The sequence below is a fragment of the Panthera onca genome, chromosome A3, assembly GCF_046562875.1.
Source record: "Panthera onca isolate mPanOnc1 chromosome A3, mPanOnc1 haplotype 2, whole genome shotgun sequence".
NCBI lineage: Eukaryota > Metazoa > Chordata > Mammalia > Carnivora > Felidae > Panthera > Panthera onca.
In genome coordinates this window covers 59,870,138-60,129,294 of record NC_138341.1, presented here as the reverse complement: position 1 = coordinate 60,129,294, position 259,157 = coordinate 59,870,138, and the positions used below count along the sequence as shown (strand labels likewise).

Below are 259,157 nucleotides of genomic sequence, written 5' to 3'. Positions count from 1 at the left end.
GATTGAGAGAGGATTACAGAATAATCTATTATGTTTCTTTGAAATCAGGACATGTTTTCAAATGATGGGGACTTGTAATTTCTTCCTCCCTTCCTCCCTCCCTTCCTCCCTTCCTCCCTATCTTCCTCCCTCCCTCCCTGCCTCCCTCCCTCCCTTCCTTCCTTCCTTTTTTCCTGGCACATAAAATAGTGATGTACCTTGCCATTGATTGTATCTTACAAGCAGTGGTGTCTTAGGTTAGATGAAATATGGCAGAGTCTGTATTGAGGCTTTCTTGAAGCTATGAAAGAGTAAGTTATACTTCATGTACCTGAACTGAAATATCCTCTCCAAATAGCCCACTCTTTCCCCCAATTCTCCTCTGTAGTAACCATGGCATGTTCCTCTTTTTCTCTCTAGCCTCCTCTTGCAGCCTGCCAGCCCTTGCCAGTCTCCTCCTATCCCTCCTCTCTACCCTCTCTTTTTCTTTACTCTCCCCTTCCAGCTCTTCAGCCCAGCTCCCTCCAGGCCCTCAGAATCTCCCTGTCTTTATTTGAATTTAGCCCTGTCTCTCTTGGCTTCTCCATTTCCTCAGTAGTACCCACCAAGGAAAATAAAAAATCCTCCAAGGACTCTACCTTTCTAAAAGGTGAAGAGCAGGTAGGAAATTATAAATACTTAACATTTAACTTTTTGTGTGTGGTTTCATAGATTATTACAATATCTACCTCCTGGGGCTTTTGTGAGGGTTAAAAGAGATAGGGAGTGTAAACATTTGGCATGCTGCGGGCACATGCTAAGAATTCAATCAATGTTAGCTACCATTACTAACTATTGTTATAGAAATAAATGTACAATTAACATTGTAATAACACAGGAAAAGAAAGAAAGGGGAAAAAAAAGACCAAAGGAGAAAGAATCACCCACTGTCTCAACACTGCATATTTTCCTAGTAGCAATATGGCGTGTGAAATTTGATTTTTACGCTTTTCTGGTGACAGAGCATTCTTATGTATGAATCACAGTCCATAAAGGGAGATATAAGAATGAAAAGAAAGTAATTGTGCATTTTTAATGCATTTTAACATGCAGCCTTCTGTGATATTTTTAGATCACCACAGAGAGGAACTTACTGTTATCTTCTTCCTGTATCTAGCATGAATTTCTTTTTCTCTAGTAGAAGACCATTTGACAGAAACTTTTTGAAATTCAAAGGAATGCTACTGCCTTCTATTCTAATGAAGTATTTGAAGAGGGTTGTAAAAAAACTTTAAAAACTAAGATAATAATTTAAAATATGCTTTCCTATTTATAGTCATGGAAGATAGGAGGTAAACTTTGCAGAGTTTAAAATACAACTTGTGGGGGCATGCAGGTGGTTCAGTCAGTTAAACGTCTGACTCTTGATTTCGGCTTAGGTCATGATCTCACAATTTATAAAATTGAGCCCCACATTGGTCTGTGCGCTGACAGCGTGAAGCCTGCTTGGGATTCTCTCTCCCTCTTTCTCCGCCCCTCCCAGCTCCCGTGCACTCTCTCCCCCTCTCTCTCTCAAATTAAAAAAAAAATAAATAAATAAACCTAAAAAAAAAATAAAATGCAACCTGTGGTCTTGGTTGTCATTTCACATCACATGATTGGGAATTGGAGAGACTGCCCCGAAGGCTGACAGCCTGCTATAGACTAAACGGCGTCACCGCCCCCTCCCCCTGCACAACCACCCAAATTCATAGGTTGAAGCCCTAACCCGCAATGTGATAGTATTTGGAGTTGGGGTCTTCAGGAGGTGTTTAGGGTTAGATGAAGTCATTAGGATGGGGCCCTCATAGTGGGATAAGTGCCCTCATAAAAAACACTGGAGAGATCTCTCTTCCTATGTGCACGGAAGGAAGAGAGCTGCAGTGGGAAGGCAGCTTCCTACAAGGCAAGAGTAGGAGCCTCTGGATGAAACCTACCCTGCTGCACCTTGATCTTGGACTTCCCAGCCTCCATAATTGGGAAATAAATTTCTGTTGTTTAGAACACCCAGTCAATGGTATTCTCTTTTGGCAGCCCAAGTAGTCTAATAGTCTGGTATCTTCCCATATTGGAGGTCAACAGGAAGGTTAACAGCAAGCTTTCTTAGGCCAGTTTCTCCATGCAACAGGAAGTTTCCTAAAAGCAATGTGAAAGTTGAGACAGTGTAAGAAGTAGAGAACATATGTGTAATACTGCAAAAACGAAACCTAAGCTTGATGAAACTCAAAATTAAGAATTTTTATTTTTAGAAATTGCAACATGGAACTTAACTGTTCCTTGATTTTTTTTTTTTTTTTTTTTTTTTTTGCTGGCTAACATATGGAGATAATGAGTTGATACCAAATGCAAGAGTATTTTGCTGTCTCAACAGGTTTCACGCTGCTGTTTCGATAGTGAACAATCTGATAGCTGCTGAGAGCCTACCCCAAGGCCCCCATCATGCTGTGATACAGAAAAGAGTCCTTTGACTGTGTGCCTGGGGGAGGATGCCAATGATCTAGGCCCAAAAGATTTGCTCTGCCTTTAGGAAAACTGTGTTCTTCCTTAAAGGGCAATTCTGAATCCAGCTCTTTTTTTGCTCTGTGAGAGAAAGAGAATATAAATATTGTAAATTTAGGAGCAATTTCCTTGAGAGCCATGTGACAGAAAAAATTCGCTCTTCCCTCTCTCCATTGTGCTGTATATTTATATTATTCTCTCCCATGTGGTGGGAGAAGAAAATTTTACCTTTTAAAACAAGAACCAACTGCTGCCACCTTCCCATTCTAGAAAAATATCTTATTTTATCTGAGGGGAATACGTAGCTAGTCTTAGTGTTAAAGGTGAACACTCACGGGGCGCCTGGCTGGCTTAGTCAGTTTAGCATCCAATCCTTGATCTCAGCTCAGGTCATAATCTCACGGTTTGTGAGATCAAGCCCCAGGTGGGGCTCTGTGCAGACAGTGTGGAGCCTGCTTGGGATTCTCTCCTTCTCTCTCTCTCTGCCCCTCCCCTGCTTGCACATGTATGGGCACATGAGCTCTCTCTCTCAATAAAAAATAAAAAAAAAAAAAAAAGTGAACGCTCACTCAGATCCAGGCCCAAAGCTCGGGGCTATGCTTTCCCCAGAAATAGCCCTGAGGGGTCAGGAAGAGAAGGGAGAGGTAGGTAGAGGTTTAGGGAAGGGAACTTAGAAGGACATAACTTACCATCCAGATAGCACAGTGTAAGACCCCAGAAGGGAGAGCCAGCAAAACACTAGTAAATGTGAAAATGGCAGTGTAGTGCTGTGAAGTAGCCAACCGCCTCCAAGCCTTTGGGAGTAGCTGCTTTAGGCAGGTAATGGCTATGGGAAATCAAGAGGGAGCTGGGTTCCAAGGCTGGGACCAAGAGAAGGAAACAGGCACAGTGCATGACACAGGCATTCAGTGGGAGCAGGAAATTGAAAGGACGTGGCCACCAGAAGGAAAACCCCGGGAAGGCACAGCTTGAGCTATTTGGATATAAAGGTTAAAGGACTGCATGACTCCCTGAGGTTGAGGACTTCCCAGCCCACACCTGAGACATGCATAGCAAGCATGCAGTGTACAATTGGGTGCTGGAAGAGTCAGAGGCCCATCCAACCAGGGTGGGAGAAGGGCTCCAGAGGAGGGAGGACACAGCCACATCCAGTGCTGCTCACCCTCTGGGGGAAAGTCAAGTCCCCAATCTCAAAACAGGGTCCATATGTGAGTGGTAGATTTTGGTGTTCTCATGGCCTAGATTTGGAGATGTCAGAGGGTCTAGAGTTTGGCAGCCTGTCAGATGGCACTGTCTTCATGGATGTTGTAGGGCTAGGGAGGAGATGCAGGAGGGTCACCAGGCCTTGTAATTTCTGGGGGCAAGGCATGAAGTAGGTAACACCTTAACTGTGATAGAATCAGAAGCCAGACTCTTTTTATGCTTCTTAAATTCCTCCTGTTATTCCCTTTCTTTCATATTTAGCAGTCATTTTGAAAGCCTATTACCGCTGGGCTAACAGTGTCAAAGTATAATTTTCCAAAAGGTAAACACAGAGCTCTCATACAAACATACAGTGAACCCTTGTTGAAATTTATGTAGCTCATTAGGGGCACCCAGTCGGCTCAGTCAGTTAAGCGTCTGATTCTTGGTTTCAGCTCAGGTCATGATCTCATGGGTTATGGGGTTGAGCCCCACGTTGGGCTCTGTGCTCACAGGGTGGAGCCTGCTTGGGATTCTCTATCTCTCCTTCTGCCCCTCTCCCACTACCTCTCTCTCTCTCTCTCTCTCTCTCACTGTCTCTCTCTCAAAATAAATAAATATCCATTAAAAACATTAAAACAATTATTTAGCTCACTAATAAGGGACCAACATGATGACAAAGCTATTTCCACGAAGGATACACCAAAGTATATCTGTTCAGTGGAGAGTGCTGGAATAAGATGGCTGAGTTAGACACAGAAAAGGCTAATGGCCTCACAGGGCAATCAAACTGTGTATTTTTTCTATTAGACAGAAATCATTTGCATCTTTACTGGAAAAAAAGGTCATTTGCAAAACATGGCACTCATTTACACATTAGATGTAACTTTACAGAACTCACCCTAATCAATTGTAAATAGTAGGTCAAAGTTACCTCCCTTGGAAGATCAGATGACACGTAGGCAGATTGTTACACAGACTCACAGTCTTGTGGCTTTGAAAGAGTACTCAGTAACCTTTTTGCTGAATTTCCAATTTTGGGATAATTTTTCTTACCAGAGGGAAGTAAGGGACTATTGTCCTCACTTATGTCACAGAATTAAAGCATCAGAGTCCTGGAGCAACCACAATGGAGTTGACATAATAGGGGGAAAGAAGCCCAGAGGTGGGTATAACTCCAGGAAAACAAGAGAATGCCTGCTCAGCCCTCCCCTCTTGGGGATTCTTTCACTTCTACGACTGCACCTTTCTGTTGCCGATCTTTATGAAGATAATGCTGGTCTCTTAAATCTACCAAGACCCTCACTGCCACCACTTGGGGACCCTTGATCTGGCACTGGGCCCACAATGTGGAGAACACAAGCACTGCCCTATCCAGTAGGAGTTGAAGAGTGAAATGCTAAAGCCTCTTTGAGGACAATTTGGCAATATCTACCAACATTTTTTTTTTATTGTGATAAGATATATATATATATATAACATAAAATTTACCATTTTAACCATTTTTAGGTGCATAGTTCTATGGTATTCAGTTCACCTACATTGTTGCACAACCATCACCACCATCCATCTCCAGAACTCCTAATTTTCCCCAGCTACAACTTCCACAGAAACTCTCCATTCCTCCTCCCTGCAGCCCCTGGCACCCCCATTCTACTTTCTATCTCTGCAAATTTGACTACTCAAGGTACCTCATTTAAGTGGAATTATACAATATTTGTCCTTTTGTGTCTGGCTTATTTCTCTTAGTATAATGTCTTCAAGGTCTGTCCATGTTGTAGCATGTGTCAGAATTTCATCTTTTTTTAAGCTGAGTAATATTCCATTTTATGTGCTTACCCTATTTTTCATCCATTCATCCATTCATGTCTGTCAACATTTTGAATGAACAAACTCTTTTGATCCAGCAAGTCTATTGCAAAAACTTTGTCCTATGAATATACTTGCATTTATACACACAAATGGATATAAGAGTGTTAGTGGAGAACCCTCTTGGTTGCTACCCAATAGACATTTCACTCTTCTTGCCAGTAGGACCTTGAGTTGGTTCATATATCAGGAAGAACCAGGCTCAGGAAAAGCTTGTCTTTCCCCTGCCCTGGGGGATCAGTCTTGATTGGAATAAGACAATAATGATAATCCTATTCTCCTTTGTCAGTGATTGGTTTATGGATGGCATATTCTAGACAATGATATGTGAGGGGAAGTCTGCAGCATGGCTTCTGGGAAATTTTTTTCTTCTGGAGAAAAGGAGATGTGTAAGGAGATCTTTAATTCTTCTCTTTGAACAGAGTTGGATGATGATAGGATGTCTGGAACTGTGGCAATCATCTTATTTCCAAACTCACAGCAAAAAACCCCAGCACTCTGAGGATGGCAAGAGAAAAGAGAAAGCATCTGGTCTCTTAATGACGTTGTTGTGCTTCTGAATTAATCTCCCTGAGACCACCTAGCTCTGGATCTCTTGTTATTTTTATCTTTGTAAAGTTGGCATTTTTATATTAAGACAATGCATTACTTTTTAAATAAATTAAAAAAAAAAAACCTAACAGTTTAAAAATGCCACCACCACAACACTAATAGTAGTTCAGTGTATAAATTGGCAATTTCCAGGCACTGTTTTTTGGGTTGAACCAGCCACTGATCCACTTTGAGCTGATAGAAGGCTTGGCTTCAGAAGGTGGAGACAGAACTTTCAAAGAGGCATATTGTGGGGAGTCTGGTCCAAGAAAACTCATTCCCAAACATAGGTTTAATTAGGTCTCCCAATTTTCCTTTTATTAACTCTTCTGGGGCTGATAATCAGCTAGGACACACTGGTATGGGCATATCAGGTATTTATGGCTGGTGTCCATTCTCACTGGGCCAGTGCCCTTTTGGATTTCTTTGTGTCCATGATGGACCAGTTATTAAATATTTTATATTTTATTTATTTTATTTTTTAATTTAAAAAATTTAAGTTTTATTTATTTATTTTGAGAGAGAGAGACAGAGCATGAGCAGGGGAGGGGGAAAGAGAGGGAGAGAGAGAGAACCCCAAGCAGGCTCCACACCACCTGCACAGAGCCTGACATGGGGCTTGAACTCACGAACCATGAGATCATGGCCTGAACTGAAATCAGGAGTTGGATGCTTGACTGAGCCACCCAGGTGCCCCAAATATTCTAAAGATCATCTCTAACTTTTCCTATTCAACATGGCTTTTCCCTAGCATCTCCAGTAGCTTCAACCATCTGAATATGACCTCAACTCCTGGTTTCTAACCTTATCTCTTGATAATGAATATTGTCTGGGATGTATTTGATAGCAGACACTGGAATGTCAACTAAAATAGCTTCAATAATACAGGCTTAATTATTTCATATAACAAGTCTGGTAATGAGATTCAGGGTGAATTTGGTGGCTCAGTGATGTCATTGAAGATCTGAAGTCTTCTTTCTTTCATTTCAGCATCTTGGCCATTTCTCCCGTCATGGTCACAAGATGGCTGCTGTAGTACCAAGTATTGTCTTCACAGTCTCCTAACATGAAGGTTAAGGAGGTGGACCTAGGGGAACTTTTCCTTTTATGATTTTCTCTCTTTCTTATTTTTAACCAGAGTAAAATCTGCCTTAACAGCCACTAGCAGACTTCCACTTATGTTTTATTGGCCAGAACTGGATCATGTGCCTACTCTTACACCAGTTACTGACAAAAAGGATGAGCTTTGGACCGATTAAATCTTCTTCAGCTGGGCATACTGACCCTGAATCAAATCAGGTTTCTATTAATAAGAAAGAAGAAGAAATGGCAGCTGAGTAGCAGCCAGCTAGGACTGCTACTCATAGCTCTTTAGTTGGTATTGTTTTTAATTTGGAATTCTGCCAATAGTCTGTTTCTCCTTGTTCTTGTTTAAAAGTAATGTCTGTGTTTCGCATTATAAAAGTAATGTATACTGATTGCTCATCAGGGAGAATATACAATACATAGAAGAAAATAAAAATCAACATGTGTGTATATGTATGGATATATATAGTTTACACAAAATTGGGACTGCATTATTTATAATTTAGTTTAGTTTCCTATTTTCACTTAACATTTTATGATGAACTTGCTGTTTCTTGCTGTTTACCTCTTGGTCCCAGCCCTTCTCCACACATTTCCAAAGGAAAGGAAAAGAAGCACAGAACACATCATGAGTCTCTGTGAAGTGATTAATGAGCTAAAATTCACTTTTTAAAAAATGTTTATTTATTTTTGAGAGACAATGAGCGCACACACGTGCATGCGAGTGGGGGAGGAGCAGAGAGAGAGGGAGGCAGAGGATCTGAAGTGCACTCTGCATTGACAGCAGAGAGCCTGATGCAGGGCTTGGACTCACAAACTGTGAGATCATTGCCTGAGCCAAAGTCGGACACTTAATCCACTGTGCCACCCAGGTGCCCCTAAAATTCACTTTTGATTTGGGAATGCCCAAACGCTAGTCTTATCACTCTCCACCCAAGTTCCCTCTCAGACTCCCAGGACATCAGGACACCTACGTTGAGAAAGAAAGAGAGAGACAGAGAGAGAGAGAAAGAGGGAGAGAAAATATACTCTACTCCATCTGACTAAGGCTTGACATTGGGAGTGACCTCACCCTCTTTGAGAATCCTGGCCTCACCTTTGCATGTCTTAGCAGGACACCTCCATCTTCATTCAATCAGTGGGTGATAGCACCAACTGTTGTGCAAGGAATAGACACACCTAGTGTTGGTGATCTCTGTCTCCACAGAACGTTGCTTATACCTTCATCATGTGTGTCATTATGTTGACTCTAGGGAGGCAAACATGGGAGAACCTCTCCTGTTGAGCTGTATCTTTGAGATCTCCAAAGAGGAGCCATTTGTCCTTGACAAAAGTTGCCTGATTGCTCACTGTGTCCACAGCACATTATCACCTCAGGTAGTCTTACTTTAGAAAAAACGTTGTCTACAATGGTGCTATGGACTATCTGTTATCGTTATTTGTAGCTTACTTTGGTCATGGCGTCAGTGGAGATGAGTGCCTATTGTTAATATGCTTAGAGCTACTGTTTGAAGACAGTTGACCTTAAAGCCCAGAGTGAAAGATAAAAAAGGCAAAAGATGGTAAAAGAGATAATTTTTCCCAATGCTATCCACCCAGGCCATAGAACTTGAATGCCATTTTTCAGATGTTGGAGAGTGATGAAAGTCTCTACTGAGCTTTGTGAGGACCCACCTGGCCACATGTGGCAGACTATATGTTTCCAAAGATGGCCCCAATAATATCTTCCATCCCACATGCTCTTCTGCAACGTGACCTTGCTACTTCCTCATCAAGAGATGGGTCTAATGGATCACCTCTCCTTGAATCTGGCTGGCTTTAGTGGCTCCCATGTAAGGTAGCCAGCTTTAGCAAATAAAAATACAAGATGCTCAGTTAAATTTTGATTGCAGATAAACAAGGAATTATCTTTTTATGCAGGTGTGTCCAACACAATATTTGTATTTTATCTAACACCCCTCTTCTCACGTAACCAATCAAATGTGACAGAAGGGTTGCATGTGACTTCTAAGGCTAGGTTAGAGGAAGTGTTGAAGCTTCTGTCTTGGTCTCTTAGAGCACTTGCTCTGTTGATGCTGCCTCTCAGGATGCACCCTCATGGAAACCATGCTGTAAGAAGTCCAAACCTCATGTAGATTCTTCACTCAAAGATCCCAGCCCAGGTGCCAGCACGTGGGTAAAGATACCTCCAGATCAGGCTTACCAACAGAACTTTCTATGATGATGGAAGTGTTCTATATCTGTATTGTCCAATACAGTAGCTACTAGCCACGTGTGCGTTCAATATGGTCAGTAGCCACATGTGGCCATTGAAACTTATAATGTTGGCAGTGCCACTGAGTACTAAATTTTAAATTTTATTTCATTTTAATTAATTTAAGTGTACATTTAAATAGCCACATGTGACTATTGTTTGGATACTGTAGCTTTTTTTTTTTTAATGTTTATTTATTTTTGAGGGAGAAAAAGACAGAGTGTGAGTGGGGGAGGGTCAGAGAGAAGGGGAGACACAGAATCCAAAGCAGGCTCCAGGCTCTGAGCTGTCAGCACAGAGCCCGACGACGTGGGGCTTGAACTCAAAAACTGTGAGATCATAACCTGAACTGAAGTCGGACGCTTAACCTACTGAGCCACGCAGGTGTCCCTGGACACTGTAGTTCTAAATGATTTCAGTACCCAGCCCTTGGAGTCACCCCTACTTGTTTGAGTCTTTCTAGCTGAAGCTTCAGGTATTTAGGTGCAGAGAAAACACACCTCAACAGTGCTCTGTCCAAATCCCAACCTGCAGAATCTGGAACATTAATAAAAAGGTTGTTTTATGTTGCCAAGTTTGGGGTGGCTTATTATGCAGCAGTAGATAATCAGAACAAAGTGAAATGTACCAAGAAAGACTATCTAGAGGAGGGTTCCACATCCCAAAGCCCCAGGTCCAGGAAGGAAGTAAATGAAGAGAACAGCCCCAGGTGATTGTAGCCAAGATCCATGAGAAGGGCTAAGGATCAGCAATCTAGTTAAACAGTGTCCTCCAGTTTCTGGTGTCCCAGAAAGGCCTCAGGCCTAAAGGGTGAAGATTTCTACTGTTCAGACTCTACTTACCAGGGGTGACATCTTAAGCCACTTTTAACATTGAGTCCCAGTTTTGTTTTGTTTTTTTTTAGCTTATTTATTTTGAGAGAGAGAAAGTGTGCAGGCAGGAGCAGGGGAGGAGCGGAAACAGAGGGAGAGAGAGAAGATCCCAAGCAGCTCCCTCACTGTCAGCACAGAGCCCCATGTGGCTCAATCCCCCAAACTGTGAGATCATGACCTGAGCCAAAATCAAGAGTTGGACGCTTAACAGACTGAGCCATCCAGGCTCCCTGAGCCTCAATTTCTTAACCTATAAAGTGGCATGAAAATGATCTACCTGCAAAGGTTGGCTTAGCATGTTGTTGGAGGATCCACGGAGCCTGTTAAACAAAGGCACATTGTTTGCTCCACACACTGGAATCCATCCCTCATGTACCTGCTCAGGCCTCTGCTCTGTAACAGCTTTGCAAACCTACTACAGCAGCTCACGTTTTACTTACAGGAGCTTTGTGGTCTTCGGAATCAAATTCTTATTAAGCACACATTGGTCTTGAATTGAGTTGCTCTGGAAAATTGCCAGCTACACCAGAAAAATCAACATTTGGGAACACAGTTTAGATGAAACCTCACCGTTAAAAGAAACCTCATTGGTTTTTCTGGGTGTCTTGTAGGGCTCCATTTCTGTGGGGGCTATTAGCTCTGAGTTGCATGCTTTGCTGATGCTGGCTTCCAATGATGATCATCCAAATGGACCTGGGGTGCAAGGCCCCACTTGCCCTGACAGACTTGCCTTGGGGCCTGTATGTCTGAGGGCAGGTCTCAGTGTTCTCTCAGATGTAGGGCACATCAGGGGAATGGTTGTTTGGAACTAGATTCTGGCCAAAAAAGAGCAGTGAACCCGTGCATGATATCTAGGGAAGAGAATTTGGCATGCGTGTAGTCAATGTGCCCTAGACTTCAGGAAGGAGATTTCAAGAAAGTTCAGGAGAAGGATGGGCATGATCCCATATCCTGAGTGGAAAGAGGGGAGACTTTAGAATGAGACATCATGGGTTTGAGTCCTGGCTCTGCTGGCTTATAGGCTCAATGATCTCTGAGACTCAGTTATCTTATCTGTGAAAGGGGTGTGATATATCCCTACTTCCCAGGGTGTTGTGAAGAGCAAACTGGGGCACAAGAAAACAGATGTTTAGCCAATAATCAAAAGAACATCAAAATATTCAACAGATAAAACATATCAAATATGTACCCAATGAATAAATATCCATAAATTAATAGATATTTGGTAACTATAGATATCACCCAAAAGAGAAGCCGGCTTAGGAAGGTTGGGGGCTTTAGAAAATGGCACGTGACAACTTTGCAGCATCTTGGTGCTGAAAGAAAGGGCAAGCAGCAAAAGCAGTTAGAAATCAAACAGGGAGGGGCGCCTGGCTGACTCCGTCTGAAGGGCAAGTGACTCTCGATCTCGGGGTCATGAGTTCAAGCCCCACACTGGGTGTAGAGATTGCTTCAATAAGTAAATATTAAGAAAAAAAAAAAAAAAAGAAACCAAACAGGGATGTGGTCCCACTTTTCTACCTGCAAATAAGCAAAGAGGAAAATGAGTAAAATTGCCCATTTGGGAGCTTAGATTCCCTCACCTTTCTGGGCAGCAGGTAAGTCACCTGAACTTTTGGGGGCAGTTTAACAATTTCTCCATATCTTAAAAATCCAGCAGCCCTCTCTCCCTCTTGAAATTTATCTTAAGGCAATAATAAGAAAAGGAAATCAAGATGTGTGTCCAAGCATGCTGTTGATAAGGAGTAAAAAACTGGCAACAGCCTAAGTACCTAGTAATAAGAGGTGGCTAAATAATTGTTGTAACCGTGTAATAGCATATATGTTGCCATAAAAATAGTGTGGATTTATGTTTATTGACATGGACAGATATTCAAAAACCATTATGTGAACAAATGCATGTTAACAAATAATATAAATATTATAGTCTCTTTTTTTTAGTGTTTATGTTATACAGACCGGGAAAGATATCTATCTAAATATTCAGTGCTTATGATTGGTTGGTTAATGGGATGTGCTTTTTTGACTGACATATAATTCATATACCATAAACCTCACCATTTTCAAGCATACAGTTCAGTAGTTTTTAGTATATTCAGAGTTGTGCAAAATCTTCACTATCTAATTCCACAACATTTTCCTTACCTGAACATTTTATAACCCGTATCCATTAGTGGTCACTCTTCTCCCCCGTCTTGGCAACCACTAATCTCTTCTGTCTCTATCAATTTGTGTATTCTGGATATTTCACATGGATGGAATCATACAGTATGTGGCCTTTTGCATCTGGCTTCGTTTAGTATAATGTCTTCGAGATTCACAATGTCGTGGTGTGTATCAGCACTTCATTCGTTTTCATGGCTGAATCAATATTCCATTGAATATGACATATGCCACATTTTATTTATCCGTCCATCAGGTGGTGGACGTTGGGTTGATTCCAGTTTTTGGCTATCGTGAATGCTGCTGTGAAGATTCGAGTACAGTTTTTGTGTGAGCATGTGTTTCCAGTTCTTTGGGGTATATAGTTAGGAGTGGAATTGCTGGTTTGTATGGTAATTCTATATTTAACTTTTTAAGTAATGACCAAATTGTTTTCTACAACAGTTGTACTGATTCACATTCCCACCAGGAATACGTGAGGTTTCTAATTTCTCCACATCCTGGCCCACATTTGTTTTGTTTTGTGTTTTCTTTTTTTTTTTTTTTTCCTGGCTTTTTGATAATTACCATTCTAATGGGTACGAAGCCATATCTCACTGTGGCTTTGAATCGCATTTCCCTAATGGCTAGTGCTATAGAGTGTTTTTTCGTGTGCTTATTGGTCATTTATATGTCTTCTTCAGAAAAATGTCTATTCAAATCCCTTGACAATTGGTGGGATTTGGGTTGTTTTCTTTTTGTTTTTCCACATTTCTGGTTTATAGGTAATGATGAGTTGCTTGTGTCATAATGAATGAAAGAATCAGGATAAAGTCTGAGGTGGCTGCACAGAGGCCTCTTCTGGAGCCCCTCGAAGTAGAGCCACTAGTTTGGGCCTCGGCTCACTGGCAGGATTCATCCCACATAGTCAGGGGTGACTCTCCTGGAGGGGCAGAGTCCCCCTCTGGCCCTGGCTAAGGGGCATGTTATCAGGAGGAAAAGACAATAGTCAGAGGAAGTCCTGATTATAGACAGCAAATTCAGAGTCTGACTGAGGGTCCCGGTGGCAGGTGGAGCGGGTCAGGTCTGGGAGTGTCTCAGCAGTGGGCCTGGGTATGGCCATGGAGAGGAGGTTGCTCTGAGACATCTGTACAAGCCCCAGCCTAACGTGGGCCAGGTGTGGGTCACACTCTCCAAAACAGAGAAGGCATTCTTCCTTCAGTTAGAATTCTCATTTTGAAGACACCCCTGCAATAACTCTATTTATTTTGTCTGAAACAGTTACCCTCCTTTTCCTTATGATGCAAACTGACCGTTTAGCGATCTGATTTGGCTATTTGGCAATCCTCTGGTTCTTTTGGTTCGTCTGGATTCCTTCAAAGGTCACACCAACCTCCTACTGGGCTGTTTACTCCACTGAAAATAATCCTGACACCAAAGTCCACCAAATATTGCTTTCTAGCAAATAGCCACCCAAACAGTTGATACATCCCGTTGGGGAAGTCCTGCTTTCTGCCCTGAGAACCCACCTGACCCCTTTTACTGAAAGGTCCTCTCTGAGATGATGTCACACTCTCCGGGCTCCAGAGTTAGCTAGCCTGTGGCTAAGGCAGATAACAGCCCCCTCAGTGAAGTGGGAGGAGTCCAGACCACCAGGGCCGAGGCCTCAAATACTCAGTGAAGGAAGACAACAGAGGCCTGCCTGAGAGACCCTTATGACTCCTTCTAGCGGCCTGTATCCCTTCTTAGCCAATCGTAGCATCTTGACTGACTACAGTGTGACTTGATGTGACTATGATATGGTGCACATCCTGAAACTGCATTTCTAACTCCCTTAGTCCAACTAACAAACCCTCTGGTGTAGTTAAAAAAAAAAAATGTTTATATATATATACACACACACACACATATATATATATATATATATACACTTACCGTTTATTTACTTTTGAGAGGCAGAAAGAGACAGAGCAGGAGCAGGAGGGCCAGAGAGAGAGGGAGCCATAGAATCCGAAGCAGGCTCCAGGCTCTGAGCTGTCAGCACAGAGCCTGACATGGGGCTCGAACCCATGAAACATGAGATCATGACCTGAGCCGTGAGATCGTGACCTAACCAACTGAGCCACCCAGGCGCCCCATCTGGTGTAGATTTTGATAGCAATTTGAAACACTAAATAATCACCTCTGGAGTGTTATTCACAATTAGGGTGTTTCAAATATTAACGGATCACCCCTGAGGTTGTTAAAGTTAAAAGACAGTAACTAAAACTTGTTGGAAAGGAAACAGGATAAATTCATAAACTTGTGATAGGGCAAAGCTTCACTTGTCAGGACACACAACACAAAAAAATCTCTGCTATGAAAGAAAAGTGACAAATTGAAATTCACTAGAATAAAAAACGTCCAAAAAATCATCTGCTCTTTGGAAAACACATTTTAAAAAATGAAAAATATACCGGAGACCAGAAGAAAATATTTGCAATGCATATATCTGACCAAGGACTTGTATTCAGAACAGGTAACAGATTCTTACAATTCAATGATAATAAGGAAAACAACTTATTTTTAAAATGACCAAAAGAGTGAAAGTTATATTGTAATTTTTATATTATCTTTACAACTTTTCTGCAAATCTGAAGTTATTCCAAAATAAAGTTTATTTTTAAAAATATGAGCAAGAGATTTGACCAGGTACTTTACAAAAGATATATACGAGGGGTACCTGGCTGGCTTGGTCAGTGGAGCATGCGATTTTGATCTTGGGGTTGTGAGTTCAAGCCCCAAGTTGGGTGTAGCGATTACTAAAGAAATAAATGAACTTAAAAAAAAAGAAGATATACCCAATAAGTATATGGAAAGTATATATAAGATGCCTAATAAGTATATGAAAAGATGCTCAATATCATTAGTCATCAGAAAAATGCACATTAAAATCATACTATTATGTACCCACAAGAGTGACTAATATTAAAAAGATTGACAAAACCAAGTGTTGGCAAGGACTGGAACAATTAGAACTCTCACATATTGGTGGTAGAAATATAAGATGAGAAAACCACTTTGGAAAATAGTTTGGCAGTTTCTTAAAAAGTTAAGTGTGTATTTATCATAAGACCTTGCAATGCTTCTTCCAGATATTTACCCAAGAAACATGAAAAGTTTCTTGCCCACAAAAAGACTTATACATGAATGTGTATAGGAACTTTATTTTATTACTATTATTATTTTTAAATGTTTGTTTATTTTTGAGAAAGAGAGAGAGCAAGGGAGGGGAAGAGGGAGAGAGAATCCCAAGGAGGCTCCAGGCCCAGCACAGCCCCATGCGGGGCTCCATCTCGGGAATCGTGAGATCATGACCGGAGCCGAAATCAAAAGTTGAACACTCAACCAATTGAGCCACCCAGGCGCCCCAAGAAAACTACCCAAACCTCTAACAACAGATAAATGAAGAAACAAATTAAGATGTAGTCATAAAAGGATTACTATTCAGCAATAAGAATGAACCACTGTCCATACATGCAAAACATGGACACTTCTCCCGAACATCATGCTAAGCAAATGAAACCAGGTATGAAAAGGTAGCATGCTGTGTAATTCTGGGGATAAGAAATCACCAGGGGTGGAGGACCGGGTAAAGGCACTGACTGCAGAGGGGCACAAGGGAACTTTGGGGGATGATGAGAGTAGTTTGTAACTTGATTATGATGGGGGTTGCATGAGCACGTGAGTCTGTAAAAACTAATAGAACCGCAGACTAAAACAGGTGCATTTCATTGTGTGTAAATTACACCTGAAAACGTTACTTTTTAGAAGAAATAGAAGAAGAGGAATAGGAAGAAGAAAAAGGAGAAGGAAAAGGAGAAAAGGAAAACGAGGAGAAAGAGGAGGAGGGGCCCAGGGAGGAGGAGTAGCGGGAGGAAGAAGCTTAACACACAGGAATGATAATATTCCCAGTGGAGCCATCACGGAACTGGTCACTGTCACTGTGAAGTGCCGGGGTGGGAATATAAAGTACAAGACCTGTCCTCAGTCTATAGGAGCTGACAGTCCATTGGAGAAGTGCAATTTTCTTCAAGATCTTCCAAAGTGTGAGGAATGACAGAGCAAATCTCACCTGGTCCTGCCCACTGGGGTTGAAAGGAAAGAGTCTCTGTGGTTTGTTAGGGTTCCCTCCTTCCTCTCCTCCATCATCCCCCACCCCGCTCCCACAGCCTGTGGGTGCACAGGACCTCAGGCTGCACAGGCTTGGGAAGAGCCGTTTCCATGCAGCAAGGGCCGTTCTCCCAGTGCCCTTTGTCCCCAGCCTGGTGATCTGTCCAGGGGGGAACTCCTCTTTCAAACTAAGCCAGGACACAGCTTTGTGGGGATTCTTAAGGTCACCATCCCATTGCCTCTGCCTCTCACCCTCAAGGCACTTCTACTCCTGGGGTACAGATCCCTATCATGAGACCTGTGAGGCCCTCTTCCTTTCCTGCACCTAGCGCAGCTCCCCACTCCAGCTGCTTCCAGGTCCTACCACCAGCCCTTTATCTACTTGATAAAAATAATAAATGCTCGCCTCTCTGAGCATGGGAAACCTAAAACCACAGGATGTAAGTCCTGCTTATCCATTAAGAGGAACAGGGATACTTTATTTCTCATTATGAGCCTACAGCTCAGAAAACAAGGGATAGATAAGTTTCTCAGCCTGGGTTTTCTATCATACTGCTGCAAAGGCCCTGTTATAAAACAAAAAGAAGAGAGAGAAGGTGCTGGATGTCTGGTGGGGTGAGAGGCCCCAGAGAGCAGTCAGTGCATGTCAGTGGGGAGGTAGATTTGTGAGGGTGAGGCCAGTGGCAGGCAACCTGAGCTCTGGGAGCAGATACCACCTCGGTGTCCTGGCACCGTGACTGGTCTGTCTGAGGCCAGCATCTTGCTGGCTGAAATGTGTGTGGCTATAGGAGAAAGGAAACAGTGTTGGGTGACAGAGTGGATGTTTTGGGGAGGTTGACCCCAAAGAAATCCCAGCTTTGGGGCATTAGAGGGAGGTGGCAGTTGCAGAGAATAAGAAACTTGGCCCATAATTAAGAATCAGATGAGGGAAGGCACCAAACTCCCACCCAGCCTCCAGCCACCAGCTGGGTGGGAAAGGGAAGCAGGTGTATTCCTTGTTGTGTGTAACCTGCCCACCCCCAGGATTTCTAAGAAATGCTGGGCCTGTATTTCTTGGTTCTCCTGGGAGCCAGATGTGTAATAATTTGGGTACATTTTAACTTGAAAAGGCAAAAACATCCTTCCAGCTGCATCCTCCTTTTCCTTCCAGGGCCAGAATAATGTAGGGAGAGAGCTTGGTTCAGAAATCATATGGATAGTGCTTTTGTTTCTGGGGACTAGGAGAGAACTGTCAGAGCCAAGTCCTCATCTCTAAAAGGAAAACATAAATGTGCTGTAAGTCCTGCTTAATAATTCAGAGACCAAACTGAGCCAACTAGAAGCTGAAGTGAGCGATCAGATATACCCACACTCTTCTCTTTTTATCAGCTTGCAAATGTCCTGGTTGGCACCTGGTTGGAGAGGCGCAATCAGAGGGCAAATGGAGTTAAACCATTCATTTGTTCATTCATTCATTCATTCATTCAATAAAATTTTCATGATTCTTACCATAAACCATGCAGACTCAGCTAAAAGCTGATGATGCACATTGGAACAAGGCAAATGTCCCTCTGCCTCAGGGACCTTAGGATCTATGCCATAGTTCTCAAACTTTAATGTGCTTCAGACTCCCCTAGATGGCTTGTTAAAACACAGATTGCTGGGCCTCATCTCTGGAGTTTCCGATTCAGTGGATCTGGGGTGGCTTAAGAATTTACATTTCTAACAAGTTCCCATGTGATGCTGATGCTGCTGGTCCTGGGACCTTTGAGAATCACTGGTCTAGGCAATCATTTCACCTGACTATTTTTACATCTTGGCACAGCATGGCTCACTTGGGTAAACTGGAGGAAATTTGGAACCCTGAACCAGGTTGCGAACAGCCTGAGGTTAGCTGCCCAAGAGCTGTGGTCATTCTGGGCCCCACAGAGCAAAGGGAATCAATGTCTTAAGGCACATTAACCTCTAGGGAGACTATCCAAAGGCCTTGGCACCCACCCTGAGATAGGAAGACATGCAGCTTCAAGAGATCTATTGACTTCTTCTAGGAAATTAAGGCCTCCTTTTACCACTAGCCCCGTGCAAGCCCATAGGTCTGGGGTAGGGTGCAAGGTGGCCTTCCAGGGTTTCATCCTTCCTCCCCCTGGAACCTCTGCTAATTTCCTGTCACATTCTTCTTCTTTTTTTTAATGCTTTTTTTTAAGTTTATTTATTTTGGGGTGGAGGTGGAGGGTCAGAGAGAGGGAGAGAGAATCCCAAGTAGGCTCCAGCACAGAGCCCAATGCGGGGCTTGAACTCACAGAACTGTGAGATCATGACCTGAGCCAAAACCAAGAGTCAGACACTTAAGCGACTGAGCCACCCAGGCACCCCTCCTGTCACATTCTTAACAACCTGGATAGCTCATTCCTCTTCCACCCTCACAGGTGGAATGGGCAGGTGAGATGCCATTGGGGTCATTGTGATCCTTCCTACCTGAGTGGACATAGGATCGTCAGGTGGGATTTTGTGGTGTCTTTCTGCCGCAGAGGCTAGTGTAACTGCCGGGAGTAAGGGCAAGGAGCAGAAGATGAGGGTGGACGACAGCAACCTTTTGCACCGAGAGCTTTTAAAATGCATCTGAGGAGGACATGCTGGTCAGAGCAATAGCTAGCCTGAAAGTAGATGCAGAGCCCATACCGCAAATGACAGATCATCTTGTGAGTCAAAATCTGCCAAAATTATTTACTTTCTAAAAGCTTTATTGAAATATAATTCACATCTATCTAAAGTATACAGTTCAGGGTGCCTGGCTGGCTCAGTGGGAAAAGCATGCGACTCTTGATCTTGGGGTTGTGAGTTTGGGCCCCATGTTGTGTGTAAGATTACTAAAATAAGTAAATAAAAACTTTAAAAAAATGAAGTACACAATTCACTGGTTTTTAGTATATTCAGAGTTGTACATCCATCTTCTCAATCAATTTTAGAATATTTTCACCCCAAAAAGAAACCCTGTACCCTTTATTTATTTAGTTAGTTTTTTATTGAAATAGAAAGAGTGCGCAAGTGAGTGAAGGCAGAGAGAGAGAGAGAGAGAGAGAGAGAGAGAGAGAGAGAGAGAGAAGCGGGGCTCACCCGAAGCAGAGCTCATGTACACCCGATGCTGGCTTGAACTCGGGAACCGTGAGATCATGACCTGAGCCCAACTCAGATGTTTAACTGACTGAGGCACCCAGGTGCCCAACCCTGTACCCCTTAGACCCTCAACCCCCCAACCCTCCTCCAGCCTTAGGCAAGCACCAGTATTTCCTTTCCGTCTCAATAGATTTGCCTATTCTGGACATTTCATAGCAATAGAATCATGTAATATGTGGTATTTTGTGACAGGCTTCAAAATTATCACTAACAGAGAAATATACCAACCTACATTTGAGTCCAAAACATGACTGGCAGAAACCAAAGATGGAGACGGAGAATTTAGAAGTTGTTGCTTAACCTTGGAGCCTCCGTTGTCTCAGGTCGCTGATTCCCACCTCACAAGGCTGTGGTGAGGATGTGAAGGTCCAGCCCAGGCCTGGCCCCCAACTGCTCAGCAGAGGGGACCCTCTCAAGTGAGATGGAGGCCTAGTGATAAGACCAACTGTGGAACAGCCTCAGATCAAAGTAATCTTATGAATCAGTGGCTGCTGTGACTTTCAAAAAGTTAAACCACGAACTAGGGTTATGTAAGGGGTTTTTTCCCTGCCTCTCACCCAGGAGGTTGTGTCCGGGTGCCAAAGTCAGCAAAGCGGTGCTCTAGGCTCTTTCTTGCAGAAGAGGCACAGGAATGTTCAGTCCCATTCAGATGGCTCCTGCTGCCCAAGAGAGAGGAGACCCTCTAGGGACCCCGCTCTCCTCTGCATTCCCAGATTTCTCCTGACTGTTGCCCAGGCCTCTCCTGATCTCTCTGCAGGCCTGAACTGCTGCCTGCCAGGTCTCTGCTGGCAGCTACACATGCCAAGGCGGAAGGCATCTTACCTGTTCCACGTGAGCTGGGTGTTGTTGTTGCTACTACAGCAACAGCTTCATTTTAGCTCCCTGCGAAAAGTTCTACCACCAGGAACCCTCTCCTTCTGCTCTGTTCAGATCCCTGCTTGTCCCCAGTGTGGGGCACGGTGGGAGGCCCGGAACCCAGGTCAGCAACTGACCCTCCGCCCCAGGCTGTGTCTAGGGTGGAGATGCTCAGTGGCCACTTTTCCTGGCTCAGCCCTTGACAGGAATGCCAGGAACTTACCCCTTCTTTTGCCCTCCCCACAGGGAATGAGGTCCCATGGGATCTTTCTCTGCTTGGTCCACATTCTCAGGCCATAGGACCGACACCCCCCATCCCCACCATCACATCAGTAGTCTGGGGCTTTCCTGACAGTTGCAGGACAGAGTCTGGGGTCTCAAGCGAGAGGAAGGAGTAGAGTTCTGCCCTCCACCTTCCTGCCCCCCCCCTTCCCCCACCCGTGTAGCAGTGAGCTCAGGTCTGGGAATGGAGGAGGCTGGGGCGGGGGCTGAGGTGGAGGGGAGCCTGAAGAGGAGAGGGAGAGGGAAAGGTCCTGAGAACTTCCCTTCCCTGAACTGTATCCAACGAGGTGTGACTCCAGCCTCCCGGGAGAGGAATGTAGTGGCTGCCAGAGAACAGTCACCGCAGCTGTGGAACAGCACCCCCCAGGGCGGGTTCGCAAAGCAGGCTGAGACCAGGGCTCAAGGTCAGTCGGGGCTACCTGGGCTGGTGGGTGTGGCCCGGGAGGGTCTCCTCATCCGTGACACTGCTGGCCTGACACCTACTCCCAAGCCCTATAAGCTCAGTGTGGGGAGGCAGAATTAGGAGTTTATGCAGGAGGCAGCCGGGGAAACAGAAACCGTGGGCCTCGGCTCACAGCCCTGCTGCGGGCCTGGGGCCCACTAGGTTGACAGACCTGAATTATTAAGGCCTGGGAAGAAGGCTGGCCGGCTGGCACGCACACCAGAGGGGAACCGATCGCCCCTCTCGTGTTCTCTTCACAGTTACCCGGGAGGTCATTCAGCTTCCAGTTCTGGCTGCCCCAGTGTGATCAATGTGTGAAAAGGGCATCTGGCTGCCCTTGGAGGGATCCTGGCCTAGGCTGTCGCTGTTCTTACACCCTGGATTTATCAGGGCCTTTTGTTTGCGGGCTCCAGCTCATCTCCCTCTGCCGGCTCTGAGCCCCTCTGCCACACACATTTTCTGCATTTCCCCTTCCCGCATGGCAGCTTTGCTCTTTCTCCTCCGCACCAAGGAAGACCCGGCAGCTGCCCAGGGGCCATAGTTTCCAGAGCCCTGGATTCTGTGGGGCCAGTCACAGGGACCCACCTGCGCTCAGATGTCAGCCTAGGGCTGGCTGGCGAGACCCCTGCTCCCATTCAGCCGGAGATGTCTAGAGGAGACCAGAGCCACTTCCAAATCTGCTCCGGGCTTTCTCTGGGGTTCACCTTGGAGCAGATGGGGTTAATAAACCCCATAGGTGTTCCATTTCCAGTGCCTGGAAAAGAAAGGCAGAGGGTACGCCTGAAGTCCTAGAGGTCAGAATGGTGCCTGTGAAATATGGAGGGGCAGATGCCAGGCCGCACGCTGGTGCCACTCTGCCAGGAGTCGAGGATCCTGGGGCAAGGAAGAGCCTGGCGGGTCTGAGAATGATCCAGATGGCTTGTGGAGCTAGAACCCCCTTCCTGGTTTTCATTCCTACAGCCATTTATCTAAAGGCCTCTGTTCCTGGAAGCTGCTGATACCCTACCAGGACGAGGACCAGCTGGCTTCCTCAGGACAACTGGGCATCCCTCGGCCCATCCCTTCTCTGATAGCGCGGCTCCCTGTTTCCTCCCTGGTGCTGCTCTGGGCCTCACATCTCCCTGCTTCCCTTCATCTGGACAGTTAGGAAAAATTGTCTGAGATTTGGAAATGGGACAAAGGGATTTCTGCAAGCCCTTGAGTCATGCTGGGCTCAGGCATTGTCCAGCAGGCCTGTCTGGAGGGATTAGCTGATTTCCTAGGGGTGTGTACTTTTGTCTAGCTTGTCTATTTACTATCGATTAGGGTATTTTACAACTTTATAGGGAAGGCATAGAGGGGGCGCCTGGGTGGCTCAGTCAGTTAAGGGCCAACTTTGGCTCAGGTCATGATCTCACAGTTTGTGAGTTCGAGCCCTGCGTCGGGCTCTGTGCTGACAGCTGAGCCTGGAGCCTGCTTGGGATTCTGTCTCCCTCTCTCTCTGCCCCAGCCCCTGCTCGCACTCTGTCTCTCTCTCTCAAAAATAAAGAAACATTAAAAATAAATAAATAAATAAATAAATAAATAATAAGGAAGGTGTAGAAAACAAGGCTAAAGTTTTATTTTATATGATATAATTTAACAAACTTATTTCAGTATTCTTTCTTTCAGTTACTACAAAGACTTTAGTATCTTCTATACTTTTTGGAACCAGCTTTACCATCCTGTTGATTCTCTCCTTAATTAATTAAAAAAAATTTTTTTTAATGTTTATTTTTGAGAGAGAGAGAGAGAGAGAGCGCGCAAGCAGGAGAGGGGCAGAGAGAGAGGGAATCTGAAGCAGTCTCTAGGCTCCGAGCTGTCAGCACAGAGCCCGATGTGGGGCTCAAACCCACTAACTGTGAGATCATGACCTGAGCCGAAGTCGGATGCTTAACTGACTGATCCACCCAGGTGCCCCTCTGCTTAATTAATTGCATTCATTTTTGATACATGTTCAGTCTACATTTGTATGAAAACTGTGTTTTTAAATTTTTAATTAAAAAATGAACACATAACAAAATGGACTCTTTTTATGTACAGCTCTATGAAATTTTTTAACGTTTATTTATTTATTTTTGAGAGAGAGAGCATGAGTGGGGGAGGGACAGAGAGAAAGAGGGAGAGAGGGAATCCCAAGCAGGCTCCACACTGTCAGTGCAGAGCCTGATATGAGGCTTGAACCCACAAACCATGAGATCATGACCTGAGCTGAAATCAAGAGGCAGATACTTAACTGACTGAGCCACCCCGCACCCTTACAGTTCTATGAATTTTAACCCATATAGAAGTTGTGCAACCACTACCACAATCAGGCTACAGAACAGTTTCATCATGTCAAAAAATTCCCTGCAGAATCATGTTTGTGTGTATGTATATGGGAAAAAACCCACACATCATAAAATGTACCATCTTAACGATTTTTAAGTCTATAGTTCAGTAGTTTTAAGAATTTTTACATTGTTGAGGCGCCTGGGTAGCTCAGTCAGTTAAGTGTCTGACTCTTGATTTTGTTTCAGGTCGTGATCAAGCCCCACATTCAGCTCCACACTGGGCATGGAGTCTGCTTAAGATTCTTTTCCTCTCCCTCTGGCCCTCTCCCCTTCTCTCTTTAAAAAAAAAAAAAAAAGAATATTTACATTGTTGTAAAACAGAACTTTTTCATCTTGTAAAACAGAAACTTTAATACCCATTAAACAACTCCCCTGTGTCCCCTCCCACCAGCCCCTGGCAACTGCCATTGTGGTCCTTGTTTCTACGAATTTGACTATTTTAGATACATCACATAAGTGGAATCATTCAGCATTCGTCCTTTTGTGACTGGCTTGTTTCCCTTAGCATAATATCCTCAATGTTAATTCATGTTGTACCATGTTTTTGACTTTTTGAAAATTAGTCTTTGACAATTTGCAAAAGGATATCAGTGACTAGGGTGTTGCTGGCCTGCATGTCTTTATTAATCCATCTAGCCTGGGGGGAATTCCCTATCTGTCCCTGTCCCAGGGAAAGGCTTGGGGTCTTAGAATTTGGCTCTGCCCTGCTACCCCCACTGCCTGCTCTCCCTTGCAAGGCTTCCAGGAGCCATTTGAATTAGACATGAGAACACACAGAAAAGCCCCTTAATCAGCAGGGTGCTTGGGGGACATCTCAAGATATGCATGGGGCATGCAGGTGGGGTTAACCACACAAAGTATAAATAACTGAACTGGATATAGGCACCCAAGCCAGATATCCCATTAACTCTTCAGATAGAGGCAGATGTTGGGGATAAAAAAGTTTACCCCTTTTCCTTTGCACGATGAGAACTGGGAACATGGCACATAGGAGGAGCTGGGCAAACCTGGGGAATGAGCCAGAGTATAGAAATGACTGGGCCAGCCCAGGTGATAGGCGTCCCCAGGCAAAACTCCTAAATAATTTATTTGAGCCTCTAAAATGGAGTCAGATAGACATGTGTATCCTCTCTCTCTCTTTCTTTGTCTCACATTCACAAAGAGCCTAAGCACCTTTTCACTCAGCATCCAGAGAACCTTTGGTATGTGTAAATGCCAAGTAGTCTTCATAGCTTTAAAATCCATCACTCTCTATGGTGCCCCCTTAAAAATATTTAAAAACCTTTCATATGTCTTTATAAGCAATGAAAACAGACATTATTGGGGCGTGTTGTATTTACCCCCATGTGTCTCCCCCCACTTTCCGGAAGCCCCATTTTCTCTGCTGGGAAGGTTGTGTGGAGGGGCTGGTAAGGAAGTAGCCTTAGATACTGGTTCCAGCAATTCCCAACAGGCCTCATGGGCCTGGGAAGCTCCTTAAACACCTGGAGCCTCAGTTTCGTCTCTTAAGAAGGATTGCGACAGCCCTTTACCCAGAACTTGATAGAGTGTTCTGCCCGGATTTCTAAGTTCTCTTTTCATGTGAATCCTTTTTTTTTTTTTGAGAGAGAGAGAGCAGGAATGGGGTTGGGGTAGAGGGAGAGAGAGAATCTTAAGCAGACTCCATACTCAGCGTGGAGGCTGACTCAGGGCTCAGTCTCATGACCATGAGATCATGACATGAGCTGAAATCAAGAGTTGGCCACTTAACTGATTCAGCCACCCAGGTGCCCCTAATGTGAATACATCTTATTTCTAGGGTGACTGTATAAACTCTTCGCCTCCAAACCATGACATTTTTAAGAATGAAAAGTGATTCAAATACTAATTACACTGGGACAGGGTGTGTAAACTGGGATGGTGGCAAGCAAACAGCAAAGTATGGTGACTCTTCTTCCAGACTAAATTGGAAAGCTTCTTCCATGAAGAGGCCTTGACTATACATCTCAGCATCCCCATCTGTATCTATCCTAGAGTGCTGTTCATAAAGATGCTCAGTGAACTCTGATATCTTCTTCTTTAAACTGCTCTTTTCCCCAAAAAATCTAACCTAGTGCAAATGTAGAGGGAAAGGCTTCTTGGTTTAGCTTAAATACCTTATTGTAGGGTTGGGTTGACTTTGGCAGTTAAATAGCATCCATTGTGAATAGGAGACAACAGGTGGCCCATGACTGGAAGTGGACCATTTTGGAGCAGGTCAGGATTGGGCTGCTGAGGGTAAGTTATGTCTGATCAGTCACAATCATGTGGCAGAGGCTCCTGGGACCACAGCTATACACAAGGAAAGGGATGTGTGTGGGCATACCCAAATAGGATTTCAGGTATCCACTTTGCACAAGAAAGTGCCGGGACTGTCAGAAGAAATGGAAAGAATTTTAAGGATTAACTGTTGGAGCCTAGAAGAGCAGGTTTAGATCTCTAAGGGGGAGAAAAGACAAAGGTGACTTTAACTCCTTAACAGTATGCCTGGTGGGCACAAAGTTCACTTCAGTTTAGAAGGCTGTGGTTTGAAATTTGTGGAGAAGAGTCTTTTGAATTTCCCCCATAGATGGTGGATGGCAGTTGATAGCTGATATGTTCTGACCCCCCCCGGTTGATGGTGGTTGATGGCTGATATGTTCGGACCCAGCCCTGAGTGGAGGAGGCAAGGAAGCCTTAAGAAAATGGAAGGAGCAGAGGTGCTTCTTTTGAAGCCATATAAGCAAGCTGTGAATACTGCTTTAGAAGGACATATCACCCAAGAGTGTCCGAGAGTGTGGGCTGTGCTCTGCTAATTCACATAACAGACACCAGAGACAAATCTTTGCAGCAAATGGCAGCCAAGTGTTGCATCCTAATAAAACCAGAATATCATGATGGTTTCTGATAGAGGATATCCATTGTCTTCAGGAAGGGCATCCTTTGTTCTAATTGGCATAAAGGCACAATATGGGGTAATGGAGGCCATGGTTGAAATAGGCAGTGATCTCCTCACTGGGCAGTGATGGCAGCTACAAAAACCTGGGAGCTGTGTTGCTAATGGCCAATGTCCCAGTGATGTATGGAGTCAACAACATTGGTCTGGATGACAGCCAGGTTGGTGCTCATAGCAAAGCCCTCTGCTGGTCCCATTGAAATCAAAGAGGAGAATTGCACCAAAGAGAAATATAGAAGGGCTTTATCAGCTGTGGTGGTATTGATGAGACAGCAGAGTCCTGCCAAGGGAAGGAGGGAACCATGAGCAGGGGCCTAGAGTAGAAGATTTTTCTGTCACACTGCAATTGTGACCCATTCCCTTAGGATGCTGTGTCCAGGGAAAGAACATTACACTGGGATTGGAAAACATTTATTTAGGTTATGTTCTTTAAATAATTTTTTAAAATTAATTAATTAATTAATTAGTTAATTTCCAAGGAGGAAAGATACTTTTTTTGGGGTGGGCACAGAGCACACACTAGGCCATGATAAAATGACTTAAGAGAAATATCTGGAAATGCCGACTTCTCACCCTGGCACACATTAAGAATGAAGCCTGGGCATGGAATAGGTCCCAGCCAAGTCTTTAAGGCCTGTTCTGGAGAGTAGGAGCAGAGAGAAAGGCTCCCACACATGCTGCTGGGCCACAGCAGGGCCCTGGCTCTACCTGGCTCTAGACCCTTGCAGACACGCTCTGGTTTTTCGAGAGGAGAATTGGGGGTGGGGGTGGACACAGAGGGGGATCTGGAGGTAGGTTGTGAATAACCACAATGTTTTTTATTCTGTTTATTTATTTTGAGAGAGAGAGAGAAGAGAGAGGGGACAGGGGGAGAGAGTGAGGAAGAGAATCCCAAGCAGTCTCCTCACTGTGAGTGAAAAGCCCAACATGGGGCTCAAACTCAGGAACCTTGAGATCAGGACCTGAGCCGGAAGTCTGACGCTTAAACTACTGAGCCACCCAGGTGCTCCCAGTGTTGTTTTTTTAAAAGCATCTGCCAACATCATACTACTGGGTCTGATGTCCCATTTTACAGCATAAATAAAAACTCAAGGAAAATAAATGCATTAGCTCCTATGAGGTTGGAAGTGGTATGGATGGTATGGTGTGGGTGGGCCAGTGGGGGGCAGAGTGAGGGTGGGGGTGGGGGTGGGGGTGGGGGGCCTTACACAAGGAGGGCAGGCTTGGAGCAGACAAGACACAAGAGGTACCTGTGGGGGAATGAGAGTCTTAAGCGTCCTCTTAAGTGTCCTTATGCAAGTCTGGGCTGTCAGGGACCTTGTGGGGGTGGGGGTGGGGGTTGCCCAGCTCTCACCCTCAAGGTCCACTTGTTCCTGGTCTCTCTACTCACTGGCATTCTTTTTGTCCCATTGCTGATGTAGGTAGCACAAAAGGATGTTTATATTTTCTGTCACAATGATCTGATCAAATGGGTACTCCCACATGGGCAGGTAGACTAAGGGACATCAGTTCGAAGCTTTGCACACTGAGCCAGCATGAAATCGACTAAAGTTGCTTTTGTTGTAGACTGTCAGTCCTTTAAAAAAATCTGCCATCTTCTGTTTCCTCCGTCGCTGCCCCAGCCACCGCCGCCGCCACCACAACCGCCTTCTTAGCCGCCGCCCCACTGTAACTTCCAGCCACGGCACAGCCCACACGTATTTATTTATTTTTTAAAGTTTTATTTATTTAAATAATCTCTGCACCAACATGGGGCTTGAACTCACGAGCCTGAGATCAAGAGTCACAGGCTCTGCTGACTGAGCCAGCCAGACGCCCCTAAATCATTTCAGTTTACTTCTAGTGGCCTCAGCTGATGTTGCCCAGGAGAATCATTAACCATCATTAAACAAATAACCTCCGTTTCTCCTCCCTCACAAGATACCCATGTGAGAAGCAGGTTGAGCCCCAGTGTTTGGATGTGTGGCTCCTAATCAACACTACTACAGTTGACCTTTGAACAGTACAGATTTGAACTGCATCGGTCCACTTATGTGTGGATTTTTTTTTTTTTTTTGATAAATACAATACAGAGCTGTAAATGTATTTTCCTTATGATTTCTTAATGGAATTTTCTTTTCTCTAGCTTACGTTATTATAAGAATACAGTGTATAATACATCTAACATACAAAATAATTGTTAATCAACTGTTTGTTATTGGTAAGCCTTCGAGTCAATGGTAGGCTTTTAGTAAAGTTTCTGGTGAAAAATCCAGATCCTATCTGCCAGATCACCAGGGATCCACACTGGAGGAGTCAAAAGATATACATGGATTTTCAACTATGTGGGCGTTGGCACCCCTACCCACCATGTTGTTCAACTGTACATATTTCTTATTATAAATCACAATATTATACTATCTTTGAAGTAAATTATTTTGGGTATGACATTTAGTACTTTATGAGGGCAGACTATCCCAAATATACTCTAAACATTTGCACAAAATGCATGTAACTATTTTCATGTGATAAAATTTTATTAATTTCTTGTCATTTAATTTATGATTATTTTACACTTGGTGACATAGGCTGAGCCAGAAGTCATGCCAAATCCCCAACATTTTAAAATCAAACTGTGTCTTATATTGATTTTTCTTTTGATATAAACATTACATGTTCTCTGTAAAAAGAAAAAAAAAAGACACAGACAGGCTAAAAGAAGAAAATGCATACTCGTAGCCCATTCTCAGAGTTAACCACTATTCCCCACCTGATGTATATTCTCCCAAATCTTTTTCTACGTATGTACATGTGCATGACTGGGTATAAAAAAAAATACTCATACACCTGTAAAACACGAATAAGGCTTTGTCAAGTTAATAGCTACATCACTCATTTCTAATATTTCTACTTTGTAAAATATTTGCCTGTTTTTGTTTCATAATTACCTGTTCTTATTTATGGTGGCTATTCTTTCACTTAGTTCCCTGAAGTTTTATATACATTTTTATTTAAAATCTCTTCAAGATTGTCTCCAGTTCCTTAAATGTACATTTTCTTGTTTAGGGGGTCTGAAAACCACCTTTAGTGTTGTTGGTCTTTCTTATAGATTTTGTAATTCTTATTTGTGGCTCATCTTCCATGGGAGTCATCTTTCTCAGGACTTCTTTATGTGCTCTGGGTGGGAGGGCTTCCTCAAGGGAGGTTATGGGTTGAGGCACTGTCTCCAGACCAAGGCTTAGGCTAGTGGACCAGAACTATTGACTCCATTTTCACACATCACTGGGCAGATGGCTGTGTTGAGCCACACAACCTCTTAGGCTTTTAGTTCATTGGCCATTTAGCTCAAAGGCAAGCCCAGCTGCTCTTTCAGTCCTTGCTGGTTTCCTTGATGGAGGTCTGGGGAAGTCCATCCCAAAATGTGCCACTTTGGCATATTGATTCTTTTAAATTAAAGTCACTTAAGAGGGGCTTCTGGGTGGCTCAGTTGGTTAAGTGTCTGACCGGCTCAGGTCATGATCTCACCACTTGTGAGTTTGAGAGCCGCATTGGACTCTGTGCTGCCAGCTCAGAGCCTGGAGCCCGCTTTGGATTCTGTGTCTCTCTCCCTCTCTGTTCTGACCCCCCTCATACTCTGTCTCTCTCTTTATCAAAAAAATAAATAAAGATTAAAAAAAAATTTTTTAATAAAATAAAATAAAGTCACATAAGAAATAGCCAGTGCCAGAAGAACACTCTGACTTGCCCCACCTTTGTCCCCAGAAAGCAGGAAATAAACCTCCCATGTGAAAGGTACCCTCCCTGTACCAGGATGTAAAAAGACATTCTATCATAGGGCCCCCAACAGGCCCAGGGACTCCTTCTCTCCAGGATTCCTCCATGACTTTCCCCAGATTGCCTATGCAGCCTCTTGGCCCTTCTTGTACCAAAGTGAGGTGCCGGTGACCCTTCTTGGCATCTTATTTTTTAACCTTCTTCTCTCATTCAGCTGCAGGTGTGTGTGGGGGGCGGGGGGGTATACAAAGAACATTTCCATTCTGGGATCCTCTGTTTCTTTCCTCTTGACACTTTTTAAGTCTTATGTGGTTGTACTATTTTCCATATTTGGTTGCCTCTTGTTAACTTTTGATCTTTTTTTAACAATTCATTTTTTGATTACTTTAAGGAGTGTGGGCCTGAAGGAGGTTGTGTGCTCTGGCCTCACTTGTACCACATTTCCCCAGAGTCGAAGCAGGTGCAGCTCTCAAGAACTCACAAGATGCCAGGGTCTCCTGGGTTGTTGCTACTGTGAGAGGATGGTATGTGCCCCTCAGGCCACAGACCTCCTCACAGTCAGCCGGTGCATCGGTCTCCCTCTTTTTCTTTCAAGTCCTCCAACCCTCAATTTCTTCATCTGTGATATGAGTTATTGTTGCCAATAAGCTATGTTGAAACTCTCTCTCTCTCTCTCTAAAATGAAATTAGACTGCCTTCCTGCACCCAAACATAGAGTTTTGGGGCCCAGGATTTCTGAGAGTTTCTGGGGCACAGCCTGACATGCGCTCTTACTCATCTTCCACTCGTCTTACTGCCACGATTCTGCCTCTGTAGCTCACGACACTTAGAGACTTGGTGACTGCCAGGCCTCAGGAAGAGGACACGGCCCTCTCTCCCCCTCAGCCCATCTGAAGCCAGGCTCCACTGACTGGGGAGGAAAGAAAGCAGGCTGAGGAGAGTAATTTCCATCTGCCTCAGAGGAGAAGTGACTGGCCTCCATCTGGCAGGGGCCACCTCAGCCCCCACCAGCAGCAGTCTCCAGACCTGCACACTCCCCAGAGACAGGAGGAAATCCTTCCCTCCCCCAGCCCAAAGCACTCTTCTTTGCCAGCTACAGGATGACTGAGAGTGAGAGCACCCCTTTCTGTTAGGGGCAGTCCCCTAACAGAGAAGGGCAAATATTGCTGCTTTTCCCACCTACCTGGGGTCTCCCAGAACATTTTAACCACTTGACAAATGCAGGAACCATGGACGATTCAAGGCCAATTAAAGTTTCAACCCAGCTCCCCACCACCGTACCACCTCTACAAATATCACCTGTTGGGACAAGGGTAGACCGGAACGGGTAGGCTTAGGAGAAATATTTCCTATTACTGCTTTGGAGAAGCTGCTGTGGCTGTTGCCGACTTCTTTGTTCTGGGCAGAGAAGGAAGCCAAATGCCTGAGCCAGAGCCTAGTGCACTGACCAGGTGAGGGACTTTAGGCCACCTCAGGGCCTTGAATCCAGAATCAAGAGCCATAGAGAATGAGGAACGGTTGTGGGATCCTCTGTGGGTTAGGATCAGAGACTTCTCTTTACAGCCAGAAAAATAGCCATTCCAGAGGGAAATTGGAAATCGTCTTCGGGCCCGAGCCTTTCTTCGTTCCTGCCTTACTTCAGGGGTTGGAATGTTCTGCAGCACAGACCTCAGGTGGGTGAGATCAGACTCAGAGCTCACAAAAGCCAGCCAGGAAGCGGAGAGCTGGAGCTTCCGAGTCCTATTATCTAACAAGGGTTGGGTGTGGGTGGGATTCGTGCCTACCTGCAGAGAGGCCTCCAAAAATCAACCTTATCTTGACCTTTCCTGTGAGCCAGCACGCGTGCGCTCAAATTTTAACAAACATCATGACCTTTACTTAATAAAGCCCTGGGGGAAAGCCAGGGCAAATGTTCCCACTTTGAAGTGCTTCATAAACGACGTGGCGTCTTCCATGTGTGAGGATGACAGGAGTAGCCCACTGTCACCTGAGTCATTTTTTCCAGATGTGGTGAGGGGAAAACAGCCAGCTGGTGTCACGGGGAAAGTGCTGTATTCAAGTGTTGGTCAGGGTGTTGGCCAGTCACACGGTGCCATGCCGCTGTTGCTAGTCCCACCTCCTCGCGTTGCCACTTCTCACCTGTGATATGGAGATGGCGAGGGGACTAAGCCGTGCCTGGTATTTCTCCCCTAGAATGTGTGCACTCATAGTTGTGAGAGCTCTTGAAAAAAAAAATCACATGCCAATGACTTGACAGGCTGCGTAGGGGAAATGTACACTGAACTTAGGGTTTAAAGACTCTGGTTGGATCTGAGTACTTCTTAGTTATGTAAATTTAGGCAAGTTACTTAAGGCCTCAAGGCCTCCGTTTCTTCACCTGTCAAATGGGTATAATCCCCTGGACCTGACTCCCTCAAGAGGTGGGTTAAGTGAGATGGAAACGCACAGGAAGTGCTGTTATTTGATGCCGTCACAGGTGAGGTGCTCTTATTTGGGCCACCAGGGCAGGGTCTTTCTTGGCCTCCATCCTCTCTCAAGGGAGAAGAGCATCTGCCAGTTGCCCTAGTAACCTGGACCAACGGCTGGCTTCCTGTAGGGGCTTTCCTGCTCGCGCACAGTTTCGGTTTCCCCTCTTAACCCCTGCCAGTGGCTTAGAGTGGTGGTGGAGGGGTGCAGGTTGCTCGAGCGGAGGCCCTCTGCAGACCATGCTCCCTCCACTGGCATCGCTTGCCACGACTTTGCCCTGCTCTGCAAAATGGAAAAGAGAACCTGGTTATGCATCTCACTGGTTTTTCTTTCTTTTCATGACTCATTTTCGGGAGTATTTCAGGTAAACCACTTTTGGTGAAGGTACTTCTTGGCTCAGTTTTCTCCTCATTTTCTCTGAATCAAGGCTGACAAGTCTGCCTTGTGCGTCCGACCTACCATCTCCAGAAAACAGGCCAGGCCACCGGAGATCACCAGTTGCCTGGGCTGTCTTCAGTGGGGACCTGAAGGGATTTGGGCATCTCTGTAGCAGTAAAATTCACTCACTGGGTGTCCTCCATGAGAAGTGGGAGCCACCTGTCCCCCTTCTGCCTTTCCTTACAGGCAACTGGCACTGGCTGAAATCTCTCCATTGGTGACTCACTTCTTTGTGTCTGAGTCCTATATTCAATATAAAAGCCCTGGGCATCACTATAGTCTTCAAGAGTAACACTTCCTATTCCCAGAAAGTCAGGGACCAGACTAGAAGGACTTTGTAACTTCCCCAGGTTTGCTGTTCTTACTATCCTGTGTTTCCTATAATCATTATCTGTGAAACCCATGAAACAAAAAAGGCCTATGTGTTTTATCCATGGGGGAGCCATAAAAGGGTTTTGAGCCCGAGTCCTCCGTACATGCAGGTTTCCTTGAGAGGTGGGTAGACCAGCTGCCTGATGAGAAGGAGGCAGGCCTAGTCCCCAGACTGCAAGGAGGCAAGAAGTCCTAGGGCACTGATACAGGACCTCGGGGCCTGTAAGCCCGACCTGTAGGGAGGCTGTGTGTGAGTTTCTGATCTCTCCTAGCCAGGTATTTATAAAGAGAAGGGAGCACTTCACACACTTACTTAGTTCTTGCAGGAATGGTCTCTGAGACTGGTTTGAAAGACATTTATCCAGTGATCAGAGAGCTATCAAAACTGACTCCTCACTTTAAGACTGGGAGGTGGTACTGTTATATTATGTTCATTTTACAGATTGGGAAACCAAGGAGCAATAACCTGGATTGAGAATCTCAGATTCAATTGGCTTTTATTGAACTGTGTTGCATGTCAGGCATCTGGCAGATGTTTTCCCAAGGACTATCTCCTGTAATCCTCCCAAGAACTTGGTAGTGTCTGTAGGCTATTATCCCTGGTTTACAGGTGAGGCATGTGTAGTCCTGTAATATTGTGATTTATAATAAGAAATTTAGGGGTGCCTGGATGGCTCAGTCAGGACAGCATGCGACTCTAGATCTCAAGGTCCTTGAATTCAAGCCTCACATTCGACATGGAGCCTACTTTAAAAAAAAAAAAATGAAAGAGATATATGTTTGATCTTTGTCATTACTCTGTCTTCAAGATTGCTGATCTTTTATTTTTTCTGAATCATCTAATCTGCTATTGATTCCCTGGTATATTTTTCATTTCAGTTATTGTATTTTTTAGCTCTGATTGGTTCTTTTTTATATTTTCTGTCTCTGTTAAAGTTCTCACTGTGTTCATCTGTTTTTCACTCGAGTTTGGTAGTTTCTTTATGTCTATTACTTTGAAGTCTATCTGGTAGATTGCTTATCTCCATTTCATTTAGTTCTTATTCTGAGGTTTCGTCTTGCTCTTTTGTTTGGACTATACTCGTCTCTCTCCCTATTTTGCCTAACTCTCTTTGTTTCAGCGTATTAGGTAAATCAGTTATGTCCCCTGGTCTCGAAGGACTAGCTTTATGTACAAGGTGTCCTGTGGGGCCCAGTAGTGAAACCCCCTCATCACTGGAGCAGGGTGCCCTAGGTGTTCATGCATGCATCCTCTGTTGTAGCTGGACCCAGATTCGTATGGACTTGCCAGGGCAAGGGGCTGTCCCCCAGCTCGGCTGTCTGCAAGGGTTGGCCATGACTACTACCAGTGTGCTGGTGGGCGGGGTGCAGGCCTTCAGTGTAGCTGGCTGACAGGCCTGGTGGCTGCAACTGTTACCAGTGCTCTAGTGTGGAGGGCAAGCTTCCCAGGCCAGGGGGCCTCTTGGGAGGGCAGGTTGGGTGGGGCAAGTCCACACAGGAATGCTGGAGCGGGGCGAGTGGTGCTAGCAAGTTAGATGGACAGTGTTGGAACTGGCTCCCACCAGTGCTGGCCCAGCTAAGGAGAAGGGGAATGAGAAAAACATGGTGCCCACCAGCGCTCTGTCCCCAGAGAATGTGCCAACTGATCCCTGCTTCTTCAGCACATGACCTAAAATTAGTAAATAAATTTCCTTCACGTGTAACCCAGGTGCTTTTCAAACTGCTGCCTTTGTGTTGGCTCTCCCAGCTAGTGAGCTCGTGTGCACCCTTTGAGAACAGTCTTGGTTTGCCCACTGCACTCTAGGTCTCCCAGACAGAAGCCCTGTTGGTTTTCAAAGCCAGACTTTATAGGGACTCATCTTCCCGGAGCAGGTCCCCTGGGCAGGGGTGCCTGATGTGAGGCTTGGACACAGCATCCTTCAGGGAGGGACTCTGCTGTTGCGATACCCCTCCTCCTTGTGGGTCCCAGCACCAGGGCTATGCATCCTGACTGGACCACAACTCTGCCCCTCCTACCCGACTTGATGTGGCTTTTTCTTTATCTCCTTTGTTGTGTAAAATCTGTTCTGCTAGTCTTCAGTTCCTTCACAGAGATAGCTATTCTATATGTAGCTGTACTTCTGATGTGTCTGTGGGAGGAGGTGAGCTCAGGATCTTCTTGTTCCACCATCTTGATCTTGCCTCAAGATTGATTCTTGCACTGGCTGAAATCTACCCATGAGAGTCTTCTCGATGATTTGTATTTTTTGTGGCTAACAAAGGTCTTGTCAGATCTGATTACAGCGTCATATTTTTAATAATCGTGGCAGCTAGCTTTTATTGAGTGTTTACTCTGTGCCAGCACTGTTCCCAACACATCACTTACTGCATTAGCCCACTTAGTTCTCACAACCACTCTGAGGTGGGAACTATTATCATGCCCATTTTACAGATAAGGTAACAAAGGCCCAGGGAGTAAGATAACAGGCTCCTACAGCCAGAAAGAGGCATAGCTGGGCGCAGGGGGACAACTCTGGCAGTTACACTCCAGATCCCATTCTATAGCCACCACCTCTGCCCCCTTGCCTAGCTGGGCTTCATGTCAGTAACACATGCTCATATCATCTCCTTGAGGGAAACAAAGCTGCCATTATTCTAGCAGGCAAGGCTGTGCTAGGGGTGCAGACCAGGTGCAGGGTTGGTCGCCAGCTGCAAGTGCTGCCCTGAAACCCCTGCCTGCTTCTAGCTCTGAGCTCTAAGCTTTTTGAACTTGGCCATTTAACGAATGCTCACCGGCCTCACTTTTATCATTTAAATCAGCCTCTCTCTGTGGGGTTGCTGTGAGGAGGAGAGGAGGTATTTCTGCCAAGCACTTAGCAGGGCTTGGTGGGCAGAAAGCATTTGATGAGGAGGCAGGAAAGCTCTTGGGGCCTCAGTCCACATGGCTCCGTTTCGTGCTGGAGCTCCCGATCTGCCAAGAGCCCATGAAACCAAAAGTAATTTAAAAATAACTCGTCTTTCACTTGCATTTCTCATCGCTAAGTGAACACACAGTCCTCAGCAATGCTTTTGATTTCTCTCAGTGGCAGTGTGAGATTCTCAGTGCTTCTCACACTTCTCTTTCTGCCTTCTCTCGCCATCGCTCTCACCTGCCGCAGATGCCTCTGCTCTCCACCGGCTCTCAGCCTCTCCTGCCCTTGGCCGTTTTCCATGCCCTCCTCTCTTCCCCTGAGTTGTATCTCAAGAATGGCTGATAGAGCGACGCTCCTTTCCTCAGGGGAGGGGCTCGGGAGAGACCAAAGAGAGTGGAGCCAGGACCCTCAAAGAGATGAGAGAGTCTGAGAACTTGTCCATTATTTTTATCCCCCAACACCAACCATTGCTATTGTTTGGTAAAGGAGGAGGTGCCTGTATTAATTTCCACGGGCTGCTCTAACAAAATACCACAAACTGGGTGATTTTAAGCACAAGAAATTTATTCTCTCACATTTCTGGAGGCTAGAAGTCAGAAATCAAGTGGGTAGTGGGGCCATGGTCTTGCTGAAGGCTCTGGGAGAGGATTCTTCTTTGCCTCTTCCCAGCCCCTCATGGTTGTTGGCAATCTTTGGCTTGTAGATGCATCATGTCAGTCGCTAACTTCGTCTTGACATGGCCTTCTCTATGTTCAAATTTCCCCTTCTTATAAGAATACCAATCATTGGACTAGGGCCCACTTTAATCCAATATGACCTCATTTTAGCTTGATTACATCTGCAAAAACCCTACTACCATTCAGATTCAGAGGCTAAGTCATATCTTTTTAAGGAACACAATTCGACCCAACCACAACAATGCCCTATTGCTCAGCTTGGTTCTAAGCCAACCCATTCCCAGACTGCATCCCCAGAACTGGTTCCCTCAAGTGTTTGAAGGTGTCTCTGACTTTAGTCCAGATGAACCTGGGAGTCCTCTGTTTATGGACCAATTGTAGAAACTCCCACTAGCTCTAGTCGCTTATGGATCAGTCAGGTGCTTGCCTGATGTCATGAGGAAAGCTGAGGAGGAAAAGGACCAGAAGCATAGCCAGTGAGGAAATACATTTTCCAGAAGTGATAACTTTTCAACAGCTTTTTGAAAAGGTAATATATTGACCTAATGTTTTATTTATTTATTTTTGAATTTTTATTTAAAAAAAATTTTTTTTTAACGTTTTATTTATTTTTGAGACAGGGAGAGACAGAGCATGAACAGGGGAGGGTCAGAGAGAGAGAGACACAGAATCTGAAACAGGCTCCAGTCTCTGAGCTGTCAGCACAGAGCCCGACGCGGGGCTTGAACTCACAGAGCGCGAGATCATGACCTGAGTCGAAGTCGGCCGCTTAACCGACTGAGCCACCCAGGCGCCCCGAATTTTTATTTATTTTTGATAGAGAAAGCATGAGCAGGGGAGGGGCAGAGAGAGAGGGGGACAGAGGATTTGAAGCGGGCTCTGCACTGAGAGCAGTGAGCCCAACGTGGGCCTCGAACTCACAAACAGTGAGATCGTGACCTGAGCCAAAGTCAGACAGATGCTCAACCAACTGAGCCACCCAGGTGCCCCTTGACATAATGTTTTAAAGGTACTATGTAAACATAATATTTTATTAAGACTATGAGTGAAAAATGTTTTTCTCCTATGAAGAATCAGTCTGAAATACAATGTTAATAGTTATGCCATATTAGTGGGGGAAAGAGGAACTATTTAATAACTGGAACTAGAAAAACATACATATGGATTAAAAATGAAACAGGATCCCCATTTAACACCACACACATGAAATCAACTCTGAAGGGATTAAGGACAGTGTTGAAACATGTTTATCTTTGTGGAAAAGATAGATGGCTATCTTTCCTGCACTTGAGAAAGGAAAATTTGGGGGATACCTGGCTAGCTCAGTTGGTGGAGTATATGACTCTTCATCTCAGGGTTGTGAGTTTGAGACCTACATCGGGTGTTGAGATTACCTAAAAATAAAATATTTTCTTTTGAAAAAGGAAAATTTCCTTAAGAAAGTATAAGAAAGCACCAGCCAGGGCCGCCTGATGCCTCCGTTGGTTGAGCACCTGACTCCAGCTCAGGTCATGATCTCACGGTCCGTGAGTTCGAGCCCCGCGTCGGGCTCTGGGCTAATGGCTCAGAGCCTGGAGCCTGCTTTGGGTTCTGTGTCTCCCTCTCTCTCTGCCCTTCACCTGCTTGGCTCTCTTTCTCAAAATAAATAAACATTAAAAAGAAAAAACAGGGTGCCTGGGTTGCATAGTCGGTTAAGTGTCTGACTCTTGATTTTGGCTCAGGTCACAATTTCACTGCTTCACAGGAGTTCCAGCCCCTCATCAGGCTCTGCACTGATGGTGTGTTTCTGTGGCCTGAGGACCGGAGCACACCTCCTATTTGATGGAGGCGTTTCCTCCCCTTCCAGAGAGATCAGCTAGGTAGCATCTATGCTGGACACAATGGCAGAGAAGATGTCATAGCCATTGTCATTAAGGGACGCCTCCTTTTTAATTAAAGGGTTCATGATGGGCCAGCAGAGAAACACTTGACAGTTATTTAATCATTTGCACTTGATCTTACATAAGAAAGGCTTTCCCACAACACGCATGCCTGCTGAACCAGGGCAGAAGGTAACAGGAAGGAGGCCCCCTGAGTATTGTGATTACAGGGCCCACACCTGCCACCACACCCACACCCTGAGATTCCACGGAAGGGGTGGGGGAAATGTGATGGTTCAAAGACAAGAAAACAGAGAGATATTGTTATTATCTCCAAATTTTTTCCCAAAATATGAGATTTGCAAGTGACTCTGGGGCCTTATTTTCCCCGACCCCATTCCACCCCCAGGCCAGTATGCTTAACAAGATGAACGATGATGGTTCCTTACAGTTTGCAAAATGCTCTGTATAACATCATCACATTGGGACTTCCTTAAACACACACACACACACACACACACACACACACACACACCCTGTGAGATGGTTGTGATTGTTACCTTTCATTTATAGCTGTCACTTTTATTTTACTGAGGCTCAGTGACTTGTCTAAGGTCACAGTCTTAGTGGCAGAGCTGAAAGTAAGACTCCGGACTCCCTGTCCAGTATTCTTACCCCATGTTGTTTATTTTTCACTAAGATCTTTGAAGTTTCCAGACAGAAGGCTAGGAAGGGCATGTCGTGTCAGCAGGGAACGGCCACCTGCCCCCTCAGCTGGCACCTGGCCCTTTCCCATGAAAAGGCAGAATGGAAGCAAAGGAACAGAGCCTACATCCTGGCCTTCTGCAGCTGGGGGGGAAATGGTGGCTCTGAAAGGAAATATCCAGAGAATGGCCTTCCTGCCACCTGAGCCAAAGACAGGGAGGAAGGAGCTGTGTTTCAGACCAGCAGCGCTCCTGTCATTTGTTGCACGAACCCTCCAGACAATATCCCTTGGTGTCCCTGAATATGCTGTTTCCTCTGGCGAGTCTAGAAAAGGGTCTCTCGGGAATTGTTCCACTGTCATTTAAAACAGTCATTTAAAGGAAATGCTTCAAGGTGTTCTAGTTGTTTCTATCAAGTACTGATTGCTCATTGTAAAAATAATTTGGGAAAATACAGACAAATAAAAAGTAGGAAAAAAGAGTCACACAACTACGAACTTACCCCCTGGCAGGGTATCTGTACACACACAGAGCATTCTTACCTCTCTTCAAGGCCCCAAATAAATTCTAACAGAAAGAGTTATGTTTCTACTCAGGATGTAGAAAGCTGCCCCAGCCTTTGCCATTTTGGACTCAAGCTAAAGGAATAGCCCCCTACCTGGAAGGTTTGAGCTCATGAAAGGGGGAAAAAGACATGACAGAACCATATTAAGGCTCTTAAAACTTCTTTTTGGGAGTGGCCTCTGTGGCTCCTACTCACATTTCACTGGCTAAGCCAAGTCACCTTCCAAGCATGATCTCAATGGAGTAGATAAGTATTAGCATCTTGCTGAGAGGAACATTGAGTAATTGAGACTAGTGATACAGTCTACCTCATGAGCATTTAAGAAGACTTAAATACAGCATTAAAACTTTCAGGAACTGAGGTGCCCGTGTGGCTCAGTCGGTTAAGTGTCTGACTTCGGCTCAGGTCATGATCTCACAGCTCATGGGTTTGAGCCCCGCGTCAGGCTCTGTGCTGACAGCTCAGAACCTGGAGCCTGCTTCAGCGTCTGGGTCTCTCTCTGCCCCTCCCCCACTCATGCTCGCGCTCTCTCTCAAAAATAAACAAACATTTAAAAAAATTAAAAAAACACTTTCTGGAACTAAAAACATGATGTTCTAATTAAAAACTCAGTAGATTAATTCAAAGAGCATAAGGGCAGAATGGAAAAATGAATCAATGCCCTGGAATATCAAGTAGAAGGAAATGTCAGACCACAGAACAGGACTACAAAGAGATGAGGGAGAACAATAACTGTGTTATCAAAACGTGCGTATATTTAACACACTTACCTTTTACTAAAACCTAGGCATTAAGGACTCTAACCCATATGACAGCTGAAGAAACAGGCCCAGGAGGGTTAAGGATCAATCCCAAGATCCCACAGCTGTGGCAAACCTGGTATTCACTCCCAGGTTGTCTGGTTTCTGTGACTGTCCTGTTAGATACTGCTGTTAACCACATTTTCTGCTTCTTAATGGCCATGCTATTTTGCCATGATAAGACGTGGAGGGTATGCTTGGGTGGCTCAGTCAGTCGAACACCTGACTTTTGATTTTGGCTCAGGTCATGATCCCAGGGTCATGGGATCCAGCCCCACATCGTGCTGAACATGGAGCCTGCTTAAGATACTCTCTCGCTCCCTTTACCCCTCCCCCACATGCTATAAATAAATAAATAAATAAATAAATAAATAAATAAATAAATAAAATAAAACTTGGAGGACAGATTCAGGACACCTAATGAGAGAAATAGGAACTCATGAAGGATAAAAGGAATTGCTGGAGGTGGTATAGGAATTAAATAAATGATAGGAGAAAGTAAGTTTGACTTTAAGAAAGACTTGCAGTTTAAAAGGGCTCACTGAGTTCCAGGCTGAGATTAAGAAAAAAGACATCTGGTAACATCCTGTAAAATTCCTCAATTCCCAGGACACAGAATTTGTATGAGCTTCCAGACAAAAAGAACAAATAACGTATAAAGGAGCCTCAGATTGTTCATCGGGATTTTCTTTCTTTCCTTCCTTCCTTCCTTCCTTCCTTCCTTCCTTCCTTCCTTCCTTCCTTCCTTCGTTTCTTTTAAATGTTTATTTATTTTTGAGAGAGAGAGAGAGAGAGAAAACATGAGCAGGGGAGGGGCAGAGAGAGGGGGACAGAGGATCTGGAGCAGGCTCCTCACTGACAGCAGCAAGCCTGATGCTGGGCGGAGATCATGACTTGAGCTGAAGTCTGATGCTCAAAGCTCAACTGACTGAGCCACCCAAGCATTCCCGTGGGACTTTTCATTTGCAACATTGGAAGCTAGAAGACTGTGAATAACACCTAATGACAACTGAAAGAAAATGAACTTGACCTAGGAATTCTATAAGCCCACCTGACAAGTCTCACCCGTCAGGGTGAAAGTTATTTTTGAATATGATATAGCAAAGAAAAGTATATCACCCACACACTTCATGTGAGGAATTTATTCAAAAGAAGAGCCTCTTTCCAAGCAACAAATGAATCAAGGCAAAAATCTCAGGATAGGGGAAGATGAAAAACAAGGAAATAGTAATGGTTAAGAAATAAGGCTAATATTTAATATACATTTGTATACCTAAATCTAAATGAATAATGACAGAGCGACTAGCAATTTATTCCCTAAGTTTGGATTTACAATTATGGTGGAGAGTTAAAAACACTGCTTTATAATCAAATCTAGCAGGAAAAAGAAAATGAAATCCTAGAGGAATGGATTATTTCATTAACAAATTAAATCACAGTAATGTAAGTAGGCACTCTATGATTAGAGAGAATGAGATAAGACCAGCTCTTCACGGGTAGAATAGGACCCTGCCCCTCTCTGCAAACATTCTTCTCCTGTCTGCTTACTGAATTTTAAATCAAGATGAGAAACAAGTTCTTTGCTTTGAGGCTTTGTTCTCTGCTCAGAGATCTCCTAGGACTTGAAAATGTCTTTATTTTAAATGATGGCAATCACTGCCCTTCAGCAGGACTTTGCTTGTTAAATTTTATCCTGAGAAGAGCTTTAGTAAGGAATTTACAGGGCACAGCATGAATTCCAGGAAGGGGTGCATGAAGGGATAAGAGAGGGGGGCAAAGACCTGGAAGGAATTAACGGGGAGGGGGGTGTTCTGCTCCACTTCAGACCCTCTGGTCTGCCTCACAGGTTGGCGTCCCAACTCCCAGCACTTCCCTTCCCTTCCTCTTCTCTCTGACTGTTCTTTGCCTTCATTTCTCCACAACAGCATTGAAATTGTTAGTGTCATGAGTGATGGGACAAAGCATTTCTTTTTCTTTCAGCCTAATTTATGAGAGAAACAGCTGCTACTCATGGAATTTCTCAAGCTCAGAGCATAATTAAGTGTGACTTTTTGCCCTGAAAAATGACTTTGGGGAGCTCCTGGGTGAGCAGTCTCCTTGACATTTAAAAGTGTGAACCTTATCTGGAGCAGCCCTTTGCAGGCTGATAGACCTCATTGAACTTGAGCCATTTCAGCCCCACTGTAGTTCTTTTTCATTTCTGTTTTTCAATTACACATCAGCAGAAGATTCAGTTTGAATATAAGGGCATTTTTCATTAATCCAGAGAACCAATAGAAAGCTTAAGTGGCCATAGTTTACAGAGAATACAGGGAAATAAATATTGCATTGGTTTTTTTTCCTGTGTTCATTTCCTCTTGTTGTTATTGATATGCAAGGAACATAAGCTGGAGGCCTGAGAGTTCTCTCAGGTTCTCACATCTCCAGCCCCAAACGTATCTTGTCCTCTGGCTCCTCTGCTCTGCCGTGACCTTCGACAGCTCCAGTGTTCAACCAGCTATACCTCTTTCTGCCTTCTTTCCCTGCCACATTTGTATCTATTACAAGAATGACCCCGTTGTAGGTACCAGTATTTTTCAATTATAAAGATTGCTCCATTTGGGCGTGATTGCACAGATATATCATTTTTATTACAAATAGCTACTATAAAGTGCAAAGGCACTGTGATAGGCATTTTATACACATTTTCTCTATTCTTACACAACCATGTACACTTGATATTATGATTCCTGTTTCACAGATGATGTTTTGGTTATCTCTTGCTGTGTAATGATCACCCCCAAGACTTTCGTGGATTAAAACAATGATTTATAATTATATGCTTAGACTTCTTCTGTTAGTTGGGATGGTCAGCTGGGTGGTTCTCTCTTGGACTTTCACATGTGGTTGTAATCAGATGGTGGCTAGGGCTGGAGTCAGTGAGACTGGACATCTAAGATGGCTTCTTTACTTATGTGTCTGATGTCTCAGCTGAGATGACAGGACAGCTGGAGGCTGGCTAGGTATATGTATTTCCACATGGTCTCTCCCTGTTGGGCTCCCTCACAGCAGCATAGTATCAAGCCAGCTGGACTTCTTATGTGACCACTGGCTTCCCCAGAGCTAGTGTTCCAAGAGATCAAGGCTTCTTATGACCTAGCATCACTTCTGCTGCATCCCATTGGTCATTTTATGCAGCCAAGTTCAATGTGGAACTACAGAAGAATGGGAACCCTGTGAGACAGGGTTCACTGTTGAGTAGAGGGCATCTTTGCAGACTAGTTACTGTAGGTGAGGAAATCAAGGGTCTGATGGGTTATGCCATGTCCCCAAGATTATACTTCCAGTAAGTGGCAAAATTGAGATTTGAACCTAAGCAGTCTGTCTGACCCCAAACTCTTTCTTTATCATTCTATTTCTTGTGTTTGGTTACTTTGGTTCTCTAGTATAGCATATCAAATACTGTCTCTAGGATGGTCTCTTTTAACTTTTGCCAGGTCGCTGACAGCATCAAGAGTGGCTTGGCTGAGTTAACAGGGAAGAAATCAGGTAAAAGGAGTAGCACAACTACCCAAAATTCCTTTGGGGCCCTATTTGTAGGATGAAACCACTCAAATGTTCCTCAAATCAAAAGATATTTCATTAGTGGCTGGTCAGTTATGCTGCCATCCCCAAAGAAGACCAAAATGTCTCTCTTTTAGCTGCACTCTGGGGACCATGAATATAGCCCTTCGACCATTCCTACAGTTGATCATTAGGACATTGATGAGCAATCATCTGTTTAGACAGAATATATGTTGTCCCAAAGTGAAGACTTTGGCAATGTCAGGAAAAGAACAATTGGGGTAATGATGATCCCTTATATTTGTAAGTGTCCTGTAGCTTGTAAAGCACATCCACATATTTTATGGAGTCAAGACAGACTGGTTTTGCTTTAAAAAAAATCCCAGTACCTTAAGACAACAAAGGTTTATATCTCACTCACGGTATGGGTTCATTACAGATTACTCTGTTCATATACCTCTTCCCTCTCACTCAAAGGCAATGGAGCAGCCACTATTCAGAACATTGCTAGTGATCATGGCAATGTCACAGTAGGTCTCAGTCACAAATTAAACATTTGGCCCAAAAATGACATGAATCACTTCTCAAAATTTATTAGCCAAAGAAAATAATTGGCTGGAACTGCCCAACCACAAGGACACCAATGTAGGGTTTCAGAACGAATCAGTCTAATATGTACCATTTTGGCATATGAATTATTTTTTAGCTGAAAATAATCAAGGCCCAAAAGACTCAGGAAGAAACTTTGACCTTCCCCCTAACTGCCTAAAAGAATTCAGATAGAGGACCTGTTCCAGGAAGGGGGCTATCACTATAATAACCTCATCATGATACAAACTAGGGAGGACTTTAGCATAATCTGTTAAAATTCTTCTCTCTGTCCCACTGTTTCTGTATGGCCCAGCAAACATTTGTTTGCCAAACATTTACTCTTTTTCATCTTCCTGTAAAATTTCTTCCTTCTCTTTGAAGTCCCAGACCCTACTCCCTTCTCCTTAGCTCAGAATGACATATATACATAATTTTGCCTGACTGTTTTTGGAGTCCCCCATATTTATGTGGATTCCTCATATGTACAGAGTTAAACTTGATTTTCTCCATTAATCTGGCTCATGTTGATTTGATTCTTAGACGAGCCAGAAGAATCTTGAAGAGTATAGTAAAAATTTTCCTTCCCAACATCAAGAAGTATAATCTAACATGTGTCTAGAAGGGGATAAAACTGAAATGACTATTTGGCAATAGCACTAGTAATTATGACATATAAATGGCCTTATAGTTTTTCTTAGCAATGCAAGGAGTTGTGGAATTATTCTCATTTTCCAGAAGTATGGAAAAGGCAGAAATGGCAGAGAAGCTTGTTACATAGTATGTGAATTATGTCTCAGTGGAGCTTGTAGGGGTGGAAAAATTTTTCCCTTCTTCCCTTCTAGCTTCTTTGGCTAGTCTAGTAATTAGATTGATATAAGACAGATTAACAGGAGAAAAACAAACAAATTTCATATATACAGGAGCCCCATAAAAATATGACACCCAAAGAACAGCCAGGTAATTGAGGTTTATATAGCATCCTGAGTTAAGGAAAAGTGTAGAGGTCTGGGAATACAAAGGAAAGAAAGGACATTCACAGGAAGGTGAGAGGAGATGTTTGTAAAACAAAGGTTACCCTACTATGCAGATAAGTTTCTTAGGTAAAAAAGTATTTCTGGTAATAGCTCTCCTTCTGGTACAGACCCACTTTCCAATGTAAATTTAGGCAGTTGAGGGGGAGGTAAAGAACTTTCCCTGGATCTGCTGGTTTTTGATTGCCTTTAGCTCAAAATAATCCTTATGTCAGAGAGACATTTTTTGGGGTGGCAAAATCTGCTCCCCTTCAAGCTGTTATAAAAAACTGAAGGTGGGTGAAAGATGAGGTGGAGTGTATGACTTATAAGGAGAATAAACTCTGTCTTTTACAAGCCTGGTTAATATACAATCACCTTAGAGTTCCTATCCTATTCATAGCACATAAGAGAAGCAGTGGGTATGATGCAGGGGCTATTAACTTGGGGTCTATAGATAGAGGGGGATGGTTCACAAACTCACCCCAAAATTGTAGAGAAAATAAATGTGTATAGATGTTCATTTTGGGAGAGAGATGATCCACAGTTTGTATCAGCTTCCTAAAGAAGTCTATGAATGCCAGAGGTTAAAAGAAAGAACAATGGACCAAGAGTCAGGAAACTGAGTCCTAACTCTGCCTAGCTCTAACAAGTTGACAAATTGCTTGTCTTCTTCATTTGTAAAGTGAGAGGCAGGACTCAAGCTCCCTTCTAGCTAGGTGCACAAGGTGCAGGCTAGTTTATGGTCAGACAGATCTGAGTTTATATCCTGGCTCTACTTCTTACTAATTGCATGCCATTATGCGAGTTCTAGAAACTGTGTCAAAGATGAATACCAATGCAGCATTCTTGGGAGGATTAGCAACCAGGAGTAGAGAACACCTGGCAGTCATTATTATTAAATGATGCTTCCTATGAGTCTATGTCTGGTTTAAGTCCTGCTTAGCATTAAATACCTTTGGTGAATGGGCATGGTATTCAGGGAACTCAAGGCAGTTGTGCCAAATCCAGATGTCAGCAAGGCCTTGCCCTTGGCTGGTTCCTACTCTAGAAAGGAAGTCTGGGTGGAAGCTTTTCCCAGCCTCATCCATGGACACACTATGCCTGACTCATCCCCTTCCTGAGCTCCCCAGCAAAGCCAGCTCCTGCCCCTGCTTGCTTCTCTAGGCCTGAGGTCTTGCTGAGTTATCATCGTCTGAGTCATGACTTCAGTGGAAGGCATCTCTAAGAGACTGAACTGACAAAAAAATGCCAATACTGATGGAGCCACAAAACCACCCCCTTGGCCATTCCAGCTTTCTTTACTGGCTGCTGCCCATGTTGTTACTACAACCATTATATCCCAGATTGACTCATTGCTTCTTGCTATAGCTAGGGGAGGAATTATTACTCCTAGTTTAGACTTAAGGTGTCTGAAACCCAAAAGAATCAGGTAATCTACTCAAGGAAACACAGTGAGCTGGTGGTAGCCAGGTCAGACCTCCTGTCTCTTGGTTCCTTGTCATCTCCAGGCACAATGTTATTGTGTTAGTTTCCTATTGCTGCCATAACAAATAACCACATATTTAGTGGCTTAAAACAACACAAATTAATTAAAAACAACAATGAGATACACAGTGAGATACCCACTACATACCTATCAGAATGGCCAAAATCCAGAGTGCTGCCAACACTAAATGCTGGTGAGGATGTGGAGCCACAGGAACTCTTGTTTATTGCTGGTGGGAATGCAGAATGGTACAGGCACTTTGGAAGACAGTTTGGCATTTCTTACTAAATGAAATGTACTCTTACCATATGATCCAGCAACAGTACTCCTTGGCATTTACCCAAATGAGTTGAAAACTTATGTCTATACAAAAACCAACACACAGATGTTTATAGCAGCTTTTTTCATAATTGTCAGAGTTGGAAGCAACCACAATGTCCTTCAGTAGGTGAATGAATAAGTAAACTTTGATACAGAAGTGTTGGTCAGCGCTAAAAAGAAATGAGCTATCAAGTCATGAAAAGACATGGAAGAACCTTAAATGCATACTACTAAGTGAATGACACCAATGAGGAAAGGCTACATATTGTATGATTCCAACCATATGACATTGTAGAAAAGGTAAGACTGTGGGAACAGTAAAAAGATCAGTGGTTGCCAAGGTTTCGGAAGGTGGTGAACAGGAGGAGCACAGAGGATTTTTAGGGCAGTGAAAATAGCCTACATGACACTATAATGATGGATGTATGTCATTGTAGATTTGTCAAAATTTGTAGAATGTACAACACCGAGAGCGAATCCTAATGTGAATTATAGACTTTGGGTGATTATGATATGTCAGTGCAGGTTCATCAATTATAACAAATGGATCACTCTGGTGGGGAATGCTGATAATGGACAAGGCTATTTCTGTGTGAGGGAAAATTTCTGTATGTGGAAAATCTCTGTACTTTCCCATCAATTTTGTTGTGAACCTAAAACTTCTCTTAAAACTAAAGTTAAAAAATTATTATCTAACAGTTCTGGAGGTCAGAACCTCATTGGACTGGAGGCTCCAGGGAAAAATAGATTTTCTTGCCTGTTGCAGCTTCTAGAAGCTGCCTTCATTCCTTGGCTCATGGCCATCTCCTGTCCTCAAAGCTAGCAGTGGCTAGTCAAATTTTTTCTCATCGCATTTCCTTGAGACTCATTCTTCTGTCTCCTGCTCCCACATTTAAGAGCTCTTGTGATTGCATTTGGGCACACAAAATCTCCCTATTTTAAGCTCAGTTGATTAACAACTTTAATTACACCTGCAAACTTAATTCCATCTTGCCATATACCCTAACATATTCATGAGTCCTGGGTATTAAGATGTGGACATCTTTGGAAGGTCATTATCCTTCCTCCCAGGGTCATGAATCAGTGTCCTGTGGTAGGAGATGGTGGTAATAATGGCACTGGTCATAGACCAGCTGAGCCTGGCTTGAAGCTACAGATTAGTGTCTAATTTTCGAATGTGGTTGAGTCTCATCAGCCCTTAACTTGGCTGGTGTCCCCATATTTTCCAAGCTCCCATCATTACCTTTTACTTAAATATTTAGAGAAAATTATTCATAAACTGAGGCCAGAGGGATTCCCTCTCAAATATTTCCAAGAATTCCTGGACTTGTGTTCACCCTCATGGTTTGTCTCGTCTCACTCCATACTGCTCCTGGCTTCCCCTGGATCTTTCCAATTCCCCCATCACAGGTTCTACACAATATCTACACTTTGCTCCCAGACAGGGACCTGCCCACCATTCCTGAAACAGGGCTGTCTGGAGAGAAGTAGGCTAGGATGCCTAATCAATTCCACTTAAGGTTTGAAGACCCTTGGAAGGGTTTAACATGCAGGTGAGGGGAACCTCATTGGGAACTTAGTACAGGCAGTCCCCAGGGCTCTGGTCACACTGTGTCAAGAGAGGCCTTTACTCAGGTCTTCCTCCTTGGGCCCAGCCCAAACCCCTCTCTCCTCTGAAACCCCAGGCCCCATGTTTCTTCTTCTAGGACCACTAAAGGAAACAGAAACCCTCGAATATTGACTTTATCATGCAGAGTTTAGCCACTTCAACCTGGCCTCCTACCTTTACGTAACCAAAAAGCCCATTAAAGTGTTTTCCCAAACAAAAGATAAATTCTTTGCCTAGGAATTCTTCTCCCACTCTTGGAATGTGAAAATGCTGCAGTTAAAAAATACAGCGAAGCAAAAACAGCTCCCTTTATTTCTAGTTTCATTATTTAGCACAGAAATCAAGGGTCAGTATGTGTGTTGTGATGTAAAAGACACAACACACATACTAATACACACACACACATACATGCACACATACAACTTAATCAAAGAAGCGATACCCACCCTTATTACTTGGGATACACGTATATTTTCTATTCATTTGTTTAAATGTTGATCAGAACTCACTAATTTTTTTTCACAATCTGCTGATGACTCACAACCTTCTCTTTGAAAAACATTGCACTAAACATAATACCCCCTTCTCTTCCCTCCCAGGCCTAGGATAAGTATTTGCATAATGCTTTAATGCCTACAAAGTGGGTTTTAAGGCATACATTATTCCATTTACTCCTCATGCAGTGCTAAAATGGCAATAATAACTCCCTTTTTACAAATGGGGAAACCGAGATCTGTTAAAGAAGTTCATCCAGAATCACACAGCCAGAAAGCAAAGAGTTTGGATGCAGATCTTTGAGTCTAAACCCAGTGGTCTTTTCACTAAGACCAGACTCCCAGTTTCCTTTTATACACCCTTGTTAAATAACAAAAATCCAACTGAGTAAATTTGAAGATATAATTGGCTTTATTCAATGATTCATGAATCAGGCAGCATCCCATCTAGCAAGAGCTACAGAAAAGGAAAGGTTTTTAAAGGCAGAGAGGGGGTAGGACAAGAAAGTCATAAATGGAAAAAAAGGATTATTTTGGGCAAGATTACTTGCGTTTGGGGGTCAAAAAGGGTCTACTAGACAGATTACCTCACTAATGCTGACCAGGAAATTCCAGACTGACCAGTTAAGATTACATTCCTGGGGAAGGTTGAAACTGCAATTAGGTTAGGTAGCAAGTCTTGGTGTGGGGATATGGACTTAACACAAGTGATTCCACTTTGGGCCTATCTCTCTCTCTTTTTTTTAATTTTTTAAATATTTATTTTTGAGAGTGAGACAGAGTGAGGGGAAGAGAGAGAGGGAGACACAGAATTAGAAGCAGGCTCCAGGCTCTGAGCTGTCAGCACAGAGCCCAGTGTGGGGCTCCAACCCACGAACTGCAAAGATCATGACCTGAGCTGAAGTTGGACACTCAACCCAGGAGCCCCTGGGCCTCTTTTTTAACAACTTTCACTCATGATATAGTTTAGGTTAAACTAGACAATATAAGCCCACCCCTTTTTTTTTTTGCATATGCTAGATTCTTAGCGCTTTTAAAATCTCATACCTCTACTTTGTCAGCCTAAAGTTGGCACACCTGCCCTCCTTCCTCCCTCCTCGGAGGCAAGAGGCCCTAGCACCTGCCTTGGCCTTCACTGCGGCTGGTCTTCAGACCAAAGGATGCCTCCAAGAGCAGCAGGAGGGTTCAATCTCTGCCCTGGGCCAGGAGGGAGCTTAGCCCTTGAAGCTGGGAGATGATAGTCAGGAAAGACAAACTATGGGCCTGGAAAGCCACGAGGAGAGGTGATCTGGCCGTGAGAACAAGGAGCATTGGGCTGAGGGTTTCCTTCAGGAATATCAACTGATAGAAGGAACTGGGCATCATACATCCAGAAAATGCTAAGCAGGCAACTGAAGGAAAATCTGGGGGTAGAAACCATGGATGCTGGTTTCCAAGTTCAAATACTGCTTCTCCCTCTTTCTGTCTTTGCCAGTTCTGCTTCCTTGGATTTTCTACAAAAGCGATTGTTAGGAGGGGATTGTCAACCTTCAAACACATAGGCTCTGTGTTTATAGAGAGAGCTATCAATGTTTCTAAACACTGACCTGTCTAGAGAAACTGGTAAAGAAAAGGTTTCTAAACTGGGGCGCCTGGGTGGCTCAGTTGCTTAAGTGTCCAACTTCAGCTCAGGTCACGATCTCGTGGCCTGGGAGTTCGAGCCCTGTGTCGGGCTCTGTGCTGACAGTTCAGAGCCTGGAGCCTGCTTTGGATTCTGTGTCTCCCTCTCTCTGCCCCTCCCCCCACTCACACTGTCTCTCTCTCTCTCTCTCTCAAAATAATAAACATTAAAAAAAAAAAAGAAAAAGAAAAAGAGAAGGTTTCTAAATAGGCTGCTGGGCCATTTAGACCTCTGTGAAGTGGTCTGTGAAGTGACCCCTGAGCTCAGAGAGAGGCTTATGACGGCCAAGAGGCCTGTTGGGGAGAACAGTTTCTCTTTTCTCTGGATCCAGTCCTGAGTGCTTAGTGCATCAAGCATTGTGTCTCCTTCAGCCGCCAACAACGTCCCTTTGCCCCTCTACCCCTGTGTGGGCTCTTGGGGCTTGATCACTTGTATTGCACCTAATCTGAGACAATACCAACTGTAAGCTGCACTGTTATGTACCACTAAGCCAGAGAACTGCTGAAGAGAGAGTCTCCACATAAAAGCTGGGACACCAGAGATAAAGAAATCTTCCCAAGGAAGAGACTGGCTGGAAATGTGCATGTCTCCATCTTGGCACCGTGTAGAGTGAGAAAAACAATTCTCTCCTGAGAAGTCGGACCACAAGCCTGTCTTCATGGAGGTGTGAGGTCTGAATCTGCACTGTCAGTGTAGTCTAAAGAAGTCAAACAGAAAATGAGTACAAGGTGACCTCAGGTTGCTGGTGTCCCAGAAGTGACCGACAAACACATATCCTCTCCCAGAGAACTCAGCTGTGATCCTGGCTAACAGCCATTGTAGGACACTGCTGATTTTGACACAGCCTGATTTCATGTGAAGAAATGTGTTCCTCAGAATTCACGATAGAGGGACATGAAACAGATGTGGCTGTTGGTGGCACTGGTGATTAACTCATCTGGGTTTGCCTGAAACTTTCTTCATTTTAGCCCCAAAAGTCACACTTCCAGTGACATCTTTCAGTCCTGGACAAAGGTTAATCACTCCATCTAACTCACTCCTCTTCTGGGAGCATCTTCTCTGGCCAGAGGGTCTTGTTCTATACCATACATCCCTGCCTAGGGGTAGGCTGACAGCAGCAGGGTATGCACCTAGGACTTGAGGTCTAACCCAGGAAGGTAAGAGAATTTGGAAATTTCCTTATGAGAACCTGAAGAACCAGGATGTTCTCTGAGAACAGTAGGACTGGCCTGGCTATTCAGGTTCTCTTGGGTTCCCGTGAATTGAAATCGTTTCTATAAACTCCCTTTTATTTATTTACTTTTTGGAGGGTGAAGGAGTTAACTTCGGTATGTCTTTGGCCTTTCTGGCTAAAGGGGCCCTCACTGAGGCAGGGAGGCTGTCCCGCAGGCTTTTTAGAGGCTATGTGACCATCTGAGGTGCAGCCAAAAAAGGACAAGCAATGCCTGTGAGTGGGCATCCTGCATGCCCAGGAGACTGGCGCTCCTCAGGTCAGGTGCATAAATGAAGCACAAGTAACATGAGTTCCAGACAATGTAATTAGCAGAGCGATGTGAATTATTGTGTAAACAAAGGCCAAGAGAGCAGTTTAACAATGTCTGTAGTTTGTGTACTAAATAACTACTTGGAGTTGTGCTTGTTTCCAAGCTCCTTTTCAAATGTTTGCTGGGGATGAACCGTTAGAAACACCGATTCTTTGTGTTTACTCAGGGGCCTGGGCTTCTCCAGGTAATTTCACACAGATTACATCCTGCAGGCTTCTCAGCAGCCCCTAGAGCATCTGGAGGTGGGCTGGGAGAGCTGGGCCTGAATCCCCAAGCTGGGCCCACTCCTCCGGAGCAACATGCTCTTGGACAAATTGCCTCTCTTCTCTCTTCCCTAGTTTTCCTCTGCTGTAAAATGGATCCCGGTCTCTGTGAGCCTCCAGAGAGCCTATGTGTGCAGAGTACTGCGTATAGTGCTAGGCATACAGCAGGTTCTGTCACGAGGTGACCATGTTGCGCCCGCTGACAGAGTGTGTCTGCAGGGCAGGTCCCATGTTAGAGAAACAAGCACATTGTCTCCACCTCTCTGTGAGACAGATATTCCTGCCTCCACTAAAAATCAGCTGGGACTGAGTGAGGTCAAGCAGCTTTGCTCAAGTGGGGTTGCGCTGTGGCAAAGCGGGGACTCAGAACCCCTGAGGCAGTCTCTGGGTGCTGGGCTGACGCAAGCCCTCCGTGGTGCTCGGAGGGGTCTACACAGGTGAAAGACACAGGCTCTCTCCTTTCTCTCCCTGCAGACAGGGGAAACTAGCATACCAGAGCTTGGGAGGACCAGGGAGGGTTTCATGCAGGGGGTGCCAGTGCTTTCCAGCTCTAGCCCAGCTCTGAATCTCCTATGGAGAGGGGGTGGCAGGACCCCCTGCTGAGGCTTCCACTGGCCTCACTGGCTGGAATTCACTAAGGCTTCCTTCTAGTTACTTCCATCTCAGACCCTCTCCCTCACGTTATTTGCCAGAGCTGGGGAGGAGGTCCTGTCATGGACACCCCACACCTGATTCAGGGAGGGAAGTCATGCTCATTTCCTTTCTCCTTGGCTCCTTAGCCCCCTTGCCAAATGCTGAGCTTCCCTGAGCATCCCTCCTTCCTTGCCAAGGCCAAGAGTGAACTGGCAGCTAGGTATGGGATCTCCAAGCCAGAGGCTAACGGTGGCCTTAAAATTATGTGCAGGAATGAATTCTGAGCCAAAGTGGCTTTTTCTTTCTCTCTTGAAATTTTTTTTATATTAAATGCCTTGTCAATGATTTTTAAATTGACTTGTACTCACTGCAACCAATGAAGCTATTCAAAGGAAAAAAGTTCGTAAACACCTTCAACTGGCCCATAGCCCCTCTGGTGATCAGTGCTAACTGCTTGTGAGTCAGCTTTCACAACTTTCTCTATATTCATCGTTATGGACTAAATCATGTCCCTTGCTACCAAATTCGAATGTTAAAGCCCCGCTCCCCACCCCCACTACCTATATTTGGAGATGGTCTGTAAGGAGGTAGTAAAGGTTAAGTGACTAATATGGGTGGGGTCTTACAGAGATGAGCCTTGAGAGGACACAGTGAGAAGACAGAGGTCTGCAAGCCAGACAGAGAGGTCTGTCTGATGCTGATTGCATCTTTACCTTGGTCTTCAGGCCTCCAGAATCGTGAGAAAATACATTTCTGTTATTTAAGCCACCTGGTCTGTGTATTTTATTATGACAGCCCTAGCAGACGAATATACTTGTATAACCCCTACACAGAGGTTATACATGCACAGGGAAGAGTGGGTGCTTCATTTGTTGTTTACTTGAACAAAAATAGGATCGTGCTATGCTCACATTGCTCTGAAGCTAGCTTTTCTCATTAACAGTACTTACTGGCCACCTGGCTTCTTGCTCACACCCCACATCCAATTCCATTAGGACATCCTGCAGACCCCCCTTCAAAACTGATTGGGGATGTGACCACCTGCTGCTTCTGCCATAGGGTCAAGCTCCACCCTCTCTGTCAGGACAGTAGCCTCTTCACTCTTCTCGGCTCCCCCCGCCCCCTTGAGTCTGTTGTCACAGCAGCCAGAGGGTGATGGTGCTTCTCAGCTCAGAACCCTCAGTGGCTTCCCATCTTCCTCGGCGTACTTGATGTTCCTAGAGCTCACCAACCACACTCCCAAGTCATGGCTCTTGTTCCTGTCTAGACAGTCCTTCCTCCTGAATGCCATGAAGTTCCTTCCCTTACTTCCTTCCAGACTCTATCTCCCAACCCACCTTCATTATTCTTCACAGCACCTACTTATCACCATTACTTACATAGTTATTTGCTTGTCTGTGGACTGTCTTTCTCCATTAAGAGGTGAATTCCACGAATAGCAAACCTTGTCTTGTTCCCTGCTGTATCCCTAGAATTTAGAAGAGTACCAGGTTCAGGCTGATGCTCAGTAAATGTCTAATGAATGAAAAAGTGCATAAATCTCCAATCAGATACAAGTCCCAGTCAGACATGTCAAGATATAACTACCTTTTCAACAGTTGTGTAACATCTGCTAATGTGGATGGACCCCAGTTTTATCAACCATCTCCCTATTGATGATGTTCAAATTGTTTCCACTTTTTCCTACTTTAAACAATGTTTGTGCTAAACATTTTTGCACAGCTACTCTAATATATTGGTCCTTTAATTTTTATAGGATAATTTCCCTAAAGCTGGGTTGATGTATCAAGAGATTGGCATACTTAAAATTTTAATAGCCATTACCAAATTTCCTTAGTCACTGTTCACAGGCAAATCCCAAAACAAGGCCTCAACCATTTTCCCAAACCGGGTCCAGGGTAATATTGCCCTTAGATCAGTCAAGAGTGCCTCCATCCTGAGCCTCCACACTTTAGAGGGCCCCACATGTCACAAATGGAAGAAATTAAATGTCACATGGGAACTTTTCTCCCATGAGATTCTGCATTCAGTTCTGGGCTGGCACAGTGTGATCTATAACCCTGAATATGAATGCTCATGACCTAATACCCCAAGTCTCCACATTTCCTCCTATAATTCTCAAAACAAAAGGCTGCTGAGTCCAAATCCTGTGAAGGTTGTGCCCCTGCTGACCCTGGAGATAGTCACTGCTTTGGAGCGAGAAAGAATTTAATTGGCTGATATGTGTCAATAGAAAAGACAAATTAATTTGCTCCTCAGCTCAAAACCCTCTAGTGCCTTCCACTCCTCCCCTCAGAGAGCATGAATTCAGTGGGTCCTGGTGTAACTAAATATTATTTCTCAGTGGTGCCAAGCATCCATTTTTTCCCCTTTTTTGTTCTCATTTGTGGTTCCAGACGCATTCTGGAATTAGCTTGTATCCACAATAGTTGCACACGATATCAATGTCAGTTATCGATTGCTGTGCAACAAACCACACTGAAACTTAGCTGGTGGCTTAAAACAACAGTTTGCTTACAATTCTGGGCTAGGCCAGCTGGACAGTTTTTATGCTGATCTCCGTAAGGGTCGCAGCAGCACTACTGGGCCTGGATGGTTCAAGATGGCTTTGTTCAAATGTTTGGCAGTGTGGTGGCTGTTTGCTGGGGTGCCTCAGTTCTCCAAATAGCCTTATACCTTCTAGACCTCTTTACATAGTGGCATAAATGTCCCAAGAGGAAAGCAAAAGCTACAAGCTGCACAGTGTTACTTCTGCCTCATTCTATGGACCAAATGAAGTAAGGGACACCCAGATCCAAGGAGTGGGGTCCAAAGAAGAGATTCTATCTCTTGATGGGAGGCATGGTGAAAATCGTATTGCAAAGGAGCTGGGCACAGGGAGGTGTGATATGTCAGGGACCATTATATAACAATATACCTCTGTGTCTGGGGAACTTTTTGCCATACTAAAGAATTCATATTTTTCTTGCATTTGTGTACGTGTAGTTGTGGTTGTAAAATATTTGACATGTGGTACAGATTCTTTGCTTTGCTTTAGTAAGCGGACATTAAAATCCTAGAATTAATGAAGTTTTATTTTTGTAACAATATTTAATAAGATTTAATTTAAAAAGTCCAAAATTTTAATATAAAATGCAGCTTTATTTAAATACATTTTATTTAAAATTTTCATATGAGTTAAAGTTTTTGTATTTTGCTTTGTAATGTTAATAATTTTGAATGTTTTGAAAGAAAAACAGCTGTATTTTGTAAACTCAGCTCTTTGGGAATGAGTACAAATCAAGTTGGGATCAATTTAGAAAAAATGACATTAAAGATCAGAAAAGGAAAAAGGCAAAAAAAGAAAAGTATTCAAAAAGATGATCAAAAAGATCATGTTTCTGGTAAAAACCAGAAACACTGCAAGTGAGCAATCTTACATTGAGCAAGTTTCTGATAAAATTTGTGAGCAGAGAACTTCACAGGTTGTTGATTTAACGAACTTTTAATTACTGATAAAAACCGTGAATGGGGTGCCTGGGTGACGCAATTGGTTAAGCATCTATCTGACTTTGGCTCAGGTCAAACGTCACAGTTTGTGAGTTTGAGCCCTGCATTGGGCTCTCTGCTGTCAGCGCAGAGCCTGCCTCAGATCCTTTGTCACCCTCTCTCTCTGCCCATCCCCCACTTGTGCTGTCTCTCAAAAATAAACAAACATTTGGGGCGCCTGGGTGGCTCAGTCAGTTAAGCATCCGACTTTGGCTCAGGTCATGATCAACTGGTTGGTGAGTTCCAGCCCCCTGTCGGGCTCTGTGCTGACAGCTTGGAACCTGGAACCTGTTTAGGATTCTGTGTCTCCCTCGCTCTCTGCCCCTCCCCCACTCACACTCTGTTTTTCTCTCTCTCAAAAATAAATAAACATTAAAAATATATATACATATAAAAAATAAACATTGAAAAAAACTGTGAAAATGAACACGAAAATTATTCTCAAATTCATGACTTGAGCAGGTTAAATCCTTGGAACTTCATATTTTTTTGCTAAATGAAGATTCAAGTACAGATCCACAGAATAAGAATGTGTGTGCCCTCCTTTTGCACTTTCCAGGGTCAGGGTGGTGAAAATATGCCCATCAACTTCTCTCCCAGAGTCTGTTTTCAGATTAAGCAGAACAGGGAGGAGACATTCCAAGAAGCTGGTTCCTTGTCAGATTCTTCAGGAGGGAGGGCCTCCCAGCTCACTCTGGGCCCCTGACGGCACTGGAGAAAGAGCTACAAAGAGCACTCAATCATGACAGCCTCTCTGGGTCCTGCCAGAGCAACCTGAAGGGGTTGGGCCCTGGTGCTCTGTTTCTGGCGTTCCCACCACTGTACCCTTGGACTCAACTGGGCCTCTGCTCACCTGTCAGTCTGAATAGGTGCAGGACCACTTCTGGAAACAAAGGCAGCTGTTTTTCTGTTTGCTTTTCCCTCCCAAAGCAGTGCAGAGCCAGCCCGGTCCATGAAACACCTAGCGGGGTCACTGTCAAGAGACGGCCTTGTCAGATCTACATCTGGGGGCTGCCCTGGGTCACTCAGCGTAGTGTTAGAGCATCAGTGCAAGGGGAAGGAGTAAACAGGGTCCTGCCTGGAGAGCAGAGCTGTCAGGGGAGGGCATTCCACGGATAAGGTGATGGAGGCCCAGAGAGGGGGAAGGGATTTCTCCAGGTCACATAGCTCCTCGGTAACAGAATCAGAACTCTCAGTTTCCACTTCAGACTTCTTTCCATTGTGTGAATTAGGAATACCGAGCTGTCTTGCCATCTTGGTAGGAGCTTCTTATTTTGTTTTATTCCTCCTCCCTTTTGTAAGATAGCCCTATCGTGGTAAGTTAGTGGAACGTGCACAGGCTCAGGGATTGGGTGAGTTTATCAGTGAGAATACAAAAATGTTTAATGAAGATAATTACCTTCTCCCTTTCCCAGGACCCTCTGCTTCCTGAGGCGGCCCCACTTCCAGCCATCAAATCCTATAGGAAACTTTTGTTTAGTCTGGGGTGTGGGTTACATTTTCAACTGCAAAGACTCAGAACACAAGTTAGGGGGTCATAAAAAGACCTCAGCATCGTATTTCTTAGGACATGTGAAAAGTAAATATCCAGACTCCATTGTGTGTAACAGCAAAAGTTTGGAAATAATTGTCCACCGAAAGAGGGCCGATGAAATGACTTACCATACATCCATGTGGCAGCACGACGTGGAGCTATAAAAAAGAAATGACATGAGAGCTTTCCTTTTTCGTTTAAATTAAAGTTTCAGATAGTTAATAATCTACAAGTATAGTGAAAAGCCTCCCTCCCACTCTCTGCCAGCCACCTGCAGGCAACCAGTGCGATCTGTTTCTTCTGTAACCTTTTAAAGATACGTCCTGCACACAGGACCATTTGCATGGATAGGCTTTTAAAAAAGAGAAACATGTGGGGCACCTGGGCTGCCTAGTCGGTTAAGCGTCTGACTCTTGATCTCAGGTCAGATCTTGATCTCAGGGTTGTGAATTCAAGCCCTCTGTTGGGCTCCACGCTGGGTGTCGAAGCTCCTTAAAAAAATAAAATTAAAAAGAGAAGTATGTTAAAAATCACTTCCCAGTGTCTTACTTTCTCCACTTCTACATATTTATTTATTCAGTAAGTATTTAGTGAGCACCTACTATATGTCAACCATTCTTTTAGGCAATTGGAATTTGGTAGTGAACAAAATAGATCTATTCTTTGCCTTCATAGAGTTTACATTTTTGTGGGAATGAATAAGCAAGTATATATATATAGTGATGTGGTAAGTGGTATGGAAAAAAAAACACAGGATAAAGGAATAAGGAGTATATGTATGTGTTGGTATATGGTGGTGGAGATTGTTGCTATTTTACATAGAGTGGTTAGGGAAAGACTTGCTGGTTGAATGGTACTTGAGGTGAGCCTTGAAGAGAGTGAGGGAGTGAGCCCTGTATATCATCTGGAATTGAACATTCAAAGTGGAAGTAATATCCTGCCCTAAGTCCCTGAGACCAGACAGTACTCTTTATGAGGAGCAACAAAGCAAGCATTGTAGCTGGAACTGAGTAGATAGATCTCAGAGATATTCTGTATCATGAGAACTTCCTAATTTTTTTTTAACATCTGCATTTTATTCCATTGTGTGTATGTACCAGTTTTAATGAAGCTTACTGATAGAAATTTAGGAACCTAGTGGTCTCTTGTGATTGCAAAGAATCATTTTATTAAGTGGCCCTTTGCACATGTGCGAGTTATCTGTAGGATTTATTCCTAGAAGTAGAATTGCTAGGTCAAGGGGGTGTGTATTTGTATTTTTTTATAGATTTTGCCAGACTAAAACCATCAAAGAAGTACTATTTTTGCCCCCCTGCCTATAATATGTTGATTTTTTAAAATCATTCAGCAAATATTTATTGAGTACCTACCAGGGACCAGGTAAGTGCTGAAGAATGGGAATTGGAACAGAAACCACAATTTGTCAAGCATATCTTGACTAACAAAACAGGTAAACTGTGCCAGACTAAGCTGTGATGTACTTCACATACTATCAAAACTCAAATACGTGCACCACTTTGTTCAGATTCATAATTCCAAGGTAAGACCACTGACACATTAATTATGTAGCTTACAAAATCAAACCAAAGAGATTAGAGCAAAGAGCACCCTATGTCTAAATAACATCCAGGACAAAATATACCCAGCAATTAAGGCGATCATTTTATTCAGGCTAGTGCAATAGGAAAAGCATTCATTAATGAGGAAAGTCTCAAGGAGGAGAAAGAAAACTTGTTTTCTAAAGCAAGATGGTCACTGCAGAAGAGTAGAGGCAGGTCTTATCTTGCATATACGAGCCTGAGGTGATCTTTTGGGGTTAGTCTTTTCTCTGTTATTGTTCCAGTTTTAGCATTTGTGCTGCTTAAACGAGCACCTGTTAGCCTTTTCTCTGAACACAAAAAGGTGGGGGATTTCTGAACTATTAAAAAATGCTATCTCAGGGCGCCTGGGTGGCTCAGTCGGTTAAATGTCCGACTCTTGGTTGCAGCTCAGGTCACGATCTCACGGTTTGTGGATTTGAGCCCCACACTGAGCTCTGTGCTGACAGATTCTCTCTGTGTGATTCTCTCTCCCCGTCTCTCTCTACCCCTCTTCTGCTGTCTTACTCTCACTCTCAAAATAAGTAAACTTCAAAAAAATAAGATAAAAAATAAGATAAAATATATTTAAAATGCTATCTCACATAGTTTTATTTCTTTAAATAATAGCTCGAGATATAATTTACCTACCATACAATTAACTCACTTCAAGTGTACAATTCACTGGTTTTTGGTATTTCACAGAGTTGTGCAACCATCATCATGATCAACTGTAGAACATTTTCATCACCTCTAAAAAACCTTCATGCCCGTTACAATCACTCCCCAGTTTTCACTGCGTGGTCCTAGGCAACAACTGCTTTACTTTCGGCCTTTCTGCTTCTTTCATTTGGCTTCATAATTTCCAGGCTCATCCATGTCAAGTATAAGTACTTCATTCCTTTTTATCGCCTAGTAATATTTCATTATATAACACATTTTATTTATCCATGTATCTATTGGCGGACATTTGGATTGTTCCCACTTTGGGACTATTGTAAATAATGCTGCCGTGAACATTTAGGTACAGGTTTTTGTGTGAACATATGTTTTCCATTCTCTTGGCTATATACCCAGGAGTGGAATCGCTGAGTCTGTTAGTAACACTAGGTTTAACCTTTGAGGGGCTGCCACACTGTTTTCCACAGTGATCGTAACAGCTTACATTTCAACCAGCAGTCTAGGAAGGTTCCAATTTTTTAACATCCTGCTGTATGTTTAAGAACCTTCTACATATTCTTTACTGTGAATTGTTTATTTCCTTTATTTTTCTTTGGTGATATTTTTTCTTTTTCTTGTTTTCTTTCTTCCATTCTTTTTTAGCCTTTTCAAAGAATCAGCTAATTGATTTACTTATTAGTGCTACAATTTGTATATATTCAAATTCATTTATTTCTCCTTCATTAAAGTATTTTTGTTTTTATTTTTATTTTTATTTTAGACAGAGAGTGCAAGTGGGGAAGAAGGGCAGAGCAAGAGAGGGAGAGAGAGAGAGAGAGAGAGAGAGAGAGAGAGAGAGAGAATGTTAAGTAGGCTCCATGCTTAGTGTGGAGCCCAACACAAGGTTCGATCTCATGACCACAAGATCATGACCTGAACTGAAATCAAGAGATGCTCAACTGACTAAGCCACCTAGGTGCCCCTATTTCTTCTTTATTAATTTCTTCCTTTGCTTTTCTTAGGAATAATTCCCCATTCCCCAACTTTCTTGAGTTTTATGTTTAATTTACTTACTTTATTTTTGTTTTTACTAATAAATATTTTTGAATGTGTATTTTCTCTCTGAGAACTGGTTTAGCTATGGATTTTGATATATGCAGTTTTTATTAACATTATTGTCTAGATATTCTACAGTTTCTTCTTTTTTTCCTCTTTTCCTTCTCCCCCCCCCCCCCTTTTTTTTTTCCTTCTTTTCCCTTTTTGAACCCAGGGGGAGTTGTAAGTATTCAAACAGTAAGGTCTTTTTATTTTCTGGTTCTATTATTAATTTCTGATTTTATTACATTATGATTAAAGAATGATATCTATTATTCTTTTTGGAATTTATTGAAATTTTCAATAAATTCTTTTAAAAAGATTTTTTAAGTTTATTTATTTTCAGAGAGACAGAGAGAGAGAGGGAGGGGCAGAGAGAGAGAGGGAGAGGGAAAATCCCAAGCAGGCTCGAACTCATGAAACATGAGATCATGACCTGAGCCGAAACCAAGAGTTGGACGTTAACTGACTGAGTCACCCAGGCGTCCCTGGAGACACCTCTTTTGACTTGGGAAACCCTTAACTGATGAAGTTTGGGGATGATGGGGGGTTCGTAGGGTCTGGAGCCAACAGCCAAGAAAGAATTCTTGAAGATGTCTTTGGTGCAAAAATGGTGATTTTATTAAAGCATGGGGACAGGACCTGTGGTCAGGAAGAGCTGCACTGGTGTCATGACAGGTAACTCATTATACACCCTCAGGTTGACAGGGGTCAGGGATAGAGTAAGTCTCTAAGGAATTTTGGAAGCAAGGTTTCCAGGACCTTGAGGGACGAGCTGTTGCTAGGGAAGTGCCATTTATTACTGTTTAGTAAAACCTCACTCATGAGACCCTTCAGATGTATATCAGGGGGCCATAAGCTTGGAGTATGATTGCCAGCATATATCTTGGGGCAGTTGAGATAAAGGAAGTTGATTTACAGGATCCTGGAGGTTGGGATAATGTTAAACCAAGGTTCTCTTTTGCCCCTAGCAAAGTGTCATCCTTGAGGCAGCTGAGCTGCTGGAGGGAAGTCACTCTGCCAGTGTCAAGGACTTGTCAATGGATTACAGGCAGTAAAGGAATTTAATTTTTCATTTGCTTGAGTTTCCCACATTACCATGGCAAACGCTTAAACCCCTTTCCTTTGTTCTTGTGTGGCCAGGAGTATCCGAGGAATATCACACATACTCCACCTGGCAGGAGGGATGAAGGGTGTGTGTGCCATCCTGTATTTTGCCCCCAGCTTGCCTCATGCTCCCTCGTCATTAACCACGTAACACAACAATGTTACTTACCGTGTGTGTCCCTTGCTTTCGCATAACTTGCCTCTCCTACCCCAAAACTCTGGACCTCTTTTCCCTTTGCAACCGGACCAACATGAGTTCACTCCTTGATAAGTCAGATATACCAGGTGGAGTTGTCACACACTCCAAACTGCAAATTTTATTTGCAGCAAATCAGGAGATCAAGGAAAATAGCTTCCAAAGCTGTGATTGCCCGGGAGGGTGAATGGGTACCTTTTGTGTAGGGTTAGGATGAATATTGAGATAAGGAAGTTCTGTTTTCATATGTAGAGGAGGGCACAAAGTCATGTATGTGCCTTCAGGAAACACGCCTCTACACACACTTTCTGTGTCATGTCGGTGAGGCTTATGCTCCTCCTTGAGCAGAGATTTTAGTATTATAATGGGGTAAAGGCAATTGTCGGTCATTTCACAGTCTGTCTGTACAGGCACAAGTCAGGGTTTTAGCTCAAACGGTCTGGGTGAATTGTGTGGTGTGGGGGTTGGATGTGGGGAGGTGAGAATTTGGGGTTTTACTTGCCTGAGTTAAGAGATAAGCCAGAAGGAAGAGCTTAAGGAAAAATGTAAGACAAAGTGTAGTAAGTATAAGCAGGTGGGCAGTAATGGGCACATCGTGGGATGTAGCTGGTGACACCCTACTTGGCTGAAGATGGTGTATAAGCCTCCATCATTTGGCCACCTCCTTGGCTCTCATGTCTTTGTGAAACTCTCATGCATTGCAACTTGGAGGGAAAAAGGGAAGAGATGTTTTTCTCCCCTTCAATTACATTACTTTTGGAATTTATTGAAGTTTTTTGTGACCTAATTTTGGCAGGGTCAATTAATTTTGAAAATGTTCTAGAGATACATGAAAATAAAATAAATTTTTTAGTTTTCACATTATAAGTTTGATATACATCAAACAGCTCTACTTTTAAAATTATGTTATTTAGTTCTTGCGACCATAGCCTAAAAGAGAGGTAAATTAATCTCACTTACTGATGGGTTCCTATTTCTCCTTGTATTTCCTCTAGCTTTTGCTTTATTAATGTATGCTATTTTTACCTCAATATTTGTAAGTTGTATCTTTTTTGTGACTCATAATCTTACTATTAAATAACTCTTTTTTTTTTTTTTTTTTTTTTTTTTTTTTTTAATTTTTGAGTCAGAGAGAGACAGAGCATGAACGGGGGAGGGGCAGAGAGAGAGGGAGACACAGAATCGGAAACAGGCTCCAGGCTCTGAGCCATCAGCCCAGAGCCTGACGCGGGGCTCAAACTCACGGACCGCGAGATTGTGACCTGAGCCGAAGTCGGACGCTTAACCGACTGAGCCACCCAGGCGCCCCACTATTAAATAACTCTTAACTCATTTAATGATTTTTGTCCAGAATTCACCCTAGTCTAGTATGAAGATCATGATGTGTGCTAAACTTTACACTTGCTTGATAAAAACACCTTTTCTAATCCTTTTCAATCTTAATTATTTTGTTTTATCATTAGGTTTTACTTTGTGATCTAATAGGAGAGTCACTCTTAATGGCTGCATTTGGCCTTTTTATGCTTATTGATATGACCATTATGTTTGGGTCTGTTGTCTTTGTTTTATTCTTTTTTTTTTTTTTTTAAAGAAATTTTTTTTTTTAACGTTTATTTTTGAGACAGAGAGAGACAGGGCATGAATGGGGGAGGGTCAGAGAGAGGGAGACACAGAATCTGAAACAGGCTCCAGGCTCTGAGCTGTCAGCACAGAGCCCGACGCGGGACTTGAACTCATGGACTGCGTGCGAGATCATGACCTGAGCTGAAGTCGGCCGCTTAACCGACTGAGCCACCCAGGCGCCCCTTTGTTTTATTCTTGTGTTTGTGTTTTTAGTGAGAATTTGGAAGGGTTGTATTTCTGTTCTAGTAGTTACCTTTATAGCCTTGTTAAAAAATAATTTTCAGGGTCGCCTGGGTGGCTCAGTCGGTTAAGTGTCCAACTTCGGCTCAGGTCATGATCTCGTAGTCTGTGAGTTTGAGCCCCGCGTTGGGCTCTGTGCTGACTGCTCAGAGCCTGGGGCCTGTTTCAGATTCTGTGTCTTCCTCTCTCTCTGACCCTCCCCCATTCATGCTCTGTCTCTCTCTGTCTCAAAAATAAATAAACATTAACAAAATTAAAAAAAAATAATTTTCAGAAAAAAAGAAAAGCATGATTGTTGCTTAGATACAAGAATGAACATGTGTTAAAGATTTTATTTTACTCCTTTATTACCTAAAGAACCAGACAGGTGTTGTAACCGGTTCAGAGGAAAAGTCAAAGGAGCACAAATTTAAATGAAATTAAGGGGTTGAATTACAAATGGAGGCAAAACTGGTTTTGCCTGGCTGGCTCATTAGGGCATGTGACTCTTTATCTCTGGGTCCAGAGTTCAAGCCCCATGTTGGCTGAAGAGCCTACTTAAAAATAAATAAATAAATAAATAAATAAATACGCAGTGATTTAGAAAAATAATCCTAGTGCAACCCACACATGTATCATAATTTCAACAATCAATAAATAAAGCCTTCTGAGGATCTAAATAAACCTCAAGTTTCTAAATAAAAAAACAAACACAACAAACAAAAAAACCCCTGGTTTTTCCAGAGGGGGAAAGAAGTTAAAGGAAACTGCCAACCAATACAGATTTGCATGAAAATCATTTACCTGCAGTTAACAAAGAAGTGCAAAATAGCTCAAAGACACTGAACAGGGCCACAACGAAACAGCCAGAAGTGTGTATAGATGACGCACAGCTTTTCACTGAAGTACCTCTCTTTCTATAGTCTTAAAATTATGTGATACCCTTTTAATCATCTATTTCCTTAAACATATGCACCAATTTTTTGTAGGTTGAGCAGCTCATCCTATGTTCAGCACTGAAAGTCCCATGTCCTGGGAAACCTTCAGTCCCTGGAAAACAAGGACAGATGGTCACCCTAATTTTCTATTATAAGCAATGATGGAATTACTTTATTTCCTCTTCCTTCCACTTCCTTTCTGAGGAAGCTCTTTCTATACCAGTGGTATGCAACCTTGACTGCACCTGAAGAAGCTTTTTAAAATCCTGATGCCTAGGCCTCACCCCCATGGATTCTAATTCAATTGGTCTGGGATGTGGCTTGAACATCTGGGAGCTTTAAAGGCTATTTAGATAATTCTAATGTTTAGCCAAGATTGAGAACCACTGGTATTTAAAGATATTGAACTTTCTTCAAGATGTACGGAGTGAACAGTGTGTGTGATATGCCCCCACTATGTAGAAGATGGGAAAGAAGAAGAAAATATTTATATAGATGCATAAACTATCTTTGGAAGGACCTAGAAGGAACTGTTAACATTGGTTCCCGCCAGGAATGTCAGCTGGAGATTGGGAAGGAGACTTTTCGCTGCCTACATTTTGACCTTGTGAATCTGTTATCTATTTTTAAATGTTAAAGTTCTACTTCCTTAATCTGGAAAGAGCATTTACTGCCCTGAAAGAGTAGACATATAATTAAATAGACAGTATGATCTTTTTTTTTTTTTTAAACTCCCAACATATACAAATTTAACAGCAACACAACAAAAAGCTATGCATAGAAAACATTTTCTGAGGAAGGAAATTTAAAATATATTACTACAAAATTACATTAATATATTACATTACAAAATTAAAATATATACATATATACAAATATACATACACCTACATATATACATATATATATATATATATATATATATATATATATATATATATATGAATACACATAAAAACACATAAAACAAAGGGAGTTTCCATGGTAGAATTATGGCTTTTATTTCTTGTATCTTTTTAAAAGCTATAAACCATACTCATTATTTTTACAATAAAAATAAAAAATAAAACTTAATAGTCATGTTTTTATCCAAAGGCAGAGCTTTGGCTCCACTGGAAGGAGTCAGCTTTGTCTTGCTGATGTGGGGGCTTTTGTTCTTCTTCCTTCCTTCCTGTGCCATGTGGGATCCTCTCTTGCTCAAGAGGAAGCCCTGCTGCTGAGGCTTCAAAATCAGCCCATGTGCCTCATGGCAACACCCAGAGAAGGGCCACCACTGGACCTGGGCAGCTGCCAGTGAATGCCCAGGCAAACTTTACTGATCGCTTCCCACACTATGAACACCGCGCTGGACTGTGTTGGGGGCAAAAGGTCAGCAGACAGGACTTTGCCAACAAGGCCCTGCCTGTCTGAGGTGGAGGCCAGGACATATGCACATAAACAGGCTTGTCCTAACATTTATGGGGCCAGGACGAGAGTATCAGTGGAGGCGCACACTACACATATCTAAGTATTTAAAAGTAACACAAGCTAACACACTGTTGACTGAAATAATATCTATATTCTATTCCTTTGATAAATATAACTTCAAATGACCTGAGAAGGCCAGATTTGAATACAGAATTCCCTCTTATTCCTTGGAGTTCTGTGTATGGACATAGCTGTAGTGGGCATCTTCTCACATGCCCTCATGCCAATCTCTTGATTGGGTAATCCCCTCCTCTTGAGTATGGGCAAGACCCATCACATGCTTCTAACCAATTGAATGTGGCAAACAGGATAGGATGTCACGTCCATGGTTAGGTTAAATAAAATAGTGACTTCTGTCTTACTAGTAGACTCTCCCTTCCTGGCTTTGATGAAGAAAGTTGCCAGGTAGGAGAGGACTACATGACAAGTGCAATGTGGGTGGCTGCCAGTTAACAGTCAGTAAGGAACCAAGGTTTGCAGTCCAGTGACCCTTGAGGAACTAAAATTCTGCCAACAGTTGTCTGAGCTTAGAAGCAGATCCTTCCCCAGTCAAGCCTTCAGATGACCCTCCAGCCCTGGACAACACCTTGTGATAGATCCTGAAACAGAGGACCCATCTAAGCCCTGCCCAGATTCCTAATGCACAGAAATTGTAAGATAATAGATATGTGCCATTTTAATCACTAAGTCTGTGGTAATTTTTTACACAACAATAGAAAACTAAGATAATGGCTCTGTTGGAAGAGTTGGCCTTCGGCTGTGGCTCCCAGCTAGTCACCTATTCATTTTCTCTTCCTACCCCCTCTCCTCTTGAATCTTGAGGGGCTTCAAGTTCATTTCTATAGATACCCCAGTTTTCATGTCAGTTCTATCATTCCCACTCCCTACTCCTGGATACCCTTCAAACCTAGAGGTATGCACTTCCTTAGCTGGTACTACCGATGGGAGCAATGCTTCCCTTGGGAGTACAGGCCAGGGGACAATTCCAAGCAAGCCCTGGGAATGGCTCAAGGTCATTTGTACAGCACATTCCAGGGTCCTAGGTACTCAGAACATCCTAGGAGTGGGACTTCATGTCCTTGCCCTGCCCCACCCCTGACTCTCCACCCCCCTGGAAAGAGCATGGCTAGAGAAAAGACAGAGCAAAGCTCACCAAAGCACAGGCCACTCTAAGGCCAACAACTGCACTCTTGAGAAGCACTGGCTGAGGCCCAGGTAGATTGGATCTGACTCAGAAAGCTGCCTGAAGAGCATAAATAAGCAGACTGACTGCCACACATCTGAGGGAAATCTTCAAAGGGAGCTGTTGGTTTAGCTGGACCATAAAAATGGGAGGGCTTAGGGAGCAGGAGGAATGGGAAGGCCTCCAGCAAATCAGCCAGAAATGAGCTGTTGGTTCCCAGTGGTGTAGTTTCTTTAGAGCAGAGTCTTGAGTTTGGGCTATGGAGTCAGAGTACGTCTGTTCAAATCCTGCCTCTACACCCTGGTATGTCACTTTAGTCAAATTACCTAAACTTCTCTGAGTATCAATTTCCTTACCTGTAAAATGGTCATAATAATAGTATCTATCCCATAAATTTGTGGAGAGGATCAATACATGTAAAATGTCTGGTAAATGCTTCCTGAATATTGGCTATCATTAAGGAAACTGAGGCTCAAAGCAGATGAAAGATTATCTTTTTGCTCCTCAGTGCCACTTGCCTTGCCTTACAGGCAAAAAGGAGAAGCAAGGAGGATTTTGTTCAGTTCCTAGAACACTCATTTGTTCAATAAGCTTTCATGGTATGGGAGCAAGGGTCAAGCCTCCCTAAGATGGACCGCTTTGGAATGAATATTATTTTGAGTTAAAAGCAATCCAAACCCAGCAGATTCAGGAAAAGCTCTTTACCCGCCCCCCACCCTGCGCCCCCCGCCCCAACTGCCTGCAACCAGGAAAAGAGTTTTAACAGATATTCCCCTTTACCTAAGAAACTTACCAGCATAATAGGGCAAACTTTGTTTTCCAAACATCTCCTGCCAAAGGTCTCTCCTCCCTTTGTATCCTCAGACCCCACTTTCTCCTTAGCTCACATAAACATCATGTTGCCTCACTGTCTTTCATATTTCCATGTCTGTGTGGATTCCTGTACATATGCTATTAGATTTGATTTTCTCTTGTTAATCTGTTTCATGTCAATTTGACTCTTAGTTCAGCTAGAAGGACCTTGAAGGGTATAGTAGATTCTTCCTCCTCAATAATGACAACTTTCTGAGCATGGTGCTAACTCACACCTTTCTTCCTCAGATTTCATGACAACCAAAATGGGGCAATGGGAAAGTGCTGCTGGAGTGAGCAGATCAGGGTGCCATGGTGCGTGACTGTCCTTGACAATGCTGTGCCATTGGACAAGGCACCTGGTCTCTGTTGCCTCATCTGTGAAGTGAAGGGGTTACCAGCGTGCCTCAAAGTGTGGACCACAGACTTGTGGCCTTGGCATCACTTGGAGCATGTTAGAAGTGCAAAATCTCAGGCTCCACCTAGACCTACTGACTCAGAATCTCTGGGGCTGAAGCCTGAGAATTTGCATTTTTAACACACTTTCTAGGTCATTTTTGGCTCACTGAGGTTGGAGGACCACTGTGGTGGACTGTCAGAAGTTGTCACAGACCTGACTCTGCAGATCCCCTCAGGCACTGATGCAAGAAGTCCCATGGGCTGGGCTTCCTGGTACCATGCCTGCCCAATACTGGCCTCCACCAGAGGCTTCATTTTCATAGGCACCTATGGGCATCTAAGGAAACAGGTGTTGTGCTTTTGCTCATTAGAGTTTAGAAACTGCTTGCTGTGGTCGGAATGTTTGTGTCTCACCAAATTTGTATCTTGAAATTCCAGCCCCCAAAGGTGATGGTATTAGGAGGCGAGGCTTTTGGCAGGTGCTTAAGTCTTGAGGGTGGAGCCCCCATGAATGGGATTAGTACGCTTTTAAAAGAGGCCCCTACCCTCTTTGCCATGAGAGGATACAATGAGAAGTCAGCAACTCCGCAGAAGGGGGCCCTCACTTGGCCATGCTAGCACCCTAATCCTAGACGTCTAGCCTCTAGAACCATGAGGTAGAAATTTCTGTTGTTCTGAGATGTTTTTGAAAAGTATCAGCCAGAAAAAGAAAAATTTCAAAAAGAACAGGCCAAAATCCACTCAACAAAATTAAAAAGCAAAGAAAATGACTGTTTTCTACATAAATAAAAAGTTAAAATTGTACTCACTCCTAATTTCTGCTATTTAACCACTTTTCTTCATCTTGTTCTCTGACTCAGTACATTCCAGACTATTCAATGGGTTTGTAATAAACCATAAATAAATATAACTGTCATTTGTAAAATCATGTCAAAGTGCTAAAATTAAACTATATTGAGAAAAAAAAAAGAAATTTCTGTTCTTAAGCCACCCAGTGTGTGTTTGCAATAGCAGCCTGAAAAGACTGGGGGCAGGGCTGGCTATATAATTTGTGGGGCCCAGTGCAAAATGAGAATGTAGGGCCCCTCGTTCAAAAAGCAGGAGAAAAGCTTTTCTCTTTCTTCTGTGGTCTCCCTCTTGACTTCTGTGTTTTAAAATTTGCCATTTAATGTCATGGTCTCTTAGGCATGGGGACACTTGCAGGGTGAGCACAGGCCCTCACAAGGCTTCTGGGGCACTTTGCCTCAACTCCCACCGTCCCTGTGTTTGCACCCAGGTCCCTGCTGAGGGCGTTGCAGTTTACAGGCAGACCTCTGAGCTCCGGTTGGAGGAAAAGTGATCATAGCTGGAAGAAAGCAGAGCAGCCAGCAGCAGCAACATGGCATTTGGGGTGATTAATGAATACATTTGGAAATTTCCTCCTGCTTTGGCCTCAGCCTGCACCTGAACTGTGGTTTATGCAGCAGTACATTTCTGTATAATCTCTTTTGACAGCCAGGCGGAGGGCAAACCCACAAGACTAACCCAATTACAGTAAAAGAGAGATCTGGCTGCTCCCTGTTGACAAGGTCAGCACAAGGGCATCCCAATTCAGGGATATAGTGCTTCTGGACCAGTGAGCTGCCGGCACAGAAAGTACTTTCCTGTCCAGTCTTTGCCATATTTTTACTTCGTGACAAATGGTGGCTGTCACTCCTGGGCTATGTCAAGTAGGGTGATGTGAAGGGAGCCATGTGGAATGGGCTCCCTGTACCCCCGCAGCCAGGCCTGAGATGCATCAGCCCAGGAGAGGATGTACAGTGGTCAGATCCCTCATCAGGGACTTAGAAAACCCGAGGTCTCTTCCGATTCTGTATCTCATGGAGTGGCCTTGGGTAGACATTCAGCCTCCCTGGGCCTCAGTATTCTCATCTGTAACATAAAGATATTAACTTAGATTTTTTTTCCCCCAGCCCTGCTACTCTCTTATTTGACATTCCATCTGGTCAAGGATTTAAAAGAGTTATTTCAGTCTGTGCAGTTGATTTTATAGGAAGAGCATGAAGAACATAGGGCAAAGTGAGATATAAACTGTAAGGTGGGTTGGTTACATCATGAAAGTCTAAAAAATCATTAAAGGATTTGATGCTTCTTTGTAGGCTATGGGGAACCATTGAAGGTATGTAAAGAGGAAAGGGATATGTTCAGGGCTGAACCTGAGAAAGATGAAGTAGGATGCCAAGTTTCAGAAGAAGTGAGGATAAAAGTAGCCAGTTAAGGGGCTCTGCGCATGTGTTTGCCCTTACCAGACAGTATCAAATTGCCTTCCTGAGGACTGAGTTTACACTCTGCTCAGCAGGCTAAGAGAGTTATTTCCTCATACACTCATTATTATTTGGCATTATCAGACTTCTGCATTTTTGCCAACTAAATGGGTGTGAATTCGCATTTCATAGTAATGTATCTTGCATTTCGCCGGTTAGTAATATGGTTGAACATCTTTTTGTGTATGTATTTGATTGTTTTAAAGTAATCTCTATACCCAATGTGGGGTTCAAACTCATGACCCCGAGATCAGGAGTCACATGCTCTACTGACTGAACCAGCCAGGTGCCCCACATTTATTGGGTATTTATGTTTCCTCTCCCGTAGTTTCCTGTTCAGTCTTTTGTCTATTTTTCTTTATGTTGTTTTAAAATCTCCCCTACCCCCTTAGATTCTGGATACTAATCTTTTGTCAGTTACATGCAGTACAAATGTATTTTCCCAGTTTGTAGTTTTGTTTATGGTGATTTTAGAAAAGCAATCAGATAATTGTTACAGTTGAACTTATCACCATTTGTACTTATAGTTTGTTCTTTGATATCTTTTAAAGAAATTCTTCTCTACTCTGAAATCATAAAGCTATTTTTTATTTCTCCTGTATTTTCTAAAAATTTTAATGTTTTCTTTTTCATTTTTAGGCCTTTGCACACTGAACTTAGGTTTGTATATAATATAAGATAAGGAAACATAGGTTTGTATATATGTAGGATAAGGAAAGATCAGATTGGATCTAATTTTATCTTTTTTCACATGGATACCTAGTTGTCCCGGCACCACATCCTGAACGGTTCATAGTTCAGCCAGCAAAAGGGAAGGCTAGCCAAGTTGCCCGCTCTCAGGATGGCAAGGATCTGGAGCTGAGAGTGAGCACCTTCATTTTTGCACCCTGGGCACCTTGCTTGCCTCATTCTATCCCTGCCTTGCTGTCATTCTTCCCTTCCAGGGAAGCCAGCCCCTGGCAAAAAGGCTTGTCCTGATTCAGACACACGTAAGACATTGGGTCTCCTGTCTAGGAATGTAGGTTCCTGAGACAGGAGAGTCTTTGTTTAGAAATTTTAATTTCAGTACAGTTACCATACATACACATTAGTTTTAGGTGTGCAATATAGTGATTCAGCAATTCTGTACATTACTCAGTGCTCATCATGATAAATGTGCTCTTAATCCCCATCACCTATTTGACCCATCCCCCACCCATCTTCCCTCTGGTAACCATCAGTTTGTTCTCTACTGTTCAGAGTCTGGTTTTTGGTTTGTCTCTTTTTTCATTGTTTTGTTTTTTAAATTCCACATATGAGTGAGATCATATGGTATTTGTCTTTCTCTGGCTTATTTTGCTTAGCATTGTAGTCTCTAGATCCATCCATGTTGTTGCAAATGGCAAGATTTCATTTTTTTTTTTTTTTTTATGGCTGAGTAATACAACATTGTGTGTGTGTGTGTGTGTGTGTGTGTGTGTGTATCTTCTTTATCCATTTATCTATTGATAGACACTTGGGCTGCTTCATAAGTTGGCTATTGTAAATAATACTGTAGTAAACATATGGGTGCATAATCTTTTCAAATTAGCATTTTCTTATTCTTTAGGTAAATACCAGCAGTGGAATTACTGGATCATATGGTAGTTCTATTTTTAATTAAAAAAATTTTTTTTAACATTTCTTTATTTTTGAGAGATAGACAGAGCATGAGTGGAGGAGGGGTTAGAGAGAGAAAGGGAGACATAGAATCCGAAACAGGCTCCAGGCTCTGAGCTGTCAGCACAGAGCCGGCTGTAAGGCTTGAACCCATGAACTGTGAGCTCATGACTTGAGCTGAGGTTGGATGCTTAACCGACTAACCCAGGCACCCCTGTTTTTAATTTTTTGAAGAACCTCCATACTGTTTTCCACAGCAGCTGAACCGATTTGCATTCCCACCAACTGTGCACAAGGGTTCTTCTTTCTCCACATCCTCACCAACACTTGTTTGTTGTGTGTATATTTTTTAAAGTTTATTTATTTTTGAGAGAGAGTGAGTGCGTGCATACACACGTGCTGGAGTGAGGGAGGGGCAGAGAGAGAGGGGGAGAGAGAATCCCAAATAGGCTCTGTGCTGTGAGGATGGAGCCCTGACTGGATCTCAGGAACCGTGAGATCATGACCTGAGCCAAAATCAAGAGTCAGACGCTTAATTGATAGAACCACCCAGGTGCCCCTGTTGTGTTTTTAATTTTAGCCATCTGACAGGTGTGAGATATCTCATTGGGGTTTTGATTTGCATTTCCTTGATAATGAGTGATATTGAGCATCTTTTCATGTGTTTGTTGGCCACCTGTATGTCTTCTTTGGAGAAATGCCTCTTCATGTCTTTTGCCCATTTTTTATTTGGGTTTTTGCTATTAAGTTGAATAAGTTATATATTTGTTTTGGATACTAATTCTTTATTAGATACGTCATTTGCGAATACCTTCTCCCACTTAGTAGGTTGTCTTTTACTTTTCCTTTGCTGTGCAGAAGCTTTTTATTTTGATGTAGTCACAATAGTTTATGTTGCTTTTGTTTTCCTTGCTTCAGGAGACATATCTAGAAAAATGTTGCTGTAGCTGATGTCAGGGAAATTGTTGCCTGTGCTCTCTTCCAGGATTTTTATAGCTTCGTGTCTCATATTTAGGTCTTTCATACATTTTGAATTTACTTTTGTGTACTCTGTAAGAAAGTGGTCCAGTTTCACTCTTTTGCTGGTAGCTTTCCAGGTTTCCCAACACCATTTGTTGAAGAGACCATCTTTTAGTTATTGCATATTCTTGCCTCCTTTGTTATAGATTAATTGACCCTATAAATTTGGGTTTATTTCTGGGTTCTCTATTCTATTTCATTGATATAAATCATGTAGGTGTCTATTTTTGTACCAGTCCCATACTGTTTTGATGACTATAGTTGTAGTATATCTTGAAATCTGTGATACCTCCAGTTTTGTTCTTTTTCGAGATTTCTTTGGCCATTCAGGATCTTTTGTGGTTCCATACAAATTTTGGGATTTTTTGTTCTAGTTCTGTGAAAAATGCTCTTGGTATTTTGATAGGGATTACATTGAATCTGTAGATTGCTTTGGGTAGTATAGGCATTTTAACAATATTTGTTCTTCCAATCCATGAACATGGAACACATTTCCATTTATTTATGTCATCTTCAATTTCTTTCATCAATGTTTTATAGTTTTCAGAGCATAGGTCTTTCATCTCCTTTGTTAAGTTTATTGCCAGGTATTTAACTATTTTTGGTGCAATTGTAAATGGGATTGTTTTCTTAATTTCTCATTCTGCTACTTCATTATTGGTGCATACAAATGCAACAGATTTGTTATACTACAACCTTATTGAATTCATTTATCAGTCCTAGTAGTTTTTTGTTGGAGTCTTCAGGATTTTTTTATATACAATATTCATATCATATGCAAAATAGTGACAGTTTTACTTCTTCCTTACCAATTTGGATGCATTTTATTTCTTTTTCTTATGTGATTGCTGTGGCTATCTTAGGGGGAAAGCTCTCAGTGTTTCACCATTGAGTATGATGTTTACTTATGGGTTTTTCATAGATGGCCTTTATCATGTTGAGGTATGTTCACTCTAATCCTACTTTGTTGAAGGTCTTTATTATGAATGGATATTTTACTTTGTCAAATGCTTTTTCTGCATCTAGTTGATTGATTTGCAAATACTGAGCCACACTTGCATCCCAGGAATAAATCCTATGTGATCGTGGTGAATGATTTTTTTAATGTACTATTGGATTCGGTTTGCTACTATTTTGTTGCGGATTTTTGCATCTATGTTCATCAGAGATATTGGCCTGTTAATTCTTTTTTTTGTAGTGTCTTTATGTGATTTTGGTATCAGAGTAATGCTGGCTTCATAGAACACAATTCATAGAATGAGTTTGGAAGCTTTCCTTCCTCCTCTGTCTTTTTGAATACTTTGAGAAAAATACGTATTAACTCTTCTTGAAATGTTTGGTAGAATTTGCTTGTAAAGCCATCTGGTCCTGGACTTCTGTTTGTTGGGAGTTTTTTGATTACTGATTCAATTTCATTACTGGCAATCGGTTCGTTCAAATATTCTGTTTCTTCCTGCTTCAGTTTTGGGAGGTAATATGTTTCTAGGAATTTATCCATTTCTTCTAGGTTGTTCAATTTGTTAGGCATATAATTTTTCATAATATTCTCTTATAATTCTTTGTATTTCTGTGGTGTTGGTTGTTATTTCCTCTCTTATCTGATTTTGTTTCAGACCTTTCTCTCTCTCTCTCTCTCTCTCTCTCTCCCTCCCTCCCTCTCTTTCTTTCTCTTTTTGATGAGTCTGGCTAAAGATTTATCAATTTTATTGATCTTTTCTTTTAAAAAATTTTTTATTTTATTTATTTTTTATTTATATATATTTTTTCAATTGTAATCTTTTCAAAGAACCAGCTCCTGGTTTCATTGATCTGTTCTATTAGCTTTTTGGTTTCTATTTTGTTTAGTTCTGCTCTAATATTTATTATTTCCTTCCTTCTCCTGGTTTGGGGTTTTGTTTGTTCTTCTTTTCCTAGCTCTTTTAGCTGCAAGGTTAGGTTCTTTAATTGAGATTTTTCTTGCTTCCATAGGTTAAGCCTGTATTACTATAAACTTCCCTCTTAGAACAACTTTTGCTGCTTCCCCAAGATTTTGGACCATTGTGTTTTCATTTTCATCTGTCTCTGTGTATTTTTAATTTCCTCTTTGACTTTTTGGTTGACTCATTTATTGTTTAGTAGCATATTATTTAATCTCCATGTATTTGTGCTCTTTCCAGATTTTTTCTTGTGGTTGATTTCTAGTTTCACAGTGTTGTGATCAGAAAAGATGCATGATATGACTTTAAGTTGTTTTAACTTGTTGAGACTTGTTTTGTGGCCTAATATGTGGTCTATTCTGGAGAATGCTCCATGTGCACTTGAGAAGAATGTGTATTCTGCTGTTTTAGGATGGAATGTTCTGAATATCTGTTAGATCCATCTGCTCCAACATGTAATTCAAAGCCACTGCTTTCTTGTTGATTTTCTGTTTGGATAATCTATCCATTAATGTAAGTGGGGTGTTAAAGTCCCCTACTATCATTGTATTACTACTGATTACTTTCTTTATGTTTGTTATTAGCTGCTTTATTTATTTGGGTGCTTCCCTGTATGGTTCATATTTACAATTGCTATATCTTCTTGCTGGATTTTTCCCTTTATGTTTATATAGAATCCTTCTTTAAGGCAGGAGAGTCTTTATGAAGAAGAAAGAAAAGGAGCCCTGAATCTCCTGTCTGCTCCAGGCTAAAGAAGGAGAGAAGCCTGGGTGGGAGAGGGAGGGGAGAACAGGTCCATTGTATTGCCCCTGAGGTCCTGTTGAAGGTTTCATAGTTTTATGACACTTCTGGGGGGAAGGGGCTGGTGCAACAGGGATTGTCTCCTCCATGCTGTCTTGAGTGGACACTGAAGGGTCTGGTACTTGTAGATTCTGCCCCTTGCCTTCTCCAGAGAATGTGGGAAGTTCTCGAGGGCACCCTAGAAAGTTTAAGCTACTGCATAGATGTAGGACAGGGAACAGTAGAAGTAGAGAAAGATTTTCTTCTTTTAGTTCTCTTTTAGTCTTCCTAAATGTATCTGGAAGAAACCCTTCCTTTGTTCTATCTGGTCTAGCCTCTCCTAATACTTGCTAACCTCCTTTTTAACTCCTAGAGATTGGACCTCAGGGTGTGGAACCTCAGGGGCTATGGTATCTGACTAAATATTTAATCACATTGTTTTGTTTTCATTGTATTCATTTTTGGAGGGTTGCCTTCTATTCTGGCGAGTAATGGCAGTTTGCTATTACTGATGCTACTAGAAAGTTCCTTTTTAAAAGTTTATTTATTTATTTTGGAGAGAGAGGGAGAGAGAGAGAGAGAGAGAGAGAGAGAGAGAGAGAGAGAGAAGAGAGAGCAAGTGGTGGAGGGGCAGAGAGGGATGGGGAGGGAATCCCAAGCAGGCTATGCACTGTCAGCGCGGAGAGCAATATGAGGCTCGAACTCTTGAACTGTGAGATCATGACCTGAGCAGAAATGAAGAGTTGGATGCTTAAAGAACTGAGCCACCCAGGTGCCCCAAATTTCCTTTTTAATATATGCACTAGAGCAAAGAAGTTTATCATATGTATATAAAATCTTATGGATGTGTGCATTTGGATAAAGAGATGTAGGAAAGGAGGGTTACCAAAATGGTGATGGTGGTTATCTTACAGTGATTTTTGTTTTCCTTATTTTTGTGTGTGTTGTTTGCATTTTTAGTAATGAGCATATATTATTTACATAACCAGGAAATAACTATTTTTGTTATGGATAAAGGTGTATATATATATTTATTTAAAGGAATGTATTAAGTACGTAATAATATAAGGAATATGTGGATTTGGCTACATGGTTGATTTAGCCTGATGTAGGTAGGGCTCATTCTGGGAGACTGTGAAGAACGAGGAGGAGCTGGCTGAACCCAGGCTAAGAGCAAGGACAGGTTTCCTATCATGGAAAATTAGGTGCCTAGCTCACAGGGGCTGTACTTTGTTCTTTCAGTATTGTTCAGAAGATTCCGTTTAAGAATCTCAGTTATTACTTCTGAATCAGGTAAAGCATTGGTCCTTTTTGGTGGGATGGTGTGTTAGATCTTTGCCTAGCCTACATTTACATGCCCCCGGTTGAGGTGGACAAAGGGAACCTGGCCAGGGTCTAGATGTTTCTGATTTGTGAGTGCTGTCCTGTGAATAGTCTGTTGTGCCAGAGCAGACAGGAGATAGACTTCTATGCTGGGTTGTTCCCCATCTGCAGAGCACCCACCATCTGGTTCTCTTCTCAAAGAGTCCTGGCAGCTAGTGCCATTTCATGGTGCTGACCCTTTCCCAGGGAGGGCATAATTTAACAGGAGTCCCTTGGGCAAGCATTCCTGATATGTAGCCCTAGGAATTTACTGCCCTCAGGAGAAGGCTCTTTTTCAGATCACACCCAAGTTACTGTTTAATCTTCAGTGGAGCCAACTTTGTCCAGACACAACAAAGAACAGACAATCCTAGACCTTCCTTGGGAATTTACCTGCTTTATGATCTGATTCCTGTTCTGGGTGTCTGATTATGGGCTAGAGAGGGGTTGGGCTGATGGTGTCCACCAATCATGAGATAATACAAACTATGTAGCCACTAATCAGTGGGCACTGTAATCACTAGGACCAGACAATCACAAGCCCTGCCCTCTTGGAGGTGGTAGTGTGATGGGAAGATGGACACATAATGGCAGGTGTGAAGAGGGTTTGTAGCACAGGAGGGGGGCTGCTGCAGCACACAGAAGTGATCTCTGAAAGGGGGGCAAAGAAAGGTGTCTGAGCAATAGACATTTAGACTAAGACACAAAGAAAGAGTTTGCCAGGTAGAAGATGTGGGAAGGAGAAATCCAGGAAAAGGGAACAGTGTATGCAGAAATCTGGAAGCCAGAGGAACCCTGGTGTGTCCAGCTGGGAGATACCCTTTAGGTGGTTAGATAAGAGAGAACAGGGTGAGAGGATGGGTAGGTCCCAGATCCTGTAGGACTTCTTAGGACACAGGAGTCCTCAACCAAAGGTAATTTTGTCCCCCAGGGACATCTAGCAAGGTTGTCACAACTTGGTTGTCACAAAAGTGTGTGTGTGTGTGTGTGTGTGTGTGTGTGTGTGTGTGTATAGGGTGGGGGATAGGGTGTTACTGGCATCTAGTGGGAAACCATTGAAAGTGCCATGAAGCATCCTGCAATGCATAAGACAGCCCCCAGCAACAAAGAATTATCCTGCCAAAATGTCAATAGTGCTGAGGTTGAGATACCCTGATCTAGGACCACTAGGACCTCTTCAAGGATTTTGTTCCTTATTCTAAAGCCAAGGAAGGGAAGACATGATAGGGTTTTACACAGGAGAGGAACATGACTAAATTTATATTCTGCAGTGATTAGTCTGGCTACTTTGAGGAAATTTTAAGATCTAGCTATTCTAGTTTGTGGCAACTCTCTTAGTAGTTCTGGACCATTCTCCAGCCTTGGAATTTCCAGCCTCTATGATTTTCTTTTCCCCCTGGGGCTTACCTTTGATTACTTTGTGGCCATCTAGGTATCTACCAGGGCAAGGAAAACAATTGAGATACATAGTCAAAGCTAAGCAGGCCAGGGAGTTTTCTACTGATACAAAAGTTACTCCACTAAGGCCTACAAAATATTTAAGGCCAGTGTGGCAGGCAGAAAATGCCCCTCCAAAGATGTCCATGTCCTAATCCTCAAAATCTGTGAATATGGCAAAGGGATTTTGCAGGTATGATTAAGTTAAGTAACTTGAAATGGGAAAATTCTCCTGGATTGTCTGAATTTGTCAATGTAATCACAAGGGTCCTTATAAAAGGGAGATAGGAGGTCAGATTCAGGAGGTCAGGAGATATGGTGACAGAAACAGAAGCCAGAGAGAGAAAAAAAGAGAGGGAGATTTGAAGATGTCATGCTACTGGCTTTGAAGAAGGAGGATGGGACCAGTAGTAAAATAATAAATTTATGTGGCACTAAATTTCTGGCAATTTGCTGAAATAGCAACAGGAAACTAATATGGCCTGGAAAAAGTTTTAAGTAAACTCTACCCCCAATGTGGGGCTCAAACTCACAACCCCAAGATCAAGAGTCACATGCTCTACCAACTGAGCCAGCCAGATGCTTGGGCCTGGAAAAAGTTTTAATTAACTCTGAAATAAACAAGAAAATCCACAAAATAGAAATTAATAAATGTCATTTATTTTAGTATACGTTTTATAATAATTAATAGATCCAAAAAGGTATAAAGACTAACACAACACACAACCAGATTATTTTCCACCTGACCCAAGGAATGAAGTAGTTCTAATAAAGCTAAAGACTCTTGTAGACCCGTCTTGGATTTCATTTCCTTCTCTTCCTTGCAGAGGTAATCAGTATCCTAAATTTGTCATTTATTATTCCCATACATATTTAAATGCCTGTATCACCAAACAATATGTAGTACTGCTTTGCATGCTATTTTATACACATGACAATGTAATGTATGTTTTCTTATGCAACTTGCTGTTTCTAAAATGTTTTGAGAATCATTCTCATTGATGGATGTGGTGACTGTATATTACCCTATTGTGTGAATAAGTCATTCTTAATTTATCTATTCTGCTGATATACATTTAAGTTGTTATCAGTTTCGACTATTACAAACAATGGTGCCATAAACATTTTTGTACCTGTCTCTTGGTACCTTTCTGCAAGGGTTTCTCTAGGGTTGGTTCCTAGGAGTGAAACTGTTGGGACCTTGGATAAACAGCTTTTCTGGAGAGTTCCAAACCACTCTTCAGATAGACCTGGCCAATCTACATTCAACCACCAATGCATATAAACCTGGCATTGGTGTTGGTCTTGTTAGACTGTAAAATTTTTGTTGAAATGATGGAGGTGAAATGATATGTTATTGTGGTTTTAACCTTCCTTTTCTGCATTACTGTGGAATTGAGTATCTTTTTTCTATGTTTATAGATCATTCCTATTTCTTCCTCTGTGAATTGCCTGTTCATCTTTTTTGCCCATTTTTTTTTATAGGTCTGGTTGTCTTTCTCTCTTTAGTTTGTAGAAATTGTATTATTTTGGATACTAATTTTCTGCAGCTATATATGTTGTAAATATCTTCTCCTATTTAGTGGTTTGTCTTTTCATGAATACATGGTGTATATTGAGGCAGGGATATCATCTCATCCAAGACAGTATTTGGGCAGGAATTCAGTTCCATGGTCCCCATAAGATTCTGGTCTGTTACTTAGCTTCAAGGTGTGGCTGATGCAGATAGTTAAGTGGTGCTCCATAAAACAATTTTAGGGCTGAGGAGTATATTCCAGATATTCTCAGTTTTGTTAATAATTCATTATGAAATGATATCCACATATTTATTTAAACCAGACATCATGAATTCAATGCCTATAGGAGGCCAGGTGGGTAATGTAAAGACTGCAGTGGGCTGGTGGGGCATGTACCCTTCTTGGAGGCACCTACTGATGCTGCCCTGTGTTTTAATCCTCACCACAACAGTGAAGTGGATACCAGTTTAACCTTCCTTTTACAGACAAGCATACAGGTTTAGAGAGGTTAAGCCACTTGCCCCAAGTCACATAACTAGAAAACAAAAGAACCAGGATTCAAACCAGGCTGTCTGCCTCTATGGCCCATACTCTCAACTCTGATGCTAAAATGCTGCTCAAGACACAAGGAAGATGTCTTGTTTCTCTTAACCCCACTGTAAGAAATATGGTAATGCAGATGAGATTATAAATGGCACCCGGCATTGGGCCTCAGTGTGGGGAGTATTAGGGCATGGTGAGGACTGCAGCAAGCTGGAGAGGAAATGCCTGCTAAATGGGTCTTCCATTCCAGCTGCCTGATGTCAGCAGGGAACACAGACCTAGTGTTGCCAGATCTTCTGATTTTTTTCAAGAGAAGCTAGAAATCCAGATTTTTGTGGGAATGGCAACCGATTTTTAAGTACTGGCAATCAAATTCAATAATATTACAATATGGCTTAGACCAAATAAAATATTTTTATGGGCTGTGACTCTATGACCTTTTATTTGGCCCAGATGATTTATTTGTTTACAGCCTGAACCACCTTTGAGAGTATGCAGTTCCATAAGAACTATATGAAACAACATTTTGTTCTACTAGTAATAACCTCTTTCAAGTAACAAGTATTTCCTGTATTGTAATGCTTAGGCATTTGGAGTCCCCAATACAATCGCACAGATTTTGATCATTTCTCATATTAGTCATCTTCTTTGCAGACAGAAGTTACGATTGATAAAATAATCACAGAACCTGGGACTGAGATTCTGCTGAACCTTATGGAAATGACTGCTTTTCGATCCCATGCCAAAGCAAGTGTCTTGATGTCTGTAATTTGCTTGAAAATACTGCAGTATTGTGGTGTAATACTGTGTACTTGCTAGTTAGATTAAGTTTCAATTCCAAGGGCAATCTATACCCATAGAGTGTTAGCTAGCATTATATCCAAAAGGCCATCTGCTAAGGTGCTCCCTGCAAGTGCTTGAGTAATCTGTATTTTGATGTACAGCAGATACTGTGAGCCAGCCCAACAAATATTATAAATGGATGAAATTAGTGGCCTGATTAACTAGTATGAAGAATGATAGAAGGGGGCTCTCACTGATGAAATTAAAAGAGCCAAAATATGTGAATAGGCTAAAATAATTTAGAGGCACTCTTCACATTTGCCTGAACAGGAGCTAAGAGTCTAGCAAGGCCTTTAGCATGCACCTGTAGGGATAGTGCCAGACATTCGACCCTGAACCATTCCTATTTCCATACATAGCTTTCAGAGAGCTTCTAGGTGCCTGATCCTGACCACAAGGATAATGAAATCCTGCCTCTGCAATGTTGTTGATTCTGCCTTCAGTCGACCATTCATGCCAGGTAGTGGATGGATCACTTAAAAAGACAAGAGCTGGGTCTTCATGGAACCCACAGAGCAGGTTGCATGAAACATTCTGTGCCTAATTGCTCAAGAAATGTCCACAGAGGGTGTAAAGTTTGGTCTGAGACTTGCATTCATGATAATTTAATAACAAGATAGTGAGTGAACATCTGACTCTCACCTACTTCAAAATGCATGGGCTACTTATAGACTAAAATTAACTCAGACTAGTTCCCAGCAAGAAAATGGAGGAGCCAGACCTCAGAGATGAGAGGTGGTAACTAAAAGCCCCAGGAGTATACGATCATCCTTGCTTCCTGTGCCTTCCATGGGTCAGATGGACCTTTCATACCAGCCTGGAGATGCCTTTCTTCTGTTTCTTTCCCCAGCTTTGTGAGGTTGCCTATGGGGTCTGTTGAGAATCTGAGTTTGCAGAAGCCCTGTAGAATCAAGTAGCTCCTGGAAATCTGGCCCTTACCACAAAAGGAAGTAAGCAGAAAAGCTGGGCTTCAGGGAGCCAGCTCTGTGGAAGCCTTTCCAGGAGACATTTGAATCCAAAGTCTGAATTAGAGAAGTGGTTTTCAGTATGTATTTTTTTCAAAAAGTACCCTCCATGGCTACACTGTGCTGAAATCTGGGAGCCTATAGACAGACCCTTACCTTGTTCTTTAAAGGTTAACAGAGTATCTTTCTGTTTCAGTAAATAGATTGGTAAATATAATAAAGCTCTCCTTTAGGGATTAGCATAGCACAAACCAATTATTCCCTGGAAGAAACTCCTCTGTTTTACCCTTTCTTTAAGTCCATTTGTTTCTCTGTGAAATCTTGACTTTATAAATCTTTCCCTTTGATATGTATGTATGTATGTATGTATTTTGCTATGGTCCCTAAAGGCTTACTGTGGTCCCCTTCAAACTTCCATCTCCTCTTCAATTTTCATTCATCCTCCTTGGCCTACATCTTCAAAATTACACTCCAGTTGGGTACTCTGCCCTGTTCCCAGCAGAGAGGAGTGTCACTGATTCCAAAGCATCCCTCTGTTTCATGCATATATACCTTTTCTCCCCAATGAGATTTTAGACCTATCAAGGACAGGATCTATTTTTAACTTCTTTTGTCCTACAGTACCTGTCCTACAGCACCTACTCTACAAATAAATTCTCAGTAAATAATCACTTCTCCCCCCACCTAGAAGATTTACAATCTGGGGCACCTGGGTGGCTCAGCCAGTTAAGCATCTGACTCTTGATTTCAGCTTAGGTCATGATCTCACAGTTTGTGAGTGAGAGCCCTGCATCGGGCTCTGTGCTGGTAGTGCAGAGCCTGCTTGGGATTCTCTCTCTCTCTCTCTCTCTCTCTCTCTCTCTCTCTCTCTCTCTCCCTCTCTCTCTCTGCCCTCCCCCTGCTTGCTTGTTTGCTCTCTGTCTCTCAAAATAAATAAATACACTTTAAAAAAAATGATTTACAATCCAAAAATGTATAATTGTATTTAAAGTAAATGGAACTCTAGGTTGGGAGTAGGGTCACCATGATTACAGCCAACATGTTTTTAGCATTTATAAATCCAGAATTCTATTTAATCCTCATACAACAATCCTCTGAAGTAGGCACCGTCATTATCCCCAGTTATCAATGAAAAGATTGAGACACAAAGAAGCTTAGTAATTCGTCCAAGGTCACAGGAGAGCCCAGTCCTGGAGGAGTCCCAAATTCTGCAAAATGATCTGATGGAAGAATGGGGAGGGTTGCACAGAGAGAGAAATTGATTTCTCAGCAAAGCTGTAAGGCCTCTTTACTAGTTTAGTAGTTTAAACATGTATTTACAAATTCTTTGATATTCCTCCTGTCAAAAAATGGAGCCTAATTACCTCACCTTGAGAAAGAACTGTCTTGCATATAGAATAGCAGTGGCAGGAATGACAATGTATGACTCCTGAGGCTAAGTCATAAAAGGCATTACGGCTTTCTCCTTACTCTCTCAGTCACTCACTCTGGGGGAAGCCAACTGCTCTGTTGTGAGGACATTCAAGCATCCCAATGGAGAGATCTGTGCAGCAAGGAGTGGAGGCCTCCTGCTAATAGCCAGTAAGGAACTGAGGCCTTCTGCCAGCAGCCATGTAAGCAAACCATCTTGAAAGCAGATTCTTGGTCTCTGTCAGGCTGTCACATGACAGCAGTTGCAGCTGACTTTCTAACTACAACATCACAAGAGACCCTGAGAATCACTCAGCTACACCACTTCTCAATTCCTGCCACACATAACCTGTGAGCTAATGTTAGCTATATTACACTGTTAAGTTTTGGGGGGTAATTTGCTATACAACAATGGGTAAACTAAGTTAACCTGTAAGTGAGTAGTTCTTACCATTTGGGGTGTCAGGGACCCTTTTGAGAATCTGGTGAAAGCTGTGAATCCTCTCCTCATAAAAATGTGCAGACACAAGAACACATTGCTCATGGTTTCCAGAAGATCATATATTTTGATAAAGCCAGTTGATGGATCTCAGTTTCAAGACTCTTTCTCTAAATACTAGAATAGTCGAAGTGTGAATTTTTTTTCCCACAAAATCTCTTTCCTGTGGATGACTAACTTAAAACATTTATTTTTCCCTTCAGTTTATTTTTCCTTGAGATGGAAGAACCAGTTGAGGAAGAACTCCCCCCAACTCCCAGCCCATTCCCCCAGGCTCTTTCCACCCAACAGATTTCAAGGAGCAAAGGGATCAAATTAACTTTTCTCATGCTTCTATTTTTGTGACTCAATTCTTTTGGAGGAGAGAGTCAGGATGACTGGTGGGATTTCCAGAAAAGCCAGAAACAGTAATTGCTAGAAATACAGGAAGGAAGTGTGTTCTTGAAAGATTAAAGCTCCAGTGTTCAGAGCTGTGTGAGTTGGCTTGATTTGTATTCTCAGGACACATTAGAGTATTTGGGGAAATCCTACTGTGTTTACTTTTTATCCACTTGGGCTTCTCCATCCTTGTTTTCACATATACCCATCTCCAGGCTGACATTACCAATGCAAGGGATAAGCATAGTTACTCCTCCACATTTTCTACTAGGGGAGATAAAGAACCCAAACGGGATACAGTTACAGGAGGAAGAACAATCAAACTTCCTCTCTGAGGTCACTATCTGCTAAATCCCTCGAGGTCATGCTTTCCGATCAGACCAAAGGCAGTCATTGAAGTTTTCAAAGTGACTTCTGCTTTGGGGTCCCCAGAATGGTTCTCATTTCCATTTATGAGCATGTTTCCCTGGGCTGCAAAAATGTAGCGTAACCCAGGAAGAGAGAGAGTTTGGGGCACGATCATGTGTTAATTCAGGGCAAATTAAGACATCCTATAAGAGTTGGATATTTAAGAATAGAAACCTAGAGATATCTGGTTTGGAGACATCTGGTAGTTAAGACATGAGGAGAGAAGAGCTTTCTCACTGCATATAGAGCCCTGAATATAGGACTTACGGGTAGGGGAGGAAAAGATGCCCATTAAAGAGTGAGGGGAACTACTGGATGGCCTGCAGTAAGAACTGGGGGAGCAATCAATGTGAGAGGAATCAATGGACACAGAGTTTAAAGATGGAGAACTTGTTGAGTAGTTTCACATATGAGCAGAGGGATTAGGCAAATGGGAAGTGAAACATATCATTCTTATTTGGCATGAGTAGGGGTTTACTGGTGGTCTTGGAAAGAGCATTCAGTAGAGTGGAGGGGGCAGAGCCTGATCACACAGGCTGAGGAGGACGGAATGAGCTGAAAGAGTGGCTCATATAAAAATGGCTAAACATAGACACGCAAGATTTGAAATCAGATAAGGTAGAGGTGTCAGCACCCATTGTGGGCAGTAGTCTAAAAGGCCGCAGGAAGGCTGCGGTTGAAGGGCCATCTTGTTTTGCTGTTTGTTCATAATCTACTTTCAGTGAATGCCTAAAATTATATTTTTAATAAACGGAGGTAGTTCTCTAGAGATGTAAACTTTGATGTGGAGAAAATGCAACTGACTAAGCAGAAGTAAATAGAGCAGCAGCCATCTGCCCAAATTACAGCTGTCAGAGAAGAAAGAGCCTCGCCAGGCACAGTGACACTCATAAGAAGCTGATCATGAATCAAAGAACTACAGGGTATAAAGGGTGTGGGAAGAGACACAGGTAATCCGAAGGTTGAAGGTCAGGGTGGGATGTGATCTCTGCTGCCTCATCTAAATGGATATAAACTCTGAGACACTCAGCCTCTCTGAGTAATTAGCACCCGCCTTAGATACATGTAGTGAGCAAAGAGGAGATGGACAAATTTCAAGAGACCATTTTAGGACCTAAATTCAGAACAACAGAGAACATAAGATTTACAGTATTACGTTATTTGAAATACATTGACTTCCTGTATGTTTTAACAAATAATTTTCTGTTTAATAATAGTCTTTCTAATTAAAAAAAAAAAAAAAAGAGTATAGACAACATTTTCCAAGAAGTTTCCCAGGCTGCCGGTAGGTGCTGTCCTCATGGCTCCTGCTATTTCTCTGTGCTCAACATTCACTGAAGACCTATACCTGCCTCTATAAGTGTTATATCTGGGGATTCTGTCCCATGGAGACACTGGCCACATGTGATCTTCAGCCTTTTGGCAGAGTCCAATACGCAGGTCCTGTGTGCCACAATCCCTTAGGACATCATTCAGGTTTAGATGATACTCTTAGGACCTCAGGCCCCTCAAGGAGTGTCTGTCCAAGCTGGGACCCTATTCATCCTTAGACTTCTTGCCGCTGCCCTCCTGCTTATCCTTGTACCCGGTGTCTCTGAGCTGGTGTCTCCTGGTGCGACATCTGTCACGTTTTATAGGATAGAAAGATCAAATGTGAGGGCCAGCACCAACTTTGAGGAAGTAAAGCCGAAAGCTCACGACTCACAAAACCCCAGCTGCCTGCGTGCTGTATCCACAGAAACGTCCAGTGTTTCCATTAAAATACAGGAAGAGAAGTAATAAAAGATAAGTTTCCTGCCAAGCATTTGGGGGCAACCAGATATAAGAAGAGGAACAATAAAATATGATTATGATGATGACCGTTATGTGCCCAAATGCCTTTCCTGTTGAAAAAGTCCAGCTTGCAGGATGGATTGGGGAACTTGATCACACAGCTGTGAGCTCAGGACAGTCATGGGTGATTCCGATGGTTGGGGGTCCAGAGGGGCAGAGCCAGCTTATAGGTTGGTTTCTAGGAGCATTGGCTTCTTTGATGTCACAATAAAGCAAATGTTGGACTTTCTCAAGCGAGAAGGCAGCTCTGACTCATTTTTCTGATCTTAGAGGACATGTGGCTTCTTTGGGAGCTGGGTCTACTGTGGAAAGTCCTTAATACATGTGGTGGCATTTACAGTGGGGACTTTTCTGCCACAGCAGCTATGAAACAGGACCCCCAGCTGTGGAAGGGCCCCTTAACAGCCCAGGCACCTTATGTTGGCTCTCACAGCATCCTTGGACCCCACCTTTTGCCTGCTGGACCCACCTCTACCTAGAACCTGAAGTTGAGTCCCACCCCCAATGCCTACAAAGAAAGCTGTTAGGGAAAAAAAAAGTAAAATAATTTTTACTGTTTTTTGCTCAGAATAACAGCTGTTTGTTATAAAAATTAAAGTAATACAGAAAAGTACAACAAAGAAAGTTAAAAAAAAAAACAACACCTCACTTAGAAACCCTACTGCTCAGAGACAACCATTCCTAACATCTTTAAAATATCCCTAAAGACTCCATAGGTATGTGGAGAGATAGAACAACCAATGGAATTTTGTGAAAATAGGATCTCACTCTGCATTCTATTTTAGATGAAAAAAATTTAATATTGATTTAGTTGAATTTATTATCAGAAAAACTGAAGACAAATTTAGAAATGACTAAATTGGTGTTCCTTCACAAGTTTTCAAAAGATTGTTTTAGAATTAAGAAAAAAAGAATCAAAAACATTGATTGAATTTGCTATGCTCTTTTTTTTTTTTTTTCTTAAAGACAAGTTTGGGATGCCTGGGTGGCTCAGTCCATTAAGCATCCGACTTCGGCTTAGGTCATGATCTTGCAACTCATGGTTTTGAGCCCCACATCGGGCTCTGTGCTGACAGCTTGGAGCCTGGAGCCTGCTTTGGATTCTGTGTCTCCCTCTCTCTCTGCCCCTCCCCTGCTCTTGCTCTGTGTCTGTCTCTCTCTCAAAAATAAATAAACATTAAAAAAATTTTTTTAATTAAAAAGACAAGTTTGTGTGTCAACAATCCTTGGAAAAAATTTTTTTAATTAAATTTAAGCTTAAAAATGAAACAAGTTTCAATTTTACATGGCATTTCTTGACTTCCTGCTAGCAATGAGGATTTACTCACACTTATACTTTATCCCACTGACCCACTCTGTCTCTTGATTTTTATTATTTTCTATTGTCAATGTTTACCTCCCTTCATTTTATTCTCTAACCATACTCCTTACTCTTGTTTAGTTTTGGCTCTATGTTTAACGGGCTCAGTGCTTACCCCTTTGTGTAACTCCAGTGTTACAGGTTCAATTGTATCTTCCCCTCAAAAATGTGTGTTGGAGTCCTAATTCCCAGTGACCTTATTTGGAAATAGAGTGTTTATAGAGGCAATCAAGTTAAAATGAAGTCATTAGAGCAGGCCTTAATCCAAGACCACTGGTGTTTTTACAAAGGGGAAATCTAGACACAGACATGCACAGAGGGAAGACTGTATGAAGACATGTAGGGAAAACACCAGGTGAAAATTGGAATTCTGTTGCCATAAGCCAATGAACGTTTGGGGCTTCAAAAAGCTGGAAAAAGCATGGAAGCATGCTTCCCTAGCTCCTTCAGAGGGAATATGGTCCTACTAACACCTTGATTTCATATTTCTAGACTCCAGAACTATGAGACAATAAATTTCTATTGTTCTAAGCCACCCAGTCTCTGGTTCTTTGTTATGGTGGCCCCAGAAAACTGATACACCTAGATTTTCTATTCCAGAATTTATTTTGACTCATCCCTTTGTTGGATAGATTTCATACATAAGTTGTTTTTCAAGAAGAGTTCCTGGGTGCTTTGTTCCGTAAGGTTTCAAATGCCTGAGAATGTTGGTCTGCTGTCTTGTGGCATTGACATGAAGCCCAAAGAAATTTTATTTTTCTCTCTGAACATGGTTTACTAACTACATGGCTAAATCCATGTGAGATTTTCTTTATCCTTGGTGTTTCATAACTTTACTAGGATATATCTTGATGTTGAACAGTCTATATCAATTTTTCTTGGGGTGTATGTGCCCTTTTGATTCAAGTCATCTTCATTTCAAGAAAGTCCTTTTCTATTTTATTTTTCAAAATAATGTATATTTAATTCCTTTTATTCTCCTTCTTCAGAAATTACTGTTCTCCTTCAGAAATGCCAAGGATCCCTATTATTGGTCTTCTATAACAATAGCAATTTTCTCTAGAACTATGTAAAAATTGAGTCTCATGCTCTACTGACTAAGCCAGCCAGGCGCCCCCTTATGCTTCCATTTTTATCCTGAATGTACTACTTTGCTTTTTACTCTCCTTTTTTCATTTTTGAAATCTCTTTTTTTAATTCTTATGTCTTTTCTTTGGGGTCTTTTTCTAGATAGTGTTGTCTGAAATTTCTCTGAGAATATGGAGACTTTATTTGAACATCTTTGGGTAATACCATGCCTTGGATAATTCCTCTTGTGTTTTTTTTCTTTCTTTCTTTTTCTTTTTCTTTTTGATCAGCCTTTTGTGTAATACTCCTTTCCTCTACAATTTCTTCTTTTTTTTAATGTTTATTTACTTATTTTGAGAGAGAGTGCCCAAGGAAGGGAGGGGCAAAGAGAGGGAGAGAGAGAGAGAGAGAGAGAGAGAGAGAGAGAGAGAGAGAGACTCCCAAGCAGGCTTCACACTGACAGCGCAGAGCCCAATATGCGGCTCCATCTCACAGCTGCAAGATCATGACCTGAGCCAAAATCAAGAGTCAGATGCTTAACCAACTGAGCCACCCAGGTGCCCCTCACTTCCTCTACAATTTCTATGTGAATCCCAACATGGTTTGAATGGCAGACACTACTGGCCGAATAATGGTATAGCACGTGAAGAAGTTGGTGAGATTGGAGAACATCTAGGAGACTTAAATTTTAATAGACTTTGTTGTCTTAAACACCTTCTCAGTTATTTCCTTTTCCTTGGGGACCATCTCCTCTGAGCTTTTGGTGTTCTGGAAATCCATGTGGCTCAGACTCATAGGCTCCTGGTGGTACAAACTGGTGGTTCCTGCCTCTACCTCCTCCTTCCCCTTGCATCATGCCATGCATCATCCCCACATATCTGCCTCTCTGGAGGTGAGTTTGGTAAGGTGGTTCCTGCAGCCCTATCACCCAGGCCACTCTGCACAGTGAGTCATGCTCTCTGTGGGACATTCCCCCAGTTTCTAGAGTCAGCCCCTGATACCACAGCTAGTGGGTGGAGTAAAGTGGTCATCAACTAAACTTCCACCATAGACCTTTGGTGAGATCTGGGTCCTACTGTGCATCTAAGGAGGCACCTGGCATCTCTCTTTTCCTGTTCCAGTTCTGATTCCACAGTAACCAGCAAGTTTGCTTCATGGTTTCTGCTTTGGTGCTCCCTTGCTTATTTGAAAGTGGAAGCCTCCCTTTGTCTATTTTTCATTTCTTTTGTTATGTTCAGTGGGTTTCATAAAAGAAATATTTATGGGATAAATATTTTAACAGGAAGTTTCTTGTTTTAAAATGGTATTATAATAAATCCTTTTATAGCTGGGGAAGATTTATCTTTATTATATTTATATGTGAATATATAATAGATTAGAAATAGGAACATGATGTATTTTTCCATTTGTTTATATTCTTCTTAGCTTTAAGTGTCCTTGCTTATGTCATGAACAGCACTCTATATTCTGTTTGTTTCTTTTCAAAATGATGATACCTTTATTACTTTTTATTATAAAAATAGCAGATGTTCATCGTAAAACATTAAACAACACTAAAAAAGAAGAATCACAGTGAAAATCATCTGGAATTCTGCTACCTATACATAACTGCTATTAGGTTTGTGTAATCATCTTTTGAGACATTTTTTAAGTATCACGAATGTATGTATAATTGACAAAACAGGATCATAGATGCTGTTTAGGCAAGTTTTTGTTTAATTATATAAGCACTGTGTTAATACCTTATCATTGGAAGAAACTCAAAGGAAGCAGACAAGCCATTTCTTACTTTCTCTCCATTCTCTTCCCCTCCCTTGGGAAAAGCACTTATCTCAGATTTTCAGGCTATTTTCTATTCATTTACATACATATACATAAACATATGAACATGTATGAGTTTTGAAGGCATAGATTATACTGAATATGATTAAAACTCTCATTTGATATTTTATTTTTTGTTACTATTGTGAATAGGATCTCATTTTTTATTAAAACTTCTAATCAGTTGAAAGGAATTATACTGTGTTTTGAATATATAGTATATCTTTTTTTTAAAGTAGGCTCCACACCCAACATGGGGCTTAAATTCACAAACCTGAGATCAGGAGTTATGCTCTACCGACTGAGCCAGCCAGTCACCCCTTGAATATATAGTATATTTTATTTTCATCTACTTTATTCAACTGTTCTATCAATTTGTATGAATTACAACCCATGAGTTTCCTAAGTTCCCATTTATGTTTGCATATTCTATGCAAGTTTTTGCATATTCTGTTCTAATATTTACTTCTCCCAATATTGTTTTTTTAATTTTTAAAAAAATTTTTTAACGTTTATTTATTTTTTTGAGACAGAGAGAGACAGAGCATGAATGGGGGAGGGGCAGAGAGAGAGGGAGACACAGAATCCGAAGCAGGCTCCAGGCTCTGCGCCATCAGCCCAGAGCCCGACTTGGGGCTCGAACTCACGGACCGCAATATCGTGACCTGAGCTGAAGTTGGACGCTTAACTGACTGAGCCACCCAGGCGCCCCTATTATGTTTTTTTAATGTTTATTTTATTTTTGAGAGACAGAGAGAGTGTGAGTGGGGGAGGGGCAGAGAGAGAGGAAGACACAGAATCTGAAGCAAGCTCCAGGCTCTGAGCTGTCAGTACAGAGCCTGACGTGGGGCTTGAATCCACAAACTGTGAGATCATGACCTGATCCAAAGTAGGATGCTTAACTGACTGAGCCACCCAGTCTCCCCTCCCAATATTGTGTTTAAGTAACAGTGCTAATGTAGAGAAGTGATTCTAAGACTTTATCATGCATCAGACTCACTTGGAAGGCTTATTAGGGATAAACTTGCAAGATCTATACCTACAGAATCTGAAAATTATAAAATACTCCTGACAGAAATTAAAGAAGACCTAAATAAGTGGAGAGAAATTATAAATTCATGGATTTATAAGAAGACCCAATATTGTTACATGTCAATTCTCCCCAAATTTATCTGTAGATTCAATGCAATCCCAATCAAAATCCCAGAAGACTCTTTGTAGAAATTTAAAAACTGATTCTAAAGTTCATCTGGAAATTTAAAGGACCTAGAATAGCCAAAACAACTTTGAAAAAGAAGAATAAAGTTGGAGGACTGACTCCACTTGATTTCAGACTTATAGAGCTACAAAAATCAAGGCAATATTATATTGGTATAAAAACAGACAAGCAGAACAGTGGAACAGTCCAGAAATAGACTCACACATATGTGGTCAACTGATCTTTTTTTTTTTTAATTTGTTTAATGTTTATTTATTTTTGAGAGAGAGAGAGAGAGAGAGAGAGAGAGAGAACACAAGCAGGGGAGAGGCAGAGAAAGAGGAAGTCACCCAATATCCGAAGCAGGCTCCAGGCTCTGAGCTGTGAGCACAGAGCCTGACGTGAGGCTCAAACTCACAAACTGCGAGATCATGACCTGATCCAAAGTCAGATGCTTAACTGCTGAGACACCCAGGTGCCCCATAGTCAATTGATCTTTGACAAAACTGTCAAGGCAATTCAATGAGGGAAATGATAGTCTTTGAAAAAAAGTAGTGTGGAATAGTTGAAGAGTCATATGCAAAAAGATAAACCTTGAGTTTTACCTCATGTCATATATAAAAATTAACTTGAAGGACAAGGAAAGATTGAGGAATTGTCATAGATTGGAGAAGACTAAGGAGTTGCAACAAAAAAGGGACAGTAGGAGGAAATGGGTGAAATTTAAATCAAGTCAGTAGCTTAGTCAATAAATATTAACTTCTCTCATTTGGTAATTGCTGTATGGCTTATGTAAGTTGTTAAATTGGGGGAAACTGGGTAAAGCATACATGTGAACTCTCTGTATTATTTTTGCAGTTTTTCTGTATAAACTTATTTCAAAATAACACGTTTCTTAAAATGAACTTTAAATGGATCATAGACCTAAATTTAAGAGCTAAGTTTCTAGAAGAAAATTTAGTAGAAAATCTTAGTGGGCTTAAGTTTAGCAAGATTTTTTTAAAAAAGACACAGAAGGCACAAACACAGAAGGCATTGGACTTCATCAAAATTTAAAACTTTTGCTCTTCAAAAGACACTGTTACAAAAAAAAAAAAAAAGGTAGGCCGCAGACTGAGAGAAAATATTTGCAAAATATATATTGGACAAAAGACATGTATCTAGAATATAAGAAGAACTCTTGTAATTCAGTAAGATAAACAACCCAATAAAAAATGGGTGAAAGGTTTGAACAGATACTTCACCAAAGAAGATAAACAGATGACAAATAAGCACACAAAGATGCTTCACGGTATTAGGCGTTAGGGAAATGCAAATAAAAACCACAATGAGATACCACTACACACTTTTCAGAATGGCTAAGATTTAAAAAGACTGATGATCTTACCAACTGTTGACAAGGATGTGGAGGAACTGGAAGCTCATACACTGGTGGGAATGCAAAATAGAACAACCACTTTGGAAAAGAGTGTGGCAATTTGTTTAAAAGATAAACATACAACTACCATATAATCTAATAATTTGCCTTCCAGGTATTTACCCAAAAGAAATGAAAGCATATATCCACACAAAGACTTGCACATATATGTTCATAGTAGCTTTATTCATAATGGCTCCAAACTGGAAACTATCCAAGTTTTTATAAACAGGTTAATGGATACACAAATTGAGTATATCCACATAATGGAACAATAAAAAGGACTGCTATAAAAAGGACTGGAATCTTGACACAACATGGATGAGTGTAAAATTTATTATGATAGGTAAAGGAAGATAAAGAAGGGGCGCCTGGCTGTCTTAGTAGAGTGTGTGACTCTTGATCTCCAGGTTGTGAGTTCGAGCCCCATGTTGGGTGTAGGGATTACTTAAAAATAAAATCTTAAAAACAAAGAAGACAAAGAATACTGTGATTCTGTATATGTAATATTATAAACATTGCAAACGAATCTAGAACAACACAAGATCAGTGGTTGCCTCAGGCTGTTGAGAGTGTGTTTGGAAAGGGGAAGGAGGGAGAGATGACGATGGGGGTTGAAGAAACTTTAGGGATGATGAATATGTGCATTATCTTGATTGTGGTGATGGTTTTATAGGTATATACATATGCTAAACTCATTAAAATGTGCACTTTATGTGTAACGTATCGTATGTCAATTAAACCTCAACTGAGCTGTAAAAAAATAAAAAAGGAAGAAAGGAAGAAATCTCCTGGAAGACTCATTGAAAAGTTTGCTGGGTCCCACCCTAGCATTTCTGATTCAGCAAATCTAGGGTAGGACCAAGAATTTGCATTTTAAGATGCTCCCAGGAGATGCTCAGGCTGATGTTCCATACTTTGAAGATCACCGGTATACAGGATTTGGCAAACAGCTTTGTGGTGACATTTGTCTTTTCATTTGCTCTGATGATTAATTTTTTGTGTCAGATTGATTAGGCTATGGGATGCCCAGATAGTTGTTAACAAATTATTTCTGGGTGTGCCTGTGAGGGTGTTTCTGGAAGAGATAGCATTTGAATTGGTAGACTGAGTAAAGACCAATGAGGTGGGCATCATCCAATCCATCGAGGGCCAGAATAGGACAAAGGTAGAGGAAGGGTGAATTTGTTCTTTTTTGCATAAGCTGGAACATCCATCTTTTCCTGCCCTCAGACATTGGCATGCCTGGCTCTCTGGCCTTTGTAATTAGACTGGGATTTATTCTTGGCCCTCCAATTCTTGGGCCTTTGGATTCAGGTTTATATCATCAGCTTTCCTGGTTCTCAGGCCTTCAGACTCAGACTGAGTTATATCACTGGCTTTTCTGGTTTTCCAGCTTGCAGGTGGCAGATTGTGGGACTTCTTGGCCTCCACAATTGTGTGAACCAGTTCCTATAATAAATGTTCTCTTCCGTTTATCTATCTGATCAATCTATTGTCATCTATCATCTATCAGTTCTATTTCTCTGGAGAACCAAGACTTACACATCTGTCCAGCATCCCAACACCCTTGTTACTGTTAGGGAATCTATACAGTGGAGCCAAGACTCTGCCTCCCACCACAGAAACAGAGAGTGTAGTCTGCTTTTTTTTTTTTTGCGCCCCCCCCCCCCCCAGCAGCTAGAGTATTGGCTTGTGGCCTCTATTTGGCCAGTCAGATGCTTCACGTGGACTTGCACTGTAAGAAGCTGTGTAGGAGTGAGAGCCTGAGGCTCCAGCAGGAGGAGTCCTAGGGACCAGACTCAGCAGAGCAGCTGCAATGACCAGCTGCAGTGGGGCCCGCAGTGGTCATGGCAGATGTGCCATGTTGGTGAGCTCCAGAGTTCTAGGCTGTTTGCTCCTGACGCATCATCTTGATAGTCTTCTTCCTTTGGCTCCTGTTCAAACTTCGTGTGTTGGCACTGCTGCTGATCCTACGAGCTACTGATAATATATCTCTTAAGAGTTGAGTTGTGTCCCCCAGAAATTCACATGTTGAAGTCCTAACCCCCAATAGCTAAGAATGTGATCTTACTTGGAGATGGGATTGTTGTGGAAGTAATTAGTTAAGGTGAGGTCATACTGGAGTAGAGTGGGCCTCTACTCCAATATGACTGTTGCCCTCGTAAGAAGAGGAAACTTGGACATGAACACATACACAGAGGGAGTGGCATGTGAAGTTGAAGGCAAAGATCTACGAGCCAAAGAATCCAAAGATTGCTAGCAGACCCCTGGCAGCTAGGGGAGAGGCACAGAACCAATTCTCTCACAGCCTCCCAAAGGAACCAGTCCTGCCAACACCCTAATTTCAGACTTGTAACCTCCAGAACTGAGACAGTTTCTGTTGTTTAAGCTAGTTTGTGGTACTTTGTTATGCCAGCCCTAGCAAACAAGTAGAATACTCTGAATAAATTTGGTTTCTGCTTAAGTTAGTTTTTGTTGTTTGCAACTAAGATGTATGACTAGTACAAGCTCCCAAATGGTGTTGGCAAATCACCAGCTATGGAAGTATGTACGAATAAACAGTGGGTGTAAGGGAATGAGTCAGCATGAACAATCTTAAAGAGCAGTAATATCTTGTTGATGTCCCAGAGGGAGTGCAAACAGACAGGAACAAAAGGGGCAGGGGGAACCCAAGTCCTGATCAGAGTTGACATCTGTCTGAGGCCCGATGCAGAGATATATAATTCCAAGGAAATTAGATGATGCTCTAAGCTAAGTAGGGTCTAAGGCAATAAGATTTATAGGAATACAGCAAGAGAGGTCAGACTTACCCAGGATTCAAGATCCTTCTTGAATACCAGAAAGATAGATATGCCCAGGTGCCAAAGATTCAGGAAGCTGCCATCAGAAAACATTCTTAATATGGAGGTTGATGTTGACCTCCAGCCCTCTGGACAAAAGTCAGTAGCGGACTAGCTGCAGACTGACTCGTAGGTGGGATGAGGCCTCCTCATGGCTGCAATGCCAGATGATCATTTTAGGTGGCTGGGATCAAGGTTTTTTGTTTTGTTCCTATTTTTAAGAACAATGCTTCTGCTTTGCATTAAAGATAAAACCAGCTTTGTTTTAAATAGCTCTGTATTTTGCTATTGTAATATATTTCTATTTCTCCCTTGAAAAAAAATTTTTAACATTTATTTATTTTTGAGAGACAGAGACAGAGCACAAGCAGGGGAGGGGCAGAGAGAGGGAGACACAGAATCTGAAGCCTGCTCCAGGCTCGGAGCTGTCAGCACAGAGCCTGACGTGGGGCTCTAACTCAAACTGTGAGATCATGACCTGAGCCGAAGTCTGACGTTTCACTGACTGAGCCACCCAGGTGCCCTTATTTCCTCCTCTTTTTAAAATAAGAAGTACCTCTTTTTAAAATAAGGGGCCCCTGGGTGGCTCAGTCAGTTCAGTGTCCAACTTTTGATTTCGGCTCAGGTCATGATTTCGCAGTTTATGGGATTGAGCCCCACATCCAACTTTGAGCTGGTGGTGTGGAGCCTGCTTGGGATTTTCTCTCTCCCTGTCTCTTTGCCCCTCCCCTGCTATCTCTCTCTCTCTCTCTCTCTCACACACACACACACACACACTCCCTCTATCTTTGTCTCTCTCTCTCAAAATAAATAAACATTTAAAATATGAGAAGTACCTAATGAATTTTATCAAGTGCTATTTCAGCATCTGTTGAAATCATTGTATTTTTCATTATTTAATCCAGTGATGTAGGTGGTATTATTATTATTATTAATAATACTTGCCTTTGTGTCAAACATTTCAACCATTCTTGGGATAAAGCCTCTTTGGTCATGGTGTAATGTTTCCCATAATATATTAATGAAAATGACTTTATGTAAATATATATATTATATTTATTTATTTAAAAAATTTTTAATGTTTATTTATTTTTGAGAGACAGAGAGAGACAGAGTGTGAGTGGGGGAGGGGCAGAGAGAGAGAGAGAGAGAGAGAGAGAGAGAAAGACACAGAATCTGAAGAGGCTCCAGGCTCTGAGCTGTCAACACAGAGCCCGATGTGGGGCTCGAACTCACAAGCCATGAGATCATGACCTGAGCCGAAGTTGGACGCTTGAACGACTGAGCCACCCAGGTGCCCCTACATATATATTTTTGTAAATTCAACTTATTTAAACAAAAACAGTTTACCCCTGTTTCCTGCCTCCACTCCCTGCCTCTGGTAACCACCAATCTCTTCTCTGTATCTGTGAGCTTGTTAAGTGATTGATTGATTCCACAGATGAGAGAGATCATATGATCTTTGTCTTTCCCTGTCTGATATATTTCACTTAGCATAATGCCCTTGATAAAATATCTTGTATATTTTAATGTAAGATTTGTGTGTGGCTTGAGGTGAATATTTCCTAGAGATGTGCTCTTAAAGTTTTTCTCATTATTGCCCACCTGAGGAGAACTTCTAGGTATTTTTTTTCTTAGCTGTTCCTCTATGTAATTTCATGTCTACAGATATGCTGTATATTAGTGAATATACTATATGGATATCTTCATTTTTTACATAAAAAAGAGGAAGACTTTTTCAGCCCCCTCAAGAACCAAATTGATCCCTTGGAATGCACTGAGATTACACCACACTGAGAACACATGGCCTATAGTATTCTTTATTTGTACATTATATTTATTAGATTTCAGGATCAAGCCATATGGTTTTACATCTTGGAAAGAACTATGCAAAAGGCCACACTTTTCAAGGTTCAGAAATGATGTATGGAATAGCAGAGATGCTTTAAGGCCAATACATTTTAGTAAAGACCAAGTCTGTTCATCAGCTCCTCTCTGACCATCTGTGATTCAGAATATCTGTAACAGTTTTGCAAGGGCAGGTTATAAGATGTGAGGGGAGACCAAAGGGTGAAGGCCTAGAAAGTCACTAAATCCTCAAAGCTGAATGTATTGCACATATGGCCTGAGCGGGAGAGCCAGGCACCCAGGGAGAGCAAGACTCCATTGAGGCAGCTCTTTGTCAAACCAAGAAAGTAAAGCCAAGGATTGACAGCACAGTGACTGGGTTTAAATTGAGGGAGAAGAAGTGGAGGGCAGAGGTTGGAGTTACAAGCTGAGCTGAAGATCCAGGATATAGCAATAAGTATGAATATGCCTAAGAATGAAAGTCTGAGGCTTTGTTCTCAAGGGTTTAGTTTGCTTGCCACACATGCCTCTTTGGGAGCTTCAGTCTTATCTTAAGGAGACAGAACTCTTGTTTGCACTTTTCAAGATAGATAACAAGCCTTTGAAAGTTTGGGAGGGTTTAGCATTCACCCATACTGTGGTGGATGCACCTGAGGTGACTTCCGATGAGTAATGCTCCTGTATAATCAATCCTGTCCCATTAAATGCAGTGATTTGCTTCTAACCAATATACCATGGGAAAGGTGATGAGATATCAGTATGTGATTACATTAATCATATAAGACTGTCTAAGTAGACTGGAAAGATTCTGTTGCTGGCCTTGAAGAGGCAAAGTGCCATGTTGTGAACTCCTTATGGAGAGGGCCACATGGGAAGGGACTGCAGGTGGCCTAAGGACCTGAGGATAGCCAATCATCAGTGAGAAGCAGGGCTCTCAGTCATACAGCCACTAGGAAATGAATTCTGCCAACAATCAATGAGCTTGGAAGTAGACTTTCCTCAGTCAAGCCACCAGATGAGAACATGGTGCAGCCGCTTCCTTGATTGTTACTTGTGAAACTCTCAGCCTTGTGTCCAGCTAAGCTGTACCCATGAGCCAGTTTTCCTGAGCCAGGAAAATTTTAAGATAATAAATTTGTGTTGTTTTAAGCTACTGAGTTTGTGATAATTACACAGCAACAAAAAAACTAACACATGTATATGTATACTTAGACGCTTCTAGATGAATAACTTTCTACATATCTTCCCCCTTCTCAAGTTATTATTTAATATATATTAGATTAAGGTTGGAGTTTTTTATTGTAAAAAAATTATTCTTTTCATTTGTATGTTTCAATGTTATTAGCATATATTGTTGTGTTCTATTTTACTTTAAACATTTTATATAGTACCTGGTGTCTCCTTTCTCATTTCAAATTTCATTGAATTATGGCTTTACTTTTAAATATGTTTGACTTTGTTTATTGAGCCCATTGAAATTATTTTTCATTTTCAAAATTATCTCCTGCATTTATCATATTTTTTTTCCTCTTTAGTTTGGCTTGTCTTCTCATTACTTTTCTAATATCTTCAGTTGAATTATTTATAAAATGTTCCCTTTTTATCAACCACCAAAAAGAGAACATTTTAAATCATAAAATTTCCTGAAAGTCGTGCTTTGAATATACTCCACAGAGATTACTGTGGTATATTTTAGTCATTATTGTTTTCTGAATAAACTCCTTTTGTTTTCTTGATTTCCTTTCCAGTTCAATTGTTGATTCAGTAAGAATTTTTAAATTTCCAAGTAGTTGGTTTATTTTTATTTGTTTTGGTTGTTGCTTTATATTTCATTTTATTTTGGCCAAAGAACTTAACATGTGTCATTTCTGATCTTTCCGAACTAGTTGAGATTATGTTTGTGGCCTGGTGATATATGAGACCAAATGGGCAATGGTTGTGGACAGTTGGAAATCATACATGGTACAAGTTATCTATTAATTCTATCTCAGGATACTTTTTTCTTGGTTGGGACAGCCTCAGGGTCCAAACTAAGGGTAGAGGAACATCCATGGCTGTAGTTACTAGGGGGACACTGGTTCTATGCTGAGCTGAGGAGGGCACCACTCAAACAACCTGCAAGTGTTACCAAAGTATTTAAAATAATAGCTGGTATGACAGGCAGTTCACTGTATGTTCACGTGGCCTTTCCTTGATGAGTACTCATGGAAAGTGAGATCTCTCTCTTCCTCTTTTTATAAGGGCATCATCCCAACATGAGGATTCCACCCTCATGACCTCATCTAGATCCAATAACTTCCCAAAGGCCCCACCTCCAAATACCATCCCATGGGGTGGGGTGGAGGGGGGGCATGGAGTGGGGCCTAGAGCTGCAGCATATGAATTTTGGGGTGAGGACACAAAATTCAGCAAGTAACGTTTATTGAAGTGTGTGGGGCAGACGCTGCTACTTGATATATAATCTGATATACATTTTCTCCATTCTCCTTTACTAAGATAACAATTTTGTTCAGGATGGCAATGCATCCAGGCAAAAATACTGCCTTACTTGCATCTGGTAGTGATCAGGTAACCTAGTTGAGGCCTGATGAGCTATAAAAGAGAAGCTATTGGGTGGGATTTCCAGGAAAGCTGTTGGTTTCCTAATGAAGAAAGACTAGTTCAGCTGGCACATGACTTCTACTCTCTCTCCTTCCCTTTCTTCCTGCCTGAAATACAGAATCAATGCCTGAAGGTATAGTGGCCATTCTGAATAATGAGGTTGTAGAGGAGGAAACTCTTCTTCCTTCTACCTCCTAGGTGCTCCAGCTGGGGCCCTATAAATTTGACAAAAGATAGACTAACAAGAGAAAAACCATCAGTGCGTGCATCATATATACACACGGGAGCGCTCAAAGATGAGTAATTCAAAGAGGTAGTTGCAACTTGAGCTTATCCAGCATCTCAAGAAAAGAACAATAAGTTTTTAGAGAAATGACAAGAGGAAGGAAAAGGATTTTCAGTTCTAGGATGGCAAACTGTGAGGAGGTAAATATATGAGGGAAACTAATTGAAGATAAGGGCTAGTTAGTAAGGTTTGTTACATAGATTTCCTCTGGTGCTGTCTCCAGGCTGATAAAGGTTTAAAGTTGTTTCCAGTGATTAACTTCTGTTCTGGTGGGGAGGGGATACCTTTACAAATCTATGTCCTGCTTTTAGGCAAATAGAGGGAGGGCAGAGGACTTTTCTTGTGTTTACTTCTCAATTGCCTTTAGCTCAAAATAAACTTTATGCCAAAGTGGGATTTTCTGCTGCCCTTCAAGGTCAAGAACAGAACACTGTAGCAGAGCATGAAGTTAGGAGGAGCCTGAATACCAGATAATTTCCACAACCTCTGCATTGGCCCTGCAGGCCTTGTGCCAGACTTCTTGTTATTGGGGAAAATTATTCCATTTAATTCAGCTGCCATGTTTGCAATTTTATTATTGTGCAACTGAATTCAAGCCTAACTGAGGATAGGACAGCAAGACTTCTTACTATAATTGTGTTTTCTGGAATGAAATTTCCTTGTTTTTATGCCCATTTTTGCTTTGTTTTATAACTGTATATGGGGGTGATATATGCTCACTGTTCCTAACATTTTATTATTACACATATCTTTTCCATTATATGATAATCTTTCTCATTCTTTTGAATACTTTTTGCTTTTATTTTGTAGGCAGGAAAAAGCCAAAATTTTTTTCTCATAGAAGAGAATGAAAAGTTCTGAGTGTTGTTAGGACTAAATATAGAAAAGAAAAAGGTTTTTTTGTCTGTTCTCATTGTCTCTCTTTAGAAATTATAATTGAATGGATAAATAAATGAATGGATATCCAACTAGCCAAATTTCCACTTTAACAGAATTGCTAACCTAGTAGATACAGAGAATAGCAAATTACTATATATCATATTTTAGCAAGAGCTTGGACAGACTCTATTCTTTGGACCAGATGGAAAAATGTAAACCAGATGATAATGTAGTTTCATGCATATTCAGCTGATTTGCTAGACAGATCTAGGGAATATGGATTTCTGGAAAATAAAACTTTTAACTTCATGTCTTTATCTGTGATGTACAAACTTCCTATGGATCCATACTCAATCTGCCACAAATATTAGAACATTTAATAATTGGCCTTTGAAGGAAATCAGTTATTATGAAGAAAGGATGTGTTGTACATCCAATAGAAAAGTAAACAATAAACTTTCTAATTCCTTTCAGTAGAGTCTTAAGCACTAAAAAGAATAGTCAAAACAAGCATCAGTCGACTAACTTAAAAAATTAGCCATAAAAATTGAAATTTTCCCTTTATTTCTTTATTTTTCCAGTGTTACTGAGAAATAATGATATACATCACTGTAAGTTTAAGGGATATAGCATGGTGTTTGATTTACATATATTGTGAAATGATTACTACAGTAGGTTCAGGTAACATCCAACCTCTCCTATAAATACAATAAAAAGAAAAGAAAGCAGAAGAAAAAAAAGGAAAACAATGTTCTCCTGGTGATGAGAACTTTTAGGACTGACCCTCTTAACAACTTTCTTATATATCCTATAGCAGTGTTAGCTCTAGTCATCGTGTTGTCCATTACATCTCTAGGGCTTATTACTCTTAGGACTGGAAGTTTGTACCCTTTGACCACCTTCCTCCAACTCCGCCCCCGCCTGCCCCCACCCCCCAATCTGGTAACTACAAATCTGATCTCACTTTTTATAAGTTTGATTTTTCTTCATTGCTTTAAGTTCATTGCCCATCAATGCTGGGAAAAAAATATGACTTACATTACATACTTACTTATAAGGTACAAATAAACAAAAGGCCTAATGGAAAAGAGGCAAGGAAATACAAAAAAAAAATTTGCCTGCAAAAATTAAAACAAAAGATGAGCCCAGGAAATGACTAAATATAATGGTAAATGAATGCAGTAATAATTTTTCTACTAAAAACAAGAGCCTCAGTTGAGATTGAAAAATACAATCCATTAGTAAATTGATTATGAAGTGCACTCAAATGTGTTTTTAAAAAGACAAAATCTAGAAAGTTAGATGAACGTTTCCATCAAAATCAAACAAAGAAAGGGAAAGGAGAATTTCCAGAATCAATAGTGGTGTCTGAGGCTTCTTCTCCTCCATCCAGTTCTCCCACAGGGAAGAGATCAATGCCCCCAAATGCTCAGCTCTGAGTGATGCTGCAAGGGGGTTTTTAGGGGCCCCCCGAGGCTCCCATGTGTAGTGGGTACAAATCTCAGTCCACAAACTCAAGTGAGGAAGAAACCTAAACTTCTCTGTTTTCCTTAATACAACTGGTCTTCTAATACAGGCTCCCGGTCCATCAAGGAGTCCTGATCTTCATCCTAGTCATTTGGAATCTATCCCCTTTTCCCGGGGTTGTCTAGTTCTGGAGGACTTCCCAGGGCACGGAGCTGGAGCAGGGCACACGCTCCTTGGTTGCTATGGAGACGCAGGTCCCTCAGGACCGGGCATCTCTCTACTTCCGTGTTGCTCTTGAGCACCTGCCAATCACTCCACCAGGCCACAACAAGCCCTTGTGTGGAGTCTTGCTACCTCTCTGACTGGGATTCTCTCTGGAAAGTGAGACACGGGCACTCCTGCTCTCAGATCCTACATGTTCATTTGGGATTTTGCTCTCTCCTTGGGGGCTCAGCTCAGGACAGAGGTCCCTGAATCCTTTTGTCCGTGATCACTAACATCTAAGCCAGAGGGAACAAATTAGTAGCCTGCAGGTCAAGTCCCGTCCAGCAGGTATTTTGTCTGGCTCAGACAGTATTTAAAGATTCTTCTGAAAAGATTATGAACATTTTTTTTTTGAAGAAGAGCTGTAGCTTTTAGATCCAACTACCAATTACTGGGAAGTACAGAAAACAGAGAAGCATGTTAAATGACACCAGCAAAATCCCGACTATGGGAAAGTACATAACAAAGGATGTGGCTTCTTTAACAAGTACATTGTAAGGACAGAAAGATGGGGTCACACCTGTAGGTTAAAAGAAACTTAAAAACACCAATCACTTGCAATGTGTGGACTTTGGATCCTGTTTCAAACAAACTGTAAAAAATAAAGTAATATAAAATAAACATTTATGACCTTCATGAGAAAATTGTAAATTTTAACACTGACAGGCTATTTGATGTGTAATTATTGGAATTCTGTTTAGTTATGATATTGTGTTATAGTTAGAAACATGAGCCCTTATCTTTACCAAAAAAAAAAAAAAAGCATATCTGGGATTTACTTCAAAATAATTGAAGATGGGGGCAAGTGGGTGGGGTTATGGATGAAACAAAATTGGCCATGAGTCCATAATTATGGAAACTCAGTGATGAGTACAAGGAAGTTCATTAAAGCACTTTGTCTATTTTAAATATGTTTGAAGTTTTCCATTATAACATTTTTTTAAGGGGAGCTTCCACATAAAACATCTGATTTTGGATTCTCTTGGAAAAAGGGAAAGAGCTGGTAACACGAGGATAGACCTCCATACTGCAGCAACCAGCCAGAGTTGAGAAGTGTTACAGGATAGGCACCCAGGAAACTATAGTCCCTGCCATCCCTGTTGTCCTTAAACCTGGCTCACTTCCCGTGTTTATGGTACCTGCCTCAGCCATCAGTGTTCTAATCTGCAACCCACAGGAAATTTCCTTCCAACACTCCCCTCACCCAGGTCACCCACTGTTGTTCAGGTGGGGCTGTGCCAAAGGGGGTACCTGTTTTTCCTCTCCTTTTCATGATGCTTTTCCCCCAAATCCTTTCTCTGTGCTATGTGCTATTCTTTTTGGGCCTCCAAGGGTCTAGGATTTTGAAACTCAAAATCCAGAAGGAAACACTTGTCCCTCCTCCCCATCTTCTGCTTTTGGCCATTACGCCCCTTCCCTGAGGGAGTGAGAACAGAACAACCTGACACTCGATGAAAAACCGGGGAACATTTGGTTAAGATGTAGATACAGGTCTTATACAATATCAGATTGGTGAATATTAAAAAGTTGGGTAATATCAAGTGCTGCCAAAGGTGAAGGAAAACAAACTCTCATAGGAGTGTCAACTGGCATAACTTTCCGGGAAGCAGTTTGGAAGGGTTAAGTGAAGCAAACAGATAGACCCTACAACGCAGCTCCCCTGGATGCGGAGTCCAGAGCAACTCTGGACTGAGCCCCCAGAGAAACACCTGTGAACACGTTCTTGTAGAATCATTTGTATTAGTGAGAATTTGGAAACACCTGGATTAGAAGTTTATTAATAGAAAAGCAGATACATAAAATGTACCCAACAATGAGGACTGTTCAGCAGGTAAAAGAAATGTTCTGGTTCATGTTTATCCTATAACTTGGAGTCATCTCAAAATCTCATCGTTGAGATTTTCATCACTGGACAAAATCTCACCTCTGGACAAAAGTGAGAAGAGAATGATATACCAAAAGGCCACATCAGCATATTTTTAAAAAATATGCACAAAATAATACCACTACTGGGTCTTGATACAAATAGGAATATAGATGGGCAGGGCACACAGAATCACAGCAATGGTAAGAGGGAAAAAATGAGGCTGGAGATGGGACAAAAAGATGAAACAAGAAAGTAAAATAAAAGTGAGCCCTGAGAGCATCTCTCTGGCTTAGTCGGTGGAGCATGTGACTCTTGATCTCGGGATTATGGGTTTGAGCCCCATGTTGGCTGTGGAGATTGCTTAAAAATAAAATCTTATAGGGGTGCCTGGGTGGCTCAGTTGGTGGAGCATGTGACTGTTGATCTCAGGGTTGTGGGTTTGAGCCCCATGTTGGCTGTGGAGATTGCTTGCTTAAAAATAAAATCTTACAAGGTGAGCCCTGCACATGCTAATAAAGGTGGTGTGCCTTCAACCAAGGAGTATGGCTGATTCATTCCCAGCACATGAGCTTTCAGCAAACAGAAAATCAAACCAAAACAAAATACTAGTTAATATTTAAAATATTAACCTGATGCATGTGGAAAGAGCACGTGAGTGAGTGGCTATGAATAACCAGGAGGCTAATGTGTGCCCAGAGGTGGCAGAGAGAGCTATCACTTAGGGTTCTAGGCAGAGTGGGGCCAGACAGTGGGCTTGGGCCACCTCAGGGGACAGCAGGTGTCCCCAAACCTTCAGTCTCCTGTGATTCTCTCCAAAAGCTGATCTCATTCTGGGGTCACCCCTGTTGTGGCCTTGAGTTGCTTAATCACAGACATTCACCTCCTGTCAGCACTGTTGGTAACCTGCTGGGTCACAGAGATTGTCGCCATGGAGTGGTTTCAACTTGTTAATAGCCTCCAGCTCCTCCAGTAAAGTCAAGATATCCTGGGTACAGATACTCCTGCAACTCCCCCCATTTTTACATGCCTTCAATACCAAAAGCTACTTTTCAGATAGTGCGTTGTATGATAGAGACTAGAACTGTCCAGCTTTCTTTGGTTGGGCTGTGGAGAGGCAGAGAAGAGTGGTTCTGGCAAACAGCCCTGATTTTGCTTGAAACCCCACTCTTGGGAATGAAGGGGAGAAAGAAAGATGATGTGTTATTGCTGTCTCCTGAGCCCATTCTTCTACTCTCTCCTCCTCTTCCCTTCCTTCCTTTCCTTTTACAAACATGTCTTCAGTGTGAATATGCACCAGGCACTGTGCTAGGCACCATACAATTTGAATCTGACATTGTTGCTGGCCCTGAAGAAGATTTAAGTCTAGTGGGGAGCAAGCAGTGAGCAGGGTCAAGCGTGGTAGAGATCTGTGGGGGGTGGGGATGCTTTGAGGCCACAGAGGAGGACAGCTACATCAGATGAGAGGATATCAAGGATGGCTTCTTGGAGGTGGTGCTCCTTGAGCTGAGTCTGAAAGGATAAATGCAGTTAACAAGCAGGGGAAGATTAGGGAAAAGGTATTCCTGCTGGAAGAAAGAGCAGGTGGAATGGCTAGGAAGCATGAAACAGCAGGAAGCAGTGGGAAGCTGTCACCAGTTCACCATATCTGGACTTGGGGCTCAGGAAGGGTCTTGGGTGCTAGTACTTAACTCATGTCCTATCTCCTCCCTGAAGCTTGCAGAACTGCCCCAGCCCCATCATGTACCCCTCTTCTATAATCTTGGGCCAACATCTTCCAATCAAAAAATTGCATATTATTATTATTATCATTATTATTTTCGTGTGAAGGCTTTATTTCCTGTATTTCAACTTACAGAAGGGCGCATGAGCCCAGTGCTTCTCCCATCCGGTGCCTTGTGTTATAGCCTTTGTTCCACCATGGGGATGACTCATGATCCAGTTCAGAGTGGATTCATGATCCAGCTTTTCCGTGAGGAGGCAGACTGAGGCAGTGGGTAGAAGCACCAAATCCCACCCTAGTGCACTAGGTTTTTGTCTTGAGAGGCTTCTGAAATTGTGTACCTGAGCCAGGCTGACATCTGGACCAGTGCCCAGGTGAGCATTCTTCTGGGAGGGTGTGGTAGATAGCCTCTGAGATGGTGCCCAGTGAGCCCCATCTCCTGGTTTTCATGGCCTTGTGTAGTGTCCCACATTGTATCAGGGTTGATCTGTATGATCAGAAGAATGTAACAGAAGTGACAGGACATGCCTTTAAGCCTGGCTCCATAAAGACATTATGACTTCTGCGTTCATTTCCGTCTTGGGCTGTGCACTCTGGAGGAAGCTAGTGTATGTTGTAAAGACACATCAGCAGCTCACGAGTTCACGGGGTGAGGAACTGAGGCCTCCCACCAACAGCCACGAGAGGAGGCATTGTAGATGTGGATCCCACAGCCCCAGCCAAGCCTTCAGATGACAGCAGCCCCATCTGACATCTTGACCACAGCCTCATGAGAGACCTTGAGCCAGAACCATCCAGCTTAGCTGCTTCCAAATTCCTGACTGTTAGATACTGTTAGAGATGATAAATGCTTACTATTTAAGCCATGATATCTTAGGGTAATTTATTACATAGCGATAGATAACTAACAAAGTGTACTTGGTAGCTCTAAGTGGCTTTTCCTGCTTGTGTCTGGGGAGGCTTCCTGATGAGGCTTTTGTCGCCTCTGATAGGCAGAAGTGTTGGGGTTCCCCAAAGGCCACATCCACTCACCCCGATTCCTTCCCTCATTCCTCCCTCCCCAGGTACTTCCCTTGAAGTGACCAATAACCCAACAGCAGATGCAGAAGAACCTCGTCCGGACTTCCCTTATGTGACTAGCACAGAGCTTTGGGAGAATGAGCCACCACACCCGACCCCCACCCCTCCAGGGAGGCTTCAGTCAGGGAGGCACTGACTGGCACGGGGACATTCCCAAAGAAATGGTGTAAACACATCTCATCAGAACCTGCCATCGTCTGAAGCACTAACCCCTTACTCCTTTTATTAAATTGGTATATACATCTTTACCTCTGGTTTTCCAGTGACTTACCCATTACTCGGTGCTCTGGAACTCGGTGTGTGCACACACTTTTTCTTTTCTCCTGTGAATCTGGCCACTACCCCCCACCCTCAAACCTGAGTTAGTAGAGGAAAAAGTTGTCCTTCCAACAATTTCAAATCAAAGAAATCCCCAGGGGCCGTCCAATGGGAAGTTCTGAGGCCCTCTGCACCGAGTTTTGTCTGGTCAAAGGAACTGAGTTTAAGAGCAACCACCTCTGCAGGGGAGATGCCCTAGGGATTCACAGCCCTTTCAACTCTGGTGCAGATGGCCAGGGCCCAGAGACACACAGCTTCTGGGCCTGAAGTCACAGCAGAGGCAACTTCTGACTTATAAAAGATTGTGTCTCCTGGTCTGTGGTGGCTTCCTTTTGGTTTTTTGCTTACTTAACCAACCCTTAGTACTTGCTATGTGCGAGACTCTGTTCTAAATACTTTACAAATATTAAGCCATTTAGTCCTCAGAATGACCCTATGAGGTAAATGTTCTTGTTGTCTTCATTTTACAGATAAGGATCCTACGCACAGAGATGTTAAGCAATTTGCCCAAGGCCACACAGTGAGTGGGTAGCAGAGTAAGGATTCACACCCTGGTGGTGCTTGGCTCTAAGATGAGAATTGACCCAATGTCTATTCAGTGAGCATTCTGTGCCTCTGGGGCACTGTTCTGGCCAGGGCTCCTGGGGCTGCACAAGGTTATGTATTTGAGTCCTGGCTATGGGCAATCCAGAGGTACACATCCAAGCAGGGCAGTGTCCTGAATAAGCTAGGCACATCCTTAGGAAGGAAAACAATGGGGTTGTTCATCTTCCAAGACTAACCTCTGTACTCAACCTTGCAGGCCTGCCTGAGCCCTGCCTTGGGCAGGAGGGTATCCTCTCAGATCATGCTCATTCCTGCCTCCTCACCTTAGCTCAGCCAGGTACCTGGGGGGATGTCTCCGCACTTCCCCATCTGTCTAGACCAATGGTTCTCGACCAAGGGCAATTTTGCCTCCTGGAGTTAAGAGGTGATGTCTAGAGACATTTTGATTGTCACAAGTAGAAGGCTGCTAGTGGCACCTAGTGAGCAGGGGCCTGGGATGCTGCCAAACGTCCTAAAATGCACAGGATGACACCTCACAACAAAGGATTATCTGGACCAAAATGTCAATAGTGTGCAGGTTGAGAAACTGGCCTGGGTCCATCTCACAGCCTCCTTAAGGCTAACGACCACCATCACCACCACCCCCTGCCCCCCGCCACACACACATGATCTGATTCTTATTACAGTGGTGGTCCAGGGTCCTAGTGGGGCTCCATGCATCCTCACTTCATCTCTCAGAGGCCACAGCAGAACATGAAAGATCCAGTTTGCATGCCAGCTACAAGTTCTTAGAAATACAGCAAGGATTTTGAGGTACTGACAAATGTAGCTGACATTATTTTGTATCAGGCTCTGTGCTAAGCATTTTGTATATTTTGTCATATATAATTCTCACAAGCCAGCCTTAGATACTAATATCATCCCTATTTCACAGATTGGGAAACTGAGGCTTATAAATGTCAAGTAACTTGCTTAAGGTCACACAGCTAATAAATGACAGGGCCAAGTTTGTGCCCTTCCCTGGCAGTCTGACTCTAGCACTGATATACATACTGAGGCAAAGGAAAGATGGTAAATGTACAAGGGGCCTGCCTGAGGTCAGGGGCCTCCTGGCCTCCTGTGGGACAGAGGGATCAGCACCACTCACTCTCCATAACATAGTTGCAGCCAAGACTCTTGGAGCTGGGCAGAGAGAGGCTAGACCTGCCATGGTTCTTCAAGAGGGAAGAACGATAGTAGAGAGAAGGGAGAGGTGGGTTGGTTTTTGTACGGGGACAGTTGAGACAGGACCCGCAAGAAAGAGATGGGTAAGGAAGGAGGCCTGGGAGCTTTTTATTATTTATTATAGCAAGAAAGAATGGGAAAGAATAGGAGGTTTGTTTCTAAGCTATAAATGCCCTCCTTTGATCCCTGTGCATATCAGAGATAAATGAGTCACTGAGGCCTCAGAAATTAATGATTGTCCTAATTATTACCTCAAGTGACCTTCCAGCATTAGTAATTCTCCTTACTCCCTGCAAAGTAGCTGTGGCAAAGTTTGACCAGGTTTGGGGAAGAGGCAGGACTGACGTGGGTGAGTTTCTGCTGTGACAGGCTCAGTGGCAGAGATGAAACCGGCCTCAGCTCCTCCGGAGAACAGAGAGCCGGACTCCAATGGGAAAGGCCCTGCCCTCCCAGTGTTTGCCTTCAGGGCCTGGTGGGATCCCGAATCCGCTGAGAGGGGACAGTTTGGAGGCGTTTGAAGAGCTGCTGGGCCAGCTGAAAGCAAAAGGGCGGTTCCTGCAGAGTTAACATCCGACCTTCCGCAGGCCCTTCCCCATTCAGATTCCCGGAAAAGCTTTGAAGTTTCGTCTGTGTGCTGTTTTCATTGCCCTGATCTTGCCGTATGGGTATTAGCCTGCAGCCCTGCCCCATCCCAGGGGATTTATTCCCCAACTGCAAAAATCTTAGGAAAATACTGCAAGCTCCACCCACCATCCCCAAGCCTCTGGTTGCTTTGTCCTTAGGCTAGAATAACAAAGGAGACCTCAGAACCCTCACCAGGGGACATTCTCTTCGCGTTTATAGTTTCTCCAGAGACATTCCGGTGATGACCTCCGGGACCGGATCTGAGGGCAGAAGCTTCCAAGTTCGGGGAGGTGGGGGAGGGAGAAGGTGGTAAGAGGAAGGGTGAGTGAACAAGATTGTCCCGGAAGGCCTCCCCAGGCGCAGGCCAGGTCCAGGGCAATTACAGCAGGACCCAGAGAGCCTCTTTCCAAGTCTTGTTCAATGAGCCAACCACTGTGCTTTCGGTACCCAAATATCAGTGTCAGGGACCTTTGTTGCTCCCAGCTTCACACAAGGTCCTCTGCTATCACATTGCTCAAGGCCACCAGCGAGGCGTAAGTCAGGATTGAAGAAGAAGAGGAGGGGGAGAGGAGAGAAAAGAGGAGGTGGAGAAGAAGAAAGATGGAAGACAGACTGAGACAGAGGAAGAAAAGGAAAGCCGGGAATCCCAAACCAGCCTGATTTTGCTTTTCAGAGCAAAGACTCTGAACAATGGTGCCATCTTGTGGCTGTGAGGAGAAATTACCACCAGGACTTGCACTCGTGTTCTCCCTCCCTCCCTCCCTCTCCCTCTCTTCCTTTCCCTCTCTTCCTCTGTGTGTGTGTGTCTGCTTGTGTCTCTTTTTCTGTCTAATCACCCTCCCCCCCATTTCTCTCCTTCCCTCTCAATCTCTCCCGCCCACATGCCCCTCCTCTTCATATTCCAGAGTAAGACTTCTATATACAAGTTTCTAGAATGGTACTGTCCAAAAGCAGTAACCACTAGCCACATATCACACATTATACTCAAATGTAAATTAATTAAATGAAATAAAATTTAAAATTTAGAATTCACTTCATCAGTCACACTAGCCACAAATGCTCACTAGTCCCATGTGACTAGAGGCTACTGTATTGGACAGCACAGAAATAGAGTATTTCCATTGTTGCAGAAAGTTCTGTTGAACAATGCTGTTATAGAAAGTTCAGAGTTGCCATCTGATAGAGGATTGTAAAAATCCAGAGGCAATATAGTTTAGGTGCTGCTTTCTACCTTCCAAGTAGCCACTGGTAAAAGGTTTGCAGAGCAGTTTTCCCCCAGACCCTTTCCTCCCAATGTCAGGGCTTCAGCAATTGATGGGGGCAGTGTTGCATTTTAGAAACAGTAGATTGATTGGGTGTCACATAGACCTGAGTGTGAACCCAAGCTCTGCCACTGAAGCCTCTCTGGACCTCAGTTTGCTCCTCGGTCAGATAATTCCTCTAGACTTTTCCAGTTTTACCAGGCTGTTACATGCCAGGGTTTGACAAGAGCTGATGTCAAACCCAGAAGGAGGCATGAAACATGCAAGTCCCTGAGCTGTGCCTCACCCATGATGTCTGCAACTGTAGCGGCACAAGTCGTGGATCTTGGCATTCTCCCCGCCCCCACTCATCCCCAAAGCCACTCCAAGCTCTGTGTCTCTCCCACGTACCTCTTAAGTGACTTCACATCTGCCTGGTGAAAGACTGGCTGTTTGGTGTTTGACTCAACCCTAACTTTAAGTTTCACTTGCTCCTTCAACAAATATTTATTGCACTCTTATTATGTGCCAAGTACTGTCATTGGGGACCTCCATTCTGCACCTTACATTTTAACTGGGGAGACAGATATTAGGCACTTAAATATATCACATAATGGGGAGTAGTAATAAGTGTGACAAAGGGAAATCAGGCAGGGGAATTATAAGGCTATTTCTGATAGGGTAATTGATCAGGCAAAAGTTTCATAAGCAGGTGACATTTGTGCAGAGGCCCGAATGATGTGAGGGAGTAGGCCAGTGGATATCTGAGGGGGGAAAGAGATTATAAGACTGCAAATGCAAAGGATGCAAAGGCGTGAAGCCGGCTCTGTGAGTCTTCTCCCAGGGTAAGCAGTTATAGGAGATGACACATGTATGCTAATCTAGAGGTCTAGGGTCTAGCATCTAAGAATAGATGGAACATTTATCCCTTCTCTAGCTAGCCCTGTTTTTAGCATCCAAAGATATCTTTATAGACATCCACCTGCTGAAGGCCCATCATGCTTCTGGGGAGACTATGCTCTAGGTCTGGACTCAGGACCTTCTGGCTCCCAACCTTCTGAATACAGAAGCTGACCTTTTTTTTTTTTTTTTTTTTTAGTTTATTTATTTATTTTGACAGCATGTGAGTGGGGGAGGGGCAGAGAGGGAGAGAGAGAGAGAGAGAGAGAGAGAGAGAGAGAGAAAGAGAATCCCCAGCAGGCTCTGTGCTGTCAGTGCAGAGCTCAACTCAGGGCTCGAACTCACAAACTGTGAGGTCATGTCCTGAGCCAAAATCAAGAGTCAGATGCTTAAGTGACTGAGCCACCAGGTGCCCCCAGAAGCTGACTTTTGATGTGAGAAATCCAAAACACTCACCATCTGAGCCAGTGTTTTCTTTCCCCAAATTGCTGGGCTCCCTTCTAAGGAGAGTGGTGATCCCACAACTCTGCTTTGCTTATATCAAACAGCCTAGATTTCCGAATGAACATCTTCACCAAGACATCAAAGTTGAAAAAATTGTTTTCAAGTTTATGTATTTTGAGAGAGAGAGAAAGAGAGGGGGGACATGTGAGTGGGGGAAGGACAGAGAGAGAGGGACAGAGAGAATCTCAAGCAGGCTCCACACTGTCATCACTAAGCCTGACGTGGGGCTCCATCCCACAGACCCCTGTGACATCATGACCTGAGCCGAGATCGACAGTCAGATGCTTAACCGACTGAGCCACCCAGCCACCCCCAGAGTTGAAATGTAAAAAGAGCAATTCTTTCAGAGAGAATGCCCATGCTTTAGACATCTGGTGTTTGGCCGGTTCCTATTCCAGGCTAGTTTGCTCTGCCTCCTGCCCATTAACAGAGCCGTTTCCTGTGTTTTGTTCATTTTCCAGGTTAACAGGGCACAGTTTGCAGGTATGCTTACAAAATATCACCTGGAACATTTTTCTGTGTTTCTGAAGGCTTATGTTCTCCATGGGCAGAGAGCCAGTTGCTTACAGGTAAAACTGCTCCAAAACTAGATTGCTCTCAGGGCCCATTTGAGTTTGCTTTTCCAGCACGTGAGTTAACAAGAATGAGTCAAATGTCTCCTGAGTGGCCTCCGGGTTACTGGACTCAGAAGGTCAGAAATGTCTGTGCAAGAAGTCTGAGGACTCGAGATCTTTTTTCAGTGTTCCCCTTCACGATGCCCATTTCACATATCCAGAAGCCAAGCGAGGCAGCCTGGTGCATGAGCCTGGGTTTCTTTCCCAGAAAGCATTTTGCAGTCTTGGTGGCCAGATTCAAATAACCTCCACTAAAATGAAAAACCAAAGAAACAAACAAACAAATACCAAAAAAAAAAAAAAAAAAAAAAAAAAAAGAATCCCAATTTGGACGTTAGAAAACATCTTCACAATTAATTTAGTCTTTTAGTTTTTGTGGTTTCAGCAACTGCCTTATTTGGGTATCTTCTTGACACTTGATGGTTTCAGAGGCTTCTATCCAAGAGGAAGTCCTCTGAAGAGAAAGTGTAACTTGGTTTTGTTACATTCTTTGTATAGGAAACTGCCTGACCGCAGCTTCAAGCTCTTGCTATTGGCTCTTCAGGGTCAGTGTCTCTTGCTCAGGCGAGTTTGTCAGGTGAATCTGCTCAGGTAATACTGTCTTGTTGCGGGGCTCCCCAGGGACACCTGCCCAGGCCTGGGGAGAGCTGTGTGGGAAAGTGCCTCTTGTAGCTGAGGCTGTACCTGCCTCCCTGCGCAGGGAGGGGAGGTCGGTCACTACTGCCTTGAAGCTAGTCCAGTCTGTACCTGGACCAGAAACCAAAGTAGACTCGCCTCAATTAAAATCCCTGGCAACGAGGGCCAAGAATGACTTGGCTGTCCTCTCCCTGCCACAAGAAACAGGCCTGCCACGGCCACCTCTCCAGTGAGAGTTAGAATGCATTCGCCTCGGTGTGGTTTTCAGTTTTAGGAAGATACGACGGGGGCAGGGTGAGTCCTGGCAATCTCGCCAAGGACTTCGAGCGAGGAGACTCGGGTGTTGCTGGTGCGAATGTAAATCATTGCAACATTCCAGGAGGCCAGGTGGGCAAGATGTATCATGCCCAGGTCAGTCCTGCCTTGTTGGTCGTTATGAGTTACTGTTAATTTTTGGAATTTACCCCTTTTCATTCTCAAAAAATGTCCCACTTTGCAGGACAAATGATATGGTCACCCAGTCTTCGGATGCCTTTAGGAAATGTATGCTAAGAATACACAGACATAGCTTCAGGGATGTTTACTACAGGCCTACTAGGCATAAAGAGAAGTTAGAGATAAATTATGTGTCTTACCCCAGAGGATTAACTAAGTTCAATAAATTATAGTATATCCACATAGTAGAGTGCTAGATAGCCAATGAAAAATGGAATGTAGCAAAATATTAAACAGCATAGAAATCCTATCTTATAGTATTATCCAAATCCAGTTTATAAAGAAAAAGGACTAACCGAGGACTAAACTGTTGGTTCTCTCTGGGCAGTGGAATTGGAAGTGGCTTATATATCCTCCTCTATACTTTTCCTGTGTTTCCAAATTTTCTACAATGGACATATATGTTATAGGCAGAATAATGGCCTCCCAAAGATGGCCACACTCTACTCCCCAGAGTCTGTGAACACGTAAGGTTACATGAGGAAAGGGAATCAAGTTTCCAGGTGAACTTGATGTTGCTAATCAGCTGACCTGGAGAAAGAGAGATTAGCCTGGATAATCCAGGTGGATCCAATGTAATCACAGAAGTCTCGGGGCGCCTGGACGGCTCAGTTGGCTGAGCATCCGGCTTCAGCTCAGGTCATGATCTCACAGTTCATGGGTTCGAGCCCCATGTTAGGCTCTGTGCTGACAGCTCAGAGCCTGGAGCCTGCTTCGGATTCTGTGTCTCCCGCTCTCTCTGCCCCTCCCTCGCTCATACTCTGTCTCTCTCTGTCTCAAAAATATACATTAAAAAGAAAGTTTAAAAAAATGTAATCACAGAAGTCTTTAACCATGGGGGGATGACCCAGGCACAGGCACAGGAGAACCACCGGCCATTGCAGATGGAAAGGGGCCCAGGAGCCCAGAAATGCTGGTGACCCCTAGAAGCTAGAAAAGATAAGAGAACGGGTTCTTGCCTAGAGCCTCCGGAAAAGGAATGGGGCCCTGCTGACACCTTGATTTTAGCCCAGCGAGAGCCATGTTGGATTCCTGACCTACAAAACTGTAAGATGATAAACTTGGATTGTTTTAAGCCACTTCATGCATGGTAATTGGTAACTGCCGTGATAGGAAATGAATACAATGAATTTCTTTTTTAATTAAAAAAAAGAGAGATGGTGATAGTAAAAGTCACTTAAAAAGAAAGGATTAAAAATCCTTATAATTCCTTATAATTTAACCCAGCGGCCACACTGGGAGGAAGCCTGGCACAGTCTTCTTCCTACAAAAAATCTGGATAAGGAGTTCCTAGCTGGCTGCTGTTTTGTTATTGGAAGAAAATAATAATACAAGGGATAAGTAAATGACCCGACCAGCCAGCAGCCTGAGAATGGTCCTACAGCGGTGCATAAATAATTGTACAAAATGGGGCAAGAACAATCAGTGCTCTAGGTCCAGAGGAGGGAGAACCACGGAGCTGCTGCTTTTGAGAATTCTGGGACCCGGAGAGGAATTGAACTTGCAACCCTTTCTGAGTAAGTGGAAACTGCCAGGCTGTTCTGCTGGTTTGTGCCGGCAAATCCCATTCTGACATCAATAAGTAGAAAGAAGAGGGTGATGGCTTTTGCAACCCCTGCCAGGGGCAGGGAGCTGAGCAGTCTGGCCCGTTCTGAACTGTTCACTGGAACAATCTGCTCAGGTTAGAGAGTGGCAGAGGATTCTCTCCTAAATAAATCCTTTCCTGTTTGCTCTGAAGGAGCTCTAACGGAAATCCCCAGACTCTTAGCAAAGGCTGCGAAGAATAAGGTATCTGAAAATGGAAACAGCCTTTTTTTTTTCTTTGCTAGAGGGTCCAAAATGACCTCCTCTTCAATCTGTAGTAAAGACTCCCTTTCTGTTGTAGGGAGGACCCTCTGGGAGCAGGTGCTGAGTTGGCGTTTGGTGAGCAAGACATTCGTTAGGGGTAAACACCTGTGGAGGTCAGGGAGCCGAAGCAGGACTGAGCACGGAGGGTGGTGATGCCGTGATGCGGTCCTGACAAAGCCGAGCCCACAGGCAGGTGTAGCCCATTAGAACTGCTGGTGGGGGCTTCAGTGGCCAGTGTTTAGACACCTTGCTCGTGATCAGTTGCTGGATGTAGGTACAGTTTAGGCGAGGCAACTCTCAAGCAGCCCCAAAGGAGCTGGGCGCTGTCTGCCGACTGCGACAAGATCTTCTTTGAGAGGCAGTCAGGTTGGCACATCTTGTGTCAACTGCACCATGCCTCCCCGTGGACCTTGTTCTGCTTATCGGCCAGGACCCATAGTCCTGCTAACCTGGTGGGTGCAAGAGGGACTTGGCTAATTTTGCATGGCTCCTGAAAGCAGAAGTGACATTTCAGCAGCATCTGCTGAAATTCAGCATTCAGCTCAGAACAGAGGACTTGGTAGGAGAGCATGACTATTTACAATGGGACAGAATCCCTCCAGAGGTCCTGAGCCTCTGGAATACTCAGAGTGTGGGAATTGGTGGCAGGATGGAGAAGGGCTTTCTACATTGAGCCAGAGAGAGGGCAGGTTCCTTCTGGGGCTGCTTATGACCCTGACAGTGGGTGGCTAATGGGGCCACTGCAGGGGGCTGCTCTTGGCCATCTGTGGCTCTGTCTACTGGTGTCACTTCTGGGGCTGACATCCATTTCATGTCAGGTCGGCTTCTAGGAGTTTGTCACAGACCAGGTCACCCTTAGTCCCAGACGGGGCACAAATGCAGCCCAGAGAATCCCTCCAGGCTGGCCCCTTCAGATTACCCCCTCCCGTTCCCCTTCTTGTCTCATTTGTTTGGTTCCAGTCTGACTTCCTTCTTCCCATTTTGGCCCTTTTGGATTTGCTGATCCTGGCATGCCTTCCATCTCCCTAGGACCTAGCTCTGCTTCACGGCTCTCAGCCCATGCTCTGTGGCCCTAGAGACTGTATTTCCTCTCCCAGTCGTGTCCCCAAGACCTCATTTACCTGCCCATCCCTGTCCTGGAGGCAAGATCAGTCAGTAACAAGTGCTGAACATTCACAGTCCCCTTGGTAAATGGGACTTCCTCTTATTCGCTCAAGCCATACCTGCCACAAATTCTAGAAGGTGCTGCCTTTTCCTAGTATTTCCAAGTGTGATGAACGAATCATGTTTATATTCATGCTATTCATTACTTCATATGTGTGTTTAAGAACCTTAGTGTATCATCTATGCAAAATGATACACATTAGGTACATGTAACCACATCTAAGTGCCTACCCACCAACTGTTTAAGAAATGGAAATGTGTCAGTACCTTTGAAGTCCCCTGTGGTCTCCTCTCTCACTGAGGTAGGTTCAACGGACCCATCTGGATTCCAGGTCCTTCCTTCCTTTATTGCTTTTTACAGTGTTACGGCCTATGTATGCGTTCCTACGCAATATGGTCTTTGCTTCTGCTAGTTTTTAAAAATTCATATAGTTGGAACTTACTGTGTTGTTCTTCTGTGACACCTTCTTTCACTCAGTATTATGTTTTTGGGATCTAGCTCTGCTGTAACATGCAATTTTATATTTTAGCCAGGACCTTTGTCAATCTTCATCTTTCCTCTGACCCTATGGGCTAAAGGCTCATGGGCTTTTAGTTTGTCTGCAGTAGTCACACTGGAGACCCCCCCTTTTTTTTTCTCATTCTCTTCCTCTTGTCTCCTCCTTTGCATCTTCCTTTATTACCCCCTTCAAGGACAAAGACCACCTATCCACACACCCATGCATGTGCACCCATGCATGGGGTTTCTGAAACAAATACATGACCATTGCATTCATGTGGAGGTGGTTTAATGATTGTGACACTTACTTTGCTGAAATCTGGACCCTGGGGCAGAAATGAGTTCTCTCTTCCTGCTCCAGGAAAGTGAAGCATGTTGAATTTATTGCTAGACTAGGCGGGCAATGCTTTGCAAACTTTAGTGAGCACACAAATGGCCTGGGAGTAGGGTGGGACCTTGTTAATTAGGGAGCTTTATGGACCCTCATTCCCCAGAGGCTCAGAACTGGATTATTGGGTTCTCCGGGTGGGGCCCAGGAATCTGCGTGTTAGCAAACAAGCCTCTCTCTGCCCAGCAGTTCTGATGCAGACCATCTATCTTTGGCACTCTTTTAGCAAAGATTAGCCTCTGCCTCAGCCAGAATCAGGGCTGCTTGACCTGAAATACCGTCAGCCTCCAAGCATTTCTCTTAGCCGGAGAGTAAGTGAAGGCCTGTCCCCTGAGCTTCCAACACTGGGCCTGAATAGAAATAAATATTCACTGAGGCTTGAAGTTCTGGCAAGGACTGATCCCTCAGAGAGAAAGGTTAGGCTCCAGAACTGATAATCTGAAACTTGCTGCCTTTGTCCAGTGTGGAGTTTAACGGAGATTGCTGCATTTCCAAACAGAAAGCTGGAACAAGCAGTTGAAGCTTGCTGCTGACATATGAAGTGGCTCAGTCACCAGCCTGACACCGGACTGGGAGAGTGGTAGCAACTGCAGGGGCACGAGTCTAGCCCGCAGGCCACCCCAGAGCCAGCAGGTGTGCGCAGGCCAGAGTCGCTCTAGGCCTCACTCAGGCATTTCACATGCTCTCCCTCTTGGCCAGGCTGGGGAGAGACAATTAGTGCTGCACATCTATGGCAGGATCTGTTGATTGTGGGCACCCTGTCTGCACTTCCCCTGTAGAACAAAGACGTTGGCCAGTGGCCATAGTTAGGTCACCATACTTGTTGGGGAAGAAGCTGTCTTGGCCACTAGGGCACTTTGCACAGATCCCTGGGAAGCAGCTAAACTGTCCTTTCCCAACCCAGTGAAATGAAAAACAAAGGTTGTGAACCCAGGGCAGTAGAGAGGTCCTGGATGGTACCCCAGGGCATCTGTTGGTCTTTGATTGATGGAGCTGAGGAAGAGACAGGGTCATCATTCAGTTAATGAGCCTGGCTTTGCGTGGTGCTGAGGCCGTGGTGATGAACAAAAGACACAACGTCTCTGGCCTCATAGAGCTCCGTCTATGTAAGTAAATACCTGCAAACTGAAGTATTTGCTAGGTCAGTGGGGAATGCCAAGGGGTGGGAGGGTGGTTATGAACTTGACCTTGATTGTCAAGGAATGCTTCAGAGGAGGAGACCCACTGGATTTTAAAGGATGAGTGGGAGTCTGAAAGTCACGAGAGGGCATTACAGGCAAAAGGAGAGGTCAAAGCCAAAGGCTTGAGATGGATTCATCAGGCTTCAGATGACTCCACTTATAGCAAGTACCTAAAGCAGTCAAACTCCTAGAGACAGAAAGTAGAAGGGAGGGCGCCGGGGGCCAAAAAGGGAGGAAATGGGGAGTTAGTGTTTCATGGGTACAGAGTTTCAGCTTTGCAAGATGAAGAGAGTTCGTGGATGGATGTGGTGGTCATTGCACAACAATGTGAATGTATTTAATGTCCCTGAATGAGCAATGTGCCACTTAAACATGGTTGAAGACAGAATATATATTTAATGGCACCTGAAAGTGCTTGGCTCTTGATCTTTAAAAGCTCTACTTGCTGAAAATTATCTCTGAATGATAATTAGTGGTGATAGAGTCCATAAATTTATGTTACTTACTGATTCTTTATATTAAATTCTTCATGTTAAAAAAAAGCTAGCAGCTCCTGGGTGGCTCAGTTGGTTAAGCATCTGACTTCGGCTCAGGTCATGATCTTGTGGTTCGTGAGTTCAGGCCCCGCGTCAGGCTCTGTGCTGACAACTCAGAGCATGGAGCCTGCTTTGGATTCTGTGTCTCCCTCTCTCTCTGATCCTCCCCACTCACATACATACACTCTCTCTCTCTCTCTCTCTCTCTCTCTCTCTCAAAAATAAATAAAAATTAAATATTTTTTAAAAAGCTAAAAGAAAGTTTTTTATAACAAAAATGACATTGATTTCGAAAAACCAAAGTTATTTTTGAATAATCTTTAAGCAGAAAAACCATGTGCAAGGGGTCCCCAAAGTCACAGTGAACATGCAATATTACCATAGGCAAGTGAGTGTTCCAGGGCTCCAACTAAGGCAATGGCAGAATGAATGGAGAGGATGGGGGTGTATACAGCAGGTGTCATGCAAGGTAGAGCAGCTGTGGAAAGCAAGGGAGAGAATCTCAGGAGGTCAGGATGGCTCAGGAGGTCAGGATGGACATTAGGCCTGGTGATAACAGGGTGGGTGGGGGTACTGTTGATCAGGCTCTAGAAGAAGGAGCAGAAATGTGGGGAAGAAGGTCTATGTGTTGGGTGGAAATCAGCCCAATACGCAGGCATGATATTTGGGGACCTCAGAGTGGAGGTAAGGATTTGAAGGTATGGGGCATGGATGGCAGTAAGCATGCTGTATGCTATAGAGATGACCCCGAGAGAAAGGTGGAGGGAGGGGCGACCTTGACCAAGGATGTAACTGTGAGGAATGTCAATACTTTCAGGGGGGCAGAGCCTGAGCTGACAAGATTCACTTCGATGATACAGTTTCAGGGCCCTAGGATGCCTTTGCACCTCCCACCCCATTCCCACTCCCATATCTCCTCCAGAGATTCACCATGCCTGGAGTTCTTCAGTTCAGGGAAAGTGTGGCCACGAGGCTTTGCTGTCCCAATCAGAGGCCAAGGCATGGTGGGAGAGGTGACATAAGGATTGAAATCACACAAAGGTGCCAACAACTGATGCCCCTGGTTTCCTGCCAGCAGGTTCCTATGGGAGAGGGTATACAGATGTCTCAGAGGAGAGCTGATGGATGAGGAGGCACTGGGCAGGGAGGAAGGGGACCAAGTGACTCCCTCGTCAATTTGCAGATCCATCTTGTTTTCACTGCAGGGGAATCCCCAGCCTTAGCCCTGCCCCGTCTGGGTGCAAGATTGCTGAGGAGTAAATAAGGAGGAGTCTATAGGCTTGTTTCCTCTCCTTTCAGCCTCTGGTGAGAGCTGACAGGCTGGGGGTGGGATGAAGTGACTCCCTTAGCTTTGACATGATCCCCCGTGGCTCTTGACATACATTCCCCCTGTACTGATTAAGTCCACCTGTGGAGGGGCATCCTGCCCTTTGCTGGATAATGCAGAACAGGTGCCCCATTAGTTGCCCCTCAGGCAAAGGATGCCTGAAAGGAGGAGCTAGTGGAGGCTGTGTCTGACCTCAGGCCTCTGCTGCTTGGAGAGGTAGGGGAGCCCCCACCCCCACCTTCCTCCCCTGGGTTTCCCTCTCTTGCCTGATGGCTGGAATTGAAGCTCCCCAGAACCAGGGCCGGGCCCATGTTCACAATCAGGCTTCAGATCCAGCCCCACATCCGGCCAGGCGTTCAGGCCCTAGGAGAAGGAGGTGAATATGCAGGGACCATCCAGTTCCTGCTGCAGGGGGAGCCCGCCTGCCACCCAGTTGCTCTTAGGAAGCCTGGGTTGAAGGGGCCATGCAGGAGTGGGTGGTTCATGGCTATGCTCGAGTGAGGGGCAGGGCTGGCCTCAGACCTCCAAACAGCATTATCAGCAACTTGTTCAGAGCCCCTTTAGGTTACCCCAGACAAGGGGGGTGAAGCAGAGTGGTAGGTTCCTGGGGCTATTTGCTAGATAAATCAGTGGGGAAGTGAGGCAGTGGGGGAGAAGGGGGAGAAAAGGCCTCTGTGGAAAACAAGTGCTTCCTGTTCCTACTGTGAGGCATGTCTCCTGTGGATTTCCAGCCCCTGGATAGTGGTGAGTGACACTCGTAATATCTACCCCAAGTTGAACTCTTGCTGCATGCTGCCCACCATCCCCTTAATCATGTTTACTTCTCAAAAGAGCCCTGAGAGAGGGGGAGAACAGCCTTCCTCTTCTCCAAACATTTCTGCCTGTATATTTTACCAACCCCTCAATGCTCCTGGAGCCCCTCCAGAGTTATGGCTGCAGGAGGTACAGCCCAGTAAGGCTTAGCCACTGACCTCAGGCTAACACGTCAGGCAGAGAAATAGTGCCACAGGCAGAAGAGCTCTTGAAGAACAGGTGGATGACCCTGTAGGGACACAAACAAGTCAGGTGTCTTCACAAAATGGGTACAAAGTCTATGTTGTCACAACATTTGGGGACTTTTGCCTTTGAGGAAATGAGCAAGGAGGTAGTCATCAAATCATGACACCCCTAAGACCAGGATTCATTCTTTTATTCTGGTGTCTTCTTTTTTTTTTTTTTTTAATTTTTTTTAACATTTATATATTTTTGAGACAGAGAGAGACAGAGCATGAATGGGGGAGGGGCAGAGAGAGAGAGGGAGGCACAGAATCGGAAGCAGGCTCCAGGCTCTGAGTTCCGAGCCATCAGCCCAGAGCCCGACGCGGGGCTCGAACTCGCGGACCGCGAGATCGTGACCTGAGCTGAAGTCGGACACTTAACCGACTGAGCCACCCAGGCGCCCCTATTCTGGTGTCTTCTACTTCTGTCTTTACCCCCAAACTATAGGAAATCATGAGGAACTAAAAATCAGAGCCCTGACAAGCCCTGCTGCTGACCGCTGAGTCTCCTCGTTCTGTCCCCCAAGGAACTTCCACCAGCTTCCAACACAGTGTTGCTTCCAACCAAACTCTGTCATAAGGGTCAGGGCTGGGGGCATGGTTCTTGGCCTTCTTAGAAACTCAAAGCTGACAACACTATTCAATGCAGAGGTAAAATCTTCCAGTTAGGTCTTAGAGGTATCATGATAAATATTCTTACCCCGTGTGGGGTTGTATCTCAGAGATGAGCAACCTGGGACAGCCAAGCACTAAGACCATCATCCAAATGATTGATTCAGGTAAGATGGAGAACTCTACCATGTCTACACTGACCTTTCTAAGGGGCTGAAGTTAGGAGAGAATACAGAAGATTTTCTCAACTTTGGCTAAACATAGGAATTACCTGGGGAGCTTTAAAAGTCCCATGCCAAGTCTCTGGGTCCCATGCCCAGAGATCCTGACTTAGTTTGGGGTGGGGACTAGGCATTTGGATGTTTACATGTTTCCCAGATGATTCTAAGGCATAGCCAGTGCTGAGGACCACCGTCCTCACCTGCATGGCCATCTGGTGGCTGCCTGAGGGGGCTGACCCTCAACTGCTTGGCTTCTGGTACCCACTCTGCCTTTGACATCTGTTGTGTTGGCCCTAGGAGAAGGGACAAAATAGAAGACTGCTCTTGGTGTATTTCTGGCAAGATTGGATTTAGAAGCCATGGAGGTAGACAGTGAACTTTCTACTGTCCTTTCCTTCTGTCTCCAGCTGACCCAGAATGAAGTCCTGTCCTGGGATTCCTTAGATACCCCCGAGGAGTACTTAGTGAGCTGAGAGTTCCTGAGGTTGGACATCATCCCCAGGTAGTAGGGGCACACAGCAGCAGGTTGTGTGGCATCTTGTTCCAGCCATGGTTCTGAGCCCTCCTAGGGAATGTTCATAACCTGGGCTTGCCCTTCTGCTTCTGGTCTGAGATGAAGTGGGGCAAGCATGTAGTGATTAGTCCCTAGTGGCTACTGCATAGGGCAGGACAAGTTGTAGAATACTTCCAACATTCATATAAATGAATGGGCTTAATGTATTCAAGTAAAACTTAAAAAAATTTTTTTAATGTTTATTTTTGAGAGAGAGAGAGAGTGAGAGTGGGGTGGGGGGAGAGAAAGGGAGATACAGAATCTGAAGCACGCTCCAGCTGCCAGCAGCCGAAGTCAGATGCTTAAGCAACTGAGCCACCCAGGCGCCTCTAAAGTAAAACTTTATTTACAAGAACAGGCAGCAACTGGATTTGTCCTAGGGCTACAGTTTGTGGACTCCTGCTCTAGGCCTAAGCAGGCAGGCCTTCTTTCAAAGAAGATGCACTTTTGTTTGTAGGCTGATATGTACCAACCTGGAAGCATACCAGCCCGTCCAGGGCTCTCCTCATAGCAGGAGCCCCAGACTCCTGTCCCCACCTTGCTGCTGTGCCAGGAGTGTCCATAACCCCCTTCAGGACAACATGTCTCTAGTAAGTTCTTGCTGTTCTAACCCCTTCCTGGTTTTCTTTGGAGAGTAAGGCAGGGAAGGGTTGCATAGAGCCCCCCTCCTTCCAAATGAGAAATTTTGTGTCCGCACTACTCAGGATCTGGTTCTGTAAGTGGGGCAGTCCTTCAGAGCTCCTGGTTAGCCAGAGTGCCAGAGGCACGTATTCTCTCACTTTTCCTGCTATGTCTGCTTAAACTTGGCTGTTCTAACTTCTGCAGAACTGAATAAAACTCCCAGTGTCTGTGAGGAGATCAGGCTGTAGCCAGCTTTCTTCAGGGTGCTCTGCTTCAGCACTATATAGGTGTCTGGGGATTCTGGAGTGCCTAGACCCGCTTCACTGCACGGTAGCGATGGGCTCTCACACAGCCTAGATGTTGGGCTGTGCCTATTCTCTCAAAGCTACTTGGTGCCAGGATTAGTAGTGCAGGTCTCTGAGAACTGAGGCCATGGTGAGAGGCTCCAGGGAAATATGACAGGGGCAGAGGTAAGGAAGACGCAAATGGTAGATGAAGTCAGCAAAGACTCACATGCTACCCTGCGTCAGGATGGTGGAAGGCCCATGAGGAGCCTCTTAGAGACCTTGCCATGTATTCCAGGTGTTACCATTGCCTTACTTGCTGATAAACCTTGGATTGGATAGTCTGCTTCCCTCATCACCTTCCCGGGTGTGAGTCAGGGTGGGAAATGAGTGCACAATCAGCCCCTGAGATCTCTGCCTCTCTGTTCTGGAGCAGAGGCTGTGAACACTGCACAGCCACACTCCACCCAGCAGGCATTTGATTGTGCTGTTGGGCAGCAGCCACTGGGAGGCAGCCAGTTTCTACTGTCAGGTTTTCACAGGAGGGTGTTAGAGACAACCCAGTGATGCCCAAAAGCAACATGACAAATACCGTGTGACTACTGTCCATTGCAAGGCCTCACAGGGCACTGCGGTCAACCAGAGAAGGGAGGAGTTTTGCGGAAGTAGGTGAAAAGTTTCTGGAGGTGGTGACACGTCAGCTGAGAGCCTTCTGAAAAGTGAGTAGCTTTGTCCCTAAAGCATAAGCCCATTGTCCGAATAAGGTTGTGTTTATAGTGCTCTTCTCTATGACTCGTTAGCTGGGTCTTCCACAGCCTGGTTCCCTCTTCATTCTTCCTACTCCCTACAACCTCACTCTGTCCTGACCCCAAAGTGGCAGCTAGAAACCATCTCAGACACAAGTGTCACCCACATGGGGCTGGGCAGCAGAAGGGCAGAGGGGCCTGCTAGGATGATGGATGAGGAAGCCCTGGGGGCTAGAGGACATCTGTCCCCCTTTCCCCTTCTACCTGATGGGGAAGATCTTTTGTTCATAGATGAAACCTTAATAGCCCCAAGGCTATAGCTAAACAAGGCATTGGATGGAGAAAGGGGTCTAACAGAAGTCCTGCTCACTACTGCTTTCTGGAACCCCAAATTGTAGAGTAAACCTATGTCAGATGGTTTGGTGAATTGTCGGCTGTCAGCTCCTTCAGAATGGCCCTCAAAGTCCTCTCTGTTCCTTCCAAGTATGGAGGATACAGCGTTAGGGTCTGCAGCTGCCCTTGAAGAGAACGCTAGAGAAATGGCTTAGAAATTGTACAGGTTAACCATGGGAGACAGCCTGGACTCCTCACCTAACCCCTGGGGAAGCAGATCTCTCCAAGAGGAGCCCCTGGAGAGGAGAAGTGCTGAGGAAGTCGGGATTGGACATCAAACTGAACAGGACCAGCCCCTCTAGCTGGTGGTACCAAGTACCAGCCTGTCACCGGGCTCCACGGCCTGCTCTGTGGGGCCACAGGTAATGCGCCAGCAGTCCTTTTGGGGACCACACCCTTGTCCCAACACAAGCCCAGGACACAAGGCACAAACCCCCAGTGCTTCCTTCCCCAGCTGAGTGGTGAAGAATTCAATCATTGATGCCTTCTCATTCACAGTCTTGCTTGTGGACAGCAGCAAGTGGGAAGGACTGACCACAGGGGACTGCCATCCTGTTGTGCATGATCGTGGAAGGGCTACTGAAGGTTGAAAACCTCACATCAGGTGGTTTGAAGTGCTGCTTTGCAGGAGGCATGCCTGAGAGGACTAGGTCCGAGGTTTTGCTTGCCTTCCCTTCCCTTCCTGAAAACTTACCTGTGCTGCATCCCGCACTGAGCCTAACCTCCTGACTTCTGTTAGTGGCCATAGCCCTTCACCTGTCTGACTCCTTTTTGTCCCTCTAGGTCTCAGCTCAGATGCCACCAACAGTTAATGTCACATCACCCTGTTGAATTCTTTCAGAGCACTCATTGCTATCAGCAGTTTTCTTGTTTACTGTGTGTCTCACTGGAATGTGAGTGTCACGAGGACAGATCACCTGATGTGTTCACTAGTGTATCTATTGCTAGGGCCCAGAACATTCTTGGCTCATAGCTTGTAACAGTTGGATGAATGTTCCCTCTCCTTGGAGTATCTTCTTAGGAACTTCAGGAAATACAATGATAAATCCAACTGAGTAAGAGCTTATGATGAGACTTTGTGGAATCCTGGTGGAGAAGGTCTTTGAGTGAGGGGAAAAGTCTTTTAAAAATGCTCTAGAGGCATTTTCTCAGTTCTGGATGCTTTGTGTATTTCCATCAGGGAGATCCAATTAGTTCATGAGTACCAGTTATTCCCTCCCAAATATCTTCCTGGAAAATAGGTACAGGTTTTTGGGTTTTTTTTTTTTTTTCCATCTTTTGACAACTCCCTACCCCATCCTGCCAAAATATTAGGTTTTAGAATCCTATCACATTGAACTTCAACTTCTTTCCCTCAAATCCCATGGTTTGAAATTGGGGCATTTCAGGGGTCAGAGGGGAGCCCAGGAAGCTGATTGTACTCCATGTAAGTGCTGAATACTCTAGGCTCCCCAAGTGTGGGGGGATAGAGGAGGGTCTCTCCCCTGAAGTGACTACGTAATTCATGGAAAGGAAGGCAAACCCCACACAGTCCTGTGACTTGGGCATTCTGGGGACTCTGCAGAGCAGAGAGCAAAATTATAGCAATTTAGTAACTTAAAAAAATTTTTTTAATGTTTCTTTATTTTTGAAAGACAGAGTGCAAGTGGGGGAGGGCCAGAGAGATCAGGAGACACAGAATCCAAAGCAGGCTTCAGGGTCTGAGCTGTAAGCACAGAGCTCAATGCGGGGCTAGAACTCACAAACAATGAGATCATGACCTGAGCTGAAGTCAGACGCTCAACTGACGTAGCCACCCAGGCACCCCACATTTGGTAACTTTTTAAATAAGTTGGCACTATTTGTTTCCCATCATGCCCTGTATGAGAACAGTGACTGCACATCTGTGGCTAGAGGTGTTTCTGCTGGGAGGCTGTTTATGGAATTTCTCATTTTCCCGGTCGGCTCTCCTTGCCATGAACTAGTTTCACCCAGTAGAGGGCTATTTCTAGAGACAGCTTTAACTTACTGGCAGGGCCAGATAGAATTTTAGTTTGTTCTTGACAATATCTTTCTCCCTTTCTTCTTCAACTACCCTTCCCTGCTCTGGGCTCATGGGTCAGGTGGCCCCTTCATCTCTCAGGCTGGAGGGCAGTGACTCACAGAGGGTGGTAATAGCCTATGTTGTTGCTACAGCTGCTGGAATGAGCTGTTGTCTAAGACCTTAGGATGAGGTTTTCCTTCTGGTTTATCAGTTAACACTTGGGCTTCTATAATCCTAAGCATTTTCACTTCCAAGAAAGTTATTAAGACCAATGAGAAAAAAAGAAGGAAAAGTATTTGGTGGTGTCAGCTCTTCTGAGATACTAGGTGGTATAAGAAAGATCTAGGAAATGTTGGGGGGAGACTCCATTCCTTTTAATAATTTAATAATGGAGTTGTATCAGTCAGAACACACTAAGTTATACTGCGGTAACAAATACCACCACCATCTCATCTCAGTGGCTTAAAAATAAAGGAAGATATATTTCTCACTGAGGCTATAGTCTGTCATATTGGGCAGGTGAGGTGACCTCTGCTTATCGTAGGCCCTCAGGTACCCAGCCTGATGGCTGTTGGTTGCCTCACTAAAGAGGAAGAGTTCTGGGGAGGGGGGGGGGGGTCTGCCTTGCATAGACCATTAAGTGCTGTGGTCCAGAAGTGATGCTCAAGCATGCCCAAACACAAGAGGGGTAGGAGTACAATCTTATAGAGTCTGAAGGTGGGAAGAGTTGGAAACAGATCAGCCTCAAAGTTAGCAACAGGAGTTGACTGAGTTGGACTTCAGAACAGTTCAAACCTTTGAGACACTGACTTGTGATTGTTTCAATCATTTATTGGGCTTGAGGGCCATAACAGTTTGGTTTCATGGCCATGTTCTGCTTTGGCCTAGAGAGCTATTGCTGTGTTTATTTTCTCAAAAGCCTCTTTTTGGTCAGTTAGTATCAAGAGGCAACATTAGAGGGTGGAAGGTAATTGGGATTAGGAGTTGAGATATGGTATCACAGGCATGGCTATTTTAGCACTGTTTGGAGAACACAAACTTAGGTCATATTAATAGAAGTAGAAGATGTGGATCAAGGGAGGTGATAATCCTCCTTTATTTTGCTGTACTTATACCCTGCCTGAATGTCATACTTTGAAAGTAACTTTGACAAGCTTGTCAAGCTGTAACCCAGGAAGTGTTATCAAGGGGAGAGGAGAGTCTTGAAAATTATTGAAAGGGATAACTTGGCAGCTGTTGTATTTGAAAAGCTGTTGGAAGTTTTGTTTGTTTGTTTGTTTGTTTGTTTTTTACTGTTGAAAAAGTTACCTCCCTATTCTGAAATGGATTAGACTGCACTGTGAGCAGCATTCTCATTGCTATAAGTGACCAAAGAAAGCAGAGAAAGGAGTTTGACCTTCCAGACAAGGGAAGAAGGGTGGTTGTAGTAGGCAGGTTCTTGGGTCTCTTCCAATCTGTCATGATTGTTTCTCTGACTCAGTTTTTCTCAGAAATAAAAAATAAGTCTTAATCATGGGAGAAAGAGTGAATTCCAAGTGAGACTCCACTATATAAAATGTTCATACTGTTCTGCTGCTAATCCCTCAAGAATCTTGACATTGGGTGATAGGCTTTCCATTTTATATGTAAAGTAACCGAGGCTGAGAAGAAAGTCAAGCACACGTATAATCTCACAAGGTGCTTTGGCTTAAGTGCAGCATCTGGAACCAGACAGCTTGGGTTTACATTCTGGCTCTGGAGCCTGCTAGCTGTGTAACCTTGGGTAAGTCATTTAACCTCTCTGTTTTATACTCTGTAAAATGGAAATGATAGCACCTCATAGGGTTGTGAGGATTAACTGATTTAATTATACAGAGCATATTGAATGTTTAGTACCCTGGCACAGAATATGAGTTGTTTATGTCTCATCTGTTATTTAAACCATTATCAATGTCTACACTAAGTTTGAAACACTATAGGAATTTGATTCATATAAATAGGAAGGCAAAACTAATTTCTCTTTTACTTTCTCTCGTGACTCATGAAGATATAATAATGCTTTTCTCACTTTCTGGAAATGGCTCTGTTCTAGCATTTCAACACAATCCGAGAGGTGAGGTTTCATAATTGAAGAGTATTAGATATATTCTAAACCCATGAATCACGTTTACAGACCTGAATCCTCCAAAGCCATCTTGTAAGCCAATAGCAGGAGAGAGGCTGTATGTTTGGGAATATTCACAAAGAATTGTTTTCACTAGTCCCATCAGGAAATTGATCAGAAATCAGCCCTTCTGATCCAGATTTCAAGCTATGTGCCACCCCCCCCTCAACTTTCCAAATACTCAAACTCAATACTTTTTTAGTGTATTGTGTCTAAGTTTTTGTATTTATCAGGTTTAAGCTGAATAGCAGCATGACCCTGGGGCCATTGTCTCAGAATCCATTCCCAAGTCTAGTGTAAACGCAAACATAAATGCAACAGGAGCATGCTTCTGGTCAGGTGGTGGGGTGCAGGGCGGTGGGGGGCGGGGGGTAAAAGTCCCAATGAGGCTCATGAGACTAAAGCATTATTGGTATGCTTTGTTTATAGGGGTTTCTTGTTTCCTCTCTCTGGCAGACGTCTTAGTCAAAGTGATGGTTAAGTCAGAGCTCCTCAAAGAGTCTTTGAGTGGGGACCCTTTCAAAGTGTTAAAATCTGTGGTGAGAGAAATTAAGCAGGAGGGGAGATGAGGCCTGGACTAAGTACCTGTGTGCCCACAGACCCTTCCTGTTCTAGTGACAAGGTCAGCAGTCTCTGGTGGGGATCCCCACCCCTGCACATTCTCATTTTCTCTTTCTCCCTCTCCCCACTCCATCCTCCTTTCCCCGGCCCACCGCCTTCCTCTCCCTCCACCAGGTGGGAAGCTGTCCTCCATACCCTGACTGCTTTCTGGCTGGGATCAGGGAACACATGAAAGAGGGATGTCAGACTGGGGTTTAGGTGATTATGCTCTAGTTCCAGCTGCATCCCTAATAGAGTTTTGGACAAAGTCCCCATTCCAAATCTGTTTTCTTAGCTCTATAAAGTCCACATGTGAGTTTAACAAAGTTTCCAGTTCTAAAAGTTTCTAACTTACTAAGACCTAAATTGACTGGGATACTACTACTATATCTGTGTTATTGCCGGATCTCTCAACTGGTTGCTGAGCTGTTTGGGGGAAGGACCATAGCTACTGAGATCGTACAAAGGAGTACCCATCTCACACTCTTTGTCTCCTAAGGCTGGATACAGCCTTAGGCTGTTAATAGACCTTAGTAATTGTGGTAACTCTGCTTTGTTCACCTTCAGTTGATAATATGATTCTTCCTCTAATTTTCTTCCTGTAAAAAGATCTGGCATAATTTCTGTGCCCCAGTTTCCTCTTCTATAAAATGAGAATAATAGTACTTACTTCATAAGATTGTTATGAAGATTAAATGAGTTAATATGAAGAGTTTAAAACAGTGCCTGGCATGTAATACAATCTAGCAAGTGTTAGTGGTTATGAGACATTGCTCAGAGGGCTATAAATGATCATGCCCCTTCTGGAAGACAGGGTAACAGATATATCAAGAGAACAAATGGTTCTCAGGCCCATATATCCCACTTCTGGAAATCCCAGAAAGATGGAACTTGGAAAACTCATACATCATTATATTTATCACAAGATTATCACAATGAAAGTTAGAAATATGAGTGATGAGCAAGATCAAATAAATTATGGTACCCTCTACTTGACTCCTTTACAGTCACTAAAAGACTATAACAATACAAATCTCTGAAAATCTGCAAACCTGTGTGCATACAACGTAACTCCATACGAGAAATGAAGTGCACACACTGAAGTGTGAAATGTGTAGTATTGTGGGTTTTCCCTTTTCTTTCATAACTAAAAAGGAGGAGATCCGTAGCAGATGCAAAAGATAGTCAAAAAATGGGAGCACAAGATAATAAGTTTCTTTCCTTATCTCAGGAAGACTTTATTTATTTATTTATTTATTTATTTATTTATTTATTTTTAATGTTTTAATGTTTATTTATTTTTGAAAGGGGGGGGTGGGTAGTGAGAGAGGGAGACACAGAATACGAAGCAGGCTCCAAACTGTCAGCACAGAGCCCGACGCAGGGCTCAAACTCATGAACTATGAGGTCATGACCTGAGCCAAAGTCAGACGCTTAACCAACTGAGCCACCCAGGCGCCCTGGAAGACTTGACTTTAATGATAATTATCACTTAGCGGTTCTTTTCTCAGATTAGTTGCCTTTAACTCCTGTTCTTAAAGTTTACTCAGAAAAAAGACACTCCGACACTCCATTAGAAATAAGCCACAGCTATCTACCTAGGGCTGCTGTGCACCAGATTTTTTGGGTACAACACTCCCTTGTGTTCTGGGGCTGAAGGCAGCCTCCGCAATCAGTTGGTAGGAATGTGTTGAGTTTTGACCAGCTGTAATAAGGTGGTCTCATACAATCTCTGCTTTTGTTTACAGATCTTTGGAGAAAAGGACTACTATTCATCCCCAAATGAGGAGGGCAGGCTGACTGGAATGGAAAAGTATGTTCAGGAGGTTTGGTTGTTTACTTGAGATGTGTTGATATGTAGTTATTCCATCTGGGGTGGGGGCGGGGGAGCCTAATTAATTTACATATAGTCCAAGTACCCGAAATGGGGGAAATTCTATCAAGTGTTAAAACTAGAGTGCTAGATAAGACTTTGACACAACTTTCCCTTGCCTTGTTGTAAATGGGAGAACAACCTGGTAAAATACAGTAAACTAGAGCCATTAACATCCCAGGGAATGTAATTAAAAACCACCTCTTCAGGCTAAATTTTCATGGGAGAGAGAGATGTTTATACAGAAAAGAACAAATACTTGTTACCTGATGGAAAGGACTAGAGTTTGGATAACAAACTAAGTTAATGAATTCAACAGTCTACGATATAGTTTTATAATTTTATGGTCTAATCTTAGTCTCTTCAAAAACTAACATTTCTCTACCGAGAGGTATCTAGATTGTGTTTTCTATTCTTCCCTTCTATTTTTTTTTAAGTTTATTTATTTATTTTGAGAGCGGTGGGCAGAGAGGGAGAGGGGGAGAGAATCCCAAGATGGCTCTGCACTGCCCCCAATGTGGGGCTTGAACTCATGAACTGTGAGATCATGACCTGAGCTGAAACCAAGAGTTAGATGCTTAGTCAGTTGAGCCATCCAGGGGCCCCTCTATTCTTGTCTTCTAAAACATTCCTAGAAAAGATGCCATGAATATCACATATATTTTCTGGTAATGCTTAATTAAGATCTCAAGCAGTGAGTGTGCCTGATTCTCTGTCTTATCAGCTAAGGACCCTCATCGAGGATGCACTAAGAACCCATGAGGTGGAGAAAAGATTCCCCTTTCTTGAAGCTGTTGATGGGTCTCTTGGCTGCTGGTGGCAGTCAGTATTTACTATGCTTGGAAGATTAGGCAAGATTCAGCCTGGATTGAGTAAATAGGAAAAGTCCCCCAGTGCTAGTCCATGTCATTTCCCATGGAGAGCTGCCCCTTTTCAGTCATCATCATGGGAGAGTTATGCTTGCCTTCCGGCCTAAGGAAGGGTTGGCTGTATTAGTTTATCTAACTATGTCATATTTTATTTCACTCCTACTATGGATCAGGCATTGTCCTGGGTACTTGGAGTTCAACAGTGAACCTAAAAGACTAATTCCTTCCCAATGGAGTTTACAGTCTAGCTAGGAGACAAGCAAGAAAATTGCAGAGTATATTAGTTGATAAGTTGATCTGTTCTATTGAGAAATGTTCTTTAAAGGTGGTAAGGGAAAACCTTGTTGAGAAGGCATGTGGGAGAGAGCTGTGCAGCTAGCCAGCAGGGTGAAGAGGCCTCCAGATAGATGATGCTGAGGCCCTGAGGCAGGGTTGTGGCTTAGACCAACAAGAGTGGGAAAAAGGCAGAAGATGAGTCTTTGGAATAGTCTGGAGGATAGTGCAGCAGAAGGGACCAGATAGTGAGACTAACCAGAGTAGTCTATTCTTCTATTTTTAGATGCGAATGAGTGTGAAATTGGCCTGGAGCTCTGTGATGATGGAGCAGAATGTGTGAACAGATCTGGCTCTTACTAATGTCACTTCCAAAAGGAGTATGAAGACCATACCCCATGCAGCCTGGCACGCTGTGTGTGCACACTCCTCACAAAGGCACTGGTTGCCCAGATGCCCTCTTGTGTGTATGCTTATAAGCTGCCGGGATCACTTGTGAGACCTGTAGCATCCTCAGGTCAGGGTTGAGCTCTCATTCTGATGCCTCTGGCCACAAACACCAAAGCAAACATTCTCTGAAGGATACAAAGTCCAGAAACTGTTCTAGAGCTTGGAACGTGGTATAAAAGCACTTACTGGGAGGATCTTCATTGTGCTGATTTTTCTTTTGCAAGCTTTAGCTTTGGAATACTTCCATAAGGATTCCATTCCTGACTCTGATCAAAGGAGTGGTGTGTAGAATTTAACTTGAACATCTGGTTGTTTCACCAGAGCTCCATCTGTCATGCCCTGGGGAGAGGGCCTATTTGTTGGGGGCGGCAGAGGGGGTGTGTCTTGCCTCAAGACTCAGCCTTTTAGACATTTTCTTACCAAAGATGAAATTGGGCAGGAACTTGCACAGGATTGAGTGAGCTTCTTCTGAACAGGTGTGGCATAAAGCAATTGGTAATGAACTAGTGGATGCCCTTAGCCTTTTTAAGGAGTTATTGCTGGTGATGGTAATTCGTTTGGGACCTCTGAAATAATATAAACTTCCTGGTGCTGCCACAGGCAGGTTAATAGGCATGATTTCTATTTCTCAACTTGCTAACTTGCTGTGGGACCTTGGTCTTTGGTTCTCAAATATCCCTGTGAAACAAAGGATTCAACTAGACATCAAAGGTTTTGTCTAGCTCTTTGCATATTAGATGTTGACATTTCAACAAAGATGCCATTAGACCCCAAGGGCAGGTGGGTGAACTTGCAATGCTATTTGCATAGTTCTTTGGGGTTTTTTTTTGTGTGTGTGTTTCTTAGTTGTCATATTTCAAAGGAAGATTGAATATGTCACAAAATACAGACTCAGTATGAATTTCTTATGGCTAGGAATCTACTTGTGACTGACAATTTGTAGTTTTTTCATGTTTTTTCTCTTCCTGCACCCTCCAAGTATCCAGATAAGGCAATGTTTTTATTTACTCTGCTATTACAGAATAGCCTGGGTGATGTATAAACAACAGAAATTGTTCTGAAAGCTAGAAGGCCAAGATCAAGGCTCTAGCAGATTCAGTGTCTGATGAGAACCTGCTTCATAGTTCTTAGATAGCCATATTCTTGCTGTGTCTTCACACAGAGGAAATGGGCGAGGGTGTCTCTTGGGCCTCTTTTATAAGGATACTAATCCCATGTACAAAGGCTCAACCCTCATGATCTAATCACCTCCCAATTCCACCTCCTAATACCATCACCTTGGGGGTTGGGATTTTGGTGTATTAATCTGGAAAGGATATAAGCATTCAGTCCACTGTAGGCAGTGACAAGAGTTAAGTTGAAATAAGTTCTGTGAGGCAGCCATCTTGAAGTTTCGGAAATCTGACATCTGTGGATTTTGCTCTAACGATAGTTTCTAGATGGTATGCAAACTAGTTCTAGTTCTTTGGATCTATAGTAAGTTACATGATGATAGAATACATTTTGAAATACAGCTGGCTCTTGTTCTTCTCTGGTCTCTTTAATGATTTCTGTCTTTTTAAAAATAGACAAAATTAGGGGTGACTGGGTGATTCAGTTGGTTAAGTGTCCAACTCTTGATTTCAGCTCAGGTCTTGATCTCAGGGTCGTGAGTTCAAGTCCTGTTTGGGCTCCACACTGGGCATGGAGCCTACTTAGAGAAAATAGACAAAATAAATTTCTGATATGCCTAACATGGAAGACTTTTAGTCATTAGCTCTTAGGCAATTTAGATTCCATATCACAAGAGGATGTGGGACATTTTTCAAAGTTAACTCTGCATATGAATAGGGTTCTTGAGGGAGCTATGTAGCAAAAGTTGGTGAAAGGTCCTTACATTACCTGATTCATTTTGTTCCCAGTCTAGCTTTGGCTTTGATAAAATATTAACAGTTCATTTGTTTATTCTCTCAAAAAATAAGTACCTACTAATGTGTCAGGCAATATGCTAGGGACGGGGTTAAAAGTATAAATCTCTGAAGGCACTTTTGAGAGCCCATTAGGTAATGGAATATAAGCCTATCATTTAGTTCTCTTTAAAAAAAAAAAAATGTTTCTTTGTATTTCAGGAGTTGACCTGGACCTGCTGGTTGGAGTTGCTGGTTCCCTTCAGTTGTGCTCATGTTGACTATTGGTCTCATGTGGCTTGTGACTAGAACCTACATCAAGAAGGAAAATTCTCTGGGTCAGAATGTGGCACCACAGGAGTGCCTGCCTATAGCACCTACCTTTGACCTGATGGACCTCTGCAAACACCTTCCCTTCAACCCCTACCAGCCTAAGCCCCATGCCAAGGTTCCACATGGTGCTCCAGGCAAGAATGTTCCTCAGAACAGGGGACTGCAGCTGTGGGTAGAGCAATCAGAGAGGTTCTGAGGGTGGCTGCTGCCCCTAGAAAGGGTGGGAGTAGAAGACCTTGTCCTTTGGAGGTACAAACTTCACTGTGCCATCAAATCACACACTTATGAACTTAGGAAGAAGTACCTTGATTCTGATTCTGTCACTTCTGTTCTCTGATTCCAACTGTGTTGTGGTTCCTGACTCTCCCTGGGCAGAAGGCCTATTTCCTGGGGGGCAGAGGAGGGGGTGTGTCTTGCCTCAAGACTCAGCCTATAATTCCAGCAATGGACTGAGGTAGTCTTCTGGTGACCCAGACACTTCAGGTGATGAGTGTGGTCCACAGGAAGTGTCCAGGGCAGCAGGAAGCACATGGTACCAACCTCCAAAGTTGAATGAGTTTATCAGTAGACAGATTAGAGAACTGTTAACATAGTTTAGAAAACTCAACCTCAGGACTTTTCTCCCTTTGTATGGGAAAAGAAACTCCCCTAAAAGTAGTGGGTGAGAACTCATGATTCTTTTTCCTTCATACTTGGTTGCATTTTATTGGATTATAAAATTGTATTTATGGAGAGATTCTGTCTTCTGTTCTTCACCTATTTTGGCTACTACATGTGCCAGGTTGGTATTAGAGCCCTACAGTTTGACCCTAAATAAAAAAAGGGAACCTTTTATATATTAAAAGAAATACAACTCTGTGGATCATCTTTTCTAAATCTACCACTAAAGTTTGGCTCTTTGTCGCGCGCGCGCGTGTATGTGTGTGTGTGTGTGTGTGTGTTAGACAGGGAGAGAGAGCAGAGGAGAGGCAGACAGAAAGGGGAGGAATCCTAAGCAGGCTCCATGCTCAGCTCGCAGCTCTCAGCACAGAACCCAAATGGGGCTCAATCCCACAACTTTGAGATCATGAACTGAAATCAAGAGTTGGATGCTTAACCAATTGAGTTACCCAGGCACCCCAGGCTCTTTGTCTTTTAAAAATGAGGTGATCACGACTTTTTTATGTTTTTTTTATTATGTTGAGATGGGAGAGGGAGAGAGAGAGAATCCCAAGCAGGTTCCGCACTCAGCGTGGAGGAGCCTGATGTGCTCAATCCCACAACCATGAGATCATGACCTGAACCAAAATGAAGAGTTGAATGCTTAACTAACTGAGCCACCCAGGCTCCCCAAACACCATTTGTTTTAAAGTTTCCTAGACCTAAGTCCAGTGCAGGAGTTCCCGCATATACAACACCAAGCAATTCTCAGACACCAGGAGGGCATCCGAGAATCCAGCGGAATTCTGACACTACCTATCTGGAGATGCCATCAGATTCCACAGGTTAAGCGTTCAGTCCTACAGACTGCCCCTCACCCCCCACTTCAGATACCAATCACCAGGCTGTGACCTGTGCTTCTGACCAACCGGCTACAGAGTGGAGGTTCCAATGACCTCCTTCTTAGGTTGGATTAATTTGCTAGAGCTGCTCACAGAACTCAGGGAAACACTTATTTACGTTTGCCAGTTTATTAAAGGATATGATAAAGAATACAAATCACCAGTCAGATGAAGAGTTACATAGAGCCAGGCCCCTAACCAAGGAGCTTCTGACCTCATGGGGCTTGAGGCCTGTCTTTGTGTCACATGGAAGCATTCTGGCTCCCTAAGTGTGGAAGCTCTCTAAAAAGGACCAAAAGCTGTCCCCTTGGGTTTTATAGAGGCTCCATCACTAGTCATGATTGACTAAGTCATTGGACTGTGGCTGATTCAACCTCCAGACACTTTCCCCTCCCAGGGGTATGAGAGGTGGAACTGAGATTACTATCTCCCTAATCACATGGCTGGTCCTCCTGGCAACCAACCCCTGACCTCGGTGGGACCCAAAAGTCACTTCCTTAATAACAAGACACCCATTTTACCTTGGTATCCCTGAAGCATTTTCAGGAACTGTGGATGAAGACCAAATATACCTTGACAGATGTATTTTGGTCACCTTATACTTCTAAGCTATTTTATGGTACATTCCTTAGATCTTTGTCTACACTTGACATGTTGTGGGGGAGACATTGGAGAGAATGCAAGAAGTCTTAGATACGGTTCCTGCTCCCACTATGCTTGCTTTTATTACACTGAGCTAAATGGGCAAGGGAATGAACACACATTAAGGAATAGGTCCTTGCAGGTGCCTGTGTCCTATAAAGGTAACAGTGGGAGAAATCTGTAAAGTTGACTGAGAAGAAAAACTTAGAGGCAGGCTAAGTTCTGAGTCTGTAGAAGCAGAACCACTCTATCTGCAGTGCCAGGTATGGGCCTGGTCTGTAGGAGGAGCTCCTTACTTGAGGTAAAGCTGCAGAATAAGGGGTGCTTTGAAACTGACCTCATGCTCTTGGGGAAATACAAGGCTCAATAGGATTGGCATCTCTGCCCTGGTCTTGGCCCTAGCTTCCTCATCCTAACCTCTCCCAAGACTGGCCTTGTCAGCTGTATGGAGCCCAGGAAGAGTCGGGTGGGATGAGGTGCAAGGACCTTCTGAGAAGAAGGAGTGGGATGAATCGGGGTCTCAGCCGCTCCAGCTGGACTGAACTGGCTGTGGGGGGTGGGCTGGAGCAGGTTCCATGCCTGCCTTGTGGAGAGTTGAGGCCCGGAAGCGGGGTACTGCTGCACGCATGTGGCTACATAAGGCAGGTACCGGCTTCCACATGGGACCCCAGATGAGATGGGAGATGAGTGTGTGGCTTTGTTCTCATTCTGCTCCAGAGTGTAAAGGAGGGCACCAGTACACCGGGGCACCTGCTCGTGGAGCAGGACACAGCTCACCAGGATGACTTGAAGAAGTGCTGGAGGCTGTCACCTGGCCTTCCATAATACTCGAGATTTTTGAAATCTTTTTTTTTGTGAACCCCTTTTATTTCTTGGCTTTAAATGTTTATATATTTTTGAGGAGGGAGGAGGGGCAGAGAGAGGGGGAGACAGAGGATCCAAAGCAGGCTCTGTGCTGACGGCAGAGATCCCGAGGTGGGGCTCAAACTCACAAAGCGTGAGATCCTGAGCTTAACCAGCTGAGCTACCCAGGCGCCCCTTTATAAGCCCCTTTTAGAATGCAAATACTCCTAAGAGATTTGAGCCCTCATCAGCTATGTGCTTGGGCTGCACCTTCTTTTTAAATAAGTTTTACTGAGGCATAATTTACACACCCTAAAATCCACCTATTTTTAGCTGAGCTGTGCAGCCGCAATCCAGTTTTACAACACCGTCATCACCCCAGAAAGGTCCCTTCTGCATATTTGTACCCATTCTGTCTTTCCAACTTCAGTCTCAGCAACCACTAATCTTGAGATCTCATATAAATGGAATCATATAATATGCGGTCTTTTGTGTCTGCTTTCACTTAGTATAATGTTTTTGAGGTTCACCCATATTGTATCATGTCAGTAATCTGTCTTTTTATTGCTGAATGGTATTTCATTGTGTTTATCACATTTTCGTTCACTGCTGCTGAACACTTGAGTTATTTTTTTGGCTACTGTGAATAATGCAGCAGTGAACATTTATGTACCTGTCTTTGGACATAGATGTTCACTTATCTTGGATAGATTCCTGGTAGTGAAATTGCTAGGTCACATAATTTTTGTTTAACTTTAAAAGAAATTGCCAAACTATTTTCCAAAGTGGTTGAACCATTTCACCATCCAACCAGAGATGTATGAGGATTCCAGTTTTTCCACATCCTTACCAAAGCTTGTTATTGTCTATCTCTTCTATTATAGCCATTCTAGTGGGTGTGAAGTGATATCTCATTGTGGTTTTAATGATGCCTGCCCTCCCTAATGCTATTGATAGAGCATCTTTCATGTGCTTACTGGTCATTCACTATTTCTGTGTTGAAATGTCTCTTTGGCTGTTGCTTCTTAAAATCCCAAGGGACGAAGATTATAAACTTCCCTGGTTGGGGGTTGGTGGTGGTGGGTGGAGTAGGGATCTTGTTTTTTAACTGCTTTATCTCAAGGGCCTAACACAAGAGTTGAGAGTAGGAGGTCATATATTAGTTTCTGATGGCTGCTGTAACCAATTACTACAAACCTGATGGTTTAAAACAACACACGTTTATTCTCTCGCAGTTCTGGAAATCAGAAATCTGAAATCAGTTTCACTGGGTCAAAATCAAGGTATCAACAGAGCCTCCAGGGGAGAATCCATTTTCTTGCCTTTCCAGTTTTTAGAGCTGCATTCTTTGGCCTCTGGCCCCTTACCCATCTTCAAAGTAAGCAGGGTAGCCTCTTAAATCTCCTCCTTCCACCCCCCCCCCCCTTTCTTTGTAATACCGTTTTCTTTCTCTTCTGTAGTAAAATCTCCCTCTCCTTTCCTCTTGTAAGGACGCTTGTGATTACATTTAAGACTCACCTGAATAATCCGGGATTACCTCCCCATCTCAACTCCCTTAATTTAATCACACTTGCAAAATCCCTCTTGCCATTTAAAGTAACATTCACAGGTTCCAAGGATTAGGACCTGGATATCTTCAGGGGCCGGGATTCAGCGACTACAGCCAGTAACCATCACGGCCTCATGGTTCATGCCTTGGAGTTGGTGGCTGCTGAGGAAGACCTGAGCAGGCCAGCCTTTAGAAGCACAGGTAGGCCCTGGAGGGATATTAGAGCTGTTTCTACGACAGACTTCTTCCTTTTTTCTTCTTGCTCATCTCCTCCTAGAACTTTTGAAGAGTTGACAGCATTTAAGAGCTGAGAGGGGCTGAGGCAGCCAGCACTGTTACCGGCTGGCGCTGGAGACAGAATGAGAACTCATGGCTTCCGATGCCCAGGTCCTTCCCATCCCTGCCTCTTCCCCACCTCCCCTCCAGGCGGGGTCGCGGGGCTGCGGCCGCTCCGAGAGCTCAGCCCCTCCCAGGTCACGGTCAAGGTTAGGGCGGCAGCCCCCGCTGCGTCCTCGCATGCGGCCAGCAGGGGTCAGCATCCCCCGCGCAAACTTCGCGGCGCTGCCGCCGCCGGAAGGTGGGGCTCCCCGCTCCCCAGCGTTTCTTCCAGCCACCTTTAGTTCGCGTTGCTGCGTCACCGCCTGGGCAGCACAGCCATGTGTGTCTTTTCTGCTTCTCACCCTAGCACGCCTGTCGCTGGCCCGCCTGGCTTCTAACCCGAGAGAAGGCGGAGAACGGCCTTCGGGCGTGGCAGCCACGAGCGCCGGCCGGAGGGCTGGGACGGAAGGGGCTCCCTCCTCACCTGGGCCTGGAGGAGGAGCGCCCCTGCCTGAAGGCTGGGGGAAGGAGGGTGTGGGGCCTGGGTGTGGTAGGGCCCGAGGAACAAAGGCAGAAGGGTCAGGGGCCTCAGTTTCTTTGTGACCTGAGAGCTCAGAGAGCTCCGGTGGCTACGGGCTGTGAGATTTGGAATGAGTTTCTCATCGAGCACATTACATTCCCGGCCAGTTTGTCTGGTTCCGAAGTTCCTATGGTTCCAAGTGGAAGAGCTGCCCTCTTTTATCGCCTGTCTCTTCTGTTCTAGCCATCCTTGTGGAAGTGGTGTCTCACTGTGGTTTTAATGAGCTAGGTGTCTGCGGCTGCGTGGATGGGCTGAACTAGCTCAGTGGGAACTTCTTAGCCTTGGGGCACAGTAGGAGGCTGCCCTAAGCTTTTGCTAGTAGGCTCTGAGCCAAGCTTATGATTAAGGCCTTAATCTTATTGGCTTCTCCCCTGCTTATTTGTGGCCTTACCTGAGGGCTTGCCCCCCAGCAACCTCTGGCTGATCACTGCTTTGCCCCTGCTAGGGAGCTAAGACCTTCATTTCTTGCACCAGCATTTCCCCTGTGGCTTATTTCTCTAACCTCTGAGAAGACAGATCAGAGCCCGGATCTGGTGTCAGGCAAAGATCTGACTTTGCTGCTTATTAGCTGTGAGATGATGAGGAAGGTCTTCACCCCTTTACGTCTCTGTCTTCTTGCCTGTTAAATGGGGATGCTAACAAGAACTTCCTGCACAGGGCTATTGGAGGAATCAGTTAGTACTTGTAAAAGGCTAAGGTTAGAACTCAAGGCTTTTAAAACCCCATCTCTTCGTCTGGACATCCCAGGAGGGTATCCAGGCCAGCTGATAGGAAATGGAATTTCTGTGTATGGAGGCCTGGTGAGCACACAACGCATGATGGGAAGTATAGCCGGGCCAAGCTGATGGAGCAGTGTGCAGCAGTGTATGCCCTCATGGGATAAGACCCTCACGCTTTGGTGCAGCTCAGAGATCATCCATCTCCAGGGGTTCATTCCACCTGTGAGGGTGCAACTTCGGTTATTGCAGGAAACAGACCACCTGGGTTCAATCTCAGCCCAAGATTGACCAGCTATGCAGCCGTGGCTAAGTTACTTTTACCTCTGGGGGGATTGGCTTCCTCATCTGCAAAATGGGCATAACATAACCTACTGGCTCGATACATCATAAAGATCAAGAGGTGATGTGTGTGATGCTGCTAAGCCAGCCATGTGGCCCTCAGCAACCTAACACTGGTTCCAGATGATGAACACTAGGATTTGGCTACTGAGGCCAGAAGATGTTTACAGCAGAAAACCCAAGATAAGTTGGGCCTTTTGGACAGGTTTTTCAACTGCTGGTCAACAAACATGCCTATGTCTGCAGCAAACTCGGGGCCGGGATGGTGCTTTTAGGATTCCTGGATATCTGTGAATGTGATAGCTGACTCAGAGAGTCCCTCTCAAGAGGCATCTTCAGACACTTCCATTATGGAATCCTGCAGACAGGTTGAGGAGAAACTAAATTCTGCTTTGGAAAGTAAATGTAACCTCAGTTTTTAAGGACGGTGTACAACCTGTTGTGAATAAAGCTGCCATGAATATTCACATACAACTTTGTACAACTCCACTTCTCTCAGATGGATATCTAGGGGTGTAGCTTTCAGGCCATGTGGTTTCCCTGCTTTTAGAATTTCTGATTGAAAGTGTAAGCTAGTTGGAGAATTGCTTCCCTCACGGGAGAGATTTCAATCAGATGTGACAGTAGGGAGAATGTCACAGGTATTACTGGGAGCCAGTGGGTTGTTTTGTGAATAATAGCGTATCTGTGTGTGGGGAGCTGGGGGCTGTTTAGGACATCTACACCTGTGGAGAGGCAGGGCCTTGGCATGCCCCCTCAGGCCCTTATTGTATGTCACTGAAATCTCTATCAGTTTGGGCTTAAGGGGCTGTTTGGAACTTCCTTATTGTCAGCACTGGTTGAAGGCGAGTTATTCAGAATTTAGAGGCCTTCTACTGAAAATTGTCCTTGGGTCATAGACACGTGGCATTCATGCAATGCCCGTGTTTCTGCTTCCTGACCAATTCTCTTGACCGAGTCCGTCTGTGGAACATAAACATTCTCATCTAGTTCATTTTTCAGCCTGTCACAACAAGAGACTTCTGTAAGCAATCAACCAGGGCTAACACTTCATTTCCACAAACAATGCCAAAACTGCCTTACACACTAACAAACTTACAAAGCAAACTGTACTGCTAAACTGAATTTTCATGTGGTCTGCATAAGCTTCTAACCAGAGGGAGAAGAGAATGTTCACAGTCAGCGTTGTAATAATATTACAACGGCAGTCATGCCGTTGTAATATTATTTTTAAAATGTCATCTTGTCATAAACATTTTTGAGTGCTAGATTTTTCTCAAGTCCTGATGAAATGGTTCTCCTTAAATAAGCAAAGCGATAAAGACAAATCACAAAACCAAAAAATCACAAACATGGCGGGAGATGGGGTTCATGTCCTATTCAGTTATAATGGTCAGTCCTGTTTTTCATACTAGAATGCAAACAATTACCTATTATGTAGCCAAACCAGAATTCTGTTTGCTGTGGTCGCAGGAAAAGCATTTACTAGCTCTACTGTGATCTGATTTAACTCTCAGAATACGCCAATGGGTAGAAATGGTTGTTGTATACACCTTATAGATGACAAAACTGAGGCTCCTTGAAGCAGGCTAGTCCTTCTTCCCTTTGCTGCAATTTAGTAGTTGGGGCAAGCCAATCAAGGGCTGAGTGTCCACTTGGTGCGGCTGTGGGTCTTTGTCTCAGTCACTGAGCTTCTAGGTTTCTTTCTGCCACAGTTTTCCTGCATTTTTGTCATAAATATGCCAGGGCCATTGGTCACCCCTCATGCCCCCCCCCCCTCCTGTTTTTACTTAGAGATTTTGCCTTTGCATCTCTTCTCCTGGAAGCCAGTTATCTGGCCTGAGCCTCACTCCTGAATAATAGACCATGTTCGCATCTTCTTTCATTTTCTTCCACTTTCTTCAGAAGTTGCTCTGTCAGGTGGACCCAGGAACTAGTATGGTTTCCTGAAAAAAATGCACCCTTCAGTCCTTATTTCCATAAATAGTGCTTTCTCTGATATAAAGCCCTTTTGGTATGGGCTGCAGATACCCCTCCCCAGTCTCACTGACTCGAGGAACTATCATTAGCCTGCAGAATTCTGTGTCCCCAAACCTCCCTCTCTGTCAGGCACCACCATCTCACATCCAGATGTGAATAGGTTTTGCCTTCCACCAGTACTCCTACATCAAGGTTCTTAATGGTCTCTGTCTTTCGTGAGAGAGAGGAGTCCTTAAGTCCAAGGGAACTCCCTTATTCTTAGGTCATTCCTCCGACATAATTACAAGCCGTGTGTGCAATCGTGTGACTCTGTGTGTCTTTCTGAGAGAAATCCCTTTCCCACTTACCAAAATAATAGTTCCATCCTCTTTTGTTTTATAAGGTAGAATACCATTCACTCAGTTTGAAGGTCAAAAAAATTAGATGCTAAGTACCATAACTCACCATTACTGTTTTGTGTAGTTCATCTTTTCAGCTTTTAGATCTCCCCCCCAAATCAGTTTGTGAATAGTTTACTATTGCTAGAAAATGTAGCACATTATTTGAAAAATGGTTATCTTAATAAACTCTGGCAATCTTTAACATTAATGATTTATCTAAAATAATAACAAGCCACACAATTTCTATAATGTTTGAACTGGAAGACTAACTTGTCTCATTCAATTCTTTTCTTCTTTTCTTTGTGAGTGGGGCAGAGGGAAAGAGGAAGACAGAGAATCTTAAGCAGACTCCACACTCCGTGCAGAGCCCAATGTGTGGGCTTGATCCTAGGATCATGACCTGAGCTGAAATCAAGAGTTGGGTGCTCAACTGACTGAGCCACCCAGGAGCCCCTCAATTCTATTTTCAATTTGCTAAACACCTGCTAAGACTCTCTGGGGAAAAAAATGGGAAGTCCCATTTTTCTTCCAAAAAAATGGAAGTTCCTACTTCCAGCTGGTGTCACAGATGGGCACTAAAATGGCTAGCCCAGCTGTAGAAGAAAAAGGTAATTATGGCCGGGGGTGTAGGGACAGCTCTGTAGAGGAAGAAACCCTTGAAAGATGGAGGTTTGAGAGCAGACTGAGATTCACAACTATCCATCTGTAAGTATGTGATTTCCCAAACAGGAACAGGGTCTTAGGGTCTCTGGCTAGTCCCTTGGACTCCTGGTAAGTCTCCTCAACTTGTTGATCTCTTGGAGTTTAGGAAAACACAAAGTATGTTCAGGACTCGGACACTGAACTCTGCTTCGAGCTTTGGCCCGGTTGGGATTTACAGTGGCCAGGCCTGGGAAGGGGAGATGGAGTTGAACATGACCTCTGACACCTGGAGAGACAGCAGAGTGTGCCCTCATCTGGAGGTTCTGTCCCTGCAGCTCTGCCACACTTGACTGCTGGTCCTGGTGGTGCTGGTTTCCTGTAGGCCGGTGTCCTGCTGGCTACCTCTGCCTGATCGGTGGGGACAGCACAGCCTCTTCTGCTGGCTTATCCTACACTGACAGGTAAGGAGAATGCGGCCTCCTCTCTACTTGGCCCGAGGAACCTTGCTTTTCCAGGGAAATGCTATGAGGGAACACAGAGGTGACCAAGTGCACTGTCGGTTGAAGGGTAGCCCAGGACAGAGAATATCCGAGTCACTTGGAGGAACTTGTCACAAGGCATGTCCCTGAGTCTGCTTCCAGGACCCTGTTACCCCATCTCTGGGGTGGGCCCGGGATCTGCTGTGTCATAAGTTCTCTGGGTGGTTCAGACTGAAAACCTGTGAGCCAGCCCTCCTTTTGCAGCTAGTGAGTAGACTGGAGTCTGACAGATGCTCTGGCTGAGCTAGGGAGAGACCCCGAGACCACTCCTAGTCCAGTGCTCATCACCACATTCAATACCACTGTGAAGAACTGGACATTTGGCCTGGTAGCCAGATCAGTGGGCTGACGGTTCCTATAGGAGCAGAGAAACTAGGAGTTGGAAACTAAAGCCTGAAAGACTGTTTCTCAGTATTTTTACCCAGTAGTTTCTTCATGAACAATCCTCTCTTCCATTCAGCCCTGGTCCTCCCATGTGTCCAGCTACCTGGCCAAAACCCTATGTGCAGGCACATCATCATAAACTCCCACACCGTGCTGCAGTCCCCCTGACCTTCTGCTGCCACTGGGGCTTCGAGGCCTTCTACCTTCTGCCCCTGCATCAAAAAGTGAGCAAAGATCAACAGGGAACATGTTGGTACAGGGAAAACCCTGATATTGGCATTGCAAGATCTGAGTTGCAGCTCTGTGTGAACTTGAACAAGTCCCTGACCCTCTCTGGCCTGTACAAGACATCATTTACTATGTTTGTCCTTCTGGTTTCCTCTTCTAGCTTAGTTATTCCACCCACAGCCCGGAAAAGACAAGTCAGACAAAACCAACCCCTCCCATTGTGCCAGGGGAGCCTGGTTTTGCTCACAGTTTTATTCCCAGCGGCTAGCACAGTGGTGCCACATAGAAGGCGATCAGGAAATATTTGTGGTATTATGGAAAAATGTGAACTTGGAGGCACAGAGAAGCTAATAATTAGGGGAGGCACTTCCTACCAGTGAGTTCAATAAACTTTCCTGAATAACTTTGCACTTGATGGTCTGATGATAACCAGTGAGACCCTAGAGCACAGCATTGGCCATTTCAGCTGTAAAATGATGGACCTGATAAGATGGGCCCTTCTTCTCCCTCTGCCTTTTCTCTCAAACTTTCTCCCGCCTCTTCCCACCAGTTTGCCTGAGGCTTATGCCCCCTGAAGGTGTCTGCTCTTCTGAGCCCCTGCCTCTCAGGGAGACCCTTCCCACCATTATCCCCTTGTTCACAGACCTGGGTCTGTGTGTGTGTGTGTGTGTGTGTGTGTGTGTGTGTGTGTGTGTGTGCAGCCACAGTACCTTTCAGGCTGGGAAAAAGGAAAGAAGCCAAACATTTTTGGTTCTACCTCCTCCTCTTTTTACACATGACCTCTTCAATCTTCTGGGACCACTCAGTCCACGAGTACTTGCCGAACTCTAGACTCTGCCCTGAGCAGACTGGAGGAATCAGATAGGAGACCCATTTCCTGCCAGATATCAACGGTGTGCTGGGGGAGGAGTCCACACATGGAAGATCGAGTGACTATAAGGGGTGTCATGGGACAGAACGTGGTTCATTCCTCAATGAGGAGAATAAAGAGTGTCAGAAGCAAAGTTTTGGCACCTCAGTTCTGACCCTGCGATAGGAGCATTGGGACCTTCGGCAGCTTACATTATAGATCTGAGCCACTGTGTTACCCTCTATGAAGTGGAGAAAACAGAGACCCTCATGAAATACAAAATCCCCTTTAGACCCACATCACAGTAATAATTGCTGCAGGCAAGATCCATGGATGGGTCTAAACTCAGCGCTCAGAAATTAGAGGAGATAAAGGATATTTACACAGTCTCAGAGTATCTCCCCAAAGGTACTTATGAATTATGAAGAGAAAAAGAGTAACTTTACCATGGAGAAACCTGGCTGACACCACCTTAATCAAGTGCTCAAGGTTAACATGACCTGTAAGAAGACAAATCAACATCACGAACCCCCTGGTATGGTACACTGAGAAGGACACAACATCGCTTCTGGGGTATTCTTGCCAAAAGCACATAACCTCGATTGGCACATGAGAAAAACATCAGACCAACCTAGATTAAGAGACTTTCTACAAAATAGCTAATCAGCACTCATCAAAAGAGGCAAGGTCATGCAAGACCGTGAAAGACTAGGGAACTGTTTACAGATTGGAGAACAAGGAGACCCAACGACTAAATTAAACAAGGGATCCTTGACCAGAAAGTGGGCGTTACAAAGAAAAAAAATATAATTGTCCTATGGTTGTATAAGATGTTAACATTAGGGGAAGCTAGGTGAAGATTTCATAGAACTCTCTGTACTATTTTTGCAACTTTTCTGGGAATCAAGGTTTTATTGTTTTTTATTGATTTTTAAAAAGATTTTTTTAAAAGAGCCTGATTTGGGGTGCCTGGGTGGCTCAGTCAGTTAAGCATACAACTTCGACTCAAGTCATGATCTCACGGCTTGTGAGTTTGAGCCCCACGTCGGTCTCTTTGCTGACAGCTCAGAGCCTGGAGCCTGCTTTGAGTTCTGTGTCTCCCTCTCTCTGCCCTTCCCTCACTCATGCTCTGTCTCTCTCTCTCAAAAATTAACATTAAATTTTTTTAAAAGTGACTGAGGGTTTTATGAGGAATACATGAGATGATATATAGTGCTTAGTAGTGTTGGCACAGTGCTCAAAAAGTTTTAACCTCTATTGTTGTTGTTTGGTTTGACAAATACTAAGGTAGAGAATAGGGCAATACACTCTTTGAAGCAGGAGGATTAGCTTGAGTGAGACCTAAAAGTACAAGGAACATCTGGGAGATATAAACAGACCAGACCAAAGCAGAAGGCTTAAAAAAAAAAAATTTTTTTTTTTCCAATAGAGAAATAGTGGGAAATGAGACAGGAAAGGCCTCAAATGCCAAACTGGAGAAACAACTAGACAAAAGGCAGTAGGAAGTACCTATGTAAAAATGTAGCAATATAACCTAAGAAGTTCCCTCATTTCAGAAAGGCCCAAAAAGGGGGTCCCACTGCCTTGCGGAGCTTATTGGTCATGAACAAAGGACGAAGGATCCAACAGAGAGAGGGAAGCTTCTGAGAAGTTTGCTAAGTGTGGAATGTAAAGGTCTGTACCAGTGGGGAGAGTGAAGGAAAATCCAGCCTATAGCATAGGATTAGGGTGGGAGGCCCAGGGGGCTATAGTTGGTGCTCTGGAGTGAGGTGGTGGGGGTGGGGCAAGGAAAGCAGGTGGAACCTTTCAGGAGCCCCAGGAATCTGAGCATCCTGAAGGGAAATCCAAACTGAGCCTGTTTGCTGCTTCCTGTCCCAGATGCTGCAGTGCATCAGGGAAAGAAAGGATGCTGGGAAGCAGTTCAGGAACATTCATTCAGTGTCTGCTGGGAAGTCAAACCAAATGTGATAGGAATGTGACTTGCTGTGTTCAGAGAGGTGGGAGGCCTGGCTGTTCGGCCACACGAGGAGACTGAAAATGAAATTCCAAGTCAAGCTCACTTGCATGAGTGAGAGGGATTGGACCTGTCCAGAACTTCCTGATGCACTGGGAGGCACAGCTCTCCACCTTCCCTGAGCTGATACAGGTGGCTCTTCAGGTCTCAGGGAGCAGCCAATTTGAGGGTTCAGTGCTCAGGGCAGAGTGGACTAGAGGACCTGAGGTTACAGCCTAACAGGGGCTCCCTGCTCAAAGTACAGTTGGGGGCCTTTGCTTGAGGCCTTCCCATCTTGTTCTCTCTGAGAGGAAGGGCTCCAGCAGTGGACATTTAGAGCAAATGAGATCTGAATGTGACTTGCTAGGTCTGGTGGAAGGTGTGGGTGGCTCAGCTGCTTAGGTGCATGTGGGAACCACAGAGAGTGTGTAGCCAATGCTCTCAATCTGGCTGCACACTAGGATCACCTGGGGACTCCGTTTTAAAACTCTGATGCCTGGGGCTCAGCCTCTAGACATTCTAATTTAAAAGACTCCAGGTGAGAATCAGGAATAGACAGTTTTAGGACACCAGTCAGTAGTTTTGGTTTTTTTAACTTTTTTATTCTTAGAAACAATAGAGTGTACAGAATAATGTCCCCCCTCCATTTGCCCACCTTCCTGCTGAAACAATTTACAAGTCTTGGCCAGTTTTGTGACCGCACTCCCTCTAGTGACTCCCCTCACACCTATCCCCCCTCCCCAGATTACTTGGAAGCAATCTCAGAAATCACAAGCTCATGGTTGTGGCACCCAGGTGGTTCCCGTATACAGACCTAGTCCAAGGACTTCATTGCACAGATAAGCAAATTGTGGCCTGGAGAGGAGAAAGGACTTGCAAACATTCCACAAGAGGTCCCGTCCTATGTTAACAATCTATGGACATGTGAACTTGGCAGCACTCCAGAGACCTTTGGTGTATTCTTGTCAAAACACTTCTGGGAAGCCTCACCCTGGTGCCAGGCCAACGACTCCCAGAGGCAGAATGGGCCTCTGCCCCAGGTGCCAGCTGAAGGTGTATTTTCTTCTGGTTCCTGGCAGAGTTCTGCTTCATCTCATTGCAAGACTGCTCATTAATAGCCCTGCTTGGAGCCTGTCAAGCTCTCTGCACTTTGGTTGAAATTCAGTGGTTCTCTTCTCTGCCTGTGGGACCAGGTGGGGCGGTGATGACTCGGGGCTGGGAGAGGGGTGGTTTCTGGCCCACGTGGCTCCCTCAGCTCTGGAGGCACAGAGGCCACATGTTCCCAGAGCTTCACGCTCCCCAAGGGCCAAGTGGCAGGGCCTCAGGTAGTGAGTGACAGGTGTGCCTGTCCTGTCCGCTGCTGGGCTTTTACGTGCCGTGTCTGTTGTCTTTCTTTTCCATCCAGAGAGCACGTGCTCGTGGTGAAACCAGGTGTGTATGACTTGGGACCTCTTTGAGAGGAAGCAGATTGTCAGCGCCCTCAGTGCGGTGGTCGGCCAGGTCTAGCTCTGAAGGCTTGGGGTCACTCGTGGTCACCACAGCCTGAGAGCTGAGGAGAGCCTGGACTTGAAGCAGCCCTGGTCAACATGCAGGGGCTACAGTTATCTCTTTTCCTTTTATGAAAGGTCCCTTCCATGTCATCCCTGGCCGGGGTGCTCTTCCTGAAGAAGCTGCTGTGGGGGCTGAGACCGTATGGGGTGGGAGGTGACGCACATTGTCACACCGGCCTTCACCCTGTCAGAGGCTCAAGGCGGGGGGCAAAAGAATCCCCCAAAATGAAAGAATCAGGAACTCTACATCTTTGACATTTAGTCAAAAGTCCAAAGCATAGTCATTTGTCACCTTAAAAAACCAGTAGCTTCCAGCAGAACTCCAAGTGGGGCCCTGACTTAGGCTGTTCCTGTGTTTGTCACCTCCATGTTTAATCTCTAAGTTCCTGGGTGTGGAACTGGTGTGTGTATGGATGGGTGTTGGGGGTGGAGGGTTGTCAGAGTGGAGACTGTTCATCCCAGACACACCTATAAACAGGGAGAACTGGAGAGTAAAATCCCTCACTACGAGAACCTTCCAGTCCAGCTGATGAGGCAGAACAGGCACGTACACATGAGGAGATCCAAAGATGCTTATGTTCTTGTGTGCCAGCCATCTGACCACAGGACAGGAGTTCAGGGAATGTGGCTGTTCGAGAGCTGAATCAAGGAGCAGTCGGGGGTAGGAGGGGACTTGCCGGGGGTGGCAAGGAGAGTCTGACAGAACTAGGTGTTCTCCTTGGAACAGGGTAGGTGGTAACCTAGGAGCCCCACACCCCATCTCTGGATGTGGACTCTGGGGTCAGCCATAGCAGGCAGCCCTGGAGGGCCAAGTCAAAGAATACCTTTATTTTTCCAGGAAATGTATAAATGCACTTTGTTATTGCAAGCATACTTCGTTTTTAATTTGCATATGCCATATAGGCAACTTTTAATACACAAGAGTGAACTTCCCTGAATTGGTGAGTGGCATATTCCAGCCTCAGGCTAGGCCCAATAGCAGTGGTAGGGCTTAGAGAAACTGCTAAGCTCTTCTTCCCTCAAAATGGGCCCAGAGTCAGGTGATGTGGTGAGTGAGGCTGGGATGCCACCTGGCCCTGTCACATGTGTGATCTGGGGAAGTGAGAACTTTGCTAAGGCTTTCATCTTCATTATCAAACTGCATGGGCTAATTTAGTTTCTTGTGAAAGTCTTTTTCAGTTACTTCCTTCCTTCCTTCTCTCTCTCTCCCTTTCTCCCTCCTTCCTTCCTTCCTTTCTTTCTCTAAAAATCCAGAGATTGAATTGCTCTGAAATATGGAAACGTTCAACGGTGTTACCAAATTAGGATTTCTTCTCATTTTCAGAGCTCTTTCTAAGGAATTTCACTTCAAGAAAACAAAAATTAAAGGTGATGGTTACTCAGTCTGCCTGTTGCCACGTGATGGGAGGCAAATAGCTTCTGGAGGATATCCAGCTGTTCTGCTGAGTGTAGTTGATGAGGTCAGGGAAACAGAAGGAAGTGGCACATTCCTGGCTCCTGAGAATAGGGAAATGCACAAGGAGGCCCAGGTGGATTTTCTGTTGGCTGACACTTCATGGTCTTTGGGAAGAGACAGTGTCTGGTGCCCTAGAAGCAGGCTGTCTCCTGGCTGTCAGCCACCCAGCCAGTCTGGGTCCTGCTGACTGGCTATGAGTCTGTCTCAAGATGTCCTATGTCTTTCCCGTCCCCTGCCCTTGAGAAAGCCCATCCCTAGCCCAGCCCTTAGACCTCCACCTTTGTATCCTGATGTTCTCAGGGCCTTGAATATACTCTTCCAGAGTGTGTCCTCTCAATCCCCCTAAAACAAGGTCACCTTGTGGGTTGCTCCTTCTCCATGGTCTCCGAGCTCTAGGAGGATGCCCCTACAGTTGGTTTGTTTCCCTTCGGCATAATTAGGTCTTATTAGTCAGATTCTTCCACCACACTGACCACCTCTGGGTGGGGGGCACTTTTGTTTCTGAGCATTTCCCTCCCTGCTTCTCTATGCCCAGGATTTAATTCCAAGGCCCTGAGGCCTCTCTCCCAGCTCACCAGATTCTAGAGCTGGCTCTGGAGAGATGGACCCTTACATTTCCACAAAGACAACAAACAAATCTTCAGTGAGGTTCTGACCTGAATCCTGAAATCTAAACATTCCTGTGCAGAGTCCTCACTTCCTGCTTCCAAAATCCCTTGGCCTGCTCTGGCTGCCCTTGGAGGGACAAACACCCACAGGCAGACTTTGGCCCACAGCCTGTGGATTTCAAGTGAGCCTGTGTCTACAGATGAACATTTTCATGGGCGCAGCAGCCTTTGGCTGGATGACGACCAGGCTTACTCGTCTTGGTCAGAGGCCCAGCCCACAGGGTCCTTGGTGACCTGACCGTGGCTGGCCCACCGTTGGGGGGGGAGGGGTGGGTCCACTTGAGCTTCCTACACAGTTCCAGCAATTCCTCCCTCACATTGTGTTCTCCTGGCCAGACCACAGCCCCTCATGAGGAGCTGCCCTGGAAGTTTCCTCAGGAGGACAATTCAGCTTTCTTATCTCCTGTTCCCCACAAATGGCTCACAGGGAAAAAAGAGACCAGGGTTATGTGACTTTCTCGAGGAAGAAGACTGCAACCAAAACCCCTATTTAAGCAAACCTCTCCTGTCCTAAGGGCTTTTTGCCTGTCTTGAGAATAGCACTTGTAAAGCAAGCAAAAGGTGTTTGTAAACAGTGAGATGCACATACCCTACAAGAGGCTGAAAGCTACTGCTTGTCAAAAGGAGGCCGCACCACAGAATGTGAGTACGAGGCCAGAGCAGTGGAGAACAAACTCAGCCTCTCAAGATGCAGAGTTTGTGTTGTCCCAGGCAGAGAAGCCCCGTGACCTTGAGCTGGCCCAAGAGCAATCACCAAGTCATCAGCCTTTATTGGGCTCTCCATGTGTGCAAAGGAATTGATTGAAAGGCTGTGGGTAGAGAGTCTAAAGTGTCTTGTCCACCTCCTTGGAAGCTTAGAGGCCAGTTGGGGAAATAAGACCAACACAGAGATAGGTGGAGTGCTTAAGGACTACCAACTGACTCAGTGACTTTAGACAATGCTCTTAACCTCCCAGGGACACATTTAATCCATCTGTAAGTTGGGGATAATATTAGTGAAAGCCAAGGCTGGACCAATCAGATGATGTTCAAAGAAGTTCAAAAAGGGGCATATGCTTGTTGGTTGGAGTTGTTAGAGAAGGCTTCCTCGGTTGGGAGCTCCTTGCAGGTAGGTCCTATGAGTTGGTATCCCCATCCCTAGCCTACTCCCTGGAATTCAGCAAGTGTTCAATAAATGCATCCTGAATGAATGGATAGAAGAGAGGGAGGAGTTAGGGCTGAGTGTTGAAAGATAATAGGATTGTCTGGTGCCTAGGAGAAGGGAGTGCCTTTCAGGCAAGGGATGGGCTGAGCCTGGACACCCAGGCAGGAATACGATGTGCATGGCGGGCCGCGGCTGGTCTGCCTTGCTGTTTGCTGACAGTTTCTGCACAGCAAAGCATTTAACGTCTGGACTCTCCTCTAAGGGTTGCTGACTGTAAGTCTATAGTGTTTCATCCCATCTGGCAGAGGAATTCTTGGCCCCATTGACACACCTGTATCTGTACCAGAGCAGAGCAAGTACTGAGAGAGAGGAGGACCCTGGCTGGAACGGGGCACCAGCCCGCAGCCCCAGGAGCAGTAGTGCTAAAGTAAAACCTGGGGTTTCAGCCTCTGCAGCAGGTAGTGGAGAGTGTGGGTGGGAATATAGATATTTTGTTCAGACAAGCGGGGGAATTTAGAGTTCTTTATGGAAAATAGGTTAGCTCACTTATTACTCAGCCAGACTTTTCAAGGATAACACAGACTTAATGCTAATATACAAGCATTTTCCAACAAAGGCTCTAAAATGTCAGAAGGACCTGAGAGATGCCATGACCATGGAGGGTGGCATGGAGGACAACAGCAGAGCCTGGGGGGCTTTCCCTGTAGCCTAGAATTATCACCCCTTCCTGGCCCATGTCTGTTTTATTACCGCAGACTCTCAGCTCAGCATTGTTACAGTGCACTGCTGAGGAAATAAAAATGAGGGTGAGAGGACGTCTATTTATTGACTTTGGCTGCCTCTCCCCTGTCTGCCTCCCAATAAAACTATTTCGGCTTATTCTAAACCTCAGGGAGTAGACAGAGGCTAGGACTGGAAGTTCTCCTAATTGTTGCTCCATAATTCCCACTTACCCAAGTCCAAGGCAGGTGTTAACCAGCCTGTTCCAGATGAAGTTGTAAGAGGGCAGGGTAGGGGACTCCCTTCAGTGTTCTCTCTGGTCTCATGGACCCTTGGCAACAAGGGTAGAAAATTGCTTTTGAGTTCTCCCAGGTTCTAATGTATCACTCAACCAGTGCCTAGAACTGTGCTAGGCATAGTTGGGAGATAAAGAAATTACAGAAGACAGAATTGCTTGCCCCAAGAAGCCCATAGAGGTTTGAGAGATCAAAACTAACACATTCAAAAAAATTAGAAATGGACTATATCAGAGCGATTAAAGGAAACCTTTTTAGAACTTGGCCCTGGCTGGTCTCTTTGGGAGGCATAGTATAGCACAAAAGAAACCCAAGAGTGGCTGGGGTTAGAAGTTGCTAGAGACACAGAACTACCTCTGACAATAAGAACCAAACCCAAAGATGGATGGGACAACTTAGGGGCACAGGACTCCTATTAATCAGGTGGTCTCTTTCCCTTCCATTAAAGTAATATTAAATAATAGGCAGCATTTATTGTGTCTCAGGTACTGTTCTAATTGCTTTAACAAAAGTGGGTCACTTGATTCTGCCAATAACCGAGCAAAGTAGGCACCATTTTTATCCCCATTTTATAGATGAGTAAACTAAGATACTGGGAGGGTCTAACCACATGGCCAGAACTCAGCTGCTCCCAGTGGGGCTGAACTGAGGATCTGGCCAGGATTTAGGAGCCCAGGCCATAGTGGAGACTGCAACAGAAAAGGGAGACAGCCTGTGGTCCTGGAAGTTCTGGAGGGATACCCACAACACAGAATCAGGAAAGGCAGCCACGTGGGAGAACTCACACCCTAGTCCTCATGGTCGCAAAGCCAACCCAATGCCCTCCAACCTCCAACTTCTTTCCTATTCATTGCTTATCATGGTGAACAGGTGGGCAGATCAGAGCCACCCAGGTTTCCTTCCACATAATCCAAGGAATACCAAGACTGAGGTATACAGGCAGAGAATAGATCAGCAAGAGAGATGTTACTTCCAGAAGGGAACACAGAGGGATGCTGGACAGTGTGATATGGACTCTGCCTGCTTTAGAAATGTCTGGAAGAGAGAGAGGGAGGTGGGACTTCTTGGAGGAGTCTAGGCTTGAGCCAACCACTGCAGAAGGAGAAGTATGAGGAGCTGGGTAGGAGCCTCCCAAACAAAAGAACAGGACTCCAGGGCTGTGTAGGAACCCCAAAATGGCCACACTAAGGATTGGAGGGGGCCAGTGAAGTGGGATGGGGAGGCCTTCACTATTAGCTCCTGGAAGGCCTGTCAGGCTTTGAGAAACCTCAGAGAGCCTGAGTAGAAAGCTGCAGTGTTCTCCACAAATCTACCAATCCTCATTTTACCCTCTTCATGTAAAACTGAAGCAGAGAGGTGGGGGAAGGGGAGGGGAAAATATATCGGTTTTCCTTCTCTAAGAGGTAAAAAGCTCCAAAATGGTTAATTTTTGTACTCCAGCCCCTTTGATGGAATTGTGTGCATAGGGATATTTAAATGAGCTCTATATCTGTGCTGAGAATAGCTCCATTCCTCTGCAGTGTTTGCAGCCACAGCGTTCTGTGTCGACAGGCTTGCAAATAGTCTCCCAGAGCCAGCCTCCAACCTGCTCTCCCACCCACTCTGAAGCTGCTTCTCTCCCTAGAACAAATAACATCATGTCTTTCTTCAGGCCATGAAAACATGGTAACATTACCACATAAACTATCAGTAGCTAGGGACCTCTGTTCTATTAAACAGAAGGCTACAAATTCAGGAACTGGATAATGAGCACCTGCTGTATGGCACATCCTAGGGAATACAAATGGAGTAATATTCCACCCCTGCCTTCAAGAGGCTCAAGATCCATGTAAAAGGCAGTCCATGGTGCTCTGGGGTCTATTAGGGGGACTGACTTCCCAACTTTTGGCATCCAAAGATCCACATCCAAGGAGCATTTCTCCCAAACCCATGCCCAGTCAAATAAGGATGGTTGGTCACCCTAGCAGAGGGTGCCTTGCTACTCCTCTCATTCCTCGCCTCCATTCCCCCCACCCCCGGCTATAAAACAGCCTTTTGAAATAAGCTAGCATTTAACTTACAATAATAATGAAAACAACACAACAATCTATCCTTTACAATAGTTATTGAAGGAGATTATGCCACCCCAAAATATGCCATTTTGGAATAAGGATTATTTGGAGCTAAAAGCAATTGAGAAGCAATAGATGCAGGCAGAGTTTTCTGCTCTCCCCTTATCCACCTAAAAGTGGGGCATACATTTCCCTTTGTGGAGGTGGCATAGATTTCCCTTTTGAAGATGTACTCCCCTTCCATGCCAGGAAAGAAAAACAACTCTTATCACTGGAGTCAGTACTGAGATGAGTCTGCATTAACAAGCCTTACTAAAATTACCCTTATCTGACATTAGTTTCCCCCCATATATTTCCTAGTCACTTCCCCATAATTTATTGTCCCTTGAAGCCCAAACCCTCTTTCCTTTGTTAAGAAGGGCATATAAACTCTGAGTCTAACTGCTGCTTCTTCTATGTGTGTTACCATGCATGTAAAATATGAATAAATTTGTGTTCCTTTTCTCCTCTTAATCTTTTGATGGTTAAATTTGTTTTCTCTCAGTTACTGAACCTAAGAGGGTAGAGGAAAAGTTTTTTTCCTTCCCAACATTCTCAACCCTGGCCTGCTCATTAGAATCACTTGAGAAGCTTTTTTTTTTTTTTTTTTTTTTTTTTTTTTAAATGTTTACTTACTTATTTTGAGAGAAAGAGAGAGAGAGAGAGGGAGTGAGCAAATCCTAAGCAGGTCTCAAGCTGTCAGCATGGAGCCTAATGTGGGGCTCAATCCCACAGACCATGAGATCATGACCTGAGACAAAATCAAGCATTGGACACTTAAGTGACTGAGCCACCCAGGTGCCCTGAGAAGCTTTGAAAAATGATCAGGGCCCAGGTCCCTCAGAACAATTAAATCAGACTCTCCCACAAGGGCTTTCAATGTACAGCCAGGGGGGAGAAACACTGCCCTTTGTGTGGAATCCCCGGAGGAAGCAGTAGAAAGGGGGTCACTGAATTCTGTATTTCCCAGAGTGGTTTCAGCTTCAGGGCCAGATTAGAGTTGCTTGTGGACGACAGGCATGAGACCCTGTAGGTCCTAGTCCATATGCTTACTCTGCAGGGACCTTAGTCTATTGTGGGACACATTGGTGGGAAGCAGAACAGCAGGCGGGGCATGCCCACAGAGTGGGACTCAGTGTATCTTTTTGGAGGGATGTTCTCTTCTTGGGACTGGAACCCAAGATGGTCCTCCCCCCCCCCCACACACACACTTGTAGCCCCTGCCTTGCTTCATGAAGTCCCTCTGAGGCAGTTTTCCAAGCTGCTACTCCTTGGCGTTCCTGGTTTTCCCATTTGTCACCTCTGTGAGAGAAATTAACAGTTTTGCCAGACCCCGTATAAACAGGAAGGCAAGCTGTTAACAAGATCCTCCTGCCCCGCTGCCAAGCCCAGAGCTCATGGTTTCCTTCCTCAGAGCCTGTCAATTGTGAGGAGGAGAAAGGAGAAGAATGGGCTCTCTTTGGGCACTGTGTGGGCTCTCTTGTGGCCACTTGAATGTCAGTGTTGGGGCTTGCTGACAGCTGGGTCTGCAGCTGGTTGGCTTTGTCTGTTTTTTTGAGGGACAGCCAGGGGCAGCCACTGATTAAACTGGGAACAAAGCAAGACTACAGTCATGGCTGTGCACACCAATGCTGCTGAACAGCAGAGAACAATTAATCGCCATGTTGTGGAATGTGTGGATGGGGGCAGGGAGGCAGTTGGAAAATGTAAGAATGTACAGGAAAATGTCAAGCAAGTGCTTGTGTTCATTAGAAGCTGAGAGAGAACCAGTTCTCCACATGTTCTCAGGACCTACCACAGTGTGGAAGGTCCTGGTCACTGCCTGTGTACCCCACAGACTTTCCAACTGGGGTGGTCTGACACTGCAAATGGGTGACACTGTACCAAGCAAGATAGAGAGACTCCTGGCCTTTAGATGGCAATTTTATCAACTTACCTGAGTATATGGTACAAAAATGCCCATTTCCATGTGTGTTGTGACAGGAAAAAGGTTGTCTCTATGCAGGTTTGCTGTTGGCATCTATCTAGGCACCATGTAGGCCAGTGTTTATTCCTGTGTTTATGCCCTGGAATCTTGCAGTCTTTTATCCCAGAACCAAAGAGGGAGGGCACTGGGAGGGAATAGGAATCCCTCATTCCACCACGACCTCCACCACCAGCAAAATGATTGCTACTGGCTCTTCTGGGAAGCCTGACCAGAATAGCTTCTGTAGAGAGATGGAAAGGGGGTATGTGTATGTGACTAATTTAAGCTAGAGAAGCAAAGTAAATTCATACAACTAAAAAAAAAATGGAAAAGAATAAGATCAAGAATGGCAAGGGCTTTCAATGTACATCCAGCGGGGAGAAACACTGCCCAGTGTTTCTGGGTGGCTCAGTCTGTTAAGCGTCTGACTCCTGATTTTGGCTCAGATCATGATCATGGTTAATGGGTTCAAGCCTCACTGGGCTCCAGCTCCATGCTGACAGTGCGGAGCCTGCTTCAGATTCTCTTTCTCCCTCTCTCTCTCTCAAAAAAAAAAAAAAAAAAAAAAAAAAAAAAGTGGCAAGGGAAGGGGTCTGGAGTAGCTGGAAAGGAATGAGGGAGAGGAAAGATGGTTTGGGGCCCAGATAAGGAGAATTTAGAAAGTGCTAGATTCTCTTTGATCTTTATAAATACTAATGACTGGAATTCCTTTTTGTGATGCCATTACTGTTTTCTGGATTGTGTGTTGGACTTCCTGCCAAGACTGAGCCTCATGGGGGCCCTGGGATTTATTAAAATTACACAGAAAAGTTATTTTTTCTATCCTGGGTCCCCCCCTAGATAGCTGAGCCTGAAATAAAAGATCGTATAGAGGTCGTTTTTTGGGGGAGGTGATCCCAGAGAGTAGAAGTGTGGGACTGGAAAGAAGGAAGGAAGAAAAGGCAGTATGAGTGTGTTATCAAGGTCATCACTCTGCAAGTGGAGCTTAATCCCACCCAGGACATTTTGAGGAGCGTGTACATATAATCTCAGGACTGTCCACCTGGTGGTCAGCCAGAAGAAGCATTCATCCATCAGCTCCCTTCACCCATCGTTTGAGGGTTCCAATGGAGGCATTCACTCCCCCACATGTCAGGTTTGTACACAAGTGAGAGCTGAGTGGGCTCCCACTAGTGTCCACATCATCACAGAAATCCCCAAATAGAGGAAGCAAAGAACATGGGCCAGCTCTTGAGACAAATGGCTATGAAGGTGAGGCCAGCACAGGCTGTCATTAGAATCAAAGATGAGGTCAAGGATGGGGGGCAAGAAACCAAAGGCGTCTGACCTACCATCACAGAGAACATGGGCCAAGCCCCTGACTTGACCTTTGAAATGACTGAGATACAAAGACAGGACTGGTATGTGGGGGAAGGATAGTAGCCATAGGCCAAGCTGTAGCAGAGGGAAGCCCAGAGCCTTTCTACACTCCTTTATCTGCCCTCTTCTACCTTGATGAGCCCCCCATGACCTGTAGCCCTGCACACCACTGAGAAACCCAAGGCACTCATGCTATGATGGCTCCCAGAGCTACCATTCATTGTCACCTCTCTTCAGAGATCCCCTGCCTTACTACCTGGGTCCTATTATCTACCACCACCCCACCAGCTACCATTAACCCTCCCACTCTCTGCTGGGAGAGTCTCTACTTACTGTTAAAAGGAAAAATTAAACTAGCTCACATGGTTGAGATAAATTACTCTAGTGGTAAAATTCATGTGGGGACATCCAAGGAAGAGATATTTGTAGACAGAGTTGGGAGGGAGGGTGTCAAGAAGCCAGTGAACTTCCCTATCCTGAGGGATGCCTTGATGTAGTCCCAAAGTGAGCTCACTTTTTCCTAAACTCACCTCCGTTCATGTGACGGGATGGGAGTGCTTCCTTTCTTAGCCAGCATTGCCTGTTATGAGTTTCTTCCACAGCAGAGAAGGGAGCAGCATGTACTGCTTTGTCGCTTCCTGTAGAGAGGAAGAGAGTGAGGAAGTCCAGGGAACACTGTTCTAGGCAGCTGCCACTGGGGACCCAGCCATGTCTCCAAGCACAGAAAGGTACATGGCAAGAAATTCTCATGGTGCTTCTACGTGAGTGTGACAGACACCCTCACTCACTGGCCTCAAGCTTATATATAAGTAGACAGAAAAGGATTACTGCTTTATTTAAGTAATTGAACTCCTCTTCTTGGCCCAAGCATCTCATTGCCTCTTGCATGGGTTTTGCCCTTGACCTTGGGCAAGCGTGAGCCAATAATCAGGATCAATAACAAAGGCTGCTGGTCCCATTTATTATATCTGTTGTGCCTCTGGGGTGGAAGTTAGAATGTGGTTGGTGCTGTGTCATTTCCCCCCTGCCCCAGCCTTCTGTTTTTTTTTTAATTATTATTTTGAAGCCTACCTTAACTGTCAGCTCTAGTTTTATACTAATTTACATTTCTCATGAAACCATTTCCAAAGAGTCTTATTGTCTTTAAGCCCAAAAGGGAGATAGTGGAAAGCTTAGAAAAATTATATATGTATATAATTTTTTTTTGAGAGAGAGAGAGAGAAAGAGAGAGAGGGAGAGAGCATGTGTGAGTGAGCAGAGGTGGGGGAGAGGGAGAGAGAGAATCTTAAGCAGTCCCCATGCCCCGCTGAGAGCTTGACCTCACAACCCTGGGACCATGACCTGAGCTGAAATCAAGAGTCAGATGCTTAACCAACTGAGCCACCCAAGTGTCCCAAGAAAAATGAGGTTCTGGTTTCATCAGTCCCAGGGTCCCATGAAAGAGGCAAAACCACTTGGGAGTGTATGTATGACAGGAATGTGACCTTATACAATTATGGGAGCTGGTTAAGGAATCTCTGTAAGGCTGTCTAATGCTCAAGTTTGAAGTCTTCAGGGAAGATAGTTGGGAAGGGAAGGTGGGTGTAAAGTAGAAGAGAACAAACACAAGCTAGAACCCATAGGCATGAGGTGAGATCCAAGAAGGGCTGAAACCCAAGCTAGTTCTCACTGCCTCTGACTGGTGCTATGAGAGTCCTACAGAAGGTGGCATCCTCCATGGCAGAACTAACACACACCTGGCCCAGGAGTCAGAGAAGCTGAAGAAGATTCTGGGGGAAGGTAGGCTAGATTGCTGCCACACACTGACAAGGTGAGCCAGCAGATAAGTGACAACATGTGTGAACTGCAAACTGGCTGTTGCTTCACTTCTACCCTCCACAGCTCACACATGAATCTCTTGTAGTTCATTCTAAGCAGAAACATATAGGAAAGGGAATTCTGGGAAATGTAGTTCAGCCCAGCCAAGTTGACAGATTACAAAGCCACCAAGTGTCCTAAACAAAGTAAAAGTAAATTACTGTTTGGCAAAAATCTTCGGAGCAATGTCCCAGATGCTTTATAGGAATTATTTCATTTAATCTCTTAATAGTCCTATGAGAAAAGCATTTGATTCCTATTTTGCAGATGGGGAAACCAAGACTGAGAATTTGCAGTGAGCACATTCTTATGGACCGTACATTATTCAAAACTCCTCTCTCCTGTGAGGAACTCCTTCCTTGCAGCTGGGTACTGGTTATCCAGTCTATCTTTAAGCCATGGAATGAACCTGTGGCCTGCCCTGACCAATCAGAGTACTCCATCCTCTTGGTCACAGTAACTGGTTCCTAAAGGGGCATCGACCCAGTCTGGGCCAATCAGAAACTTTCCTGGGACTTTTCTACCAGGAAAGATATGATCTTTGTCATTTGGGGGCTGTTCAAGTTAAATTTGGGTACTTAATATTGGCTTCTGGGTACAGAATCTTGGCTTCTGGTATTCGTTTTACCATATAGAACATGTTTATCTGAGGATGAAAAGATATCATTTGGACCCCTAGATTCAACCATGTCTGAAGTTTGCTATACTCTTGAACCACTCAGGTTACATGAACCTATAAATTCCCTATAGGGAATTAGCTAGTTTGGGTTGGAGTTTTGCCAGTTGCCACCAAAAGAGACTAATAAACAAAACTGGTAACAAAGAGGAGTATTGTAAGTGAGAGATCCTAAAATGTAGGTTTCTTATATGTGGGGAGCAGGCCCTTGGGTTCCCAAGGTACATGAACCAATAAATTTTCAATTAAAAAATTTTTTAATGTTTATTTTTGAGAGAGAGCGAGAGACAGAGCGTGAGCAGGGGAGGGCAGAGAGAGAGAGGGAGACACAGAATCCAAAGGAGGCTCCAGACTCTGAGCTTGTCAGCACAGAGCCCAACAACGGGCTCGAACTTGGGAACTGCAAGATCATGACCTGAGCTGAAGTCAGACGCTTAACCAACTGAGCCACCCAGGTGTCCTTAAATGTTCAATTTTTAAAAAGAAAATGTGATGTGCAACCAAGAGAGAATGTCTACTACAAAGATTAAATGACTGGCCCAAGTTTGCCCAGCTAGTAAGAAGAAGTGTTGGAACTCAAATCTGGGACTGTGGGGTTCCAAAGCCTGGACTCTTACCCACTGGGTCCTACAATGGCAATGCCAATTTAGTCAGTGCATCTGAGTTTACTGCAGGCTCTGCCTCTGTGACTTCTCCAAGAAGATGGAGTGGACCGCTCAAAGGAAAGCCTGAGGTGAGGTTTTCTAATTCCCTTTGGAAACAAAGGAGACTGTGGGGTGAAGAAAAAGTGGCCAGACTTTGAGGTCCAGATCTAAGGTTGTGATTTGGGATTATGGTCCCCATTTGCATGAGAGACCGAACCAAAATCCTCTGGGGATTCAAGTGGCAATGCTTATTTGTGGCTATCCTTTGATTGATCTCTGTGCTGGACTTGAACTGATCAAAGAAAATTGATGATGAAGGCAAAGTTCACTCTAGTCAATCTGGAATGCCAGCTCGCTACCTATTTTTAAATCTTTCCCAGGATACAAATTTGACAGTGTTCCTTCCTATTCTCTTCCAGTGTCCAGTCACCTCACAATATGAGGTTCTTTATGATTAATTTATAAGCTTCCTGCTTTAGCTCTTCAAACAAGTGGAAAATATCTGGTCTTTACTCAACAGCTATCATAGTTTTATTTTAAGTTTTTTAATGTATTGTTTATTTTTGAGAAAGAGAGTGAACAGGAGAGGGGCAGAGAGAGAGAGAGAGAGAGAGAGAGAGAGAGAGTCTCAAGTAGGCTCTCTGCTGACATTGTGGGACTTGAACTCATGAAAATGTGAGATCATGACCTAAGCTGAAATCAAGAGTTGGACAGTTAACTGACTAAGCCACCCAGGTGCCCCTCAACAGTTATCATAGTTTTAAAGCCTCAAGTCACTCTACCTTTTTCCTTTCCAAGCTTAAAAAACTTAATTTAGTCTTTATTGCCTCTTTCAAAGGTTTCATTGAACTTGGTGGTAGTTGTCCAGCTTATTTCCAGGGCTCCTGTATTTCTAGAATGCAGCATCCAATAGGACTTTCTGCAGTGATGGAGATCTGCTATATCATGCCTGTGCTGTCCAGTATAGTAGCCACCGGTCACAAGTGGCCACTGAACATTTGAAATGTGACTAGGGTGACTCAGATTGCATTCTAACTTTTATGTTTAATTAATTTAAATTTAAACAGTCACATGTAGCTAACTCCCCCAATTGTATATAGCACATATATCTTCTGATCTCATTTCTGGCCTCCCAAGTATTATGCTAGTCCTTTAAAGACCTGCCGACTTTTGTTCACTCACTGGTCCACTAAGACACTTTACTCTTTAGAATTTCCAGCTTCTATTTGAGTGCTTTGATATTTTTTCACATCTCCAAGTCTGTATCACTACTGAAATCTCTTTTCTACCCCTTTTTCTCATATTGTTTAGAATAGTTTGCCTTTCACCAAAAAAGATGGTTGTATTGCAAAGTCAGTTGGTGGAGAATTAATTACATAAGAATTCCTTAGACGAGGGGCACCTGGGTGGCTCAGGTGGTTAAGCACCTGAGTCTTGATTTGTTTTTTTTTTTAACATTTATTTATTTTTGAGAGACAGAGACAGAGTATGCATGGGAGAGGGGCAGAGAGAGGAGACACAGGATCCAAAGCAGGCTCTGGGCTCTGTGCTGACTCAAAGCCGGATGCTGGGCTAAAACTCATGAACTGTGAGATCATGACCTGAGCCGAAGTTGGACGCCTAACCGACTGAGCCACCCAAGCACCCCATCTGACTCTTGATTTAAAAAAAGAACTTTAAGTGCTTATTCATTTTTGAGAGACAGAGACAGAGAGAGAGAGATAGAGAGAGAGAGAGAGAGAGAGAGAGAGGGAGTGAATGAGTGGGGGAGGGGCAGAGAGAGGGAGACACAGAATCCGAAGCAGGATCCAGGCTCTGAGCTGTCAGCACAGAGCCCAACGCAGGGCTCGAACTCACCAACTGTGAGATCATGACCTGAGCCGAAGTTGGACACTTAGCTGACTGAGCCACCAGGTGCCCCAAATCTTCCTGATATTTTTATGCATTATTTTACTCCAGTGTTTGGAAATACTATGTCACACTGGTCTTTCTGATTCTCAGAGCTGGGAGATTATGGAACTTAAACGGAATTACGAAACGGTAGTGGCTCAAAGGGCCTAATGGCGAGTACATTTGCCACCACCACTTTCTTCTTTCTGTTGCCCTTTTATTGTTTCATTGACCTGCGTTTTTGATCTCCTGTTATATAAGAGTGGGACAGGCTTTTACATATGTGTTCTAAGGTCCAAGAGATCAGGGAATGTATCTTTAATTCAATTAATCTAATGTATCCTTTTAACAATTCTAATGCTCACAGTTAGTAAAAGCTAAACCCTGCTGAAAGCTGACTTAGGAGATGCCAACAAAAGACCACTGGCTGTTTGCTTGGATTTTCTGGCACTGCTAAATTACATTTGGCTCAATGTTCAGCATCTGCCCCAATCGGAGGATGATTCTCCTGAGTGGCCCCAGGAGTCCCAGTCCCTCTACCCCTTGTACAGGGCCAGTGCCTCTCTGTGCCACTCCAAGTAGACTTGCACAGAATTAACCTTACACAGTTAATGTTTAATTTTAAAAGCTGTGCTTTTTTTTTTTTTTTTTTTGTATTTCCATTTTGGTGAGTAGACCAGATGCTTTGCCAAATTTACCCTCAGCTAATTGCGTAGTTCAATGTCCTGAATGTGCCCTTGTTTGCTTAAGACCTGCTGATTTGCACAAGAAATTGTTCCAGGAATGTGGGTCAGAGTGGATGCTCACATGGAAGCTGAAGTGACCAGGAAAGTGCCTCAGAGGCCCGGCTTGGGTGCTAGGTGTGTGCAAATCTGCAGGAATAGAGGATTCTCCAGGGCAGGATTTTCATTTTAATGATATGGCTGCTGTAGGTGGGGGAGAGCTGAGGCCTGGAGACATGGACGAAAATCAGTTTGGCTCTGATCCACCTTTGGAACCCCCTCAAGCTTTTCATCTTGAGCAGGCTTTGGGGCAAGATTGAAATAAAATATTAATGCACAGCTGGAGGGAAATAATTTTGAAATCTGGCATTTGCTCTGCCTTCGTCCCTGGAGGCCCTCTGATAAGATGTCTGTGAAGCAGGAATGATCTTCCAGCAAGAATAGAATAAGGATAAAGTTGCTCAGTTACTCTGCTCCATCCCTGAATCTGGAAACTGACCACCAGAGGTGTTCCTGGGAATGGGGCTCCAGAGCAGATCACAGTGCTCCACATCCTGCCACAGGATGAGAGCTGAGAGTGGCCTAGAGGGGATTAAAGAGGGTAGCAGGGAACCAAAAGAGACAAAGTGGGTGCAGCTTGGGTGGTTGGGGGTGGGGACAAGGGGAGAATCATCTGCCTACTTTGGTGACAGCGAGGGTCTCTAACCTAACAGATGGGATAGATTGCAACCTCCTGTCATTTTTTACACATGCTCCCACACAGGTTATCCTGGGTCAGCTCCAGTCTGCACTTGACCACCCCTGGCTGGTGTATGCTCCTGTGAGCCCTGTTGTCTTGCTGTCTCTCTTATGAGATTTGTTTTGGTGACCTACAAGGAAGACATTCTGCCAGCAACTCGCTGTATTTCACTGAGCTCTCATGATCCCTCTAGAGCTTGTTTCAGTTCTTAGAAGTTCAGTCATTTTGTTAGCTGCCTGACTTTCCCACGGATACATAACAATACCACACACTTAGTGGCTTAAACAACACAAATGGATCTCACTGGGTTGAGATTGTGGGCAGGACTGTGTTCTTTTCTGGAGGCTCTAGGAGAGAATCTGTTTTCTTTTTCCTCTTCTGGAGGCTGCCCACATTCCTTGGTTTACACCCCCTTCCATCATCAAAGCCAGCAGGGGCCAGTTGAGTCTCACATCACACCCCTCTGACACCCTTCTGCTACCCTCTCCCACATTTAAGGACCCTTGTAAATACTTTGGATCCACCTGGCTAATCCAGGATAATGCTCCCTTTTTAAAAAGATTTTTTTTTAATGTTTTATTTATTTTTGAGAGAGAGAGAGAGTGAGCATGAGTGGGGGAGGGGCAGAGAGAGACACACACACACACACACACACAGAATCCAAAGCAGGCTCCAGGCTCTGAGCTGTCAGCACAGAGCCGGACCGGGGCTCAAACTTGGGAACAAGGAGATCATGACCTAGGCTGAAGTTGGATGCTTAACCAAATGAGCCACCCAGGCGTCCCTCCCTCTTTTAAAATCAGCCCACTAGCAACCTTAATAACATTTGCAAGCTGAATTCCCCTTTGCCATGTAACCTAACCTGTTCACATGTTGCAGGGATTAGGACACGGACATCTTTGGGCGACTATTGTTCTGCCCACTTTAATTAATAATGAAACCTCACCTTTTCCCAAGCCATTTACAGACCTCCTTGGATCCTGAAAATGCCTATAAGATAGGTGAGCGGGTGGACTTGTCAAAACACCAAGGTAAACAAACAAAACTTGTACAGATCTCACCCTAAGTTTACTTTGAAATAGATGATGGGAGATAGTTAAAATGCAGGTCATGGTATTCAGTTCATTTCCAGGCTGTAACTCTAGATGACCGTACATAGTAAAGAGAAGGAGTGTGGGGGGGAGACTGGCCTTATATGACCAGCTGTCAGACACAGATTCACGTTTTGCACTCGCACGAACTTGACCTGGCTATGTCCCTTCCTCTTCCCAATTCTGTGATGCCCTATTAAGTGACCAAGATGATAGTTTTCACACAGACAGCTACTGTAGAAAGGTGTGACCCAGATGCAAAGCTATTCATATTTATTAAAACAGATGTCAGAGAAAGATGCTGGTGGAGAATTAAAACCACAGCCCTGGTACTGACCTTGTTGAATTTTCCATGAAGGAGGAATAGGCTATTCGAGCAATCAATGTATGGACAAACTTTTTTTTTTTCTTTTTAAATAACGAATGAGCTTTTTGAAAAAGAATCAGAAAACCTATGATATTTAGGGCAATCCTAAGAGCAACTAGCAAGGAGGAGTTCTGACCGCCATTCCATGATTGCCATTCAGATAGACGGGACCCGGTTATGCAGTTCTCCTGACAGCTAAATTCCTCTTGCGGTTTGACTACGGAGCTCGGGAATTGCATCCTGAGTCTAGGGAAATCAAAAGAAACAAAGTCCCTAACCTCTAAGAGGCTGGATTTAAAAGGTTTGCCCTGACTTCCTGCTTGCTGACACTCTCTGTGTTTTATTCTGTTCTTATTTATTTATTTTGGAGCGAAATGACAGACTTTCCCCAGCCTTAGCACAATTTTTCTGCTCAGGGTCCAAACTTAAAAATATCAAAACCAATACCCACCCGCCCCCCCCCCCCCACCAACAAACACACGCGCGCGCGCACACACACACACACACACACACACACACACACACACACAATTCAGACGCCTTATTGGGGCATTTGGCCATCTGTTAATCAATAATACAGAGGCTTATACTGTTAAGGCAGAATTAAACTGGAAAACCATGTGCTTTCTCGAGCAGATACCTTTACCAGGTGATTGGAGTTTAGGAGCATACATCGGACACTTATTCCTTGAGGTTTGGTAATGGTAAATAAATCGTGGAGGGGCCCAGCATCTCAGAAAGCAATTATAGTAAAACACTCCTAGGGTGGGTTTGCCCCCCGGGGTGAGTGGTGGCTTTGATTCTATGTCTTCTCGGCTCCAAAGTGTGGCTGCCTCAAATAGTTAAAATGAAAAGGGAAGGAATGTTTTTGTTGGAGAGTCCCAACAGTTTCCAGCATATTTTCCATTTGCCTGACTCTGCTCTTGGCCCTGAATGGGGTAGAAGGTGGGGTTTTCTCTACTGAAATCATGAAAATTTCTTCCCTGGCATGTGGGCATTCAGATCTGCTCTTGGTATTCCTCATGTTATTAGCTGCAGCTGCCTTTGCTGTGTGCAAATTGTTTTTGTGTTTGGTGAGGATCACGTTGATTTGTGATTGCCTGTGCCCTGCAGTCGGAGTGGGCATTTTTGTGAGGGGCTTGATTATTCTTGTGTTTTTTGTTGTGTTTTTTTCACTCTTCGATTCCTGTGCTGATTTGGGCTTGTTTGCAAAAGGAAGAAATATTTGGCTCAATCCATTTCATGCAGTAAAGGCAGCAGCTTACTGGAGACTGTTTTTATAACCTAGGAGACTGACATTTTCAAAAGAAATTTGGCAAGCTGTAGGTGTTATTAAGATTTTGTTTGATATGGAGCACACAATAACACCACAAGCGAGCACGTGCCTCACCGTTAACTCTATTTTTTTTAAGTTTAAAAATCAAAGCAAAAGAAAACAAAAAGCTTCCATCAAAATGTTGTTAGGTAAGCTTGTGCGTTTGAGCTTCATGGTGTTTACATCTATGAAATCCTGAACCAATGAGTTCCTTTTTGTTTCAGTAGGACCAAAAATTGATTTCAGGAAATATTTAACTGTGATATAAAAACAACAACAACAACAACTTATAAATGCGGAGGTGCAAACAGAGTAAGATCTGGCAACTTCTCATATTTTAAAGATTACAATTTAGGAACACACTGAGTAATAGTTTCATAGGACTCAAGTTAATTTTAATTATGAACCCATTACTCAGAGAAACAGAAAAGTATGTGGGTACCTTGACTGGCACAGACCCGCTAATGATTCAGTTTGCCTCTCTCAGAATCCATTTCTGACCACCCTGCATAACCACTTTTCTCCTTTGTCGGCTTCTGTGTGAGCTTTCAGGTTGTACTTCATTAATTTGCTTTTGTAGGAATCTTGGTTTATAAAATGTAGCTTTCAGGTTTATTCTAAGGGAAGTGGGAAGAGGAAGAAAATGTGCATGACAAGCTGCTTTGAAAGCTTTGCTGATTCCTGGCTCCAACAGTGGGTTCATGCTCTGTACCCCTTGGCCCCCCGAAATGGGACAGAATCCCCTCCAGTGGGGCCCAGAGTTTCCCCCACCAAGCACCTCTTTACTAATCTCTCCTACACTCCATGTTTTGAAAGCTTGTACTAGACAGTATCTACCTCATCCTAGAATCAATCCTCTGTGCCTGCCAAACAACAGGACCTCAGCTGGTCTGTAGAACTGAACTGTATGACAAAGCTTTGGAATCGGACATTCCACAACTTGAATCCCAGGCTATGTGAGCTTGGTTCACTTATTAGACCTCTCTGATATTCAGTTTTTCTTATTTGGAAGATGGTATTATTATAATAATTAATACATAATGTACTAATACAATTATTATAATTCCTTGGAGAAATAAGGTAGTGCATGGAAAGTACTTCACTTTCATAAGGATCTACTTCAGAAATGACCATCTTTTTAATTAGTGTACCAAAAGTTTTCCCCACTTAAAAAATTAATCAAATACACATCTCTTTAATATCCACTCAACTTTGATGATCCAGAAATGACCAAGGCTGTACTGAATGCAATTCCAAACAAATTTTAAAACTCAGATTTTTAGTTGCCCTACTCAGCTTTTGTATAGGTAAACATGTTATTTAATTAAAAAAAAAAAATGACAGGAACTTGTGCCCCCCCCCCCTTTTTTAAACTACTTTCTTTATTCCCTAGAGGTCTACGGGTGCAGGGTTGAGAAATGGTGCTATTGCTCCTGCTTTGGTTTCTAGTTCAAATGGGTCTAAATGAACCCAAATACATCTCCAGAGCATGTGTTTGGGGAGAGGGAACACTGATGAGTGAAGAAGCACATGGTTTTTAGAGCCCAACAAGCTTAGGTTTAAATCCTGTCTTCTGTTTGCTTGTTGTGTGACTCTGGACAGGTTCCTTAGACCTCTCCCAACTCCTGGTTTCAGCTTCTGTAAATCAGTAATAATCCTTGCTTTACAGATTTGTCATGAGAATCAAATGAGATCATGATAAAGCCCTAGCATAGCATCTGAAAAATTACAGGCCTTCCATGAAATGATCGTTATTTGTATTCGTTTTGGGAATCCAGCCAAATTTGTAGGTTTATTCTTAGTGTAGGAGTGGTTGTTGGCTTTAAAATTAGAATTATTTTTCATGCCCCCAAGATAGGCATGAGTAAATGTGACATTTCTAATTTCTAGGGAGTTTACTGATTAAAGAAATGACTGTATATTAAAACCAGGAGGCAGGAGCTCTGAGTTCTAACATGGCTGGCTTATTCATTCATCTCTGCATTCAGTCAATATTTTTCAAAGCCTACAGTGTGCCAGGCATGGTCTTAGGCACTGGGGATACAGTGACTAAGACCTGATTCTTGTCCTCAAGATGCTCCTTGACTGTAGGGAGACAGGTACTCAGACTTGCCTTTTACCTCATCAGGACCTCTGCTGCACCCTTGTTTGATGATTAGCCCTCATGGTTTCCCTTACCCTTCTATCTAGTAGAGATGCCACGGTTCATTCCTGCTGCCACCCACAGCAACACCTAGAAATATCTGTGTTTTTGCTTTATATATGCCTAACTCCGGATCAGCATAACTATCTAACTTCTATCCAAGATGACCCAGATAGCTGTAGAAGATGATCCAATTGCAAAGGTCGAAACAGCTGCACGTAGCCCAGCTCAGCTCTTAATAAATCTTTGTACTGCTTAATAAATCTTTGTGGCCCTGGCCGCTCCTTTTACCAGTCTCTATATCCCATGATCTGGTCTCATTTACCTCTTCAGCCTCGTGTCTCTTGCTCTTTCTCTCTCTCTTTTTTAAAAAATATATTTTTTTAATGTTTATTTTTTTTAAGAGACAGAGACCGAATGTGAGTGGGGGAGGGCAGAGAGAGAGGGAGACACAGAATCTGAAGCAGGCTCCAGGCTCTGAGCTCTCAGCACGGGGCCTGACGTGGGGCTTGAACTCATGAGCTGTGAGATCATGACCTGAGCCAAAGTCAGACGCTTAACCGACTGAGCCACCCAGGCACCCCCTGCCCTTTCTCTTTCTTTACACTGAGCGTTGCACACCCTGCTTGTAATTCTCTACACATATTGTGAAATTTCTGGCCTCCCTAACTTTGTTCATGGCATCTCCCAGTGCTAGGGAGGGGGAGCCCTGATCAGCATGGATTCAGGTAGCCAATTCCTAGGCAGACACATCTCTAGAATAGAGGTGAGCACCTCAAGTTAGCATAGCTAGATGATATGAACATCCATTTCTTCCATTTCATGATTAATAAATAACTTTGATTATAATTTGGCTTTTTAAATAGATTTCTTATAGGAAGACAATATACTGGCAGTTGTAATTTGCATTATAAATTGATAAACCCTGGTTTATACATCAGTCTTTTATGAGTTTAGTTTCTATGGTCACATGGTCACTCCTTTTGAGTCTTAGTTAAAATTTAATTTCTGGATAGAAAGCCAAGGATAAAACTGCTAAACCCACGTAGACAACATCAAAGTAATTAGCTGGCCTCCTGAGACAATGTATTTATCTCACCTCCCTACATCAACAATGACTTCTAAAGATCTTTTACAATTCTGAGATCATCACTGCCTCAGGAGAAAGGGAGGAAAACAAACAAACAAACAAACACTTGAATGTGACTTATTCTAGTGGAATGTCCCTAATAGATACATATTCACTTGTTAGAAACATGCTTGTAACAATATCTAATTTCCTTTCTTTTCAAGCTTTGCTTTCTAAGCAGCCTTTGCAATTATAATTTGATCTCCTAAATGGATCTGGCTCCACAGGAAAGACAAGCTTTATGCCTGTGCCCTGGTATTTAGGGTGCTCAGACCAGATATAGTTCCTATTAAACAATATCAGCAAGTCTCTTATCAGTTTAGATAATCAAAATCTCTGCCTAATCAAACCTGGGGGTAAAGCTTCTGGTCCTAAAAAGCAACAAAGTGAGTTTGAATGACTTAGAAGAAATTAAATTGTCCAGGAAATTAAGAATGTTAAATTATAATAAGAACATTTACCATTTATGAATATTTATGTTTATCTCATTTGATTCTTGCAAAAGTCCTACAAGCACCCATTTTATTTATTTATTTATTTATTTATTTATTTATTTATTTTAATGTTTATTTATTTTGAGAGAGAGAGAGGGCAAGCAGGGGAGTGGGGGCAGAGAGAGAGAGAAAGAGGAAGAGAATCCCAAGCAGGCTCCACACTGTCAGTGCAGAGCCCAACGTGGGGCTCAATCTCATGAACGGTGAGATCATGACCTGAGCTGAAATCAAGAGTTGGGCACTTAACTGACTGAGCCACCCAGGTGCTCCTACAAGCACCCATTTTATTTGTTTATTTTTAAAATTTATTTTATTTTTTATAATTTCCATCCAAAATAGTCAGCATATGGTGCAACAATGATTTCAGGAGTAGATTCCTTAATGCCCCTTTCTCATTTAGCCCATCCCCCCCCACAACCCCTCCAGTAACCCTCTGTTTGTTTTCTATATTTAAGAGTCTCTTATGTTTTGTCCCCCTCCCTGTTTTTGTATTATTTTTGCTTCCCTTCCCTTATGTTGATCTGTTTTCTATCTTAAAGTCCTCATATGAATGAAGTCATATGATATTTGTCTTTCTCTAATTTCGCTTAGCGTAATACCCTCTAGTTCCATCCATGTAGTTGTAAATGGCAAGATTTCATTCTTTTTCATTGCCAAGTAATACTCCATTGTGTGTGTGTGTGTGTGTGTGTGTTTGTGTGTATCACATCTTCTTTATCCATTCATCCATCGGTGGACATTTGGGCTCTTTCCATACTTTGGCTATACAAGCACCCATTTTAAAGATGAATAAATTAAAGATTAGGCAAGTCAAATAATATCAGGCCAAGCTGACAAATGGAGAAAGGACTTAAGCATAGGTTTATCTGCCTCCAAAGCCCATGCTTTTAACCACTATGCAACACTGACTCCATCAACTGAATCCATTCATTCACTTACTCACCAAATATTTATTGAACACTTACACTGTGTTAAACATTAGAAATACTGGGATGAATAAAACACTTGTCATGAAGACCTTACAATTAAGTAGCAGGAGTGTATAAACATACATATAATAAATTGTTTTAGTTGCAGTCATAAGATGTGAGCAATAAGATAAAAAACAAAAACAAAAAACAAAAAACGTGTACAGGTGTTACCTAGAAGTAGATAGGGGACAATGGAAAATTTCCATAGAGGATAGGACAGTTGAGCTAGGCATTAAACGGTAAGTAGACTTTCATCATGTGGGTAAGATTACTTCAGGCAAAAAGAGTGGTGTGGAGGGAAAATGTCCGTAGGCAAAAATCCAGAATGGTGACTGAGGAACTGCAGCTGTTGGTTTGGAGAGGTGGCCAGATGAGACCAGACAGGTGTGAAGATGCTCTGCATGCCACACTAGGGAGTTCTGGTTTTATGCTGCAGGAAATGGAGAATCTTTTGGAATTTTAAGGAGAGTAGCAACATGGTTAGGTTTGATTTTAGATTTCTCAATAAGCACAACGGTAGGGAAAGTACTGTAAAAGTCAAGACACTATTGCAACGCGGGAGTACAGTGAGATGTTACTCTGTATGATCTGGTCATTATATTCCCATTAATACATTCCCATTAATACATTCCCATTAATGCTTGTGCTCTCCTCAGACCACCCAGATTTCTTCCCTTGAAAAATAGCACACAACAAGCTCCTTAATTATGGACGTGTTTTTTTGAGCAGTGTATGTTGGAGGATGTTTGTGTGTGTGTAAAATGTATTCGTGCCTAGAATTTCAGCCCTGTTGTGAGATTCTTTTGAAACGAAGATTGTATCATCTATCAAATTAGCTCTCCTTCAGTTTTCTATCATTTTCAAATATGGCAACAATGTCTTCTAATTCTGTTTCAATATAGATATACCACTATTCATTGTCTACAGGATAAAGTTCAAACTCTTTATTATAATATATAAAAGACTGATAACATCTTGATGCAATCTTGCCAGCTTATCTCAAGACCTTCTCTACACACCTTACGTTTTATTTACATCAAACTACTTTTGGTTTTGTTCAGGCCTTATGTTTTCAAATGTCTGTAACTTTGCCTATGCTGTTCCATCTATCCTAAAGACCATCTTGCCCTCTAGACAGGATTCCTCACTTATATTCATAGTTTACATTGCTCTATTACAATATTATCATAAGCCATTATAATCACCTTAAATTTGTCTCCTTCTGACCTTGGTTGGAAGGGCAGAACTCAATCCTATTTGTCTTTTTGTCTTGAAATATCAAACACAGTGGATGGTTACATTGTTGGAGCTAACTAAATCACATTTACTTTGCAGAACAAAATCTTAGCATGCTAAAAATAACAGGCATGAACATCCTTTGTTGCTCTGCTTTGTAAATTACTGAACAGTCAACAGTTAACTGCACTGCTGCCTTCCTTAGCAAAGGTTTATTGACCACAGGAAGCTCTAAGATTTTAGAATAGCAAAAAAGTTTGACTCTATCTCTCCTTTTTAGGAAAGCTATTGAAGCAAAGTCCTAAACTTCCACTGTCTCTAGTGATCATTTTAGTACTAGAATTCTAGACACTAATGAATCAAGCATTTATAAAAACAATTAGTAAATGTGCATATCAAACACTTTTTGAATTTGAATTTGAGTATCAGACATTTTTCTCTTTTAAGCTATACTAGTGAGGAGTGTCTCCATCATGTTTTTGATTAGAATATAATAACTCAAGATCAGGAACTAAAAACCTTTAAAAATTAATTGATAATACCACTTCCCTATCAGCTGAATACAGTGCTATTATAGTTGTAAAAAATTTGAAGGCCTTTCTTGGTTGATTGTTTTTAAAAGTCTATATTTTTAATGTGACCTAGTGCTAAACACTTGGGACTGCGGAGCCATGAAGGATATATAGCTGTGATATACACACTGTGATTTTATATACCTCACTATGTTAAAAAGCTTCTTCCAGCCAAGAGTGTTGCTGTGGAACTTGTTTAGACTGAGCATGTTGATAAGATAAATTGCCAAGTGTCTTTGGTTTTTCATAGAATAGATGTTCCATTTATCCTCAGTTTTTCATCTTGTTTTATAAGAGTTCTATACTTTCTTGACTCTGTCTCATTTTTAGAAAGATGTAAATCTATGTAAGCACCAGGATAAATTTAAACATTGTGGTTAAACCTGTATTTAAACACATCTTTCTAGGGCCTGAATGTTTTTAATGCTTCAACACTGGGGCGGGGAGGGGGGGGGCGGGGGGGGAGGGGAAGTGGGTGGGGGAGATATTTAGAATGATTCTTACAATTAACTGTTTTATTTTTTATTGACTTAAAACCTTCAAACTAGCAATCTTTTTTTTTTTTATTTTTTATTTATTTTTTTTTTTAATATATGAAATTTATTGTCAAATTGGTTTCCATACAACACCCAGTGCTCATCCCAAAAGGTGCCCTCCTCAATACCCATCACCCACCCTGCCCTCCCTCCCACCCTGCCCTCCCTCCCACCCCCCATCAACCCTCAGTTTGTTCTCAGTTTTTAACAGTCTCTTATGCTTTGGCTCTCTCCCACTCTAGCCAAACTAGCAATCTTTTAAAACTAGAATGAAGATATATACCCATAATAAATTAATGCTGGTAGCACTTTCAAAATACATTTAAGTATTCTGATGAACATTTTCTAGGACCAAAATCTAATTTTCACATTGGAACAAATTTATGAATAGGGTACCCTGCTCCCCTTGCCTCATTGTTTTCTGCCTTCATGCCTATTTTGCTATGCAAAAGCTTTATGTCAATTTACTCTTTGAGCTGTTTAAGACCAAACCAAATTATTCCTTCAGCACATTTTAAACAATCCCTTAAAGACCTCTTTTTCTTGGCTATGTTTCCAATCTTGGCTTATCACTATAATATTTCATGCTCTATGCTTCTGAAAAAATTCAATATTCAAGAACAAAGTAATCCAGAGCTTTACTTCATTTCAGTCTTTTTATGTCCTAGGGCTGTCCCAACTCAATGACCCAGTTTTTATTGTGTCGCATCTCCCTGTCTGTTGCTGACTGCCACCAGCTTGCCTAATCCTTTTCCTGTCCCTTATCAGTTTTCCCTTAATTCAAAAATCTTTTTTTTTAATTCTTTGCACTTCTTCTTGCACAGCTTTTAGGTTTTTCTTCCTCCTTAGGAGATTCAGTGTTCCTGTGGTAGCCACACTGAGACACCAAGATGAATGGTTAACTAAGGTCCATAAGTCTGTCCTTCTCAAAATTTTCATTGTATTATCTTTAGAAGTGTGAGTGGTAAATGGCAGAAAATGGATAACTTGGCATTATGCATCAAGAGTCCTTAAAAATGTTCATGTCCTGTGAACCAGCCATTTCACTTCTGAGGGTCTAGCTTATTAATTAAAAGGAATCATCTAAGATATGGGAAAAAAAACGGTCTACATGAGATGCTCATTCAATGTTTGTATAAAAGCAAAAGAAGAGAACAGTGCAAATACCCAATAGGAGAGAAGTTAAAAACAATTAGCATCTATCTCCTTGATGGGAATATTGTGCAATCATTTAAGATGATGGTTATTTGACCAGGTAGAAAGATGGATATTTATGTTTTCAGAAAACCAGGGTACAAAATTATAAGTGTCAGTGATCACAACTATGTTTTTAAAAAGCATTTACAAGTGGAAAACAGCAAGGAAGCATGACATTTGCTGATAGTTCTTATTTTAGGGTTGTGGATTTACAGATGACTTTTCTTTACTCTCAAAATCTTGATTAAATTTATTTTCAAAGTTTTTAAAAGCTATAATTTTAACTGATGCAAATTATGAACCATTTAGGTTATGCCAAGTAAAATGTATAAAAGACTATTTCAAATAGAGTTCTATTTAAGTTAATCACAATCTAACGACTGGCAAAGGGGCAATAACACAGTAAGTGTGTTATTAACATTGTGTGTAATCCCAAAAAAATTAGGAAAAAATTTTCAATACCTATTTTAAAACATAAAATGATTTTTTTTTAAACTTTGTTCTCTCCAAAGTTACTTCATCAAGTCAACATCTGGTCCAACCTTTCAATCTATTTCCACACTGTCTTCAGAGAGATTTTTCTGAAGCCTAAATCTGTTTGTGATATTCCCCTGTTGATAAATCACTCAGGGATTGAGAACATTAAAATCTTTAGCTTAGTTTACTAGCTACTCCCAAGCTTCTCTACCTTATTCTGTGTCCTTTCTTCTCATGTACCCTCCCCACCAGCTTTACCAAAGTATGTATAATACCTGAAACAGTACTCAGAGTTACTATTATTTCGGTTTCTTAATACTGAAATGAACAGTTAATACACATTCTTCAAATCTCAAGTGTTACTTTGTTTGGAAAGACTTTACAGATTCTTCATCTTCTGTAACCCCCTTCTCTGTAATCCCACAGTGCCCATTATATTGTACGATCATTGATTTGCTTGTCTGCTTTTCCCACCAGACAGTGTACTTGTTAATAGTGCACAGGCGAGCGTGTGTGTGTTTAACCACACTCCTCACACCCCTCGCCATGTCCCCTGCCTGTGCTCTGACAGTGAGATGAATAGTGGGTGCTCAGTAATGCTGATGAAGGGCCAACATGCTAATAACTGGACACTAGATGCCAGGAACAAACTGGGGAGATGTGCTGGAAGTGAAAGACTGTTATCCTATCAGGTACCTATCAGGTAGAAATTGTTCAGTGCATCTCACCCTGATGAAGTTGGACTTCCCTACTTTGTCTTAAGGGTGTCCTGCAAATATTGTACCTCCCACATCATACACCTGAGAACTGGGAGCAGTCTTAGTTGTCTGTGAACCTCCACTATTCCCTTGTACATACTAGACATTCAAGCATCCATTGATTAAAATCCAATTTTCAAAATACATTCCGATTTACAGAAATTTGCGTCCACTTTGTCCGTGATAAGCCAAAGCCTCTGGAATAAAAAAATATGTGAAAGACAAAATATTTGTGAAGGTCAAAATCCTAACTAGAAATTTTCAGAACTGTGTTGTGGACCCCTAGAAAGATAGATGTAACAGGAATTAAGAATGGACAAACTTATTCAAATAAAACACAAACAAGGACTGCAGGAACTCCAAATGTGCTGACATGTAAACATCTTCTACCTCAATTTTCATATGCTTACATAGGGAACAGGGTATACTCCAACAGAAAATACTGGTTCGGCCCAACACAAAATCATGGTTTTGTTGTCCAGATGGAATGTTCTCAATTGATTTTCTTACTTTCTTTTTTCCCACCCTTATTATATTTGCATTTTAAGCAATATAGATAGTACAACCAAAACAATTTTTTTGTAGAAAATTTTAATCAAATTCATTTTTCCAAAATTTTTATAGCCTTTAAAATTTGACTATGACTCTAATATTTTACCTATTAATCCTTTAATATAAATTAAAGTATGAATGTATCAGAGGCTCTGATATTTAAGATAAAACTCTGGAAACTTATATAAAACAGTCTTGCTTAATCATCCCCTTAATTTATCTGCTATATAAACTTAATGTTCTTATTTTATATTTTCTTTAACACCTATCCCCGGGGTGCCTCAGTGGCTCAGTTGGTTAAGTGTCCGACTCTTGGTTTCGGCTCAGGTCATGATCTCACAGTTCACGAGTTCGAGCCCGGCACTGGGCTCTGCACTGGCAGTGTGGAGCTTGCTTGGGATTCTCTTCATGAGCTTGCTCTCTCTCTCTCTCAAAATAAACTTAAAACAATTAAAAAAAAAATCACTTATCCCCATCTGGAAACAAATGCAAACAAATGTAAGTTTTAAAAAAATAACCAAACAATTCTATTTTGGATTTCAAAGTATTGGAATATACATAGTAACTTCTCTGGTACAAGGGAGAAGTTAAACAGCCTGTGCATCGGGGGAGAAATCTTTGACTGAACTTTATATATATTAATAGGAAGCAGAAATAATTAAATTAGCATGATTAGTTTGGGCAGGTGTAATTACGAGTGAAAACATTTTCAAAAATTGAGCAATGTAAGAATGAATAAGGCAAAACAGGGAGATACTAGGATGAGCCTGAATTACAGAAAAGGAAAATTTGAAAGAACACTTTTTAATGTAGCTACAACTGTTCTCAGTAAAATGCATCACTTATAAAAGGCACATTTCCCTATAGCTAAGAAGAAAATATTATAACCCTTAAGACAATTCAATCATCACTAAAAATAATGTTGAGATACACCCATGCAGCTTTGTTCTTAACTCCTTTAAAAAGGTTTGCTTACTATTAGCAAGGAAACATGCTCATTTAAGATCATGAGTGCAATCTCTTTTGCCCATCTCAGCTCTCACTGTGTATTAACAGGGACGCTGCTTTTCAAATCAAGCCTCATGTAAATCTAATGGTTATGCATTCTTCAGTGAACAGTGATTTAATAGCTGAGATCACAAGGGTTAATAAATGTGCCTAGTGCAGTGCCTACTACATAAAAGGCTCCCTTGTCTGTCTGTCTATCTATCTATCTATCTATCTATCTATCTATCTATATCTATCTATCTATCTATTTCCTTCCCTTGCAACTCTGTAATAAAAATAATAAACCCATAGCCCAAAAGAGCTATACAAGACAGGAATGATTTGTTGTAGATACTTTAACATAAATATTTCATAATTTATTATAAAGACATTTTTGTACACAACCACTATAAATACTTAACATGGTTTTATAACAGTTGCAATTTTATGATTTCCTAAATACCATGATAACCCACCTGTTTTTAACCTCTATATAAAAGCTAAGTGTAGGGTTAGAATTTAACCCAGGACACATCAAAATCTGGTGTCTTGGTTTATAAATATAGTTAATACATCAGGATATTGACAAGAATTGCCATGTGCTTCAGATGTACTGCCAAGACATGAAGAGCCAACAAGCTTCAAAGAAATATACACGTTTCTAGTTTTAGGTGCTAACAAGAAATATTACTGTAAAGCTGGTAAACTGTGACTACCAACGCAGATTTCTATACACCTGAAAAAGTCAACAACAAAAATATTAAGATATTTGTCCACCAGGTGGACAATATCTAGGCTGTAGGGTTGACTTACTGCTTTCGTGTACTGTACAATCAGTCTTATCATTGCCCCCAGCTTTGGAATTTCAGAGCTAGACAATATACAGTTCAAAACACTTGCTTTGTCCTTTCTCTCATGCTAGATCTCTGATATGTTCCTCTTACAGTCTTGCTAAAGGATCTTTCAGCTTTTCACTCAACAGCACTGGGTCAAATCTCTTCTATACAGGATCTCATTCTTCTCGTGCCTCCTCTGTATGCAGAGAGCCGGTCAAAGTCTTGGAGGTGGAAACGAGTTGCCAACTGATTTACCATTTTCCTCAGGGTAACAAAGGCTGAAACAACTTGGAAAGTAAGGAACAAAGTGAAGATGATGTGTATTGCTTTTTCCAATGGCAGATTCGTTAGGCCTTCATTAAAGAGCAAGAATAGAATTAAAGGCAGTTGCAACAGAAGACTCAAAAGCCAAAAGCCAGCCAATTCAGGAACCTGCAACGACACACAATAAGAGTAAATCAGATCAGTAAAGTACAGTCTTTCATTTATATAGATCAGCAGTACTGGGTACCTACATTATGAGCTCTGTAATTCAAAAGGAGTAGAAAATGGTCCGTGTCCTCAAAGGCTTACAGTCTAGATTAAAAGTGAAAACTAACTTATGTGGCAATGCTAGAATGATATACATTAATAAATAATTGAATGCATCACATAGAGGCATGAACTAAATACTGTAAGAAATAAGACAACAGTGATTAGGTGAAAGAAAGAGTCCAAGGATGTAGGCTGTTGAAGTTGGGTAGAAGGAAGAAGAGGCGAGAAGGTAAGTAAGCAAAGAAAAGCATGACCAGGAATCAACATGTCAGGGGGGAATGGATGCTTGGGTTAGAAAATAACAAGTGAGACCGGTAGGTGCCTAATTCTGAAGAGCTGAGAAAACCACAGAAATCTTTAAGCATTATCCCTAAGCTGTGGTAACTGTAAATGCTTAGGCAACACAATGATTCAGAAAAACATGTCTGGCCTAGGATTCCTGAGTTTATAATCTCTCCCATTTTCTTATTCAGGATCCAAACATGTTTAATTGACCATGTATTTTCAAGGCAGGTGGAGAAGAGGGAAAACTGTCAACTCTTAAGTGCTTACTATCTTCAGGTATTTTATATAAATTATTTCATTTAATCCCAACAAACCTTGAAGTAAATATTTCCCCCATTTTATATACAAAGAAAGCCAGGCTCTGGAGATTGAACAGACTACAGGGACAGAATTAGTAAAGTTGGAGGCAGGCCTTTGCTCCTTCTACCACAGCTCCCTGCCTTTTCCTCATTATGAAACCCGTATTGTCTTTATGTGTAGCACTGAGAGAAAGGAAAGAAGAGCCTACCTTTTCCTGTAGGTTCCCCATGTAGCCCAGATACAACCTGATAGCTTCAATTAAGGTTATTATGATGATAACAGTGACCACAATGAATTTGTAGTAATCAGGCAAGACTGAATACTAAAAAACAACAAAAAGAACACAAAAATAAACATGTTTGTAAAATCTCACATAGAGTAAAACTGACCTGAGATAGAAAATAAATTTTAAAAGCTTTAATTTTATTGACAATGTAACAATGCCAGGAATGGGCAGAAGAGACCTCAGCAGAAGCATTAAAGCACAGACTTACCTTCATCTGAAGCATCATAATGCTGCTTACCCACCAAAGTGGGAAAAAGTAAGTGTTAAAATAAAGTGACATCTGCAATGCCAAACTGGAAACCATTTCATTATCTACAAAAGAAACAGACAGAAAAAAAAACCAAACTCCTAATTCTGGTCAATGCCCTATATGTCCTTTAGTTTCTTAAAATTAGTATCTATAGTGTTGGTTCAACAAAACTCCAAATTTTAAGCCAATTTATAATCACTGACAGCAAAAGGAAATATCTGTCATAGTACTATTTAATTCATATACTGGCTTCATGGGGGGATGTTTCTTTCTTATTTTTTTTAAGTTTGTTTATTTTGGGGGGGGGGGCAGGGAGGGGCAGAGAGAGAATCCCAGGTAGGCTCTTCACTGTCAGCACAGAGCCCTGTGGCTCTGTGACTTGTGGCTCGAGCTCAAGAACCGTGAGATCATGACTTGAGCAGAAGTCAGAGAGGCTCAACTGATGAGCCACCCAGGCACCCCTCGTAGAGGTATGTTTCGTATTTTTCAATTACTTCATCAATTTGCCATTACAGTCTGCTGATTTTTTGCACACTAATGGTGTAGATTAAATGTGGAATATCAATTTGAATCCTACTGAACAGGTAACAATAATGATCATAACCTCCTTTGCAGAGTTCTACGTAAAAAGCCTATAAAATTAACACATAAAATACATAAAAACTTACCTTTCACACACCTCTCTTCAGCATACTCTAATCCCATCCATTCACTAATACCCAATTTAATGCCACTTTGTCCGTAAGTCCTTTCTTGATCCCATTCCCCCACCCTGGTAGAAATCTCTTCCCCTCTAGGTATTTACTTCTAACCTGTGTGTAAGAAAGTGTTAGCAAAGAACATCCCCTGCTCTAGACAGTCTAGTGCGCTGAGAGATCAGGAGCTTTGGAGTCCAAGTAAACCCATAACTCCTCAAACACCCCTGGAATCCTCAATGCCACACTTGGGATAAATTATTTAACCTCTTTGAGTCTCAATTTCTTCATATGTAAAATGGTAACGTTAAAAGTACCTCACAGGTTGCTTGCAAGGATTAGAGATAGTATTAATTACTTTACCCTACCACCATGCCTGGTACTTAGCAGGCACTCAATAACATTAGTCCCCTTTCCTTCTCTTTTATTTAATACACAGACTCATTGTAAGCACAAATCCCTAATTTGAGATACTCATAGAACCCAAAATCTTGCCATACACATGGTGCATACCAAATATGTACAAGCAGAAAGAATGGAAACATACTGTCATAAAGACATCAATGTAGATATTTGTGATTCATGAGCTTCATTTATCTAAGGGTGATTGCCTAATACCTTTTGCTTCTATGTAAGAGAGAAAGGTCCTAAATTAAGAATTTGATTTTTTAAATTAAGCCCTACAAATACACTCTAAATTTGACTAAATTCTAACAGTTTAGGCACAGATAATGCATTTTGAAATCAATTGCCCTAAATGTAACAATTTATAAAGGCCCTAAAATAAATTTCTTAAAAACTTTTTTTCTCTCCACAGCTGAGTATATCTGCCATTCAATAATTTTAAAATGTAAGAAATAATCCTGGTCTCTCAGAGTAAGGTTTCCTATAGCTCCAAGAATTTGCCTGATTATTAATCTACTTTTTTTTTTTACTCCGTTATTATGACCTACTTTTGCTTGTACCTATTTTTTTTTTTTTGCTTGTACCTATTTAATTTGTTTTTTTGCTTGTACCTATTTTTTACATTATCAGTGATAACAGAATGAATTCTTAAAATTTGTTAAACCTGAAAGCAACTCACCAGCCTAGGATTCTTTTTTTCATAACAGTACAACTCTAGGTCAGTGGACATGGTAATGGTATATATACACTTGTAATTACAGTGCAAATAATCAAACCTACTTCGGATCCACAAGGAAGAAAATGTGGGAAGGAAATGATAAATTAAGCTGAAAATTTTAATACCTTTGGAGCAGAAATTAGTCAAATTTTGCTTAGGAGTTTTTATGTTAGAAATTGTGTACATGAGCATCTTAAGAGTTATGCTATAGCTATACGGCATTTCAAACTTATAATCATGCAACTGAAAATCAAGTTAATATGTAAATGAACCTTGAAAGCACAAGACATGAATTTACTAAATTTTGCAAAAGTACCAGTTGAGTTCTGTAAACGGAATTTAAATTAAAACATTATATAAATCAGGGGTAGGCAAACTACCAGCCAGCTGCCTGTTTTTTGTATAGCAAGTGAGCTAAAAATGGTTTTTCACATTTTTAAATGGTTGGGGGAAAAAATCAAAGAATAATATTTTGTGACACTGAATCATATGAAATTCAAATTTTAGTGTCCATAAATAAAGTTTTATTGGAACACTGCCACATGTATGCATTTACCATTATCTATGGCTGCCACAGAGACCTATGGCCTGCAAGTCTAAAATATTTGTTACCAGCCCTTTAGAGAAAATGTCCGCTGACCTCTGATACCTTGCATCACCAGACTTTAGTGCCTGTTAAGGCTTCGCTTTAGAATCAGAGACTTGACCTAATTTTTCACATTATACTTTTCTCTGTACATCCTAAATCTTAAAGAGGCCTAAATTCAGGGTGAAAACAATGCAACTATGGGAACGTATTTTTCTCTGCGCTCTTTTAAAAGTCCCTAGACCAAGCAGGAGGAAAAGGTTTCTATTTCCCCAGCAGAGTTCATGGATTTGGATGACAGTATGTTGTCTATCATCATGATTTAAGGAGGGAAACTGTTCTGGAGGAAACAGAGTTACACTTGCCGTCAAGTTGAATGCTGTATCGTGGTATTTTGTTACCGATTTAGGGAAAGAGTTGTACATGGTGAGGGGAATGTGAAGATGGCAGGGAAGGGGGCGAGCTTTGTTGAAAGCGATTCTACTGTGGCAGCTACCATTCTGGAGTGGATAGCCGTTTAACAGGACTCATTTAAAAAAAAAAAAAAAAATCTTTCCATCTCTTCCGCCAGAAAACGGACTTGCGGTGGAACGTGGTCGTTTTGCGAGTAAAGGAGAAGAGAAGATATTTTAACCAAGGTGGGGAGTGGGAAGGGGAGACTGCCTGGGCTGTTTTCAGTCCAGCTTGGCCACAAACGCCAGAGCGGAAGTCGCAGAGGAAAAACACCGTCGGCCTTCGCGGAGGATGCGGGACCGGACGTGTGCTGCGAAGGCAGTGTTTATATTTTTAGTTTCTGAGGAAGGCCGGTGCCACCTCAGCGTCTAGGCTTACAGTTCGCTGGCCAGGACCGTTAGGGATACGGGACTGGAAGTGTCCCAGCCCCAGCCCCAGCCCCAACCCCAACCTAGGGGTGGGCCCCTCCTCCGGCTCTCTTCCCGCACTGCGGCAAACCAGCTGAAGGCGAGGCCGCCATTTTAGGTCCGGGCAAACTCTGGCCGCTCCTTAAACCCACGCCAGGTCCTCCGCAGGCCATACCCGCTGCGCCGGGCCTCGGCCACTCACCAGGACCGTCGCTGTACTCCGGCCCGGTCCGGTTGGAGTCGCTGAACACGGTCCGGCTGAAGTTTCCCAGCCGCTGGCGGACCGGATCCGGCAGCTCCATGGCCGGGCCTCGGTACGGCTTACAGCTAGGTCTGCGGACGCTGCCTCCTTCTACCGTTCCCACGGCAACCGGGCAGCGCGAGATGCTGGGGCCCAGGCGCGCGCGGCCGCACTGCGGGGCAGAAGCGCAGGTCGTGAGCACGAACGCCTGGAAAGGAGAGGTGTGCTGAGAGTTGTGTCCTGGCGAGCGCCGCAACCTCGTGTGCTAAACGGCAGATTCCTTAGTCCTGTTATAAGCCTCATCATTCTTAAAAACAAATAGAAACAATAATAAATGAGCCGAGGTTGGTTTGTGATATAAGGAGCCGTCACACCTAGTCAGTGGGATGCAAGCTTTCTGGAAGGAAATATAGAACGAATGTAGAACTTACAGAATGTTCATGACCCGGTGGCTTCTTTCTTAGGACTATACATTTGAAAAGTTTTATTATTAATATATAGTGTGTATGCGTATACATACAATATTTTTAATAAAATATTCTTAGTATATAATATACATTCCTAGAACTGTGGATAGATGTATACGCACACACGCACATTTGATGGAATACATTGCTGCATCTTAAGAAACATGCATGCAACGAATATTTGATTGTATGGATTAGCTTTTAAGTAAAAATAAAAACTAAGTAGAAGTGAACCCAATTTTGCAAAATGTGTGTGTGTGAGAGAGAGAGAATATATGAGGAGCAGAGGTGGAGGAGGTGGCACAAACACTGTGGCTTCAAAACTAAAAAAAGACTAGTAGGAAATAATCCAAAATGTTAATTATTTCTGGGTAGTGGGGTGTAGGTGATTAAAATTTTTAAAAATATTTCTGTGTCTTCCAGGTTTTTCCCAAATAAGCTGTATTATTTAAAAAAAAAAAAAAAAAGATTTAAGTGTAAGATACAGAAAGGATGCAAACCGAATATACACGTGTAACCAGCTCCCAGATCCAGGAACAGAACCTTACTAGCACCTCTGGAAGCTTCCCCTTCCTCTTTCCTTACAATCACTAATCCTCCACTTCTAACAGACCCTTCCTGACTTTTAATAGTATAGAATAGTTTTGCCTATTTGTATGCTTTATGTAAAACTAATCATATGGTAAGTGCTTCTTAAAAGTAAAATCTGCCTCTTTGCCCTCAAAATAATTTTTAAGAAATTCTTTCATGTTGTTGACTGTAGGTTTTTTTTCCTTGCTGTGGGTGACATGCCACGATAAGTTTATCCATTCTACTGTTGAGGAGCCTCTGTGTATTTTCTAGGTGGGAGCTGCTCTAAGTAATCCCACTTTTGGTAAAAATGTGCCTCTGGGTGACCATATGCATGTGTTTGTGTTGAGCTCATTCCTACGAGTGGAATTGCTGGCTTATGAAGTATGACCCAGCTTTTATGGATAGTGCCAACAGTTTTCCCAAGTGGTTGTACCAATTTCTACTGCTTCCAGCAATTTCTACTGCTTCCTGTTGCTCCAAATCTGTCGCCATCGCTTGTTATTTTTCCATCGTTTTCTCCTAGTCGTTCTGAGTGGTGTATGCTGAACAGTATTACTTTTACAATCAAAAGGAAAATCACACATATTTATATAAATGTCAAGGTATATTTAGGAAGGTAGGGGAGGAAATAGCTACATGGCTAGACTTTCAAAATAATTCAACAAATGTTCATTGCATTCTTGCTATTCTTGGGACATTGTACTAAGCTAATTAAGGATATAGACCCTCCCCATCAAGAAGCTCAGCAAAAACAAAACAAAACAAAAAAACAAACAAACAAAAAAAAAACCCAAACAAAACCAAATAGAAACAAAAACCAAACACACCAAAATTCAGCCCGTTAGGAAGGTGAGATGTGGAGGGGTGCCTGAGTGGCTGCATCGGTTAAGCGTATGACTTTGGCTCAGGTCATGATCTCACGGTTTGTGAGTTTGAGCCCCACGTCAGGCTCTGGGCTGACAGCTCAGACAGAGCCTGGAGCCCACTTCAGATTCTGTGTCTCCCTCTGTCTGCCCCTCCGCTCTTTGCACTCTGTCTCTCGCACTGTCTCAAAAATAAACATTAAGAAAAAAAGGTGAGATGTGGAAACAAATAAGTATGATATATTTTAACAAAGGAAGAAAGATGAGGAAGCAATTAACTCTGGGGATGTTAGGGAAAAGCTGACTAACTTTTGCTTCTCTTCAAGATAGATGGAGCTTATGCCTCATCATCTCCAAAAAGGTTCCAGGACCTCCCTGAAGCTGACTTAAGTGGCTCCTCTGTGTTACTTTGGTCGCGGTGTTAGTCATGCTGTACTAGAATTTGTCTATCTGTGTCTGTTTCTCTTGCTAGTTCATAGGCTGAGGTCAGGGGTGATCATTCACCTTTATATCCTGAACACTAGCACAGTGCCTGACCTCAAGTGGGAGCTAGATAACTACTGAATGAAAAAAGGGAATAAGATCTAAAAACCACTACCATATCTTTCCATTTCTAGTCCAAGGACTTAGCCAGTCCTTATATAGGGTTCACTCTACAGAATGAAGAATTAGTAGATTAAAACACAGTAAAGTTATAGCATCCCTTTAAAATTAAAATTTAGCAACAAAGAATACATTTTCATTTATTAACCCAGCCAAGAGTTTTATAAAGGACAAGTGAAGTAGGAAGCCTAATGCTATGCTGATTGAATTATAATTTGAACAGTCTCATTTTCTAATAAAAATGTTCAATGGGGATGTCTTCAAAGACAAAATATTAATGTCAGCCTCCAAATATCACTTAATATGGTAAGAAAAATTCCTTTCACGAGGTTTCAATTTCTATGTAATTCATAGCCTGATTCTTTCTTACAAGCTTTTAGCAATATGTACAAATTGTCTTAAAAATATTTCTGCCTTTAACACAATAAAATTTTAAGACTCTATTTTGGAGATATAATCATAAAAACTATAAATAGAGTTTTATATACCAAGATGTTACTTCCAACATTATTGATATTAGTTAAACAAAAAAAAGAAGGTGAGGGAACATTTGATGTGCCACAAGCCTACCTAAGCAGAATATGATATTCACGGTGAGGTGTTGGGTTATAGTGGAAAAAACCCTTGGAGGCAGAGAGAGCAGGGTTCAAATCCCCTAAAATTCTCACTTTACCACCTGAGAGCTGTACAATTGATTTCAGACTTTTGTTTTATAAAGTGATTATAATGGTAACTTACTATTATGGTTGATGTGAAGATTATATCAATAGAAAAGGATCTCTATTAGTGATAGCTATTATTGACACATCTATTAAAATGATGTTTGTGAAGAGGAAACCCCTACAGTGGAGTGAAATCATGCCAGCATTTGATTTTCTGAATTCGATTGTACCTGTGAGGCAATATCTCCATTGCTTTCCTGGGAAAGACAGTGGATGCAATAAACCATAAAACAGTAGAAGCATGTTAACAAAATTTATCAAAAGCCCAAGTGAATTCTTTTAAATAGTTTGCCTAGCATTGAAAAAAAGATATGGAACATCTTGTTCCAATTGCAATTATTTCATCAAAATCCTGGAGGAAAAAACTGATAGAATTATGGGAATTTTTCCTTTAGATTTTATTTGGTATTTAAATTTCCCATAATCACACATTTCATAGTTTGAAATAAATCTTATTAAAATAAATTGAAAGGAAGAGGCAACGATGGCACAAAAATATATACAGAAGAGTTTTAAGAGGAAAAAATTACGGTTTAAAAAGAATCCTGTCATTATTGATGTCACAAATGGTCCAAAGGGCTGAAAAAAAACCTTCCAAATACTATTTTGTTACTTGATGTTCACAATATTTATATGCAATCACATTAGTGAAATACTGAGGAACAAAGAAGGGAATCTACTTTCATAGAATCAAGAGACTAATATGAGTTTCCCATATTATTATTACTCAGAATCAAGAAAGAAGTATGGGGACTTTGTTCTTAAAACCAGGAGAATCATTCTCAGCAAGATAAATAAATTAACGTATAAAGTTAAACTGTTTACTGTTTATACCAATGTTGATGGTCAGAGTAATAGCTGCTTCTCCAATAATTGTTTAATGTTTTTCTTTTGGAGTTATTTACAGGTATGGCTTACTTTCCTAAATATTTATTTTCACAAAAATTTTTAGCCTAGTGGAATAGTTTCTTTCCCTTTAACAAGAAGCAAAGTTGTTTGGTAATAATGTGTTCTATGTTACAAGGAAACTGATTTGGGGAGTTATTTAAATCACTCCTTGGCATAATAAAGATATAAATTCTTACCATTTCATGCTAATAAAGACTTTACAAACAGTATTTTACAGTGAATATGTTACTCAATTTATTGCATTGAAATGAATTGTGATACATTTCTAAGAATTTATATAAATCTAAAAGATAAATTATATATTTAGGTATCACATACTCAAATATGATTCCACATCAGCATCCACATTTTAAAAATCTTACTATAAATTACCTGAAATGTAATCTTATAATCTTGAAGTTGTTAATGGATGGGCAAAAGCTTTTTGAATCCCACATACAATATATTCCATTCGCAACATTTTTCAAAAATTTGTAAGAAAGAATCAGGCTATGAATTACATAGAAATTGAAACCTCGTGAAAGGAATTTTTCTTACCATATTAAGTGATATTTGGAGGCTGACATTAATATTTTGTCTTTGAAGACATCCCCATTGAACATTTTTATTAGAAAATTCTTTCCCTTTTAAAGTGCTGTTTATGTTACAGTTTTTGGATTCTTTGGCATTTCTTTGTGTTAGATAAGCACACTGCTCATCTGTTTCAGCAAATAGTTGTTCCATACATCAAACTATGTGGGAGATGGGAATGACAAACCTGGGAAGATCAGCAGAGCAATACCTGCTTGGGGAAACCTCAGATCTGTCAAGTGAATTGTGATACTGATTAGAAGCAAGTGGCCATTTTATTGAAAAAGTAGTAAGTTCTATTTTTAGTAATGATAGTATTACTGTACTAATATTTTTATATTACACTGTAAAATGTACATTATGTTCCCCCTTCTAGAATAAAATTAATCTGTACCTTTTGTTGACTATATTATTGCCCCCTGCACTAAATATTGATATATCATAACTTCTTACAAATTGTGTTTCTGTGCTTTTAACACAGCACACTTTGTCTACAAGAGCATGCTACACATTGCTTAGTCACGTTCAATTATGACCCCCAATCACATCAAGGTAAGAGTAGAAATCCTGTAAATGGACAATTAAGTATTAAAACAAAAAGTGTACGCATAGGTAAAGAGTTCAAATAAATTTGAATTATTTATTGTATTTATGTAGATGAATAACACAACTCCAAATTTTCTTGAAGGTAAATTTTATTTGAAAAATAGAAAATAGGGGTGCCTGGGTGGCTCAGTTGGTTGAGTGTCCGACTTCGTCTCAGGTCATGATCTCGCAGTCTGTGAGTTCAAGCCCTGCATCAGGCTCTGTGCTGACAGCTCAGAGCCTGGAGCCTGCTTTGGATTCTGTGTCTCCCTCTCTCTCTGCCCCTCCCCCGTTCATGCTCTGTTTCTCTCTCTCTCTCTGTCAAAATAAATAAATAAATAAATAAATAAATAAATAAATAAATAAATAAACATTAAAAAAATTAAAAAAAAAGAAAAATAGAAAATCATTGCAATTATTCCTGTATCCTATTCCCTTTCCTACTGTATTTTTAGTTAATACAGAATTGTTCTTTTTTTTTTTTTCCAATGCATGCTGTGAAAATTAACAGAAGTTCCAGGTGGTTGGAGACAAATGTAATAGGATATCCTGGGCCCTGGCTAAGTCCCAAAACTGTGCACAGAAGGTGGTAAGTTCACATATTCTAAATTCAGCAACCACCCGTGGTTAGGCCAGCCTACTAAGAAATGTTAGTACAGTGAAGCAGCCTACCATCAAACATTCCCCAAACCACCTCATTCCTAATCCCTGAAGTACAAGAGTGAGTTGGGGCACCTGGGCGGTTCAGTTGGCTAAGTGGCCAACTCTTGAAATTCCTCAGGTCATGATCACATGGTTAGTGAGATCAAGCCCCATGTTGGGCCCTGTGCTGAGAGCATGGACCCTGGTTGGGATTCTCTTTCTCCCTCTCTCTGCCTCTCTCTCTCTCTCTTTCAAAATAAATAAATAAGCATTAAAAAAAAATCAGCAGAGAAGCCTTTTGTGAAGTAGAATATTTGAAGTAGAATATTACCCTATTTCCTTCCTTCATCCCGTTCTCACTGTAAGGGAAGAGATAGAGGTATTTCCTCCTCTCAAAGTCTAGAGAAGAGACCTTAAGAGAATTGCTTATAAAGTTTAGAGATGCTCAACCTTCCTACTTTACTAGGTTGGAGACAGGTGATATTTCACTTTTTACCTCTCCTGGACCACACAACTTAACGTTCTGGGATGAGGAGAGGGAGCAGCAAAGAGATGGCCTAGAGGAGGGAAGGGACATGGCAGTACCCTCAGCCCTCTCTAAGATAGGCTGCTGGTTGGACCCCTTGTGGAAGAGGGCAAGTAGGTATGCTTCAAGGGACTGGGCAGCAGGGAGTCGCCCCAGGGATCCTTGCCAGTGAAGGGGCCAGAACTTGGATCCTCTCCAGTATAGAGAGTGTCAGAAGTCTGACACGGTTAATTAGGGAAGCAGCAGCATCCTATAGAGAGGGAATTGCAACCTTCCTATATAGGAGCCATACTTCCCCGTTCCAACTCTTGCCCTCACATCAGAAGGGAAGTACCAGAAAGAAGGAGAGGGAAAGGTGTAAAGATATGAGCACTCCTGTTCTCAAAGTCACTTCCTCCCCCGCCCCTCACACATACTCCAAGCCACTAATAACAAACTTGTCTGCCTTTCTCTGGAAGGAAGGGAGGAAAAATAATTTTTAATTCAGTTTGAAGCTTAATTGAAAATGAACAGAACTGAACCTTACTTGCCAGAATGAGATGATCCTAATAACTTGAAGAGGCTGATAAATGGAATCAAGCCAAAGTGTGATATTAAGAAAGCTTACACCCAGTAAGAAAATGGTAGGGCCATAGCACAATTAGTGGGGGGCGGGGATTATCAGAAAAATAAAGCCATTTCATATTTATACCCCGATGAATTCAGAGTCCTTAACGAAGTGGTTACAGAAGGGGTGCCTGGGTGGCTCAGTTGGTTAAGCGTCTGATTTCAGCTCAGGACATGATCTTGCAGTTTGTGGGTTTGGCTCAAGACATGATCTTGTGGTTTGTGGGTTCATGTCCCTCATCAGGCTCTGTGCTGACAGCTCAGAGCCTGGAGCCTGCTTTGGATTCTGTGTCTCCCTCTCTGTCCCTCCCCCATTTGTGCTCTGTCTTGTTCTCTCTTAAAAAAAAATAAACATTTTTAAAAATTTTTTAAAAAAAGAAGTAGTTACAAAAGAAAATAGAGTTCTGATTTTTATGAGTGGGATGGTTGATTGCGAATAACACAGACTGGTGAGATTGATATCAATTCAAGTAAGAGACTAGAATGGTTTTATTTTTTCTTTTAGTTGAATTGTAACATGCATACAAAAAAAGCATACCATGTTTTGCCTTGATTTTGACAAAGTGAACCTACCTATGAAATTAGCACCAAGATTAGGAAATAGAGCACCACCCCAGAAATAACCACTTAAGTCACCTGTCAGTCACTATCTCCCTCTTCCTCCTAAAGTTTCTATTATCTCTATATCTATCAGATTTCTGTATCTGTAGGCCAATTTTGCCTGGTTTTATTTTTATGTAAATGAAGCTCTACATCATATATCTTGTGTTTACTTCTTTCAAGTAACATTACATTTGTGAGATGCATCCATGTTGTTGTGTATAGAAGTAAATAAAAACCATTCCTTTTCATTGCAGCATAATATTTTGCTGTTTTAATATACCATGAATTTTATTTATACAAATGGTGTTGGACATTTGGCTTTTTTTCCAGTTGAGGGCTATTACAAAGAGTGCTGCTGGACTTAATTACTAATACTCCATCTAGGACTTTCACGTCTATGTTTACGAGAGAGTAATTTTCCTGTCTTATGATATTCTCGCCAACTTTTGAAATCACAGTTATACTGACCTCCTAAAATAGAAGTATTCCTTTCCTGTTCTCTGGAAGATTTTGTGTAACACCCGTGTTTTTCCTGTTGTGTTTGGAAGAATTCACCAGAGAAGCCTTCTGTGTCTGGTGTTTTATTTGTGGGAAAGCTTAAAATTATGAATTTAATTTTTGTTTATAGATACAGAACTACTCAGATTTTTCCCCCTCTTTTTCCACTCTGGTAAATTGTATATTTCTAGGAATTTGTTCATTTCATTGACATATAGTTGTTTATAATGTCCTCTTACTATATCCTATTTATTTATTTATTTATTTATTTATTTATTTTCAACTTTTATTTTTGAGAGACAGAGACAGAGCACCAGCTGGGGAGGGACAGAGAGGGAGACACAGAATTGGAAGTAGGCTCCAGGCTCTGAGCTGTCTACACAGAGCCCGATGCAGGGCTCAAATCCACGAACCGTGAGATCATGACCTGAGCCAAAGTTGGAAGCGCAACAGACTGAGCCATGCAGGTGCCCCTATATTATTATTATTTTTTTTAATTGAGGTATATGATATAACATTATATTAGTTTTAGCTGTACAGTGTAATGATTCAATATTTGTATATATTGCAAATTGATCACCACAATAACTCCAGGTCACAACTTAACATTCATCACCATGCATAGTTAAAATTTTTTTCCTTGTGATGAAAGCTTTCAAGCTACTCTCCTACCTACTTTCAAATATGCAATACAGTGTTATTAACTATAGTCACCATGTTGTACATTACATCCTTGTGATTTATTCATTTTATAACTGGAAATTTGTACATTTTGACCCCTTTTACTCATACTGCCTATCCCCCACTCTTGCATCAGGCAACCACCAATCTGTTCTCTATATCCATGAGCTTGGGTTTGTTGGTATGTTTGTTTAGATTCCATATACAAGTAAAATCATAAGGTATTTATCTTTTTCTGTCTGACTGATTTTACTTAACATAGTGCCCTCAAATTCCATCCTTATTATTGCAAATCGCAAGATTTCATTCTTTTTTATGGCTGAATAATATTCGTGTGTGTGTGTGTGTGTGCGTGTGTGTGTGTGTATCACGTTGTCTTTATCCATTCATCTATAAGTGGAGATTTAGGTTGCTTTCATGTCTTGGCTATTGTAAATAATGCTGCAATGAACATGAGGGTTCATATATCTTTTCAACTTAGTGTTTTCGATTTCTTCAAATAAATACCTAGACGTGGAATTGCTGGATCATATGACAGTTGTATTTTTAGTGTTTTGAGGAACCTCTGTATTGTTTTTCATAGTAGCTGCACCAATTTACATTTCCACCAACGGCACACCAGGGTTCCCTTTTCTTCACATCCTTGCTAACATTTGTGATTTCTTGTCTTTTTGAGAATAGCTATTCTGATAGGTGTGAGGTATATATTCTTAATGCTGGTAGGATCTATACTGACTTCTCTCCTGTTCTTGATACTGGTTTTTTGTTCCTTCTTTGTTTCTTTGATTCATCAGTTTTGACAGAGGTCTAAAACTATATTTGTCTTTTCAAAGAACCAACATTTGTCATGATGGTTTTCTCTATTGTATATGTATTTTATGTTTATGATTTCCTTATTTCTACTTTCTGTGGGTTTAATTTTCCTTTTTTTCCTTTGGATATGATTTTTTAGATGAATATATAAATCATTGTTTTTCAAACTTTCTTATTTTTTAATACATGCATTAAAAGTTATAAGTTTTCCTTTTACTGCACTCTCCAAATTTTGACTATGTAGTATTTTTGTTACAATTTTGTTGAAAATGTTTTCTAATTTGGGGACACCTGGGTGGCTCAGTTAGTTGAGCGTCAGAGTTGATCTCAGCTCAGGTCTTGATCTCAGGGTAATGATTTCAAGCCCTGCATTGGGCTCCACGCTGGGCGTGAACCCTACTTAAAAAAAATTTTTTTTTTCTAATTTCCATTGAGCTGTCTTGTTTGACCCATGGATTATTTAGAAGTATATTGTTTTTGGGGGACGCCTGGGTGGCTCAGTCAGTTAAGCATGCAACTTCGGCTTGGGTCATGACCTCATGTTTTGTGGGTTTGAGCCCCACATCGGGCTCTGTGCTGACAGCTCAGAGCCTGGATCCTGCTTCAGATTCTGTGTCTCCCTCTCTCTCTGCCCCTCGCCCGCTCATGCTCTGTCTCTGTCTCTCGAAAATGAATAAACGTTAAAAAAATTTTTTTTAAAGTATATTGTTTTTATCTCCAAACATTAGAAAACTTGTAGTTATCATTTTGTAATTGATTTCTAGCTTAATTCCATTATGGTCAGAAAGCATACTCAACTTCCTTATTCCAATCCTTTGATATTTGTTGAGACTTGCTTTATGGCCCAGCATATGGTCAATTTTAAGAGATGTTCAGGTGTACTTGAAAAGAATGCGTTTACTTCAGTGACTGGATGCAGTGTTGTGATGGTTAATTTTATGTGTCAATTTCACTATCCTAAGGGATGATGCCCAGATGGCCGGTAAAACATTATTTTTAGGTGTGTCTGTGAGGGTGTTTCTGGAAGAGATTAGTACTTGATTCAGTAGACTGAAAGAAGAGATCCACCTTCACCAGTTTTAGGGCCTGAATAAAACAAAAAGGGGGACAGAGAGGTGACTTTTCTCTCCCTATTCTTGAGCTGGGGCATCCGTCTTCTCTTGTCCTTGAACATCAGAACTCCTGGTTCTCAGGTCTTGGGACTCTGGGGTTTGTATCAGTGGCCCTTTTCTTAAGCCTTTGACCTTGGACTCAAGTTTACATTGGCTTCCTGGAATTACTTCAGACAGACTGAATTATACCATTGGCTTTCCTGGTTCTCTGTTTTACAAATGGCAGATTGTGGGACTTCTCTGCCTCTATAATTCTGAGTGAGCCAATTCCTATAATAAATCTCCATATATATCTCTATCTCTGTGTCCTATTGATTCTTTTTCTCTGGAGAACCCTGGCTAAGAGAAACATTTTGTGTCAGTTCGATTAAGTCATGTTTATTAAATATGTTAGCCAAATCTTCCAAAATCTGATATTCTGTCTGTTTTGTCAGTCACTGAGAAAGGTGTGTTAAAAATCTTCCCTTCTGACTGTGAATTTGTCCATTTATCCTTTTAGTTCTGTCAATATTCTTTATGATATTTTAAAAACAAGTTTTCAAAGTTTTCAAAATGTTTTCAATGTTTTAGGAACTTAGAAATTTAGAATTGTTATGCCTTCCTGGTGAATTGACCTTTTATCAGTATGAAATGTCCTCTTTAACTCTAGAAATGCTTTTGCTTTACTGTTGTGCTCTTTTAGGTTTCTTGGTAAATGTTTGATAGTATATTTTTTTCCATCTTTTTTCTTTCAACCACTTTGTGTTCCTAAGGTATATCTCTTGTAAGCAGTATATAGGGTTTTTTTTTTTAATCCAACCTGATAATCTCTTTTAATTGAATATTTAGTCCATTGACATATTTTAAAATGTTTGAGAAGAGAGAGACAGAGCATGAGCAGGGGAGGGGCAGAGAGACAGGGAGACACAGAATCCGAAGCAGGCGCCAGGCTCCGAGCTATCAGCACAGAGTCTGACACCAGCTCGAACCCACCAATCGTGAGATCATGACCCAAGCCAAAGTCGGAAGTTTGCCTGACTGAGCCACCCAGGTGCCCCTAGTCCATTTACATTTTAAATAATTACTAAAATACCTGGGTTTAAATCTATCATCTTATTTGTTTTCTATTTTTCCCACTTTCCTATGTTCCCTTTCTTCTCTTTTCTTGCTTTCTTCGGATTTATTTTAAATTATTTTATACCTCCTCCTATTAGCTTGTTAGGTATACATTTTTATTATTCCTTTTGTAGTTACCCTGGAGATAAAAAATATCCTTGAATGTAATACACATGAATACTTTATCACTTTCCAGACAATGTAAGGACTTTAGAGCACTATACTTGCTCCTTTCCTGCCTTTTGTCACATATATTATATTGCCACATACTTTATATATACAATTGAAATCCCACAATATGTTGTTGTTATTGTTGTTACTATTACTGTTTTATGTAGTTAATGTTCATTTAGGTTTACCCAGGTTTTTATGCTATTGCTCTTTATTCTTTCTTGCACTTCTATGCTTCTTTCTGGGATTGTGTTCCCTTTTCCTTTCAGTATCTGTTTACTAGTAATAAATCCTTTCAGATTTTGTTGGCCTGGAATGTCTTTATTTTGCTTTCATTTTTTAAAATGTTTATTTTGGGGGTGGGGGGGACGCCTGGGTGGCTCAGTCGGTTGAGTGGGCGACTTGGGCTCAGGTCATGAACTCACTGTTTGTGAGTTCCAGCCCACATTAGGCTTCTGTGCTGACTGACAGCTTGGAGCATGGAGCCTGCTTTGGATTCTGTGTTTCCCTCTCTCTCTGCCTTTCCCTTACTCATGCTGTCTCTCTGTCTCTCAAAACTGAATAAAAGTTAAAAAAAAAAATTTAATGTTTATTTTGGAGAGAGGGAGAGAAAGAGGTGGGGGGGGGGGGAGAGAAAGAACATGTGTGTGAGCAGGGGAGGAACAGAGAGAGGCAGAGAGAGATTCCCAAGCAGGTGCCATGCTCAGTGAGGAGCCTGATGCGAGGCTCAATCTCATGACCATGAGATCATGACTTGAACCAAAATCAGGAGTCAGACACTTAACCAACTGAACCACCCAGGAACCTCTACTTTCATTTTTGAAGGATATTTCACTGGGTATGGAATTCTCAGTTGGTAGAATCTTTAAAGATGATGTGCCATTGCCTCTCCTACCATTCCATTATTTCTGATGAGAAGTCAGCTATCAGTCTCATTCTTATTCCTTTGAAGATACTGTATCTTTTTCTCTGACTACTTTGAAGATTTTACTTTGCCTTTGGTTTCCAGGGTTTGTGACGTGTGTAGATGTGAATTTTTAATTTTTTAAAGTTCATATCTCTTGAGGTTCATAGCACTTCTTGTGGCTGATATATTTTCAATTTTTAGAAAATTCTTGGCCATTATTTATTCATATACTACTTCTTCCCATTTTCTCTTTCTCCCTTTCATATCTAGAATTCCAATTACATCTAAAATTATACTTTTCACTACATTCCATATATCCCTTATGCTTTTAAAATGTTTTTTTCTGGGTGCCTGGGTGTCTCAGTCTGTTGAGTGTTCAACTCTTGATTTCAGCTCAGGTCATGATCCCATGTTCATGGGATCTAGCCCCACATTGGGCCCCATGCAGAGCATAGAACCTGCTTGAGATTCTGTCTCTGAAAGAAAGAAAGAAAGAAAAAAGAAAGATGTCTTTTCTGTCTTTTTTATTCTCTGTGCTTTAGTCTATGAGCTTATTTAAAAGCAAAATTAGTGCTTATTAGGAAGAGTGTGTTTAATATGAACAAATCATGTCATTGTAACCTCATTTTCTTCTTTGCTGGAACTAGCAAATCTGTATTATCAGACACATTAGTTACAGTGCCTATCATACCCAGTGTTTCCTTCTAGCAAAGTATTTCATTAAGACATGTAGTACCTTTGGACAAGACTGAGATATTCTCACTAAATGGGAGTGTAAATTAGTGAGTTAGAAATTTATTAAGTGAGTATACCCAAAGGATACTAATTAATGAATTGCTCCAGCCTTGAGGGTGATTGATTTTGTTTTTATTTTTGCTTTTGCTTTTGTTTTTAATACAAAGTTCTCCCCTTGACCTTATTCTATTTAACATTTTTATCACCATCTTTGTTGAAAACATGCCTATCACATTCACTGAGGAAAAACACATTGTTTAGCAGGATCCTACAAATTGGAACAATGGTTAAGTCTAACAAGATAACATTAAAAAAAACTTTATTACAAAGATAATACACGCTCATTGCCAAATATTGAGAAAATTATGCTCTTTTTTACAGACTATTTTTTTGTGAAAACTACAATTAGGATAATAATACTATTTTTTAAGCAGTATCACTTAGATATCATAAACATTTCCAAATCCTTAAATATTATTTTGCAATATTGTTTTAATATACCATCATTTATTTACCCAATCTCCTCTCAGGATAATGCTTTAATACTACTTTCTAAACTTTTTTTTTTTTTTGCTTAAAAATTATAAGCATTTTTCCAAATCATTAAATATTATTCTCTCAATTGGATGAGTGTACCATTATTATTTAATCAATATGCTATTAGGCAATTAGAATGCTTCCCCCACCACCATATTCTCTAAGATTACCATAAGTATTCTTATGGCATTATTTTTGGAAAAATATCATAGTTATTACTTTTGATAGCCCCCTAGCAGTGTGTAAGAATCTTGGCCCATTTCCCTGTTGCTTCACCATCAGATATTATGATTTTCAAAGTTCCTGCAAATTTTATAAGCACAAATTAGAGTCTTGCTTTATTATTATTTTCTTTGAATAATGGTAAAGCTGAACATTTTTTCATACCTATATTGACCATTTATATTTATCATTTTGGGGCATTTATATTCATGTCTTTTGTTAATTTTTCAACTAGAGTGTATATCTTAATGTTTCTTAAGAGCTTTATTTTAAAGTTTACTTACTTATTTTTAGAGAGAGAGAGAGAGAGAGAGAGAGAGAGAAGACAGGGAGAGAGAGAATCCCAAGCAGGCTCTGCACTTTCAGCACAGAGCCAGATGAGGGGCTCAATCTCACAAATCATCAGATCATGACCTGAGCTGAGATCATGAGTCATATGCTTAACCAATGGAGCTACTTAATGCACCCCTTAAGAGCTTTTACATATTAAGTACATTAACTAATTTTTTGAAGTATGTGTTGCAAATATTTCTTCCAAGTTTGCCATTTGTATTTTATGAACTTTATTTTTTGACACAAAGATTTTAATTTTTAAGTTAAGTCTATCAATCATTTTATTGTTTTTGCCTTTCATGTCCTACTTACAAAGATATCCTCCAATTATATAACTATTTACCTGTATCTTCCATCATATAATATTTAACATGAATAGATTACAGACAAGCTCTTGGGTTCTGAATAACAGTTACATAGTATCTGGATGAAGGAGCTTAGAGGTTGCTAGCATCAGTGTGCTAAGGCTGCCAAAAAAACCTATTGGGATCTTAGGCTTTGTTACTAAAGCTTCAGGTGTAGAACCAGGAAAGCTATAGTGCCACAACACTGTCAAAGGAATCAAGCGTCAGTGTATGTTTGATTTAGATGTGCTTGAGATTGTTTATTTTACTGGCTAATATTTTAACAGTTGTTGAGGAATCTGTAATCAAAAATGCATCCTCATCCTCAATGGAAGACAGACAATTTTCATAGTGAAATGAAGTATACAAAATACAGCTTCAACAGTTTGGTTTTCTTTGAGGTTGTCTGATAAAAACATCAAAGGCATTATATATTTTTCAGAAAATCTCTCTGCCTCCTGTATTTCACCTCCATTTCCAATAGGCCTAGCACAAGTTTTGCCAACATGTGCTTGACATAGTAGGACTTACCGATACAAGCATTCCTTTTAAAATAAAAATAACAGGGGCGTCTGACTCACTTAGTTGGTAGAACATGTGACTCCTGATCTCACGGTTGTGACTTTGAGCCCAGGCTGGGTGTAGAGCTTACTTTAAATAAATCAATAAGTAAGTAACTTAAAAAGACAAGGATACTTACTACTGCCCGCAAACCACACCCCCCACCCCCAGTTTTATGCAGTACTGAACCAGGCAAGGAAGTAAAAAGAAAGTTATAAGGATTCGAAATGAAGAAATAAAACTGTCACTATTTGGGATCAGAATTTCATATGCTTTTAACTTAGTCCTTACCTGGGCTATTTCATTAACTGTGTGTATCACCTTCTAAGAATATTGTATGGACATAAGCTAAAGGAGATTTACATGGGAATAATCAGAATAGTGATAAGGCGGGAACTTTTGGGAATATTTCCACTGGGGAAAAGACTCACAGGAAGAAAAAAAGAGCCAAATTACCTTGTCTTGAGCTACTTAAAGGAAAAATTGTTATGCAGAACAAAAATTACTATTTTTTCCTGAAATGCCCAAGTAAGTATAATCAAGGTCAGTAAGAGGGAAGAAAAAGAGAGATATAAGCTCTGGCAGAACTTTTGAGTGTCCAAGTGTTTCAAAACTGGGAGAATTATGCCTTAGGAGGTGGAAAATTCTTTGTCACTGGAGGTTTTTAACCAAAGGCTGAGTGATCGTGTGGTAAGATAACTGTAGGATTCCCTCGTATCATAAGAACTAAAAAGCCCACATTTCTTTTTTTTTTTAATCTAATTTTTTTTAATTCTTTAAAAAAATTTTTTTAACGTTTATTCATTTTTGAGAGACACACAGAGAGCGTTAATGGGGGAAGGGCAGAGAGAGAGGGAGACACAGAATCCGAAGCAGGATTCAGGCCCTGAGCTGTCAGCACAGAGCCCAATGTGGGGCTTGAACTCACAAACTGTGAGATCAGACCTGAGCTGAAGTCAGACGCTTAACCAACTGAGCCACCCAGGCACCCCAAAGCCCACATTTCTTGAACACCCACCGTGTGCATGTACTAAGCCACGTGCTATCTCATTTAATTATGGCAACACAAGGAGGGACGTTCTATTTTAACCCCATTTAACAAATGAAACAGAAGCTTGGAGAGTCTGAAGACTTGCCTGGTATCACATAGATGGTAAGTGTAACAGGCCTGGGCAATCTGTTTCCAGAACCCGAACTCTTAACCAATGTACTGAATTGGCTGGAAAGAATGGTTGGCTTCACTAACCTTTAAGATTTTGTCAAATTCTGAGATTGTATGATTTTACGTGGAAAAAAGTCACGCTTAAAGGGATTTATATTAAAGATCAATTTTTTTTTGGCAGTAATGTTAGGTGGCTCCTGTTTTAGTATCTAATCTCTAAGTTATAAATAAAATAAAAGTTACTGAAAATCCACCCATCATTTCTAAATTAGAAAGCTGTTGGATATTCACATATCTACCAAGGTACAAATAAGTTGGTAGACAATGGCTGGGATCCCAGACAGACGCTCTTGGGGCTCTGGCAATAAAATTAAGCCTATAAATATCAGATGGAGTATGTCTTACAAAATCAAATATCAGCAGTTTTGAAACATCATGGTTTTTTTTTTTTTTTTCCTTCTAAGCAGATCCAGCAGTTGATCTTGGGCTACTTTTATAGCATCTCATATGAAATAGTTTTATTTGGAAATTTTGAGTGTTACATCACTGAGTTATAGGTTATATCATACCATTCACAGAATGCTATATAAAACTTACAGCTAGGTACATTCATATATGTATATATGTGTATGTGTGTGTGTGTGTGTGTGTGTGTGTGTGTGTGTGTGTATCTCCTTCAAACATAGAAACTAGATCAAATATACATAGAAGTAATGTGTGTGCAAGAGATAAGTAAAGAGATTGGCCATTTGCCATTGTTATTAGGAAGAAAGGCATGCACACTGAGAGTTTTAGCAAATTACAAATGCCAGGAAGAAAATAATATGGCTGTGTTTGAAAAGATCATGCTATTTACTTGACAGGCTCTGCCAGGGCAAAGATACAGCTGTGGCCCTGCTCTGCAGATCATTTAAACAGGCTTTTCTTTATGTCATTGACACTTCGGTTGCATCCACAGAGCTTTGCCATCAGTAAATAATAATTACTATGTGTGAGAAGATAGCCTACAAGCAGCTCCACTGTTAACACCACCACAAATAAATCAATAGAAACACACATTAGTTAAAGTGGTTTTTGTTTAGTTTTTTTTTCAATGCATTAACACCATCAGAGCTGTTAGAAGAAAACTAGAATATAATTTAAAAAATTATGAACAGTGATGTGTGTGTATATAAAAATCAGGATTGTCTTTTTAATGTGTTTTTTCTTATCCTCTCACTTTTTGATCTTTCTATTTTCTTTATAGTTGAACATTTCACGTATTATCATTCCTTATGTCTTATTATCTTTATATTCATCTACCTAAGGAGACATGGAGTGATGGAAAGCATCAGATGGTCTGGTTTTGAGTGTTGTTATTTCCTAACTGTGACCGTTGAATTCTCTGAGATTCAATTTCTTCATCTACAAGAATACCTCCCCAACAGCTGTTATTGTGTAGATGAGAGGATATCAAGATTACAAAGGTGCTCTATAAAGTAGGAAGTATCCTACCAAAGTCAGGTCCAAGAGTCTATCTTATAGTTTGTCTTTGATGGGAACTCAAAAAATATATAAACTATCTTTTAAGTTAACTAATGATGGAAATAGCATGGAAATGAATCACGGTAGGACTCAAGGGAGACATAGCTCATGTTTCTCTGTTTTTTCTTAAGCTTCCATGGAGCATTTTAAGGGCTACTGATCATGTTTATTCTAATGAAAATTCCTGTGGTTGTTATTGTAGCCGTTGTTCCAGTGATGTAAGAAACACGAGAAGCCAATCAGAGGCAGCTAAGACAAGGGGACGATATACGTAGGTGTGGTTGGGACTTAATAAGCATTACTGAATTAATGCATATGAATGGATCCAACATCCCCACGTTATGTTAAGTTTTGGAAGTTTAAGGCAGAAGTGGCACTTGCTTTGAGGCCTCCTTTCTCAGAGCCAGTTTGGCACTTCAGCACTACAGGAGTAGGTGGGACAGCAAAACCCAGATTGAATTTCTGATGCCTCCAGTGCCTGAAGCCTTCCCGAAAGTCACACAAGGCATTAATAGGGGGTTCCTGTGGAAAAGTGATCTCTTGACTTTTTTCAGAATGTGACTAGAATTTCAAATTGCTTTGTTTATAGCAAGTTAGTTCGGTTTTTCTTTCCTTCTTTTGTACTTAAATAAAAGGAACACTGATCCTTTAAAAGCTTTTGGGGGGGGTGGCAAACTTTTTTATTTAACAGTCTGTCACTGAGGTAGAAGACTGGTTCAGATTTGAATGGTACAGTGCTATTTGTGCTTTCATGGGTGTCTGTCAGAATTTTTCAAGCCCCAAAACTCTGAGGCGAGAGATGTCATTCCCAAGTTGCAGGCAGTGAGCTCTGCAAAAGGCCAGGGAGATAGACAGTGGTTGATTCATAGGGATGGAGGGAGACAAGGGAGGAGGTTGGAGGAGGAGGGCCCCCTTTGCTAGTCATAGGCACATTGTTCACTTGGGTTACTCTTCTGTGGTGACCAAAACGCTTCTTTAACGCAACGAGAAGCAGCCTGTGATTTTTACAGAAAAGAAATGCTTCAAATTCTAACTACACAGACCTGTATGAGCCATGCATTAGTGCTGTTTGGTTTGTGTGTTTTTGTGTATATTACACAGGTTTGGATTACAATAATTCCTCCCATTTGTATAAGGTTTTGCAGTTTTTAAAGGACTTTATGCTCTTAATCCTCACCATCAACATGGATGAAGGGTACAGATGGCTCCTGACTCAAAATTGCTTCACTTTGACCTTTGCTTCTATGACCTTTATTATTATAAACATTACTCTGCCAGTATTGGCCAAATCTTGCCATGTGACTGCGACTCTCACTACAGGTAACAAGAAAGCTGAAGCTGCTTTTATGTCGATTGATGCTAGACGTACAAAAACTTTTGATTTTATGGATGCAAGTGTAGATGAAGCAAATCCATGCACATCTGAATTAGCCAATGCTCTTGCAGAGGCATTGTTCACTTATATTGAAAAAGAGCTACATTGAGACCTTCCTCAAAGGAAGAAGTTTTTATCGCAAGTAAAAGCGGTTTGGATCACTTTCAGAGGATAGTTGGCAAAACATTAATTGTTCAGAGAAGAAGCCACAAGAAACAGTAGAGTAGCATCACGTAATTTGCCCACAAAGTCCGCCAAAGATGAAGGCTGCTGTGTGCTATGAGTATTTAATGATGATAAAATCAGGAGCAGAGATGGGAAGAGAATGAGGAGGTGTAGGAGGAGGAAAAAAGGAAGAGACCACTGCAATAGAAGTAATGTTAACGTTCAAAGAAATTTCTACCCACTGAATCTGCCGTGATAGTTTTTAGACAGATGGCTCTAATTTTGATCACAGTTTGAAGGTCTTCAGAGCACTGAAGCATTTACTTGCTTCAGGGAGATTTATCAGAAAAATAAAATACCTTTAGTTAGAATTTTTTTGGATTTATATTTTAAGAAGCCTCAGCTGGTTGATAAAGAAGAATCCTCCAAGAGGATCATTTAAAACTTTGACTTAAAAAAAAAATTTGCGAGTTTTTTTTTTAGGGTAAATTATTTAAATTCAAGTTAGTTAACATACAGTGTGGTATTGATTTCAGGAGTAGAACCCAGTGGTTTATAACTTACAGACCTTTTCTTTACAAACTTAAAAAAATCATTGTCGCTATAGTTGTCTTTTCATGATTGATTTTGGTATTTTATAGTATAAACCGGGTCTTCAGGAATAGTATCTTCATTTATAACATTATAGGTAATAAAGCTTTAACTTAAGGAAGCTCAACTTGTAACCAATATCCAGGTATAATTTGTATCATAATACCTATTATGCTAGTGTGAATTTATGAGGAACTGACCACAAAGCAGTAAATGACTTGCTGACTTCCTATAAAAAAAGGCAGATGAAATCCTATGATGCCAAATTGCTAGACTGAAATTTAATGCTTCCCTTTCTCTCCCTCGCCTGAGAAACACGGTTTTCACAGATGTCAAGCAAATACCTATATAACATCCTGAGGGACTTCAGTCCTCACTTCATAGCAGCATCCAGTAAATTAGCTGATGGGCATATATATGTATATGTATTTGTTATCAAATATTATCAAAGGTTAAAATAAATTGAAGTTCATTAGATAAGGATAATGTAGTGCAAAAGGAGTGTGTAACCAGGCTTTAGAATTCTCTGTATCATCTCTGAAATAGGCAAGTAACCACAATACCATTTCAATGGAAGGCAGGTCCTTCCTTCAGACGGAATCTAATCTATCTACCTGGAATTCATCCCAGACTTTCTTTTTCAGAAACTCATTACCTTCATTGTTCCTCATTCTCCCCTACCTTCACTCTTTCTCTGCCTAGCTGCTGCTGCTTTTTTCTGCCTAGCTTCTTATGAGCTTAAATAGTGGGAACAGGCTCAAGTTTCTCCCATCTTAACACACATGCACCCCTACCTCATTCAACCAGCTATCTCCTAGACTTTCTCCTCCCTCTTAAAACCAGACTTCCTGAAAGAGTTCCCCATATTCACTTTCTTCTTATTCTTGCTTCCCCACAAACACTCAGCACGTTGTAACCTTGCTTAAACCTCATCATGTTTTAGAGTTGCTTTCTCACCAAGTTACAAATGACCTCTATTTGATAAATCTGATGACTACTTCTCTGTACTTCTTTTCTTCTTACTTCTCAATAGCATTTAACATAACTGACCACTCCCTTTCTCTTGAATCTTTCTCTTCCCTGGGCTTCCATGTCTATAAACCTTCTTGGTTTTTCTTTCTCTCTGGCAGTCTCCTGGTCTCTTCTGCCTGTGCATGAAACATTACTGTTCCTCAAGTTTCTTTCACAGACCTGTTTCTCTTTTCACTGGATGATTTCATCTACTGCTATGTTTGCAGCCACCATTGGGAAGAAAACACACATTTATGCTTCTACCCTGTATCTTTTCTCCTGAAGGTCTAACTTGCATCTTCACTTTGAAGTCCTGTAGATGCTTATCTCAGTTTGGCTCCCCTTCCCTCAAGTACAGCCTAAGACAAGGGCTTAGATGAATGACGTTTATTTAGAAAGACAATTCCAGGAAGAAGGAGTGAGGGAGCAGGAATAGTAAGAGAAGGAGAAAAAGCTGATAAAAGGACATTACTGACTGGTAATCATTGTGAACATAGACTAGTAATCACTGTCTCTGTGACTCAGAATGGTCACTCTCAAGGAAGGGAGGCTGGGGCATTATCCACCAGCTCCCAGCACCCATTTGTTGAAGATTGCTCCCAGGAAATGGTAACTTGAGGTACTTTGGGGCTCTACCTTTGCCAGTTGAATGGACTTCCCCAGCTCCAGAGAAAGCTGTGAAGCAGAAAAGAAGAGGTGGGATTTTGTCAGAGTGCAGGCACCTGTTGCCCACAGCTGCATGGAAATCAGGTGAGACAAGGAGATGGAGAGCAGGGCACAAAAAGCATTGCTCAACAAGATGCTAAAACTGAACTGACTACCCAAGGCTCACCCTCTTTCTGTTTCCCCTTCTCAGGAACTAGCTCCGCCATCCCCTCAGCTGCCCAAACCAGTCACGTGAGCAGCATCTTTGACTCTGTCTTCTTCATAATGTCCTATACGTTTTTCAAATCCATCTGATTTTTGTTCATCTACACTAGCACTGCCTTGCTTAGCTATCTGTAAGCTCTTTAGAAAAAATATTTTGAGAGAGAGGGAGAGAGAGAGCGAGGGCAAGAGCATGCATGTGCGTGCAGGGGAGGGGCAAAGAGAGGAGAGAAAGAATCCCAAGCAGCCTCAGCACTGTCAGTACAGAGCCTGATGTGGGGCATGATCTCACGAACTATGAGATCATGGCCTGAGCTGAGATCCAGAGTCAGATGCTTAACCGACTGAGTCACCCAGGCACGGCTGTCTGAGAGGAGAGCTTTTAATTGGCTTTCTGCAGTAACCTCCTAATTGATATTCTTGTCCTAGTTACATTATCACCCTTGCTGCATGCAGAATAATCTTTTAAGACATTCATTGGATTATGTTACTCTCATGCTTAAAGCTCTTCAGTGGCTTTCCTTTACTATTAGAACAAAGACCCAACTTCTGAATATGGCCTTCAGGGCTCTGCATGATTTGACTCCTGCTCATACCCCATCCTCATCTTTTGACCTTCCCTACCCCGTTGTCTACACTCCAGCCTTATAGACCTTTTCTTCAGTTCTGTGAGTGTACCATGTTTTCTTTTATATCTAGGTTTTTCTACATGCTGTGTCTTAGTCTGTTGGGCTGCTATTTGAAAATACCATACACTCAGTGGCTTGTAAATAACAGAAATTTATTGCCCACAGTTCTGGAGGCAGGAGTCCAAGATCTGTGTGCCAGCATGATTGGGCGAGGGCCCTCTTCTGGGTTGCAGACTTCTCCCTTTATCCTCACATGGTGGAAGAGACTAGGGAGTTTGTGGGATCTCTTTTATAAAAGGACCAATGCTATTCATGAGGGCTTTACCCTCACGACTGAATCATTTCTGAAAGGCCCTGCCTACTAAAACCATCACCTGTAGGGTTTAGGATTTCAACATATGAATGAGTGTGGGGCACAAACATTTAGACCACAGTGCATGTCTTCCTGGTGGAATTCTCTCTCCAACACCTTTTCCTCATTAATTCTTACTCATAACTTGGTTTCAGATTAGCTGTCACCTCTTGATGCTCCTCAATATACAGATATTGTTTCTCCTTCTGTCTTTTCCTACATCATCTGATGCTTTTCCTCTGAGAGCCCTTATGTGATATTGTAACTGCCGGTTTACTCATCTGTATTCCCCTACAGACTATGAGTCCTGTGAGAGAACAATCTATTTTTTTTAATTTTTTTTAACGTTTATTTATTTTTGAGACAGAGAGAGACAGAGCATGAATGGGGGAGGGTCAGAGAGAAGGAGACACAGAATCTGAAACAGGCTCCAGGCTCTGAGCTGTCAGCACAGAGCCCGACGCAGGGCTCGAACTCATGGACCGCGAGATCATGACCTGAGCCGAAGTCGGCCGTTTAACCGACTGAGCCATCCAGGCGCCCCGAGAACTATCTATTTACACATTATTCACCATGTTATACACAATGCTTTCCATAGTATCCTTGACATATTTGGCTCTCAATAAATATCAAATCAATGTCCGAAGTGTTAACAGAGCCTTAATCCTGTGTGATAGAGTCCTACAATACTTCTCAGAAAAATTAAGAATTCAGCTGGTTCTTGAAGGGTTGAAAGACTTTTCTAGGTTGGTGATAAGGAAAGATTTTTCCAAACTGTCAATTTATATAAAAGAGGTAAACTGAGGCAAGATCAAATTACTGAAAGTTGAGTTTATTCAGGAATTGCAACTTGGGACACTCAAACTGGCAATCTACAGGTGAGTCTTTTGCAGGTTTAGGGCAGGCCATATTTATGGGAAAAGAGTGCAAAGAAGGGGGAGTTTAGCTAGAGTCCAATTAGCAAGGTCATTGGCTTGAGGATGGGGAGGGGTTCTTGGTGGATGTTCATTAGCCAAGGGATAAGTTTCAGTTTTGTATATATCAGACATTTATGGGAAATCAGTCTCTCAGTCCTTAAGTTTTGTTTTCCTGAGGATGCATGAGTAAGGTTCTCCATATCATATTCTCTGGTTCCATTTTAGATTTAAATCCTTTCACAAGGCAGAGGGAATAGAATGTGTAAAGGTCCTGAGACTGGAGCAGCATGGCTTGTTCAGGAAATGGTATGGTTTGAGTGGTTAACACACATGGTACTTGGTAGGGCATGGCAATAATGAGGGTGTTCTCACCCATTGTGGCAAGATTGCAAAGGGCCTTGAATGATTTTGGGTTTTAATGAGTAGGAAAAGGTGGAACCATTGGGGAGATTTTATCAGGAGAGTAGTGTACTCCTTTGGGTTTTAGAAAGATAATTAGTGACAACAGGGTAATTTTAGGTGGGAGAAAAACAGAAGTAAGGGGTTCACTTAGGTCACAATTACAGTAGGTAACAAGGTCTGGAAGTAGCAGTTAGGACAAAGAAAAGGACTGGATTTGAGAGACCTGTTACAAGTAGACTGGACAGGAATTCAGTGACCAATTGGATGTAGAGTGAAGGAGAAGCAGCGTATACCTACTTTGAAATTGGATGCTAGGGAGAAGAAGGATGTCACTAACTGAGCTGGCAAATATAGTTCAGTTTTAGATAAAATGAGTTTAAAACGCTGGGAGGCAACCAGTAGGAGAAGGGAAGGAAACTGGTGGTTTGAGTCTGGAGATCAGGATTGGAAGTTGTGGGTAGCTAAATAATGGCCCCCCAAAATATCTAGATTTTAAACTCTGGAATCTGTGAATGTTACCTTGTATGGCAAAAGGGACTTTGCAGATGCCATTAGGTTAGGGATCTTGAGATCCAGGTGGACCTTAAATGTAATCCCAAGTATCTTTATAAGAGTGAGGCAGACAAGATTTGACTACAGAAGAGGGGACAGGAAGCAATGACAGAAGCAAGATGTTGGAATGCAAGGAATAGGTCATAATCCAACGAGTGCAAGAAGCTTCCGTAAGCTGGAAGAAGCAAGGAAGGACTTCTTCCCTACAGCCACCAGGAGAAATCTAGCTCTGCCGATACCTTGACTGTATCTCAGTGAAACTGATTTCAGACTTTTGCTCCAGAAGTGTAAGAAAATAAATGTGTGTTGTTTATTTATATTTGAGAGAGAGAGAGAGAGAACGAGCAGGGGAGGGGCAGAGAGAGAGAGGGAGACACAGAATCAGAAGCAGGCTCCAGGCTCTGAGCTGTCAGCACTGAGCCACCCAGGTGCCCCAGATGTGTGTTGTTTCAAACCACCAAATTTGTGGTAAAGTGGTCTCAGCAGTTATAGGAAACTAATACAGAGGTAGAGTTCAGGGAATAATTGGCAGGAAGCATCAAAGTAGTAGGAATGAATAAAATTGTCTAGAGACAGAGCATGTAGGATAAGGAGATAGGAGGACCCAAGAAGGGACCCTGGAGATCAACTCTGAGCCTCAGTCAGAGGCAGAGAGACTTCCCAATATTCCCATTCTGCAATATGGACAGACTCGATATCCTGAGTAATCTTCTTGCTGAAGGCAACTAAAAATAGTTGACAAAGTATTTTTTAATCTTTTGAAATACATTTTATGCTGGCAGCAAAGTAAGGAATACTTAGAGGCCAAGAACTAAATGCAAATGAGGACCCAGGAAATAAGCAAAAAACCTGGAGAGGCTTTTGCTTTGAGGGCATTTGCCAGACAAGTGAATGCAAAGGTTAAGGTGTACACAAAGTAAGAAGTCTGAGCATAGATCCCTCCACCTCTGCTTAAAGCTAGGTCCCCAAAAGACTACTCTTTTTGTGTAAGGATGAACTACAAAGAATCCTTCTCCATCTCCCCACAGTCCCCAGCAAATTGCAAGGAAAATTACCTGCCTTGAGAGTTGACTCTAAATGAAGGGAGAGAAAAAACTGAGAATTTGTAACATAGCCAGAACTCACACAGGCTTGAAGCCCAAATTCACACTATACTTGGGAGTCCAAAAAACCCAAGTCAAGAATTAGAGTTAAAGTAAACCTTAATGTGTAGTTCCTAGACACCTAGCAGAAACAGATGCAAATCTGTTCTAAAGGTACCCGACTTCAAAAAAGCCTTCAAAGATTTCCCATCAGTAAATCCTAAAGAAATATGTGTTCATGGCCAAAATTACAAAATACAAAAGGAAATAATATACCATGAGCAAAGTCCAGCAGAAACAACAGTCAGACTACAAAGCATTACCTATTGGAATTACCAGGCACAGAATATAAAATATGTTATATATATTTAAAGAAATAAGAGAAGGGATTGAAAATATACATGACCCAGCAGATTTGAAAAAGACTGAAAAGACCTTCTAGAAGTTTAAAATACAGACATACCTTAGAGATATGATGGTTTGGTTCCAGACTACCTCAAGCAGCCAATATTGCAATAAAGCAAGTCAAATGAATATTTTGCTTTCCCAGTGCATATAAAAGTTATGTTTACACTATACTATAGTCTATTACATTCACAGTAGCATTGTCTAAAAAATTAGTGTACATTCCTTAATTTAAAAATACTTTATTACTAAAAAATGCTAATCATCATCTGAACTTTCAGTGAGTTGTAATATTTTTTGCTGTTGGAGGGTGTTCCCTTGATGTTGATGGCGTCTCACTGATCAGGGTGGTGGTCACTGAAGGTTGGGGTGGCTGTGACAATTTCTTAAAATAAGACAACAATGAAATTTGCCACATCAATGGATTCTTCCTTTCATAATTTCTCTCTACCATGCAATTCTGTTGGATAGCATTTTACCCACAGTAGAACTTCTTTAAAAATCAGAGTCAATCTTCTCAAACCCTGACACTGCTTTATTGACTAAGTTTATGTAGTGTTCTAAATCCTTCATTTTCATTTCAACAATCTCTACAGCATCTTCACCAGGAGTAGTTTCCATCTCAAGAAGCCACTTCCTTCACTCATCTGTAAGAAACAACTCCTCATCCATTCCGATTTTATCATGAGATTGCAAAAATTCTGTCCCATCTTCAGGCTCCCCTACTTGTTCTAGTTCTCTTGATATTTGCACCACATCTGCAGTTACTTCCTCCACTGAAGTCTTGAATCTCTCAAAGTCATCCATGAGGGTTCGAATCAACTTCCTCCAAACTTCTGTTCATGTTGATATTTTGACCTCTTCACGTGAATCATGAATGTTCTTAATGGCATCTAGAATGGTGAATGTGTTCCAGAAGGTTTCAATTTGTTTTGCTCAGATCCATCATAGGAATCACTATCTATGGCAGCTGTAGCCTTTCAAAATGTATTTCTTTCATAATAAGACTTGAAAGCTGAAGCTACTTCTTGATCTATGGGCTGCAGAATAGATGTTGTATTAGCAGGCATGAAAACAACATGTATATCTCATTGTACATCTCAAACAGAGGGTTTTTTTGTTTTGTTTTGTTTTTGTTTTATTTTTAAGTAACCTCCATACCTAATGTGGGGCTTGAACTCACAGCCCTGGGATCAAGTCACATGCTCTACTCGCTGAGCCAGCCAGGCCTCCCTCAATCAGAGTTCTTGGGTGACGAGGTATATTGTCAATGAGCAGTAATATTTTGAAAAGAATCTTTTTTTCTGAGCAGTGAGTCTCAACAGTGGACTTAAAATATTCAGTAAACCATGTTGTAAACCTGTCAAACAGGCTGTGTTGTTCTGTTTATAGAACACAGGTAGAGGAGATTTAGCAAAACTCTTAATGTCCCGAGGATTTTTGGGTTAACAAATGAGTATTACTTCAGCTTAAAGTCACCAGCTGCATTAGACCCTAACAAGAGAGTCAGCCTGTGCTTTGGAGCTTGGAAGCCAGGCATTGATTTCTCTCTATCTATGAAAATCCTGGATGGCATCTTCTTCCAATAGAAGGCTGTGTTGTCTCCATTGACAATTTGTTGTTAATCTAGCCACCTCATTAATGAGCTTAGCTAGATCTTCTGGAGAACCTGCTGCAGCTTCTCCATCAGTACTTGCTGCATCACCTTGCACTTTGATGTTGTGGAGACGGCTTCTTAAACCTCATGAACCAACCTCTGCTAGCTTCCAACTTTTCTTCTGCAGCTTCCTCACCTCTCTGAGCCTTCATGGAATCCAAGAGGTTAGGGCCTTGCTCTGGATTAGGTTTGGGTTTAAGAGAATGCCGTGACTAATTTGATCTATTATCCAGACCCCTGAGACTTTCTCCATATCAGCAATAAGGCAGTTTTGCTTTCTTATCATTTGTGTGTTCAGCAGAGTAGTACTTTTGATTTCCTTTAAGAACTTTTCCTTGCCATTCACAACCTGGCTAACTGGCACAAGAGGCCTAGCTTCTGGCCTACCTCAGCCCCTGACATGCCTTCCTCACTAAGCTTAGTCATTTCTAGCTTTTGATTTAAAGAGAGACATATAACTATTCCACTTGACCACTTAGAGACCATTGTAGGGTTATTAATTGGCCTAATTTCAATAGTGTATTGTCACAGGGAATAGGGAGGCCCAAGGAGAGGGAGAGAGATGGGGGAATGGCTGGCTGTTCAGTAGAGCAGTCAGAACACACACAGTGGTTCATGGTGCCCCAAAGCAATTACAAAGTAACATCACAGATCACCATGACAAATACAATAATAATAAAAAAGATTGAAATATTTTGAGAATTGCAAAAATGTGACACAGATACACGAAGTGAGCAAATGCTGTTGGAAAAAATGGCGCCAATAGATTTGCTCAACGGAGGTTTGCCACACACCTTTAGTTCGTTAAAAAGCACAATATCTGCAAAGCCAATAAAGTGCAATAAAACAATATTTTTTTCCTATAATGTTTGGAATAAAAAACACAGTGGATGGATTTAATACCAGAATAACTATAGCTGGAGAATGGGTTAGGAAAAAGAGATCAAAAAAGTTTTACATAATGTGCTCAAAAGAGATGGAAAATATGAAAGAAATTATAAATCGTGGAGACATATATAAGAAATAAAACAATCATTTAAGTGGAATTCCAGGCGAGGGGTTGATGATGGAAGGGATAAAAACAACAACTGAAGGGATAATAGTTGCGAATTTCGAAGAAATGACAAACCACAGATTGAAAAAGCCTGGCAATCCTAATAAGGATAAGTAAAACAAAATTTACACTTAGACACACTCTAGCAAAATTTCAGAATACCATAAACAAAGAGAAAAACTTTAAAAGCAACAGAGGAAAAGATTATTTTCAACAGGACAGGAATCAGCCTTCTTAACAACTATGAAAGCCAGAAAAAGGTTACAAATTTTCAGTATGCTCTAAGAGAATTACTGTCAACTTAATTTGTATATTATCTTTCAAGAACAATGGAAAAAGGAGGAATTCTCAAATAAGCAAACAAAAGCTGAGTTTGCCACCAAAAGACCTAAGGCAATTCTAAAGGCAGAAAGAAAGTGAGCTCAGAGGGAGGGTCAGAGATGAATCAAGTAATGAGGATCAAGGGGCGCCTGGGTGGCTCAGTAGGTTAAGCATCTGACTCTTGGTTTTGGCTCAGGTTGTGATCTCACGGCTTATGATTTCGAGCCCCATCAGGCTCCGTGCTGACAGCACAGAGACTGCTTGACATTCTCTCTGTCCCTCCCCCACTGGCACTGTCTCTGTCTCTCTCAAAATAAGTTAAAAAACTTAGAAAAAAAAAAAGAGAGGTACCTGGGTGGCTCAGTTAGTTAAGTGTCCAACTTCACCTCAGGTCTTGCATTTCAGGAAGTTTAGCAGGGCGTTGGGCTCTGTGCTGACAGCTCAGAGCCTAGAGCCTGCTTTGGATTCTGTGTCTCCCTTTCTGTCTTCACCTTCCCTGCTGGCGCTCTGTCTCTCTCTCTCTCTCAAAAGTAAATAAACATCAAAAAAAAGTTTTTAAAAAGGTAAACATCCAAAAAAAAAAAAAAAAAAGAGGATCAAGAAAAATGCAATATATGTGGTTAACTGTAAATATTGGCTAAAAAGAACAACAATAATCTCTTAAGAGGTTAAAAAAAATAGCTAGAAATGAAATACGTGGGGCGTCTGGGTGACTCATCAGTTAAGTGTCCAACTCTTGATTTCAGCTCAGGTCATGAACTCACAGTTTGTGAGATTGAGCCCCTTGTCGGGCTCTGTGCTGACAGAGTGGAGCCTGCTTGGGATTCTTCCTTTCTCTATGCCTCTTCCCCGCTCACACTCTCTCTGTCTCTCTCTCAAAATAAATAAATAACATTTTTTTAAAGTACACAACCATCTATAGCATGTAAGTTTGGAGGGAAGTGATCAGAGTTAAAGTGTTATGTTCTTTTCATTGTTTGGGAAAATGATAAAGATATTAAATATCCAAGTTAAAATTTCTAGCATAAAACCACCATAACTAAAAAAGTAAAAAATAATCCATACAAAAGTAGATGAGAACAGAAAAAATATACTGAATGTTCAGGAAAAAACAAGATGGAGAAATAAATTCAAATATATCAGGAATTAAAAGAAACAAAAATAGACTACCTGCCCAACTTATAAGACCTAAGATTTACAGATGGTGTGTGTATGTGTGTGTTGTATACATGTACACTCTGTTTTAAAGAATTCAGCTATATTCTGTTTATTTTTTTTTAAGTTTATTTATTTTGAGAGAGGGAGAGAGCGCAAGCAGAGGAGGGGCAGAGAGAGAATCCCAAGCAGACTCCGCTGTCAGCACAGAGCCCAATGCAGGGCTGAAACTCATGAACCATGACATCACCACCTGAGCTGAAACCAAGAGTTGTACACTTAGCTGACTGAGCCACCCAGACACCCCAGCTATATTCTGTTTATTTAAGTCACATCTAAAATATAGGGATTGGGGCGCCTGGGTTGCTCAGTCGGTTGAGCTTCCGACTTCAGCTCAGGTCACGATCTCGCGGTCCGTGAGTTCGAGTCCCGCTCGGGCTCTGGGCTGATGGCTCAGAGCCTGGAGCCTGCTTCCCATTCTGTGTCTCCCTCTCTCTCTGTCCCTCCCCCATTCATATTCTGTCTCTCTCTGTCTCAAAAATAAATAAACGTTAAAAAAAAAATAAATAAAATATAAGGATTAAATTTTTTCAAAAAAGAAAAGAAGGAAGGAAAGAAGGAAGGAAGGAAAAGAAAGCATACGGATTCAGAAAAATTGAGAATAAGAATGTGAAAAAAATATCATACAGACGCTAACCACGAAAAGGTTGGTGTTGGTGTATTAGTATCAGACAAAATAGTCCTTGAGACAGAAAGGTTTAGGGGGCACCTGGGTGACTCAGTCGGTTAAGTGACCGACTTCAGCTCAGGTCATGATCTCACAGTTTGTGGGTTTGAGACCCATGTCAGGCTCTGTGCTGACACCTTGGAGCCTGTAGTCTGCTTAGGATTCTGTGTCTCCCTCTCTCTCTGCCCCTCCCCAAATTGTGCTCTGTCTCTGTCTCTGTCTCTCTCTCTCTCTCAAAAATAAACATTAAAAAAATAAAAAAAAAGTTTAAAGAGAATCATTTCATAAGGATAAAAGGTTCAGTTCTACAAGAAAATGTAAGGAGTTCTCTAAACTTGTGAGAACTTAGATCAAACTGGCAAAATCAGAGAGGAGGTAAAAGATTAGTACAACACAATAAGCTGGCTCTAACTAAATAAATACTTAGGATATTGCACTTAACAACTACAAAATACACATTCTTTTCAAGTAATTTTTTAAAATTGACTACATGCTGAGTTGTAAAGCAAACATCAACGATTTTCAAAAGTTGAAATCATACAGCCTAGTTTATGACCATAATGCAATTAAATTAGAAATCAATAATAGGTAACTAGAAAAAGCTTATATGTGGAAAATTAAGATATCTTCTTCTAACTAACTTGAGGTCAAAGAAGAAATTATGGAAATTAGAAAATATTTAGAATGTGTGAAAACAGGGGCACTTGGGTGGCCCAGTTGTTTAAGCATCTGACTTTGGCTTAGGTCATGATCTCACGGTTGGTGAATTTGAGCTCCACATCAGGCTCTGTGCCAACAGTGCAGAGCCTGCTTGGGATGCTGTCTCTCTCCCTCTCTCTCTGCCCCTCCTGGGCTCTCTCTCTCTCTCTCAAAATAGGTAAATAAATAACCTTAAAATGAAAAGAATGTGTGACAACAAAAATACTATAAATTAAGATGTATCAGGAGGGGCACCTGGGTGGCTCAGTCAGTTAAGTGTCCTACTTCGGCTCAGGTTATGATCTCATGATCCATGAGTTCAAGTCCCATGTTGGCCTCTGTGCTGAGAGCTCAGAGCCTGGAGCCTGCTTCTGTGGATTCTGTGTCTCCGTCTCTCTCTGTCCCTCCCCTGTTCATGTTCTCTCTCTCTGTCAAAAATAAAAAAAACATTTAAAAAAATTTTAGAAAAAGATGTATTAGGAAAGATGAAAGGCTAACAATGAGTAAGAAGTTAGAAAAACAATAATGAAGTAAAAATAAATAAAAGAGTAGAAATGATAAAGATGACAGCAGAAATCAATTAAATAGAAAAAATACAAAGAAATGATTAACAAGGCCACAAATTCTTTCTTTGAAATCCTTTTACAGATAAATATTAAAACAAAAGAGGGGCGCCTGGGTGGCGCAGTCGGTTAAGCGTCCGACTTCAGCCAGGTCACGATCTCGCGGTCCGTGAGTTCGAGCCCCGCGTCAGGCTCTGGGCTGATGGCTCGGAGCCTGGAGCCTGTTTCCGATTCTGTGTCTCCCTCTCTCTCTGCCCCTCCCCCGTTCATGCTCTGTCTCTCTCTGTCCCAAAAATAAATAAAAAACGTTGAAAAAAAAGAATTAAAAAAAAAAAAAAAAAAACCCAAAAGAGATCATAACTGTAGTTGATACAGACAATTAAATGGTTAAAAAGAAGGATTCTGAACAACTTTAAGGCTATGAATTTCAAAATGTAGAGAAATGGATAAGTTCCCAGAAAAATTTAACTTACCAAAACTTTTTCAAGAGGAAATAAAAAATAATAGTACAAAAAACTTTTAAAGAAAATAAATCGGTTATTTAAAATTGTCCCACAAAATAAAAACCAAGACCGCAAAGTTTTTGGAGTTATTTTTCTTTTTTAGATTTTTTTTGTAAAAAATTTCAATCACGCAAAAAAAGTAGAGATAATCATAAAATGGGTTCATATATACTCACTATTCAGCTTCAGTGGTTATCAACATTTTCTTTTCATTCAATCTCCTCTCCCCCCCCACCTTTAAAGAAAATTATTTTTTATTTTTTATTTTTATTTTTATTGAAGTATAGCTGACACATTGATAAATTAGTTTCAGGTGTATAATACAGTGATTCAATAAGTCTATCTGGTATGCTGTGCTCACCACGTGTAGCTACCATCTATCATGATACAATACTATTACAATCCCCTTGACTATGTTTTCTGTGTTGTACCTTTCATCCCCATGACATATTCATTCCATAACTGGAAGCCTGTATCTCTCACTCCCCTTCACCCATTTTTCTTATCCTCCCATTAGCCTCCCCTCTGGTAACCATCAGTTCTCTGTTTTTATGGATCTGTTTCTGCTTTTGTGTTTGTTACTCATTTGTTTTTTTTTTTTTTTAGATTTCCCCTATAAGTGAAATCATACGTAAGGTAGTTGTCTTTCTCAGTCTGACTTATTTCACTTAGCATGATACCCTCTGGGTCCATTCATGTTGTCTCAAATGGCATGACCTCATCTTTTTTATAGCTGCATAATATTCCATTATATTCTATGATACACACATACATACCATTTACCCAACTTCCCCTATTATTAATATTTTACAAAACCATAATACAATTAATCAAAACTAAAATGTAAATTTTTATACAATAGCATTAACTAATCTTCAGGCTATATTTGAATCTCTCAGGTTTTCTCATTAATGTTCTTTTTATTATTTTTTTAAAGCTTATTTATTTTAAGAGAGAGTAAGTGAGTCAGGGGGGCAGGACACAGACATAGGGACAGAAAGAATCCCATGCAGCCTCTGCACCATTAGTACAGAGCCCAATGCAGGGCTCAACCCCATGAACTGTGAGATCATGACCTGAGCTGAGATCATGAGTCAGATGCTTAACTGACTGAGGCACCCAGGTACACCCCATATTCTTTTTCTTATCCAAGATCCAACCAGAGTCTCCTGCAGTCTGCAGTAGTTCCTCAAGACCAGGTATTTTTCCTGGTGAGTTCTAACAAATACTCAAGAGACAAATAATTCAAATCTTTCACAAATTATTCCAAAGACAAAAAAGAGGAAATACTCCCTAGTTCATTTTATGAAGTTAGCATAATGTTGATGCCTGCGGTCAATCTCATGAACATTGATGCAAAAATATAGATAAAATATTAGCAAATCAAACCCTCAAGTATATGGAAAAATTAATCATGACCAGAGTGGATTTACTCCAAGAATGCAGAGTTGTTATCTAAAGTTAACATTAGATAACCAACTAATGAAATAAATTAATATATTAAAGATAGAAAATCATATGAGCATCTCAATAGGTAAATAAAATTATAAAATTCAGCATACATTCTTGATAACAGTTCTTTTTAAATTGAGGTATAGGGGCGCTTGGGTGGCTCAGTTGGTTGAGTGTCCGACTTCGGCTCAGGTCATGATCTCACAGTCCGTGAGTTTGAGCCCCACGTCAGGCTCTGTGCTGACAGCTCAGAGCCTGGAGCCTGCTTCGGATTCTGTGTCTCCCTCTCTCTGACCCTCCCCCATTCATGCTCTGTCTCTCTCTGTCTCAAAAATAGATAAACATTTAAAAAAATTAAAAAAATAAATTGAGGTATAACTGACTTACATCATTATATTAATTTCATGTGTTTACAATAGAATGATTCTATATTTGTATATATAGCAATATGATAACCACGGTAAGTCTGGTTAACATCCGCCACCATACATAGTTAAAGAATTTATTTTTTCTTGTGATGAGGACTTTTGCTTAACTCTCTTAGCAACTTTCAAATATGCAATAGAGTATTATTTAATTTAACTTACCAAAATTTTTTCAAGAGGAAATAGAAAATAATAGGACAAACATTTTTTATTAACTGTGGTTACCATGTTGTATATTACACTCTATGACTTATTTATTTTATAACTAGGAGTCTGTGCCTTTTGACTCTCTTCACCCAATTTGCCCATCCACCACTCCCTGCCTCTAGCAACCACCAATCAGTTCTCTAGATCTGAGAGCTTGGTTTTGGTTTTTATTTTCAGATTTCATGTATAAGTGAGATCATAAGGTATTTATCTTTGTCTGACTTATTTCACTTAATATAAAGCCTTCAAAGTCCATCCATGTTGTTGCAATGGCAAGATTTTTTTTATGACTGAACAATATTACATTACATATATATACATATACCTATACACACACACACACATATATACCACATTTTCATTTTATTTATTCATCCATCGGTGGACACTTAGGTTGTTCCCATATATTAGGTATTAATAAGTCTTAAGCTAAGAATAGAAGGAAATTCTTATTGTAATAAAGGATATCTACCATAATATACAGCAAGCAGCATGCTTAATGGTGAAACACTGAGAATATTCCCTATAAGCTTAGGAAAGAGACAATACTATTACTGCTTCTATTTAAACATTGTACTGGAAAACCTAGCTAGCCCAATAAAGCAAGAATAAAAGAAATGAAAGTATCATTGTCTACATTCTCTATCAAAAGTTAAAAAATAAATTAAAAAAAAGCAAGAAAAATATGTGCATAGCTAAAAGGAACAAAATATAACATTTGCAAATGATATGTGACCATCTACATGCAGAAATCCCACAAACATACAAATGATGAAAATTAATGAGAAATTTTAGCCAAATTGTTGATTACAAAATCAAAAGACAAAAATTTGTTACATTTTTATCCACTAGCAACAACATGATTTAAAAATATAAAATTGAAAATACATCACTTAAACAAGTATCAACAGTATCAAGTACCTGGGAATACATCTAGCAAAATAAGTATAAAACCTTTATGGAGAAAAGTGTAAAGTTTTATTAAAGAAACATTAAAAGAGACTTAAATGAGGAGATAAGCCATTTCGTGGACGACAGGGCCACCAGAATGGTGTGGACATGCTGGTTTGGGAGATTCTTACTCATGTTGGACTAAGGACAAGGTTGGGACTTTAGGGTACCCATGGTCCACCACTGACTTGGACTTGAGCTGCATGTTTCATCCCTGCACTGGCTCTCACCCATGTGTGTTTCCACCCAGTATATAGCACCTGAGGGCAGTGGGGTGGTGGTGGGCATCTTGTACCTTATGGCCCACCCTCATCCCCTCATCACTGTCACCCCACCTCTACCACAGACTCTGGGCCACATGTGGTCATTAAATCCTAATGGATTTAAGAGAAGACAAGATCAAATGTTCTATGTTCTTGCTGCAAAATTCCTTTCGGTAAACAAATGATAGAAAACAAATTACTGTTCACATCTTTCTGCATACTCTGGACTCACATTTGTAGTCATCATCAACAAAGCACCAGAAACAGCTTTTGAGAGAATAGCTAGCAGCCAGTATTCACAAGTGACGTGATAGAAGACGCAGCCTCATGAGTAATTATATAACCAGTATTAAATACAGTAAATGGCACTAGGGAACTGCAGAGGCAAGAAATCCATATTGTTTAAATGCTAGCAGGTTCCAGGGGCGCCTGGGTGGCTCAGTTGGTTAAGTGACCTACTCTTGATTTCAGGTCAGGTCATGATCTCACAGTCTGTGAGACTGAGCCCTGCTGGGCTCTGTGCTATCAGCACAGAGCCTGCTTGGGATTCTCTCCCCTCTCTGCCCCTCCCCTGCTTGTGTGTACTCTCTCTCTCTCTCTAATAAATAAAAAAATAGAAAAAAAATACTAGCAGTTTCCAAAGAGCCATGGCATTGTGAGTAATAATACTGTTGCTACCTTTTTCCCTGTGGGACATATGAAATTAACCAGGAACAACTCATTTGACAATAAAGAACATGGAGAAATGGTATCTGAACTCTATGAGGAATCTTCATCTGTACTGATTGGACAATACACAAATACTTTATGCCTTTTCTGTCAATTATTTTAAATCTTCATCTATAAAAGACTATTCCTCAGATTGACCCATAAATTTTTTAATGCAATTTTATTTATTTATTTATTTATTTATTTATTTATTTATTTATTTAAATGTTTATTTATTTCTGAGACAGAGAGAGACAGAGCATGAGTGGGGAGGGGCAGAGAGAGAGGGAGACACAGAATGTGAAGCAGGCTCCAGGCTCTGAGCTGTCAGCACAGAGTCCGATGCGGGGTTCGAACCCACAAACCATGAGATCATGACCTGAGCCAAAGTCAGTTGTTCAACTGACTGAGCCACCCAGGCACGCCTGTAATGCAATTTTAAAATCAGGTTTTGTATATAGGCAGGACCTGGCTAAAAAAAATTTTTTTTACTGTAGCGCCACATACTCTAGGGGTAGCCCTGGGTACTTGATGTCTATGTAACATTGCCTCTTTCACTTTTATGGTTGACTGTTAAATAGTCTGCTTATGGACATAATGAATGACTGTAATATTTTTTCTATACTATTTCATCTCTCAGTAGATTATAAATCCCACTCATTTCTCTCTCTCTCTCTCTCTCTCTCTCTCTCTCTCTCTCACACACACACACACACACACACACACACACACACACACACTAAAAAGGCTTAAATGGAAACTTTCCATCATTTACTCCTTGTTACTAGTTCAGGATTTGTTTTCAAACTGTCAAGGGTTATGTACACCACAAAGTCATGGTCTTCTGTATCAGCTGGACCCTCAAAACTGCTTTATCTTTTTGGGTCCTGAGTAATCCCCCCTCTCTCATTATCTTCAGTAGCTATTTCAAACTTCAAGCTCCTTTCCTCATCTTTTTGCTAAAAGTTATTCCCTTCTCCTATTTACAATAAATGAATTTTTCTCCTTCCTCGCACATACACCCCAACTTCCTGATAAACCCCCGATTCTTACCATCTTCAAATTATCTTTTCCTACCCTTTCATTCCATTTCACCTCAAGTACTATTCTTCACCTGTCTGTGTTTAAATACTCTAATGTGTTCTGATTAAACCTCCTCCTGCCTCATCAGAAACCTCATGCTCTCAATCATCCTCCCTCCTCTTTCTCTCTCTGACACCAACACCCTTCTACAATTCCTCCTCTCTGAATACTCTTTCCTCCCAAAAAATAAGTTAAAAATTGTTAACGCTAAACAAATGAACACGCAAACAACACTTCCTCAAACCCCATATCCCTCTCAAAACCAGGCTATCTTATCCTACTGTGAATTGCATGTCCCTGGCACCATTCACAGAATCAACAAAGTGGAAAAGGTCTCCTAGGACTGAGGACTACATAGCCTGAGCAACCACATGGAATGGCTCTCTTCAAATTCTCTCCTTCCCTTATGATCACTCTTCCTGGAAAAAAGAGAAAAGCTACATTTGCTGTTTCTTCTTTGTTTTCTATTCACCTTTTAAATGTCTGCAATTTGACTTCTGCCCTTACTACCTCTTTGTAATGTTTGGTGCTAAGGACAGTGTTTTGTTTTGTTTTTTGACATTAAAATTTTTTGTTTTATTTTATTTATTTATTTATTTTTTTTGAGAGAGAGAGAGCGTGCGAGCAGGAGAGGGATAGAGGGAGAGAGTGAGAATCTGAAGCAGGCTCCAGGCTTAGCAAAGAGCCCAATGCAGGGATCAATCCCATGACCAAACATGAGATCATGACTTGAGCCAAAATCAAGAGTTAGACACTTAACCAACTGAGCTACCCAGGTACCCCAAGTCAATGGTTTCTTATTGCCAAATCAAATGGACTTTTTTTTGCCTTTGTCTTATCAATGGTTATTTGAAGTTATAGATCATTCCATTCTTGGAACTCCTTTTTTAACTTTCATCCTCTTCTGACTTACCTTCCTCTTAATTTGCTGGCCAGTACTCCTCAGATTCCTTCAAGAACTTCAAGTCCCCTGGACTCTGCTTAGATGTCAGTGTTCTCTGGGGTTACATCCTAGAATCTCCTTCCCCTCACCTTTTCCAGTTTACTTGGGTGGCATTTGAAATGCTTGGCTTTACCTATGGTGGGGTCACATTTTGATACAGCAAGTTTCAGGGAGGGGAAGATTCTAAAGTCAAGCCAAGGTATAATATAATTAAAATCCTTTGAATAGCCCATGAGCACAATACAGCACCATCTCCTGTAAGTCCAGAGTTTTTCCTTCAGCATTGGAAGAGATTATTGAATTTTAGGTGAGTACTTGACTTGGGTTTAGCACCATAGCTGTTAAAAAAAATTGGTATGGAGCACCTAGTAGCTCAGTTGGTAAAGCATCCGACTCTTGATCATGAGTTTGAGCCCTATGTTGGGTATAGAGATTACTTTTTTTTTTAATATTTTTTTTTTTTTGAGAGAGAGAGAGAGAGCACAAGTGGGGAAGGGCAGAGTGAGAGAGAGGGAGACATAGAATCCAAAGCAGGCTCCAGGCTCCAAGCTGTCAGCACAGAGCCCGACACGAGGCCTGAACTCAAAAGCCATGAGATCATGACCTGAGTCGAAGTTGGACCCTCAACCAACTGTGCCACGCAGGAGCCCCAAGATTACTTTTAAAAAATAGGGGTAGTATATCTTTAAATAAGAGACCAACACTCAGCATGGAAAAATGTTCAGCCCAGAGAACCTGAAACCTGCTAAGAGTACTGTCTCTCTTATCATGTTTGTTTTGGGACATATGCTCTATGAAAGGAATGGTGAGAAGAGTTCTTCTGTCATTTTAATTATTGATTTTCTTTATCCCTTTTTGTTTTCCCAAGGTGAATAGTAGGATTTGTGTTAAGTGAAATGGTCACGTGCACTCTACTACCTGTATGCAAATAACTCCTATCTGAGTCTCCGTTGTGGTCTTCTGCGACAAGGCCCGCATGCTGGAGATGCCTTTATAGGTTGATTATCCCTTCATATGAACACTCTCCAGACTCAAGACAGTGCAGTAGGTCCTTTTGATGTGAAGGTTGTTCAATAGGTCTACTCAGTAATGATTTCATCGGGGAAGTGTACCACCATTGTAGTTTTTTATTATTATTGGAATTTATAAATTAAGGGTTCACGCTCTGTGCAGTTACATGTTAACTTGCAGATTTTTGCCTGGTAGAGATGCAAACATTTCTGTCCCATAGAAGAGATAATCCCAAGATTTTATTGCTCTAATGCTAAGCAGATATGTCTTTAACTTAAAAGAATAAAAAGCTAATTTTGACTTCTCTCCTGATGGCCTATATAAACTTCCATTCCCCAAGTGTCTTGGAACCAGCTTAACTAAATTACTGGTTCCCTTATTATTTAATGAGTTAAAATCTTTGACCAATGTCCACTCTATATTAATGTGAGACTCATGTTTTTAACTTTTTTTTTTTTTATTTTTTTTTCAACGTTTTTTATTTATTTTTGGGACAGAGAGAGACAGAGCATGAACGGGGGAGGGGCAGAGAGAGAGGGAGACACAGAATCGGAAACAGGCTCCAGGCTCCGAGCCATCAGCCCAGAGCCTGACGCGGGGCTCGAACTCACGGACCGCGAGATCGTGACCTGGCTGAAGTCGGACGCTTAACCGACTGCGCCACCCAGGCGCCCCTGATGTTTTTAACTTTTTAAAAAATTATGCTTTGACACCATGCTGCTACTGATAAATTATTTCCAAATTGGCTTATCTGATCATGTTATTTGTCCGCTTATTTCCCTTAATGGCTCCCTGTAACCTTAAGGACTGATATTCACACTCCTTAGCTTGATACTTTCTTGTCCTTCATGGCTTTGGTCCTGCCTACTTTTCTAGACAATCTCTTGCCACCCCCCACAAACACTCTGTGTTCTAACCACACAACACTACTAAACAAGCAATGCTTTCTTTTCTTGGAACACGCTGGTTTCTTCATCTAGAACTCCTACCCCATTCCATTCCCACTGTCCTTTCTCCTTTCCTCTTCCTTCTATCTTACTTATCCTTCAAGACTCAACCTAGGTGTCACCTCCTCTAGAAAGCCTCCCCTGAGGCCCTTCCTAGGTTAGGTGTTCTTCTGTGCTGTCCTTACTGCTGTTGCAACACCCACCATACACTCTACAATTCTTCATTTACTTGCCTGTTTCTGAGACTAGAGCTAGATTGCAAGCTTTGAGGTAGGAACTGAATTGAACATCCCTTAAGTATTTATGCTTTGACTGTACTATTAAGAAAATGACCTATTTGCCTCATCTGCCTCAGCAAAGAATAAATTTTTATAGTACTGTTATGTTGAATTTATTGCAAGCAATGTGCTAAACATAAGCAAAATTAGATGTAGCCTCTTTCCAATGGCACTAGCTCTTAAATTTAATCACTGTTACATAGATTATTTTTCTTGATTCCTTCTTAACATTATAGTCAGTGAAAGAAAGTAATAAATTTTTAATCATACTTTTGTCTAACAGAGGTTTTTCCATGTTTTCCAATCATATGCTTCCCAATCATATACTCATTAGAATACTAAGAATTTTATTCATACTTGACGTTTGCCTACAGTCAAAATAAATAGTATTTATAAGCATGAAAGTGTTTCCATTTCTTCCCCCCAAGAAATCTAGAGGAAATTCTCTATAGTTTTGAGACCAAGGCTTCTACTGGTACATTAAGTGTTCGTGGCCCTTTGATAGTAGTGTGTGCCATGGCCTTACCCAGTGTATTGTGTGGACCTTGACTAGACTTTCCTCTCAGCTTCTTCAAACTGTGGCTTATCTGTTCAAGAGACATTCATTGTGTGATTTCCCATTGACAAATGTCTTTCTTGTGCTTTTCTAAATGCTGCTCTGTCTGGAGCAAGTTTGTTCCCTTCGGCAGAAAACACTATTCACAAGAAAGAAATTCTAATGAAAAGAACCCTAGATTTCAGTGCTGAGTATCAGCAACATAAGGAAAAGCACAAGTGCACAAGGATTAGACCTCTATATGTGTCATTGACTTCAGGCTCCAACCAAAGCAAAGACGGCATCAGGGTAAATCCTCTTATGCTTTAACTCACTCTGAACCAGCCCCCAATGTCAAGGTTCATGGTAAAATGTGTTCAATCTGTGCCCTGAAGTACTTTGAGCTTCTAAATCTTTGAAAGAGTATTTTACTCTTTCATTCCAGGTTAGAAAAGCATTATCAGGAAAGCTGAAATAGAGTTACTTGAGGGTCTCTTGTTAGGTTCCTTATTTCTTTAGATAAGCCCCTCCTCCTGCTAATGGATACTTCTCAGAAGATTTTAGAAGCAAAGTCTCAGGTGATATGAATGTTTCTGCCTAGTTGCAGTGCTACTGGTGGGATGGGTAGTTCTCAAACTAAGTTCTGAGTGTCCTAATGGGTTTCTTGGATATCCCTCAGGATCAAGAGTGCTAAGTAGATGGGACTTCCCACCCCACTTTCAATATGAGCATCTCTGTTTTTGTCCATTTTATATAAATTGAGCTCTAACACACATTTTATTTGAAAAAAGAGTTCCACTGCCTAAAGGTAGGTTTACAAAAAGAAAACAGAACTAGAATACTATCCGGATTCAGTAATTAGTTTACACTGCATGCAAATAAAATAGGCTTAGGATACTGATATGGCTGCTAATGCAAAGAGGTGACACATTTATGTTTTTATTCATTATACTACAAATATCGGTGGAAGTCCTCTTGTGTGCAAAGCATTGTGCTAGGTGCAGGAAACAACTGTAAAAATAGGCATGTACCTGTCTCATGGACTGTGTAGTCTAGTAGAAAGATGGGCAACAATTAATTAGCATGCATTGTGATAACAAGGTGTGTGTGTGTTGGGGAAAGGGAGTCAAGAAAGGCTTCTGAGTGTTAGCAAAGCAAAAGCAAGGAAGTAGGAGTGTTCAGGAAATGGTACTTGAATATGGAAAAGCCTGCGAGTCAAAGAGACCATGGCTCTCTTGAAGAATTGGAAAAAAAAATGTATTAACTATAGTGTGGAGTGCAAGTTAGAGAAACCTTGTAAGCTATCTTAAGAAATATAGTCTTTAACTTAAGAGCTGTGGGAAACACAGGGCAAACCAGTCAGTTTCTCTTTTCTTTTCTTTTTTAATTTAAATCTTTTTTTAAAAATTTAAATCCAAGTTAGTTAACATATAGTGTAATAATGATTTCAGGAGTAGAATTTAGTGATTCATCACTTACATATAACATCCAGTGCTCATTCCAACAATTAAGTGCCCTCCTTAATGCCCATCACCCATTTAGCCCAGCCTCCCCGCCCCCCACACTCCCTCCAGCAACCCTCAGTTTTATTCTCTGTATTTAAGAGTCTCTTATGGTTTTCCTCCCTTTCTGTTTTTATCTTATTTTTGCTTCCTTTCCCCTATGTTCATCTGTTTTGTATCTTAAATTCCACATATGAGTGAAATCATATATTTGTCTTTCTATGACTGACTTCTTTTGCTTAGCAGAAAACACTCTAGTTCCATTTTTAAAAGCCCACTCTGGCTCTTGGGTGGAGAATGGAATGAAGAAGAGCAGAGTGGGGAACCAGAGGAGAAGGCTATTAGACTGTTCCAAGTCAGAGATGGGGGTCCCCTGGGTTAAGCGAGCCAAAGTGCTAGTAGCGAGATGTGGCCAGATTCCAGAGATAATGCAGGGTTAGTTTCTGTTGGGCCTGATGGTTGATGGGTTAGGTGTTGGGTATGGAAGAGGGAGTGCTATCAAGGATGCTGTTCAGTTTTCTGGCTCAGGCAACTGAGTGGATAGTGGAGCTATTCATAGAGACAGGGAACTTAGGGAGTATTCCACATAGTATTTGCCTTTTTCTAACATTTCACTAAGCATAGTGCCCTCAAGTTTCATCCATATTGTTGCAAATGATGAGATTTTCTTCTCTTTTTAAATAGTGTAATAGTATTTATTCTATTGTGTATATATACTGCAATTTTTTAAATCATTCATGTGTTGATGGACACTTAGGTTGTTTCTGTATCTTAGCTATTGTCAATAATGCTGCAGTGAACATGATATTTTTTTGAGATACTGACTTCATTTCCTTTGGATATATACTCAGAATTGCTGGGCCATTTGTTGGTTCCATTTTTAATTAAAAAAAAAAAACTTTTTAAAAAAATGTTTATTCATTTCCTGAGAGAGAGAGACAGAGTGTAAGCAGGGAAGGGACAGGGAGAGAGGGAGACACAGAATCCGAAGCAGGCTCCCACCTCTGAGCTGTTAGCACAGAGCCCCACATGGGCTTGCGAGATCCATGAGATCATGACCTGAGCTGAAGTTGGATGCTTAACCAACTGAGCCACCCTGGTGCCCCTTTATTTCTTTTTTAAATGTTTATTTTTGGGGAGGAGAGAGAGAGAGAGCAAGCTCGAGTAGGGAAGGGGTAGAGAGAGAGAGAGGAAGTCGCAAAATCTGAAGCAGGCTTCAAGCTCTGAGTTGTCAGCATGGAGCCTGACACAGGCTCGAAATCACAAACTGTGAGATTATGACCTGAGCCGCAATTGGATGCTTAACTCTTTGAGCCACCCAGGTGCCCCCCGTCCCATTTTTATTTTTAAGAAAAAATTTTATTATACCACATTATATTAATTTCAGGTGCACACCATAGTGATTCAACAGTTCTGTACACATTAAGCTGTGCTCACCATGGTAAGTGTAGTTACCATCTGTCACCATACAACATTATTACAGTATTATTGACTATATTCCCTATGTTGTGCTTTTTGTCTATATAACTTATTTATTTTATAACTTGAAATTTGCACCTCTTAATCCACTTCACTTATTTCACTCATCGTCCTCATCAACTCCCTCCACCCCCGATTTTTAATTTTTGTGGAACCTCCATACTGTTTTCCATAATGGCTGTACCAATTTATATTCCCACTAACAGGGCACAAAGCTTCTCTTTTCTCCACATCCTCACCAGCATCTGTTATTTCTTGTCTTTTTTGATGATGGCCTTATGAGTGTGAGGTAATATTGTGGTTCTGAGTTGCATTTCTTACTAAGTAGTGAAGACCAACACTATTGTGACAAGGGAAAGTTGTCGAATTCTCGGTCACAAATAATCACAAGTATAAATTGTAAGTATAGATACCCAGCTAATTCCAAAGGAAGTTCTTTGTTTGCTGAACAAAATGATGGATGTGAGGATACAAGATTGAGATTCACTGAATTTATCTGCATTAGAAATTTTTTATTATTTTTTGCAGGAAGTAGAGGGGAAGGGCAGGGACAAGGGACAATGCTGTGAAATCCAGAACCAGGGAAAACTTAGAGCCTATGTCAGGACAAGATTAAAGTGTGAAGAGGTAGCCAAGAGGGACTTTATGGGGACAACTGAGATGCTTAATAGGAATTTCTATTAAAGTTTGTCATGTGGGACTTGATTATAACCATTTCGTGTATCATTCCATGAAATCTACAGTAAAATCCATGCTTCTTGTTAATGTTTTAGGAAGTTAAATTTGTTCTTGTTGAATCTAGAAGTGCTGAGTCTGTGAGCCCAGGACAGGGCTGCCTGTTAGGCCCAGGCATGGGTGGGTCACATTACTTAGATATCAGCAACTTCTCCTCTGGCTGAAGATATGCATTGTTTTTAAAAAGCAGAATAAAGAAACAAACACCTGGAAACCATCATCATTGGGCCCAGAACAACACAGCTCAGCTCTGCAGGATGGAAGTAGAGTTTCATCTGGCAAGGTACACAAAATGCAAAATATTTCGACTTCATCCATAACTTCCCTATGCATCTCGCCAAGGGTTATAGAACTTCCAATCCAAATCTTCCTTGTTCAGAACATTTACCTGATGCCGCAAAATTTGTGTGAAAAGTAAAAGAGTATTCAGGAAATCCTAGGGCCGAGACTTTCAATTGATTGGGAACTCTTTCCCTTCCCAGAAAACCAGCAGCAGCCTTCTGAGCTCACGGTGGCGATGGCGTAATGGGCGGGATCGTCAGGGCTGCCGCAGAGCTCGTGGTCACATTTCGCTCTATGGGTCTACTTTTCCCACAGTCGTCCTTGCTTTTTCACAGTGCAACGGGGCCTATTAGGAAACAAGACGTGGCTTTTCAGGAAAAGATCACAGAAGCAAACATACCTTGAAAAACTGATAGGAGTGGAAATTGGATATAGATAAAGAGGACAGGGTCTAGGAGAGACTCCAGGAAGCTTTTAAGATCTGAGAGCTGCATGTAGTGTACTGCTTTGAAATAATGGCCACTCAAATGAATAAAGCTGCAGCAATTTGTTGTGGGAAATTAATTGCTTCAAGCCTTTGGTGCCACTTCGAGAACAGCTACTATTTTAATTGGAGAACTGCTTTCTGTAGGATGACTAACAGGTACAAATGAGTGGATGGTGCTCTACTGCAGGGATAACATAAAGATAGCCCGGAATGCACCACAGTGAGTCATCACATAAGCCAACTCTAAAAATGGAGCATTATAATGTAGAGGAAAGAGCAGAAGATTTAGAGTCAAGTGGCCAAGATGAAAACCCAAGCTCTAGTACTTGCTACCTGTCTACTGGTAGGTCACTGGGTTCTTCCGAGACTCAGTATCCTCTTATATAAAATGAGGTATTATACATCACATGACTGTGAGGAGATCAATGGCTATAAAATACACATGGAAGGGGCACCTCGGTGGTTCAGCCAGTTAAGCGTCTGACTCTTGATTTTGGCTCAGGTTGTGATCTCATGGTTTGTGAGATGGAGCCCCATGTCCAGCTCTGTGCTGACAGCACAGAACCTGCTTGGGATTCTCTCTCTCCCTCTCTCTCTCTGCCCCATACCCACTCATGCACTCTTTCTTTCTCTCAAAATAAATAAATAAACTTAAAATAAAATAAAATGTACCTAGAAGTACTTTTAAATTTTTTTCTTTAAAAAAATTTTTTTTTGGTAATGTTTATTTTTGAGGGAAAAGGAGAGAGAGAGAGACACTGAATGAGCAGGGAGGTGCAGAGAGACAGAAGGAAACACAGAATCTGAAACAGGCTCTAGGCTCTGAGCTGTCAGCACAGAGCCTGATGTGGGCACGAACCCACAAACTGCGAGGTCATGACCTGAGCTGAAGTCGGACGCTTAACCAACTGAGCCACCCAGGTGCCCCTAAAATTTTGTCTTAATTACAAAAGGATACATGTCCAAAATGGGGAGAACTGAGATGGAGAAAAGAAAGACAAAGGAAAACACCAAACGAGTACCTGTACCAACTGGGGAGAACAGAACATATTACAATAATATTCAATCTTTTTTCTATGCATGCACCTACACACATACACACAGCACATACTTTCTTTTACTCAAAAATAGCATTTTAACTGTGCAGACTTTTTTGTAGCCTGCATTTCCACTTGGCTGTATATTGCAAAATATTTCCCACATCAATAGTCTTCTGTTACAGGTTTAGGAAAGCTTATTTGTTTGTTTGTTTATGGAAAGCACTTTGAAAACTGTAAAGGGCCATTCAAAGGTCAGTAATTATTATTAAAATATGAATGAATGAATGAATGAATGAATGAATGAATACACTCATCTCTCCTTCAATAAACACAAAACCCTAAGCATCCAAAAAGTCATCCTGTAGCGTTCTATTGGCAATTCTCTAACTCAGACTTAAGGTGAATAGGATCATTTTTGTCTATCAGTTCTTATTTCTTTTCTGGTCTTTTCTTTCTAATACCTAGGAAGACAAAAGTTGTGCATTTTATTTTAAATGCCTTTGATTTATTCTCTTCAAATTTGCTCTGGCAACGATGCATGGACTCTGTTGAGAGATGCTACATGTATATCATGACACTCTCCATTAACATAATTTAAAAATAATTACCCAGAAGTCTGGACCCACTGCTCCTTTGTCTTCCATGTTCAAGGCCTTTTACTTACCTAATGAATATATATGCTTTTTCTGCACACACAGCTAGAAAACAAATTGCAACTCTGCTTTGGAAATGGTTAAAAAATTATGAATGGACAAGTTAATTTAGTGTGAGGATGTTTGGCCCATTTTTCCCTACCGCATCTAACCTGGATTGAAACTTTGGAGACATGGATTTTTATTCTGACTCTGATATTGTTCATGCATGGTGGGCAAGCCACTTGCCTTTCCTAAACCTTGGTTTTCTTATCTATCAAATGTCAAGAATAGAAAACATCATCTCTACACTTTAAGACCGTATTTGGAGAGCCAGGTGAGGATTCTGATGGCATACCAGAGATAAGGTAGACAGCTACACCCTGGAACAGCCGTAACCAGTTGGTAAAGTATTGAAATCTTCTGTTTCTCTTATTAAAAACACCCCTGCTGGAGCTCCCAAGTATGCTCATTCCCTAATCCCACACCTTTCAATTTACCTGGCCCTTCCTCCTGGGTCCTCAAACTCCCCCAGATTCCAGCAGCTAAGGGAAGGGGGCCTCTAGCTGGCATCCATTCTGTTTATTCAGTGCCTGACTTCATCCAGGATATAAGTTCATCTGCATCCCCACTCCACAATGCATGTTGGCTCATGACAGAGGCTAAATCATTATCCCTGTGGCTAAATCTTCTGAAGTTCACAAAATTGAAGACCATGTTTGAATTGGCCATTTTTATATGTAGTGGATGAAAATAAAGTGAAAACCTTAAGTGAACTTTGTGAGTTTTAGTGACTTAAGTATAATTTAAGGTAAGTTGATACATTCATTTTTCTAAATGTGTTCAGTTGTTTTTATTGTTTTAAAAAGTAAAGTGAATTTTTTAAAAGTTTAGTTCTAGACTTCAACAAGGGAATGTATTCTTTTTTTTTAATCTTTATTGAAGTATAGGTTATGAACCATAAAATCCATTCATTTAAAGTGTACAATTCAATGGTTTTTAGTATATTCACTGAGTTGTAAAACCATTATTACATTCTAATTTTATTATCCTAAAAAAAAACCTATACTCTTTAGCTGCCACGTCCTATTCCCCCTCCCCTCAATCACTGATAACCACTATTTTACTTTCTGCCTCTATGGATTTGTCTGTTTTAGACATTTAATATAAATGGAATCATATAGGAGCACCCTGGGGGCTCAGTTGGCTAAGCCTCCAACTCTGGGTTTTGGCTCAGGTAATGATCTCATGGTTCGTGGGATTGAGCCCTGCATCAGGCTCTGCACTGACAGTGCGGAGCCCGCTTGGGATTCTCTCTCTCTCCCTCTCTCTCTGTCCCTCTCCTGCTTGTGCTCTCTCTCTCTCTCAAAATAAAGAAATAAACTTAAAAAAAAAATAAATGGAATCGTATGACATGTAGTTATGACTGGATCCTTTCACTTAACATGTTGTTTATAAGGGTATGAGTGTATTCTTTTGGGGGGCAGGTATGAGTGTATTCCTTTTAGAAAAAATTTTAAATGTGTTTTTTACTTTTTTGGGGGGGGAAGGGTAGAGAGAGGGAGACAGAATCTGAAGCAGGCTCCAGGCTCTGAGCTTCAGCCAAGAGCCTGATGGGGCTCAAACTCACAAACTGTGAGATCATGACCTGAGCCAAAGTTGGGCACTTAACGGACCGAGCCCCTCAGGCACCCCTACACACACATTTTTCATATGCTAGTGTTTCTGAAATTGTGATGCCTCTTATAGTTGATAGTATTTTATCATAATTGGCATTGGTTTTTGTTTCTTAGTGGCACATAAAATAGTGGTACATCTTATAGTTGTTTATATCTTTGTTTTGATAAACGTGGTACTGAACAGTATTGCTTACCTAAAAAAAAAAAAAAAACCTTTAATAATGAAAGTTAACGTGTTAGTGACAGAGTTAGGAGGAGAGGGAGAAATGGGTTTTGAGAGGAAACTTCCTCCTTCAACATGCACTGTGTCACATTGTACAGATGTCTACCTGCTTCCTCTGTGGATAAAAGTAACCTGCTAAATGCTATCCTCATAATACCTTAATCACAGTTATGGTCATCTTTGAAACCTCCAAGTTTTTACATTTCAGTATAAAGCAGTGATGGTCTTATAACATCAGTTAAAGAGGAGTCAGAGTTATTCAAATTGATTTAATTGAATTTAATTTTTAAAACAGTATGAAACTCTTACAGGATAATGTTCCAGCCCTGAAAATGTTGAGAAGTCATTGATCTACAGCAAATTTATGTTAGGATATTAGATGCATATTTGCAGTGCCTCATGTATTTCTGTATTTTCTTCTTATACTTTCAGCCACAACATTTTTGAAAAGAAAATGAGTATAAATGTTTTTGCCCAAAGAATTTTCTCCTGCTATTTTGCTTTCTGTTTCCTAGCAGAGGCATTTAAGTGGAGGGCCCTCTGACCTTTTCAGAATGCAGAATGAGAGTTAAGTAGAAGGAAGTAGGCCAGAGAAAGCTGCTAAGTATTCTCTTGTAGTTTAGTTAGGTTGCTAGTCACCTGCTCTTTCCTTCTTTCTGGTGTTTCTCTGGACTGAGGTCACAGGACATTAGGTTTTCTTTCCTATGTGAAGATTGAACCAGTTGAGCTAAAGTCAGGAATTTCTTTTTCTGGACCAGTCCCAAACTAGAAACATCATTTTTTACTGTTTTATTTTTTTAATGTTTATTTATTTATTTTGAGAGAGAGATGCAGAGCCTGACATGCAGGACTCAGTCTCATGTGCTGTGAGATCATCATGACCTGAGCTGAAATCAAGAGTCAGACGCTTCACCGACTGAGTTGGCCAGGTGCTCCATCCAAACTAGCAACTTCAAAGGAGAGGGAGAGAAAAAGGGAGGAGAAACGAAGGAGAGGGGAAGGGGACAGGAAGGCAGAGGGTCAGATGATCAAGTGGTGCTTTTAAGAGCTCCCTCCAACTGCTGTGAGACCAGATTGGAGGATTGCTCTTGAAGATAAGGATAAGATGTGGATTCCTGTCCCAACTGTATCAGATGTTGGATGACGGAGGCAAACATTGATCTTGGTTTTCTAATGAGGTTAATTGTGTCTCTTTTATTTCACAAGTTGTTATGAGATTCAAGTAAAATGATGCATATAAAAGTCTTTTCGGGGCGTCTGGGTAGCTCAGTCAGTGGAGCGTTTGACTTTAGCTCAGGTTGTGATCTTGCAGTTTGTGAGTTCTAGCCCCTCATCGGGCTCTCTGCTGTCAGCACAGAGCCTGCTTTGGATTCTCTGCCCCTCCTCTGCTTGCACGCTTTCTCTCTCAAAAATAAATAAATATTTTTTTAAAAAGTGTTTTGAAGAAGCTCGAAGAGAAACACAAATGCAAAGCTTAATTTAGGATGGCAAAGTGCAACATAGAAAATTTCTGTGACAGCAATTACAATAAAACAGCTACCACTTACTAAGCACATATTTTGCATTTCCTCCTCACAGTAGCAATACAAGAAAGCTATTACCTCCAACTGAGAGCTGAGCAAACAGCTAAGGGAGTTAAGCAACTTCCCCAAGGTCACAGTTGCTTAGTGGTAGAATCAGAATTCAAACCCAGGCGGGGGCAACTCTTAAGCCACATCTTAAAATACTCTGCTTACATTTTTAATTTTTAGTCTTTCTATTGGTCACATTTATTGTGAGAACCACAGAAATCACAAGGGCTTAGAATGAAATAATTCGTTTTGCCCGCACATCTTGTTTATGAACATGTCTTTTTGTTCTTTTGTGTGTTGCTTTTGGTTTATAACACTTTTTTTCTACTGTTATTGGCTTGACGGGACAGCTGAAATGATAGCAGATAAGAGCTGAATGTCATCAAGTAAGCAGGTCAACCTTTTTCACTAGACTTAGAAGTGCCTGGATAATATTTTAGCTGTGAAACATCTGGTTATAATCATTCTCTTACATGATACCAAACAAGTTTGTTAAATTATAGGAACTTTATTTTTTAAATTGAGATGCTATAATTGACATACATATAACACTGTATAGGCTTAAGGTATACAACTTGTTGATTTGGTACAGTATATATTACAATGTGAGTATTACCATAGAATTAGTTAACACCTCTATCACTTCACATAATTATAATTTCTTTTTTTGTGGTGAGAACAACTTTTTTTGTGGTGAGATCCATTCTCTTAGCAACTGTGAAGTTTGTAATATAATATTATTGTCTGTAATCATTGTTGCCTGTGTATTAGACCCTATTTATCTACTTATTATTATTAGAACTTATTTATCTACTAGTTGCAAGCTTGTACCATTGAACAACATCTTCCCAGTTCCCCCACCCTGAGACCCTGATAACTACCATTCTACTCTGTTTTTATAAGTTCAGCATTTCTTAGTTTCCACATATAAGTGATATCATACAGTATTTGTGTTTCTCTGTCTGACTTACCTCACTTAGCGTTAATACCCTTAAGGTCCATAGTGGAGAAGATTTCCTTTTTTCTAATGGCTGAATAATATTCCTGTGTGTGTGTGTGTGTGTGTGTACGTGTGTGTGTACATCTTCTTTATCCATTCATCTGTTGGTGAACACTTAGATTGTTTGCTTATCTTGACTATTATGAATAATGCTGCAATAAACATAGAAGTGCAGATATCTTTTCAATAACTTGCTTTCATTTCCTTTGGCTATATATCCAGAAATGGAATTTTGGATCATATGGTAGATCTATTTTTAATTTTTTGAGGAATCTCCATACTGTTTCCTATAGTGGGAAACTTCCACCAACAGTACACAAGGGTTCCTTTTTCTCTACATCTATGCCAACACTTATTATCTCTTGATTTCTTGGTAAAGCTGTTTTAACAGGAATGAGGTGATATCTCACTGTGCTTTTGATTTGTATTTCCCTCATGATTAGTGGTTTTGAGCATCCTTTTGTGTACCTGTAAGCCATTTGCATGTCTTCTTTGGAAAAATGTCTATTCAGGTCCTCTGCCCATTTTTAATCCGATTGCTTGTTTTGTTTTGTTTTTTTTTTTGAGTTGTACGAGTTCTTTATATATTTTGGATATTAGTACCTTATTTGATATATGCTTTCCGAATATTTTCTTCCATTCAGTAAGTCACCTTTTCATTTTGTTGATTGTTGATATTTTAGTGCAGAAGCTTTTTAGTTTGATACAATCTCACTTGTCAGTTTTTGCTTTTATTGCCTAATCTTTTGATGTCAAATCCAAAAATTCATTGCCAAGACCAATGTCAGGAAGCTTCTTCCCTATGTTTCCTCCTAGGAGTTTTATGGTATCAGGTTTTATGGTTAAGTCTTTAACCCATTTCAAGTTAATTTTTGTAAGTGGTATAAAATGAAGGTCCAATTTCATTTTTCTGCATGTGATTATCTAGTTTTTGCAACACCATTTGTTGAAGAGACTACCCTTTCCTCATTGAGTGTTCTTGGCTCCCTTGTCAAATATTAGTTGACCATATATGTAGTGACTTATTTCTGGGCTCTCTTATTCTGTCCCATCAGTCTGTGTGTCTATTTTAAGCCAGTACCATATTGTTTTGGTTATTGCATCTTTGTGGTACAGTTTGAAATCAGGAAGTATGATGTCTTTAGTTTTGTTCTTTCTCAGTATTGCTTTGACTATTTGGGGTCTTATGTGGTTCCACAGAAATTTTAGGTTTGTTTTTTCCATTTCTATGAAAAATGCCATTTGAATTTTGTTGAAGATTTCATTGAATCTATAGATGGCTTTGGGTAGCATGGACATTTTAATAATATTAATTCTTATCCATGAACAAGAGATCTTTCCATTGTTTGTATCTTCTTTAATTTCTTTCATCAAAGTCATGCATTATTCATCATATAGCTCTTTCACTTCTTTGGTTAAATTTATTTGTAAATATTTTATTGGTTTTGATGCTATTGTGAATGGATAGTTTTCATTATTTCTCTTTCAGATACTTTGTTGTTAGTATATAGAAACAACTGATTTCTGTATGTTGATTTTATTTATTTTTTTGTTTTTGTTTTTTTTTTCAATATATGAAATTTATTGTCAAATTGGTTTCCATACAACACCCAGTGCTCATCCAAAAGGTGCCCTCCTCAATACCCATCACCCACCCTCCCCTCCCTCCTACCCCCCATCAACCCTCAGTTTGTTCTCAGTTTTTAAGAGTCTCTTATGCTTTGGCTCTCTCCCACTCTAACCTCTTTTTTTTTTTTCCTTCCCCTCCCCCATGGGTTTCTGTTAAGTTTCTCAGCATCCACATAAGAGTGAAAACATATGGTATCTGTCTTTCTCTGTATTTATTTCACTTAGCATCACACTCTCCAGTTCCATCCACGTTGCTACAAAGGGCCATATTTCGTTCTTTCTCATTGCCACGTAGTACTCCATTGTGTATATAAACCACAATTTCTTTATCCATTCATCAGTTGATGGACATTTAGGCTCTTTCCATAATTTGGCTATTGTTGAGAGTGCTGCTATAAACATTGGGGTACAAGCGCCCCTATGCATCAGTACTCCTGTATCCCTTGGGTAAATTCCTAGCAGTGCTATTGCTGGGTCATAGGTAGGTCTATTTTTAATTTTCTGAGGAACCTCCACACTGCTTTCCAGAGTGGCTGCATCAGTTTGCATTCCCACCAACAGTGCAAGAGGGTTCCTGTTTCTCCACATCCTCTCCAGCATCTATAGTCTCCTGATTTGTTCATTTTGGCCACTCTGACTGGCGTGAGGTGATATCTGAGTGTGGTTTTGATTTGTATTTCCCTGATAAGGAGCGACGTTGAGCATCTTTTCATGTGCCTGTTGGCCATCCGGATGTCTTCTTTAGAGAAGTGTCTATTCATGTTTCCTGCCCATTTCTTCACTGGGTTATTTGTTTTTCGGGTGTGGAGTTTGGTGAGCTCTTTATAGATTTTTGGATACTAGCCCTTTGTCCGATATGTCATTTGCAAATATCTTTTCCCATTCCGTTGGTTGCCTTTTAGTTTTGTTGGTTGTTTTCTTTGCTGTGCAGAAGCTTTTTATCTTCATAAGGTCCCAGTAATTCATTTTTGCTTTTAATTCCCTTGCCTTTGGGGATGTGTCGAGTAAGAGATTGCTACGGCTGAGATCAGAGAGGTCTCTTCCTGCTTTCTCCTCTAGGGTTTGATGGTTTCCTGTCTCACATTCAGGTCCTTTATCCATTTTGAGTTTATTTTTGTGAATGGTGTCAGAGAGTGGTCTAGTTTCAACTTTCTGCATGTTGCTGTCCAGTTCTCCCAGCAGCATTTGTTAAAGAGACTGTCTTTTTTCCATTGGATGTTCTTTCCTGCTTTGTCAAAGATGAGTTGGCCATACGTTTGTGGGTCTAGTTCTGGGGTTTCTATTCTATTCCATTGGTCTATGTGTCTGTTTTTGTGCCAATACCATGCTGTCTTGATGACAGCTTTGTAGTAGAGGCTAAAGTCTGGGATTGTGATGCCTCCTGCTTTGGTCTCCTTCTTCAAAATTACTTTGGCTATTCGGGGCCTTTTGTGTTTCCATATGAATTTTAGAATTGCTTGTTCTAGTTTTGAGAAGAATGCTGGTGCAATTTTGATTGGGATTGCATTGAATGTGTAGATAGCTTTGGGTAGTATTGACATTTTGACAATATTTATTCTTCCAATCCATGAGCAGGGAATGTCTTTCCATTTCTTTATATCTTCTTCAATTTCCTTCCTAAGCTTTCTATAGTTTTCAGCATACAGATATTTTACATCTTTGGTTATATTTATTCCTAGGTATTTTATGCATCTTGGTGCAATTGTGAATGGGATCAGTTTCTTTATTTGTCTTTCTGTTGCTTCATTGTTAGTGTATAAGAATGCAACTGATTTCTGTACATTGATTTTTTATCCTGCAACTTTGCTGAATTCATGTATCAGTTCTAGCAGACTTCTGGTGGAGTCTATTGGATTTTCCATGTATAATATCATGTCATCTGCAAAAAGCGAAAGCTTGACTTCATCTTTGCCAGTTTGGATGCCTTTGATTTCCTTTTGTTGTCTGATTGCTGATGCTAGAACTTCCAACACTATGTTAAACGACAGCGGTGAGAGTGGGCATCCCTGTCGTGTTCCTGATCTCAGGGAAAAAGCTCTCAGTTTTTCCCCATTGAGGATGATGTTAGCTGTGGGCTTTTCATAAATGGCTTTTATGATGTTTAAGTATGTTCCTTCTATCCCGACTTTCTCAAGGGTTTTTATTAAGAAAGGGTGCTGGATTTTGTCAAAGGCCTTTTCTGCATCGATTGACAGGATCATATGGTTCTTATCTTTTCTTTTATTAATGTGATGTATCACATTGATTGATTTGCAAATGTTGAACCAGCCCTGCATCCCAGGAATGAATCCCACTTGATCATGGTGAATAATTCTTTTTATAAGCTGTTGAATTCGATTTGCTAGTATCTTATTGAGAATTTTTGCATCCATATTCATCAGGGATATTGGCCTGTAGTTCTCTTTTTTTACTGGGTCTCTGTCTGGTTTAGGAATCAAAGTAATACTGGCTTCATAGAATGAGTCTGGAAGTTTTCCTTCCCTTTCTATTTCTTGGAATAGCTTGAGAAGGATAGGTATTATCTCTGCTTTAAACGTCTGGTAGAACTCCCCTGGGAAGCCATCTGGTCCTGGACTCTTATTTGTTGGGAGATTTTTGATAACTGATTCAATTTCTTCGCTGGTTATGGATCTGTTCAAGCTTTCTATTTCCTCCTGATTGAGTTTTGGAAGAGTGTGGGTGTTTAGGAATTTGTCCATTTCTTCCAGGTTGTCCAATTTGTTGGCATATAATTTTTCATAGTATTCCCTGATAATTGTTTGTATCTCTGAGGGATTGGCTGTAATAATTCCATTTTCATTCATGATTTTATCTATTTGGGTCATCTCCCTTTTCTTTTTGAGAAGCCTGGCTAGAAGTTTGTCAATTTTGTTTATTTTTTCAAAAAACCAACTCTTGGTTTCGTTGATCTGCTCTACCGTTTTTTTTTAGATTCTATATTGTTTATTTCTGCTCTTCTCATGCCCACTCTCACTGCTGTTGTTTATTTCTCTTCTTCTGCTGGGTTTAGGCTGCCTTTGCTGTTCTGCTTCTATCTCCTTTAGGTGTGCTGTTAGATTTTGTATTTGGGATTTTTCTTGTTTCTTGAGATAGGCCTGGATTGCAATGTATTTTCCTCTCAGGACTGCCTTCACTGCGTCCCAAAGCGTTTGGATTGTTGTATTTTCATTTTCGTTTGTTTCCATATATTTTTTAACTTCTTCTCTAATTGCCTGGTTGACCCACTCATTCGTTAGTAGGGTGTTCTTTAACCTCCATGCTTTTGGAGGTTTTCCAGACTTTTTCCTGTGGTTGATTTCAAGCTTCATAGCATTGTGGTCTGAAAGTATGCATGGTATAATTTCAATTCTTGTAAACTTATGAAGCGCTGTTTTGTGACCCAGTATATGATCTATCTTGGAGAATGTTCCATGTGCACTCGAGAAAAAAGTATATTCTGTTGCTTTGGGATGCAGAGTTCTAAATATATCTGTCAAGTCCATCTGATCCAATGTGTCATTCAGGGCCCTTGTTCTTTATTGACCGTGTGTCTAGATGATCTATCCATTTCTGTAAGTGGAGTGTTAAAGTCCCCTGCAATTACTACATTCTTATCAATAAGGTTGCTTATGTTTATGAGTAATTGTTTTATATATCTGGGGGCTCCGGTATTCGGCGCATAGACATTTATAATTGTTACCTCTTCCTGATGGATAGACCCTGTAATTATTATATAATGCCATTCTTCATCTCTTGTTACAGCCTTTAATTTAAAGTCTAGTTTGTCTGATATAAGTATGGCTACTCCAGCTTTCTTTTGGCTTCCAGTAGCATGATAAATAGTTCTCCATCCCCTCACTCTCAATCTAAAGGTGTCCTCAGATCTAAAATGAGTCTCTTGTAGACAGCAAATAGATGGGTCTTGTTTTTTTATCCATTCTGATACCCTATGTCTTTTGGTTGGCGCATTTAATCCATTTACATTCAGTGTTATTATAGAAAGATATGGGTTTAGAGTCATTGTGATGTCTGTATGTTTTATGCTTGTAGTGATGTCTCTGGTACTTTGTCTCACAGGATCCCCCTTAGGATCTCTTGTAGGGCTGGTTTAGTGGTGACAAGTTCCTTCAGTTTTTGTTTGTTTGGGAAGACCTTTATCTCTCCTTCTATTCTAAATGACAGACTTGCTGGATAAAGGATTCTCCGCTGCATATTTTTTCTGTTTAGCACACTAAAGATATTGTGCCAATCCTTTCTGGCCTGCCAAGTTTCAAAGGAGAGATCAGTCACGAGTCTTATAGGTCTCCCTTTATATGTGAGGGCACGTTTATCCCTTGCTGCTTTCAGAATTTTCTCTTGATCCTTGTATTTTGCCAGTTTCACTATGATATGTCGTGCAGAAGATCGATTCAAGTTACGTCTGAAGGGAGTTCTCTGTGCCTCTTGGATTTCAATGTCTTTTTCCTTCCCCAGTTCAGGGAAGTTCTCAGCTATTATTTCTTCAAGTACCTCTTCAGCACCTTTCCCTCTCTCTTCCTCCTCTGGGATACCAATTATGCGTATATTATTTCTTTTTAGTGTATCACTTAGTTCTCTAATTTTCCCCTCATACTCCTGGATTTTTTTATCTCTCTTTTTCTCAGCTTCCTCTTTTTCCATAACTTTATCTTCTAGTTCACCTATTCTCTCCTCTGCCTCTTCAATCCAAGCCATCGTCGTTTCCATTTTATTTTGCATTTCGTTTAAAGCACTTTTCAGCTCCTCGTGACTGTTCCTTAGTCCCTTGATCTCTGTAGCAAGAGATTCTCTGCTGTCCTCTATACTGTTTTCAAGCCCAGTGAATAATTTTATGACTATTATTCTAAATTCACTTTCTCTTATATTGTTTAAATCATTTTTGATCAGTTCATTGGCTGTTGTTATTTCCTGGAGATTCTTTTGAGGGGAATTCTTCCGTTTGGTCATTTTGGATAGTCCCTGGAGTGGTGAGGACCTGCAGGGCACTTCCCCTGTGCTGTGGTGTATAACTGGAGTTGGTGGGCAGAGTCGCAGTCAGACCTGACGTCTGCCCCCAGCCCACCGCTGGGGCCACAGTCAGACTGGTGTGTGCCTTCTCTTCCCCTCTTCTAAGGGTGGGATTCACTGTGGGGTGGTGTGGCCCGTCTGGGTTACTTGCACACTGCCAGGCTTGTGGTGCTGGGGATCTGGCGTATTAGCTGGGGTGGGGCAAGGTGCACAGGGGCAGGAGGGGCAGGCTTAGCTCGCTTCTCCTTAGGTGATCCACTTCAGGAGGGGCTCTGTGGCAGCGGGAGGGAGTCAGACCCACTGCCGGAGGTTGGCTCCGCAGAAGCACAGCGTTGGGTGTTTGCGCGGAGCAAGTAAGTTCCCTGGCAGGAACTGGTTCCCTTTGGGATTTTGGCTTGGGGATGGGCGAGGGAGATGGCGCTGGTGAGCGCCTTTGTTCCCCAACAAACTGAGCTCTGTCGTCCGGGGGCTCAGCAAGTCTCCCTCCCTTTGTCCTCCAGCCTTCCTGCTTTCCAAGTAGAGCTGTTAACTTATGACCTCCCAGATGCTAAGTCGCGCTTGCTGTCAGAACACACTCTGTCTGGCCCCTCCGCTTTTGCCAGCCAGACTCGGGGGCTCTGCTTGGCCAGCGGACCGCCCCTCCACCTCGGCTCCCTCCCGCCAGTCCGTGGAGCACGCACCGCCTCTCCGCCCTTCCTACCCTCTTCCGTGGGCCTCTCGTCTGCGCTTGGCTCTGGAGACTCCATTCTGCTAGTCTTCTGGTGGTTTTCTGGGTTAGTTAGGCAGGTGTAGGTGGAATCTAAGTGATCAGCAGGATGCGCGTAAGCCCAGCGTCTTCCTAAGCCACCATCTTCCCTCCCTCCGTGTATGTTGATTTTATATCCTGCAACTTTACTGAATTCATTGAATATTTCCAACAGTATTTTTGGTTGAGTATTTAGGATTTTCTTCATATAAGATCATGTCATCTGCAAATAATGGCAAGTTTACTTCTTCCTTTCTGAAATGGATGCTTTTTATTTCTTTGTCTTGCCTTATTGCTCTGGCTAGGACCTCCAATGTTATGTTGAATAAAACTGGTGAGAGTGGGTACCCTTGTCTTCTCTCTGCTCTTAGAGGAAAAGTTTTCAGTTTTTCACTGTTGAGAATGATGTTAACAATAGGTTTATGGTATATAGCCTTTGTTATGTTGGGGTGTGTTCCTTCTATGCCGAATTTGTTGAGAGTTTTTATCATGAAAGGATGTTATATTTTGTCAGATGCTTTTTCTGCATCTATTGAGATGATCATGATTTTTATACTTCATACTTTTATGTGGTGTATTGTGTGTAGTGATTTGTGTGTATTGAACTATTCTTGCTTCTGAGGCATAAATCCCACTTGGTAATGGGGTTTGATCCTTTTAATATGTTGTTAACAGTTTGCTAATATTTTGTTTAGAATTTTTGCATCTATATTCATCACAGATTTTGGTCTATAGTTTTCCTGTAGTGTCCTTATCTGGCTTTGGTGTCATAGTAGTGCTGGCCTTGTAAAATGAGTTTGGAAGTGTTCCCACCTCTTCAAAATTTTTCGAAGAATTTGAGAAGGATTGGTATTAATTCCTCTTTAAATGTTGGGTAGAATTTACCAGTGAAGCCATCTGGTCCTGGGCTTTTCTCTGTTGGGAGGTTTTTTATTATGTATTCAATTTCCCTACTCAGTATTTGTTTTTTCAGATTTTATGTTTCTTCCTGAGTCAGTCTCGGTAGGTTGGATGTTTCTAGGAATGTATCATTTCTTGTAGGTTATTCAATAATATTATGCAATTATATTGTCATATAATTGTTCATAGTAGTCCCTTATGATCCTATGGATTTCTGTGGTATTAGTTGTAATGTCTCCTCTATAATTTCTAATTTTGTTTATTTGATTTTATTATTTTATTTTTAAAAATTTATATCCAAATTAGCATATAGCATATAGTACAACAATGATTTCAGGAGTAGATTCCTTAGTTCCCCTTACCCATTTAGCCCATACTCCCTCCCACAACCCCTCCATTAACCCTCAGTTTGTTCTCCATATTTATGAGTCTCTTCTTTTTTGTCCCCCTCCCTGTTTTTATATTATTTTTGTTTCCCTTCATTTATGTTCATCTGTTTTGTCTCTTAAAGTCCTCATATGAGTGAAGTCATATGACTTTTGTCTTTTTCTGACTGACTAATTTCACTTAGCATCATACCCTCCATTTCCATCCACATAGTTGCAAATGGTAAGATTTCATTCTTTTTGATTGCCGAGTAATACTCCATTGTATATATATATATATATATATATGTATATATATATATATATATATATACACCACATCTTCTTTATCCATTCATCTGTCAATGGAATGGCGCTTTCCATACTTTGGCTATTGTTGATAGTGCTGCTATAAACATGGGGGTGCATGTGTCCCTTCAAAACAGCACACCTGTATCCTGTGGATAAATGCCTAGTAGTGTGATTGCTGGGTCATAGGGTAGTTCTATTTTTAGTTTTTTGAGGAACCTGCATACTGTTTTCCAGAGTAGCTGCATCAGCTTGCATTCCCACCAACAATGCAAAAGAGATCCTCTTTCTCCACATCCTCGCCAACATCTGTTGTTGCCTGAGTTGTTAATGTTAGCCATTCTGACAGGTGTAAGGTGGTATTTCATTGTGGTTTCCATTTGTATTTCCCTGATGATGAGTGATGTGGAGCATTTTTTCATGTGTCAGTTGGCCATCTGGATGTCTTCTTTGGAGAAGTGTCTATTCATATCTTTTGCCCATTTCTTCACTGGATTATTTGTTTTTGGGGTGTTGAGTTTGATAAGTTCTTTATAGATTTTGGATACTAAGCCTTTATCTGATATGTCATTTGCAAATATCTTCTCCCATTCTGTCAGTTGCCTTTTAGTTTTGCTGATTGTTTCCTTTGCTGTGCAGAAGCTTTTTATTTTGATGAGGTCCCAGTAGTTCATTTTTTCTTTTGTTTCCCTTGCCTCTGGAGACATGTTGAGTAAGAAGTTGCTGTGACCAAGATCAAAGAGGTTTTTGCCTGTTTTCTCCTCAAGGATTTTGATGGCTTCCTGTCTTACACTGAGGTCTTTCATCCATTTTGAGTTTATTTTTGTGTATGGTGTAAGAAAGTGGTCCAGGTTCATTTTTCTGCATGTTGCTGTCCAGTTTTCCCAGCACCACTTGCTGAAGAGACTGTCTTTATTCCATTGGAGACTCTTTTCTGCTTTGTCAAAGATTAGTTGGCCATAAGTTTGTGGGTGCATTTCTGGGTTCTCTATTCTGTTCCATTGATCTGAGTGTCTGTTCTTGTGCCAGTATCATACTGTCTTGATGATTATAGCTTTGTAGTATAGCTTAAAGTCTGGGATTATGATGCCTCCTGCTTTGGTTTTCTTTTTCAAGATTGCTTTGGCTATTCAGGGTCTTTTCTGGTTCCATACAAATTTTAGGATTATTTGTTCTAGCTCTGTGAAGAATGCTGGTGTTATTTTGATAGGGATTGCACTGAATATGTAGATTGCTTTGGGTAGTATCGATATTTTAACAATATTTGTTCTTCCTATCCAGGAGCATGGAATCTTTTTCCATTTTTTTGTGTCTTCTTCAATTTCTTTCATAAGCTTTCTATAGTTTTCAGCGTATAAATTTTTCACCTCTTTGGTTAGATTTATTCCTCGGTATTTTATGGTTTTTTGTGCAACTGTAAATGGGATCAATTCCATGATTTCTCTTTCTGCCACTTCATTGTTGGTATATAGGAATACAACTGATTTCTGTGCATTGATTTTATATCCTGCAATTTTGCTGAATTCATGAATCAATTCTAGTAGGTTTTTGGTGGAATCTTTTGGGTTTTCCATACAAAGTATTCATGTCATCTGCAAAGAGTGAAAGTTTGACCTCCTCCTGGCTGATTTGGATGCCTTTTATTTCTTTGTGTTGTCTGATTGCAGAGGCTAAGACTTCCAATACTATGTTGAATAATACTGGTGAACATCCCTGTCTTGTTCCTGACCTTAGGGGAAAAGCTCTCAGTTTTTCCCCATTGAGGATGATATTATATCATCATATATGGCTTTTATGATCTAGAGGTATGCTCCTTCTATCCCTACTTTCTTGAGGGTTTTTATCAAGAAAGGATGTTGTATTTTGTCAAATGCTTTCTCTGCATCTATTGAGAGGATCATATAGTCCTTGTCCTTTCTTCTATTGATGTGATGAATCATGTTAATAGTTTTGCGGATATTGAACCAGCCCTGCATCCCAAGTATAAATCCCACTTGGTCGTGGTGAATAATTTTTTAAATGTATTGTTGGAGCCGGTTGACTAATATCTTGTTGAAGATTTTTGCATCCCTGTTCATCAGGGAAATTGGTCTATAGTTCTCCTTTTTAGTGGGGTCTCTGTCTGGTTTTGGAATCAAGGTAGTGCTGGCTTCATAGAGTTTGGAAGTTTTCCTTCTGTTTCTATTTTTTGGAACAGCTTCAAGAGAATAGGTGTTAACTCTTCCTTCAATGTTTGGTAGAATTCCCCTGGAAAGCCATCTGGCCATGGACTCTTGTTTTTTTGGCAGATATTTTATTACTAATTCAATTTCCTTACTGGTTATGTGTCTGTTCAAATTTTCTTTTTCTTCTTGTTTCAGTTTTGGTACTATATATGTTTCTAGGAATTTGTCCATTACTTCCAGATTGCCCATTTTATTGGCATATAATTGTTCATAATACTCCCTTATTATTGTTTTTATTTCTGCTGTGTTGGTTGTGATCTCTCCTCTTTTATTCTTCATTTTATTTATTTGGGTCCTTTCCTTTTTCTTTTTGATCAAACTGGCTAGTGGTTTATCAATTTTGTTAATTCTTTCAAAGAACCAGCTTCTGGTTTCATTGATCTGTTCTACAGTTTTCTTGGTTTCGATAGCATTAATTTCTGCTCTAATCTTTATTATTTCCTGTGTTCTGCTGGTTTTGGGTTTTATTTGCTGTTCTTTTTCCAGCTCCTTAAGGAGTAAGGTTAGGTTGTGTATCTGAGATCTTTCTTCCTTCTTTAGGAAGGCCTGGATTGCTATATACTTTCCTCTTATGACCGCCCTTGCTATGTCCCAGAGGTTTTGGGTTGTGGTCTTATCATTTTCATTGGCTTCCATATACTTTTTAATTTCCTCTTTAACTTCTTGGTTAGCCCATTCATTCTTTAATAGGATGTTCTTCAGTCTCCAAGTATTTGTTACTTTTCCAAATTTTTTTCTTGTGGTTGATTTCAAGTTTCATAGCATTGTGGTCTGAAAATATGCATGGTATGATCTTGATCTTTTTGTACTTACTTAGGGCTGATTTATGTCCCAGTATATGGTCTACTCTGTAAACGTTCCATGTGCACTGGAGAAGAATGTATATTCTGCTGCTTTAGGATGAAATGTTCTGAATATATCTGTTAAGTCCATCTGGTCCAGTGTGTCATTCAAAGCCATTGTTTCATTGTTGATTTTTTGATTAGATGATCTGTCCATTGCTGTGAGTGGGGTGTTGAAGTCTCCTACTATTATGGTATTACTATCAATGAGTTTCTTTATGTTTGTGATTAATTGATTTATATATTTGGGTACTTCCACATTTGGCGCATAAATGTTTACAATTGTTTGGTCTTCTTGGTGGATAGACCCTTGATTATGATATAATGCCCTTCTGTATCCCTTGATACAGTCTTTATTTTAAAGTCTAGACTGTCTGATATAAGTATGGCTACTCCGGCTTTCTTTTGTTGACCATTAGTAATTTTGTTTATTTGAAATATTTCTCTTTCTTTAGTCTAGCTAAAGATTTGTCAGTTTTGTTTATCTTTTCAAAAAAAACACTCGGCTCTTAGTTTCATTGATCTTTTCCATTGTTTTTCTGGTTTCTATTTCATTTATTTCTGCTCTGATATTTATCATTTCCTATCCCTTGCTAACTTTGGCCCTAGTTTGTTTCTTTTTTCTCTAGTTCCTTGAGGTATACAGTTAGGTTATTTAATTAAGATCTTTTTATTTTCTTAATAGATGCATTTATCACTATAAAATCCCCTCTCAGGATTGCTTTTGCAGCATTCATAGGTTTTCATGTGTTGTGTTTCCATTTTCATTTGTTTGGAGATTTTAAAATTTTCTCTTTTGATTTCTTCTTTGACCTCTTGGTTATTCAGGAGTGTGTTGTTTAGTTTCTGCATGTTTGTAAATGTTCCAGCTTTCTTTTTGTTGTTTATTTCTAGTTTCATACCATTGTGGTTGGAAAAGATACTTGGTATGGTTTCAATTTTCTTAAATTTGCTAAGACTTGTTTTGTGGCCTAACGTATAATTTATCCTGGAGAATGTTCTGTGTGCCCTTGAGAAGAATGTGTACTCTGCTGCTGTCAGATGGAATGTTCTGTAAGTATCTGTTAGGTCCATTTGGTCTAACATATGGTTCCAGTCCAATGTTTCCTTGTTGCTTTTGTCTGGATGATCTTTCCATTGCTGAAAGCGGGGTACTGAAGTCCTCTACTATTACTGTGTTGTCAGTTTCTCCCTTCAGATCTATTATTACTTGCTTAATATATATTTAGGTACTCCAATACTGGATGTGTATATATTTACAATTGTTATTTCTTCTTGATGAATTGACCCCTTTATCATGACATAATGATCTTGTCTCTTGTTACCATTTTTGGCTTAAAGTCTCTCTTGTCTGATATAAGTATACTTCATCCTGCTTTCATTTGATATCCACTTACACAGAATATATTTTCCATTCCTTCACTCTGAGCCTATGTGTGTCCTTAAATCTGAAGTGAATCTCTTGTAGGCAGCATATAGCTGGGAGAAACTTTTTTCATTTGAATGTTTTGGCCAAAAGTCTGTCATGCAGATAAACAAAGTAAAACAGACTCTACGCTTTCTATGAAAAATAAAATTTGATTATGTATTCAGTATCCTCATTTATTATTCTTTTGTCCAGATTTTCTATTTCTTCCTGATTGAGTCTTGGTAGGTTGTATGTTTCTAGGAATGTATCCTTGTAGGTTATCTAATTTTATTATCCAATAAAATCTATTTTATTTTCCACAGAAAGCATATACTCTGTTTTATTGTTTGTATGACAGAATGTATTTATTTATTTATGAAACACACACACACACACACACACACACACACACACACACACACACACACACACTGGAAGGAATTGGGCCTGGCTTCTGAGCTTTGAGCTATTCATGGGCTTAAATTTATAGCAAAGGGTCAAATATCAGAAATTCTAACTTGTCATATGTTCCTGCTTCCTCACTCCAAACTAAGCCAGTTTTGATGAAAAAAAAAATTGTATAATGTGAGTGTAGGTAAAAGAGCAAACAGACTTCTTTTAATAACATGAGATTTAGGAATTAAACATAGCAAGCAGAAGATCCTGTAGGAATTTCAAGTGATATTTTACAATGGTTCACTAAAGGATGTGTTAAGCCTTGGTTTACATAGCATGCTACTTTATATAGTATTCTTTATTCTTAGGATCCCAGCAAGAGGAGATATTGTATTGATAATCATCTCTGCTTCCTTCCTATCTGGCCAGGTGGGAAGGGAATAAACAAAAATAATATCTAGCTCATAAGAGAAATAGGAACGAAACTTTAGAAGAGTAAAGGCCAACATAAAAAAGAAATGTAAAATAGTGAATATTTTGAGTAGGATAACCTTTCATTTATGGATGTCCTAAAAGATAAATGTAAGTTGAAAATATGTCTAAATGTTTGAACCAAACTTCTAAGAATTGCTGATTTTATGGCTTTTACAAGGAGATAGCTGCCATATCTTACAAAATATTTAAGAGTCTTCTTATATTCATTTATCATTTACTCTTCTATTAATTGTATATTAGTGGTTGCTTTCTTCACACTTGTGAGGCATATGCCAGAGACTGGGCATTGTTTTTAAATTTATTTATTTATTTTGAGAGAGAGAGATTGGGAGAGAGAGCAAGAGAAAGCACGAATGCTTGTGAATGCACATGTGCAAGTGGGGGAGGGGCGGAAAGAGAGGGAGAGAGAGAATCCCAAGCAGACTCTCTGCACTGTCAACACAGAGCTGGATGCAGGGCTCCACTTCAAGAACTGTGAGATCATGACCTGAGCAGAAATCAAGAGTTGGATGCTTAACCAGCTGAGCCACCCAGGTGCCCAGAGACTGGACATTTAAAAAGCTACAGAAAGACAGAATTCTTGTCCTTGGGCTGCTTACCATTTGGCTGGAGGATCC

General features: G+C 41.9%; 1 protein-coding gene and 1 long non-coding RNA gene across 3 annotated transcripts; one reads left to right on the top strand and one right to left on the bottom strand.

The window, feature by feature from the left end:
• Window positions 1-15,686: 15,686 nt before the first annotated feature.
• On the top strand, window positions 15,687-140,275 carry LOC144615928 (uncharacterized). 2 transcript variants are annotated; one of them, XR_013554656.2, is made up of 4 exons: window positions 15,687-21,338; window positions 117,781-117,846; window positions 136,338-136,402; window positions 140,163-140,275. It is a non-coding gene; the product is annotated as an uncharacterized LOC144615928 (long non-coding RNA). The 2 variants fall into 2 exon arrangements; XR_013554657.2 differs by lacking the exons at window positions 15,687-21,338; window positions 117,781-117,846 and adding an exon at window positions 128,689-129,403.
• A 45,465-nt stretch (window positions 140,276-185,740) lies between these two features.
• TMEM17 (transmembrane protein 17) lies at window positions 185,741-191,716 on the bottom strand. Its single transcript, XM_060604826.3, has 4 exons — window positions 191,360-191,716; window positions 187,852-187,955; window positions 187,566-187,679; window positions 185,741-186,670 (listed from the first exon to the last, which is right to left on the bottom strand). The coding sequence occupies exons 1-4, from the start codon at window positions 191,457-191,459 to the stop codon at window positions 186,392-186,394; spliced, it is 597 nt and encodes a 198-aa protein (XP_060460809.1). The 5' UTR covers window positions 191,460-191,716; the 3' UTR covers window positions 185,741-186,391.
• Window positions 191,717-259,157: the final 67,441 nt, after the last annotated feature.

What these genes read in the sequence shown, in the direction of transcription:
- TMEM17 (XM_060604826.3), bottom strand. Translation starts at nt 191,459, where the DNA reads ATGGAGCTGCCGGATCCGGTCCGCCAGCGGCTGGGAAACTTCAGCCGG. An exon ending in TTATGATGCTTCAGATGAAG is followed by an intron (nt 187,680 to 187,851) that starts GTAAGTCTGTGC and finishes GTTGTTTTTTAG; the next exon opens with TATTCAGTCTTGCCTGATTA. An exon ending in TGGGGAACCTACAGGAAAAG is followed by an intron (nt 186,671 to 187,565) that starts GTAGGCTCTTCT and finishes GTGTCGTTGCAG; the next exon opens with GTTCCTGAATTGGCTGGCTT.